Below are 288358 nucleotides of genomic sequence, written 5' to 3'. Positions count from 1 at the left end.
TTTCTTTTTGATACACATGGGTCTGTGAAAGACTTGCCATGTATAAAAAGTATGTTACCATTTTCACAAACATGTACATGATCTAATAGTGACATTCCAACATTATAATTTATATGTCTAGGCATTGATCATAACAAAAAGGCACTAGTATTGTAGTCTCTTTGTTATAAAACTTTATTAATGACAACTGTTGAATATTTCAGACTGACCACATTAAAATGCATGGCCACAAACAGCACTTTTCTCCAGACGTGACAGTGTTTGAAAATTGAAGATCAGCAAACTAGCCATGCCTCTTCGGCTACGAAGATCAGGTATTTTTTCACATCTGAAATGATTTCATACTTAAATACGAGTTGTCTTTCTGAAATTTATGAAACTTACTTAGTCAATATATTTCTTTTATGACATTAAGTTCCTGCTTGTAAATTTTAAATAATGTGGTTAACATTTACCTTGTTTGAAACACATGCATTTCTAATGTAAGAAATAAGGACTTTTTAGTTGGAATTGGAGAATGGTTTTATACTAACCATGTATAATTTTAAATGTCTACATGTTACATGTCCATAATTAATTAACTTGGTAAAAGACATACAAATGGTTTTCGGGATGAATAACATGACTTGGTAATTTGACGAACAAATAAACAAAATGTTTTTTCTTTTTTACTTGCGGTTAATTAAGACTAATATTCATATTTTATGCATGCCGGCAAACTACAGAAACATCTAGTAATACATACGTGTACATGCTATCATGATATTTACTTAGTCAACATCATATTCATTGTAGCATTTGTTTTTTATTTCTATTTTTTTAGGTTTTCTTTCTCTCTAAATGGATGGACTGATGCCTTCTGTTGGTATGAGGTTGCAGATATCTGGGGCCAGTCAGTGCGTGTAACCCCTGAATTGGAGGGAGGAGTCCATACTCTGTTTGTCTGAATTATTGGTTAGGTCAACAAGCGACGGCTACTCTCAAGTAACAGGCTTGACCAAGGCAACAAGGGATTTGATTGGCTACAAGGCAACACCTCTGGTCATATACAAAGCTCCATATACATTGTATATCACACTGACAAAACCAACGTCATCCTTTGTACAAAGCATGTACATATATGTAGAAAGTTAACGTCATCAGTGTTTTTACCGAATTGTGTAATTATAAGTACAATTGCTATGTGTCAGAGCAGGAACTTTTGTACATACCGGTATATATATCATGCATAATTTGCATATTTCTCTGTCCAAAGTGATGATCAAACGAAAGTCCTTTGACTTTCTATAACTGACTGCTCACTACTGACAACAAAACAACCTAAAGCACGACTGAAATCTGGCATCTGATATAGTCTTCTTTTATAGATACATAATCACGATGTTAAAAACGTATATGTGATTTCAGAAAAATTTTGAGAACCTGTACTAGGAGACGAGTTTCATAATATCTCAAAAAAATCACTGTTCGTCACATTACTACACGTACAACAACCTGAATTTTAAATAATGTCAACACCGAAATACAAAATTACAACAAAGGCAGCCATGTTGTCCCGCTGTCCTCGAAATCCTGACGTCATGTCATTTTTTTTTCTTCTAGAATTCACTTAATTGTTTTTTGTAATAACGTTACAATGCGATTTGGAATTTCTCCCCACCACGGCCAATGGAAATCGCTACGGGTTATATTACATTTATTGGTGACATATGCAAAAATATACACGGGTAAAATAACTGGTAAATAAAATAATCGGGGTTTTGTGATTTTATATATTTTATGTGGATAATAAGACAATAATGTTGAATAGCTAATTTTCGTGAGAGATTTATTTCCGGGGATTTGAGATAGACAATCGCGAAAAGAAATGGCCGCAAAAATGTAGTTAGGCACGAAAAAAAGCGAAATGAAGTCACTGCAAAATTGTAGGTAGACATGAAAATGCGAAATAAAGCCCCGCAAAAATGTAGTTAGACATGAAAATGCGAAATGAAGTCCCGCAAAAATGTAGTTAGACATAAAAATGCTAAATGAAGTCCCGGCAAAATGTAGTTAGACATGAAAATGCGAAATGAAGTCCCGCAAAAATGTAGTTAGACATGAAAATGCGAAATGAAGTCCCGCAAAAATGTAGTTAGACATGAAAATGCGAAATGAAGCCTCGCAAAAATAAGAATGGTTACATGTGTTTGATTCTTTCATGGTATTGTACATGTAGTAATAATCAACTTGTTTTGTTTTCATACCAAATCTTGCTTTCTGATTGGCCAATATTTTTTGCATACCACTATGAAAAAAAATCCGAGAGTGGCGCGAAACCCCGACGTTATCGTGACGTCCCAATAGAGACATTGACATTGCGTATTGAACCACTATAATGTTATATTTAACTTATATTACTTTTATTTGATCTAGACCCACTCTAGTTGGTCCATAATAAGGAAGCCATAGTAAATTCTCAGATCCCTGTGGTTAGGTAACACCGATAAATGAGACTATTATATTCTCGCATGTATTCCTATGAACAGAACATGATTCATTATATATACTATGCATTTAACATACTTCATTTTATCAAATAGAGTATAAAATCAATTATAAGTATTGATGTCACTATTTTTCAATTTTATCGGGTTATGAAAAAAAAATTGTTTGCAAACATTAAGTTAATATGGGGATTTCTTAAATTTAAGCAAATTCCAGAAACCGGGACCAAAACATGACAATGACGCGCACTGGTTTCCTTCGATTAAGTATCAGAACAAAGCAAGAGGATTTGTGGTGTTTATTTTCTGTATAGAACTTTATAGAACTATTTTAAACGTCATAGTTCCAGGTATAATTAGTGGAGAAAGGTCGGAGAATTTCTTGTATCGAAAACCACTTAGTAGAATCATAAATTGTAAACCGAATCTTTATATCGAATCCAGGCCTACATGTAATGAAACTTGTACGGCAAATTGAATTCGCAATCTATATGTTTTTAGTTCTAGGCTACTTGTATTTGAAACATATTCACGGAGATTCATTTTCGCGATTTCATGTCACCTGCGAAACGTGTGGAATCTAATGGCTTACGCAGGAATTTTGCATTTATTTGGTGTTGTAACCCCATTTTACGCCATCATTATTAATTATATTAGGTTATAGTTGTTTTTAAGAAACGTATGGTTTTGGCTTCGGAAAGGTGGTGGGCCTTTGAATTAAAAACAAAAAACGAGGTAAAGAGTGATGGAACACAGATTGGATAAGTGGGCATAAATTACTGATAATGTCTAAGTGTTCGATGTGAAAAATTAGATCTGTGATTGTATGATTTTCGTTAAATTTTACTTCGCTCGCTGATCCTTTCCCTCTGACCACACAAAACCAACCAAGAAACCATTCATTTTATTGACCTAGCTATTACCGTTACCCCTTAAATGACGGGAAACATATAGCACAAGGAAGTTTGGCTAGCTGATACCAGTACAATAGGGAAAATAACGTACCAATTATTATTTCGGATTGTTTAAGCCTTTTAAATGCGCAGATAAACGAAGTAAGAAAAAACCATAGAGACTCTGGTGAGGTCTATTCCAAATGAGCATGTCATCTGCTAACAAATTAAACACATTGTTTATCACAATGATAAACCGCTGTAGTAACTCCAATCGGTAGACATATCATGCATGTATGCATTTTTTTCTATTTCCAATTTGAATTTAAATGTATTTCCAAATATAATACAACACACATGTACGTAGGAATTTCATGAACTATATGTAAAGGAGATAACTGTACTATATGTGTGAGAGGGTACAGCAACGAGGCCCGTTAGTACAGTTTGAGGCTTATCTCTAACTTAAAACACAGTTCCTTTTGTGTTAATAAAACCCTACTATACAAAGCATTCATCTGCTGAAAATAACAACAATGTGCATTCATCCATATCATTCTATTCATCACATGTTATACCAGTAACAGGTAAAGTATGCACATTTTCACTCAGTTGTACACCCTTATATCCCTACGGCCTAATAGTCCGAAGGCCCGTTAGTCCGAAGGTCCAATACTCCGAAGGTCCAATAGTCCGAAGGCCCTTTAGTCCGAAATTTAGTAAATATTGCAAGTTATATTGTTGTTATAATTAACGTACAGTTGTATTTTCACGAAAACATTTTTCTGCAGTGCTGATCTGACAATTTATATGGACGATTGGACGGCAAGTTGTCATTTCTTCATGGAGCATTGCGAGTTCAAAATTTCATCAAAATAAAAAAAAATAATGCTAAAACAGGTTTATATGTTATATTTTATAAGATATCTCACAAGCATACAAGCTTTAAAGTTTTCCGATTGTAAGCCTTATGTACACTGTAATTTGATTGCATTAGGGTTAACGTTGCTCCATGAATAAATGATGTATATAATCAAAATTTACCGAAAAATGACCTTTATTATACCTTATATACGTTATATTTTACAATATGTACATGTATTTTGCATTTCCTTCCCCTTTCTTTGACTTGTTTATTCTACCCTTAATGACAGAAATGGTCCGCATAATGATATTTTGGGGGGTGATGTTAAACGTGATTGCATTGTAAATTAAAATGCATATACTCTTTAATATCAGATACGTTTACGTATTTCAAGATTATGCTCTTGTTTAAAATTCGCAACATTTCGTTTTTTTATTATCATTTTTCATCAAATCTATAGTCACATACATGTAAGTATACCTTAGCAAATTTACAACAAATCTTTTGCATCGAAAACCGTAATAAACATTTCGAGTACTGTTCACATATAAATTCCAGTTATATTATTTTTTTTCGGACTATCGGGCCTTCGGACTAACGGGCCTTAGGACTATTGGACCTTCGGACTAACGGGCCATAGGACTAATGGGCCTTCGGACTATTGGGCCGTAGGGATATAAGGCGGTCACCCAGTCAACATACCGATGCATTCGTCACATATAAACCAGGTGAACCTAAAATTCCCATAGTCACCCTTCTATAACGAATATCATTCATTTGTAAAATTTCTTCCGAGGATGGACATAACGTTGCTTTACCAAGACAACGTCTTTACTGGTGATTACATGATTAGTGATACATTGTATATTGAAACTGAAAACTCATTTTAGAGTTTTCTTGCATATCTGAGAAAACAAAATAAAAAAAAATGCCCGAGAAATGAATAGGATAAAACAAACATCAGCTTTGCTTGCAAAAAGATTTTTTTTAAAACAAACTGAATGTTACAACACGATATATCAGTGAAGTCGGCCATGAATAAGATCTTTGGATACCTAAAAATTGAAGAAAAAAAAGGTGCTAAAAATATTGGGATATCACAAAAAAAATCAATACATGATATTTATTTGTGTGTTAGTAAACTAAACGACATGTGAGAGTTCATTAATCCCAACAAAGAGTTTGTTAATTCGAACATTATCTCCATTGGATTTACAGAAATGTACTGCTAGGAGCTTACATAATGTAAAGGAATGTGGAAAAAATATTCAAATCCAAATGGCCAAAGATCACCCAATGTGCATGCTTTGCTGCAGAAGTGGCCAAGATCACCCAATGTGCATGCTTTGCTGCAGAAGTGGCAGTGTACATTCAGCCCTAAAAGATTATTACCACCAGTGTAGGATGCATTTAAAACAAAATTATTTTCAAAGGTAGATTTAGTGTAATGTGCATTCAGCTTGAAATTACGAATATTTTCAATATTGTCTATTAATGATATGTGTATGGGTATGTTGTTCAAGACACAAACATATATTTCTTATAATAAATGTTTTGAAAGTCTTCTGGAATTGCTTATGCCTTGACACTTCGAGCTGTACTCAGGATTTACCTAACTGGTTTAAAAAAGGCTGTCCAAAAATGATCAAATATAAACCGGGCGGCGGTCCAAAATTAACATATTCCATGAAATATAACACAAAAAACACAAGGATTTACGTTAAAGGCCCATTACCTTTCCGAAACGGCTTTTAATTTTTAGAATGGGAATGTAAAACAAGATCGATAATTTTGTAGAGTCCTAAAAATTATTAACTTACCGTAAACATCATTTATCATCACCTTCTGAACGATTTTATTAAAATAAATAAAATGCTTATTTTCATAACACGGGTCGTATTATGTTTCCTGCCGTCGTCCTAAATACCGCGCGGTAGTTGACTATCACTGCGCCAGACGGCAAAACAGCGAATTGACTCTCTACGGTTTTCATATATTACGCAGGCAATCTTGCATATGTTTGGTGTCGTGACCTTATTTTAGATCATCGGTATGCATTTTCTGGTGTTATTAATGTTTTTTAAGAAACCTTTATATTTTGCTCCGGAAAGGTAATGGGCCTTTAACTGTGTTTTAATTGTAACGTTAGGTGGTTCACGCTATATCACATACGTGTTATTCACATTACACGATATCTTTTGTATATAAAACTGTGCGAGAATAGAGAGTGTGTTACGTATACGTTGTTTCAGTAAGCTTGACGTGTAACAGACGAGTAATACGAGTACGAATTATGAGTCGATATATTGTAAATAATTGCTGTCAGTAGGAAATTGTGTAATACCTCAATTTAGTAGATCGTTTGTGAATCATCGCTGCATGTGTTGTTTTTGTGAGTCGCAATATATTGTCGTTGTTAGTCATTTTAATCAACTGGAATCAATACTGATTGTCGACAACATGCTTTTCGCCGGTAGTGGCCTCTGCGCATGTCACTACCGGATGTCGTCATTGCATCACTAGTAGCCAATCAGATGACGATCCCGGCACGTGGATATTTCGGGACATGTCCCATAGGTTTCGGGACATTTGTATTGAAACGCCAGTCACGACCCAGCAGCCGATGAGAGTAGCAGGAATTTTATAGGGCTCGGAACCGTTGACCAGGTTCGGGCGTGACTCACTCTCTACAAAATTGTATTTCTCCTAGGGAACAATACTTGTTGTGTAATATATTTATACCGGTACGGTAGGTTATTTTTAGTCGGGGTTTCCCCTGAATTACGTATTGTTTACATTCGCTACCAGGAAAATTCGTTGAGGCTAGAGAGATATAGCGCACGTCATTTAAGAGAGTTATTATCATTATCTAACTAATTAAGTATATTATTTGTGGTGTATCTAGTAGAAAATGCATTGTAGTGAGTGAACATTGTGGCCTGTCGTAGACAAAAGTGTATAACGAACTCATACTCTGTTTATCTATTTGTACTTATTAATAAATTATAATTAACTGTTTATCTGACATTTGTTATATTACTGAGTGGTACAAAAACAGTGACACTGACCAGTGGTCTGTTACCAAGACCAGATATCCCACTTGGTGAAGTCTAACGAAAGATAGACCCGATCACGTTACATAATTTTGATTACAATACAGGCGAAGACGGAGAACACTCCTGCGAGACGCTGATGAATAATTCATGATCATTATTTTTGAATATTATTCAATTATTTATGAATATTTTCATGCAATTCATGAACTTAACACTTCATGAATAACTAAGGAAAAAAATACTTCATGAACTTTCATGAATCATTCCATTCATTAATTCATGAACGTTCATGAATCCCTTTTATTCATGAAATCATGAACATTCATGAACAACCCATTTATGAAAACGCATAAAAAGTTCATGATAATTTTAAGAATATTCATGAACTTAAAACCATCATGAATGATCATGAATGTTTATTTGTGATAATTCATGATTTACTCATGAACTACAACTCGCAGCAGTATGTACAAATAATTCATGGATATTCATGAAAATTCACGAACTGGAACAATTCATGAATATTCATGAACTTATGCCATGTTCATGAAGTTGAGTGTATGCAAGTTGGAGTCAGCGGCATAACATTTTCATGAACTCTACGGGAGATCTAGAATTGAAATTATCTATCAAACCAATGGCAATTCTATTGGAATCAATTCGATATTTGATGAAACAAATTCTTATGATAGGTATAATCAATATATTTATATATGATATCAGAGTTTAACATGAAATCACCAACAGTTTAATGTGTTCATTATATTTTCATACTGCTACAGAAAAGTGCTAACAAAATCTGTTTTCAGTGATACGCAGCAACCAATTTCATAATACATTCCAAGAAAATAAGTATATGTCCAAAATAAACATATAGTTGTAAAGCATTATAGTTGATATTGGCAATGATATTCAATAACATTGACAAAATTTTACAAACCCATATCTATCCATAATTACTATAGAAATATCAATGTGCAACAATTTCATGTTGAAACAGAACTGCAGATATATCAAAACTTACTGAAAGTGTTCTTCTGTGCTTAACAAATCCAGGATTCCAGAAATCCGGGAAAGAATAATCCGTTCACTAATGTGTCAACACTTCCATTTTAAGATGAAAAATGTTTCCACTTCCACACGCCAGCAGATACAGCAGCCATTTTAGATTGTGACTTCTTTGATTGGCGGTAAATATATATAGAGGTTATGTGACTCATGTGGTCATGTGACAAGTCATGTGATTTCAGTGGATATTCATTAAAATTCATCAAAATGAATGAAACAGCATGTCAAGAATCATTCATGAAGTTTCATGCATAACTGATATTCATTTAAATTCTTAAAAATGAATGAAACATTTTCATTCATTTTGAAGAATTTTGATGAATATCAGTCATGCATAAAACTTCATGGATAATTCTTGACACATTGATCATGAACAATCATGAATGTCTCAATGATCCATAAAACTTCAAAAAGAGTTCATGAGAGTCATTTGATGAATATTCATGAACTTGTTTTCATGAATCATAATCTGCAATTATTCTTAAAAGTTCAAGAATCATTCATGAATATTCATGATGTCATGAATACCATCTCGCAGGGGCTGTGTCAATAATGCTTCACTACATAATGTACATGGAAGTTTGATCAGTGAAGGTACATGTAAGACATACTGTTTTAAAGGGCTAACAGCACGACTTGTCTCGGTCCAGTGGTTTTAAGAAGGGTCAGTAAACAGTTATATATAACATTAGTACATTACGTGACTGATTACTGGATTCTGATTGGCTACACAAATGGTTACTATTTGCAATATGCCCGGGCAAACGGGCACTATTGAAGTGGCGCGAAATTTAACATGAATGTTTTGTGACGTCACCATTACATGACGTCATTATAGCGTTGCGCTTCGACCAAGACATCAATATGGCGGACAGGATGTTATGTGCGGGGATGGAAGCAAGTGTTGCTTTCCTACAGAAGACGGTTCACTCGTGTTCTATATTGACCTACTTTTAATCTTTATGAAGGTGAATCCCGTTTTTATAGAATCTCATATTTCTGGAAATGAAGATAGCGTTGCTAGGTATCGCTTGACGTGCTTCTGTTTCGATGGCATGAAAAACAGTTTCATGCTAGGGTGATGTACTAAACCCATCATTGCCTGGTTGAGAGGGCACTATTGCCTCATTGTATTGTCTCATGATAGGATAATGCCCTCGAATTCGGCTCGGGCACTATTCCATCCCTCAACATTACTATGAGGCAATAGTGTCCTCTCAAACAGGCCATACTAGATAAACATAATAGCAACACGTTCCTACTTGTGTCGATATATACCCGACCGTTACAAACGTGTGTATTGTTTACAGTCGTATGTATATTGTAATAAGGTCAGAGTGGGAATATTTTGAAGTGGGATATATCGATAAAGCTGTAATGTTTAACCTGTGATTTGTCGTAGAAATGTGACATCTTAATTTCACCGGTAGTATGCCTAGACGGAATTGGTTATGAAGCATCAAGTCGGAAATATTGTATTGTATTGACAAAAGATCGATAAGTCTGTCATGTTTGTTATTGGCAATAGACAAGTTACATCTCAACTTCACCGGTAATACACCGAATGGGATACATACAGAAAGGCTAAAAGGTAAGTTATTATACGAAGAGGTGAATATTTGTGTCAGTTATATTTACATTTACCGGTGACCTTATTTACAATGTAGATGTACATTGTACGCAGTATTTTGCATTAGACTATTGTTTTTCGATGCTTATTTCAATGACAGACTGATATATATTTTTCGATTTCATATATAACATGGATACATATAACATAGACAACTTATGATATCATGATATTATTGGATATCGAGCCAATGATAACCAGGGGAGGTACCTTATAATTACGCGACTTCTCTGGAGCAGACGACATCTACCTAAATTAACTACTGGTTCAGCATACAGTTAAGACCCGGACCATCGTTTCTATAAAAATGGCAGGCAAGGAACTCAACGAGTACATCGCAAAGAAAACCAACTTTAAAAGGAGACTATCAAATATATTACAGTTGGAAAATAACCTCCGAGATTTGCTACGGACGATACGTTTTTCTGTACCGTGATACGAAAAACAGAAAAACACAAGACAGATTACTTGAGATAATTAAACAAGAAAACTTCGCTCTAGAAAAACGAGTATTTTGTTCTGTCACTAGAAATTTTCTGGATTATCTTGACAATTTAATATTTTTTGTTGCTTCAACAAGATAGGAGAAGTTCGATAGAGGTAAAGCTATTGGGGATGAACTTGATGGAAATGGAACTGTCCACTTTTTCTGTAAGACAATTTTGGAGTCTAGAACTCTCCTCCCTGCACTATCTGACGCGGCAAAAGTATGTGTGGATATTTTAAACGACATGGCTAACTATACTATTCCGCGACCGTCTGCTGATTGTGTATGGGATATAAAGGCATGTTAGTGGAGCGGCTATGGTTGGTTTTTGCGGCAAAATCGTTCAAATTTTGAAGAAAGCATGAAAATTTGGGTATGGCTTCTTTAGGACATCGAGTTTCGGGAAAAAAATGGACCCCAAAAATTCACGGTAACTGGCAGCCGCCATATTGGTTTTCAAAATGGCTGCCAAAAACACCTTCTGCGACCCATATCTCATGTTCTATACCAGCTAGACCCACACTTTAAACGTCGAAACCCATATTATTGATACTAAGAAACATTCTGTTAGTGTTAAATTTCATATAGAAGAATCGCCATTTTGTATTTAAAGATGGCTGCCAACTATGCGAGCTATATCTGAATAAATACATATAATTGGATAGGCTGACTTTAAGCAAATAAACACCGGCAAATATAGCGAGAGTATTGATACTTTTGTATTGCTTGATACATAAATGATTTGATTCTAATTTTAATTTCAAAATGACTGCCGTTTTGAATTCCAAGATGGTCGTTTATTTTTTTTTCCGTATTTCACTCTGTAAGTGATCGAGCAAAAATCAAGTAACCACTCTTAACATGTTGATACATATGATATGCCTTGAATAATATTGGAATAAACCCCCCGAATTGCAACTCTACAGGCGTCATCAGAGGATTATCTTTCATGGACTTTATCGACTCTTCAACTTGAACATCTTCAAAGTCGCAAGTCAACAGTGATTGTCCAAATCACTGCCCATATGCAGATACCACCAAGCTCAAACATTGTCACTTCTACTGCGGTCAATCGGGCGCCTTGTCTCCTGTTTTTGACAGTAGATCCACAGCTGATTTCTTGTCATTCTTCATTACTCCCAATGTTGGATATAGCCTTTACGTTGAACATGCAGGAAACGGGCACATCTACATTCTAGGATATTGATATCTCCTACCAACCCTTCGTCTCCCCTCTTTCAAATGCTTCCTTACAATGTAACTCCTTTGGAACTGTCAAGTCATCCATAACCACATCTAGACAAACGTATCTTACCTTATGATGTACGAGAACACAATCCACCTTATTTCTGCTCAGGTGTTTATATGAATTCCTTCTTCAGATCATACAGACATTTGTCATCGCTCTTTACCTTTAGCAAATGTGATTAAAGTACTTTTTTATAGTGGCTACGACTTATTTGTTGTTTTCTTTTTTCAAGATGTCTGCCAATTTACTAAGCATCTTCTCAGGGCGATAGCTATACTTAATTTGAGGAGCTGGGGTTGTAGAACGCGCAAGAGTTCCTGGTGGCACAATCATTAGCCTGCAGGTATCGCTCCCACTTTTTGTCATATATCGACGCCAACCAGAATTAAAAACCAAGGTTCCAGATGACCAATATCTGATTGAGTCAGTTTTCTGTCTATGTGGTTTCCAGTCTTGACAATCATATACAGAATTTGCACTTAGTTTTAATGACCATATATATTTTCTCTTTGAAGGCTTATTGTTCTCTATACCAACTTATCTCCTAAGTCATTAGTGAGATTGGGAGTTCTACCTCGGAGGCTGAGTTATATGTGTAAAGCTATGACATAGCGGTCATCATGACTATATTCGGGACTTGCTTTTGGTTTATTCTAGTGTCACTACTGGCAATTTGATAGACATACCACAAGGGGTCATGTCAGACGAGATAAATATCCATGCTTTGGCGGCAAAACCTTGCTATGAAGTCCTTCCTTAAGTCGAAAATATTCGAAACAATTTCTCTGACATGTTATCTGATATTATCAATAGAGGGAATGTTTTCCCCTGAATCCATACTTTCCAGGGACGCGGTTGACGGCCGGGCATGAACATGGTTATGCAATATAAGTGCGGCCATCTAATCCATGAAGCCACCTTTGGAAGACGAAACCCAAATGATATCCTTGCATTTAGCACTATCTTTTGCATGTCTGATATTAAAGTAAATCTCCATCACGCCAAGTATTACGGATGCCTGCCAGAGTGATTTCGTTTAGATATTTTCTGATACTCCCTTGCTGTGGTGAGAAATAGTGATGTGGTATCATCCATATGCATTAAATAGTTGCAGTCATAATAAACCATTTGAAGCCTTGACTGCCTTCTTGCTATATCTAAAATATATTCGTTAGCAATCATGATGATTCCCATTTATCTGGCAAATACGATCTTCTATTCCACATACAAAAAGGAAATGGTCCTCAATTGTTATTGTTTTGTTTTGTATCTTTCGGAAACACCTCCTCTGCTCTCTTCAGTTTATCCGATATCCTATCTCTCTTCCAAATGACATCAATGAGTTTCCACCATATCTTTTATAATGTTTGGGTTCATCTTGCATTTGTAGATAGTGTAAGGTATACCAATATGACATAGTGCTGATGTAGTGAAGATCTCCATCATGATAGGCTATTTCCAATTATATGATACAACTTTTGTACGAGTGTTCTTTCCAGAATGACAAATATTGCTATCGTGTAAAATTTGATTCTAGAACTATAATTATCTTTTTGGCATGAAAATGTGTGCGAGGCATGTTTTCCAAGCTTCTGTACTCTGAAAGAGTTAAAGGTCCGCTACCTGTCCGAAATGATGACATGGAAAACGTTTTCTAATGGCCATTTCGAAAGTTAATCACGGTGTGTTTATAAAGACGACGTCCTGGATCATAAGCGACCCGCTTTATAGAAATTAACGTTTGTATCTAATTTATCTATTCAGATTGGTTCAGAAAATAATGGTATGTCTAATATTTGTAGAAGTTTATATCAAGTGTTTACGTAATGTTTCCGAAATTATCAGCCAATTTGGTTAATGTATGTACCTTTAGTTTTATACTGACGGACATCTTGAATTTCAGATTGGAGGCCATTTTGAAGTTCAAATAAGAATCGATTTTTTTTGTATCAAACGCTAAAATATTAATACTCACTGTACTTGCAAGTTTTTTAATTGACTTTAAGTCAGCTAAGCCAATTGTGAAATTCTTATTATATACAGATATAGGTAAATGTAGTAAATTGGCCTCCATCATAGAATACAAAATGACATCTTTTTACATGAAGTTTAACACTACCAGCATGATCCTAAGTAATTACTTACATAATATATACTAATAATAATAAAAATACTGTTAGAGGTATCTTCATAATTCCAACTGTTCCGAAATCAGAATGATTTCTTTTAGTGTTCCAGCAAAATTAATGTATTTTATTTTTCTTACTTTTTGAGAAAATCAACTTTTTATGTCCCTGTTCCCCCGATGCAAAAATTCACTTGGAAGGTCTTTATCACTACGGTGTTGATTCCGGTTGAAAACAAGCGTTCTGACGCCCTTCGAATTTGCGAATTCAAACTCAACAAAAGTAGCGGAACAATATCAATAAACCAGATATTTTCAGCACTTATATCGAGATTAATCAGGCATAGAACTCGATACCAGGTAATAAGAATTTCCTGTAACAGTTGCGATATGAAAATATTGCGATGTGAGTAAATAAATGATTAATTTCTTTATTTTGATTACCATTTCTAAATTTGACGATTTGATCCCGAATATTCCAATGACGTCATGATCACTTTTTAGTCCTCTATATGAGCCCGGGTGATTCGACCTTGCCAGCTGACGTTTTGAAGGATTGAATAAGCATTCATTTGTGGTATTAATGTGGCAATTTGCACTCATATACAGCTTAACATAGTTTAAAATAATAGTGTTACTTTATCTTGAAACATTTCATCATTTAAACGTCACTTTGACAAAAAGAAACAGTAGGCATACGTACATGTAGGCTACAATGTAAATCTTACAGCGTTTGTGGATACAATGCTTCGTTTACAAAAAGAAATTCATGAAATATTGCACAAAAACATCATTAACATGCTTCTGAAACATATAATTAATGATCAGAATTGAATATGTTTGACATTGTGTGTAAAAAATCTATTTTGGTCTTTCGCCGTCGAAAACCGATGAAACCGCGGTACCTCTGGGTTGCGAGCAGCTATCGTGATCTTTCTTTTGTGTGTTTTTTTTTTTTTTTTTTCTTATTCATTAAAAAAGCGATCTTTGAAGATTGAGGACTATCTCTAATCCAAAAGGTTTCGGCAATAACATTCATTTTTTTATATTTGAATTGAATGCATCAAATCGGATCTGTTCCCGACATCGACTGTGCATTGTATAACGTTAGGCCTACCTGTACCTGCAGTTATCATGATTTTTCATGCAACTTAGTAGAATTTTACGATGCATACGCAGTAGCAAGATATAATCGAAAAAGGATTGTATTGTACAATTTCTCATTGCGTATAATTTTGATATTCCATGGTATAAAATAAAAACTGTCGTTATCTCCGTATCAACGTAACACGAGCCTGTGCTTCGTCTCGGCGAAATCTTATGCTAGGTTTACACTATGTTCCCGGCGACCACGGTAGCCCCGTTTGCCCGAAACGTGGTGCGCCGTGGAATTTTGGCTATTTTTGTCTCTGCATTCAAGTTGAACTAGGTCTTGTGAAGTTTTCCCACGGTATTTTACGGATTACGTGGTGGACCGTGGATATAGGGGAAAGTGCTGTTCCCGGAGGTTAAAGGTACACTACGGCTATACCACGGTCTATCAAGGATACCACTACGTTCTCTCTAGGCCTGATACGATATGATGAGATCTGCTACGTTTACACATTTTGATCAAGCTCCGATACTTTTTTTCACGGTCCGCCAAGGCTTACTAGGGATGAAAGTCTGATGCCGGGCTTTTTTGGAGCAAATGAAACAATATTTATTGCCGAAAATGTCATTTCAAACACGTTTTGATTACAAAATTATTATTATTATAGCCAAGTGTTTCTACGCAAATAGTTTTTTTTTCTGTAATGGTTCTCACATAATCTGCCTTTTGCAATAATAGTCTTGGTATAATTTTATGGTTTAAATGTGTTTGATAATAACTATTTCTATTTATTAATACAAATAACTCCATGAAGTAGCAAATATGTACCAGGTCAGGCAATGATACTCCATCATATATATCTTGCAACGTAAGACCGTAGTAAGACGCAACACGTCGTATCACGTCGGGCTTTCAACCGCTACAAGCCGTGATGTGCCTTTACAGAACGCATCGAAACGGCTATCTTTCACCTTGGCTTGCCGTCAAAACCTTGACAAACCTGGACAAAACGGCACAAAACGTGCAGCCAATCTGCATCAACCGTGATAAAACGTGGAAAAAACTCAACAGAACGTCACAAAACTTGAAATCACCGTGAGATTTCGGGGAACGTGCTTGCTGCCCGTTCCACCACGGACCGTCTGGAAGTTTTGTTACGGCCTCGTACGCACTGTTACGTTTTGTTACGTCAATCCCGTTTTATTACGTCCTGTGGCGTTCACCATCTTTACCGTGACTGCCGTGGCAAATTTTTTGACAGTTTAAAAATCTGGCACGGCATCCACGGTATTCACGACCGCTTACGTTTGTCTATCACGTCCTTCTGCGCTGTCTCACGTTGTCTCGCGGTCACCACGTTCAGTCCACGGTGGTCTGAAACGGGGCTGCCGTGGCCGCCGGGAACATAGTGTAAACCTAGCATGAAGTAGCAAATATGTACCAGGTCAGGCAATGATACTCCATCATATATATCTTGCAACGTAAGACCGTAGTAAGACGCAACACGTCGTATCACGTCGGGCTTTCAACCGCTACAAGCCGTGATGTGCCTTTACAGAACGCATCGAAACGGCTATCTTTCACCTTGTCTTGCCGTCAAAACCTTGACAAACCTGGATAAAACGGCACAAAACGTGCAGCCAATCTGCATCAATCGTGATAAAACGTGGAAAAAACTCAACAGAACGTCACAAAACTTGAAATCACCGTGAGATTTCGGGGAACGTGCTTGCTGCCCGTTCCACCACGGACCGTCTGGAAGTTTTGTTACGGCCTCGTACGCACTGTTACGTTTTGTTACGTCAATCCCGTTTTATTACGTCCTGTGGCGTTCACCATCTTTACCGTGACTGCCGTGGCAAATTTTTTGACAGTTTAAAAATCTGGCACGGCATCCACGGTATTCACGACCGCTTACGTTTGTCTATCACGTCCTTCTGCGCTGTCTCACGTTGTCTCGCGGTCACCACGTTCAGTCCACGGTGGTCTGAAACGGGGCTGCCGTGGCCGCCGGGAACATAGTGTAAACCTAGCATGAAGTAGCAAATATGTACCAGGTCAGGCAATGATACTCCATCATATATATCTTGCAACGTAAGACCGTAGTAAGACGCAACACGTCGTATCACGTCGGGCTTTCAACCGCTACAAGCCGTGATGTGCCTTTACAGAACGCATCGAAACGGCTATCTTTCACCTTGTCTTGCCGTCAAAACCTTGACAAACCTGGATAAAACGGCACAAAACGTGCAGCCAATCTGCATCAATCGTGATAAAACGTGGAAAAAACTCAACAGAACGTCACAAAACTTGAAATCACCGTGAGATTTCGGGGAACGTGCTTGCTGCCCGTTCCACCACGGACCGTCTGGAAGTTTTGTTACGGCCTCGTACGCACTGTTACGTTTTGTTACGTCAATCCCGTTTTATTACGTCCTGTGGCGTTCACCATCTTTACCGTGACTGCCGTTGCAAATTTTTTGACAGTTTAAAAATCTGGCACGGCATCCACGGTATTCACGACCGCTTACGTTTGTCTATCACGTCCTTCTGCGCTGTCTCACGTTGTCTCGCGGTCACCATGTTCAGTCCACGGTGGTCTGAAACGGGGCTGCCGTGGCCGCCGGGAACATAGTGTAAACCTAGCATAACGCGTTCCTCTCAGGGGGTGTCTTCACCGACGTTCGAGCATATCAGAAAAAAAATCAATAAAATAACAAACAAAGATTATGGTATACCAGGTATATTAAAGAACAACAAAAAACTTTGTGATTTGTGATCAATGTGTTAATATCATTTTTTTTTCACTTTTCTTCATGCTGAAACAACAGCCACATGCACATTACATTTAAAAATTTCATTTTTCTTATTATGAAATACTCAATCATACACCATCAAAAAAATAACAATGTTATCTGCTTCTTATAAAAAAAATCACTGTATGTAAAAAAGCAGAAATCTGGCTTAGTGTTAACGTCTATATTTTCTGATCTCTCGATTCTCACCACCGGCGGCAATTTTTTTTCGTTTTTTTTATATATATATCATGCAAACATGCCTATTCAAACTATTCACAATATCTGGCGAGGGCTACATGTACATGTAGCTCTATTACTACAAAATAAATAATTATATATCTGAGGATTTACATCGGATATATACACGGTCAGTATCTTACAGTAGCTAGGCCAAGGACGTATCCTTGAATAGGCCTGTTTGTTTTATTTTGGTGTTGACACGGAAAGACGAGATGACTCCTGTCTCCTGGATATTAAAACTAACATTTATTTCATCTAGGCAAATAATAATTTGAAAATTCCATATACCGCCTGCAAGGATACCTCCTAGGCCTATCGCTAACCACAATGCACTCGATCGTGGTCTTATACATATGTATTATGTAACTTTTTATCGATTATTTGATCCAGATCTTCGACAGTTATATTTAGAATTATGAATATGTGGAAGGAACGTATGTACAAGATAAAAACAACCCATCTCAACTGCTATATTCCGGGACCGTGAAATGTAATATTGGTCACCTCAGCCCAAGCACAGGGGCACGCAAATCATTCATCATGTAAAATAATTGCTATGTACGTCATGTCCACATGACTGAAAATTGCGAAAAATGAATTATATATTATGTAAGTATCGGTTAGCTTGTAATAGTAATAAGTATCAATATTATGGGTGTAGACGTTTACGAGTGTTAACTTGATTTTTACAGATAAATAGGGAAACAACTTGAATTAATACGGCAATGTTGGATTTCAAAATGGCGGTCATTTTGAAATCCAACATTGTCGTATAAATTAAAATAATAATCAAATTATTTATGTATTAAACACAACAGAAGTATGGATACTCTCACTTTATTTGCAAGTGTTTGTTTATTTGTTTAGGAAAACTTATCCAATTAGATGTATTTTATAAAGATATAGCTCGCAAAGTTGGCGGCCATCTTGAAATTCAAAATGGCGGTCCTTCTCCATGAAGTTAAACGCTATCAGAATGTTCAGTCCTAAGCATCAATAATATGGGTGTACTCGTTTAAAGTTTGGGTCTAGCTGGTATAGAACGTAAGCTATGGGTCGCAGAAGGTGTGTTTTGGTGGCCATTTTGAAAACAAATATGGCGGCCACCAGGGGCCTTGATTTTTTGGGTCCATTTTTTTCCTGAAAGCTTATGTCCTCAAGAGGTCATACGCAAAGTTTCATGCTTTCTTCAAAATTTGAACGATTTTCATGCTTAACAGCTCCACTATATTCCCAGTTTAAACTTCGCAATGCTTGGATTGACGATGCACGTTTTTTTTCAGTGTCGTTTATATTATATATATATATGATAAATTTAAATAGCCGATCTGCCAATTATGACGTTATGGCAATTATGACGTCATTTCATTTTTGCGTTATATCTTCAGGAGATTAATGCATATACGCTGACACAGACACTCGCCTTAATGATTATTAGAAGAAATAAAATATGGATAAATTTGTTTAAATTATATTGATATACTAATACTTTTTATATCATACTTCCACATTTCATATGTTTCTGGTTTTTTTTTTAAATATCACAAAGGCGAAAAATGATGAATCCATCAAAGTTGAGTTATATTGTATATATACACGCCACTGTGCTGTATTGACAAATTAACAACACAAAGAGAAGTTTTTTCTCAAGATCAACCGTAAGTCAATTTGACAAATATTTATTAACTTATAAAATAACTATAGGTTTTTGAGTGAAATCCGTGTATTTCCGAAACAAAGTTTACACAACACATGCCTATATACATAATTCTTGTATTTCAGTTGATGGTGTAGTTTTAAATCTACATTTCTATGCAGTGGTGTAATCGAATACATTCTCTATGCAATCCTCTCCTGCATAGTGTACATGCAGTTTGGCTTCGTCGCCTGATTCCTCCGCGAGCACGGCTAGAGCATACGCAACAGTCTTTTTCTTCCGTCGCGGGAGGACGTCTACATGACATCTCCTCGGTCTCGGTCTTGCTTCCTGTGCATCGGACTGAACTCCAGCTAAATTTTCTATGACCATCTGAATAAACTTAAGTCTTGATACCACTCTATCCGACGTGTTGTTCCTATATAAAATATACGCATTCATCGTGATTCGATGAAACAGATGCAATACCACTTTTTTTCTAAACATTTTTATTATGTCGAACGCAGCTCTATGCGCTCATCACAGCGTCAGACAAATCGACAGCTCCCATCTACCTATTATATTGGTGAATGATGTTTGGGCGTCCGGTCTGCAGCTCCTGAGCAGGAAGGAAAGTGCTCAATATACGCACTGGTTTTTTACCCACTTCGTCTTTGTACGCTACACAAAGAACATCTCTCTGGAACATGTAGATGGCAGTGCCAGCCTAGTGGTATGCCTGCTGAATGTTACGCGGCATTGGGCGATTTTTTCGCAATGTTCCCGTTACATAGGTATTGCGTGTTAAAAGACGTGATGCAAGATTAAGAGAAGAAATATATTAAGAAGAAATAGCTATCACAGAATACATGGTAGCCTTTGTGAAACAGGGAGGTTTATCTGAAGAGACTTTCCAAGACTTGAGTTCCTTGCAACTCTCCTCTTGGTGTTGGATCAAATTGTCGCCCTCTGTAAATCCAGTTGCCGCTTCACACAGCATCCGGAACTTGATACCGAATTTGGCTGCCTTGGTTGGGATATACTGACGCATTATACTATGACCTCTTGCAGACACTAGCGTCTCGTTGACACATAGCTCTTGATTGGGTATCAAAAACCTTTGAAATATTCTGTTAATAAAGGTCAACAGTGGTTTGAAGCGTGCAGCTGGATCATATGCTGGATGCTGCAAAATAATGAACCATTCTAATAAACATGTCACATAAAAAACTGTATACATCGTACATTTTTGATAAATTGCCAAGCCTTTTAAACCGTATCGTTTTACAACATTCAGGGACGGCAAATTAGCTTAACAATTTCATAGAGGGAAGTATGAGAGACCTTTAGTCTCTGTTATTTAATGAATGCTCACATTTCCTATTTTATATAAAAAACATAAAAACTATGCCTAAGCTTTATCACTCAATAACACATACATGTCTGTTTGCCAATCTCCGATAATCAGACACGTGCAGGAACTAACTTTAAGATGTTTTGGAATGTCTTCCTAGAAGAAACTGTCTTAAACCAGAATTGAAGTTGGCTCGGTAACATCTAATTCCAATACTCTTCTATGGATGTCTTTCTAACATTTCCCACGTTAAAAGATATGTCCAAAAAGGATTTAAACGTCTGTACTGTCAATAGTTTCCATCTATGCAGTCGTGCGAACCTGCCTAGATTTTCTGTCGTTCGAAGATAATTCCTCGCATAGCTGTCAAAGTAATAAATACAGATACATGTAAATGACAATAAAATTACAGTTAAGGAATGGATAACGTTTTTAAAATATATGTACTGCATGCTACTGTAGATCGGTATTATCAAATACTTGTATGCAGTTGATAGATATTGTCAAATATACGTATACAGTAGATCGGTATTATCAAATACACGTATACAGTAGATCGGTATAATCAAATACACGTATACAGTAGATCGGTATTATCAAATACACGTATACAGTAGATCGGTATTATCAAATACATGTATCCAGTAGATAGGTATTATCAAATACACGTATACAGTAGATCGTTATTATCAAATACACGTATACAGTAGATAGGTATTATCAAATACACGTATACAGTAGATCGGTGTTATCAAATACACGTATACAGTAGATCGGTATTATCAAATACATGTATCCAGTAGATAGGTATTATCAAATACACGTATACAGTAGATCGGTATTATCAAATACACGTATACAGTAGATCGGTATTATCAAATACACGTATACAGTAGATCGGTATTATCAAATACATGTATCCAGTAGATAGGTATTATCAAATACACGTATACAGTAGATCGTTATTATCAAATACACGTATACAGTAGATCGGTATTATCAAATACTTGTATGCAGTTGATAGATATTGTCAAATATACGTATACAGTAGATCGGTATTATCAAATACACGTATACAGTAGATCGGTATAATCAAATACACGTATACAGTAGATCGTTATTATCAAATACACGTATACAGTAGATCGGTATTATCAAATACACGTATACAGTAGATCAATATTATCAAATACATGTATACATGTACAGTAGATCTGTAATATCAAATACATGTATACAGTTGATCGGTATTATCAAATACATGTATAAAGTAGATCGTTATTATCAAATACACGTATACAGTAGATCGGTATTATCAAATACACGTATACAGTAGAACAATATTATCAAATACATGTATACATGTACAGTAGATCGATATTATCAAATACACGTATACAGTAGATCGGTATTATCAAATACATGAAAAGAGTTGATCGGCATTATCAAATACATGTATACAGTAGATCAGAAGTACATGTACAGGGTGGGACGATATTTATATTTATGAAAGGTACAATAGAAGAAAGATTTTATGGATTTACCGTAAAGTTGTGAATGTTATTTACAAGACTGTGTTCCTTCTTTTATATGATATTAAGTAAAAAAAAAAACACCATATAATACACAGACAATTAAATGATGGGCTGTATAGTGTATAATTTTGTCAATGTTATTGTGCTATATATTTTGCTGATTCCCGTTTTATCTACATATTTCACAACATTTGATGAATAATTTTCTTTCCAATGCACTTTCTTATTAAAACTTATAAAAAGATCCACTCACAAAGTGCATGGCAAATAAAAGTTCTAAGGTTGATCATCAAATATATTCTTTTCCAATTCAACTTTGTAAATCAATATTACTGGTACTATAGGTGTAATAACGTCGCACTTGTTAACGCAGACTGTTTATCATGTTGCCTGTTTACCTGTTCGTTTGACGAACGATCTCCTTCATCAGGCATTCGGGAAATAAAAACAAAAAGTCTTTAATGGGCCTGGCATCCCTTGAAGGCATGTTGAACAGTCTTGAATTTTCTTGAAATCTTGCATTTCTTCTATTTTCTTCTGGGGGAAATACGCGGAACCACGCCATCACGCCGTCAATGTCTGACGTCATGATACATGACGTCATAATGTCAATGGCGTCATCATTTCGATGGCGTCAGTACACCGTTATTTTGCAGGAAATGCAATTTTATCAATAACCATGTTCTTTTTCTGGTCTTCTATCTCTAGGTTAAAAAATGTGTTTATGGTAAAATAAAAATGTATCCCCATCGGCCCAAATCGGCCTCTGGCAGTCAGGGCATATGTACGATCGGCCCAAATCGGCCTTTGGCAGTCAGGGCCTGGTATGATCGGCCCAAATCGGCCCGTTGGCAGTTAAGGATGTACTCCTCTGAGAAGTCAAAATTTTCTCGTATTAAACTTTTTTTCTCATATAGATTTATGGAAAAAGGGGTTAATACCATAAAAGAAAACAGAAGAAAAAACATATGTCCGTGTGCTTGTTTTCGAGCTATTGTCACTCAAAGATACCTAGTTGACAAAATATTGGATTTTATGGGAATTTTGCCGTTTTGACCATATACACAAGAGATTAAAGTCATAATTTCTTAATGAGGTGTTTGATATGTATGGATGTTTGTAGAATTTATATTCCAGTAGTCTTCTTTAATAATATACCAGTTTTGATTAATAAGACTAATATTTGTTCTCAGAATAAGAACATATGCTACCCCTACCCCTTAATTTTGAGCTACAAAATGCACCATTTTCAGCCATTTTTGCCAAATTTAACCCTGTATAGAAAAAGTTCCGGTATTAAACTTTTGTTAATATTTTGCATATCAACAGGGAAAGGGTTGTTCTTTCTAAATCAGGCAGAAAAATGGGGGGTCCGTGTGCTTACTTTTTTGCTCCATTTGAATATTTGTTATTATTCAGTATTTTAGAGTAAAAAAATGAAAGTGCTCAAATTACAATTAAATGTCAAAATAAAGAGACAAAAGTGTATCATTTCACACATTAATGCTCAATATTTTGATAACCACGAACCCAGTAAAGATTTACAGCATAAATTAGCTCGATACAGCTAAAAAATACAGGCGCAGTGAGGATTTTAGCAAAAACAATTTCAGTAAAAAATGGTAAAACTGTGGCTCTACTCAAGGCGAAAAAAGACACATTTTCAAAATGGCCGCCAAATGGGCCATTTCTTAAATTCCCCGTATAAAAAAATCTACTAAAAATAGAAATGTGATTTTTTGACAAAATTTGCAATTGGCAACTTGCTACAGATATTGATATATTTTAATTGAAAATCTCATAACTTCTTTGATCTATGTCGAAACGAGACTTCAACGGGACTGAAACCTCAGAAGAATTCAACCTTAAATGGTTAACCCTTAGACTGCCAAGTTTTTGACGTCGCCAAATTCGAACTGTCAAATAGCTGATCTGCCAATTATGACGTTACGACAATTATGACGTCATTTCATTTTTGCGTTGTTTATACACTGATACAGACCCTCGCCTTCATGATTATTAGAAGAAAGAAAATATGAATAAATTTGTATACGTTGTATTGATATACTAATACTTTTTATATCATACTTACTCATTTCATATGTTTCTGTTTTTAAATATTACAAAGGCGAGTTTATGACGTATGAAAAATGATGAATCCATCAAAGTTGAGTTATATTGTATATATACACACCACTGTGCTATATTGACTAATTAACAACACAAAGAGAAGTTTTTTTTTTTCGAGATCAACCGTAAGTCAACTTGACTTACATAAAATGATATATTTATTAACTTCTAAAATAACTATAGGTTTTTGAGTGAAATCCGTGTATTTCCGAAACAAAGTTTACACAACACAGGCCTATATACATAATTCTTGTATTTCAGTTGATGTTGTAGTTTTAAATCTACATTTCTATGCAGTGGTGTAATCGAATACATTCTCTATGCAATCCTCTCCTGCATAGCGTACATGCAGTTCGGCTTCGGCGCCTGATTCCTCCGCGAGCACGGCTAGAGCATACGCAACAGTCTTTTTCCTTCCGTTGCGGGAGAAAGTCTACATGATATCTCCTCGGTCTCGGTCTTGCTACTTGTGCGTCGGGCTGAACTCCAGCTATATCTTCTATCACCATCTGAATAAACTTAAGTCTTGAAACCACTCTATCCGTCGTGTTGTTCTTGTATAAAATATAGGCATTCATCATGATTCGATGAAACAGATGCAATATTACTTTCTTCCAAACCTTTTTATTGCGTCGAACGCAGCTATAAGCGCTCATCACAGCGTCAGACGAATCGACAGCTCCCATGTACCTATTATATTGGTGAATGATGTTTGGGCGTCCGGTCTGGAGGTCCTGAGCAGGAAGTAAAGTGCTCAACATACGCACTGGTTTTTTACCCACCTCGTCTTTGTATGCTACACAAAGAACATCTCTCTGGCGCATGTAAATGGCAGTGCCAGCCTGGGGGTCTGCCTGCTGAATGGTACGCGGCATTGGGCGATTTTTTCTCAGTATTCCCGTTACATACAGAGACCGGACAGAAGTATTCGGACAAAATGGCCGCCGTAACGTCATGTGTACATCTCGCTAGGAAAATAAAACTCTTTATAAAAGATATATGTGTTGTGATACTGACCTAATATTTGGTGATCTGACCCTTGGACTTTCGTACTTCCTTCAGACGATCGGGAATCGATTGGTATAAACCTTGAATGTATTTTACATCAATGCCTTGCCAGATGATTTGTATTTGATTAGTGATGTTGTTGACCACTGTTTTTAGTCGTATTTTAAGTTTTAACCACACATTTTCGATGATATTTAAATCAGGACTTTGTGGGGGGCCATTCTAAAACGTGAATACCATGGTTTGTAAAATATTCGGACACAACACGAGCCTTGTGAACCGGAGCATTGTCCTGTAGAAAAAAGTAGTTTTGGTTTGCGAAGTGTCTCGCTAAAACTGGCCACAAATTCTCTTCCAAAATTTCAATATATTTTAGTGAATTGATGGTTCCATTTACACTGCAAACAGTACCAACTCCATGATGGGTAATACACCCCCAAATCATCACGGAAAGTTTCCGGTGTGACCGCGGACAGATGCAGGCTGGCCGGTATGCCTCGTCTTTTCGCCTCCATATAAAAATTCTGTTGTCATTACCGATCACGATTTGACTTTAATCAGAAAAAATAACATCTTTCCAATAGTTTTCTACAGTCAGATTTCTTTTAGCAAAGCACTATGTCACACGTTTCCTCAAATTGACTTCACGCACAACCATGGTTTTCTTCACTACCCTTCTACGGTATCCCTGATTTTTTAAATTCCGGTCAATCGTTTTACTACTAACCTGTACATCATTTACAGTGTTCCTGTAGTCATTTAATTCGGCTGTTAATTCATCCAACGTTTTTCTCCTATTTCCACGCACAACTTTTAAGAGCCTTCTCTGGTCCCGATCTGTCAAATATGGCGCCCTTCCACATCGATGTGTATTTTCTATGTTTCCTCGTCTCACATATCGTTTCCAAATATCAGAAATTGTAGATTTTGGTATGCCTAACCTATCGGCAACAATTGTTTGTTTTATCCCACCTTCTGTCATCGCTACGACCGCTTTTCTTAAGCCTGATGTCACTTCTTTACCACGACGACCCATGTTATTTCCGTGAATTCCTGCGATTCCGTCAGCAGACGACGTAATTTATTTTTACCGCCACAACATTACGCATGACGTCATCTTTCCGATGACGTATACGATGACGCGAACCAAGCCGCCAAACTGGATTTATTCCGATTTTTACGCGCCGCGCGAAATTTAGCGGTATATATCACGACGCGTTTGTCCGAATACTTCTGTCCGGTCTCTGTAGGTATTGCGTGTTAAAAGACGTGATGCAAGATTAAGAGAAGTGAAATAGCTATCACAGAAAACATGGTAGCCTTTGTTAAATAGGGAGATTTCTCTCAAGAGAGTTTCACTACATGAGTTCCCTGCAACTCTCCTCTTGGTGTTGGATCAAATTGTCGCCCTCTGTAAATCATCATCCGGATGACGTATCCAGTTGCCGCTTCACACAGCATCCAGAACTTGATACCGAATTTGGCTGCCTTGGTTGGAATATACTGACGCATTATACTATGACCTCTTGCAGACACTAGCGTCTCGTCGACACATAGCTCCTGATTGGGTATCAAAAACCTTTGAAACATTCTGTTAATAAAGGTCAACAGTGGTTTGAAGCGTGCAGCTGGATCATAAGCTGGATGCTGCAAAATAATGAAACATTCTAATAAACATGTCACATGAAAAACTGTATACATCGTACAATTTTGATAAGTCTTTTACTGTATCGTATTACAACATTCAGGGACGACAAATTAGCTTTACAATTTCATAGAAGGAAGTATGACAGGCTTTTAGTCTCTGTTATTTAATGAATGCTCACATTTCATATTTTATATAAAAACATAAGTCTGGGCCTAAGCTATATCACTCAATAACACACACCTGTCTGTCTGCCAATCTCTCCGATAATCAGCCACGTGCAGGAACTAACTTTAAGATGTTTTGGAATGTCTTCCTAGAAGAAACTGTCTTAAACCAGGATGAAAGTTGGCTCGGTAACATCTAATTCCAATACTCTTCTATGGAGGTCTTTCTAACAATTCCCATGTTAAAAAATATGGCCAAAAAGGATTTGAACGTCTGTACTGTCAATGGTTTCCATCTATGCGCTCGTGCGAACCTGCCTAAATTTTCTGTCGTTCGCAGATAATTCCTCGCATATCTGCCAAAGTAATAAATACAGATACATGTAAATAACAATAAAACTGCAATCAAGGAAAAGATTACGTTTTTAAAATATATGTACTGCATGCTACATGTATATAGAGTATACCGGTGTTATCAAATACACGTATAGATTAGATCGATATTATCAAATACACGTATAGAGTAGATCGATATTATCAAATACACGTATAGAGTAGATCGATATTATCAAATACACGTATAGAGTAGATCGATGTTATCAAATACATGTATACAGTAGATCGATATTATCAAATACACGTATAGATTAGATCGATATTATCAAATACACGTATAGAGTAGATCGATATTATCAAATACACGTATAGAGTAGATCGATATTATCAAATACACGTATAGAGTAGATCGATATTATCAAATACACGTATAGAGTAGATCGGTATTATCAAATACACGTATAGAGTAGATCGGTTTTGTAAAATACACCGGTATTATCAAATACACGTATAGAGTAGATCGATATTATCAAATACATGTATACAGTAGATCGGTATTATCAAATACATGCATACAGTAGATCGGTATGATCGTATACATGCATAGAGTAAATCGGTTTTGTAAAATACACCGGTATTATCAAATACACGTATAGAGTAGATCGATATTATCAAATACATGTATACAGTAGATCGGTATTATCAAATACATGTATACAGTATAGATCGGTATTATCAAATACATGTATACAGTAGATCGGTATGATCATATACATGCATAGAGTAGATCGGTATTATCAAATACATGTATACAGTTGACCGACATTATCAAATACATGTATACAGTAGATCGGTATTGTCAAATACATGTATACAGTAGATCGGTATTGTCAAATACACGTATACAGTAGATCGGTATTACCAAATACATGTATACAGTAGATCGGTACTATCAAATACATGTATACAGTAGATCGGTTCTATCAAATACATGTATACAGTAGATCGGTTCTATCAAATACATGTATACAGTAGATCGGTTCTATCAAATACATGTATACAGTAGATCGGTTCTATCAAATACATGTATACAGTAGATCGGATCTATCAAATACATGTATACAGTAGATCGGTTCTATCAAATACATGTAATATCAGAAGTATAGGTACAGGGTAGGGACGAGTGGGACGATATTTATATTTATGAAAGGTACAATGAAAGAAAGATTTTTTGGATTTACCGTAAAGCTTTGAATGTTATTTACAAGACTGTGCTTATTTTATGTGATATTAAGTAAAAAACATATAATACACAGACATTGAAGTGATGGGCTGTATAGTGTATAATTTTGTCAATGTTATTGTGCTACATATTTTGCTGATTCCCGTTATATCTAAATGCTTCACAACATTTGATAAAAAATTCCTTTCTAATGCACTTTCTTATTAAAACTTATAAAAAGATCCATTCACAAAGTGCATGACAAATAATAGTTCTAAGGTTGATCATCAAATATATTCTTTTCCAATTCAACTTTGTAAATCAATATTACTGGTACTAGGTGTAATCACGTCGCACTTGTTAACGCAGACTGTTTATCATGTTGCCTGTTTACCTGTTCGTTTGACGAACGATCTCCTTCATCAGGCATTCGGGAAATAAAAGCAAAAAGTATATAATGGGCCTGGCATCCCTTGGAGGCATGTTGATCAGTCTTGGATTTTCTTGAAATCTTGCATTTCTTCGATTTTCTTCTGGGGGAAATACGCGGAACCACGCCATCACGCCGTCAATGTCTGACGTCATGATACATGACGTCATAATGTCAATGGCGTCATCATTTCGATGGCGTCAGTACACCGTTATTTTGCAGGAAATGCAATTTTATCAATAACCATGTTCTTTTTCTGGTCTACTATCTCTAGGTTAAAAAATGTGTTTATGGTAAAATAAATGTATCCCCATCGGCCCAAATCGGCCTCTGGCAGTCAGGGCATATGTACGATCGGCCCAAATCGGCCTTTGGCAGTCAGGGACTGGTATGATCGGCCCAAATCGGCCCGTTGGCAGTTAAATGGTTAATCCGACATTGTATTCTTTGTATTCTTCCTCATTGATTGTTTATATCTTGTCTCTTAGCAAATGACGTCATGAACTATGACGTCATAATACGTCTTCAATAAACAGTCTGAAGAGCTCCCTTGAATGGGGGCGAAAGCTCTCACAATTCAGTCGTTATTGTTTTTATTTCTTATATATATATGTGTGTGTATGAGCATGAGCAATTTACAATATGTCCAACGTCTAAACTATTTTAAAGAAATTATGACAATCAAAACACTATTCAAAAATGCAAACATGATTTACTTAGAGGGGAGATATCTTTTATAATTATGTTTCAGACTTAATAACTAACACCAATAATTGATCGCAGTAAACATTTATGCAACTTGATGTCTCGTGATAAAGTTTAACTTTTTCTGTATCTTAAACGAAAATTTGAATGCCAATATTCGAATACATGTAGTTATATCTCTCAGATACGCCATATTTGACTATCTGCTTCTGCATAATTGCCAGGTAAAATTTATCAAGCGATTGGCAATATTAAACAAAGTGAGGTAAAGTAGAAAATATATAATATAATTACCTTGAATTATGCCCAGTTCGTCATTATCTTGTTTCGAGTGATAGCTATATCCGGTTTCGTTCTATGACTTTTTCATGTACACCACGTCGATGAAAAATATACATACAATGCAGTTGAAATGCATTGTGCTCTAAGGACGAAAGCATGCAACTAGTTGAAGAAGCCACTTGACTTTTTTTCTGTATTTTAATCACTCTGCGTAAATGTTTGAAGATATCGTTTTACTACATCTATACACATATATACCATATCGCAAATAGATTTTAATAATTTAACCATTTCGCTGCCACAGGAATTTCTCTGATTTTCTGAATTGCCACGATTTCTGCTGGCATTTCAAACCTCCCATTATGACGTCATTTATCTATGACGTCAATTGTTTTGCATACACCTATCATTCTCACCACGACCTCGACGTCAAGAGTCTTAAAAAGACGGTATCTGCGTCAATCAAAACGATTGAATAAAGACACGTCGCGCATTCCACATGACATGTCATACCTCTATGGAAAGCTGACATAATTACCTAGTAGCTCAGCTTATTGGTAAATAACGTGTTCGCAGTGAAAAAGTTTGCGCTGCCATCAAACTTACGGATGCACTAAAAATTGTTAATATTCATCGATTTTTTTTCCGCGAAGTGCAAATTTTATTTGATATTGAACGGTAATACAACATGCGTTTAGTATTTAAATAGTTATAAATTCACTTGACAAGAAATCGTTTGTTCTCTGTATCACTTTCACAATTTCTTGTCACTAACTACAAGGCGACAAAATCGCACGCCAATGTTACAGAAATAATATGTCCCATTTTGTTGCCACAGTGTGTCGCGTTGTCGCTCTGCATAGCCGACATGGCGAACCCTACCAATAACAACACTTGGTTGGAAGCAATTTAATGACCCGCTACCTTTCTGAAACGGCTTTTTTATTTTCAAAATCGGAATGCAAAACAATTTTGAATATTTTGTAGAGTCGCAAAAGTTATTAGCTTACAGTTAGTAATTTCACTTATAATCACATTTCAAGCAATTTAATTAAAGATAAATCAAATGTTAATTTTCATAACGCGGGTCGTCTTATGTTTCCCGCCGTCGTCCTAATTACTGCGCGTTTGTTGACTATAACTGCGCCAGACGACAAAACAGCGAAATTAATCTTCCCTGTTAACAATGATTACACAAACCTCATCTTAGGTCATCGATATAATCCTTATTATATTATAATTGTTTTTTAGAAAAAAATTCATTTTTGTTTCGAAAGGAAATGGGCCTTTAAGATTATATGTAAAATGTGGGATCTGGTGATAGATATGGGTTTAAATTGTTTTAAGGTTTCCGGACTGAACAACGTTCGACGGATGACGCACTTCTTTTAAAATCCCTATATGAGTACATGTTACGTTACGAAGATAGGCCTATATTTACTTGGTTAGGAAAAAAAATCCCAGTTCAATAAAGAGAAAAAATACAAAATTTATATTCAGAAATTAAACACGGAAAACCGAAAATGTTTCAAAATTCGAATTCGAAATGGGATCACCAATAAAGAAATAACTAACCCTCCTCCCCCAAAAAAAACCTCAACTATCAAGCACATTCCTTATTTCCTTAATATACATGTATGTATATATAGGTTTAATAATCAACATTTCATCACACTCTTGATGTGCTGTAACAACACATCTTCAATTAAAATCGAAATCTGGGTTACAGTATTTCTACCTAAAATAACTTCGCTACGGTACGTACATCTGTATATACACGGGACCACTAGAAGGTGACCTACATGTACGAATATCATATCTAGTGATTTGCTAAAAACTATGCTTCACCATTGTCTTTACTCTTTATTTCTTTACAACAAAATGGATGTTGCCAAATTAGTAATTCTATTACATATATGTCCATATACGATGTCATAGCTATAACATGGAGATCAGTCGAACAATTAAGGGAGATATATAACTAAAACTCAGAAAATGAAGTGATCGGTAATTTAGCGTTTTGAATAAGTTTCCGATGTAACATAAACATTATTCATATAAATGTTTAATAGCAATAATCAAAACTTAAGCACTAGCCTAATATAAATTATATACATGTATACATGTAGTTTCTAATACCCTACACGGAGGTTTTAATTTTGCTGAATTCGCGGACCCATCCAAATTCGCGAAATTAATTTTACTTCGAAAAAAAATTAACAAAATCTTGGTTTCACATATTATAGTATGTCTTTTGAAGACGCTTTCAAATGTGACATAGATGATTCGCAAAGATAAGTCCCCTCAAATATTTTCCAAACAGTAAATCGTGAAATTTTACATGTATCCGCGAAATTTAAAGTCTATATACACAGTATATAAACATATTCGTGCATCTACGTTGAACCGTTTTGGAGTTACAATAAACTGTAATTTGTTAATTTTGTTTTTATAGTAACAGATAAAATACCAAAAATAGAAGGTTCCGGATAGCAAAAGGTACAACTATGACACCAGCCTAACATATACACAAAGTTTCGTGAAAATAAGTTGAACGATTTCGGAGTAAGGTAACTTTAAATTTGTGTCATCACATATGAAATTTTCCAGCACTTCTCATGTCGGTGCAGGGACATTACACATATATTGATGACGTCGTTAACAATGCAAAACGTGACGTCAAAATTCGTTAAAAAGCACATCGGCCCAAATCGGCCCTGTGTCAGTCAACGTAAAAATCCGATCGGCCCAAATCGGCCCTGTGGCAGCCTAAGGGTTAAATTTTTTGCGAGATCGTTTGTCATTTTAACTACCATAATAACTCCAGTCTCAGCTGTAGGCAGACCACATCATCAAAAAGATTTATATATGAAGTTGTACAGTGAAACCTGTGTGATGCGACACCCCAAAGGACAGACAAAAATGTGTCTTATTAGACAGATGTTTTAATATACAGGTTACCGATGGATCTCGATACTACAAGATATCCTTTATTTATATGAATATTGAAACAAGCAAAAATACTGGGCTTGATTGAATAGTTACCTTATTACGGAAGCTGATGCACGTAGCGGTTATTTTTCGCGTAGTTAAGATTTTGTGATTTCACTAGCTAGAGGTTTGGTTGCGAAACATTCTTTATCTTAGGATATAGGTTTTACAATGTGTAGACATGTAGACATATGTCGTTCATTTTTTACTTCACTAATTCTGTTGGGTAATAAAGGGATTGAATTGAATTGTTGGACTATATAGTAACTGCATACCCAAGTCAGAATGTCACATTAGTTACAGGTAAAACAACTCATGGCCAGTGGACATGCAGAATTAGAATCAGTGTGGCGAAATAGTTCAGGAAATACACTTAGAAACTGTTATCTTGTCCCATTACTGTTTATTACCTTTATAAGGGTGCCATCTAATCAAACCTGACGATTTAATGCGCTACTACTAAGTTTACTTGCATCCCAAATATCCAAGGGGTCACTGTCACTGACGTTATATCCACCCCTTTCAATGGTAAAGAATCTTTGCATTAAATGTCATATGTTATCGTAATATTTATGTTCAAATTATTGTTACATAACAGCCTTCCAATTTTGTAATATTAAGTACTAAGTAGTTGTATTTTGTTTTTGTTTTTAAGTCGAACAAAATTGTTTTATGTCTTGGCACGAAGGAAAGCAAATAAAAAGACAAACAATTATTGATTCACAACTTTCACTCTTGCAAGCATTACATATGCGAAGACTATATTTGCATTATAAAGATGTGCAATAACCGCTGATAAAAAAAAATCACTTTGACAAAAATATAATCTTTTTTGTTAAATAACTGTGAGTTTTGCTGTTTTCTGATTGGTCTTGACTACTTGGACAGCTTTTGACAAATGAAATGTCAACCTGCGACCGATGAACACCTGTTTAGATGGTTGACATTGCAAATCCATTAACCTGGCTATAAATAGACACAGGGAATTTCCTGTCTTCCACATTTTAATCAAACAAAATAGAGCATTGCCGACTATCGGGCAAAAGCCAAATCAGACATGGCAGACAACAGTATGGTAGGATTAGGAAAGATAATCTATGCATGTTAAATGTAGCTGTATGCCCGAAGATTATATTGTGACGAAATCTAACAGACGTCCTACAAATACCTACAGAGGATACCATGGATGAAGATGTTCCTGCTTTTGTTTTCTTAAATTAATCATTCCGCTGTCTTGTATTCAAAATTGTTTCAAAATAGCAAAGGATGTATCGTTTCACATAACAAAACATATTGACTTCAGTACTTACAATACTTTGATTTTATCTTGTCTATAGACAGTCTAGAGTACCTCCGAACGTCGTTAGGTACATATGTGCCGTGTGCAAACATCCGGAGATACGTGTGGCGCAATCATCGCTTACTTCCGCTCTGAGAACTGGAGGGTCTGTCGTACGAAAGAGGTAAACATGTGTTCATGTTCTCGTGTGTGGTCCTTTAAATCTGTTAGTGTAAATCATGAAATATCCGGAATTACTTTTTAAATTACCTTCTTATTCCAGTATATGGATTTGGATATCTCACATATTTGATAATTTCCTTTGGCGATCGTTTCTGTGATAATGTTATTCCAACAACACATCAGTCATCACTGTCACTGGTCGCTGACAGTGTCAACCTTGTCTAGTTCGATCTGGTTTATACTTGAAAAATATTTGATTTTATTGTGTTTTTTTTATCTTGTATGACATTATATTGTCGTTTGATTTGTTTAGAGTTAGATATAATTTTCCTTGACAAATGCATATTAGTCAATTTCATTACAGTATGTTCAAAGGGAGATAATACTCATTAGAAAATTGAAAAACACAATGTAATTTATCTGGTTTTGTCAGACGGATTCGTTACATAGGTAAGATATACAAGATATAATTACAAACATATTCATTAATAGCTAATTATCCATTTGATTTATGGCCTGGTTCAGTAGTAGTCCGCTAAAACTGACCATAATCGCAGGCTCAAAATTCTGACTGATCGCCTGTTTATGGTCAGCTACCTACTGCTCTTGAAAAGGCGGGGATTGTAGTACAAATCTGGCGAAAGTGATTATGAGAATTCTGCATGTTGGTTTGGGGTCAAATATGCCTTTAAAGTTAAAGGAAGTGTTTCGGTAGCCATCTTTGAAGACCAAAAGTTAATTTTAACAGCCAATTAGAATCGTCGAATTTCACTGGAAATCGATCCCAGCTGTCTGATTGGGTGTTAACATTAACTTTCAGTCTTCAAAGATGGCTACCCAAACATTGATTCTAGGACGTCTCGACCATAACTAGGGACATCGCATCATTTATGTGATGATTTGGGATGTGACATGTATTAAAGTGAGTGCCAAATGTTTTCTTTTAACTGTCAATACCTTTCTGACTGCAATTAAACCTACAGAAGTCCCATCGCTGTCGCCAGATTTGTACTACAATCCCCGGCTTTTCAAGAGGAGTAGGTAGCTGACCATAAACAGGGGATCAGTCAGAATTTTGAGCCTGTGATTATGGTCAGTTTTAGCGGACTAGTTCAGTGGGCACTTGCCTCATAGTGAGTATTGTCGTTTATCTCAGCCACTATCCCGTCATTAGATAATACTATGTGGCAATAGTCACAATGAGGTCATTTAAATGGGCTTTAGTACATCACTCTCACATGGGACCTGTTTTTTTATGTCAGCTAGGCCAAATAAAAAAAAATATTCTTGTTTCCAGTAATTATATAAAGAACCTTTAAAAATGAAGGGTCGGTAGGTATAGCTATAGCGTTTATTTTTTTATAAATATATTTTTTCCTCTTCATCCTAGTTTCTTGCAGTGAAAAACTAAAACAAACTTTATTCAACCTTATATAAACCATGGATTTGAGTCCAAGGGTATTATTGATGTTTTAAATTTACAGAATCAGAGTATATAGGCACTGATTTTATAGGGTCGGTCGGGTTACATGAAATACAAATATTTTTACTGAAAAAGCTTGCTTTTGCAGTATTGCTACGGCCCGGATGACACAACTAATTTAAATGCGATTGACCTCTCATTTGCATTCGATTTTTTCTCTTTTCCTCTTTCTAGAATAAATATACTGCCATAGTGCAGTTTAATTGCAATAAACAACTTCTATGGTATTTCCTTAAGTAGAATAGTTTCAAACATGTCTACAAAAAATACAGTATGAGCGTCTATGATTGAAAAATAGTGAGGATAATTTGTAATTTGCATCAGTGGTAGCGATCGGTGGCCTAATTCTCGCCAGTCATTTGCATATATTTAATATAAACTTCCGGTTTGGGTAACACTAAATAAAGGAATTATTAGGATTTTGGTATGTAAGTACCTAATGGTACTTTGATATATGCATCATAATCTATTATATAAGGACAATTTTTGAATTCATCGTGACATAAGAAAGACACAAAAGTTGTTTGAGTTTACATATTTGATAGTAATTTTGGAGAACAGATATGTTCGTATTGTGATCATGTCATTACTATGGCCCACTGAATTTAACCAAGTCTCACTCAAACAGATGCTTGTTAACTACGTACGCATCAAGCGCAAACGTGATCAATTCTGAGTTACGCTGGCTCCTTATCATTTCGCACGGATTGTCAACTAACGCATCCTTTCATTAACGAGGGAATATATAATACATAGATACGTACAGATACAATGAAATATCGTGACACTCAGCAATAGTGTAAACGGCCCAATGTAAACAAAGATGTCATCACGCAAAGCGGACTTGGAGTCTCCTGTGTTAAAACTGTGATGTAAATTTGCAAGTCAAGAGATATATTTTCCGTTTAGTTATCCAGCGTAATTATCTGAAATACACCGAAGAATATTTAAACACTGCATGTTGCAAGCCACCTTGCTAGTAAACTACGGAATTCTTTTCGTATTTGGAGACAGAAGCAGTGAAAATTGTAAGTTTCATTTCGTTTTGCTTCTTTGATTATCATGCCTATGGCCTGGGTCAGTATATTATTATATGAACTATTTGACAGACATCGGCACATGAAGTGAACTTACAACATCAAGAGCATCGAGTGTGTATTCCTGCTCACATTCATATAATCGACGTTTTATTTTATTACAATGCAAAAACAAAATTGAATATCACTTAAAATTTGAAGTAGTTTGTTATTAGATTAGCAGTTGACAAGATTCATTTTTGTTATTATTTTCTAATGCGGTGATATCAAATTTAATATCAATGCACTGAGTCAATTTACCAGATTGTCAATATGTCATCACAAAACATGTGTTTATTTGTAGACAAAACAATGCATGATATAGATCCATACGTACAGAGTTTCTTTGAATAAAAACAAGAATTGTAGATCCATACGTACAGAGTTTCTTTGAATAAAAACAAGAATTGTAATGCTAGATTTAATTAAGACAATTTATATCTGGGATTTTGAAATTGGCAGTATGAACTTTAAATATCGATTAAACAGTCGCTACATATATATATATAACTTGATGGATTCAGAGATTATGTATAATAACACTTACCAAAATAAACAATAACATGTGCACTGTAATATATCATACATGGTAAATTTACACGTGCTCAATATTACAGTATTTGGATTAAAGTAAGTTTTGCTAACAGTATTAATCATTGTATTTTATCAATGTGTATCAGGTATAGGAGACAAATTAATTATGATGCTAATATTTAACTCAAAATACTTGTATACAGGAGTCCAATTTCTTCCTTTTGTCATTGTTAGATGATTTCTGTAACTTTTTTCATAACAAATTAGGAGTATTGATCTATGCTTATGATAAATTTTATAATTTCAGGACTCATTGGCTAGTCATCTGAAGCAGATTCATAATTGTTGAAGACTGGAGATTATCAGGATTACTTTGGAAGCAGTGAAATGATTCTAAGGATGACCACCAGGCATATATTAAACTAGCTGCGACAACATACATGTAGCTCTGGACAACAGGCGTATGGGTTGGCGCTACTCATTCACATTGTTTCATAATGCAAATTAAAACACCAAATTCCAAAAAATAAATCCAGTACATTATTTGCAACTTTTGCAAAGAGTTGTCACCATTTCACATACTGTCGATTGTTATCAATCTGTTGAGATATAGAAGGTGTTTAAACTTTTAACTTCACAGACTAACTTTCTGTTTTGTTGTAAAATTCAACTAAACAAAACAGTCTTTCTTGGCTTGAATGAAACACGCTATATGTGTTCTGACAGTCGACGCGTACGGTCATCATCAGAACTACAATTTTGTCCCATCGACTGTAATGTTGCAAAACATCAAATGATGACAATAAGCAAGTGTGGAGTAACTTTGCATTTAGATATATATAGAAATATCCTACATTTATAATATAAACTGATAATTTATTTACCCATCATCACGCCTGAATTATCATTACTACAATGTATATTTCAGTGATTCACATTTGTGACACGGCTCACTTACTTTAGTAATTGACTGTCATGATACTCTTTGTTAGAAAGTCTAGTACTTACAAATTGGCATTGTAACCATATAAGTATATGGAATGACACTCATTTATTTGCTACAACAGGAACATAAACAGTTTTACTTGTTGACTTTATGCAGTGTGTTCCACATTAATTGTATTCACCAAAATGACATAAATTTTAACACTTCTGGTGACATAGCCCATTGGTTGTTCCCATTAGTTGATGCTTCTATCAAATGTTTTACAACTGTTTCTTAAATATTCTCAGTGTCCATTTTATGCATTATATAGAGACAGTATCATACTGAATCTGACTTTGATATGACTTTTATTCAATATTATAGCAAAGTATCAGGAACTGCTCATTACTTACTAATATGCCTGGATGCATTGTGTGTATCACAGAAGAGAACTAGAAAAAAATAATGTATTGTGATGTTATTTCATGTTTGTATTAAAGTATTTTTGAATAAACATAATTCAGCATAACTCAGTTTTGATTTTGATGCAGTAATCAATTTTTTAAATGAACATTTGACCCTTAGTTTTTGTCATAAATGAGGTCTGTAAACAACAGATGCAGCATAAGCCATGAACTTTGTTAAAATGCCATCAAGGAATATCAATGTGTCAGATTATACTTTTCTTCATAATGGAGTCTTAATGTTTCCCTTGTTGTTATTTTTTCTGCACATTGTTAGTAGCTGTAGGTCTCCATGGCCTTGTCCTCAAGATCACTATCAAATAATCATAACTACAAAATTTTACTTTATTTTGTTATTCAGACAATTATATTCAAACATTATAGAAAAGGTCATGACACTGACTGTAAATATTTGTTGAATTCAAGATAAGTTCAAAGTTCAAATCTAAAAGAAATTTCTAGCATTTTCTTAAAATCTTCTCATAACTTTTAAGATTTATCTTTTGATATGAGGAGAAATGGTTGTCTGCAATCTTAACAATTTATTCAAAATAAATATTAAATGAACACTTGGAAGATAAATAACCCAACTAGATAATGATATATATGAGACTTGCAAGAAAATACACACCCTAAAATGTTACTAATGACATATTTGCCTTCTTTGAACTAAATTTTTGTTACATCAATGCTTTTTCAGTTCAGTACTTACAGTACTTTGATTTTGTATGGCCTTATCGTAACAAAAGCATGTGGATGGACATGTTGCAATACTCTCTTTATTTCCACATCATGTTGTTACATTTAAAGAACAACTTATAAAACAAGATTCAGTTTCATATAGATTTAAGTAGATCAATAAAGAACAAGAGTGGGCTGTTTGTTGTAGGAAAGCAAACGTCCTCGGACACATGCGCAACAGTCTGTCCGCCATCTTGACTGCAACGTTATAATGAGGTCCTGTAAAGGTGATGTCACAATAGATTTACATTCAATTTTGCACCACTTCAATAGTGCCCGCTATCATGGGCACTATTAAGTACCTATATTTATTAGTGTATAAGGCCAATCATAATTCAGTATTTTGCAACATGATGTACAGGCATGTACTAACATGAAAAAGGCTATATAACATATCAGATTTTGCGTTGGTATGTTCAATAAACGGGGTCCTTATATATATTTTTAGGTCATCTGACCCGAAGGGTCAGAATGACTTATAGTCATCATGTTTCGTCAGCCGTGCGTTAACTTTTCACATTTTGAAATTCTTCTCAAGTTCTACCAGTGCCATTTAGCTGAAACTCGCATGAAATGATCCTGACATGGTCCTGACAAAATTTTTGTTATTTTCCGGGTCGATCCGAAATCCAAGATGGCCGCCACAGCCGCCATCTTGAAAACACATTTTGAACTTCTTCTCAAGTTCTACCTGTGCGATTTGGCTGAAACTTGCTGGAAATGATCCTGACATGGTCTCAACAAAGTATTGTTACTTCTCTGGTTGATCCCAAATCGAAGATTGCTATCATGACACTTTAACTAATTAATTTCCTATATATTAAGGCCTTTGGGCCTCCTGTTTGCAATAAAATTTGTTGAAAGAAATTGAAAATGATCCTGACATAGTCCTGACAAAGTGACACCATATATAATTAATTTTACTATTGCCAAGGTAGTCCCTTTGGGCCTCTTGTTCAGTAGTGTTGGACTGATTCTCTATTTCAATCGATGATCGATCGATTATGATTTTCCTAAAGACTATCTATTATGAAAGTCAATAACTGATTATCAAAATAACTGAATTGCCCTCACATTACTAATCTGAACCTTTAGTACATGTATGGGTGTATTGTTACAAAACCACATTTCAAAATGTCTTAAGATATGTTAGATACACAATAATTTGAAGAAAAAAAAAACTTCTTTGTACTGTGGGTTCATAGGGTACGTATCTCTCTAAAATTCTTCAGAGAAAGGAAAAGATTAAATATAAAAGTAATTAGGAGAGTTTCCTACATAAATTCCATTAAAATGGTATCTGATTATGAAATTGATAATAAATAGGTTGTTGGAAACTGATCATCAATTTGTGTTTTTAAAATTGATTCCCAACACTGTAAAACTGGGTCCTTCTGTATAATTTGAGGTAATAATAAAAGGAGGGTCATTTTCATTTTCTGTGTTTAAAACTTATATGGGGACACCTAAAACGGAGTCCCTGACTGATTCATGATAATTATTATCCAATTATAATTACAGGAGCAGGTTATAGTGTGTAGCAGAGTAAAAAAAGCAAGATGGCACGTGGACAGCAGAAAATACAGTCACAACAGAAGAATGCTGAGAAACTAGCGAAAATGAAGAAAGGACAAAGTCAGGATTCAAAGAAAGCTGCTGCAGCAGCACTTGTGTACAAGTGTACGGTTTGCATGGTGAGTGTCAAATGCTGCTTGTATGTTCATTGAAATCATGTTTTCTAATATCAACCCTTGTTTATAATATAAAAAGCTCTCTGTATAGATCAAGATTATTAGTTCAAGAAAAACCTTAACTCATTCATCCCTGAAGACGCATATATACATTTTTTAAAGTCAAAAACAAGACAAGGGGTTACTATCTCTGATATTGACAGGATGAGACAACACCAGTTCATTATAAAATTTCATGGGTGAATGAGTTTCGGCATCATAGATACCCAAGGGGTTCCAATCACTTATGATCTCTCCACCCCTTATAGTAAAATTGGAGGCAATAGAACAGATATTTTAGTTCTTTGATCCACATCAAAAGAGCTGTATAACGTAGTACACAGTGGTTGACTGTGTGGTGTCTCTTTAAATGATTTTTTGCTGAGATAGTCTAGAGGTGTAGAGATATCGTAGGTAATTGAAACCCCTGGAGTATCGAGGCTGGAGTTATGGTAATAGAAAAATAGAAATTGGACAGTTGACTTTTTTGAGCTCAGTAAAGGCCCCTTTTCATAAAGAAGGTTGCTGTATTTCCCCCAGTCCAAGTGAATATTTCCCCAATTAAAGAAAAAATGTCTTCAAATATACATAATTCAAGGAATGAATTATTTAATTTATTTCTCTCAATTTAAAAGGCACAGCCTCTTGAAAATAGTGAATGTCATTGCTCACATTTTGTTGGGATGGCTATAGTCCTAGCTTAATCAGGATCAAAAATTGCATAATATTAATTTTATTACTGTATAATTCATTTTTGCTTGTTACGAGCATTTTCATTGGCTTAAAAATTTACTTTATCAGCCCATAAAGGAAAAAATGGCGACGCGTTTGTAACGTCGCTTCTGATTGGCTGAGATGACGGCGTAATAATTTCATAGACAAAAGAGTCCCAAAATGAATTTTAAATGTTGAAGAGATTATCTTAAAGGCCCACTACCTTTCCGGAGCAAAATTTAAAGGTTTCTTAAAAACATTAATAACAAAAGAAAATATATATCGATGGCTTAAGATGAGGTTACAACACGAAACATATGCAAGATTTCCTGTCTAATGTACGATAACAGTGGAGATTCATTTCGCTGTTTTGCCGTCTAGCGCAGTGATAATCAACTACCGCGCGGCATTTAGGACGACGGCGGGAAACATAAAACGACCTGCGTTATGAAAATTAACATTTTATTTATTCTAATTAAACAGTTCTGAAGGTGATGATAAGTGTGCTAGTAAACGTATAGTTAATAAAGCCTCCTACTCTACAAAATTATTGATCTCGTTTTACATTCCTATTTCAAAAATTAAAAGCCGTTTCGGAAAGGTAGTGGCCCTTTAAGTAAATTGAATTATAAGGATTAATTTGAATAGATTTTTTATGTTATGGAGATATAACACAAAAATCTGAGTGTACTCTCATCATAAACCACTTCGCGGTTTATTTCCAAACTATTTGGACTTGCAAATTGCCTTTCATAAAATTATTCTACAAAGAAAGTCACAAATCAATTTGCAAAAGAAATTGGTAAGAAAACCAACAAATTTTTTATGTTTTTTGTCTGCATTTAATTCAAAGTATAGTGAAATTGAAGCCTAAAAAAGACCGTTAGGGGTGCTTACTGTATAGGGATGTGGGTGCTTACTGGGTTGAATACGGTAATATAACTATTTAATCTTGCATCTTAAATTAGATTAAAGATTGGAGATGCAGTCACCATATTTGGGAATTGTATATAACATGATAACAACAGGGAGATGATATATGTCCTTTACTATAGTACAAAAACTTTTGAGAAATACATACCTATAATTTTATAAAATGCTGCTTAATTTCTTTCATTTTATGTCAGTTTTTGATGCTGTGAAACAGCAATCATAGGTACGTTAATTATATATAAGCGAGCCTGAGCACATCAAAACAATAATAAGAATCTGCAATGAAAATTTAATGCTGTTTTGTTACTTTCACACCCTAATTGAAGGTATAAAATAATAAAACACACAGGTACAATAATTGTCACAACGAAAAACCATGTGTACAGTTACGCATTAGTGATGTTTTCCGATGTTTATTAGAACTTTTTTGTTTTGATCTTTGTTCAGAACTTGTGTATTCCCGAAAATCACACACAACGCCTACTTAATTTATTCCTCCGCTGTGGTTTTTAGCTCCAGCGCGGCGTCCGTCGTCCGTCTGTCCGTCCGTCGTCCGTCCGTCCGTCCGTCCGTCCGTCCGTCCGTCCGTCCGTCCGTCAACATTTCCTTTAAATCCACTACTAGTCATAGAGTTCTGCATGGATTGTAACCAAATTTGGCCACAAACATCCTTGGGGGAGGGGAAACAGAACTTTTATAAATTTTGGCTCTGTCCCCCCCCGGGGCAGGAGGGGCGGGGCCCAATAGGGGAAATAGAGGTAAATCCTATAAATCACTACTTGTCCTAGAGTTCTGAATGGATTGTAACCAAATTTGACCACAAACATCCTTGGGGGAGGGGGAACAGAACTTGTATAAATTTTGGCTCTGGTCCCCCGGGGGCAGGAGGGGCGGGGCCCAATAAAGGAAATAGAGGTAAATCCTTTAAATCGCTACTTGTAATAGAGTTCTACATGGATTGTAACCAAATTCTGCTACAAACATCCTTAGGGGAAGGGGAACAGAACTTGTGTAAATTTTGGCTCTGGTCCCCAGGGGGCAGGAGGGGCGGGGCCCAATAGGGGAAATAGAGGTAAATCCTTTAAATCTCTACTTGTTCTAGAGCTCTACATGAATTGTAACCAAATTTGGCCACAAACATCCTTGGGGGAAGGGGAACAGAACTTGTATAAATTTTGGCTCTGGTCCCCCGGGGGCAGGAGGGGCGGGGCCCAATAAAGGAAATAGAGGTAAATCCTTTAAAGATGCTCCATCGCCGACAGAGCGTATATGATATTCATCATTTGAACAATAATTGGTGTTTAATCGTGTATATGTATGTCTAATTCACACAAAAAATAATATAAAATAATTTGTTTTGTCTTTGGTGCATGCGCAATCAGTACTTCATTCCATATAGGATATAATGCCACGGAAATTTTTCGGGATGCAATTAATTATTTTTCTTATTTTTAACTTGAAGTAAAATTAGAAGCTCAAACTTTTCAATGGTGGTAATGGTGTAAAGTGAGTAACTTTTGTAACTGAAGAAAAATACTAAATCGTCTGCTCCTGTTTTTGATAGTGAAAAAATACTATTTGTCAGCGGTGGAGCATCTTTAAATCGCTACTTGTAATAGAGTTCTACATGAATTGTAACCAAATTTGGCCACAAACATCCTTGGGGGAAGGGGAACAGAACTTGTATAAATTTTGACTCTGGTTCCCCAGGGGGCAGGAGGGGCGGGGCCAAATAGGGGAAATAGAGGTAAATCCTTTAAATCGCTACTTGTCATAGAGTTCTGAATGGAATGTAACCAAATTTGGCCACAAACATCCTTGGGAGAAGGGGAACAGAACTTGTTTGAATTTTGGCTCTGGTCCCCCGGGGGCAGGAGGGGCGGGGCCCAATAGGGGAAATAGAGGTAAATCCTTTAAATCGCTACTTGTAATAGAGTTCTACATGAATTGTAACCAAATTCTGCCACAAACATCCTTAGGGGAAGGGGAACAGAACTTGTGTAAATTTTGGCTCTGGTCCCCAGGGGGCAGGAGGGGCGGGGCCCAATAGGGGAAATAGAGGTAAATCCTTTAAATCGCTACTAGTCATAGAGTTCTGAATGGAATGTAACCAAATTTGGCCACAAACATCCTTGGGGGAAGGGGAACAGAACTTGTATATAAATTTTGGCTCTGGTCCCCCGGGGGCAGGAGGGGCGGGGCCCAATAAAGGAAATAGAGGTAAATCCTTTAAATCGCTACTTGTAATAGAGTTCTACATGAATTGTACCCAAATTTGGCCACAAACATCCTTGGGGAAAGGGGAACAGAACTTGTATAAATTTTGGCTCTGATCCCCCAGGGGCAGGAGGGGCGGGGCCCAATTGGGGAAATAGAGGTAAATCCTTTAAATCGCTACTTGTCGTAGAGTTCAGAATGAAATGTAACTAAATTTGGCCGCAAACATCCTTGGGGGAAGGGGAACAGAACTTGTATAAATTTTGGCTCTGGTCCCCCGGGGGCAGGAGGGGCGGGGCCCAATAAAGGAAATAGAGGTAAATCCTTTAAATCGCTACTTGTCCTAGAGTTCTGCATGGATTGTAACCAAAATTCGGCCACAAACATCCTTGGGGGAAGGGGAACAGAACTTGTGTAAATTTTGGCTCTGTTCCCCAGGGGGCAGGAGGGGCGGGGCCCAATAGGGGAAATAGAGGTAAATCCTTTAAATCGCTACTAGTCATAGAGTTCTGAATGGAATGTAACCAAATTTGGCCACAAACATCCTTGGGGGAGGGGGAACAGACCTTGTATAAATTTTGGCTCTGGTCCCCCGGGGGCAGGAGGGGCGGGGCCCAATAGGGGAAATAGAGGTAAATCCTTTAAATCTCTACTTGTTCTAGAGCTCTACATGAATTGTAACCAAATTTGGCCACAAACATCCTTGGGGGAAGGGGAACAGAACTTGTATAAATTTTGGCTCTGATCCCCCAGGGGCAGGAGGGGCGGGGCCCCAATTGGGGAAATAGAGGTAAATCCTTTAAATCGCTACTTGTCGTAGAGTTCAGAATGAAATGTAACTAAATTTGGCCACAAACATCCTTGGGGGAAGGGGAACAGAACTTGTGTAAATTTTGGCTCTGTTCCCCCAGGGGGCAGGAGGGGCGGGGCCCAATAGGGGAAATAGAGGTAAATCCTTTAAATCGCTACTAGTCATAGAGTTCTGAATGGAATGTAACCAAATTTGGCCACAAACATCCTTGGGGGAGGGGGAACAGAACTTGTATAAATTTTGGCTCTGGTCCCCCGGGGCAGGAGGGGCGGGGCCCAATAGGGGAAATAGAGGTAAATCCTTTAAATCGCTACTTGTCTAGAGTTCTACATGAATTGTAACCAAATTTGGCCACAAACATCCTTGGGGAAAGGGGAACAGAACTTGTATAAATTTTGGCTCTGATCCCCCAGGGGCAGGAGGGGCGGGGCCCAATAGGGGAAATAGAGGTAAATCCTTTAAATCGCTACTTGTCATAGAGTTCTGAATGAAATGTAACAAATTTGGCCACAAACATTTTGGGGGAGGGAACAAAATAAATTTTGGCTCTGGTCCCCCGGGGGCAGGAGGGGCGGGGCCCAATAGGGGAAATAGAGGTAAATCCTTTAAATCTTACTTGTTCTAGAGCTCTACATGAAATTTTTGGCTCAAACATCCTTGGGGGAAAGGGGAACAGATTTTGTATAAATTTTGGCTCTGATCCCCAGGGGCAGGAGGGCGGGGCCCATAGGGGAAATAGAGGTAAAATCCTTTAAATCACTACTTGTCATAGAGTTCTGAATGGAATGTAACCAAATTTGGCCACAAACATCCTTGGGGAAGGGCAACAGAACTTGTATAAATTTTGGCTCTGTCCCCCCCGGGGCAGGAGGGGCGGGGCCCAATAAGGGAAATAGAGGTAAATCCTTTAAATCGCTACTTGTCCTGTAGAGTTGAAATTACCAAATTTGGCCACAAACTACTTGTCCAAAGAGTTAAATTTTGGCTGGATTGTAACCAAATTTGTAAATCCAAATAAACATCCTTAGGGGAAGTGAACATCTTGATACAGAATTGTATAAATTTTGGCTCTGATCCCCCGATAAGGATTTTGGGGAAATAGAGGTAAATCGTATAATGGGTCGAGTGGGGTGGTTTGGCCATAAACATCCTTCAAGGGGAACTAGTACTTGGGCTCTATGGTTAGGGGAAATAGTAAAGTAAAAATTCCTTCAGAAAAGAAACATTGAACCTGTATTTAGAATACATTACTTGGCATTACAAACCAGGTGAGCGATACAGGCCTCTGAACTCTTGTTCTTAGTCGTATACTATGTTGAATTTCAAATTTGGCCACAATTTGTATAAATTTTGTTCTGATTGTATCGGGGGCATTAATAAAAAATTTCCTTCGCAAAAGTCTATTAATTTTATTGTCACAGGCATCCTTAATTAGAATTGTATAAAGTTGCCTCCTGGGGGCAGGAAAACTTTTTGAAATTCTTGGTTTTAATTCAAATTTATTTTATAAGAGTTTAATGAATGAAAATAAAACATTTTTGGGGAAGAGTTTGCAAAACTTATTTTTCGTTTCTGATGTTGCTAAACTATTTTTGTAAAATTACGAAGTAAACGAAATATATTTTGATGTTTACATCTATCCTAGAGATGTAAATCTGGAGTTGCCTCCTATTTTTTACAAACTTCATATAAAAATTTGCATCCCATCATTGCAGGAATTTATGTTATTTTATTACTGATACAGCTACCTTTTAATTATTTAGCACTATGAGACCAATATCTAAAACCCCCAAAAATGATAATCTGACAAATATTGGAATTATATTATAACAAGGAAGGAGTAATCTGACAAAATTGCAAAAGAATTTATTTATACACATTTTTAATCTAGAATATACTGTCTTACTATATTAAAAAGTCCCAAGAATTTTGAGAAGGGGAAAAATGCTAAAAATAGCCTCCAAAGATTGACAATAGCATCCACTATTTTCCATAAAAATGCAGCAAAACGGATAAGGACGTTGATAAGTGTTTCTTATCAATAATAATTGCAAATCGTTATTTTTCTCTTGAAAACAATCTTTTTTGTTCTTGCTTGGTTTTACTCGAAGCACAGTAGACTTCATATTAGATTAATTAAAGATTTACAGCAGATGTCGCGATATGCGCATGCGCGTGCTTCCGGAAATCAAATCTCGATCGTGCGTTTTCCATCGTCCTCCGTCGTCAGCAGTATGTAAACTTTTCACATTTTAAACCTCTTTTCTAAAGTTCTACTGGTGATATTGAGCTGAAAGTTGTCTGATATGATCCTTACATGGTCCAAACTAAACATTTTTTTCATGGGTCGATACTAAATCTAAGATGGCCGCCACGGCTGCCATTTTGAAAACACAATTTTGATATTTTTCAAGTTCTGGAAGTGCGATTTTGCTGAAAATTGCTTGAAATAATCCCGACATGCTTCTAACCAAGTGTTGTTATTTCATGGGTCAGTACGAAATCCATGGTGACTACAATAGACACCATATTGCATAACAAATTAAATAAAAAACATCTTCGTCAGTTCTACTGGAAGGGCAACCTAAGAAGTGTTGTTTTTTCATAGACACTCAAAATATCTCAAAATCCAAAATGGATGCCAAAGTTACTATTTAAGTACAATGTACCCAATGCCTCTAGTTTTCGATAAATCCCCGTTATAGTATACACAAATTATGTACTATGTCCGCAGTGGTCGAAGTGCACTGTATGAATTCCGGAAATAAGCGATCGCCGAAGTGAGATATATTGTTGAAGAAAGTGACCTAGTTGGTTCAATACGATGTTTACTACATATTATCATTATTATGAAAATGGATGTGAAATGATTAAGACTAAATTATCTATGAAATAAACTGAAAATATTCTAACAACAATACTAATTAACACATAAAAATGGACCGAATCAGCACGGTCATCTTGCCTTGAGTCGGTTATCCCGCTAATTTTCATACAAGAATTACCCGTAGACCTTAACTCTAAGAAAATGTATGTATTTTCTCGCATTTGGACTATTTCTCGTTTCAAAACTGGTATTCAAAGATAAAAAATAGACATTTAAAAGTAGTGTGAGATGTGATTTAAATATCACCCTTCGACAAGTTAACGTATGGTTTATATATCAAGGATTTATAAGCTATTTACGTCCTCGACTTTATAGCACCTTCACTGTATGTTGATAGCGATTTTGGCAACAAACCATACAGTAGCCTGCGATTGATTACGATTGTACTCAATCCAGGCATTTCTGCGAGTAACTTCACGCCCATTACGTTTGATTGTTTCCCCATACATCCATTATTAAAAAAAACCCAGTTCTGAATCCTTTTGTAATTCATCAGATATACTATTAGAATTGTATAAATAGTAAACTCGAATGAAAGTCTTGGTGTTTAGTGGTGGATTATGTGAGTTTAAGAATAGGATACCAATATTTATCATATATCATACCGGTTGCAAATACAATATTGTATCTAAGACAAACCTACTTAATCTGGGTTTTTTTTTTAATCGCTAGCTTCGGCGATCGCTATTTCCGGAACTCATACACACTCCGACCACGGTCTTTAAAGCAACATACGTGTTTGACCTGGCCTTTGAATAATTTTCAGACAGTTTTCAAAAGATTACTGAAGAAAAAAATAGTATGTCAATATCTTCATCCAGTCATGATCGACACATATAAATTTATAACCATTTATAGCCAAAGTCAATATTGATACAATGATGTTCGGTTTTGAATTAGCACTAAAACAATAAAAAAAATTAAAATTAAAATGCCTTTTCAATAATTTAATAAATATTATACGTGTATTCAAAAATCATAAATAATGATCTTCTATGTATCGCTTTGGAGGATGTAGACACTTGCACGCTCTATCACTAATTTCAAAGTGAGCGACCTATGACACACGAAACACAGAGGTTTGAGAATAATTTACAATTTATACATTACGTATGCATTTTCACGAATGTCTCTGATGTGTGTGTTACACCAGAGATAAACGGCAATGCATGTGTCCCGCAATGAGCATAATATCTTTCATTTTCAGTCAGCCAATGAGATTAAAGCGATTACCTTATACAAAATCCAATTGAGGACATTTTTGTGTCATTTTTGTTTGGAACGAGGCTGCTTTCCTCTTAGGGACGACACTTTGTTGTTTAGGATGATTTTGAACGACAAATGATCGATCTTTCCAACGGTAGTACTGCAACCGTTTTTTCTGAAGACTGAATATCCGCTGAGAACCGAAAGCCTTTAAATCAACATGGTGGGGGAGATTTTTTGTCTCGGCGAACTTTCCCCCTTCTTGTACTACGTATGATATATCCATGTAGAATATGAGTTTTACAGAGTTTTGATCTACATCCTTAGACCTAAGACCTCTAAAATGGTCTATGAACACTCTGATGGGTGGGTTTTTTGGTTACCGATGGCTTAATGATCACTTTTCTCTTCGTACTTATTCTTGACTATCAAGTAGTCCACAAAGTACCAGACGTACATGTACACTGAAAGTATTTCTAAAAAAATCAGAATTCAGCAATAAAACTTATTTTTCATTTTTGAACCTTTGTTGAGTAGAATTTCAAATAATGACCGAGGGGGTCCTTAATTTTTATTTTAGATATGTCGTTTCTTCAACAAATGTCGTAATTTCGAATGTGCATAGTAATCAAAAGAAAAGCGTTTGTCAAAGAACGGCACCCTGAAGAATGCAGCGTTTGTGCAATGAAGTTCACAAAGGAATATTGACCGTCACGTGACCATGTATTATCCAATGAGAATAGTGGAAAATAGGAAGGTATTTAATATATATATATATTCTGTTAAATAAACATACATTTTGCACATATCCTGTTTTCTTTATATCCCTGGTTGTGATATGCACGATCTTGATCATAAAAGCCGACTCTTCAATCATTTCCCATCCTATGGCTCAGGATAAAATTAACTATAAGTAATTGTCCCAAACTCGGCTCCATTGTCCTGAATACTGGAATGCGTCATGTATATTAATTTTCGAAATTAATATTTAAAAAACACAAACTCTACATACATATATATAATAAATGGTTATGAAAGCGCAATTCCGATTCGCTAAAATCTCGTAAACTCCTGTGAAGATGGAATCCAGCATATTTACGTTCAATGTTAAGCAAGCACTTTTATTTTTCTGTTCGTGTGCGTGTATGTGTTTTATTTTTCATTTTCCCGGTTTTTAGAAGTTTTGAGCTTTGTGTTAATGCCAATAATTTGTAAAGTATTAGCATTTAAGGGTTCATTTGCTATTTTGTTTACATTTTAGGTTTGAAATAATTATGAGAAAACGATAAATCTTTTAGTAACCGATATTTTGAATTACTTGATAAATTCGGTGTTAACTTAACACAAACCTTATAAGTTATACAGTCAGGAAAATACAAAACAGAAACATATAATACTTGCTAAGAATGAAAATTGAATAAAAATATGTCGAACCTATCGTTAAGTAAAAGAAATTCAATACAAAGAAATTCCATACATTTATATTAGACAATAACATAGACATATGTATACCTACATATATTAGTGTTTTAATGGATCAATTGAAGTAAATTTAAACTCACTTCCTGGGTGTATATAACTTATAAAACTACCTGATTATTGAAGAAGATATAACGTCAGAATGAGTTGTGAAGATACAACAGCCATGAGGCAACTCTTTGGTCACGTTAATGTATCTCCTATTCATGACGTCACGCAAATCTTTCATGACGTCAAGTAATTCTATAGTGACGTCATTTCTACTAAGCAGTAATATTTTGCGAGTCTTGTGACAAAACAAAGAGATATTAATAAAATCTCGTATACAATACAGCACAAATTTATGATGCATGTTATTACTGAACTACAACAACCTATATATGTGCCCTGAATATCCCTTACCTTACATGTATGTGTACATGACGGAAAAGTATGTGCTGTCAGAAAGATTAAGCCAAAATGTTGTTTTCTTTTTAAATTCGAGACATGTTATACACATTAAAATAATTAAAAACATAAAATTTATCAATTACATCTTATAAAAATAAAACAGAACATATTTAAACAACGATAAATGTCCTTTAAAAGTGTTATTTGATCTTGCAAATAAAGTACGCAAAAACTAAAAACGGCAAGGAACGGCAACCACAGGCTTCCATACAATATTTTATGGCTGTGACCAACAACTTTTTATTCAATGTTTACATTTCAAAACCGCTAGTAATAAACATATCGTGACACAATTTCATCAATGTATGATTTGATTTCGTTATTACCATTCACTGATTTAATTTAACAAACTTACTATATCTAAGTCAGTAGGCCCTAATCTATTTTGTTTTGATAGTGCTCAAGCGGCATCACTCGGTCGAAGCAGACGATTTTTTTAAAATTGTTTCCACTATAGAGTAATAATCACCTTTTAAAGTCATAGCTGTCGTAATTGCACATATAAACAGTTAATACTGACTTACTATGATAATCAAGATGTGATTTATAGTGTTTAGTTGCATTACAATCGTTTCAAGAGACAGTGGCATGTCGTGTCGTCGTAACCGGAAGTTCACCATTTCACATGTATGGAGGACCATACACAACACGTAAAATAAGCGAAAATAGGCAAACTTTGACAATCAATCTGACAACTTTCCCATTATAGATTCTTTTGGGACTTTTTACATATAATTCAAAATACATTTTTCTTTCGATTGTACTAAAAATAAATTCTTTTGCAATTTTGCCGGATTAAAACCAGTATCTGGACTAGCCTATTAGAGATTAAATTATTAAACTTTTAGGAGGTGAGGATTAGTTCAATTATTAATCTGTCAGGGGTGAGCGAAGGAATAGTTCATTATTAAACTTTAAGGGTGTAGGAAATAGTTCTTCAGGGGTGTGGAATAGTTTTCATTATTAAACTTTAGATGAATAAGTTAAACCTTCATGTTGATATTACTGATTCTGACAGCTGTATATAAGCATGGTGTAGTATTCCAATTCATGTGCGACTAGCCTAGCATGTCCTAAAACCCAATACAGGGTTTATAGGAACTCAAACAATACATTGGACTTTTCTGTGGTTTCTGACTTGTGTGTTTGTGTCAGTGCTCAGCAGTTGTTTAGATTTCTTGTAGATGTTCAGATGTGCTGGATATGTATGCTTCTTTGTTTGGTATGAAGAGGAATTTTATCCATGGGGTAAACTTAAAACAGCTCTAAAATATCTATAGTTATAGGCTTTCAACACCAGCAAATTAAATTATCACATATTAGAAACCCATTTCCTGTGGAATTATCTTTACCTGAAGTCAAAGCATCTAAAAAAGATGTAAAAGTAAGAAAGGCAGAGTCAAGGGAGATAACTCCAGCTGGCTATTTGGCAAAGGGGAATAATTCATGCAAGATTTATTTGCCACCTAGTCCTGTAAGTTGTTCCTAATGAAGTTTTTATACCTGTAACATAGGGAGAGTTTGGGTAGGAAAAATAGATTAAAAAGTGATGTTTATGAAAAAAAATTAAATTTGAACAGAAAAAGAGAGGCTGATACACTCTCAGGCTTATATGGGTAAGTTACCTCTCTTCAGACTTATAACCTATCCATATGGGTAAGTTACCTCTCTTCATACTTATAACCTATCCATATGGGTAAGTTACTTCCTTATTCGGTTTTGTTAGTTGGCTGTTATGCATGATCACAAGAACTCAGAAATGTCCGACCTCTTCATGATGATTTTGTTTGGAATATTGATAAAGTCTCTACAGAACCTTTTCCTATTATTGCAGATGTTACAACAAGGTAAAATTGATTGTGCCTGTAATGAAAGAGAAATAGAATAAACATACACCACCATCATCCCATAACATGATGACTTGGAAGCCATGTGTGTGTGTCGTTAGACTCTGGTATGGATGAGTTTATAGTCGACTAGCAGTCATTATGGGTGACATTAATATACATTGTAGGTTATAGGTACAATGTTTTTCTGTAGAACATAAATGTAGATATTCAGTGTTCATGGGTAATATAACCTGTACCAGAGTCCATTAGGTACTCATGACATCAGGTGGGCACCTCTACATACAAAACCCTACAGCTGGAGTAGGTTCTTGTATATACATCTACATACACTGGTTGTTCATCAGCCAAGCCTTTCCATTGGGAAGTACCAAAGGTCTTGGATAATGGTGGTAATGGTAAATTTTTGGAGTTACCAGAACATTTACTTTAAATTGGAGTAGGTTGGTGTTTTTACTCAATGAATTCTTTGAACATCCTCCACCTCTAAAGCTTTTGGTATATCCTTAAACATTAAATAAAACCACACCCAAAAAAATTACATTAAATGTGTTTTTGCCGAAAAGTTTGGTTTTTCTCCAAAGAAATGTTTCTCTAGACTGGGAACAAATCTAACGTGTAGATTTGAAGATATTTTTTCTCCGTTTTCTGTTGATTCTAGATTGTCTCCCTTTTGTTTTAATATCGGTCCTTTTTATTCTTCCTTCTGTGATTATAATGTGACATATGCAGTTCTTTTTACTTTTTACATTTTATAAATTCTGCAGAAGTCTAGCCCATCCTTACGTTCCTTTGATGTTACAAACATGGACACTATAACCTCTAAATCTATTGTGGGTGTCAGATGCTGTTAGTTAACAGTTTGTGCAGGTTTGCTCTGCTGAGCTTCAGATCTAAGCATCACACAAATTTAACTCCCATGTTCAGGGCAAGCCTCGCATTACAAGACCACCAAGTATTATATAAATGTATATCGAAAAGCTGAGGCTTTGGATAAACTCCAATATATTTCAGTAATTGGCTATACAAGGTGCTTGCACATTTTATAATACAGACAGATTTATGTAATAGTCTAAATAACTCTCTGTTCCCAACCCCTGTCCGCTAAATAACTCGGATCCCGGTTCCCAACCCCCTGTCGGCCTTCCTTCCTCAGTCCTCCTACAAATGTATTTTGGGAAAAAGGTATTTGGTATACTTTAGAAGGTTCACTGTCAGTTTAAATATTAGGTATGAGGGTTTTTTAAACTTGCACATTTGCCAGGCAAAAAAACCATTTACTGCAGTGTGTTCCAGACATCCTGCATTAATTTTAACAGACAATTTGAGTTTAAATATGGATACGTATACCTATAAATTCTTAATAGACTGTTCCAGTCTTAGAAATTGGACAAGTCTAAATTTATTTTTAGGGGAAAAATGAGCTTAAGATGTTCTTACAATGTGCCACCCAAAAGAAATGATTTTCTCGTCAGAGAATGATTTGCTATAGATACTTCTAGTTCGGCTTCTTGTAATTAATGTTAATGTTGAATACAGCTTCAAAACCAATTAACAAATACCACTCTTAGTTGACATATTGCTCTGAATTTAATCTGTTTAATGAATTTCATTATATTGAACCAAAATGGAAGTGAACAGAAAATGATATTGTATGAATATAATACTGTTTACGGGATTAAAGAAATGCCGCATGTGTGACACTGAAATAATAGTTCGCAAAGTTTTCTAATAAGCACAGCATTTTTAGGTCATCTGACCGAAGGTCAGGATGACCTATTGTCATCGTGTTTCGTCCGTCGTCGTGCGCCGTCCGCCGTGCGCCGTGCGCCGTCCGCCGTCCGCCGTCCGCCGTCCGCCGTCCGCCGTGCGTCGTGCGTAAGACTATTAATACAAAAGCCTACTCCTCCTTCATCCTTTGATGGATTTCATCCATATTTAGGTTTGAAGCATCATTAGGGAAGGACAATCATATTTTATATAAATGAGCCTGGTCCGACCCTAGGGGCTGAGGGGTGGGGCACCAAAAGGGCAAATTTTCTTATTTTAAGCTTTAAAATCCTACTCCTCCTTCATCCTTGGATGGATTTCATCCATATTTGGTGTGAAAACTACTTCATTGGGGAAGGACAATCATATTTTATATAAATGAGCTTGGTCCGACCCCTAGGGTCAGAGGGGCAGGGCCTCAAAAAGGGCAAATTTTCTTAATTTTAGCTTTAAAATCCTAACTCCTCCTTCATCCTTGGATGGATTTCATCCATATTTGGTGTGAAACTTCATTAGGGAAGGACAATCATATTTTATATAAATGAGCCTGGTCCGACCCCTAGGGGCTGAGGGGTGGGGCCCCAAAAGGGCAAATTTTCTTATTTTAGCTTTAAAAACTCCTACTCCTCCTTCATCCTTGGATGGATTTCATCCATATTTTAGTGTGAAACATCATTAGGTAAGGACAATCATATTTTATATATTTTTGAGATAGGTGTGACCCCCTAGGGGCTGAGGGGTGGGGGCCCCAAAAGGGCGAATTTTCTTATTTTAAGCTTTAAAATCCTACTCCTCCTTCATCCTTGGATGGATTTCATCCATATTTTGGTGTGAAACATTATTGATAAAGGACAATCATATTTTATATAAATGAGCTTGGTCCGACCCCTAGGGGCTGAATGGTGGGGCCTCAAAAGGGCAAATTTTCTTAATTTTAGCTTTAAAAACCTACTCCTACTTCATCCTTGGTACATTTCATCCATATTTGGTGTGAAACATCATTTGGGATGGACAATCATATTTTATATAAATGAGCCTGGTCCGACCCCTAGGGGCTGAGGGGTAGGTCCCCAAAAAGCCAAAATTTTCTTAATTTTTAAGCTTTAAAATCCTACTTCTCCTTCATCCTTGGATGGATTTCATCCATATTTGGTGTGAAACATTATTTGGGACGGACAATCATATTTTATATAAATGAGCGTGGTCCAACCCCTAGGGGCTGAGGGGTGGGGGCCCCCAAAGGGCAAATTTTCTTAATTTTAGCTTTAAAATCCTACTCCTCCTTCAACCTTGGAATGGATTTCATCTATATTTAGTGTAAAACATTATTGGGGAAGGATAATCATATCTGATGTAAATGAGCGTGGTCCAACCCCTAGGGGCTGAGGGGTATGGGGCCCCAAATGGGCAAATTTTCTTAATTTTAGCTTTTAAAATCCTACTCCTCCTTCATCCTTGGATGGATTTCATCCATTATTTGATGTGAAACATCATTGGGGACGGACAATCATATTTGATATAAATGAGCCTGGTCCAACCCCTAGGGGCTGAGAGGTGGGGCCCCAAATGGGGAAATTTTCTTAATTTTAGCTTTAAAATCCTTCTCCACTCCTTCATCCTTGGATGGATTTTATCCATATTTGGTGTGAAGCATCATTGGGGAAGGACAATCATATTACAAATGAGCCTGGTCCGACCCCTAGGGGCTGAGGGGTGGGGCCCCAAATGGGGAAATTTTCTTAATTTTAGCTTTAAAGTCCTACTCCTCCTCCATCCTTGGATGAATTTTATCCATATTTGGTGTGATGCATCATTGGGGAAACACAATTATATTTTATATAAATGAGTCTGGTCTGAACCCTAGGAACTGAGGGGTGGGGCCCCAAAAGGGCAAATTTTCTTAATTTTAGCTGGCTCACTTCCTGTTTTAAGGTTTCAGTCTCCGATCTCAATAAAAATTGGTCTATAGGGGTTTTAATTGATGCCGAACAACATGCAAACATTTTCGTAAAGATTTTGGTATTCCAAGATGGCCGCTGGCCCACTTCCTGTTTTAAGGTTTCAGTCTCCGATCTCAATGAAAATTGGTCTATAAGGGTTTTAATTAATGCCGAACAACATTGCAAACCTTTTTCGTAAAGATTTTGGTATTCCAAGATGGCCGCTCTGTCCCACTTCCTGTTTTAAGGTTTCAGTCTCCGATCTCAATGAAAATTGGTCTATAGGGGTTTTTTAATTGATGCTGAACAACATGCAAAACATTTTCGTAAAGATTTTGGTATTCCAAGATGGTCGCTAGCCCACTTCCTGTTTTAAGGTTTCAGTCTCCGATCTCAATGAAAATTGGTCTATAGGGGTTTTAATTTATGCCGAACAACATGCAAACATTTTCGTAAAGATTTTGGTATTCCAAGATGGCCACTGGCCCACTTCCTGCTTTAAGGTTTCAGTCTCCGATCTCAATGAAAATTGGTTCTATAGTGGTTTTAATTGATTCAGAAGGGGGAACTTTAGGTAAGGACAATCATATTTTATAAAGGACCGAGGTAAGACCCATGGGGATAGTATGACTGAGGTCCAAAATGGGAGCTTTGCTGAAATGGCTTTAAAATCTGACTCCTCCATATATTAATCCTTGAATGGGTTTCGACCATATTTGGATGAAGGGCTACCAAGTTTGTTCAACAAATGACATTTACCTTTTTCAGAAACTTGCATATTCAACTAAGGAGTTCCTTGTATTGTTTATATTAATCGTTAACCAATACTTTATACTGTGACATTGTTGTTTTGTGCCATGAGTCAGATGACCGTTAAGGCCCATGGGCCTCTTGTTTGGTTTTGAAGTTACCTTTGCTGAGGATAATTTTCCCTAATATTTTCGCCTGAAAGATGGGAGTTCAGAGTTGTGATTCAATGAATTGTTTTGCTACCTGTGGGTCAGTTTACAAGGATCATGACCTACCTGGGGGTCACTTCATGGCAGCTTTGTCTGTAAGAAGTACTGTTATAGCCCTGAATTGATGTCTTCAGTACTAAACCTATGTTATAGTGGTCATAATATATTTTCCAGGTGGGGGAGAATCACCTATCATATAATGTGTGTATAAACAGCTATAGGCATACAGTATGAGTGTGAATGCTGTTGATGATGGGGGCCCAGTGGTTACAATATCCTGACACATTACCACAAGCCCTCCACCTGTGGGTCACAAGTTCAAATCCCATGTGGGGTAGTTGCCAGGTAACTGACTGCTGTTCAGTGGTTTTTCTTCAAGTACTCTGGTTTTCCTCCACCAACAAACCTGGCACGTCCTTACATGACCCTGGCTGTTAAAAGGACATAAAACTACACAAACCAAAATGGCATTGATGACTGCTCAATCACAGCATGACAACATCTACAACCAATTTTTTTGGTCATTCACGAATTTCACATTTTAATATCATCAAATTAATCATTGTGAATGACTGTATCTTTACATTACTTAATATGCTAAAGTTTATCTCTGTATATAAATACTTAAGGAAACATGATGAAAATTCTATTAGATAGTTTTATATTAGGTACATCAATAATTATCACTTCAATATGACAAGTTTGAACAAACACCATTCACACATTTTAGCAAAAAAAAAGATTTTGCGTAGTAATTTTGAAATCACAAGCTGTTGGGTTTTAAAGTTAAAAAGTCGGCAGTAGTTGACGGGCTGCAGCTCGGGCAAAGGTCAGGTAAATGTTTGTTACAGCTCCAGTTTGTGTCAATTGACTTGGCGAATTGCCACAAATAAAAATATCGAGCCTGCCTCCATTTTAACTGTACAATGTGTGAGATCGACACATGTTTGAAATCAGCTCGAAAGTATTTAAGGTGAAGCATTCGTCATGTGCTGTATTGTTATGTGAAACTGGAGCAGAACAGGGGAGGATTTAGATCGTTATCGAGTGTAATATCTAGGGACATAGATATAGCGTACTCCCATCAAGTTCTCTGTCAGGTTCTACGACAGGACAAACACGACGATGATCTGATAAACAAAAGCTGAAAACAGATTGATCAGAACATTTAATGTTAACTGATGTGCTTCCCTTGTGTGTAAAACAACATATAACAATGAGTTTTAGCAACTAGTAATTCTACACGTGAGCATTTTGTACATGTACACTTGGGTGTTTCATGTTCTCATGGTCATTTCAGTTTTAACATTTTCCAATCTATTAGGTACTTTTTATATTGAATTTAAGTTCTGGATGTTTACCATGGTAGTAGGTTTTACAAAACCTGGATTTATCATTTAAGAACACTGAACTGTTGTCAACTCTTTCCTAAATAGCCCTACAACCTCCAATGTTGTCAAACATTTGCTGAAGGGTTTTATCTCATTCACCCCTAAAATGTCATAATGGACTGTTCAAGTCTTTGATTTAGAAGAGCCTAAACATGTCTTCAGGGGTAAATGAGTTAATATTCAAAGCAAAACCATGTTCACAACCACAGAATTCAGAACTGTTTGTAAATGGAACATTTGAATTTGTCAAAATCATGTTGGACTCATCTGCTGAAAAATAAAAATTGAAATCAAGAAAAGATCCTTATATACCATATTTTGTTTGATGACATAAACTGCTGGGTGTGCTTTTGAAGTTGGTAACCATGGTAACTATTACTTCACCAGGTGTGTTGTAAACTGTACATACCTTAGCTGTTAGGAGATCAAAAGGCCTGGATATTTACTACCTGGTCTGATTATACATTTCTGAAATATGTCATTGAAGAAGAAAAAATGAAGCAGTAAAAAAGAGAAAACACTACACATAGTGTATTAGATGGTTAGTGGATTGATGTAACATTGGTATGTGTGTGAAGACTGAACTTGACACATAGATTATTAGATGGGTAGTGGATTGTTATGGTAAAGGTGATGTAAGATTGGTACGTGTGTGAAAGACAGAACAAGTGTTGTTGTCCTAAATTCAACAAACTCTCAATAAGCTTAGAAAACAAATACAAAACCAGGTACCTATACCATTTACTAGTATGAACACATTAACTATACTATATGGTTTACTATAAATCATTGTTTGAATTCCTCTAATTTTGAAGAAAAAATCTTATTTAGTATCGCATGCCACAAACTGCAGTTTTCCACCAGGTTCTCTAGCATATTCTATCCCTATATACATGGTCTCACTTTGAGCTTGAAGTCTCGTGTTTGTGAATAATTCCTGTGAGGACGACTTTAGGAATAGCTGTATCCCTAATGACCAAGCCATAATAACATAGGATTGACAGCAGTTTGGGTGTGCTGCTCTGAGTCTTTGCCATTGTATAGAGCAGTTTGGGTTTGCTGCTCTGAGTCTTTGGCAATGTATAGAGCAGTCTGGGTGTGCTGCTCTGAGTCTTTGGCAGTGTATAGAGCAGTTTGGGTGTGCTGCTCTGAGTCTTTGGCAGTGTATATATATAGAGCAGTTTCGGTGTGCTGCTCTGAGTCTATGGCAGTGTATAGAGCAGTTTTGGCAGTTTTTCTGCTCTGAGTCTTTGGCAGTGTATAGAGCAGTTTGGGTGTGCTGCTCTGAGTCTTTGGCAGTGTATAGAGCAGTTTGGGTGTTTCTGCTCTGAGTCTTTGGCAGTGTATAGAGCAGTTTGGGTGTGCTGCTCTGAGTCTTTGGCAGTGTATAGAGCAGTTTGGGTGTTCTGCTCTGAGTCTTTGGCAGTGTATATATAGAGCAGTTTGGGTGTGCTGCTCTGAGTCTTTGGCAGTGTATAGAGCAGTTTGGGTGTTCTGCTCTGAGTCTTTGCCAGTGTATAGAGCAGTTTGGGTGTGCTGCTTTTGAGTCTTTGCCAGTGTATAGTTCACATGGAGACACAAATGTATTCCACAACATTCTCAATGGTACTGATTGATCACAAATGGTCCCAATAAGTTGTTGCCTTTTCATTATAAAGGGTAATAGATTTCAGTCAATTCATATTGATTTGAACCCGGCTATAAAACATCAATAGATTACCACTGATATATTAGGCTCATGTTCAATGTGCCAGAGCATTAATCTGTGTAGATATATCAGTACTGAAGTGTTTGATGCCTGTTAGACCTAGGATAGGTTCTGAAAATGTTATCTGTCAGAAGTGATACCCAGTACATTGCTGATTGATTTGTGTACATCAGGAAATGTGATTGATTTGTGTACATCAGGAAATGTGATTGATTTGTGTACATCAGGAAATGTGATTGATTTGTGTACATCAGGAAATGTGATTGATTTGTGTACATCAGGAAATGTGATTGATTTGTGTACATCAGGAAATGTGATTGATTTGTGTACATCAGGAAATGTGATTGATTTGTGTACATCAGGAAATGTGATTGATTTGTGTACATCAGGAAATGTGATTGATTTGTGTACATCAGGAAATGTGATTGATTTGTGTACATCAGGAAATGTGATTGATTTGTGTACATCAGGAAATGTGATTGATTTGTGTACATCAGGAAATGTGATTGATCTGTGTACATCAGGAAATGTGATTGATCTGTATACATCAGGAAATGTGATTGATCTGTGTACATCAGGAAATGTGATTGATCTGTGTACATCAGGAAATGCCTGCCGAGTTGTTATAGAGTTACTGTTGTTAAAGTATTACAGAGTTGATTTGATATGAACTGTACCAGCTTTTGAATAATGAAGGGTGAGTGAGTAAGATATGAAACAAGCATAAAGAAAAGATTGATCAACTACCAGGAATTGTTCCTTAAATTATTAGTTGATTTCATTGATGTACAGTCAAACCTGTCTATATAGACCACCTATAGGGTAGCAAGAACAACTGGTCTTTATAGCACAGTGCTTTTTATACACAGGTTAATTTGTGTTGAGATTGACCATTTCCCTAAGAATTGGTCTTATTGAGCAGGTAGTCTTTATACACAGGTAGTTGTTAAGACAAGCTTGGACTGTATGTGTAATTATTGAAATATGGTTGGTCAAGGATACCGTATTCGACCCAATAAGCGCCTATGTCCCTATTAGCGCCCCTCCCCCTTTTTGAGGCCTCTATTTCAATTGCCCAGGCATAAACTACATAAAACGGTATAAATTTGCAATAATTTTGACTTATTAGCAGCTTTTCATTTTTATCAATTTTTTAAGCGCCCTGGGTACTTATTGGGTTGAATACGGTATTGTCGTATGAAATCCAACTAAGCAGCATGACATTCTTGAAATATGATTGGCTACTGGTCAAATCTGTCAAGTCTAACACAGGGGTAAAGTTGTCTAGTGATATGTTGGCTGTGACTTGTAAAAATAATGTTCAGTCATTGGAAGCGATATGGTAGAGAACTGGAATTTGTTTGGTTTCTATTGTTTAACTACAGTATATATGTATGATGATATAACCAGATCGCCTGTCTGGGTGGAGCGGTGTTGTTATGATGTCCCCTCCCCAGGGAGGAGATAGTGGAGATGTATGCCAGCCTCTCAGCATTCCTATACAGTCAGCTGATAAAGATGGAGTATACCAATGAAAGGTTTTAAGCATGAAAGAAGCAGGAAAAATTCTGGAACTTCAATACCATTGTCAACTCAAAAATTAACTTAGCTAGCCTTTCAGCAGTCCCTGCAAATTAAAAACAAAAAAGAAAATCAGCAAATAATTAAGTTATTTAAATAAAGATAGTAACTGAAAAACCATAGCAAATAACATAGTACTACTACAATGATAATGACTAGAAAAACAAACGAAAATAACAAAGTTAATACTATAATGATAATGACTAGAAAAACCAAAGCAAATAAAATTGTTTTACAATAAAGATAATGAATGGATATGCCTATAAAGATAATGACTGGAAAAAAAAAAATCCAAAAGAGAAATAAGCAAATTACATAAAATGAAAAAAAAAAATTTCAAACAACAAATACTATGATTTTATGTCTGGGAAAAAACAAAAGAAGATAAGCAAAATGACTTAGTACAAAAAAAGTGGGTACTCGCATGTGTATGTATATGTAGATCTTTAGGATCGTGAAACAATTGTTGACCTTAATTTGACCTTGCTGATCAAAATGATATAACATTCATGTAGATGTGATAAAGATGGTTAGGTCAAAATGAAAGTTTCTTCAGGCTAAAGATAATTTCATGGGTCTGATAAATAATGTAGTGCTTACTTTTTACATGATGTGAAAAATATGAAAACAATATAAATATGCTTGATAATTTAGGGATTTGGGCTCAATAAACTTTAAGAATAGACCTCAGTTGGGAAGTACTAGTTTCAAAGTAAGCTTCTAACATATAATGGGGAAAAAACTGGATTCTATGAGTGAAGATTTACACCAAGATACATAATGGAAACTCTATCAAGATCTATTGATGCAAGTTTGGAACAGGAAGTAGGTTTTAAAAGTGGATGGGTAATTGACATGCGATCTGCTAGTTAACTGAAATCAAACTCCTCATCCTTATATTTGTCAGTATCTGTATAAAAGAGCATCGCTAATGGGAAATTAGCAGAAAAAAAACTGAATATATGTAAATTATGTAGTAATATTGATTTTGAAAGCTGAGTATTACTGGATTTATCGTTGGTAGCATTATGTGTTATGCATGCTGATATAGCAACCAAATTTGCAACTGAAATGAATTAGAAATAAAAGAGTTAATAAGGAGAGCTGCAATTAATTGTGGAAATGTAACATGCTTTGTATCTGGTTGGTGTCTTTCTTCAATACCAATGCAATGTAGATAGAAAATAGTATTTTTTAACAGTGATCTATAATATAGAGAGATGTTCATATTACACAAGCCATGAAAGACCTTTCACTACTAGCTATATAGCTTATGGTGGGTAGAAAGCAACATGGTGTTATACACTGGGTTAAGATGTCCTGGGAAAGAAAGCGGATGTTTGCCCTAATTGTTGTGTATCCAACTACGTGATCTATTACATGACCATGATGTAGTACTTTACAATTACACCCGACTTTTACAGTGGGGCAGAGAAGGGGGTGGTTACCTTAGAATATGGTGTGTTAGTGTTGGATATTGTTTTTACATTATTAGATACTATTATAAATAAATAGGATTTGCTATATACAGGAATTTGAGGGACAGTACAGCTTTTAGGATCGAAAAACAGAATCTGCTATTTCCGAGACGTTAGTCAACAGAAAACTTAAAGTTGAATAAAAGCACTATGCACTATGCAATGATGAAAAATCTTACGCATAATTTATAATGTTTGATGTTTGTTTGACACACATGAGGATGATTACTGCGTAGATGATGTGTATTGACTGGGCATATGTATGATAATGATAATGAATGAGATAATGAAGATGATGAATGACTGATATCTGTTACAACTTTTACATTTCAACTTTTGAAAGAGAGAAAAAAAAAAGAAAAAAAAGATATTTGATGTTTGATATTTGTTTCAGGATGGTGTCAGAACTAGAGCACAATGGCAGTGGACAAGGTTTAAATATTAACAGACGATGAAGACCTGATGGACGGGTCTGGTGACGATGACGTATGATGATGATGACGACGATGCTATTGAATGTATCTGGATCTGGGTAACGCGGTAACGAGGCTCTCGCGAATTGTATACAAATAACCGTATTTGACCCATGAGATTCCCTAAATAACAGGACCCCTCCCATTCTGACGAGGCTCCAATTTTCCATTGCCTGTGGCATAAGACACGGGACTATTTAAAACTGTATAGTTTGCAATTATTTGGTTCTCATTAAAGCCCCTTTTCACATTTTTTTCACATTTTACAAACCGCCCTGATCCTGAGCCCTTTTTGGGATCGAATAACTGTACATGTAGGTATTGTAAAACTTGTACCAAAGTTCAACAGTTTTACTACTAGACTGATGCTCTGTCCAGTTTAAAGGTCAAAGTCATCCGATGATATGGTTGATTTTTAAGGGTTTATTTTAAGAATTTGTTGATATATGATGTGTGTGTTGTATGTTGTGCAGAATTCACGAGATGTGGATGCAACACACTCCCCATCATACTCAGAGCACAAGTGATCATTTTTCAGGAATGTGAAACAAATGCGCGAAATTCTGAGTAAAAGATCCAGATTTTATGCTCGTATTATCGTAAAACAAAGTCCTTTGTACCGAGGTGTACACTAGACGGTGACTTTTGAACGGCTCCAGTGTCGAGGCGAGCCTTGTATAGATGATTGGTTGGTGTGTGTTCCCAATGGGTAATCGTGTGGAGGGCACCACCATGAAACGGACCAACGACACCCGATTGTCAGGTTCGGTAAGTAGACTGTCCTTGTTGGAATACACACCGAGTAGTTCTTTCGTGTCAGGTCATGGTGAAATATCTGTCAGTGTTTTTCAAACCTCCCCAGATTGATACATTATATTGTATGCATCAAACATAATTTGAATATTGTATATGATGACAAATGTTTAAAAACAAGAGCCAGATATATATATATAAAAAAAAATAGAAGAATGGAAGCTTAAGGACTTTCAAAGTATTGAGAAAAAAAAAGTTTTTGAGGGAAAAGGAGAAGAGTCCATTGATTAGTTTGTAAAAGTAAGTCTTCTTATATCTAGATTTGGTTTTCCGAAACTTGTAAAATTTGATCTAGGATTTAGTTATACTGCCAGTACCGATCCAAACGTGATATAAACTCAGTCAGTTACAGGACAGGTTACCTATATGGCTTCAATAAACTAAGCCAAGATACCATTTGACAACATCATGAACCAGGCACTAGTGGACATTCAACATGTGGACTACCAGCGAGCAAATAACGAGCAAATAACGTTATTAAAAAAACTATTTCCATTATACATGTTTAACTAGCAAAGCCTATATAGTAGACATTGGAAGTCTATGTACGCATAGTACTTGTAACCAGACAAAAAGCGCAGAGAAAAATAAGCTATCAAACGTTTTAATCCCTCTCCATTCTCTCTGAAATTACTTTCAGTATCCTATGTCTGAAAGGTGTCAATGGCGTTTCGATTTTCAGGTTTTCAAACGATAAATAAAATGTGTATTTATGTTACTTACTGAAGAATAGCACGGGGTAACACTGGGAACGTATTTCCCCGCGGTTGTACTATTGATGGACGAATTTGAGGACAGATTCAGTGTTTCGGAGGGCGACTTGTTGGCTGTGTCGACAATAAATTGGAAAATCGAAAGCGTTCACGCATCACATCGCAGCTGTCGTGTCATTCCAAAGATAGTTCCAGTCTGTCAAGGTGAAAGACCGCCCGCCCCACTTACCTGTCTACACAATTCTAAACAAGACTTCGTGAAGACTGAATCAGGGCGATATAAACATTTAATATCCTAGAAGTCATTCAACAAAACAGAAATAAAATAAGTCTAAAGACAATCAAAGTCCACTTTGAAAAAATATTTTTCACAGAAAATATTTAAAAAAAAAAAAAAAAGATAATAATATTAATATCTTCAGTTAGGAAAAAAACAGGTCCGAAAATATTCTTTTTTCCCCAATTAAAGAAAAAAATCAGGGAACCAACAATGAGTTAGTATTGGCCAGGTAAACATGAGTGTAATATGGCTAAATCATTAGAAAATCAATTTATTATAAAGAAAAACTGAAGCAATTATATCTAACCAAGCTAAAAACAATAATATTTTAAAATGATAAACGAAATCTTAGAAATTTAAAAGATTACTAGAGGATATGAAAAAATTCTTCACTATGAATTGAATAACAAGATGGATAAAAAAGAAAGACATAAATTAAGGAGACCGTGGATTACGAGTTCGCATGTGGAAGGAGTAGGCTTATTAGACTCTCATGTAGGGTGATCAAAACTATAATGTCACTAGGGACATGTTCTGTTCTTGTGTTTATACCAGAATGTTAAAACCTCGAAGTTCTCTCTTTACCTTTCATCAGAGCCTCGTAATTACCTCGTCATGTATTGTATATTGGATTTAGGTGACTTTTTTTTTGTCTCTCTCAGATATGAGAAAGACAGCGTAGGTGGTTTGTTTTCTAGACCTAACCATTCGCTATCTATTGGTGGTTTGTCTTCATTCTTTATTTTATATCTTATGGCGGTTGCGCTATCTTGTAGCACTGCACACCACACTTTTGTAAATTGCACAATACAGATGTAACAGGATCTATTCCAAAAATCATAAAGTCTTTTGATATGTTAATTATCTACATAAAAGAAATTTGTTACTGGCGTAAATTTCGTAAAACACTGCTTCGTGAAGAAGGAAAATATTAAGCTTTAGACATTTGGAGATATGAAGACTTGAAAAGATGAAAGATTAAATTATAATATAGTTGTGGATATCTCGGATTAAAGTATGTGAGGGTCAGAAGATTAGGAATTACAACTAAGTTCATTAGTACTTTTTCAAATAGAATTTTAATACAAAAATTTGTGTGTCGATTCGACTAATTTTATCTAGGCACAATAGTATGTTTTTTCTTCACTCAAAACAGGCGCCGGTCCACATAAGTGCAGGGTTTGGAGGATGACGTAGATTATCCTATTATTGCTGTACTCACCTCTACCAGTCACCTTGACTTAATGAAGTTGGATTGCGTTGCCAGACTGAACATTTAAATTTTGTCTCAAGGACTGGAGAAAAAAACCCATCCATATTCCTCAGGAATCGGATGTATAGGGGGTACAAATCATGCTGTCTATGGTCGTGCACTCTACGAATAAAGGGTTTTTTTAGTATTACGCCAAATCCTATTTAGTAAATTGCATTACCGGATCCAGTGATGACCTAGGGCCAAAACCTCACACACATATTTTCGTGTGTCACACGCTGTTCTCTTCTGTGGAAATGCTCAGTTTAGAGTCAATGTGATAACATGTTAAGTATATAAGTATCCAGTATATATCACAGGTTCTTAATATTGTGTGGGTGGGCCGCGGTGGCCGAGTGGTTAAGATGTCCCGACATATTACCACAAGCCCTCCACCTCTGGGATGCGGGTTCGAATCCCATGTGGAGCAGTTGCCAGGTACTGACCGCTGGCCGGTGGTTTTTCTCCGGGTACTCCGGCTTTCCTCCACCAACAAACCTGGCACGTCCTTACATGACCCTGGCTGTTAATAGGACGTAAAAGTAAACAAACAAACATCTTAATATTGTAAAATAAGAAAATAACATGTTAACAATGTATATGTACCTACAGATACCACAGGTCCCTATTATGGTATAAACAGTGGCCTGTTGCATTGCAAACCTTTGAAGAGATTTAGATAAAGTTTAGTTGTCTGAATCTCTTGTCTCTGAAATATCAAACATTACCATGAACAGTTGGTATATATCTAGAAAATAAACAAAAAAAGTCCCTGTGTGTCTCTGAAATATCAAACATTAAGATGAACAATTGTTATATCTAGAAATAAACAAAAAATGGTGTCCCTGTATGTATATAACTCTAGAAAATAAAACAAAAAATTAAGATATAAACATTGGTGTGTATATCTAGAAAATAAACAAAAAATGTCCCTGGTGTGTCTCTGAAATATCAAACATAAAGATGAACAGTTGTATATCTAGAAATAAACAAAAAATGGAATCCTGGTGTTCTCTGAAATATCAAACATTACAATGAACAGTTGGTATAATATCTAGAAAATAAACAAAAAAAATGACCTGGTGTGTCTCTGAATATCAAACATCAAGAATCTCTGGTAAATATCAAAAAAATCCATGGTGTAGGTAAATACTTCAAAAATAAACATGTTGATCTATCAGAAAATCTAGTATTTTAGTAGTCAATGTGATAAAACATGTTATATAAGTATGAGCAGTAATATATCTAATATTGTAAAATAAACAAAAAAACATGTTTAGTATATAAGTATCTGAAATATCAAACATAAAGATGAACAGTTGTATCCATGTATATATCACAGGGTTCTTAATATTGTAAAAATAAGAAAATAACAAGATTAAGTATAATAAGTAAAAACAGGTTCTTAATATTGTAAAATAAGACAAAAAATGTGTTCCTGGTGTGTCTCTGAAATCACAGTTCTTAACATAAAAAAGATAACAAACAGTTGGTATATATCTAGAAAATAAACAAAAAAATGTTCCCTGGTGTTGCAAACCTTTGAAGTAGAGTATCTGAAAGTATTGTCCTGAAAATATCAAAGATAAACATGTTGGTAACAGTTTTGGCACATTTGTTTGAACCAACACATTTGCGTATTAGTATAAGAGCTCTGAGCCCAGTTGTTTGAACCAACACATTTCCGTATTAGTATAAGAGGTCTGGGTCCGGTTGTTTGAACCAACATATTTCCGTATTAATATAAGAGATCTGGGCCCATTTGTTTGAACCAACACATTTGCGTATTAGTATAAGAGATCTGAGCCCAAGTTGTTTGAACCAACACATTTCCGTATTAGTATAAGAGATCTGGGCCCAGTTGTTTGAACCAACACATTTCCGTATTAGTATAAGAGGTCTGGGGTCCGTTGTTTGAACCAACATATTTCCGTATTAGTATAAGACTGGGCCCATTTGAACCAACAATTTCCGTATTAGTATAAGAGATCTGGGCCCAGTTGTTTGAACCAACACATTTCCGTATTAGTATAAGAGATCTGGGCCCAGTTGTTTGAACCAACACATTTCCGTATTAGTATAAGAGATCTGGGCCCAGTTGTTTGAACCAACACATTTCCGTATTAGTATAAGAGATCTGGGCCCAGTTGTTTGAACCAACACATTTCCGTATTAGTATAAGAGATCTGGGCCCAGTTGTTTGAACCAACACATTTCCGTATTAGTATAAGAGATCTGGGCCCAGTTGTTTGAACCAACACATTTCCGTATTAGTATAAGAGATCTGGGCCCAGTTGTTTGAACCAACACATTTCCGTATTAGTATAAGAGATCTGGGCCCAGTTGTTTAAACCAACACATTTCCGTATTAGTATAAGCAACACATTTCCGTATTAGTATAAGAGATCTGGGCCCAGTTGTTTGAACCAACACATTTCCGTATTAATATAAGAGATCTGGGCCCAGTTGTTTGAACCAACACATTTCCGTATTAGTATAAGAGGTCTGGGTCCAGTTGTTTAAACCAACACATTTCCGTATTAGTATAAGAGATCTGGGCCCAGTTGTTTGAACCAACATATTTCCGTATTAGTATAAGAGGTCTGGGTCCAGTTGTTTAAACCAACACATTTCCGTATTAGTATAAGAGGTCTGGGTCCAGTTGTTTGAACCAACATATTTCCATATTAATATAAGAGATCTGGGTCCTGTTGTTTAAACCAACACATTTCCGTATTAGTATAAGAGGTCTGGGTCCGGTTGTTTGAACCAACATATTTCCGTATTAATATAAGAGATCTGGGCCCATTTGTTTGAACCAACATATTTCCGTATTAATATAAGAGATCTGGGTCCTGTTGTTTAAACCAACACATTTCCGTATTAGTATAAGAGGTCTGGGTCCGGTTGTTTGAACCAACATATTTCCGTATTAATATTAGAGATCTGGGCCCATTTGTTTGAACCAACACATTTCCGTATTAGTATAAGAGATCTGGGCCCAGTTGTTTAAAGTATAGTGAGCGTAATCATATGATTAGTGAATTTTGTATTTCTCATTTGTTACAAAATTAATGATTGTATCTTCACCAAAATCAGTAAGCAGGTCAAGAATAAAGTTCTTAATAATTTTATAAAGTTTTGTAAAATTTGTATCGTATCACCAGAAATTATTTTATTTTGCTTTGAAAATTGGCATTAATTTGTGATTAGCATATATTCACCATATGAACAACTGGACCATGTTGTAAAAAGTTCCCTTTAGAGTAGAGGACCAAATAGAAAACTCCTGCATTTTAAGATAAAAAATTCGCCCGAAGGTAGATAATCATAGTGTAATCACTAAAACATTTCAGATAAGTACCTATCGTTAAAATGTTTAACTTCCGGTGAAAAAATGATGACCATGGAGGAGATTAAAGGGACAACTCAGTGAAGCCAATTCTGTTATAGAACCACGAAGTAAAATATGAACAAATAACATTCACAAATTGCTGAGTATTTTAATTGATACCGTAGAAATTCCATATCATATAGCAATACGATTAAACAGGTGCAATATGTACACAGCCGAGCCAACGTCACGTAAGTTAATCAAATGCAATACATAACCACTCATCACGAAGGGTTGATGAAATTGTTTTTAGACAGGAGCATGCTTCTATAATATGGTAAACACACTACTGTAAGAGCAAATTAAATAGTTCTAGACAAAGGTTCCTTTACTCCGCTAGCAAGGACCAGGGTCCATGACACAAGACGTCTGCGAACAATGTGTAAAACATTCAAAATGTAATAATTTATTTGGTTAATTTAGGAGTGGTTTTTATTCTTTGTTGTAACTGGTGTTTAAACCGCATATTTCGTACAAATATTTCAACATAACGCGCGCTACTGCATTATTGTACGCGTCATGTTGAAATATCTGTACCAAAATGAGGTTTGCACACCAGTAAACAGCACAAAATAAATATTGCATATATTTACATTTCGACTGACAATTTCATTTAAATTATCAAGTGTTCCGATAAAATAAAACATAAGTTTTTTTTCTCAACATAATGCGATTGTTTTAAAAGCCGTTCAATTGATGGTATTCCGGAACAGCTGACTTCAATTTGATGTACAATGTTGTCAAGCTCAGAGAGTACACAGAATATACATTTATAAATATATTTCTTAAAGGTTTTATTTTCTGATATTTAATGTAAAATTTCAATTACATTCATACACTCATTTAAGATTTGTCATTGCAGTTATAATAGGCCTCATCAGATGCACATTCACAGTTCAGTTGAGTTCACACTACATGTACCTGTGGAAGTTATTGTCAGTTATGATAGGCCTACATGTAATCGGATGTGCATTCACATTATTTGCGGAAGTCAGTGTTCCGGTGATTGTATTCTTGCGCGGCAACCTCTGCGTTTACGCAAGGGTAAACGACTTTCCATTTGGTAGGGATACATAGCAAAAAAACAGAAATGTTAATATGATGTTTTTGAATAAAAATATACTTTCACCCCTTTTGTGATTAACAAGAATATAACAATACAAGAAATATAATAACATTAGATAAATGATATGAATTTAAGGCAAAGCCTCAGAAGAGCGCAGCTACATATAAAAAAATGTAAATATAGTTAGGATTATAACCTCAGATTTAGATAACTTGTAGTCCGATCATTGATTTTTAGTAAATGCTATTCTTCAATACTTGTGTCTAGCAGTCGTCATATACAGGTTAGAAAGAAATATTCAACTAGATTATTTCATTTTTTTCGACCTTGTTTCTCTCCAATGTCATGCCATGTGTCAAAAATGCGTGGGAATATGTGGCGTCATCTTTAGCACCAAGCCTCCTGACGTCACGGCTGACGGTGCCGTGCGCTTGACAACACACAGACAGTATATTATTTTGACCAGAACATTTATTGTGTCGTTCTTATCCTTGTGTATTTATTTAAAACTACTTAAAGTAATTTCATAGTGTATCCTGGTGATACGTTTTGCCTACAGAAAAAATAAAATCTCGTCGTGCTGATAACGAGAATTAAAACATGGCTGCCTGCATGGAGGCGCGGGACTTTTCCCGCGGGACACGATTTCAAAGTCCAAGGATGTACTGGAATGTATTGGAATATATATGCTCACACACGTGTTATGGTTAGTAGAGCTTCGCGAAGCTACGCGGCCTTCGGCCGCGCAGAGAGCTGCGCTCTTAATAAAGAGCGCAGCGACGGGCCCGAAGACCCGTTCGCGAAGCGAACTCTTGTGATAGAGGTGTCTCCGTAACGTTATTCTATGTAAATCATCCAATATAACTTTCTCAAAAAGCGCTCTCAGATAGGCTTTGCCTAAAATTATATCATTTTATAGAGAGCGCAGTGATAGAGGTGTGATAGAGGTGTCTCCGTAACGTTATTCTATGTAAATCATCCAATATAACTTTCTCAAAAAGCGCTCTCAGATAGGCTTTGCCTAAAATTATATTATTTTATAGAGAGCGCAGCGAACGGGCCGAAGGCCCGTTCGCGAAGCGAAATCTTGTGATAGAGGTGTCTCCGTAACGTTATTCTATGTAAATCATCCAATATATGTAGGAAGTCAACACAAGATCCAGCATCGCGCAAGACAGTATCTAAAGTCACACTCTCGCGTGATTACAAAATCACACTCTCGCGTGATTACAAACAAGTAACGCTTGGAAAAATACAAAATGAAAACATTAGTGAAAGATATACCTACCTTCCAATTTATTCTTACCTGAATCTAACAATTGAGATATAATTTGTAGCCGCAGTCACGTATTTTTGCAGAAAGTGAAACTAGAAGTATTCTATGTTCAATATTGTTTTTTCTTGTTATAAACTCAATGGCAGTAAATCAGCAAAGCTGTGATTCTAATAATTGATAATTCTATAAATGGTTTCTAGCAGTACATTTATTCAGCGCACCCAATAAGCAAAAAAAAACAACAACACATGTCAATATCGGTGAGACTGATGGGTTAGGGGAGATTACTCTTTCGCCGTTGGAAATCCTTTATTTACCTGTCATATTCCTATATAATTACACATTAAAAAAAAGAATGGATTAACTGCTGCGCTCTCAGATAGGCTTTGCCTAAATTTATAAGAGCGCAGCTCTCTGCGCGGCCTAAGGCCGCGTAGAGCGAAGCTCTACTAACAATAACACGTGTGTGAGCATATAGAATCCAATACATTCCAGTACCCATTGGACTTTGAAATCGTGTCCCGCGGGAAAAGTCTCGCGCCCCCATGCAGGCAGCCATGTTTTAATTCTCGTTATCAGCACGACGAGATTTTATTTTTTTTCTGTAGGCAAAACGTATCACCAGGATACACTTTGAAATTACTTTAAGTAGTTTTAAATAACTACACAAGGATAAGAACGACACAATAAATGTACTGGTCAAAATAATATACTGTCTGTGTGTTGTCAAGCGCACGGCACCGTCAGCCGTGACGTCAGGAGGCTTGGTGCTAAAGATGACGCCACATATTCCCGCGCATTTTTGATACATGGCATGTTGCAAAGTTTTCCGCATTGGAGAGAAACAAGGTCGAAAAAAAATGAAATAATCTAGTTGAATATTTCTTTCTAACCTGTATATGACGACTGCTAGACACAAGTATCGAAGAATAGCATTTACTAAAAATCAATGATCGGACTACAAGTTTAAAGTGAACAGTCGGGCAAGGATGGCTAAAGTCGGTAAAAATGGTATGAATGTATAATGTAAAAAAATAAAATCTCTCGCCAAAATCTGTCTGCGTACGAAGAAATTAATTTAAAGTATAGTAATCCTAAAACGTCCTCCCGGCTGACTATGTCCGTGGTTACATTTACACGCAGCCTCGCTTTCAATGCTTTCAACTTTCCTTTACTTTATAATGGTCAGAACTGGGAAACGTAAGCAGAACTTGGCCGTCGTATTAATATGTGAGAACATTTGGAAGGCCAATGACGCATTTAGACTGGTTTTCTTTGCCAGACTATTCAGTTTAAACAGTTTTAATCTCAATCTGAGGTTATAAGAGCGCAGCTCTCTGCGCGGCCGAAGCCCGCGTAGAGCGAAGCTCTACTAACCATAACACGTGTGTGAGCATATAGATTCCAATACACTCCAGTACCCCTTGGACTTTGAAATTGTGTCCCGCGGGAAAAGTCTCGCGCCTCCATGTAGGCAGCCATGTTTTAATTCTCGTTATCAGCACGACGAGATTTGAAATTTCTGTACTAGACTAAATGTGTTATCAGTATACGCTTTAAAATTACTGTAAGTAGTTTTAATTTACACATGTACAAGAACAACGCAATAAATGTAGTTGTCCAATATGTACTGTGTATGTACTCAAGCGCACGGCACCGTCAGCAGTGACGTCACAAAACCTGACGCCAAAGATGACGGCACAGATTCGCGCAAATTTTTGATAGCATGGCATACATGTTGCCAAATTTTCTCTGCATCCGATAAAAACAAGATTGAAGTATATTGAACTATTCCATTTGGATTGTTTTGAATTCTTTCTAACTATCGATAGTATTTACATGTCGGTGAAATATTTTATTGTTAATCTCGTAGAAAAATATAGACAATATAGAGTTATGATGTTATAATCTTTTACATGTAGCTGCGCTCTTCTGAGGCTTTGCCTTAAATTCATATTAAGAGCGCAGCTCTCTGCGCGGCCGAAGGCCGCGTAGAGCGAAGCTCTACTAACCATAACACGTGTGTGAGCATATAGATTCCAATACACTCCAGTACCCCTTGGACTTTAAAATTGTGTCCCGCGGGAAAAGTCTCGCGCTTCAATGTAGGCAGCCATGTTTTAATTCTCGTTATCAGCACGACGAGATTTAAAATTTCTGTACTAGACTAAATGTGTTATCAGTATACGCTTTAAAATTACTGTAAGTAGTTTTAATTTACACATGTACAAGAACAACACAATAAATGTAGTTGTCCAATATGTACTGGTGTATGTTCTCAAGCGCACGGCACCGTCAGCAGTGACGTCACAAAACCTGTCGCCAAAGATGACGGCACAGATTCGCGCGTATTTTTTATAGCATGGCATGTTGCCAAGTTTTCTCTGCATCTGATAAAAACAAGATTGAAGTACGTGTATATTGAACTATTCCATTTGGATTGTTTTGAATTCTTTCTAACTATAGATAGTATTTGCATGTCAGTGAAATATTTTATTGTTAATCTCATAGAAAAATATAGACAATATAAAGTTATGATGTTATAATCTTTTACATGTAGGTGCGCTTTATCGAGTATCTAAAGTAAAAATGTACTCTCGTGAACTGACGTAAGACATAACTATCAAAATCAACAATGATAAATTAGAAAGTGGAAAATTCAATATTGTTTTTTCTTGTGAAAAGCAAAAACCGGAAAAGGTACTTTCTAATAATTTTTTTTAAATGTTCGGACTTTCACGCCAAGCATTCAGCGCACAGTTGATATATCTTTGTAGTCACACTGTCGCATACAATACGAAAGAGTATGTACATGTTCAAACTTTTAATGCTTGGAAAAAAAGGTCAAAATATTTATTCCGGACAAATTTCATTCACACATTTAGTGAAACAAAAAATTGTCAACGATTTTTGCTGAATAAATCAGAAAAGGCAGTTAATTTTGTCATTTCAATTTTAATTTTTCAAAGCTTAAAATAAATTTTTATATGAGTAATAGACATTGAATTTTCTGAGTGGTACAGATTTCCTTAGCACATCGGATTATATAGCTATTTTTATCATTTCGTAAGAATCGACGTATATTTCTGTACGAGAAATGTCCACAGTTATCATATCGTAAATGAAATGTCAAGAATTTAAGAGTAATAATTTACAAACAAATGTCATAAATAGGAATAACTGCGCACGGGCACGTTTCTGAGTCACCGAACCAAAGTTTTCACCCTGGAAAATAAGTCCAGTTAAGGCTTAATTTTAGCAAAGTTTATTGTTGTGATTTCTTTTTACATTAAAACTGTATATAAAAGTTAAAGGCTTGTAATTAGGTCAAGCAATCGTGTTATAAAACGGAAATTACGTAAACGATTAGATTATAAGATGAAAACTTACGTGCTCAGTAAATAATCAATTAGATCATTTCAATTATTTAAGTTAAAAAGGTTCGTACTAACTTGTAAAGTTAAATTGAACTCAAAAATATTTGTTATCATCGATGATAGAAATATATATATATATATCTATATTACTGTAAACCAACTTTATATTTCGCAGCTGCTAAATTTCGCGATTTCCATTTCAAAACAATTCTCGAAGATTAACATTTACGGATTAAAAAATTGTCCGGAAATTTCTATATCAAAATATGAAGAAGTAAATGTCAAAATAAAGATAAACATTCACGAATTTACCTGGATCGCGAAATTCACGAAAGTAAATCGCACGCGAACAAAAGTTGGTTTACAGTATAACTTATAACTTTAAAAACCTTCACAGTGTGAACAAATACTGGACAAACTACACTGTAGTCCGCTTAACCTTCCTACATTATTAGTTTTTTTTATATTTTTCCTAATATATCTTAGGCATTTTTTAATAGTATAGGCGGGTATAGCGAAATAACCACACTGTAACTTCGCTTAAACAATTACATATACATGGAACATAAATAAGCCGCTCATTCAATTGGATTTAATTAAAGCTATTAGAAATGTGTAGTAATTCTTATACTCATGAATTAAGCACAGCTTTTCATAAGTTATTCACCAGCAAAAGTTTTCAACATTTTGAAAATCACAATATCGGTACTTATAAATGCATAGGTTGTACTTTCACATGTACAGTTAAGAGCTGAAAAGGATTTTTGGCAGTACTACCAAAATACATTATATTTAAGGATTAACTTGAATAGATTTTTTATGTTATGGAGATATAACACAAAAATCTGAGTGTACTCTAAATAAACCGCGAAGCGGTTTATGATGAGAGTACACTCAGATTTTTGTGTTATATCTCCATAACATAAAAAATCTATTCAAATTAATCCTTATAATTCAATTTACTAAAGATAATCTCTTCAACATTTAAAATTCATTTTGGGACTCTTTTGTCTTTGAAATTATTACGCCGTCATCTCAGCCAATCAGAAGCGACGTTACAAACGGCGACGCCATTTTTTCCTTTATGGGCTGATAAAGTAAATTTTTAAACCAATGGAAATGCTCGTAACAAGCAAAATTGAATTATTATCATTTACACTGAGTGAAATAAGTACATTGTACATACATAGGTCAGACCCAAGTACATAGGGTCAGTCACGAGTACATACGTTCAGACCCGAGTACATACGGTCAGACCATGAAGCCAACATATATGCACGTGGACCACTATTTCATTCCACATTTCAACAGTGTTATAATATATAATTAGTTATTGTAAAGAGATCGATGCCGATATGTTTCCATTTAACCATACAATGGGTATAAATACCAAAAATTTTACAGTGCATAAATTCCGAGTTGTAGCACATATAACTTATAAGTCAAGTTACAGGCTCTTACTGATAAGTCAAGTTACAGGCTCGTACTGATAAGTCAAGTTACAGGCTCGTACTGATAAGTCAAGTTACAGGCTCGTACTGATAAGTCAAGTTACAGGCTCGTACTGAATAGTAAGTCAAGTTACAGGCTCGTACTGATAAGTCAAGTTACAGGCTCGTACTGATAAGTCAAGTTACAGGTCGTACTGATAAGTCAAGTTACAGGCTCGTACTGATAAGTCAAGTTACAGGCTCGTACTGATAAGTCAAGTTACAGGCTCGTACTGATAAGTCAAGTTACAGGCTCGTACTGATAAGTCAAGTTACAGGCTCGTACTGATAAGTCAAGTTACAGGCTCGTACTGATAAGTCAAGTTACAGGCTCGTACTGATAAGTCAAGTTACAGGCTCGTACTGATAAGTCAAGTTACAGGCTCGTACTGATAAGTCAAGTTACAGGCTCTTACTGATAAATAAGTCAAGTTACAGGCTCGTACTGATAAGTCAAGTTACAGGCTCGTACTGATAAGTCAAGTTACAGGCTCGTACTGATAAGTCAAGTTAAAGGCTCGTACTGATCAAGTTACAGGCTCGTACTGATCAGTCAAGTTACAGGCTCGTACTGATAAGTCAAGTTACAGGCTCGTACTGATAAGTCAAGTTACAGGCTCGTACTGATAAGTCAAGTTACAGGCTCGTACTGATAAGTCAAGTTACAGGCTCGTACTGATAAGTCAAGTTACAGGCTCGTAAGTCATGATAAGTCAAGTTACAGGCTCGTACTGATAAGTCAAGTTACAGGCTCGTACTGATAAGTCAAGTTACAGGCTCGTACTGATAAGTCAAGTTACAGGCTCGTACTGATAAGTCAAGTTACAGGCTCGTACTGATAAGTCAAGTTACAGGCTCGTACTGATAAGTCAAGTTACAGGCTCGTACTGATAAGTCAAGTTACAGGCTCGTACTGATAAGTCAAGTTACAGGCTCGTACTGATAAGTCAAGTTACAGGCTCGTACTTATAAGTCAAGTTACAGGCTCGTACTGATAAGTCAAGTTACAGGCTCGTACTGATAAGTCAAGTTACAGGCTCGTACTGATAAGTCAAGTTACAGGCTCGTACTGATAAGTCAAGTTACAGGCTCGTACTGATAAGTCAAGTTACAGGCTCGTACTGATAAGTCAAGTTACAGGCTCGTACTGATAAGTCAAGTTACAGGCTCGTACTGATAAGTCAAGTTACAGGCTCGTACTGATAAGTCAAGTTACAGGCTCGTACTGATAAGTCAAGTTACAGGCTCGTACTGATAAGTCAAGTTACAGGCTCGTACTGATAAGTCAAGTTACAGGCTCGTACTGATAAGTCAAGTTACAGGCTCGTACTGATAAGTCAAGTTACAGGCTCGTACTGATAAGATAAGTCAAGTTACAGGCTCGTACTGATAAGTCAAGTTACAGACTCATACTGATAAGTCAAGTTACAGGCTCGTACTGATAAGTCAAGTTACAGGCTCGTACTGATAAGTCAAGTTACAGGCTCGTACTGATAAGTCAAGTTACAGGCTCGTACTGATAAGTCAAGTTACAGGCTCGTACTGATAAGTCAAGTTACAGGCTCGTACTGATAAGTCAAGTTACAGGCTCGTACTGATAAGTCAAGTTACAGGCTCGTACTGATAAGTCAAGTTACAGGCTCGTACTGATAAGTCAAGTTACAGGCTCGTACTGATAAGTCAAGTTACAGGCTCGTACTGATAAGTCAAGTTACAGGCTCGTACTGATAAGTCAAGTTACAGGCTCGTACTGATCTGATAAGTCAAGTTACAGGCTCTTACTGATAAGTCAAGTTATAGGCTCGTTCTGATAAGTCAAGTTACAGGCTCGTACTGATAAGTCAAGTTACAGGCTCGTACTGATAAGTCAAGTTACAGGCTCGTACTGATAAGTCAAGTTACAGGCTCGTACTGATAAGTCAAGTTACAGGCTCGTACTGATAAGTCAAGTTACAGGCTCGTACTGATAAGTCAAGTTATAGGCTCGTACTGATAAGTCAAGTTACAGGCTCGTACTGATAAGTCAAGTTACAGGCTCGTACTGATAAGTCAAGTTACAGGCTCGTACTGATAAGTCAAGTTACAGGCTCGTACTGATAAGTCAAGTTACAGGCTCGTACTGATAAGTCAAGTTACAGGCTCGTACTGATAAGTCAAGTTACAGGCTCGTACTGATAAGTCAAGTTACAGGCTCGTACTGATAAGTCAAGTTACAGGCTCGTACTGATAAGTCAAGTTACAGGCTCGTACTGATAAGTCAAGTTACAGGCTCGTACTGATAAGTCAAGTTACAGGCTCGTACTGATAAGTCAAGTTACAGGCTCTTACTGATAAATAAGTCAAGTTACAGGCTCGTACTGATAAGTCAAGTTACAGGCTCGTACTGATAAGTCAAGTTACAGGCTCGTACTGATAAGTCAAGTTACAGGCTCGTACTGATGATAAGTCAAGTTACAGGCTCGTACTGATAAGTCAAGTTACAGGCTCGTACTGATAAGTCAAGTTACAGGCTCGTACTGATAAGTCAAGTTATAGGCTCGTACTGATAAGTCAAGTTACAGGCTCGTACTGATAAGTCAAGTTACAGGCTCGTACTGATAAGTCAAGTTACAGGCTCGTACTGATAAGTCAAGTTACAGGCTCGTTATGATAAGTCAAGTTACAGGCTCGTACTGATAAGTCAAGTTACAGGCTCGTACTGATAAGTCAAGTTACAGGCTCGTACTGATAAGTCAAGTTACAGGCTCGTACTGATAAGTCAAGTTACAGGCTCGTACTGATAAGTCAAGTTACAGGCTCGTACTGATAAGTCAAGTTACAGGCTCGTACTGATAAGTCAAGTTACAGGCTCGTACTGATAAGTCAAGTTACAGGCTCGTACTGATAAGTCAAGTTACAGGCTCGTACTGATAAGTCAAGTTAAAGGCTTGTTATGATAAGTCAAGTTACAGGCTCGTACTGATAAGTCAAGTTACAGGCTCGTACTGATAAGTCAAGTTACAGGCTCGTACTGATAAGTCAAGTTACAGGCTCGTACTGATAAGTCAAGTTACAGGCTCGTACTGATAAGTCAAGTTACAGGCTCGTACTGATAAGTCAAGTTACAGGCTCGTACTGATAAGTCAAGTTACAGGCTCTCGTACTGATAAGTCAAGTTACAGGCTCGTACTGATAAGTCAAGTTACAGGCTCGTACTGATAAGTCAAGTTACAGGCTCGTACTGATAAGTCAAGTTACAGGCTCGTACTGAACTGATAAGTCAAGTTACAGGCTCGTACTGATAAGTCAAGTTATAGGCTCGTACTGATAAATAAGTCAAGTTACAGGCTCGTACTGATAAGTCAAGTTACAGGCTCGTACTGATAAGTCAAGTTACAGGCTCGTACTGATAAGTCAAGTTACAGGCTCGTACTGATAAGTCAAGTTACAGGCTCGTACTGATAAGTCAAGTTACAGGCTCGTACTGATAAGTCAAGTTACAGGCTCGTACTGATAAGTCAAGTTACAGGCTCGTACTGATAAGTCAAGTTACAGGCTCGTACTGATAAGTCAAGTTACAGGCTCGTTCTGATAAGTCAAGTTACAGGCTCGTACTGATAAGTCAAGTTACAGGCTCGTACTGATAAGTCAAGTTACAGGCTCGTACTGATAAGTCAAGTTACAGGCTCGTACTGATAAGTCAAGTTACAGGCTCGTACTGATAAGTCAAGTTACAGGCTCGTACTGATAAGTCAAGTTACAGGCTCGTACTGATAAGTCAAGTTACAGGCTCGTACTGATAAGTCAAGTTACAGGCTCGTACTGATAAGTCAAGTTACAGGCTCGTACTGATAAGTCAAGTTACAGGCTCGTACTGATAAGTCAAGTTACAGGCTCGTACTGATAAGTCAAGTTACAGGCTCGTACTGATAAGTCAAGTTACAGGCTCGTACTGATAAGTCAAGTTACAGGCTCGTACTGATAAGTCAAGTTACAGGCTCGTACTGATAAGTCAAGTTACAGGCTCGTACTGATAAGTCAAGTTACAGGCTCGTACTGATAAGTCAAGTTACAGGCTCGTACTGATAAGTCAAGTTACAGGCTCGTACTGATAAGTCAAGTTACAGGCTCGTACTGATAAGTCAAGTTACAGGCTCGTACTGATAAGTCAAGTTACAGGCTCGTACTGATAAGTCAAGTTACAGGCTCGTACTGATAAGTCAAGTTACAGGCTCGTACTGATAAGTCAAGTTATAGGCTCGTACTGATAAGTCAAGTTACAGGCTCGTACTGATAAGTCAAGTTACAGGTTAGTACTGATAAGTCAAGGGCTCTTACTGATAAGTCAAGTTACAGGCTCGTACTGATAAGTCAAGTTACAGGCTCGTACTGATAAGTCAAGTTACAGGCTCTTACTGATAAATAAGTCAAGTTACAGGCTCGTACTGATAAGTCAAGTTACAGGCTCGTACTGATAAGTCAAGTTACAGGCTCGTACTGATAAGTCAAGTTACAGGCTCGTACTGATAAGTCAAGTTACAGGCTCGTACTGATAAGTCAAGTTACAGGCTCGTACTGATAAGTCAAGTTACAGGCTCGTACTGATAAGTCAAGTTACAGGCTCTTACTGATAAATAAGTCAAGTTACAGGCTCGTACTGATAAGTCAAGTTACAGGCTCGTACTGATAAGTCAAGTTACAGGCTCGTACTGATAAGTCAAGTTACAGGCTCGTACTGATAAGTCAAGTTACAGGCTCGTACTGATAAGTCAAGTTACAGGCTCGTACTGATAAGTCAAGTTACAGGCTCGTACTGATAAGTCAAGTTACAGGCTCGTACTGATAAGTCAAGTTACAGGCTCGTACTGATAAGTCAAGTTACAGGCTCGTACTGATAAATAAGTCAAGTTAAAGGCTCGTACTGATAAGTCAAGTTACAGACTCGTACTGATAAGTCAAGTTACAGGCTCGTACTGATAAGTCAAGTTACAGGCTCGTACTGATAAGTCAAGTTACAGGCTCGTACTGATAAGTCAAGTTACAGGCTCGTACTGATAAGTCAAGTTACAGGCTCGTACTGATAAGTCAAGTTACAGGCTCGTACTGATAAGTCAAGTTACAGGCTCGTACTGATAAGTCAAGTTAAAGGCTCGTACTGATCAAGTTACAGGCTCGTACTGATCAGTCAAGTTACAGACTCGTACTGATAAGTCAAGTTACAGGCTCGTACTGATAAGTCAAGTTACAGGCTCGTACTGATAAGTCAAGTTACAGGCTCGTACTGATAAGTCAAGTTACAGGCTCTTACTGATAAATAAGTCAAGTTACAGGCTCGTACTGATAAGTCAAGTTACAGGCTCGTACTGATAAGTCAAGTTACAGGCTCGTACTGATAAGTCAAGTTACAGGCTCGTACTGATAAGTCAAGTTACAGGCTCGTACTGATAAGTCAAGTTACAGGCTCGTACTGATAAGTCAAGTTACAGGCTCGTACTGATAAGTCAAGTTACAGGCTCGTACTGATAAGTCAAGTTACAGGCTCGTACTGATAAGTCAAGTTACAGGCTCGTACTGATAAGTCAAGTTACAGGCTCGTACTGATAAGTCAAGTTACAGGCTCGTACTGATAAGTCAAGTTACAGGCTCGTACTGATAAGTCAAGTTACAGGCTCGTACTGATAAGTCAAGTTACAGGCTCGTACTGATAAGTCAAGTTACAGGCTCGTACTGATAAGTCAAGTTACAGGTTCGTACTTCAGGCTCGTACTGATAAGTCAAGTTACAGGCTCGTACTGATAAGTCAAGTTACAGGCTCGTACTGATAAGTCAAGTTACAGGCTCGTACTGATAAGTCAAGTTACAGGCTCGTACTGATAAGTCAAGTTACAGGCTCGTACTGATAAGTCAAGTTACAGGCTCGTACTGATAAGTCAAGTTACAGGCTCGTACTGATAAGTCAAGTTACAGGCTCGTACTGATAAGTCAAGTTACAGGCTCGTACTGATAAGTCAAGTTACAGGCTCGTACTGATAAGTCAAGTTACAGGCTCGTACTGATAAGTCAAGTTACAGGCTCGTACTGATAAGTCAAGTTACAGGCTCGTACTGATAAGTCAAGTTACAGTCTCGTACTGATCTGATAAGTCAAGTTATAGGCTCGTACTGATAAGTCAAGTTACAGGCTCGTACTGATAAGTCAAGTTACAGGCTCGTACTGATAAGTCAAGTTACAGGCTCGTACTGATAAGTCAAGTTACAGGCTCGTACTGATAAGTCAAGTTACAGGCTCGTACTGATAAGTCAAGTTAAAGGCTCGTACTGATAAGTCAAGTTACAGGCTCGTACTGATAAGTCAAATTACAGAATAACCCAAGTTACAGGTTCGTACTGATAAGTCAAGTTACCGGTTCGTACTGATAAGTCAAGTTACAGGCTCGTACTGATAAGTCAAGTTACAGGCTCGTACTGATAAGTCAAGTTACAGGCTCGTACTGATAAGTCAAGTTACAGGCTCGTACTGATAAGTCAAGTTACAGGCTCGTACTGATAAGTCAAGTTACAGGCTCGTACTGATAAGTCAAGTTACAGGCTCGTACTGATAAGTCAAGTTACAGGCTCGTACTGATAAGTCAAGTTACAGGCTCGTACTGATAAGTCAAGTTACAGGCTCGTACTGATAAGTCAAGTTACAGGCTCGTACTGATAAGTCAAGTTACAGGCTCGTACTGATAAGTCAAGTTACAGGCTCGTACTGATAAGTCAAGTTACAGGCTCGTACTGATAAGTCAAGTTACAGGCTCGTACTGATAAGTCAAGTTACAGGCTCGTACTGATAAGTCAAGTTACAGGCTCGTACTGATAAGTCAAGTTACAGGCTCGTACTGATAAGTCAAGTTACAGGCTCGTACTGATAAGTCAAGTTACAGGCTCGTACTGATAAGTCAAGTTATAGGCTCGTACTGATAAGTCAAGTTACAGGCTCGTACTGATAAGTCAAGTTACAGGCTCGTACTGATAAGTCAAGTTACAGGCTCGTACTGATAAGTCAAGTTACAGGCTCGTACTGATCTGATAAGTCAAGTTACAGGCTCTTACTGATAAGTCAAGTTACAGGCTCGTACTGATAAGTCAAGTTACAGGCTCGTACTGATAAGTCAAGTTACAGGCTCGTACCGATAAATAAGTCAAGTTACAGGCTCGTACTGATCTGATAAGTCAAGTTATAGGCTCTTACTGATAAGTCAAGTTATAGGCTCGTTCTGATATATCAAGTTACAGACTTGTACTGATAAGTCGAGTTACAGGCTCGTACTGATAAGTCAAGTTACAGGCTCGTACTGATAAGTCAAGTTACAGGCTCGTACTGATAAGTCAAGTTACAGGCTCGTACTGATAAGTCAAGTTACAGGCTCGTACTGATAAGTCAAGTTACAGGCTCGTACTGATAAGTCAAGTTACAGGCTCGTACTGATAAGTCAAGTTACAGGCTCGTACTGATAAGTCAAGTTACAGGCTCGTACTGATAAGTCAAGTTACAGGCTCGTACTGATAAGTCAAGTTACAGGCTCGTACTGATAAGTCAAGTTACAGGCTCGTACTGATAAGTCAAGTTACAGGCTCGTACTGATAAGTCAAGTTACAGGCTCGTACTGATAAGTCAAGTTACAGGCTCGTACTGATAAGTCAAGTTACAGGCTCGTACTGATAAGTCAAGTTACAGGCTCGTACTGATAAGTCAAGTTACAGGCTCGTACTGATAAGTCAAGTTACAGGCTCGTACTGATAAGTCAAGTTACAGGCTCGTACTGATAAGTCAAGTTACAGGCTCGTACTGATAAGTCAAGTTACAGGCTCGTACTGATAAGTCAAGTTACAGGCTCGTACTGATAAGTCAAGTTACAGGCTCGTACTGATAAGTCAAGTTACAGGCTCGTACTGATAAGTCAAGTTACAGGCTCGTACTGATAAGTCAAGTTACAGGCTCGTACTGATAAGTCAAGTTACAGGCTCGTACTGATAAGTCAAGTTACAGGCTCGTACTGATAAGTCAAGTTACAGGCTCGTACTGATAAGTCAAGTTACAGGCTCGTACTGATAGTAAGTAGTCGTACTGATAAGTCAAGTTACAGGCTCGTACTGATAAGTCAAGTTACAGGCTCGTACTGATAAGTCAAGTTACAGGCTCGTACTGATAAGTCAAGTTACAGGCTCGTACTGATAAGTCAAGTTACAGGCTCGTACTGATAAGTCAAGTTACAGGCTCGTACTGATAAGTCAAGTTACAGGCTCGTACTGATAAGTCAAGTTACAGGCTCGTACTGATAAGTCAAGTTACAGGCTCGTACTGATAAGTCAAGTTACAGGCTCGTACTGATAAGTCAAGTTACAGGCTCGTACTGATAAGTCAAGTTACAGGCTCGTACTGATAAGTCAAGTTACAGGCTCGTACTGATAAGTCAAGTTACAGGCTCGTACTGATAAGTCAAGTTACAGGCTCGTACTGATAAGTCAAGTTACAGGCTCGTACTGATAAGTCAAGTTACAGGCTCGTACTGATAAGTCAAGTTACAGGCTCGTACTGATAAGTCAAGTTACAGGCTCGTACTGATAAGTCAAGTTACAGGCTCGTACTGATAAGTCAAGTTACAGGCTCGTACTGATAAGTCAAGTTACAGGCTCGTACTGATAAGTCAAGTTACAGGCTCGTACTGATAAGTCAAGTTACAGGCTCGTACTGATAAGTCAAGTTACAGGCTCGTACTGATAAGTCAAGTTACAGGCTCGTACTGATAAGTCAAGTTACAGGCTCGTACTGATAAGTCAAGTTACAGGCTCGTACTGATAAGTCAAGTTACAGGCTCGTACTGATAAGTCAAGTTACAGGCTCGTACTGATAAGTCAAGTTACAGGCTCGTACTGATAAGTCAAGTTACAGGCTCGTACTGATAAGTCAAGTTACAGGCTCGTACTGATAAGTCAAGTTACAGGCTCGTACTGATAAGTCAAGTTACAGGCTCGTACTGATAAGTCAAGTTACAGGCTCGTACTGATAAGTCAAGTTACAGGCTCGTACTGATAAGTCAAGTTACAGGCTCGTACTGATAAGTCAAGTTACAGGCTCGTACTGATAAGTCAAGTTACAGGCTCGTACTGATAAGTCAAGTTACAGGCTCTTACTGATAAATAAGTCAAGTTACAGGCTCGTACTGATAAGTCAAGTTACAGACTCGTACTGATAAGTCAAGTTACAGGCTCGTACTGATAAGTCAAGTTACAGGCTCGTACTGATAAGTCAAGTTACAGGCTCGTACTGATAAGTCAAGTTACAGGCTCGTACTGATAAGTCAAGTTACAGGCTCGTACTGATCAAGTAACAGTTAGTTCAAGTTACAGGCTCGTACTGATAAGTCAAGTTACAGGCTCGTACTGAAAGTCAAGTTACAGGCTCGTACTGATAAGTCAAGTTACAGGCTCGTACTGATAAGTCAAGTTACAGGCTCGTACTGATAAGTCAAGTTACAGGCTCGTACTGATAAGTCAAGTTACAGGCTCGTACTGATAAGTCAAGTTACAGGCTCGTACTGATAAGTCAAGTTACAGGCTCGTACTGATAAGTCAAGTTACAGGCTCGTACTGATAAGTCAAGTTACAGGCTCGTACTGATAAGTCAAGTTACAGGCTCGTACTGATAAGTCAAGTTACAGGCTCGTACTGATAAGTCAAGTTACAGGCTCGTACTGATAAGTCAAGTTACAGGCTCGTACTGATAAGTCAAGTTACAGGCTCGTACTGATAAGTCAAGTTACAGGCTCGTACTGATAAGTCAAGTTACAGGCTCGTACTGATAAGTCAAGTTACAGGCTCGTACTGATAAGTCAAGTTACAGGCTCGTACTGATAAGTCAAGTTACAGGCTCGTACTGATAAGTCAAGTTACAGGCTCGTACTGATAAGTCAAGTTACAGGCTCGTACTGATAAGTCAAGTTACAGGCTCGTACTGATAAGTCAAGTTACAGGCTCGTACTGATAAGTCAAGTTACAGGCTCGTACTGATAAGTCAAGTTACAGGCTCGTACTGATAAGTCAAGTTACAGGCTCGTACTGATAAGTCAAGTTACAGGCTCGTACTGATAAGTCAAGTTACAGGCTCTTACTGATAAATAAGTCAAGTTAAAGGCTCGTACTGATAAGTCAAGTTACAGGCTCGTACTGATAAGTCAAGTTACAGGCTCGTACTGATAAGTCAAGTTACAGGCTCGTACTGATAAGTCAAGTTACAGGCTCGTACTGATAAGTCAAGTTACAGGTTCGTACTTCAGGCTCGTACTGATAAGTCAAGTTACAGGCTCGTACTGATAAGTCAAGTTACAGGCTCGTACTGATAAGTCAAGTTACAGGCTCGTACTGATAAGTCAAGTTACAGGCTCGTACTGATAAGTCAAGTTACAGGCTCGTACTGATAAGTCAAGTTACAGGCTCGTACTGATAAGTCAAGTTACAGGCTCGTACTGATAAGTCAAGTTACAGGCTCGTACTGATAAGTCAAGTTACAGGCTCGTACTGATAAGTCAAGTTACAGGCTCGTACTGATAAGTCAAGTTACAGGCTCGTACTGATAAGTCAAGTTACAGGCTCGTACTGATAAGTCAAGTTACAGGCTCGTACTGATAAGTCAAGTTACAGGCTCGTACTGATAAGTCAAGTTACAGGCTCGTACTGATAAGTCAAGTTACAGGCTCGTACTGATAAGTCAAGTTACAGGCTCGTACTGATAAGTCAAGTTACAGGCTCGTACTGATAAGTCAAGTTACAGGCTCGTACTGATAAGTCAAGTTACAGGCTCGTACTGATAAGTCAAGTTACAGGCTCGTACTGATAAGTCAAGTTACAGGCTCGTACTGATAAGTCAAGTTACAGGCTCGTACTGATAAGTCAAGTTACAGGCTCGTACTGATAAGTCAAGTTACAGGCTCGTACTGATAAGTCAAGTTACAGGCTCGTACTGATAAGTCAAGTTACAGGCTCGTACTGATAAGTCAAGTTACAGGCTCGTACTGATAAGTCAAGTTACAGGCTCGTACTGATAAGTCAAGTGACAGGCTCGTACTGATAAGTCAAGTTACAGGCTCGTACTGATAAGTCAAGTTAAAGGCTCGTACTGATCAAGTTACAGGCTCGTACTGATAAGTCAAGTTACAGGCTCGTACTGATAAGTCAAGTTACAGGCTCGTACTGATAAGTCAAGTTACAGGCTCGTACTGATAAGTCAAGTTACAGGCTCGTACTGATAAGTCAAGTTACAGGCTCGTACTGATAAGTCAAGTTACAGGCTCGTACTGATAAGTCAAGTTACAGGCTCGTACTGATAAGTCAAGTTACAGGCTCGTACTGATAAGTCAAGTTACAGGCTCGTACTGATAAGTCAAGTTACAGGCTCGTACTGATAAGTCAAGTTACAGGCTCGTACTGATAAGTCAAGTTACAGGCTCGTACTGAAAGTAGTAAGTTACAGGCTCGTACTGATAAGTCAAGTTACAGGCTCGTACTGATAAGTCAAGTTACAGGCTCGTACTGATAAGTCAAGTTACAGGCTCGTACTGATAAGTCAAGTTACAGGCTCGTACTGATAAGTCAAGTTACAGGCTCGTACTGATAAGTCAAGTTACAGGCTCGTACTGATAAGTCAAGTTACAGGCTCGTACTGATAAGTCAAGTTACAGGCTCGTACTGATAAGTCAAGTTACAGGCTCGTACTGATAAGTCAAGTTACAGGCTCGTACTGATAAGTCAAGTTACAGGCTCGTACTGATAAGTCAAGTTACAGGTTCGTACTGATAAGTCAAGTTACAGGCTCGTACTGATAAGTCAAGTTACAGGCTCGTACTGATAAGTCAAGTTACAGGCTCGTACTGATAAGTCAAGTTACAGGCTCGTACTGATAAGTCAAGTTACAGGCTCGTACTGATAAGTCAAGTTACAGGCTCGTTACTGATAAGTCAAGTTACAGGCTCGTACTGATAAGTCAAGTTACAGGCTCGTACTGATAAGTCAAGTTACAGGCTCGTACTGATAAGTCAAGTTACAGGCTCGTACTGATAAGTCAAGTTACAGGCTCGTACTGATCCACATTGGCATATATGATAAAAACAAACAATTGGGGGTTCCCACGCATTTGACTCCAATTTCTTTATCTGCAATCAAGTGATTCGAAGTGCAGATTACTAAACGATCGATCTATATTGATTCACATGATTTTTTCAAAGCTTTTTTAATTTGAAAAATAATTACCTTTTTCATAACAATCATTTACTTATACTTAAGAATTTATAAGTGACACTTGTACCTATATATATGCCCTTGCTTGTAACTTTACAAAATTTGGTACATTTTGTATTAATGCAGCCCTTATTAATTTAACTGGTTCAACCTAGGAACAATGTAAAAAACTAAATTTGTTTGCGGAAAATGAAAACTGAGCGCTAATTAAGCGGGGACATGTCTTAAACAACAAAGTTTAACAACGTAATGCTTGCACCGACTTCATCCATTGGAAATATTATACGAAGGTGAGTTTATGCAACTCTACATAACAGTTAAGCTTGAAATGAGTCAAACGCATTCTTCACAATCAAGAATATTTACTACAAAATACAAGTTTAATCCACCATAACACATGTCTACAGCATGTATTTAAGTTGACACATTTAACATATCCTCCATACTCCATGGGTTACTATCACTGACTTTATATCCACCCCTGAACTATCTAATAGTAAAACATGCATTAAAGGTGATACTATCACCTATGTATGAGAGAAACAACTAGATTTATTTACTCTATCTTGTGGGGAAATGATGTCACTTCATACAAACAATTTGGCGACCACAACTTCCCACAGCAGTCTAATATTATATTGTGGGTTGGTTGCTTACTTTATAAGGCCGATATGTAATTAACGCCCTATTAACAGAAAAGGTCATTTAAGGATATTTAATTGAATATCTACGTTTTTGTTTGTTTCTTGATGTCTTCTTAACTCCCTTAAGACATATGAGTGGTACATTTGGTCACACATTTAAGTTATAGGCATTTTTCTGGTGGTATGCATGGGGAATTATTTTGTTTTGACAGTGGAGAATCAGAGAATTACAATGTGGGGGTGAGGCAGTTTCCATGAATATGCACAATATGAAAAATGGTGAAGATAATATGATAAAATAAAATTCTGATGAAATTAACATTTGAACAATGTGAGTTCATAAGAGCAATATTGACTTGATGTTTCTAAAAATAGAAACATCAAATCAATATGCTAATATCAGAAACTATATACATACTGTACTAATATATGTTTCTCTTAATATAGACCTCCATGTACAGAAATATAAGCCAGTGAAAATAAAGGAAATTTAATTAGACCATATATAATACAGACACTAAAATACTTTAAAACCTCAAAATAAAGTACATAAGCAATGTATACATAATGTACATGCATACATTATTGCATTTTATCAACCCACCACCAAATCGTCTACAAGTATATTAACTGTACATATATACATGTACATACAAATAACAAGTGAACGTAAAAATTTAATATCACAAAGATTTAAAAAAAAAATATATTGAATATTCAAACTTTAAACATTCACCCTATCACATCAATAACATATCTACACAATACTTTGAGACTTTTCAACATAGATTCAGCCACAATTGTACCTGTATAGTATCATATCACACTAATTCAAGTATCATCACAGCACATTTAAGATAGCTAATTCAGTTTCTTGATATAAATGTAGGTCTAAAAAATGTTTTATATTCTTTTGTAAGACATGTCTTAGACTATGTCAAAACCTTGTGTGGATTTATTTAATTACAAGATCACATCTGGAGTTAAAGAAAAATAAAATTATCTATACTTAGTTGTTGCCTTCTGTAAATAAAAACTGCACCAAGGTACATGTAACAACAGATAAAACAAATAAACTGACTGAATTGACAAAAAAAAAACACATATATATACTCTACTCCTTATATTAATATAATAAAAATCAAATGACAAATATATGAAACCATAATTATTGTTTCCAACTCAGACATCTTTGACACTCCATGAGTTCCAAACATATATGCTTCATTCAATACTCAGGGGTTATTATCACTGTTGTCATATCCACCTCTAGACTACTGTCATATTACAAGTGAAGAAAGTTAAGCAGAAAAGAACACCTGACCAAACACAGGCCTATATAGCTTTACTTATTACAGAGAGGGACTTCCAATTACAAACCATACAATGTATAATTGATTCTTTCATGTTTTTTTGATGACTTACCTATGCTTCATCCGTTGTCTGTTTATACAGTCCAGGGGTGGATATACTGTAATGTTATTGTGTCCACCCCTTGAAAAAAAGCTGAAGGCCCTATACTGTATGTGACATTAGATGAGCCAGATAATATAGTATCCCCTGAAATACTGAGGATACCATCTGAAAGTCTACAAATATAATAATTCTATATTCCAATCACAATGAATACATCTGAATTAAGTCAGTAACAAACCCAGGGTTTGTTTTTAATCCTACAGGTAACCAGACTTTAAAAGGTTGAAAAATGTATGTGCATTTAATTTTTAATTTAAAAATTAGGAAATAGCTCTAAAATATTTGTTGGGGATATTAAGGAGACTTGAATCAAAACCTTTTTGTTTAGAGAATAAAGAGGAAATGAACCTAACATCTTCGTTGGGAAGAATTGAGGGGAGATAAATCAAAACTTTCTGCTCAGAGAATGAGGAGGAAATGAAGCTAACATCTTTGTTGTGAGAATTAAGGAGGAGATAACTCAGATGTTTTTGTTTGGAGAATAAATATTATATTGATTTATCAAATGAATATCTGCCAAAATGTCTAAGTCTATTAGTATGACCCAAGCAAATCTAAATGGCTCAAATGACATGTAAAATCCTACTCTTTAGTATATCAGTGAGGAGACAAGTAGATGGTCATTGATTTACCTCTAGCGCTTCAGACTAAAGTTTCAAATTTATTGAATAATAGTCAGTATCAATCCTTATATACCTGTATATCACAATCTTGATTGTTATAAAACCATTGGTGAATATAATGGTTCATATGAATGACAACTTCTAACAAATTATTTTTCCTAAGATATTTCTTTGTCTAAAATATGAATTAATACTTTCCTTGTCTAAGATGTAAAAATACTTGAAACAGGAAAAATTCCTACATTAAGTTTCATTTGATTAAGCCTGTATTTAAAATCATAAGTTGCATTCTTTTAATTATCAAACATTTATTAAATAATCAGGCATATGATTTATTGTAGAAAAAAATAGGTATGATACCGTATCAGTATGGGTAGCAGTATCCTATAGCTAACACAGTTAGGCAATTAGCTAACACAGTTAGGCAAACACCGAGATCCTTAAATGTAAATTTACCATTAAAAGCACTTATCACCTTTCTTAAGTTAATATATGAACCCTAACACAGCTATGGTAATTACCTGATGGTTTCCATAGCTACAGTCTCCATATCCACAGATTCTACAGCTAATCAGTTACAGTTTCCATAGCTACAGTTTCCATAGCTACAGTTTCCATAGTTACTGTTTCCAATAGCTATGGCTTCCACACAGTCTTTGTGCTGGCTCCTCCCACACTTTCCACTGTACAAGGCCTCATTCTGGTACTCGCAGGTCGTCGACCTTGTCGAGACGGAGGTCTCCCATCAACGGAATATGGCTCATTCTCCGATCCTTCACCTCCATATGTTATTTTTGTGTAATCTGTTGATGAAAACAAAAATGGTTGCTTCTTCTTTTTTTCATCCCAAGGTGCATCAAATGAGGGTTCCTCTAAACGAGGCCCAAATAGTGTCTCATCTACATACGTAGGTGTGTGTTTTAACTGACGGTATTTTGTCTTCGTGGACTCCAGCGTAGTGTGAGCTGGTTTCAATGTGAAATTTGACTCTCGACTAGATTTAGACCCGGCTGATGTTGGGTTTGATGGCGCCCACAATAGAGGACGCTGTTTCTTTTCTTTGATGAGGGGGACTGGGGTGGCCCAGGAGGAACTAGCAGAGCCTTGTGTAGAATGTTGGAAAGAACATTGAGTTGGATGCTGATAGTGATCTGCAGGATGAACATGACTTTGTGATGAATAATTTTCTGAGCCAAACAAGAGTTCATCTGCATCAGAAGATTCGGCCACTTTACGGTATCCACTCTTTGGTCTACTAGTGCTATAGCTCACGTGGCTTTGCCTTGATCTTGTCCTAGCTGAAGGGGGTCGTGATCCTGTGATCACAAATGTGTCTGCCATTTTTGGTCTAGAAAAACAAAAACAGTTTTGAAATAAAGTATCGTTGTGGAAAATGGTGATAACTGATTAAGACTATTAAAAGATAGTTGATAATAGATAATAAATTTGGCTCTTGAATGTAATGTCACAAAATCTTACTTAGTGCAAATAGGCAGTAGTGTCTCAAAAATGTGGGAGCCAAAAAACTCACATAAAACAATAAAGTGTGCTGTACGTGATTCAAGTATGTGTCTTTTAATTATCCTTCCCAAACAAAATATTTTCCTTGGGGGATCTCTGATACTACAGGTATTTTTTCTGTATGTTTTCCCTCAAAGGTCACTGTCTGGATACAATGTGTAAGACATTCTTTTATCATTTTTTTTTTTTATTTAGTATCGTGTGTGAAAGACTTCAAATACTCCAATAATTGTCATCATTGACAGATGGCGTAACCACTAAGAAGAAGGAGAAGAGATTAAAGGATACCCCAACAACTTTAGACGTACATATGCATGTAACATGACAAAATTATATTGTATCACAGTTAGTGAAATGACATCCAAACCTTAAAATATAGTTATCAAGACTTGGGATAGAATATTAAAAACATCACAAAAACTGGCACGATTACAAACTAGAGATAATCTATTAATAGAACTCTGCAGAGAATAGAACGAATATACGTACCCGGCATACTATACCTTTATACTGTATTTTATACGTGTACAACATGTACGTAGAGTGTACTGTAGTACAGGCTGTACATGTACAAATGATGTGTAGCTCATTTTTAAGCAAGTGGAAAAACGAAAAATGCGTGCTTACGTAGATATCGATGGAAGCAATGTTATCTCTGATTTTAGGTTATTTTAAATGATTCACAGTCATTGCAGGAACTGCAAGCACCTGTCTTATAAAATGCACGTCATATTTTCCATATAGGCCTAATGCAATAATCTAAACACTTAATTAAACATGGACGTTGGTGTATTTCAAATCACAAAATACTCACGCTTTATCCTAATTTAGAATATTGAAATGGAATGCAGTAATTGACATCTCAACAGCAACCTAAATTTGGCTTGCTTTGGACGTGCTATAACACAAATTGCTTAGCTTCCAGTAAACATTTGCGTCGGGGTCGATAAAGTGCTTTGAAATAGGTCGTGTATAATTTTAAGGGCGGAATGAATTTTAATAAAAAAAAATAAAATTAATTAACGAATAAAAAAAAATATAAAACAAAAAGAAAAATGACAGTAATTGAACAATGAATGTAAACATGTATTTCAAAGCACAGTAAGTGTCGGGTTAAAAAAATGAATACGTATTTTATGCTAGTGCATCAACGCATATGACAATATAAGGGAAATAACTCTTATTCAATTTATTGAACCTTATAATGTACGTGTACACAACAGAAGAAAATTTTAGGGAGGAGGGGCAGAAAAAAGAAAAAAAAAAGAGAAATGAGAACAGGGAAGGGATGAAAGGGGGATATGACGATTAATTTTAATTTCAAAATATTTTATTGATAAAACAATAAGTATAAACAAAATTATAATATAGATCATAAATATGATAAAGTACAATGTACATGTATTAAAAATTGGATTAGATAACAGGCAAAGCCTACACAAATCCTTTCCGGAAATGACAAAAATAAATATATTTTTTATAAATAAATATAATAAAGGTGATGATGAAAACAGGAGAGAGAAAAAAGTTTATAACTTGATATAATAGAACTGAGGGGAAAATAAATATGTAATAGAATACCCAAGCGGGTCAAAGAAGAGTAATATATATATATATATATAAAAAAAAACAGGATAAATAGTACAAAGTAAATAACAATAATCCAAATAACAAATATGTAATAAAATACCCAAGCGGGTCAAAGAAGAGTAATATATACGAAATAAAATACAAGCAGAATAAATAGTAGTCCGCTAAACCTGCCTATATTATTAGGCTTTTTTAATTATTTTTTTTGCCTAATATATATATATTAGGCAAAAAAAAAAAATTAAAAAGCCTAATAATATAGGCAGGTTTATCGGACTAGATAAATAGTATACAGTAAATAACCATAATTCAAGTAATATATAAAAGTTAACATATAAAAAAGAGAACAAGAAGCTAGCTTAGAGCTGGTATACGAAATATAAATCTTCATGCACACACACTTTCACACTCTTATATACTGGCCTTATATATATAGTTACTTGTATGCATTAGAATAATTTCATTAATGTCATTTGGAAAATCAACAGATTCAGATAAAAGAATTTCAACATTAATTAAACCTATCAGATTAGAAATAGTTCATGTGGTGTCTGATATCAGAGAATAAAGAACAGTCCAGAAAAAAAATGTTTCGAATTTTCAATTGGAGCACAACACAAACATGAACCATCATCAGTCAAATGATCAGAAAAGTTATCATAGTTTAGATCACTGGCATTATTGCGTAATTGACATAAAAGTATATTTAAATTCCTTGGATTACAATTCTTGAATATGGTAGGGGTTAAAGAAGTGAAGGTTGGCTTTAACTTTCCTTATAAAGAAGAAATAGAGGTAGAATTTATGGTAAACAGATCAAGTGAGTTCCAGAGTCTCTTAGTTGAAGAGAAAAAAATGTTATCATAATTGTTCGTTCTCGAAGGTGGTACATTAAGAAATCTTTCATTTCTAAATGTAAAGTTATTATTAGTGTTTATGTAAGGATGTATAATGTCATATAAGTAGGCTGGTGTATAGTTGTTTAGAATGTTATATAGTAGTGTTAATTTGTGTTGATGACGTTTATTCTGTTATGGAGATAAGCCGAAAACTGTACAATATGTGGGATAGAGAACTGTATCGAGGCTCGTCAGTGCCGAGACTTGTTCTCTATCCCACATATTGTACAGTTTGAGGCTTATCTCTAACTTAAAACACAGCAAGTTTTGTGTTAATAAAGTACACTTTTATTTCTAATATAAGCCAGGTTTTGTTTTTGCCTTTGTCTATGAGCTAAGGTTACTCTACCAATATGCAATCAACCATGACAAATCCGATATAGACAATTACTGCATACTTCTAACCTCTCACAAAAGAAAAGTGTGGCCAATAAATGGCTTGCTACCACAGTTGATGGTCTGATGGTTGATGGACCACAAGGCCTGTTTACTATATGTAACATTACTGTTCTGACAAATATATGTAAGTTTTTGAAGAAAATTGAAAAACTATTGATTGAGCATGTACATCACTAATACATATTGTAATGCACTGTTGCGCTATGGGCACAATATACTTGTATGTTTATATTATGTATAGTGACCTCCTGTTACATACTTGTATGTCTGAGAGTGAAATAAAATCTGAAATCTGAATATAACCCCCTTTCATGGCCAATCAGGATTACGTAACCATGAAAGGGGCTGAATCCCCCAATCATGGCCAATCAGGATTATTACATGACCATGAAAGGGGTTAGACATGTGTGCAGTCAACAAATGTTGTAGGAGAAGGGCGATAATCATTACTCACTTTCTTCTCATGATTAGATTAATCAATAGACCAACTAACCAATGCTGACAATTTTTTTCTTATATAGAATGCAATAAGAAATTCACATTTATTTAAATGTACATCAATTAAGCTTCATTAATTATTGTTTCAATTAATAATTATATAATAGCAATTTCGTATTGTAAGGAAACATTTTAACTCCTCATAACTCCTTATATGAACAAATGATGCCTTGGTATTAATATATATATGCATTTTATCAATTGAAAGCACATATGGAATTAGTTTTAAATAAAATATACTTACATTTAAAGTTTCCGACAATTTCTTTTTTCATTTTACTTATTTTTCTTGCAATCACTGAACAGAGCTTGATAATAATCCAATTGTTTCATACTGTACATATCTCCTAATATCTTTTTGATGCAGCATTTTGCAGAATCAAAGTTTTTATCTCTACACATGGCAAAATCCATAATGCTCCTTACAATGGACAATGAAAAACTGATATATTAACATTGAGCAAAGAACCTCTTATACTAACAAGTGCTCACAAGCATAATAGGTACAGGTAAATCAAAACAGAGAACTATGGGAGAGTGGGGGTGTGGGGATGGAAAGGTGTGAATTTTTCAATCAATCTGTCTTTTTGTTCGAGGTTAAGTAGCATGCAGAAGTCAGTTATTGCATGATTTCTTGTCACTCGGGACTTATTACCCCTCACTTCCCTTATTACTCGACAGCCATGCAATAACCTTTACGTCTTAGAGTCACATATATAAGACAGTAAAATGTAACATATAGGACAGCTACAGGTAATGGTCCGATAATCCGGGAGTTAAAGTACAGAAACAACAATAGATCACAACTATGTTTTAAGTGATGTTTCTAATTGTGTTTCAGAGTCAAGGACATGATGAGAAGTACCTCTCCTTAGACCAGTTATAATTCTCATTGCTTCTAATTGAATAGATTCTAACAGATCACACTCATTTTTGTACAATTGTCCCAAACCGTATCTGCAGATTCTAAAATTGGCCTAATGTGTGATATATATAAAAAAATTTAAAGATTTTCTATTAAGTTTATGTTTCACGGAATTCTTAATATTTTGAGTCTGGATGATGCCTTTTCAAAGATATTTTATATAGGTATGTTCTGACCATGTCCCTTTTCTGTTACATAATATACATGTTAGTCCTAAATGTTTATGAAAGTCATGCTGAGATACAGGGTGAATATTAAATAAAAGAGAGGGATGAAGATCTGTATGTTTTCGAGTGAATGGTACAGTAACAGTTTTGTTTGGATTAAAAATTATCTGCCATTGATCGTCCCATGAAGAAATAGAAGCTAAATCGTCGTAAGGGTGTGCGCTGGAGTTTCAAGATCACCATCATTATCAACAATAACATATAAAGATGTATCGTCTGCAAATAATTTTATATTAGATGTAATATTATCAGCTATATCATTTATATATAATAAAAATAGAAAGGGGCCAAGAACCGATCCTTGGGGACCTCCCGCATTTATTGATTTAAAGTTGGATTTATATTCATCAACGATTACTCTTTGTTTCTGTCAGATAAGTAGGCTTTGAAGCAATCTAGTAATTTATCCTTTATACCATATTTCTGTAATTTATATAAAAGACCTTAATGCCAAACTCTAACAAATGCCTTACTTATATCACAGAAAACAAAGCGTGCATCATTACCCTTATCTAAATTCGAACTAATAATGTTAAAAATCTCCACAAGTTGATTTGTAGTAGAATCTTTTGGTTGAAACCCAGACTGATTTTTGCTTAAATGTGTTATATCTTGTGATATAATTATAAGTATAATTTTGAAATATATTATTTTCTAACATTTTACCAAATATAGATGTAATTGCAATTGGTCTATAATTATTTTAGTCATTTTTGTCACATTTACCTTTGTAAAGTGCATTAACATTTGCCGTTTTGAAAATATTTGGAATTTCACCCAATGATAGTGTCATATTAAAAATTAACATTAGGGGATATATCAACAATGAGGATAAGTTTTTAATTAGTCGGGGGAAATACCATCAGGTCCAGCAGGTTTATTGGTTTTTAAAATGTTAAATTGATCTTTAATATCTTGTTCCGTAACAGTTATTTCAGCTTGTTCATATGGACACAAGGGAGGTAATTCTGGAAGATTAGTGTCAATAATGTTTGCGGACATACATGTAGTCGGTAAATAATTGTTAAACGCTTCAGCTTTATCAAGAGGATGAGTAAGTATTTTACCCCTAACTTTCAGAGGGTTAGAGATCGTGCAAGAGTTATTCATTGTAATTATTGAATTAGCTATATTCCACCACTTCTTAGGAGAGGTTGAGTTATCAGACAGTTCATTTTGTAATTTCAATATTTTCAGTTTCTAAGTCACTTCTACGTAGCCAGTATATTTTTACAATGGACAATGAAAAACTGATATATTAACATTGAGCAAAGAACCTCTAATACTAAAAAGTGCTCACAAGCATAATAGGTTCAGGTAAATCAAAACAGAGAACTATGGGAGAGTGGGGGTATAGGGATGGAAAGGTGTGAATTTTTCAATCAATCTGTCTTTTTGTTCGAGGTTAAGTAGCATGCAGAAGTCAGTTATTGCATGATTTCTTGTCACTCGGGACTATTTATTGAAATAGTTTTCTTTAGCTTCTCTGATCAGACTGATGGTTTCATTGCGAAATGATCTAAAATTTGCCCAATCTTATTCTCTATTGGTAGTTTTAGCGTTTTTATGTATTCTATTTTTTTGTCTAAGCTTACTTCTTATTTCCGAAGTGATCCATGGTAAACTTGTCATGTGGTCGAATAATAATAGACTTATGAAGGAATGTACATGTTTGATATTCCATCAATTATATTAATAAGTTTAGAGTAGGCATCATTAAATTATTATAATGTGTAAATATGGTGTTCCAATCTATTAATATTAATTCATTGTTAATTTTATTATATTCTGCTTTATTAAAATCAAATATAGTTCTCTTGTAGGATTTTTGTTTGAAAGTTTTGAAAGAAACATGTATTATAATTGGACAGTGATCACTACATAAGGGAGATAATACTTCACTATGGGTTATAAGATCGGAATTATTTGTAAGAAATGTCACAGGGCGAATGACAATGAGGAGACGACACCGAAATTCTGTTACTGAATTTTTATTTACGATAATTTAGCACTGTCTTTCCTGGTCTATTATCAAGGAATTATCCACGATACATAAGTCCAAGAATATACATTACACAAAAAAGTCCTAAAGTACAGTAAAGGTAAAATTAATCATCCAGTATGGTAATGATACGTTGTCCAAATTGACTACAGTATTTTACATGAGACGGTCACTACTGTGATCCGAAATCTGACATAATTTTCTAAAACATTTATACAAGATTAACGCAATTGACAACATACATCATAAAACTATATCCATTGGTCAAACAACCAATTACACAGTGAAAAGTGAATACACGTTTTACGTAAGTTATAAAACGCATGTAAAACGCATGTTGAGGACCATGCATGTAAAACGTACGTACGAAACGTATGTAATACGTGTGTTAAACATGCGTAATACGTATGGTAAACAGACGTAAAACGTAAACGTATGCAAAACGGACGTTTCAAAACATGTGTTATACATACGTTTCATCCTATTACAAAATCCATCTTTTTCATTTTTTATGTACATTTACATGGTCTTTGAAGTTGCCCCATATATTTTTCATTTTTAAAATTACAGTTCCATTTTATTTGTATTTTCCGTTCCTGTCCAATGACTGATATTTTTTTCATAGATAGTATGATGTATCTACAAACGAGTGACTACATATTTATAACTTTCATACTCTTGGGATGATTTTATTTTTCCTACATCGATTTGTCCTTAACGTCACTTCATCACTAACATTTATAATATAGGCTAAAATCTTTACAAAAGTCGTGCTCAATGTTAAATTGTTTTCAAATTCTGGCTCAGTGATAATAATGTTATATTTTTTTCAAACATATGAACGAAAATGACCTTGTTGAATATCCATCGATTGGGAAAAAGGAAATATCTATCAAGCGGAGCGGTCAGCAAAACCACAGGGATCTGATAATTAGTTAACTGTTAATGTTAGAATATGACATGTAATAGCACAGGCATCTGGTTCTGGTTTTGAAAAAAAAATACAATAACCTACCCCTACTATATAGTAGGAAAGGCTATTTTTAAACCAGAAGCAGACGCCTGTGTAGCAGTACTCCCATAACATGAGAGTCGACTGGCCATGGTCAGCCGTGTTTTTTTTTTTTATCGGACGTTATTTCGCTACACGACGTAATGTTCAAAAAGTGTCTCGTGCTATACCTCTAACATTGTTGGAGTAACGCCTATGGTAATAGCTATGTCATCAATGTAGCCTTGCATAAGTCCCCAAATGCCTCATAATTTTTGACTTGAACATTTCAAGTGCAATTCAAATGAAGATCCGAAGTAAAAGTCAGTAACCTATTTTCTAGTTTACAAACTAAATACATCTAAATGCATTTTTTTCCTTTACATATGCATAATGTATAGCAACACGTATAATCCTTAGCTACATGAAAAATGACAATTTTAAGATATATACTCATGATCTCGTAGATCAAACAGCATCCCGATACTCCAGGGGTTCCAATCACTTACTATCTCTACACGTGTAGAGATCGTAAGATATCGGAACCCCTGGAGTATCGAAAATGATCAAACAGCATGCGCAGTTGTACACCTACTACATTGTACACCATGAAGCGCTGGTCAGCTGATATTGATCATATGTATTCAGAGCATTAGTCTTCAAAACTGTTAAAGATAAAATCTAAAAAGACGGAATCCACATATGATATTAGCGATTTTGCTTCTGTTCACAATCAGTAGATGTACATACAATTGTAGACCTACATGTATCATCATACGATATTGAAGCTGCTTTATTCTATCATGAGGCTAGTAAAAGGTTCACTATAAGTTGGTAGAAGACATATATAGATAACATGAAACCAAAACTTAGAGGCTATTAAACATGTATTTGCGTATGGGAATAACATTTTTGAAAAAAAAAAAAAAATACTGCAGGTCTTCAATAACAATAAAACTAATGTATTACATGTAATAAGTATGGTTATTTTAACATATGTCCGTTTTACATGTGATGGAAAACAAACGTACGCAAAACATATGTTAAACATACGTTTAACGCATGTTTTGTTCAAACATGCGTTTTACGCATGGTGGCCCAAACGTACGTAAAACGCATGTTTTAAACATACGTTTAACGCATGTTTTTTCAAACATATGTAAAACATGCGTTGCACTTTTTGCTGTGTAAGTGGGAGTGGTTAAAGTGAACAGTCGGGCAAGGATGGCTAAAGTCGGTAAAAATGGTGTGAATGTATCCAGTATCATTTCTTATGAAATGGAAAAATAAAATCTCTCGTCAAAATCTGTCTGCGTACGAAGAAATTAATTTAAAGTATGGGAATTCTAAAACGTCCTCCCGGCTCACTATGTCCGTGGTTACATTTCCACACAGCCTCGCTTTCAACGCTTTCAACTTTTCTTTACTTTAATGGTCAGAACTGGGAAACCAAGCAGAACTTGACCGTCGTATTAATATGTGAGAACTTTTGGAAGGCCAATGAACGCATTTAGACTGGTTTTATTTGCCCGACTATTCACTTTAACCGTGTACAGTGTACCCCTAGAGCTGGACAAGTGATTGACATTTCTAAACAATTAATACGTCTGGCAGGTTTAACTCCTATTCTTAATTACCCCTAAGCAACTCTAACACTACGAGTATACACCGGGGGGGGGGGGGGGGGGGGGTTTCTCTGAACGCCAACATATTTATCAACAATAGGTAGGTGTTGTTTTAGGAAACAATAGGAAGGCAATTATATACTGTTTCATATAAGCTGTCTTTGTTTTCACCTGTAAAGTCACCTGAGATTTACCTGTATTTCAATCAGTATTATAGGTAACATTTGTGGATTTTGGAAAATAATTCCTTCAATATATTCTGTACAATATACAATGTAAACTATTAATTAAAGATATTCGGTGCTTTAATATACATAAAATCATAAACATTGCAAATGCTAAGAATTAATAAGGAGCTACATGCGGATTATTAAGAACAATGCATTTTAAGTTCCAGGTGAAATATTTTTTTACAAAAACCATATCTCAATTTTATCAGAAAAACAGGTTTCTTGATCAATGTATATTCTAATGTAATAGTATTCTGTATTGACATAGGAGTTCTCCAGGGCTACATTCTTAGCCAACTTTCATTTCTTGTGACCGTGCATAGTTGATTTCTTTTATCGCAGAGACATACACCTTTAAGTATTTGGTTTGAAAATGAGTGGAGAAAAACAATATCATAAAAGTTTAAATTAATTTTGTTGGAAATTTTGACCTGTTTATTATAGTTTCAGTTGGTAATCTATTAAAGCCGACACAAACACACATATATGATGTTTTATAAACATTGGTAATAATATATCATTGCTATATGTATTTTAGATACAAAATATTTTTAGAAGTAACTTAATAAAAATACCAAATGAAATGAAATTGAAGACTGTTACTTAGGGTCTCAACCATATTCATTTTAATACACATTATTGATGTTAATATAATGTTGCAATACTGGCAAAATTATTTCAAGTCGAAATGTTGTAGGTCTTGTAATTCTCAAAATGTTGCAAACTTTTAGTGCTCAGAATACCAAATTAACAGTTTTCTTATTTTTTTTCTATTTAAAGATTACAGTACATATACCAATTTGTATCTAGCAACAATGTTTGACCGAAAATCAACCATAGGAAAGAAATTTATAAATTATTTCTAACATGCACAAAAATATATAATATTACTTCACTGTTAACCGACAACAGTTTAATTATTGGGTGCTCTTATGCTATAATGACATACATTTACATTATAATGTAACATCACGCTGATCTAGACATACCATCTTAGGATAAGAAAGCAGGAAAATTATATAATTATGATAAATTATTCATCCTAATGCAACTTTCAAAATATATTGTATGTTCTGTTAACTTAAAAAGGTCAGTCAAGTACAAGTAATACATTTTTAAAGTTTTGAAATCATATTTGACATAAATTCCCTTACTCTTTGGTAGGTAATTAACGCAGATGTTACATGTACTTTATATTATATAAGGTCACTTAACAGACATATATGGAAGACCTTGTTGAAAAATATCACGTTTCAACTAGCAAAAGGCTTATATTATTTCAAACTTTTAATCAAATTGGTGTAAAACTAAGTTGAAATAGGATAATTCCTTTTTGGATTTTTTTCTTTGATATTACTGAATGGGAAAGTTACTTCCATGTGAAATAAGTTTCAATGAATTTTGCTTGATTTTAGTATCAATCTATTGAAAATCTAATGAGATTGATACCAGAGATTTTAGATATATCAAGGAAATCTTTAAAATTCTTGAAATAAAATCATTGCGAATTTAATTCAATTTCATTCATAGATTCTATTGTTATATTTTCATAGATATTACCAGAAACATATATTATGTATATATGTATCTGATATTAAATCTGAACACTTATTGAAGTAAAAATTAATCAATATACATTTAAATAAGTATCAACACAGGAAACTTTTACAGGTAAATTTACCTGTTGGCATTGGGACTGCTTTTAGGAAAAAGACTATAACCACTGTCACAACAAACTACCCCACAGGTAAATCCAAAATGTTGGCGTTCAGAGATACACCCTATACACCAAATCAACCCTAATTACTGCGAATGTGTGAACATTTCTCATTTGCCAGCGTTTAATATCTTCAACTCTACTTCCCATAAAATACCGGATAGATCTACCTTCATTAAAATGTTTTAATTGTATATCATTAACTCCAATTTCTGTGGCAGAGGTATTTGTAATTTGAATTGGTGCTTGGATAGTATCATGTAGTTGGTATTTTGTTAGAATTCACTGATATATGTGAAGTTCTGATGAGTTTTAGCAGGTCAGTATTGATATCCCCAGTTATTAGTATATTTAGGTTAGTATTATATAAATTGTCAATTATATTATCTAGTTTATTCCAGTAGTCTGCAGGGGTGTTAGGAGGCCTATATACATGTAGACAGCATAATTTTTTTTTTTACCGTATTTACTTCAAGAATCAATATTTTCAGTTTCTAAGTCACTTCTACGTAGCCAGTATATTCTTTTTATATATATGTCGGTCTTTTCTGTAAATGTTATGATATGTACAAATTTCAATATCATTAATAGTAATCTCATGAGATAAACGAGTTTCTGTAAAACAAAGAATATCATGTTCAGATAGTTCAGAAGACATAATATCAGTTTTGTGTCCGAGAGATCTTACATTCAAATTTAAAAGAGATAGGTCTTCATGATCAGATGCTGATGATGGTCCAGGGTTAGTATGGATATCACCTGCTGTTAACAATAATTTCAGTAGTACGATCGATATACTAAAAGCATTGTAACTTAAAGAACATATTAATGCATAGGGCCACACATTCATACCAAATATTAATATATTTCATTGATAAATCATACACACAACTTTCATACTTTCGCACACTCACAGAAAACATAGCCATAATTATATATATATATACAGTATATATTAAAGATGCTCCACCGCTGACAAATGGTATTTTTTCACTATCAAAAACGGGAGCAGACGATTTAGTATTTTTCTTCAGCTACAAAAGTTACTTACTTTAAACCATTACCACCATTGAAAAGTGTTTGAGCTTCTAATTTTACTTTAAGTTAAAAATATGAAAAATGATTAATTGTATCCCGAAAAAAATCCGTATCACTATGTCCTATATGGAATGAAGTACTGATTGCGCATGCACCAATGGCGAAATAAATTATTTTATATTATTTTTGTGTTAATTAGACATATATGTATATACACGATTAAACACCAATTATTGTTCTAATGGTGAATATTATTTATGCTCTGTCGGCGGTGGAGCATCTTTAACATTACAAATACATGTAGCTAGAGAAAACATAGATACGAACGGTATAAAGAACTTTGGCTTTTATAAGTTTAGTCATTTTCAACAAATTGACAGCTGATGTGGGAGAAAAATATGATGATTACTGATTGAATATGAAGTCAGAAGAAGAGATGTAATAAATAAAGATACGAAAACTCAGAAAATAAACCAATACATGTACTATGTAAATGCAATGTGGAGACAGGTTCTTGAAAATTAAATCTTGTCATTTAATTCATGAATTAATAAAAAGTTCAGACAAATTTTGTGTACTTTTATTAGGTGCATCTATCTAATTTGGAACCTGTTAAAGATGCTCCATCGCTGACAAATGATACTTTTCACTATTTAAAACAGGAGCAGGCGATTTAGGATTTTTCTTCAGTTACAAAAGTTACTTACTTTACACCATTACCACTATTGCAAAGTTTGAGCTTCTTATTTTACTTCAAGTTAGAAATATGAAAAAAAAAATTAATTGCATCCCGAAAAAATTCGGTGGCACTTTATCCTATATGGAATGAAGTACTGATTGCACATGCACCAAAGGCAAAATAAATTGTTATATATTATTATTGTGTTAATTAGGCATATATATACACGATTAAACACCAATCATTGTTCAAATGATGAATATCATTTATGCTCTGTCAGCGGTGGAGCATCTTGAATATATTTATTTCGATTTCGAAAAAAAAAAGTTATCCAATAAAAAAATCTCGCGTCGTTTTTGGAAAGCCTACAGTGTACATGTACTGTATTTTGGCTAAGTGATTCCAGAAACATCTGTAAAATAGTATAATACCAATATCAAGGAGTACTAGAGGTGATATGTAATGAGTGTACATTTGTAATTCGTAGAACTTGAAAATGATAGAAGATGAAAGAAATACTAATTGTCTATCAAATTTAATTTCAATTAAGATACAGTGTGAATACTGATCTCCAATAGACAAGTCATGATGTAAAAAAAAGTCCATTATCTCAAAAAATATATCATGATAAACATTTATAAAAGGAATATCATATTTATCATATCCGATTGCCCGAAATATGGTTTATAAATGGGTGACCATTACACTAAAACTATGATGTCTTCCAAACGCCCTCGCTGTCGTACCATTGAATTACAGATTTTATAAAAAAAAAATAGTATAGCACGAACCTTAATTAAAGGGGTATTCCTTATTCGTTGTAAGCTAAAACTTCTTGAATACTTTATGAATTGAAAAGAATATTTCATTTATATGTTGATGATTTGAAAACATGTAGCTTCTTTCATTGTATGATATGGTTTAAAATGAGTATTTCATAACCCATACTGTAGGCGAGTTAGGGTAATTTTTGGCAATGAAATAATGACGACATAACGATATTCCGGATTATTTTATCAGATCGGCTTCAAAAGTAGACACGCCTAGGATTATGTTTTCAAATTGTATGAATGTAATGTAAAGTTTGCATAGTGCACAAAAGATCAATATTTTTCGCAAAAAATTGTCTGATTGCATTGTTTGTAGCTTCAAAACTATGGAACAAAATTCAAACATTTTTGCCACACAAACCCATGATACCCACAATGCATTTCCAGGAGGCAGAAAAGAAAATGGCGACCCACATGTGCGTCTACAATGCCGGGAAATGATTATTCACCGAACACTGTTAACAGCGATGAAAAACAGGATCGGAAAATGACGCATTAGTGTAAAAATTGTCCAAAGGTAATGCTACTGTACTGTCAATGTGTATATTTGTATCAGAATCGATGATGTCACGTTTTCCTAGACTAATGTGGTCGACCGAAAAACGTTTGTGTACGTTGTCGTTGATCAGACGTTGTTCGTACGAATGCATTGTTTGTAGGTACTTTTGAGCTGGTGACGAGTCTCAATTTCTATCAACAGTGCAATTTTTGATCCAGCATATACCCTACTCGGTAACATGAACTATTCAGACTGAACAAATTGGTTGAATTTCAAAATGTTATTGTAATTTGAAATATCTGTCTACCGTCATCGATCAATAATTGTATTCATTCTGTGACGTTTGATTTGTACCAGAAGGACGAAAGATGGAAGGAGGGGCGGAGATGTGTTGCGTGTGCGCAAAAAATGGCAAAACCAGCAAGTTAAAGATTTACCAAATCAACTTTGAGGAAGCCATTCGATTCTGTGAAGATGACAAGGTAAGATCTGCGTCAACAAGTAATTCATTATTTTTGTGTTACATTTTTCAAAGTACAGTTATCTTTTTAAGCTTTGCAATGAATATATTTAATTCAATTAGCAGGATTTGACTTGGGTTATCCTGTTACAAAATTAACACCCAACTAAATACCCATGGTGGTAGCGTAACTTGGTATGTCTTCAAGGGTGAAGACTTTGAGAAAGGGGAGAAGAGTGTAGCGGAATTGGACTGGGTGAATCATTGGTGGTCAAATAGCACAGCGGTAGAGCATTTTGCTAGTGTCCAGAGGTCCAGGTTCTCCTCTCCTGTTACATTATTAATTACAAAAGTTGATTTGTAGTTATTTCTACAAACATTACTTACATGCTAGCTGTATTTGTCTGGGTCAATCACAGGTATATTGTACATATCTTAATCAATAAATCATCAAGCTAGTGTTTGAAGGTCTTGGGTTCAAACTCTGGTCTTGCTGCTACTAGCGGCCAGACCAGGATTTGAATCCAGGATCTCCAAATTTAAACAACATATCCAGATAATCTGTCAATCAAGCTACCAGCTGGTCTCTAATATTCGCCCCAGACCAATTCTGCTACACATTTTATTTCTGGCTCAGGATGTATTAAATATATGGCCACAAGTTAGCCAATTATTGAAGCAATCATTGACAAAAGGTAAAAATAATCCTCTGTTATTACTGTTACTGCATTGTCAGTTCGTGAATGTTTCTTAATAGAAAAAACATTTTTATAATTGAAATATTTTAAAATAATTTGTTGCATTTTTTTTTTATTTTTTCACTTTAAATAATCTTGATTTTTTTTCTCTCTGTTTCAGTGTACATATCCGGCTGGTATGGACAATTTGTCATGGGTGCTAAACAGAAAGTTTTCAGAATTACAAGTCAGCAAGCCGTCAACGGTAAAAGCAAAAAGCCTACTGCAACATGCACACCTTACTCTAATAAAAACCCCAAATCAAAATAGAGTGCCACAGACAACACCTTTCGCCTCAAAGAATACTGAACCAACTAAACCTGCATTAAATACAAAACAACAACTAAAAACTGGACAGAATAGCTCTATGCACATTTCTTCTGCTGCATTATCAAAGACAGGGCAGAACGTCGTAGCATTCAATAAGTCCCAGGGTCAATTTCCAGCAATGCAATTGTCTACAGGAAAAGCTAAACCCAGCACTGACACTACAAAACATCAAATAGGACAGTTTTTGAAGTCTTTAACATCACAAAACACTGATGAAAGAATTCCAAAAAGTCTTTCTGTTTCTGCCGTGCAAACTGTTGTTAAAAGTGAAACTTTCTGTCCAGACAGGAGAGATCAGCTTTCTGTATTTTATCCCCAGTGGCAGAATAAAGATGCACTCTGCTGGATGGACGTCATACTTTGCTTGCTAGTCCACTGTCGGCAGATAAACATATTAAAACACAATGTCCAAGACACTGATACATCTATTGTGTGTACACTGATAAAGGCTTACAGTCAAGCTGTATCTTTGCTAAATAAAAGATTCGTTTCCAGTGATTCATCTAGTCCATCAGTTGTTGACATTCCAGTGACAATGTCCAGTAACACAAAATCTCACGTCAATTCAACACCTGCATTGTTGGAGGACAAATTTGAAAGCGGATATCATGAGGAGGAAATGAATGGCGTGAACTTTAATCCAGTTAAGAACAATGAAGAAGTGAAAACCGGTGCAGGGCTTCAGTTATTGAAATCTGATTTCTTGAAATTAATGGCATCTCATAGCGACTCGGAATGTTCCAAAGCATTTGATATTTTAGGAGACATCCGGGAGAAAATCTGGAACTTGCTTCACCCTCGCCTACGTTGTAAGAAAGGAAAGAACGACAGTCCAGTGTTCGCGATTCCTTTGCTGACCAAGAACAGCAAAGATCTGGAACAGTTGCTGAACATGAAATACAGCTTCCATTTCAACTGTTCAAGGTGTGGCTTCCAAGATGTTTTTCCCTACCAGAGAGTGCTACCAACATTCCCAAACACTGCTAAGAACTTTTCGATGAACAATCCAAAGTTCTTGCGTCCCTGCTTCAAGTGCCTGGCTAAAGGACAGACCATGTCCATGGTGTTTGAAAGGTATGTTATTGAAAGTAACAAATACATACAGTCAAACTTGTATATAAAGACCACTGAATAAAAGAAGGAAAAAGGCCTTTATAGCTTGGTGGTCTTGATACTATCAGGGTTATTTGAATTTTGTATTAAAATTGTTCATTTGGAACCCATGAAAAGTGGTCTTATTTATAAGCAGGCTGTCATTAATTAAGGCATGCAGGTTTAACTGTCTGTATGTCTATATTTAAATTTATTTATTCAGTTTTATTATGTCTTTGTTTAAATTTATTTATTCAGTTTTATTATGTGATGTATTCAAAGTGAATAGTCGGGCAATGAAAACGAGTATAAATGCGTTCATTGGCCTTCCAAAAGTTCCAACATATCAAAATGACGATCAAATTGTGCTTACTTTGTCAAGTTTAGACCATTGAAATTATGGAAAGCCCCATATAAATTTAACAGTGTTCTAAAAATAAATTCTGAAAGCGAGGCTGCATGGGAATGTCAACACGGATATAGGCAGCCGGGAGGATGTTTTAGGATTCCTTTACTATAAATTAATTTCTTTGCGTGCAGAGCGATTTTGACAGGATATTTTATTTTTCTATTTCATAAGAAATTATATATACTAAATATATTAACACCATTTTAACCGACTTAAACCTTCTTTTGCCTAACTATTCACTTTAAACTTTTGAAGAAAAGAAAATGAACAAAGTTAAATGATGTATTTTATAAACCCAATTCAATATGAAATCTTGAATACTGTATCAAGAATTTAAAAGAAAGAAATCTTGTTGATCTCAAAAATATAATCCTTCGTAAAGTTTTTAAGTATGGAAAAAATAGTGTAATTTATGAATTTATCCATAAACTCTTAAAGCAAAATTAATTTGTTTGTAATGTCTGTATGTTGCAGAATAATATCTAACTCTACTTAAATAATTAGAAGTATATATATATATATACTTTGTCCTACTGTACCGAGTTTTGTTAAAGACGATTTTGACTTTTTAACAAGGTTACCAAAAAAGGTTGTACCAGGTAGCAAATTGATTTCGTTTGATGTGGTTAGTTTATATACAAACATTCCTACCGAACTTGGTTTAAAAGCAGTCAATTTTTGGCTAGAAAAACACCCTGCTTTAATTCACAATCGAGTAAGTAAAAACTTTATTTTGGAAGCTTTGAAAATAGTTTTGAATAGAAATGCGTTTTATTTTGATAATTCATATTATCGGCAATGTAAAGGTACAGCGATGGGGACAAAGGTTGCCCCTACGTATGCTACTTTGGTTCTTGGTTACCTAGGAAATGCTTTACAGAAACATCGGGGAAATAGACAATGAACAAGCTGATTATTTAAGAAGGAATTTCATCAGATTTTTAGACGATTGTTTTATAATCTGGCAATCAGATAAAGATGTAAATACATTATTTCAAGAACTTAATAAGCTACATCCTGATATACAGTACACAATGGATTCTAGTACAGTAAAACTACCGTTTTTGGACATATCTGTACATATTAAAAATGGTGAAATCACTACTGACTTGTATTGTAAGCCGATGGATTCACATAATTATCTTGATTTATATTCAAATCATGCAAGGCATGTAAAGCTAAATATCCCCTTTAATTTAGCGTCCCGTCTAATCACAATCGTAAGTGATAAAACTATTTTAGCTAAACGCTTAGATAATTTAGTCTTTTATCTGCGCAAACAGCATTATCCACAAGAAGTTATAGATTATGGAGTTGAAAGAGCAAAAAAAGAAGGACCTATTCATTTAAGGAAACCGAATAAAGTGGAGTCCAAAAGCAATATAATACCTTTTGTCAGTACTTTTAATCCAAACAACTACAATATTTTTCCAATTGTAAAAGGTTGTGAAGATTACATGAAAAATAGCGACAGAATGAAATTGATTTTATCTAACAAGAAAATAATAAATTGCAAGCGTCAACCTAAGAACCTTAAACGTATTTTATGTGTGTCAAAATTTGATTCGAAAATTCAAGATACTTCTGTCACTAAATGTATGCAAAAGCGTTGCAAAACCTGTGATATTATTTAGGGCTGAATACGATTAGTCGAATTATCGGAGGCGATTAGATTAATGAAGCTAATTATGCCAGAAACGTTGACAGATCATGGATTTCTGAGTAAGTCATTCCGACTGGAGTTTCATCTCTTTATGCTACATGTTTTGAACTCAACAAAGCATATATGATGTGAGAAATATACTGTTAAATTACGTCTCTGTGGAAGTTTTTAAGTCATTAACTCAATGAAAAAGTGGATGTCATGAGAAAGCTGCAAACACGCTGATCGCCAATTTTCACTAGCGATCGACTCATGTGATAATCGCCGCCGGAACGCTTGGGAGTGGAAGGGGCAGTAATTAATCTTGAACTAACAAAACATGGCGGACGAGTCAGTAGTGAAAAAATATAGTTGCCTTCAATTCAAACGATTAATCGATTAGTAATCGATTAATGTGACCGAATCGAATACAAAAATTACTAATCGTTTCAGCCCTAATATTATTATAGAGTGTAAAAATTGTACATTCAAAAATGGTTTTAATTTCAAATTGAAACTAATATGAATTGTAGCATCCAAAAATGTCTCGCACTTATTTGTAGCAAATGCTCATATTTTTAGCCCACCATCATCAGATGGTGGGCTATTCAAATCGACTTTCGTCCGTGGTCCGTCGTCCGTCGTCCTTCCGTCCGTCCTTCCGTCCGTCCGTCCGTCCGTTAACAATTCTTGTTACCGCGCTATTTCTCTAAAAGTACTGAAGGGATCTTTCTCAAATTTCATATGTAGGTTCCCCTAGGACCCTAGTTGTGCATATTGTATTTTGGGACTGATCAGTCAACAAGATGGCCGCCAGGAAGCCATCTTGGATTTTGATAGTTAAAGTTTGTTACCGCTATTTCTCAGAAAGTACTGAAGGGATCTTTCTCAAATTTCATATGTAGGTTCCCCTAGGACCCTAGTTGTGCATATTGCATTTTGGGACTGATCGGTCAACAAGATGGCCGACCAGCCGCCATCTTGGATTTTGATAGTTAAAGTTTGTTACGGCTAATTCTCAGAAAGTACTGAAGGGATCTTTCTCAAATTTCATATGTAGGTTCCCCTAGGACCCTAGTAGTGCATATTGCATTTTGGGACTGATCGGTCAACAAGATGGCCGCCAGGTAGCCATCTTGGATTTTGATAGTTAAAGTTTGTTACCGCTATTTCTCAGAAAGCACTGAAGGGATCTTTCTCAAATTTCATATGTAGGTTCCCCTAGGACCCTAGTTGTGCATATTGCATTTTGGGACTGATCGGTCAACAAGATGGCCGACCAGCCGCCATCTTGGATTTTGATAGTTAAAGTTTGTTACGGCTAATTCTCAGAAAGTACTGAAGGGATCTTTCTCAAATTTCATATGTAGGTTCCCCTAGGACCCTAGTAGTGCATATTGCATTTTGGGACTGATCGGTCAACAAGATGGCCGCCAGATAGCCATCTTGGATTTTGATAGTTAAAGTTTGTTACCGCTATTTCTCAGAAAGCACTGAAGGGATCTTTCTCAAATTTCATATGTAGGTTCCCCTAGGACCCTAGTTGTGCATATTGATTTTGGGACTGATCGGTCAACAAGATGGCCGCCAGGCAGCCATCTTGGATTTTGATAGTTAAAGTTTGTTACCGCTATTTCTCATAAAGTATTGAAGGGATCTTTCTCAAATTTCATATGTAGGTTCCTGTAGGACACTAGTTGTGCATATTGCAGTTTGGGACTGATCGGTCAACAAGATGGCCGACCAGCCGCCATCTTGGATTTTGATAGTTAAAGTTTGTTACCGCTAATTCTCAGAAAGTACTGAAGGGATCTTTCTCAAATTTCATATGTAGGTTCCCCTAGGACCCCAGTTGTGCATATTGCATTTTGGGACTGATCGGTCAACAAGATGGCCGACCGGTGGCCATCTTGGATTTTGATAGTTAAAAGTTTGTTACCGCTATTTCTCCAGAAAGTATTGAAGGGATTGTTCTCAAATTTCATATGTAGGTTCCCCTAGGACCCTAGTTCTGCATAATTACATTTTGGGACTGTTCGGTCAACAAGATGGCCGACAAGCAGCCATCTTGGATTTTGATAGTTAAAGTTTGTTACGGCTATTTCTTAGAAAGTATTGAAGGGATTGTTCTCAAATTTCATATGTAGGTTCCCCTAGGACCCTTGTAGTGCATATTGCATTTTGGGACTGATCAGTCAACAAGATGGCCGCCAGGTAGCCATCTTGGATTTTGATAGTTAAAGTTTGTTACCGCTATTTCTCAAAAAGCACTAAAGGGATCTTTCTCAAATTTCATATGTAGGTTCCCCTAGGACCCCAGTTGTGCATATTGCATTTTGGGACTGATCGGTCAACAAGATGTCCGCCAGGTAGCCATCTTGGATTTTGATAGTTAAAGTTTGTTACCGCTATTTCTCAGAAAGCACTGAAGGGATCTTTCTCAAATTTCATATGTAGGTTCCCTAGGACCCCAGTTGTGCATATTGCATTTTGGGACTGATCGGTCAACAAGATGGCCGACCGGTGGCCATCTTGGATTTTGATAGTTAAAGTTTGTTACCGCTATTTCTCAGAAAGTACTGAAGGGATTTTTCTCAAATTTCATATGTAGGTTCCCCTAGGACCCCAGTTGTGCATATTGCATTTTGGGACTGATCGGTCAACAAGATGGCCGACCGGTGGCCATCTTGGATTTTGATAGTTAAAGTTTGTTACCGCTATTTCTCAGAAAGCACTGAAGGGATCTTTCTCAAATTTCATATGTAGGTTCCCCTAGGACCCCAGTTGTGCATATTGCATTTTGGGACTGATCGGTCAACAAGATGGCCGACCGGTGGCCATCTTGGATTTTGATAGTTAAAGTTTGTTACCGCTATTTCTCAGAAAGTATTGAAGGGATTGTTCTCAAATATCATATGTAGGTTCCTCTAGGACCCTAGTTCTGCTTATTGCATTTTGCGACCACCAACTTGGATTTTGATAGTTTAAAGTTTGAAAAGCAGAAAAAAAGAATTGTAAGTTTGAAAAGCAGAGAAAAGATCCCTCTTTCATTTGTCAGACATAGATCAATCTTTGGTGGGCGCCAAGATCCCTCTGGTTTTCTGTTACCATGTCAAAAATACCAAATTACTGTTTCTTTTTGTTTCCGGGCTATAACTCCAAAACTGTTCAACGCAGCTCCATGAAATTTTCTGTATACATCAGACAAAAGTTCTAGTTGTGCCTTTTGCTATTGCGGACCTTCCATTTTTGGAATATTTTCTGTTACCATTAGGAGTGTCATGGTTAACCGAAAATATGGTTAACCGAAATATCCAATTGTACGATTCAGTTTGGTACGATGATTCTTAGTTTCTGTTCGGTTCATTAAAAAAATAAATGTCCTATATTGCCTGTAATTTACATGTATTAACTGTATTGCTGATTATTTCATTGAAATACGGCGAAATTGTGTGCCAGAATCCCGAGAAATACACCTGTATACAGACATACTTGTGTAACATGTGTGCTAGTTCAGTCATTCAGAAGATTGTTTTTTGCTATCTGCAGATAATTTTTGCACATGTATAATATCTAAATGATATATTTCACTTATTGTTTGATATATCATAATTGTTGATGATTTTATTATAATTTTTTTCAACAATCCCCCAGAATATCGGCAGCTCAATCAGATCGCCATTGTGTTGCGATTGTAAACAATCCTGTTTCCGTCAGCCAAAATTCTGTTAATTTAACCGTTTTACGATTGAACATGCACCTGGTACGTAATAATGTTCATCTTTATTATAATTCCAATGCATATTACTTCTTTTAAACACTTTTTTCCAAGATTATAATATTGATGTATTGAATTGTGGTAAAACTTAGGATTTTCACATGTCAATCATATCAAACCTAAGTAAATGTTCAAATATGTTTGTTTAAAGGTATCCCACTGCCGACAGATCATAATGATAATGATATTCAACATTTGAATAAAAATTGGTATTTATCGTGTTATATGTCTAATAAACACAAAAATATTATAAAATATTTTTTTGTTGTTGCATGCACAATCAGTTCTTCATTCCATACAGGATATGGTGCCATGGATTTTTTTCAGGATGCAATTACTTGTTTTTGATGTTTTTAATTCTAAGTAAAATTTTGATAGAGAAAAAAAACATTTGTTTTGAGTGATGTACCATATTTTTAAAATCTAAAGCAAAACTTGTTTTTGATACTAAATAGACTTAAATAGTGTTTATTAATAAGTAAGATTTGCCTGAACCGAACCGAATAAACCGAAAATGGATTTCCGGACTATAACTCCAAAACCGTTCAACGCAGCTCCATGAAATTTTCTGAATATATCAGGCAAGTGCCCTAGTTGTGCCTTTTGCTATTGCGGACCTTCCATTTTAGGTGTTTGTTTCTGTTACCATGTCAAAAATACCAAATTACTGTTTCTTTTTGTTTCCGGGCTATAACTCCAAAACCGGTCAATGCAACTCCATGAAACTTTCTGTATACGTATGTCAGATGTCACAAGTCCCCTAGTTGTGCCTTTTGCTGTTTCGGACCTTCAATTTACGGATTTTTTTCTATTACCATGGAAAAATACCAAATTACAGTTTCTTTCTGTTACCTGCTGATATTTTTTTTTAGCCCACCATCATCAGATGGTGGGCTATTTAAATCACATTTTTTCTGTGGTCCGTCGTCCGTCCGTCCGTCCGACCGACCGACCGTCCGTCCGACCGTCCGTTAACAATTCTTGTTATCGCTATTTCTCAGAAAGCACCGAAGGGATCTGTCTCACATTTCATATGTAGGTTCCCCTAGGGCCCTAGTTGTGCATATTGCATTTTGGGACCAATCGGTTAACAAGATGGCCGCCAGGCAGCCATCTTGGATTTTGATACTTAAAGTTTGTTATCGCTATTTCTCAGAAAGTACAGAAGGGATCTGTCTCAAATTTCATATGTAGGTTCCCCTAGGGCTTTAGTTGTGCATAATGCGTTTTTGGATCGATCCGTCAACAAAATGGCCACCAGGCTGCCATCTTGGAATTTGATAGTTAAAGTTTGTTATCGCTATTTCTCAGAAAGTATTGAATGAATCTGTCTCAAATTTCATATATAGGTTCCCCTAGGGCCCTAGTTGTGCATATTTCGATTTGGGACCGATCGATCAACAAGATTGCCGCCAAGGAGCCATCTTGGATTTTGATAGTTGAAGTTTGTTACTGCTATTTCTCAGAAAGTACTGAAGCGATCTGTCTCTAATTTTATATGTAGTATGTTTGCAAAAGTTTGAAAAGCAGAGAAAAGATCCCTCTTTCCATTGTCAGACATAGATCATTCTTTGGTGGGCGCCAAGATCCCTTTGGGATCTCTTGTTATATTGGTCAGACAGGAATGGAATTGAGAAAGAGAGTTACATTACACCGACAACAAACCAAAACAGACCATCTCAGATATTTAACAGTAAACGAACATTGTCATATGTGTGCTAATGATAACTTTTTTATTTTACCAATATATCAATTGTCTAATTCAGATCGTTTAAACAGTTGTGTTTTCTTTTTATGTATATGGAAACCATCACATGGACACAGTTCTTTTTTAATTATATATATGATTCAAGATCTAGACTTATATTAAATTCTACTTTCTATGTTTCAGACTGCCACCCGTGCTCATGCTACACTTCCAAGAAGGTTTACACAGCAACAAGTTCTCCGGATACGATTTCCATCACCAGAATCAACTGTACCAGGTCACCGGGGTTATTCAGTACAGAAACGATCCAGATCACTTTATAGCTTGGATACGCAATCCTAAACGTAAGTTAGTTTACTATTATATAAAAAAAACTTATTTATGCCTGTCATTAAATTTTACGAGTTTCGCTGGTGATAAGAAACTGCAAAATTAGATCTTTGGGGGAAAAGTTCTTATGTATAAAAGTGCCAAAATCAAGGCTTCGCAAAAATAATGGGGTTTACATTACTGTATATATATAATCACAGAACTTGGTATTTCAAGTAAGTTAAGGAAAATCTGAAGTTAAAAAATTTGACATCTTATTTGTCAGTGTTGCTGCAGATAATGGAATTATTTTGATACATAAATGAGAAATTGATAAAGGACATTTAAGCAATTAAAATAAAAGTCCAGTCCTTTTTAGCCGACCATCATCAGATGGTGGGCTATTCAAATCGTCTTTCGTCCGTGGTCCGTCCGTCCGTCCGTCCGTCCTTCCGTCCGTCCGTTAACAATTCTTGTTACCGCTATTTCTCAGAAAGTGCTAAAGGGATCTTTTTCAAATTTCATATTTAGGTTCCCCTAAGACCCTTGTTGTGCATATTGCATTTTGGGACCGATCGGGCAACAAGATGGCCAACAGGCGGCCATCTTGGATTTTGATGGTTAAAATTTGTTACCGCTATTTCTCAAAAAGTACTGAAGGGATCTTTCTCAAATTTCATATACAGGTTCCCCTAGGGCCCTAGTTGTGCATATTGCATTTTGGGACCGATCGGTGAACAAGATGGCCGACAGGCGGCCATCTTGGATTTTGATAGTTAAAGTTTGTTACCGCTATTACTCAAAAAGTGCTGGAGGGATCTTTCTCAAATTTCATATACATGATCCCCTAGGACCCTTGTTGTGCATATTGCATTTTGGGACCGATTGGTGAACAAGATGGATGACAGGCGGCCATCTTGGATTTTGATAATTAAAGTTTGTTACCGCTATTTCTCAAAAAGTACCGAAGGGATCTTTCTCAAATTTCATATAAAGGTTCCCCTAGGACGCTAGTTGTGCATATTGCATTTTGGGATCGATCGGTACACAAGATGGCCGACAGGTGGCCATCTTGGATTTTGATAGTTAAAGTTTGTTACCGCTATTTCTCAAAAAGTACCGAAGGGATCTTTCTCAAATTTCATATACAGGTTCCCCTAGGGCCCTAGTTGTGCATATTTCATTTTGGGACTGATCGGTGAACAAGATGGCCGACAGGCGGCCATCTTGGATTTTGATAGTTAAAGTTTGTTACCGCTATTTCTCAAAAAGTACCAAAGGGATCTTTCTCAAATTTCTTATATAGGTTTTCCTAGGGCCCTAGTTGTGCATATTGCATTTTGGGACCGATTGATGAACAAGATGGCCGACAGGTGGCCATCTTGGATTTTGATAGTTAAAGTTTGTTACCGCTATTTCTCAAAAAGTGCTGAAGGGATCTTTCTCAATTTTCATATACAGGTTCCCCTAGGATCCTAGTTGTGCATATTGGATTTTGGGACCGATCGGTAAACAAGATGGCCGACTGACGGCCATCTTGGATTTTGATAGTTAAAGTTTGTTATCGCTATTTCTCAGAAAGTACTGAAGGGATCTTTCTCAAATTCCATGCATAGGTTCCCCTTGTACCCTAGTTGTGCATAGGACTGATGCGTAATGCCTTTCGGGACTGATCGGTAAACAAGATAGGCAACCGGCCGCCATCTTAGATTTCATTGTTGAAGTTTGTTACCACTATTTCTTAGAAAGTACTATAGCGATCTGTAGCGATATGTAGTGTGTTTGAAAAAGTTTGAAAAGCAGGGAAAAGATCCCTTTTCCATTGTCAGACATTGATCATTCTTTGGTGGGCGCCAAGATCCCTCTGGGATCTCTTGTTTAACAAAGCAGCTGTTGTAAATGAGAGGGTTTTTGCCAGGCCTTTATGGGGTCTGGTAAACGGACCCATTCCCCATTGAAAAATAACACTGTATTTTCCCAAATTCAGTCACTATTTTCCCAATCATGGCATTAAGTTAATACCGCAAATGATATCTCAATATACCTCCGGTATCGGTTATTAATATCTAATGTCCTGTACCAGTCCATTCCATGTGGGAAACATCATTTTTCAATAGTTTACGTTCGCGGAAGCGTTCCGATTTCAGTGGCGAAGTTCCACAACTTTTTGGACTTTGCAATCAAACCCACCTGAAAAATGGTGGCCATGACAGGTGAGTCGGCCGGCCGAGAGCGCAGGTAAACTAACAGGGGTACAGACGCAAAACATCAACCAGACATAAAAGTAGGATTATAAATGGCGATCACCATATAATTAACACCTCAGGCACAGTATCTGGGGTCCTGTCAGTTGGTATTTTTGGCATGTAGCCCACTTTCAGTGTGGTAAGTGACGGTCGACAGTAGGTTTGAGCCAGAGGTTTTGTCTGCTATTTAATTTGTTAAGTATTGGTTGTAAATTAAAAATAGTGTTTGAATCCATACATAGATGTTTGTGTATACATGTAGTATGTTTCATTTTCAAACGTCTTTGACAATTTACATAGGCCTCATGTATTTGCATTTTGCCATAATTTCTGCATTGATCAGTTACATTTGTACGTTCCAAGTGTTTTATTTTGGACGCTCCATCGCCAACAGAGCATAAACGGTACTCATTATTTGAACTATAATTTGTGTTTTAGTCTTGTATAGACAGTGTTCCAGCTAGGATTTGAAAAGGGCAGGGCGCTGGGCGAAAAAAGGGCATTTTTTTCCGCGACATAAAACTTTTAGGGCATTTTATATATATGACATACAGCTAATATCAGAAACAACTGTATAATATGTATATCATTGCATCATAATCGTCAATGATTGTAATATCAATACCTATATTATGGCATCAAGTATACTCTGGGAGTGTTTTGTGGATTCTCCAAAATGTCTGAGACATAGAAAGAAAATGTTGACTGTTTTGATAATAATTTGTTTATTTTTTATTTGGATTAACAGGATGCCACAAAATCTGCTTTGTTTCAGTTCTGTAGTTGTCTCTGTACTCTCTGTTGATTCCTTAAGTCTTACTTTAAGAACATCTTCCACATATTTGTTTTTGCAATGTGTGTTGTCATTTACAAAATCCATTCAGTCTTGCATCAAGTAACATTTACCAAATAAGTACATGCATTATAAATTGCCACAATTTGTCTTTAAGTGATCATGTGTTTACCATTTTGTTTCATAATTTAGTTCTATCCATGAGCTTGAATGGATTTACAGAATGAAAAGAGAAGAAACAAAATTCTTTCAATTAAATTCAATTTATTTAACAACTATATAGCTAGTAAATGTTGAAAACAATGTATCCACAGCTCCCTTTAATCTCACCATGCACTCAGTAGACATACCTACACATCTCTCAGACATTACAAGTTATCAATATTAAAACAAACACACTTTCATCCATGATATCAAGAAGTTAATAAATTGAAATTAAAAAATATATACAAATTGTAACAAAGTTGCATGTCCAAATTAAGTAGTTAACAACAATTGTAATTGACTTCAAAAAGAGTTCTTTGATAAAAGTATGTGTATATATAACCTAGGAAATTTGTCACACATCACTAAATCACTGACACACAATAAAATAAGGCTGGTTGTGAGGTGTTCAAATGTGTCAGCTAGCGCTGGACATCAGGAGTACTAGTACTAGTCCTCAGCATCAGATTTGTCATCTATGGAGTAGAAGGAAGCTCTACAAAATTAAAAAGAAACCCAAAATATTAAACAATTGGACCATTCTTCAAATTTTATTCTCAATGTTAATTATTTGAAATTGCATGTCTCTGAATTAACGTTTGTGAACGAAAAATACGGCTTATAGTAATACTTTTTGTTCAAATTAAGTTTAAATAAATGTATAGAATTAAATGAGAAATTCGATGACTGAAATAACTCCGTGTATTTTGATGATTTGTGCCTGGACTTAACGAAGCCATGCCTCACGGCTCAGACTACCATAAAATCTATAATTAAACGACAAATTACGCACTATATCTATTCCAAAGTGTTATCGGTGGCCTAGAATAATAATTGCCAATTCAAAATCTCGCTTCTTGACCGATAAAGCTTCGTATTTTGTGAATTTATTTACTTTTTGCACATCAAAGAAAAGCCGACACGCGAAAATGCCACGCCGATTTTGAAGCAATCGAGGCAAAAATGTATCGAAATATATGACGAAAATTGCATATAACTACATACCTGAACATCCACAAAAGATCGTGACATTTCTTTGCCGATTTGTTGAGTTCTTGGCGAGATAAAAATATTGTAAATTTGTTTATTGTAAGTCGGAAGTTGAAGACATCAATGATATGCGCGAGCAAACAGGAAGCAGGAAGTTGTGTTAGCTAGACTTGCTAAGTCCGGAATTTGGGCCGACGATATCGGGACAGTATGGGGAAATCGAAAAAAGGGCAGGGCGATGGGGGAAAAGGGCAGGGCGCTGGAAATTAAGGGCAGGGCGCCGCGCCCTGCTAAACCGACCTAGCTGGAACACTGATAGATGTATATGTCTAATTATCACAAAAAATAATATGAAATAATTTATTTTGCCTTTGGTGCATGCACAATTTTTTTTACTTCATTCGATATGACATAGTGCCACAGATATTTTTTGGGATCATGCAATAGATTATTTTCATATTTTTATCTTGAAGTAAAAGTAGAAGCTCAAAATTTTTAATGGTGGTAATGGTGTAAAGAAAACAACTTTTGTAACTGAACAAAAAATACTAATTCATCTGCTCTTTTTGTTTTTTTTGATAGAGAAAAAATACTGTTTGTCAGCGGTGGAGTATCTTTATATTATTAACATGCAATATAAATAACATACAGCATCAAAGATAATTAATATGATAAATTTATCATTTTTTTATTACTGAACACTGACTTAATAGTTAATAAATATTTTGAGTCAGACTTAATTAAAATGATGATGATAATATCCCAATTTTTTAATAACAGCGATAATGTTTTCCCAATTTTTGCTCTGGGTCCTTTTCCCCAAATAGCTGGCAAAAACCCGGAAATGTCTTTTGCTAACATGGTAATAATCAATTTCTTATTTATGTGTTACAGTTGAATTGTGGATGGAATGTAATGACCTGAAGTCACCCGTCTGTCAGTTTGATGAGACAAGCCCAGGCTTCCCAGCTAGTCAGGTTCACATTATGATGTGGGAGGCCATCGGACCTGAGAAATCCAACACCACCCAGGCTGGTACAAAGAATCAAAGTAATAAGCTATTCATCAACTCTGCTGTTGGGAAATTCAATGCCGACCCGGCTGATACAAAGATACAGAGTAATGAGTCATTCAACAACTCAAATGTAGGGAAATACAACACCATGGTGGTATTAGGTAACTCAGTTCTAGACGTACCAATGGAAACCAATGTCTTAGACCAGGACAATTTAATGTCATTTGTTGCAGGAAATGAAGATGCTGTAGAGCCTGCCTCGGGCAATGGTGGCACTGCAGATGTTCCTGCTCCAAGCTCTTTCAGTTTGGTTCCTGCACCGTCGACTATAAATCCAGCTCCTGTGAGAGCTTTTCAGTTGCCCATTGGTGCTTCAAATATGACTGCTTTGTCAGACGTTAACAGGACTATACCGGTAAATCCCATTTCTAAGATTGTGAATGTTGAAAATGATCGCAAACAGAATACTCAGACACCCTTTGTGATTAAACAACAACAGGTAGGGAATGTGACCAAGAGTTCTCTTCCTGGTGATGGAAAAAGTTGTAATGGTGCTTCAAAATCAACAGCATCTGCATACAATATTCTCAACAAAACCAAGAACAATGTGAACATGCTGAGAAATATGAAAAATCCCAGATCAATGTCAGTTTCTACATCGGAAGCTAGAGGATATCCAGCAAACGTCCAGTGTTTGAAAGATCAAGAAACCATTAGTTTTCTAAATCGTATTCTAGGGAAAGGGAAAGAGAAACCCGTAGTTTCTCCAATTGTCAAAGGGAAAGTTTTCGAAGGGTACAAGTCAAAGTCAGCGACACATTTTACTGTAAAGAGCAGGACAAGAAGTGAAACTGCTGAAACCGAATCTGTGACAAGCAGACCAAACAGTCCAGCTCTCAGTTGTCATAGCGACTCTTTTGTTATCCAGAAAAGGAAATCGGAACTAGTGTCTGAAAATAATAGACTTCCTGTGCTAAAACGGCGAAGGTCGCAAGATACTAACTTCTCCTCGACACGTCAACCAGTACACGTGAAGTCTCTCAGTCTTGATACGGCTACGTCACTTACAGGTCACCAGTTAATGTCTAGTAATGCAAGTACAAACAGAAACATGGTAGAAACAGCAGAGCTTAATGGTCAGTGTAGTTATAATAACCGTGAACTTCTGTCCTCAGATGTCAGAAACAATTGTATCTTCCAGGAATCGGACATTCTACAGAATCTTTACAGTGCTTTAAACATTGAAATGCCTGTTGATATGGATGATGGTAAACCTCAGATGAAAACTGTTGCTGGGCAGATGGGCGTAGAAAACATCCCAGATATTTCTGATCTAGACAATTTCATCAACAGTAGCGCTAGCTGTGATACCAACATGGAAGACAACTTTGATGACTTTCTATCTGAACTTTGATCATGCAGTCATTTGGGGAAACATGTAAAGGAGCAGATACATGTGAGATTTTAATCAAACTCTCTTTGTGTCTTGGAAACATAAAATTGATCAGGTTTAATTGTAACAAAAAAAGATGTAAAATGTTTTAAATACCAAGTAAACCTAAAGACATTATCTAATTTTTAGCTCACCTGGCCCGAAGGGCCGGTGAGCTTATGTCATGGCGCGGCGTCCGTCGTCCGTCCGTCCGTCCGTCAACATTTCCTTTAAATCGCTACTAGTCATAGAGTTCTGCATGGATTGTAACCAAATTTGGCCACAAGCATCCTTGGGGGAGGGGGAACAGAACTTGTATGCCGGGGGGGGGAACAGAACTTGTATAAATTTTGGCTCTGATCCCCCAGGGGCAGGAGGGGCGGGGCCCAATAGGGGAAATAGAGGTAAATCCTTTAAATCGCTACTAGTCATAGAGTTCTGCATGGATTGTAACCAAATTTGGCCATAAACAACCTTGGGGGAAGGGGAACAGAACTTGTATAAATTTTGGCTCTGGCTCCCCGGGGGCAGGAGGGGCGGGGCCCAATAGGGGAAATAGAGGTAAATCCTTTAAATTGCTACTAGTCATAGAGTTCTGCATGGAATGTAACAAAATTTGGCCAGAAATATCCTTGGGAGAATAAGAACTGAGTTTGTATAAATTTTGGCACTGGTCCCGGGGGGCAGGAGGGGCGGGGCCCAATAGGGGAATTATAGGTAAATCTTATAATTCGGTACTTGTCCTAGAGTTCTGCATGGATTGTAACCAAATTTGGCCATAAACATCCTTTGGGGTAGGAGAACAGAACTTGTATAAATTTTGGCTCTGACCCTCCAGGAGCAGGAGGGGGGGGCCCGATAGGGGAAATAGAGATAAATTCTATTAATTGCTACTTGTCCTAGAGATTTGCTTGGATTGTGACCAAATTTGACGATAAACATCGTTGGGGGAAGGAGAACAGAACTTTGGCTCTGACCCCCTGAGGGCAGGAGGGGTGGGGCCCAATAGGGGACTTAGAGGTTAATATTAAAATTCCTTCAGAAAAGAAACAATGAACCTGTATTCAGAACATTACTTGGCATTACAAACCAGGTGAGCAATACAGGCCCTCTGGGCCTCTTGTATAAATAACTAATTTAGCTAAGCTTTCAAAATAAATTAATCTAGTACATAAGGTATTGGACCCCATGGAGATTACTAAAATCATAACTATAAAACAGTTTGGGAAAATCTTTATAGACAATAAGACATGATAGATTTTAGATGAAATGGGAAATGATAACTTAAATTAATAGATTATTTAGATGAAATGGGAAATTATGATAACTTAAATTAATAGATTTATCTTTAGATCAATCTTATTATAATTAGACTGTACTATAAGATCTAACAACGCCCTGTTTGGGATCACCTTGTCTCTAGCTACATAGTAGTATTCATGTATCTTAAATGATTTTGAAACTATCACATGACTGACATATGGGCATAGTAATGTTTACTTTTATTTTAGCATTTCGCAGTAGGATTTCCATTTAGAAGCAAAGATTGCTCAAGATTTACTCAATTCTTGATTAAGATTTCTTTTTGTACCTGTATTCTTTGACATTTTGCATTGGTAGGTATACTGTCATGTGCATGCATGCATATTAAGATATTCTTGTCAATTTGTAAAATCCAGTTTTCCGATTGATGCATATCTTCAACATTGCTGAAAAGTGGTAAGTCAGAAAGATTCTTATTGAAAATTATTATAAGTAATAGAAACCCAATTTACCCATTGAAAATAGACCTAGAGTTCACCTGAAGTGATTCAATGTACACATGACAAAACCAGGGTGTTGGATGTTTGCCTGAATAATTAGTTACATATTTATCAATCAGTCTGTAGTGGTCCAAATCAGGCTTCACTATTGTTTGTTAATTGATAATGTGTTTTTGTGAGTTAATGAAACATAGACATGTGTGTACCTTGTTTTGTAACTACACAAAATAACGGTGAAAATATCTGTAGAATTTACCCCTGTGAGTGTGTTCAAATCATGTACATCCATTATCACAATTCGCATTTTTATTACATTTTCTATATTTTTGTTATTGTTGAACATTTTTATAGATTGTTGAATTTTGAAATACAAATTAAAAAGTTAAATGGTCAAGTGACATTTTGAATTACTTTGATGTCTTCAAAACTAGAAATGAAATTTGATGACTTGGAAACAGTACGGGGAAAGGAGGTAACTCTCTTATTGTAATGTGAAAGTGAAAATAGCTCTTGCCTCTCCATTGTGCATGTATGAAGTAAGGTATTAAAGCTATGAAAGCCATGATGGTGTAAATGATAACTAATTATAAATGTTTTTGGATAATAATTTCCATGAGCATTTATAAATTTACATCAAAATCTAGGACCAAAGAGCAGATGTGTATTGCTACAAAAAGCAGATGTAATTTTTTGTGTATTTGGAAACTGATGTTTAAGATATCATGTGTCTTTTTATATTTTGAGTATGGTGATGCACAGATTTATATAGATTTATGTATTTGATTTTGTTTTCTCCATACCATGTATGGAATGGGTATTGTAACCAAGGCCCAAGGGTTCAGATAATTTAAAGGCTAGCTTCTAACCATTGAAAGTCATGGCATGGACACTCATTGGTGTACATAACTTCATGTCTCTTGAAGGAGTTCAAGTTTCAGGAGTTTATGATCATGCATATGTGATCAAGAGATAGGTATGCAGAATCATGTTTTCTTATTCAAAACTTTTACTGAGATGTTGAACTTTGAACTATAGCATTTAGTTATAATCGGTATGTGTTCTAGTTTCTAAAACTATTTTTTCATAAGTATGCTTAAGTTTCCTATTCTAAATTATTGTTTCCTAGAATCATCGGCTTTAATTTCTCATTGCAAGTTTCGATTACCAATAATCTGTAAAGACTATGCAATATCATATTTGTCTTACTTTCCTTAATTCTTACATTTTTAGGTCACCTGAGACGAAGTCTCAAGTGACCTTTTCTAATCGCCTTTTGTCCGTCGTCGTGCGTCCTCGGTCGTGTGTTCGTAAACAATTTACATTTTCGACTTCTTCTCAAAAACTGCTGAAGCAATTTCAATGAAATTTTGCACAAACCTTCTAAGGCATAAGGCCAATCAAAATTGTGAATTATATAACCCCCACCCCCCAGGGGGCTGTGGGAGGGGCCAAAAGGGGTAAAATTGACTAAAATTTCAAAAATCCTTCCTCCACTCACAGATGTGGTAGAATCAAATACTCTTCATAGATAGAAAGGTCTCAAGGCCCTCTACAAAAATTGTGAATTATATGACCCTGGGGTCTCAGGTTTCCCCCTGGGGAGGGGGTTAAGTTTACTATAGTTTATATAGTGAAAACACATTTTAGAGCATTACTTGGTCATTTATAATAGAAAATTAGTCAAATGTTGTCAGAATTATCCCTATGAAATGGCTATTGAATTCTATTAACAAATTTTCTATGACTGACTCCCAGGGGCCTTAGGGGTGGGGCCAAAAGGGGTAAAATAGGCTAAAACTTCAAAAATCTAATTCTAAAATTCTGGAACTGGTAGAATCAAATACTCTTCACAGATAGAAAGGTCTTAAGGTCATTTACAAAAATTGTGAATTATATGACCCTGGGGTCTCATGTTTCCCCTTGGGGAGGGGGTCAAGTAACTATAGTTTATATAGGAAAAAACACATATATGAATGTTTTTTGCTTATTTTTCATAGGAAATTAGTAAAACTGGGTTAGAATGTTTAGCCTGAGATAGCATTTTATCGTCATAACCATATTGGTCCTGGCTGACCTCCAGGGGCCTTAGGGGCGGGGCCAAAAAAGGCCTCAGGCTGACCCCAAGGGGCCAGAGGGGCGGGGCCAAAAGGGGTAATAGGCTAAAACTTCAAAATCTTATTCTGAATTCACAGATTTGATGGAACCAAATAATCTTCATAGATTAAAAAGTGAAATTTATGAAATGACTGACATTGACTGACTTCTTATTTGGTTTTGTTGTTTAACATTGGCAAAGCAAATTGGAATTTTAAGCATAAGGTTTGGTAACATAATACACTATCAAAATGAAAAACAAAATAATAAAAAATTCTAAAAGTTTCAACTTTAAAGTTTATTCTAATTCGTAAATACTTTTTACAGATTTGAACCAACTTTGCAATGCTTCTGTAGCAGCACACAGGTGATCGTCAAGGCCTCTTGGGCCTCTTGTAAATTTGATCAATTAATTAACCATTCTTTTCATGTTTTAAAGCAATATTTCAAAATCCTGGATAGTTGTTGATTTTAGTTCACAAAGAATGAGAAGTTTGATTTCAAGAGGTCAAACAAACAATTTCTCCTGCATATCCATTATCAGTTGAGACAGAATATTTGATTTACTTATTAAACAAAGTTCAAATACCAATATACACAAATATGCTTGAAGTTTAATTTGGACTTCAATTTTATGAAATAAGATACTAATTCAATTGAGGTTTCATAAATACATTTATGATAAACAAATTTTTCCCAATATAAATAGTAACTTATTAGCTAGCTTGAAGATTAAGAGTGATAAATACTTGAGAGTAGCTAGAGGTTACCTCTTATAGTTGCATCTTGCTGCAATTATTTTTTTGAAAGACTTGATATTCATTGACAACATATGGATTTTTGTTCAAAGTTTAAAAAAGGCGCATTAGATGTTGCTAACTGCTGGAATATCTCTTTTGTTTTCAAGATTTGAAATGAAAAGCTGGATGGGATTATATCAAGCTTTTCTTTTTATATTGTAAAGCTAGTGTTTGATTTTGTTGCATATAACAATAATTATTGACAACATCTAGATTTCTGTTCAAAGTTAAAAAGGTGCATTAGATGTTACTACCTGCAGCAATATCTTTTTGCTTTCAAGATTTGAAATGAAAAGCTGAAAGAGAATACATTACATTCTTCTTTCCATATTGTAATGTTATTGTCTGATTTCTGTTGTATATAACAATATAAAAAGAAATGTGAAGAAACATTTCCATCAAATTATGTACATGTTCAAAATTCAGATGTTTATGTTTTAAATCATTTGAATAATGATTTCATTTTGTCAAAAGTCAAGAGGCACTTTGTAAATAATTTGAATAATGCAATTGTAGTGATATCAGTTGATGATGTTTGAATTTATTTGTATGCATATGCTTACAAATGGATACTTGTGCTTGCAGAAATATCCAATTGAATAACGATGTAACAAATGCTATGCCATTATGTTATTGTTTACCAAAAGTCAAGATCAAGTCAAAAATGACTAATTACTCCACAACACTAGGAAATGGAAAATGGAGTTACTCCAAGACATTTGTTTGATTGCATTCAAATTAATCATAGAAACTTCTTCAAATAAAAATGTCTTATCAACAAAATGTGGGGAAAAAATGCTGAATTCTAAACTTTATACAACATTAGCTGATTCCAGAAACTTCTTCAAATGAAAAAGTCTAATCAACAAAATGCAAAAAAAAAAAAAAAATGGAAATTCATGAAGCTTCATACAACACTAGCCAATTCCATCCAAATTTGTACGTCGCACAGGTCATCGAAGGTCTTTAAGGAATTTGAGATATTTGGAAGGAGAAGATAACTCCTGCTGCTGTTCTGGTTCATCCAGTTGTCAATCAGTTGTCAAAAACATCTACCTGTGTGTAGGATTAGATCTGCTTTGTCCAGTTGTCATGAAGTGGTCAAATATCTGCTTATTTAGTGTAAGAGTTCGTCTCTTTGGTCTTTTGTCACCAAATCACCAAGTCGTCTGAATGCCTGCTTATATAGAGGGAGATTACTCCGTTTCGTCCAAATACTAGCAAGTCGTCTAAACATCTGTCTATATAGGGTAAGAGCTTGTCTGTTTCGTCCTGTTGTAAACAAATCGTCTAAACATCTGCTTATTTAGGGTAAGAGTTCGTCTGTTTTGTCCTGTTGGCACCAAGTCGTCTAAACGTCTGCTTATTTAGGGTAAGAGTTCGTCTGTTTCGTCCTGTTGTAACCAAGTCGTCTAAACATCTGCTTATTTAGGGTAAGAGTTCGTCTGTTTCGTCCTGTTGTAACCAAGTCGTCTAAACATCTGCTGATTTAGGGTAAGAGTTCGTCTGTTTCGTCCTGTTGTAACCAAGTCGTCTAAACATCTGCTTATTTAGGGTAAGAGTTCGTCTGTTTCGTCCTGTTGTAACCAAGTCGTCTAAACATCTGCTTATTTAGGGTAAGAGTTCGTCTGTTTCGTCCTGTTGTAACCAAGTCGTCTAAACATCTGCTGATTTAGGGTAAGAGTTCGTCTGTTTCGTCCTGTTGTAACCAAGTCGTCTAAACATCTGCTGATTTAGGGTAAGAGTTCGTCTGTTTCGTCCTGTTGAAACCAAGTCGTCTAAACATCTGCTGATTTAGGGTAAGAGTTCGTCTGTTTCGTCCTGTTGTAACCAAGTCGTCTAAACATCTGCTGATTTAGGGTAAGAGTTCGTCTGTTTCGTCCTGTTGTAACCAAGTCGTCTAAACATCTGCTTATTTAGGGTAAGAGTTCGTCTGTTTCGTCCTGTTGTAACCAAGTCGTCTAAACATCTGCTGATTTAGGGTAAGAGTTCGTCTGTTTCGTCCTGTTGTAACCAAGTCGTCTAAACATCTGCTGATTTAGGGTAAGAGTTCGTCTGTTTCGTCCTGTTGTAACCAAGTCGTCTAAACATCTGCTGATTTAGGGTAAGAGTTCGTCTGTTTCGTCCTGTTGTAACCAAGTCGTCTAAACATCTGCTTATTTAGGGTAAGAGTTCGTCTGTTTCGTCCTGTTGTAACCAAGTCGTCTAAACATCTGCTTATTTAGCTGTTGTCACCAAGTTCTCTACACATCTGCTTCTATAGGTGAAAGGTTTGTCTGCTTCACCCTGTTGTCAAACCTGCTTATTTAGGGGAAGATTACGTCTGTTTCGTCCAGTTGTCACATAAAATCTCCTTAATTAAGAGAAGATTATGTATCGTCTAAACAAATTGTTTAGGGTAAGAGTTTCGTCCCGTTGTCAACAAGTCGTCTAAACATCTGCAAGAATGCATCTGCTTCGTCCTGTTGTCATTAAGTCGTCAAAACATCTGCTTATATATGGGGATATTTCGTCTGTTTCGTGTCGTTGTCAGCAAGTCGTCTAAACATCTACTTATATACGGGGATAGAACGTCTGCTTCGTCTCGTTGTCTGCAAGTCGTCTAAACATCTGATAATATATGGGAATAATTCGTGTGCTTCGTTTCGTTGTCTGCAAGTCGTCCAAAAAACTGCTTATGAATGAGGATATTTCGTCTGTTTCGTGTCGTCCGCAAGTCGTCTAAACGTCTGCTTATTTAAGAGAAGATTACACATGTTTCGTTCAGTTGACGGTAGATAGTCTTAATATCTGCTTATGTAAGTCGTCTAAACATCTCCGTAAATATACTATTTACGGTGAGAGTTTGTCTCTTTCGTCTGATGACAAAGTATTCTGCTTATTAAGGGAATGACTACATCTTATCGTCCTGTTGTCAGCAAGTCGTCTAAACATCTGCTTATTTAGGGGAAGACTACACATTTCCGTCCTGTTGTCAGCAAGTCGTCTAAACATCTGTTTATTTAGGGGAAGACTACACATTTCCGTCCTGTTGTCAGCAAGTCGTCTACACATCTGTTCATTTCGGGGAAGACTACGTCTTATCGTCCTGTTATCAAGGTGTCGTCTAAACATCTACCAATACCGAGAAAAGTGTGTCCTATTCCAGTGTGCACCAGGTACTTTCAAAGTCGTCTAAACGTCTCCTTTATTAGGGACGTGTTTGTCTTACCGTACTTTTGTCACCAAGTCGTCGGCTATTACATCAAAGTAGTCTAAACATTTGTAGGAACAGATTCTTCTTTTACGTCAAGTTGTTTTCAAGTCGTCTCAACATCAGTAGCAGCAAACTCGTCATTAACGTCATATCGTCGGAACATCTAACAACTCATCTCATCGAAATAAGTAATATTGAATGACACATTGTCTGAGGGCAATAGCTGAAAGAGGGTTCTGTTCGTCTTTCAGTGTCTCAATGTATTATAAGAACAAACAACATAAGAGTATATATGAGAAAAATGTGATGCAAGCAGTTAGAAACTGCCAAAATGTTATCAAATTATCCTAAGCTAGTTAAATGAAAATCTACTTCAAAAAATTAACAAACATATGACTACCACGATCAACGTTTATAACAGTTCGAAATAAATCAGTTTAAAATTGTGAAATACAGGTTAATAAAGCGTGTGGACTGAACAATCCACTTTTATGTATCTCGGACAAAACGTAAATGGCACCTTTAGCAACTGACTGTTTGAGGACTGTTCAGCAGAAAACATCAGACAAAGTACAGGCCCACAGAGAGCTGATAGATACAGTGATGCCGATAACTTCTACATACAAAGTCAGCCACAACGTACTGTGAACAGTTATTCAATTCCTTTGGTGTACATCAAAATACTAAATTCCTTTGTCGCAGACAGAGCCTTCAGCATTGCTATGGCATAATCCAAGGGTAGATATAACGACGGTGTTAGTAACCCCTGGGACATCAAGGGTGCATTAGGGCATAATCCAAGGGTAGATATAACGACGGTGTTAGTAACCCCTGGGACACAGGGACCTGGCACGAAAATTTTTAACTAATAGTATACATATATATATTATAGTATCAAGGGTATGAACTCGACGGTCGAGAAAAACGGACCTAATTTTTAAAAACCATAATTATTTTAATAAATGGGTTCTATACAGTATTGACGGATATCTTATCTTAAAGAAAAATAATTTATCTTTCCATTGAGTGTTTGATGAACAAAATTGGCCAAGTATTGACGAAGTTATGGCTTGATGAATCGGGAAATTTACGAAAAATATTTCGTAAATTTCCCGATTCATCAAGCCATAACTTCGTCAATACTTGGCCAATTTTGTTCATCAAGCACTCAGTGGAAAGATAAATTATTTCTCTTTAAGGTAAGATATCCGTCAATACTGTATAGAACCCATTTATTAAAATAATCACGGTTTTAAAAAAAATAGGTCCGTTTTTCTCGACCGCCGAGTTCATACCCTTGATACTATAATATATATATATGTATACTGTTAGTTTAAAAAAATCGTGCCAGGTCCCTGTGCCCTGGGATATCAACGGTGCATTAGGGCATAATCCAAGGGTAGATATAACGACGGTGTTAGTAACCCCTGGGATATCAAGGGTGCATTAGGGATGAAGTGACTTCTTGAATCCAAACCAGCAGTAACGGAGATCTAAAATCCAATGCCATGTTGAAATCAAGATGATGCCCCGTGTCAGGTAACATTGCTCATTTTTGACATGATCTTCACATATCGACTTTGTAAATATTGTTATTAATATATCAAAGTACATTATTATGGTTACTGTAAACTAACTTTCTTTCGTGTGCGATTTATTTTAGCAAAAGATTATATCCAAAAATTACAATCTTCATTACATGTAGTTTTATTGATAGAACATAACAATGGATATTTGTTTTGAAATGTAAATTACGAAGTTTAGTATCCGCGAAAGACCGTTGGTTTACATTTATAGATCCCATTTAAGGCACTGGCGCGTGCAGTACAATCATATATCGTTGTAATTATAAGTGACCTGATAATATTAGCAATACTTTTATTGCGCATCTTTTCTAAAACAAAATGCGTGCGCCTGTGGTTCACTATTGCACATGCAATTTAATCATTAATGATAGTTAATATTCCTCTTCAGTGATTGTGATCTTCATAAAGTCGCTTTGATTAAAACCTCATTTTCAACAAGATGTATTACTCATATTTTTAGGTCATCTGGAAAAAGGTATACAAACAACCGTATATTTTTATACCGTTTTTCCTCATTACGTATCTTTTTCAAATAAACGTTTTATCCTTTTAAAATAATACTTTTCGAATGTACACAAGTATAAAGATACAACTCAATTCGTTTATCTTATAATATTTGGATAAACCCATTATCATTAACTTTGTTTTAACCATAGCGCCTGCTTCATTTAAGCATTAAACTTTCTTCGTATGGCATCTATGGTCAATATAGTTGCCAGAGCTTTGCAGACAATCTTCATAATGCGCGCTAGCGCATTATGAGATGATTGTCTGCAAAGCTCTGGCATCTACATATACAATAAATGCCATAGGAAGATAGTTTAATGCTTTTTTTTAGCTCACCTGGCCCGAAGGGCCGGTGAGCTTATGTCATGGCGCGGCGTCTGTCGTCCGTCCGTCCGTCCGTCCGTCCGTCCGTCCGTCCGTCCGTCAACATTTCCTTTAAATCGCTACTAGTCATAGAGTTCTGCATGGATTGTAACCAAATTTGGCCAGAAACATCCTTGGGGGAAGGGGAACAGAACTTGTATAAATTTTGGCTCTGACCCCCTGGGGGCAGGAGGGGCGGGGCCCTATAGGGGTAATAGAGGTAAATCCTATAAATCGCTACTTGTCCTAGAGTTCTGCATGGATTGTAACCAAATTTGGCCACAAACATCCTTGGGGGAAGGGGAACAGAACTTGTATAAATTTTGGCTCTGACCCCCCGGGGGCAGGAGGGGCGGGGCCCAATAGGGGTAATAGAGGTAAATCCTATAAATCGCTATTTGTCCTAGAGTTCTGCATGGATTGTAACCAAATTTGGCCAGAAACATCCTTGGGGGAAGGGGAACAGAACTTGTATAAATTTTGGCTCTGACCCCTCGGGGGCAGGAGGGGCGGGGCCCAATAGGGGAAATAGAGGTAAATCCTATAAATCGCTACTTGTCCTAGAGTTCTGCATGGATTATAACCAAATTTGGCCAGAAACATCCTTGGGGGAAGGGGAACAGAACTTGTATAAATTTTGGCTCTGACCCCCAGGGGGCAGGAGGGGCGGGGCCCAATAGGGGAAATAGAGGTAAATCCTATAAATCGCTACTTGTCCTAGAGTTCTGCATGGATTGTAACCAAATTTGGCCAGAAACATCCTTGGGGGAAGGGGAACAGAACTTGTATAAATTTTGGCTCTGACCCCTCGGGGGCAGGAGGGGCAGGGCCCAATTGGGGTAATAGAGGTAAATCCTATAAATCGCTACTTGTCCTAGAGTTCTGCATGGATTGTAACCAAATTTGGCCAGAAACATCCTTGGGGGAAGGGGAACAGAACTTGTATAAATTTTGGCTCTGACCCCCTGGGGGCAGGAGGGGCGGGGCCCAATAGGGGTAATAGAGGTAAATCCTATAAATCGCTACTTGTCCTAGAGTTCTGCATGGATTGTAACCAAATTTGGCCAGAAACATCCTTGGGGGAAGGGGAACAGAACTTGTATAAATTTTGGCTCTGACCCCCTGGGGCAGGAGGGATGGGGCCCAATAGGGGAAATAGAGGTAAATCCTAAAAAATTCTACTTGTCTTAGAGTTCTGCATGGATTGTAACCAAATTTGGCCAGATACATCCTTGGGGTTAACAGAATTCGTCTAAATTTTGGCTTTGACCCCCCTGGAGGAGAAAGAGTGGGGCCCAATAGGGGAATTAGAGGTAAATATCCAAATTTCTTCAGAAAAGAAACAATGAACTTATATTCAGAACATTACTTGGCATTACAAACCAGGTGAGCGATACAGGATAGTTTAATGCTTTTATTTACATTATCAACTCTTTTAAAGGTCTCTGCATTAACATTGTTTTATGCTATACCAGGAAAACCGTTTTTCAACGACGATTTAATCCACAAGATGGGCCAGCCATTTTGACGGTGATCAGCGCGCATTAAGATTGTCTGCAAAGCTCTGGCATCTATATAGACCATTGATGACATAGGCAGATTGTTTAAAGGATTTGTGCAGTCAAAAATGATAATTTCAGTTTATGCTGGAAATGGCTTTAATAGACCATGTAGAAACCTCTCCGTGCCGCGCGCGACCGGAATAACCTGTAAACCGCCGATATCGAGGTCAAATTTTCTGACTACCCGATTATGCATATTTTCTAGCTCTAAACCGTGTGACGTCACAATAGTCCGTGGCTTATAGCTGTACTACAACTGATGTGCTATCACTTACATCGACGGTCACAGGAAAAGCCGATCAAAGATTTTTTAATGATTACTTTTGAGTGAAGTTAATCGTACAATAACTTTGGCTCGAATTTTTATAACTAAATAAGTGAAATTCGATGTTTCAAATACTCTAATTTATGCTCTATTAGCAAGTATCTTCGTGTAATTATGAAAGAAAATCCACACAGAAATAAAAGTTTCAGATTTTTTTGTCGAGGAGTTCAGCAACGAATAGGCTTTATTTAGATAATATTTTCCTGTAGTCTGTATCTTCGATACATTGTAAGATACATTGTGAATTGCAAAGTTTGTGACAGTAAAATGAAATTTTACGTAACAATTTAAGAAATCCTTGATTAAAGCATCAAGGATATGATGCTTGACATACGTACACACCGATGATTGATCATTACAAACATTGTATTGTGTGTTGCTAACAGAATAAATCGAGATACATTTATTTCAATACCGTAAAACGTTTCAACATGTGGTAGAAAGAATTTACTTTTGATATTGTAAAAGATCAAATAATCGAGATATTAAGCAAAACAAACTATTTATTCAGACCGTGCGGTCGCTTTCAATTTTTAATCGATATACGAGTAGAATCACCGATATTATAGATATATAATTAGCCATGCCTTTGGTTTGATTGTTATGTAATACCTTGACCAGGATGTTGTTTACCTGTACACAACGCCATTCATCGAACTCACCTGTAATTATCTGGCCGCGGGCAATTTGCTATTCGGTGGACTATATCGGGTATTTGCTATTGTCTTACTGTCAATCAGGTTAGGACATCCGTTAATTGGATTGTGATTTGAATTATGGAAACCCCGTACATCTATGCTCTAGGTTTTTTATTGTCACCTCCATTTTTAAAATGAAGATGTAAAAGCAAATGGAAGTAAAATATACCTGATCATACCTAGGAGTATATATTACATACACACATATATATGTCTTACACAGGTAAAACAAAAATAGAAGGTGACTTATTCAGAAACAAAAATGGTTCTAAGAACTATTTCAACTAAAGGTTTAACCTTAAAAATCATTCCAGTCTAGAACTGTAATTACGGAATCGTGGCATATAGCAATCTTCCGTAATTTCTAAGGTATTAGTAAAAATTCTAAGCATGTATTTTCACCGTGTCGAATCTAAATGTACATGTATAGTCATACAAGAAAGGTCACAACATTATCACACTAAATATGCTTATTTAAATATCACTTAGTATATTTTTAAAAAGGTACAAGATATTATATCTATTTATAATGCCTGTATACAAGTAATTTCAATTTTCATTTGAACACCTTATGTGGTTACTTTTTGGATTATACGATAAATGTTCATATATCATACTATTAAATCTCGGTATGATATACAAAACGGTCGACAATGAATATACTATTTTAAGGATTTAGTTTAATTTTGAAATAATGAATTTAAATCTAGACTTAAACTGTGATTTAGGAACATATATCAGAAATACCATTGATATATTTCTGCTTTTTAGTAAGCGTTATGGATAAAGTTTCAAAGGCAACAATATAGATATACATATTATTTTCGGTATAAGTTCGGTACTGTTACTCCAATATCACATAACTGATAACCGTCCACATTTTATTTTTACTCAAAAACTGTGCCGTGCTTGCATCGTTATAGAAGAAGTTTGAAATAAAAACACGGATTCTAGATATATTCATGTTAAATTTTGTCACAGTCCAGACTGATCCGAACATCATTTTGATATCGCTATCAAACTGGACTGATTATCTATTCTAAAGTTAGATATATGCTTGTCTGAATTTTTAAGTGGTGTAAATGGAATGTTTTGAAACTGTAAATATCTACATCATAAAGCTAGAATAATCATTTGCTCGAAAAACTCAAATTGTAGATCTAACGTATACGTATATATGCTGTATACATGTATAGTACTAGGCTTACCTTGTGTAGCCGCGGACTACTCTGACATCACAAGACCACGTGACCACCTAGCTCATTATCTCTGAACCGTAGTCGACACTACCCGTAAATCACGACCAAAACCAACCGATAGCGCTAAAAGATAGGCGATTCGTTGGGTGGGACTTAATTTTTCATTCATCCAAAGCAATATCCTGACCTATTACAAAAAAAAAAAACAAAAAAACAAAAAAAAAAAAAAATTGGCTGCACAAATCCTTTAATGCTTAGATAAAAACTTGATATAAGCAATTTGCTTGTTGTCCCGTCCTAGCTTTCAATGTATTGTATGTGTATGTAACCATAGTTTAATGAATTAAATAATGTTTAAACTAGACAAAAAATACGCTATATAACTATAACATCAGAAAATGATAATTCAACGGCTTTATCACGAACAGATCCCAAGTCTCTTCTGAATCAGTTCCCACTTCCAAACCTTCTGGTATATTTTGATATACCCGTCGATGATGTGTCGACTCGCAAATTACGTGACATCACTATAGTATGAGAAAACGAGATTGCAGCTATTGACTTAATCAAATTTGGTGTCTTTAATTTTGGTGCTTCCATGACAAACTCTGTAAAAGACCAAATATGACCACGTCCAAGCTATTCCAATTTAATAAGTTATGGTACGGTATTATTTATGAAGATAACGTAACATGTGGACGATATCATGCATGTAAAATTACCATTGACACCCACTCAAGGTCGATCAAATCAGAGGTTCATGCCCAGACATGGCAGAACTAAATCCACGCTATCCATATTTTACAGATAGTGTTATTTGTTAATATTTACAATTGCCACTGTTTCTGTATCGATAAACTATGTTGGGGCAGATCTGTTTATTTCCCAATAACTTGAGTGCAGAACGTGACCCGATTCGGTGCGTATGAATACTTGTAAACATTGGCGGACTTCCTTTGACAATCCACAAAATCACTTGCCAATCGTAACAAATAACACATGTACGAGACAATCGGAGACATATATATAATAAAATGTATTTATGTTTTTTTAATGTATTATTACTATTTGACATGAATGAAATAATTGAAATATGATAACTATTTTTTGTGACGTCATAAAAATAAGGGCGGAATTAAGTGGTCAGTCAACGGCGCGCTTTTTTTGAATGGCTGGCTGTTGTGCATGGATTAAAATGACGTATAAATCTGACGGCGAATAGCACAAGTAAATGATTGTATCTGACTTTTTTGTTGATTTTATTGTTTAAAGGAAATATTGTATATACAATTCACGTCGTGCTCTATTGGGTTTATCATCTCATAAACTAAGCAAAGTAAGAGGTTAATCCTCAATTGATATCTGTTTTGATAAGCTTTTCAATACAACAGATGTTGGTTGATAATAAAGACTACTACGTTATATGTATTTTCTATAGTGCACTGTAAATAAATACTAGATAGAGCTTTAAATGACCGGGGTCCGAATTTTAAATTTCGTTGGTCACCGATCCATTTAATTCTTTGAACTATTGTGCTGGGGTAGATATATTTCTGAATATTACGCTGGTGTTAATAATTCGTGGATTTCAGTAAAGCACGGGTACAGCGAAAATATACCACCAGTGCAATTTAATTGAAATGCGGTAAGAGTGAAAATTAACATCAGAATGGTCCAAGAGATAATCTACTCTCAAAGTGAAATGCTAAATCGTAGTGTCGGAAGAAAAAAAACACCTGCCGTCTGCATAATTTCTGATGAGAATGATGCATGAATTCATCATCAAAAGTAACACTTTGGACACTATAAATTTTAAATATTTTTTAGTTATTTACATCAATGCTCTACCTAACTGTAAGAAAATGTGAGTAATAAAATGAATCAATGAAATAAAATAAATAAGTATATTAACCAATATGTCTAGATACTGTAAACCTGTTATCTTTCGTGTGCGATTAAGCTTAAGTTAACCCGTGAAAGTTCACCTCAGCGAACAAACATCTCATGCATGATACTTATCACCCTCGGAAACCCAGTGTCCAAACTCCACTTCGCTCCGTTTTAACGTGGGTAACCGAGGATGGATACTGATACAAATTTCAAATCATTAAAAAAAAAATCCGTCAATGTTAATCTTCGCAAACTTGTTTTGAAATGGAAATCGCAAAATTAAGTAGCTGCGCAAAAAATTGGTCAGCAGTATTAAATGGAAAAATATGAAACCGATAGAGGATATGTATGGTGTAAAACTCAAATTACTTATCTCTGGATTCCTAGTCATGTGGATATAAAGGGGAATGAACAGGCTGATAAAGCAGCGAAGACTGCTCTTCGCCTAGCACAAACAGATTTGAAACTACCATACACCGACATCAAACCTTCAATTCACTAAGCCATCAAACACCATTGGCAACAAAGGTGGTCTACCGAAACAAACAACAAACTGTTTAAAATTCAACCTACACTTAATCCTAAACTGTCCAGTCGGAGAGACCGCAGAGAGGAAGTTGTTCTCTCTCGGCTCCGAACTGGACACACATATTTTACACATTCCTATCTATTGAGAGGGGAGGATCCTCCCACATGCCTTGCATGTGATTCTCCTCTCACAGTGGAGCATATCTTAGTGCACTGTATTGATTTTAAGCACATACGAGATAAGTACTACGATGTCTCCGACATGTACACTTTGTTTGATGCCGTGAGACATAATCGTTTTTTAATTATCTCAGAGAAATCGGAAATCGGTATTTTAGATAAAATATGAACGTTTTTCTCATCATATCATCGTATCAACTCAACATTTCATCGTTTCATCAACATTTTGCATGAGTTTTCTCGTGTGTTTTAGCCAAAACTATTTTATCCCATGCAAACCTTTTTTTTTATCATCTGACCCGAAGGGTCAGGATGACCTATAGTCATCATGTTTCGTCCGTCGTCGTCCGCCGTCCGCCGTGTCCGCCGTGCGCCGTGCGTTAACTTTTCACATTTTGAACTTCTTCTCAAGTTCTACCGGTGCGATTAGGCTGAAACTTGCATGAAATGATCCTGACATGGTCCCGACAAAGTGTTGTTATTTTTCGGGTTGATCCGAAATCCAAGATGGCCGCCACAGCCGCCATCTTGAAAATACATTTTGAACTTCTTCTCAAGTTCTACCGGTGCAATTAGGCTGAAACTTGCATGAAATGATCCTGACATGGTCCCGACAAAGTGTTGTTACTTTTCGGGTCGATCCGAAATCCAAGATGGCTGCCACAGCCGCCATCTTGAAAACACATTTTGAACTTCTTCTCAAGTTCTACCAGTGCGATTTGGCTGAAACTTGCATGAAATGATCCTGACATGGTCCCGACAAAGTGTTGTTATTTTTTGGGTCAATCCGAAAACCAAGATGGCCGCCAAAGCCGCCATCTTGAAAGCACATTTTGAACTTCTTCTCAAGTTCTATCGGTGCAATTAGGCTGAAACTTGCATGAAATGATCCTGACATGGTCCGGACAAAGTGTTGTTATTTTTCGGGTCGATCCGAAATCCAAGATGGCCGCCACAGCCGCCATCTTGAAAACACATTTTGAACTTCTTCTCAAGTTCTACCAGTGCGATTTGGCTGAAACTTGCATGAAATGATCCTGACATGGTCCCGACAAAGTGTTGTTATTTTTCGGGTCAATCCGAAATCCAAGATGGCCGCCAAAGCCGCCATCTTGAAAGCACATTTTGAACTTCTTCTCAAGTTCTACTGGTGCGATTTGGCTGAAACTTGCATGAAATGATCCTGACATGGTCCCGACAAAGTGTTGTTATTTTTCGGGTCGATCTGAAATCCAAGATGGCCGCCACAGCTGCCATCTTGAAAATACATTTTGAACTTCTTCTCAAGTTCTACCGGTGCAATTGGGCTGAAACTTGCATGAAATGATCCTGACATAGTCCCGACAAAGTGTTGTTATTTTTCGGGTCGATCCGAAATCCAAGATGGCCGCCACAGCCGCCATCTTGAAAACACATTTTGAACTTCTTCTCAAGTTCTACCAGTGCGATTTGGCTGAAACTTGCATGAAATGATCCTGACATGGTCCCGACAAAGTGTTGTTATTTTTCGGGTCAATCCGAAATCCAAGATGGCCGCCAAAGCCGCCATCTTGAAAGCACATTTTGAACTTCTTCTCAAGTTCTACTGGTGCGATTTGGCTGAAACTTGCATGAAATGATCCTGACATGGTCCCGACAAAGTGTTGTTATTTTTCGGGTCGATCTGAAATCCAAGATGGCCGCCACAGCTGCCATCTTGAAAATACATTTTGAACTTCTTCTCAAGTTCTACCGGTGCAATTGGGCTGAAACTTGCATGAAATGATCCTGACATAGTCCCGACAAAGTGTTGTTATTTTTCGGGTCGATCCGAAATCCAAGATGGCCGCCACAGCCGCCATCTTGAAAACACATTTTGAACTTCTTCTCAAGTTCTACCAGTGCGATTTGGCTGAAACTTGCATGAAATGATCCTGACATGGTCCCGACAAAGTGTTGTTATTTTTCGGGTCAATCCAAATACCAAGATGGCCGCCACAGCCGCCATCTTTAAAACACATTTTGAACTTCTTCTCAAGTTCTACCAGTGCGATTTGGCTGAAACTTGCATGAAATGATCCTGACATGGTCTCGACAAAGTGTTATTTTTCGGGTCGATCCGAAATCCAAGATGGCCGCCACAGCCGCCATCTTGAAAATACATTTTGAACTTCTTCTCAAGTTCTACCGGTGCAATTGGGCTGAAACTTGCATGAAATGATCCTGACATGGTCCCGACAAAGTGTTGTTATTTTTCGGGTCGATCCGAAATCCAAGATGGCCGCCACAGCCGCCATCTTGAAAACACATTTTGAACTTCTTCTCAAGTTCTACTGGTGCGATTTGGCTTAAACTTGCATGAAATGATCCTGACATGGTCCCGACAAAGTGTTGTTATTTTTCGGGTCGATCCGAAATTCAAGATGGCCGCCACAGCCGCCATCTTGAAAACACATTTTGAACTTCTTCTAAAGTTCTACCGGTGCGGTTTGGCTGAAACTTGCATGAAATGATCCTGATATGGTCCCGACAAAGTGTTGTTATTTTTCGGGTCGATCCGTAATCAAAGATGGCCGCCAAAGCCGTCATCTTGAAAACACATTTTGAACTTCTCAAGTTCTACCAGTGCGATTTGGCTGAAACTTGCATGAAATGATCCTGACATGGTCCCGACAAAGTGTTGTTATTTTTCGGGTCAATCCGAAAACCAAGATGGCCGCCACAGCCGCCATCTTTAAAACACATTTTGAACTTCTTCTCAAGTTCTACCAGTGCGATTTGGCTGAAACTTGCATGAAATGATCCTGACATGGTCCCGACAAAGTGTTGTTACATCTCTGGTTGATCCCAAATCGAAGATGGCTACCATGACACTATATCTAATTAACTTCCTACATGTTAAGGCCCTTTGGCCTCTTGTTTGAAAGAAAATTTGTTGAAAGAAATTGAAAATGATCCTGACATGGTCCTGACAAAGTGACACCATATGAAATTAAATTTACTATTGCCAAGGTAGTCAGATGACCGTTAAGGCCCTTTGGGCCTCTTGTTTTTTTTATCAAATAAACGTTTACAATCTGTGTTTTAATCCTTACCTGCCTTTTCTTACCCTGATCCTTTATCCTGATAATAATGCATGACTTGTAGTTTGACCCTAAATGACCTTAGTTGTCGATGGGCCGTAAAACTCAAACAAACAAACAAGTATGGTGTGCTGAAAGACTAGAATTTAAGAAATTAACTGAACAAAATACAGTATCAATTTACATGTATATGAAATAATAATGTTGTAGTGTTGTACTGGCACAGTATGTCCGGTAAATTATTGTAATATATACACATATATTTACATTTTGCCACTGCGACTCCCATTACTCTAATGATAATCGTTATCTGCATTATGAGCCAATAAATGCAGTCTAGACTTGGTGTAGTAATATCTACATAAATGGATGTGAGTCTTGTTTACTGACACCATGTTAGTCCGCGCGGGAAAATTGACATTGAAGTTAAATAAACCAGTATGGTTATTATACTTATAAAAAAATCTTTTAAATGTCTGTATAATTGAAAGTAAACTGAAAAAAACTATTGAAAAACATTGAAATTTTGTTATCTTTTCAATTTTTATAGGGACTATTTTTATCATATTGAACTTAGCTGTTGAGATTAAATGGCTGAGGCGGGAAATTCAAATGTTCACTCGCATCTAAAATATGTTTCATTTTGAACTAGAAAGTAAGATGTTAATATAAGAATTAAAGGATTGTTAGATTGCATTTATTGGAGATATAAATGTAAATGAAAGGGGTATTGAATGGCACAGTAGTAAGTGGATTTGTTAATCCTAGATTAAAGTATTATGCGATTAAACCGTTATGAACTTGGATGAACCCGGTATACGCGCGTCATATGTATACATTGTAGTTCAAGTTATATACTACAGCACAGATAGGCCAAGCGATAATTGAAGAATTGTGAAATCTGAAATACATACACATTGATAGTATAAATCCAAGGTATAAAACTTTACGCGACGGAACCATTTTAAAGCAGGTAACAATTATAATAAATGGATATTGATGAAATGAGTGTTTATATTAATTCTGAATTAATGCTGTCATGTTTATAATGATGCTAACCGAGCCAGATAGATATAATCAGTGACGCGTGTAATTATTTTACAACTTTGTAATAATATGTTCCGCTAGGGATTAAAGTTATACATTTTATTGAAGAAGACGATTTGGATTTTTTGGTAAACTTTCAATTGAGGAAAACGATCTGGACAATTTAGGTATGCGTTTACAATAATATCGATGATATTACGACAGTGCTACTGTTGTCTTGTTCCAAGGGGGGGGCGGACCCGGCGTACGCCCCCCCCTAAAATAGGAGAGAGAAAAAAAAAGAAAAAAGGAAAAAGAAGGGAAAAAGAAAGAGGGGAAGGAAGGAAAAGAAGGAAGAAAGAAAAAAAGAGAGAGAGAGAAAGGGAAAAAAAATAAGGAATTAGATAAAGAGTGAGAATTAGACAGAAAGCTCCATTTCCTACCTTTACCGTTTGATGTTATCATTTTAAAATCTAAATGTATTCGACTTTGTGGTACATACATGCATGAACATACTTGTATCAAGGCATAATGGAATAATTATATATTTTTTTTTCGTGTAAGTTAAGGTTTTATCTCCATCGCTTAAAAGGTACAATGTAAATCCCTTCAAGTATTTACTTTTTCCAAAAAAAAAACCCGATAAAATCCCAATATATTAGATAATTTATTGTCATTAATATTCAATATTGATAGGTTATATCTCGATATCCTTAGCAATAAAAGAAAAGGGGGAGGGGTGGGTGGAAGGAATTGTAGCTGGCCATGAGTCTTCGCTGGTTGACTATATGTCATGCCCTTCGTTTTCCAGGTTGTAAATGATATATTACACATTTTTGAATCAGCATTAAAGTCCTGTATTAAATCCGACTATCAATTCACAAATGTGTGCGTACTTTCAAAACGCCAGTTACAAGATCAATACTGACGCCGAATGCTTCTATAAGCCTTTTATTTGTCCTAAGAAAATGTGTGTAAAGAAAAAAGTGGAATGCGACAGAAAATGAGAGCTTTTAGGGTCTGGGTGCACCCCATGGCCAGATGCCTTCCTTTTTTGTTTCAATAAAAACATATCTTAACGATAATGTTATAAGATAGGCAAACGATGTTGAAAAAATTAATGCACATGACAAAAGGCTCCCTATTAGAAAACAGGATGATAGCAATGGTTCCTGGCACCGTATGGCCATAGACAAGACCAATAGCATTCTTTTCTTTCGTTGTCCAATACACGAATTATGAAGATTGTGTAAGTTAGGGAAAATGAATTATCTAATCTGACAGATAATGTATAAAAGTAAAAGCTTATATCGTTAAAAAAGTTCACATACACTTTCATTAGTCCTATAAAAACCTTCAATAGGCGATTAGACTGAAAATGGTGTCTTCTTTAGATCTACAATTGTTCTCTATTACTTCAAAACCTCCAAAAAAGTATGAAAAACTGTACCCGAGTGATTTTCGGAGGCAGTGCTCCACTACGATACATAGGGACCAATTCGTACCCGGCCTAAAGGCATAGTAGGCCGGGTACGTATATTCGTTCTAGGCGGCCCCCAGACCCCCATCCTTTTCTTTGCTTCGTGCCTTTATGAATAGATATTCAGATTTTAGGCAGTGCAATTCTGTAATTTTATATTCAAAATATGACATTAGACGTCAAAAATAATAAACGAACATTTTTACACGGCTTCAATTATTTTTTGGAAAAAGTGTACATTTATTCGAGGGCTTCTGGGGGCCTAGGCGGCCCCCACCCAGACCCCCGCTCTTCTTTGCTTTATGTCCATATATAAATATTAAGATTTTGATATTGCAATTCTGTAAGTAAAAAAAAATAAATCAAAACTTCAAATAAAAAAATATGACACTTGACACGAAAACCATAAAAAACATCCTTAAATGGCTTCAATTATTTTCTGGAAAATGTGTTCATGAAATCCTCAGAATGCAGGATTTTGCATCATTTCGAGAGCTTCTGGGGGCCTAGGCGGCCCCCAGACCCCTCGCCTGATTTGCTTTGTCCCACGCCCCCTCTAACCTCAAAACCTAAATCCGCCCCTGATTACGACAGTGCTACTGTTGTCTTGTTACAGCATATTTCACGACGTTAAATAAATATTCTTTTATTTTGGTCAAGCCAACATAAAACGTCACACTCTTTGATATTACATAGATGCTTAAATGCATGATTTTCATTCTGTAACTAAAATAAACAATGATCAAGTCACACGACCTTTTCAAGTGATGATGACCGTAGAATTACCTTGGTGTATCCTTGTAATTGAGTGGTATGTTTTGATCTCCCCAAGTTGGAATATAAATCCGATCATCTCCTCTGCGTGGGTGGTGGAACTCCATTTGCGGATACCGTAGACTCGGTAAGCCTCTATTCCTCCGACGGAAAAATGCATCAGCATCCATATTTAAATCCTTTTGGTGTTTGCAAACTATTCCTTAATTATCAATCATTAAAAAAGAACCGTTAGACATGTGTTTTAGGAATGTCTTGCCGTTTTCACAATATCCTGATACATCCGGATAATAATGATCATTACATGTCTCTCGAGTTCACATGCCTCACATAACGGTCTTTGACGTTGCTTCAAGATGAGAGGAACAACTTTCGTTATGAAATCCTGTTTGTTTCAGTTCATTCCATTCATTTACATTTTATCTTACCTAAATACATTTCATATATGCGTGTTATTTTTTCATATAGTCAAGATAAAAATCTTTTGGTTATAAATATTTTGTTAAACCCTTATATGTAACATTGATCATGGCAGACGAAGTAGGTTTAATCTGTTGGCAATATATTACAGCATTGTTGTTTTCACTGTCACTGCCAAAGTTAGGCTTAGTTGTGCAAATACCAGAGTATTGTTCATATTGTGTTATGAACGAATATTTCTACATGGGCATGTAAATTACACGTGTTTAATTAATAATATAGAGCTCGAAAATCGTCATACAACCAGTCAAGTGTAGCGGAACAAGAAGGACAGCACTGAAGAAACAAACTTAGCATGATATATTGAAGTTGTTGTAGATTAAAGTTTTGGCCAGCTGGTCAAATATATTGTATAAAGAACAAACAACTAAATTATTTTACATACATGTAGACCACAGTGTTAAGTTTGTTTGTGGTGTATTATTACAATAAAGGAATATCAATTAGCTATTGTGCTATAATCAAAGGTTCTCATATAATTCTAGATAAAAAAAAGTTTGGGTCCTTAAGCTCAAATTCCGGGCTCAATCTTGTGTATACACAGGGGCCATTTAGTTAGTTGTCCCCTATAACCCTTAACCAGATATGGTTTTAAAGAACTTTTTCAGCGGGCTGCATTTGATGGTATCAGGCTATGGTAAAAACTTTTTCTTTAGCGCTCATAATATGTCGCGTCATCATTATTTTCAGCTACCACGATAAAACTATAATTTTGTACTGTCCAAAGATAATTAGCTTCCCGTTCATATTATACTTATAATCGCACCATGGACAATGTGAAATAGATTACCTTAATCATTTTTCATAATGACGTTTGTCTGATATTTCCCGCCGTCGTTCACAGCAGTTGACAATCCCTATACTACGCAAAAACAGCGAAATGGACCATGTTATGTAATGGATAATTTCCGAAAACCTGTCCATTATTACGGAGAATGGATAGTACCGAGCCCGCAGGGCGAGGTACAATATCCATTCTCTCTAATAATGGACGTTTGAGGAATTTATCCTACTTAAAACCCATCATACCACTACCCACTAACTTGTGTACTCTATCAGATAAATGGGAAATTCCACTTCAGGTATTGCACAGGTGTTCACTCACCTGTGACCAATAATGGACTAACAATGTTGAGATGAATGCACAATCCTTTGGAGGTACAACAGTGTTTTTGAACATAGTGATATATTCCTTACCCGGTCATCATTTAGGGATGCACGCAGCTGTGATTCAGATGATATAACGTTCTAACTGGAGTAATTAATATTATATTGTTTGCCTGTTTGAAGTGACCTATTTATTCGCACAAGGACAGATGCATTGTCTAATTTTGCATCAAATACATCCAAGCAAGGTGAGTTTTCCTTATAATTTAAACATTACTGTTGGGTTTTTTTTATCGACCATGCGCATGTTATATATATGATAAAATAACCATATCTGATTGATATATTAGCATTGCACTGCCAGTGCAATGCTACATTTTCCTACACCTTAGATAATCTACCCAAACAAGTTGCTCCCACGTGGTGTCGGATTAGACAGGTTTCACAGTATACCAGACTTAGTCGTGTCGGATTAGACAGGTTTCACAGCATACCAGACTTAGTCTGGTATACTGTGAAACCTGTATAATCCGACACCACGTGGGAGCAACTTTTTTGGTCAGATTATTCAGGGTGTAGGAAAGTCAGGCATTGTTGTATACTATTGCTGAACATGCGGGAATACGGAACAGTTACAGATAGGATGTAGGGAGACCAGATGTCAGATTAGACAGGTTTCGCTCCATTATGATTATTATATTATGTTTAACCATAATCATCAGATTATATGTTATAAGAGTTTTTAAATATCAGAGTTAAATATTATCCCACCTCAGTCAAGAATCTAGAAGTTTTTTTAGACTTGATATGTTTCCGTATCAATATTAAACTATGTACATTATAAGTGATAAAGCAGGACTCTAATTATGTTTTTTTTAACTTTCAGAACAGTAACAGTTAGGAAGGGAAGTAATAATTTCGATGGACTAGTGAACATAAATGTAAAATTTTGGTAGCTCCAATAAACCTGTTTGGTTTTCCTTACAGCAGCGTCTTTTTCCTTTGTTCAAAATAGACTGTCCATTATTCCCTCCGACTGTCTATTATTTTGGGGAATAATGGACAGTGGCCTTATAATAATGGACAGCGAGTTACATACTGGACTCCTATGTGTCCATTATTTAATATAATGGTCATATACAACAAAGGAAACTTTACTAGCTGGGTTTTAATGATAAAGATTTATACAATGAATCTGTTTTAACTTCATCTTAGACCATTATATTGATGCTTTGCTACTATAAGTTCTATCGATTATTTTTGTTATTTTTGTGTCGTTAATGTTGTGGGTCTATAATTTCGCGTTTGAGGATCTTGCGAAATTTTGCATATCTCGAAAATGAATTTATTCACAGTACCTTGATGTATACCTAATACAGTATGCGTGATATAAATTTGATAAGAAGTTGCATAACATTTCAGATGTTTGATGTATATTACTTATATTATAACCATTTAAGAATGCATGTACATGTATCCTCCACTGCATGCGATCTGATTGCGTTTTTTGAGGCCGCGGTATGGTTATAATATGTTTTGTGGTAACCGTGTGTCCGTTGTCAGTATAATGTAGGTTGTGCTTGTTCAGTGTCTTCGGCAGGATCTTTTGAACAGTGACATAGGACTATTAAAGGAGCAATAGTTCCTTTATTGAAAGGAGATGCAAGACGAATATACCGTATACGTAGCTACCCAAACATCCATAGAGGTTTCACATCGTACACATAGGAGGTTGTACTTCATGTATCAATAATAGTGCATTTGTATTTTTGAAGTAAAGGGGTTATAAATCTAATTCAAAATAGGCTTTCGAAAATTCGCCTGTTTTCTGCAACAAATTATTAAAGTGAATAGTCGGGCGAAGAAAACCAGTCTAAATGCGTTCATTGGCCTTCCAAAAGTTCTCACATATTAATACGACGGTCAAGTTCTGCTTAGTTTCCCAGTTCTGACCATTAAAGTAAAGAAAAATTGAAAGCATTGAAAGCGAGGCTGCGTGGAAATGTAACCACGGACATAGTGAGCCGGGAGAACGTTTTAGAATTTCCATACTTTAAATTAATTTCTTCGTACGCAGACAGATTTTGACGAGAGATTTTATTTTTCCATTTCATAAGAAATTATACTGGATACATCATTTTTACCGACTTTAGCCATCCTTGCCCGACTGTTCACTTTACCATATTGGCGCTGTCTTGAATTCATTCGTGAAACACTACATTTCACTATGTGTATACAAAATGACCTACATTTTGGACAGCTTTTAGCGCAAAGGGCGCTCAATTATAACCTCGCAACGAAGTTACAGGGGTATACTGGAATGGGATTGTCCTTCTGCAATGTCCTCTATGACTGAAGTAATCACTAAACTCGTGCAGATAGAATAGTAGTCTTCCACACTGGCGACAGTTCTAGTTAGAATACCGCAACCATTGGTACACATACAGAGTAGTAAAATATAACAGTATCCGAATATAACTACATAGATTTTTGAGTATCGTTCTCTGTAAACAATCAAATAGATATATCGTATACACGTTTGAAAGAATGTAATAGTGACGCGGTTGTTTCCCTTTCTCCGATGTCAACAAAATACACATACTTATACTTCTTGCCTAATAGTACCTACACAGGTTGAGAGTACATTGTTGTATTTCATGTAATAGTAATGGAAGATTAATGTCGTTTTCCAAAATCATTATAAGAATATTTTAATGTGATCATCTGATTGTTAAATAATCCCACAATAGTGTAAGGTTTTAAGGCATCTATACAGATCATACTTTGCAATATACGGAATTGAACAATAAGATGACACTCCTTCCATGCACGTATTGTTTGCTGATTCAGAACAGTTTGAGTAATTTTTTTCTTTTTGCGTTGTTTTTTCACTTTTTATTATTTTGTATTCCTGTCTTTGTTTTGTTTAGTTTTCTTTCCATTTTGTTATACATATGAGAACTATGAAATAAAAACGCACATACTTAATTACTAAAACGGAAACAAATTTTATTCATCAGTTTGATCAATGTATGTATTTGTAACAACACCAGAGTCAGAGGCATAACATGAATGTGAAGGGGAATCTTTAGGTGAACATTCGGAATTTTCGTCGTCAATAATAACACGTGTGAATGATTGGTTCTCCCGGACAACGCGATCTGGATCATGTGATTTGTTGCCTGAATCACGTGACACTCGTCCACGCAAAAATTGTTCTCTCCTTTGGCTTTGCGTGAGAGGGTTTTTTACCGTTGAAGGTTGTTCGGAACTGACTGTTTCAACGAACTCTTTTTCCGGTGAATCACTGTTTGCTTCTGTTGAAACCTCTCGGAATATCTCCTCAATGTCCCCTTCGCCGCGCATGCCGAATCTCTGTCTGTGTCCGTGAATTATTAATTCATCACCCGTATCAAACGACGCACTTTTTCTTCGGCCCTTATATGGAATGCTGGAAGGTTCCTGTTTCTCCTTTGCTTCAACGTTTAAGGAAAGTAAACGATATGTAACACGTTTTTTGATTCGCTGACTGAGATCGGAGAGGTTTCTTTGTATCGATGGATTATCGACGTTTTCAAGGTTTGTCGGAGTAGAAGGCTCGCTAGATTGCTTGTCCGAGAGAATTGAGCGAGGTTGCTTCAAAGAACTTGTAGAGGATTTTAGGCATGATGCGACAGGCGTTGCCTCCCCTGACGCAGGAACATTGTTTGTGATTTGCGCCATGGATTGACAGTATTGTAATAATATCTTTCGGTCTTCTTTGTACATGTCGAACAGTAAGTCCAACTTTGATTCGATGTCCTCCGTCTTAAAAAAAAAGAAAAAAAAATCCATTTGTTTTACCATTACCATATGAAATGAGCATCGACCAATTTAAATAGATTGTAAGTTAAAAATAGATATTTTATTATAACACTGTTCCAATAATCAAAACAACGATGATAAAATCTTAATCTAATCACACAAGTATGTTATACTTTGATAAACTTCAGATTTATCAAAATGAAAATATTTCCATAGGCTAAAATAGTTCACATTTAAGAAGAAATTGATAAAAACAACCATATTGACATCAGTGCTAAACATATTTTCCAGATGGTGTTAAAGGTAGGTTTCGCCCAACCAAATAAATATTTTTTTGTAAAATCCGATAAACGGAAGAATAGATCAAAAACGTATTAAAATACCTCAATTTAATTTCTTTATATGTCTGAGATTGAATAAATGTGTCTTGAATACAAAATTGAAGGAAATCCTTGATTTATTACGATTGTCAGCCAGACAGAATAGAATGCAAATGAAGCTGTGATAGATTGGGTTGTCGAAAATTCGCACATGCGCATTGTTACGCAATAATAGTAAACAAAATGACTGAACGAAAGCGTGCGAGATTTTTTTTTATCTGAATCGGCAACAAAGACGAGGAAATTAGAAAGGAATCGGTAGCACCCTATGATATCTCTAGAGAATGAAATACAGAGATGGCATGTAGCAATAGAAGAAATAGAAGCCACGTCTCGAGCGAAACTTGCCCGGATTCTGTTGCACGTGGTGAGTTAAATTTCAACACATATGCCAGCGCACAAACAGCGACAGACTTACTAGATATATGTTTGATGTACTAAGCTAGCGAGCGTATGTAAGTAACATGAAGTGTTTTAGATGATTTAATATGTATAAACAGTCCATCGCACTTCGATTTGTTGTTGTTTTTTTACTGAACATGCCGTGGCAAGTCTGTCATTGCTATCTGACTTTTTGTTGCACGCTTCCGTTTGTTGATGCGTCCTCGTTTTGGAAAAAAATACTTCATGTTCTATGTAAAGCTTGACTTCGCTCTGTTTTTAGAGGAGTATTTTCCTGGTCACGCTAGGCAACTGACCACCCATATTGTTCGCTGTATGCATTTAAAATGATCTGAAGATTATATCTATGTACAGGATAAATTTCAATTTCGTAGTCTTTATATTTCATTGGGCGAAACCTGCCTTTAAGAGTTTGTGAGCGTGGAGGCCAAGCTGGCAAGATAACACCTTTTATAGGAGGGACTATTTATGGAGGAGAATTATATTCCAGTTTTATTTTTGAACAGTGTATTATTAGAATAAGGCATATACAGAAATTAGTAATAGTATATCAAATCACATTATTTAAAACATTACCGCAGCCATTAGATACAAATACAATACACGGACAAAGTAACTTGAAAGTGGACTTCTTTTGATTTCAAATCACAATTCAGGACGACATCTAACAAAAATAGATTATCTTATATTTATAGATAATTATTATCATGCAAATAGTTTTGTCTGCCGAATCCGATTCTACTATTTGTTGGTTTCAATCATCTTTTTACATGGCCAAAAACGATATGACAGCTGGAAGCTAATTGTATTGTCTTTTTGATTTTTTGTGTCTATATCTAGTCTCCAACAGGAAGTGTCTTTCCCGTATTTCTATTTTCAGTCTAACATCCGATATTCGATTCGCTATGACCTTTTACAAATAAAGCACTGCCACCAACAAATTTTTTATATTCGTCTGGCTTTTTGACACACTCATTTCACTAGATCATATAACATTAAACGATAAACATTACCATCTTTTTAAATAAGGTCCATTCGAAGCAAAAATAAAGCCCTTACTGATATGAAACCGTATTACAGAATGTGCAATATTGCTAGTTTTTGTTTCCATATTAATATAGTTATTTTGGGTTCGGTAATTTGGTCCCCCAAGGTCATGTTATATTCCTTAGCCATATAAAGCAAAAACAATCCATCTTTAAACATTCATGTTGAAATCAATAAGTAATAAACATTTCAAATGATTAGCAAATCCCCTCTGACTCTCGGTCATAATTTCTCAGGAAGATAACGGTTATTTTCTTAAGCTATTTTCTTCGCTATTTGAACTAAAAACGAGGAAATAAATTGAAGTGGTTTTAAATTTCTCCGGTCTGGTTTTAATGATGATTACTTTTATCAAATGTTCGCTATCATAATTATATCCAGAAAAATATCATTCCTCGAATATACACAAATAAACTTGGTTATATCCTACACTGTTGATTGATTACAGATATGTTTTATTAGTTTATATAGTATCAATTAAACTCTATCAATTAGACGCTTATTTGTCACTTTGTGCAAGTTACTGCCTCCTTGCACAAGGTTGCAAGATCGCGATCGAGGTTGCAAAGCGAGACCCGCAACCTCGCGGCATCGCCCCGCAACCTTGCTGTATAGCATCGTGATCTCGCAATCTCGCAACCTGGACTTGGAAATCGAGGTTGCGAGATTGCGAGGTGGCCTTAACTTATGTCAATTAAGCCTTTTTTATTTGATGTTTGTCACTAAAGCACAACATCTTGCAATTACCATCGCACCCGCGTATGGTCTTCTAAGAACCATTTATTCTTGCATCATTAATCAATTTATTTAGCATTTTTATTTCTTTCATTTCTAAATACACATTGCAGATAATGTAGCTTTTCATTTGAATATTTCAAATGATGTATATCTATAAACATGTTGTCGGTGGCGGTGCTGTAGTTACAAGTGAAACTGAAGATCATCTATAACAATTCTTTCGCTATTCACGATTAACAGTTAAAAAGTTGTGTACTTGTAGTTGGAAAGTTTTCGCGGAAATTGACTTTCGCAAACTCCATTTGCTCGCGAAATATGCGAAATGTAATCACACGCGAACACAAGTTGATTTACAGTATAATGTATGGTACACAAACTGCCTTTTGCCTGCGATTTACCTCCGCACCATTCGCGATTCAAGTAAATTCGCGAAAGTCCTTCTTCGAGAATTCATATATACATCATTTATATTGATAGGAATTCAATTGCTAAATATCTTATAGCGAACTTGTTTTGAAACCGAAATCGCGAAATTTAATATCCGTCAAAGAAAACTTGCTTACAGTATAGTTTTGCGGAACAGCGAATATAACAAACAATGTTGTAGATAAGGTAGACTACATTCGCGGGCGTGAGGAGGAAAATATGTCAGGCCTGGACCTTTAAAAGGTCACCAAAACTGCAGAAAGATAATCCTTACCGTACTATTGTGAGTGGTATCGGAACAGAGACAAGGAAGATGGCTGAGGTTGTAGAGTTTGAATTGGATCAGTATGTGACGGAATCTCCTAGCTATCTTAGAGATACTACAGACTTTATCAGAAAGTTGAACAGTGTTAAGGAGAACATCCCGGAAGGTGCTATACTTTTCTGTTGTAATGTGTGTAAGCTGTACCCATCGATACCAAGACAGGAAGGTATGGAAGCTTGTAAAGAAGCATTGGAGAAGAGGTCGAATCCTGTTATCCCCACATCATATGCCTTTCAAATGATAGAGACAGTTTTAGACCATAACAACTTTGGTTTTAGAAATTGCCATTATATTCAGAATAAGGGTGTGGCGATTGGGTCACGTCTTGGTAGGAATTTTGCGTGTACGTACATGCGGAAGTGGGACGAGAAATTACTCTCTTACCCAAAGAAACCATATTTTTATAAGCGTTTCATTGATGATGGTTTTGGTATATGGACTGGTAGTTTGCTTTCTTTGCAAGAGTTCACAGACCACGCAAACTCCATTCATCAGGACATAAAAGTTGAACTTCGCTGGAGAATGGAGCGTAGAGTTCCTAGACACAATGGTCAAAATAGAAGATGGTGAAATTTTTAATGACCTCTATGTGAAACATACAGATAAGCAGCTTTATCTACAGCATGATCCATGTCATCCATCACACACAAAAAAAGGCACTAGCATATGGACTTGGGTTAAGGATTAAAATGATATGTACCAAAGACACAGATTGTGCATAGCACAAAACTACGCTGAAAAAACAACTTAGGAAGAGAGGGTATAGTGGTCGCGAAGTGGAAAATCAATTACGAAAAGTAGATGTTATGAGGAGGGAGGATCTTCTAGCAGATCGCAAGAAATCTACAAAGTACACACGCGTACCACTTGTCCTGACTTACTCTAAACTTTTGCTTGATGTACGCAAGGTTATGAGGAAACACCAAAGTACATTTCACAAATCCCCAAAACTGCAAGCAATCTTTCAGCAGCCACCAATCCTGGCTTTCAGGAGGGATCGTAACATCTGCGATGTGTTAGTCAATCATAAAACAAACCGTGTGATTGGGTCATACTCGGTGAAGGACTGTACCTGTCGGACATGTACCAGCATACATCGGGGAGTTGTAATGGACACGGACATGTGAAAGGAATACAATGTACAGCAGGATGTTGGCTGTAAAACAAGGAATCTTGTGTACTCTCTTTTGTGCAGCAGATGTCATTTATGTAGGGGAAACGGAACGGACGGTAAAAGAACGATTTAGTGAACATGTAAGGGACGTGCGGAATGGGTCTGACAAACCAATAAACAGACATGTTGAGGGTAATTCAGAGTTTGACATCAAAATAGCAGTATTGTTTGTACTAAAAGATACAAGCCGGGCATACAGGTAGTTTCATGAGAAGTGGATGCATATGCTAAATACCAGATAGCCATATGGATGCAATGAGAAGTTCATTTCTACATGAAATGGAGAGTGCAGAGGACGATCTTATGTTTATTTTTATGACGTCATAAAACGTGTGATGTCATGATATCTATGACGTCATTATATCTATGACGTTATTGTTGCTACGGCATCATATCAAACGTTCAAGATGGATTTCACCTAGCTTTTCTTGTGTTTCTATGTACCTGAAGATGGCCAAGAGACCGAAAATTTGTGGAAGGGATATTTATACTATTTAATATTCAAACAATAATTGTTTACTGGGGAAAAAAGACATTTCTGTCATTCTTATACTCCACTCTATCTTCTCCAGACAGTAGAACCGGCAATATAATCTCGAGTTTCGCAAAGATGATCCAGGCACTAATTGACTACGACGTTAGAAACTATGATTGATGAAGTTTGCCTGTGTGTCTGCAAAGGCTCACATGTCAGAACAAGTAGAATCTTGTGTTTGTTACTGTTAGGCGGTCTATATATATGTGATGCTATTGGGATATTGACGGTTGGCTACAGCTATAGATACGTAATCGAGTTTTCTCATTGTATTATGTTTTGAAAAAAAAAACATATAAACAGGAAATGTCAATAGTCGCATAACTTGTCTTCTTTGTTTTGAAAAACGTCCTCTCGCATTTTTGATCCGTTAATGAAATGTCGTTAAAGCTGTCGTTTATTTAGATCAAACACACTTAACTTTCGTAATAACATAATCAACCGTGGGTCTCCGACGTAGCACTTACAATTAAGAAATTAACAATTATATAGTTGATTTATTAAGCCCATGAATGGAATTTCCATGGCCATCTAAATGTTCTGCGAGATAAATCACTACATAAGTGTAAACTAACATATTGTTGCAAATATTTAATAAAATGTTTCCATACTTGTTAATCGTTACGGCAATAGAATTTCGTATTTTAGAGTAACGTGATTCTAGTGTACTTATATTTTTAGTATTTTCGCGGGGATTACAATTTGCGAAATAAAAATGTACGCAAAATTCTACGGAGCCACGGCTAAGACGCGAATTCGAGAAACAAACCGTTCACCAATTCTCTTTCGCGGTGATCCAATTTTACAATTTATAATCAAACCTATTTATATGACTCTAGTTTACTTCAAGTTGCATATTTTGGGGGATTTATTTTTTAATTGTTTGCGTTAATACGTTGGGGTACATTGTCTACTGAAAGTTGAAATAAGGTCTATAGAGAAAATAACGTTTGTACTTACAGAACGTTCTACTTTAACGATTCGAGAAGCTAAACTCTGCTTCGAGTCATAAGTGTCTTTCTTCTTGCTTCCAACTTTTCCTAAAATTTGATCCAACCTGTTTAGAAAGACAATAAATTAATAAATTGATAAATTAAAACCTGCCTTAGCGCTCACAAATGTATAAAAACCACTTGCTAAATAACACCACTTCTTAGGGTCCCAAATAATGCATTTCAGGAATTCAACATCTGTATACTTTTCCTTTGTACCTTCGGTGGTCTTTATATTCAGGTATTACTGTACATTCTACCACAATAGCCAGTGTTATTCAACTCTCAGGGTATCAAATAAACGATGCAGCTGTTGATTAACAATTTGTTCATACCACACGTGGTATAAACTCTGTACGCATTCTGATTGGCTGACACGGTGAAATTTGACCGAACTACGTCTGAGTGTCGTGTCATCATTTGTCAACGTCATCAGTAATCGTGTGACGTCATGATATGCTGTGATCGCCGCTTGACGCCAAAACTGCTGTTGGATAGCGTACTTATCCTCGTCGTATTTCTATCGGCTAAAAGCGGATATAATTGTGGTAGAAACAGGTCACACGACTCGTGGTTGTTGGATATGGAATTTATTCCACACTCGTAAGTTATTTTTTAAAAGTTACAAAAGACACTCGCTAAAGCTTGTGTCTTTTGTAACTTTTAAAATATAACTCACTCGTGTGGAATAAATTCCATATTCAACAGTCACTCGTTGTGTAACCTCTATTTATACTACGCAGGGGATATTACCATTACAAAACAATTAAAATAAACACTAAAATCAGAATTAAATGTATGTATCGATGACTTCTGTGCTTTTTGCATACCAGATCCCTATGTTATTATTGCTAATCAATGTCATATCACTAAATATATATTTTAAGTTATTTTGACTAAAAGTTGTATACCCTTTATACATAGTCTTTGCGGCATTTTAATTTTAATATTTCTCATGGATATTTTGTATTTGCATGTTGTAGACATTTTATGTCTTTTGGGTAGGCATTTGATTTATTTATTTGTAGTCTCACTCACAAAAAGATATTACATTGGATAACTACCAGTAAAGGCTTGGTAATATGAAGTTTGAAAATATGATTTTATAAATTCTCAATCATTAACTCAATGAAATGTAACTTAATTACGATTTTATCGTAAACGTCACAACATAGACCATGCTTGAATGATATTGGAATTTATATGAGAAATTTTCAGGAAAATTGCCTTCAATTATCAAAATGACAAATACACAGAATCCTTATCAAATTACGATAAACATTCGCACCTTGATTGGAGACTTTTAATTCGTCCCAGCATGTCCACGTGACCTGCAGAATACTGTTCAATAACATCTTTGACGTCATAAGGTCGGAGCGCCTCCCGGAATTTCTTTTTGGATACAAAATATCTTATCTTTCTGATAGCGCGTATAGCCTTTTTATGTTGTTCAGTTAGCTGTGTCATTTTTGGAGAGTGATCCTCATCTGAAAAAAAATATTTCAATAGAGGAATAAATAAATAAAACATAATGTAGGAATTGAATAGCATTTTGATTGCATTAAGGATGAAATGAACGCAATTGGATACAGACATTTTCAATGTAACGCATTAAAAATAATTGCAATAAATGAAATGTTAATTTTAATAATACGGGTGATCTTATGTTCAAGCTCTTATGGACTTATGCTGTTTCGGAGGTAAAGACGTTGTGGTCTAATGTTTAACTGTCAGCTAGATACGGTGGTCGGATGGCTAAGATGTATTACATGTAACACAGGCCTTCCACCTCACTAATTCGAATCCCATATTGAGTAGTTCTAGATACTGATCGAATGTCAGCGGCGTTCACCAGGTACTTCGGCGTTTACCAACCCTACTAGACCTGGTACGACCTTAAATGACCTTGTCTGTTAATAAGACATTAATCTAATCAATCGAACTTGTCGGGACATCTTAACCACTCAGCCAATGCGGCTTTTCGCCTGATAAATGGTACATAAATAATGTCGATTACATTAAAACGCGGTCTAAGTAAATTCTAGAGGGTCATCGAAATCACTTTGCTATAAGTATAGTTCATTATACACATATCACAAGCATTGTACAGGAACCTTGATGGGGATTGAATATCATTGCGTTATGGAGTCGTTGTAAGTATATTCGTTATACACGTGTTTGATTGTAGTAAGGGTATATCTTTTAGAAATATTAGATTATTCATATTTTCTATTTTCAAAATTGCGTTCATTGCTTTATAAACCCATGCGTACCATCATTGCCTTCCCTGTACGAAAATGAAGGCGATCGACTGTCTTTCTTGAGAGGCAGTTGGTCTACTCTCTGGTCTGCGAGGCCAGTAGCAAGACTTAAATGGCTCCTGTCAAACCAAAATCATAATTTTAAAAATAGTTTTAATATATTCAAAACGTTTAAATATAATAAACGATTCAATGTACAATGCAAAACAACTCTGCCTCTAAGATGTTGGTTTTCCCTAAATAAAGTTGTCTAATTGTTGTTGTGGCCGGTCTAGGCTGAATTAATAATATTAATACTTATAATGACTGATTGTATCAAGGCAGTTTTCTTATAATACAAACATGAGTTGTAAGAAAGTATTTACGCAAAAATAAGTTTTGAATTTATTTCATGACAATTTGAAACAGATAAATTTAAAATGACGCATGCAACACTGTATTCAGATTTATTTCGATTTCAAAATTTAAACGTACTTCATTTAACAGAAACTAAATGCAAATACATGTTACAAGTACGTAAAATTTACCCGTTTTCATTGCCGTTTCAATGATAATAGATTAATAACATAATATACATTCAAAGGCACATGTATATAAATCAGATTCCAATTAAATATTTGAATTTTTTTTTTTTTTTTTTTTTTTTTACAGTGTGCCTTTTACCACAGTCCATACAAGCAGGTTAATAATGTATACAAAATTCTTGCAAACACGACAAAAAGAACATTGGAAAACAACCACACAAATTTGTTTTCACATATATAAAAAGTCTTAATCTAGTGCATTACAAGAAAAATAAACAAAACAGAAAGAGGAAATAATCAAATAAATGCATACATGCCAATCCAATTTGAACGAAATCAAAACTGAAGGACACAATGATGGTATGCATACAACTGAACACAAACTTACAGTAAACTTACAGTATACTTACTATACACTATATTATACATGCTCACTTTATATCGTAGTTATACAAACTGAACATATGTTTGTCCCTCTTCTATTCTACCTTCTGTTAATTTACGAAAATAAATATTCTGGATGAAAATAGACAAAAGAGTTGGATGGCATGTATCGCTCACCTGGTCTCCCTCATTCATACTTCTGGCCAAATTTTGTTACAATAGATTAACAATTTATGACAAGTTGTGATAAAAAGTAAATGTTCACGGATCTAAATATTGACCGAACAAACTTACAGGGTTACATTTACGATGCGATTATTTGACCCCTGTGACATCTTACATCATAAATTGATAACTAATTCACTTCCCATGATATTCATATTTACGTTTCCTCGTATTGCATATATCTTCATCGAATAAGATATATGTTACCAAATCATTAATAAAAAAAAATCGTGAATGTAATAAGTTTCACATGCATGCTGTGATATTCTACGATTGAATAAACATTCAGTTGATATGACAACCAAGTGAAATACACAAATGTAAGAGAAACAAATCCACGCAAATGTCACATGCGATGTACATGCATTGCAAATGCGATATAGTCTGTTTTAGTAGTTATCAAGAGTATAGTCTTACCATGTACGGTTCACCAAGCTGTTAAATTGACAACATTGCTGTGTATATGATAATGAAACACAACTAATGCAAAGCGGCATGTGGAATATTTCCTTACAGGTGATATATAACTTACATAACATATAAATTATAATAAGAATGACTTTGTTCATTTCTATTCGTTGGTATTTGACAAACGAAAAATAAATAAGAATTTGAATACCGTATAGCTGGTTATTTTGGCTGGATTATATTTTCGCGATTTCGCGAGAAATTGCTATGGACGCGACCAATTGATTCGTTAAATATGATGAATTGTACCCTCTTCGAACTCGAAACATTGATAAATGGTTGTATCATGTATATCCTTTATGCCACATCGTGAGAATTTACACAATTGAAATGAATTTGTCCCAATTGTAGTTCATATAGCGCAAATGTGGACCAGCTGTACAATATTCGAAATTATCAGGTACATATGGTTGTAATAGAGTATTATGCTAAATAATTGTCTTTAAAATAAAGAAAATCTCGAAATCACTTGGGCTAATCTGTCTATGGATTTTAATTTTGATAATTACAGACAAATAATTTCGAAGTTTTGCTGTAACAAGTTGTCGTACAGTTACTGTACAGCGTCTAAAATTCGCGGGATCAATATTTCGCGGTTTTCTATACGGAACATATTCATGAATGTTAAATTTTGCGGTTCACTGATTCCTGGAATTCTTTGAACTATTGTCGTTAGGTACGTTCAAAATTTGTGAATATTCCTTTTTTGGTTTGTTAGAATTCGTGGATTTAAGCGATAACCTGAATATTGCGGAAATAAACTACTCGCGAAATATAACCGATATACATTAGGCGCATCAATAATGCTCCAATTTTTTAAATATAGGCACAAAAAGTAGGCTAACGACTGTCTCCTAGAACTCCGGTTTTCGATAAACCATTGACATCTGCTTTTACGAAGACCTCATCATTCAACAGGTAACTACACCAAATGTATCAGTTACAGCTAGGTATCATTGCAGGAACAAAACGCCTACATGCTTAAGCTCTACAATGTTAAAAACGTTCTATTCTAGAACCGAACTATAAGGCTAATAAAGTCCTACATCTACGTACCTGTTGATAGCGAAATCCTCCATGTCCGCTGTACCATTTGGCTTCTTCGATTCACGGCGTGAAATTAGTGGCGAGTGTGGAGAACTGGAAGTTATACTACTTCCGGCACTGGAACGGTCGCGCCGTCTGGTGGAGAACCTGCTCACGAAGGAAGAGCCAGTGTTGTTTTTCCATTGTCTGTCACTGCATGAGAAACGTATATTAAAATGATTTCGTTAAATCAGTGTTTCCAGCAACTTTGGGATGTAGAACAGGTTGTTTTTAATTCACACTCGGAATCGGATTAGAATAAAGCATATATTAACGTATCCCAGGGGCAATGGATACAAAACTTGATAAAAAAATCGTGAACGATATATACCTTCATAACACATACATGTATTTGCTGTCATGTACGACGACAAACCGGGAATTTCTGTTGTTATGTTACCCTGATTATTCATTCTTAATTAATCTAATCATTCGGTAATTCATCCGTTTGATGATTATCATGTTATCATACTACACATTACTTTATTAAGAAGAAGTAAGAATATTAGAAAACACTTTGCAGAATGTATTCCGAATGACATTATAAAACATGAAAGGGGAAAATGATAGAAAACACGAGGAAGAAAATAAAAAAGGAAAAAAAACCATAAAATGAATAAGGACACCTAATCTACATAGGCCCTTAGTTGCCATGGGACAGACGGATTGCCCGTCTGGAGAATATATCAATATCATTAACAATGTCCGTCTTGAGTGAGAAATGATTTATAGAACGGATTTGGGATAATGTTGAGAAAATGATGTACAGTATATTAACCATAATGCTGGTATATATTTGGTGTAGACATTAGGCACAGATGATGCATCTGTCCATTACTTAGCTACATGTATGTAACTGTGAAGTTCACTTCCATATTTCTTGCCCTGATATACGCTACTCTCTGTAAAAAAAACACGTTTTATTGTAGAAGTAATTTTCAATCATTTTATTAATTATAGGTATTAATTTGGACACCTGATTCTATGTTATGGAGCAAGAAAAAAAAAAAAAAAAAAAAAAACAACTTCAGTGTATCCTCAGAATAAATCGCTTTGTCGTTTGTTCAGAATATATCATCATTAGTGTGCTTTTCATATATACCATATTCCGCCTTTGCATATCACAGACTTATATTTATCTCCCTTGCGGGTAGGTATCAATTGTGACGTCATTATTTTGTGACCATAAATAACGTTTTTTTGTCTAAAAAATGGCGTTACGCCCACAATGCATGACGTAACAATAAATACCTGCAAATACAGAACAATCTTAAATACTTCTGTAAAACTACATATTTTGATAATTTTTGTCATGTTTTTCTTTTCCCAATGGAAGTAAAAGATAGCTGAAGGCATTGCATTGATGAGACGGAGACGTAATTCATGTACTTACGAAGTAGGGCTGGGACATGGAATCATGTGAGGTTTCCACGTAGCTATAGACATAGAGTTCTCGTCTGCCGCGTAACATCTCCACAGACACTGGATCAGCCGAGCCGCGGGCACACGTCTCCTAATAAGGTGTTTCTGGCGCTGCTGCTGTTGGACTTTTAAAGCGAAACCGGAACCAAGTATTCCCTGATAGATTAGTAAGTAATAAAATCAGTTTTGTTAATGTGAATGTATACTGTAGATCATGAAATATTCGCGTGAAGTTTATTTCGTTGTTTGGAACATTGACAATATTTCGTGGATAGAAATATTCGCGGTTAGGCAAAAAAAATCATTGGCAAAAAAAGTTACATTGGCAAAAATAATAAGGTCGGTAGGTAGGGATTTTTTGTCAAGTTCAGATGCAAGCTGTTTACTAAGCAGATATATGGCTCCTATTTATCAATAAAATGATTAACATTTTTTTTTATCTTTTGGAGATTTGAAGAAAGTATTAACAGTTCAGGTTGGCCTAGAGTAAATTATTTATGATAGGAGTATCCTTTAAGGTACAGAAAAAAATGGGGTCGGGGGTAAAAAATTTGGGTCGGTTGGGTAAGCCTAACCAGACATATTATGTTTTTGCCTTATTTATTCGGTGGCGCAATAGTGGTCACATCATATAAAACAATTCGTTGGTTTTATATTTGTTGTGTCACTGCAGCCTCGAAAACAACGAAAGTGTCTATACATCAAATGTTTCATGTGATTCAGTATAATCTAACTATGTACGCAGCAAAGTTATAAGACGCTTTAAAAACTTTTTAAAATAATAGATCTTTACCTATACCAGACAAAGATCATAATATTTTTCGCCTGTTTTGTCTCTCTTTCATTTTTGTTTTGTTCAAATAATTCATGGTAAAACTGACGTATTGAGTTCTCCAGCAGTATCGGTGAATAATATGTCATCACTTGGGGTTCAGATATTCTGATAATTAACATTTTCATAACAACAAGTGTGACGTGTTTTCAAGGTTGAATTTATTTAAAGTTTGGGGTTCTCTAGGGCAATACTTCAGGGCCGTGGTTATTTGCACTTTTGTATTATTTTTTATTTTTTATTTATCTATTTTTTTTATTATTTTTTTTGGCAAAAACTGCTAAAAACTAACCCTTTTATAATAAGTCTTTATGTGATACAGTGTACACAGTGAATTCATGAAGGCTACTCTTCCTATATATGTGACTGACATACATGTACATGTACCTGATCAGGCCTTTTCTATAATTCTTTGTTATATCTCTGTCCTACTTTTATTTCTTAGTACATCAGCAAGGGTGACCTACTTATAAAACCTACGCGAAATAAACAATCAAATTACTTAATAATACACAAAGAATCCTGCAACGAACCAATCACAAAGACGATAAAATTACTGCGTTTGAGTGTCACAGAAGATGTAAAAGCACTGGGGATGGACCCGCCTAATGTTCGGGATACAACTTTAATGTGAGATGAATTACACGGAAACAGTCTCACAAAAGAACGGTTATCTCCATATAAGCTGGAACACTGCGGGGAGGAAATGATTCAGACAAATAAAACTTTGCGGTTATGACGGCTGGGCTTTCATGTAGATAATCAACGAATTGTCACCACGAACTATGAAAAACATTTCACATTTATTTGTCTTAAAGGCCCATTACCTTTCCGAAACGGCTTTTAATGTTTAAAATGGGAATGGTAAAACGAGATCGATAATTTTGTAGAGTTGCAAAAGTTATTAACTTACCGTTAATAATACACGTATCATCACCTTCTGAACAATGTGATTAAAGGTGATAAAAACAGATTTTAAATATGCTATTTTTGTGTTGATATTTGTTTATTGTGGTGCACTTTATGAATAAATAAAATGTTAATTTTCATAACGCGGGTCGTCTTATGTTTCCCGCCGTTGTCCTTAATACCGTGCGGTAGTTGATTATCATTGCGTTAGACGGCAAAACAGTGAAGACTCTCCACTGTTATCATATATTACGCAGCATATCTTGCCTATGTTTGGTTTTGTAACCTCATCTTAGGCCATCGGTATATATTTTCTGATGTTATCAATGTTTTAAGAAACCTTTGTGTTTTGCCCCGGAAAGGTAGTGGGCCTTTAACTGGTCTTAAATAAAAGACGACATTGCAATTATCCATTTTTGGAAGGAAATTGGTTCTATAAAAACGGTCTTATTTTCTCCTTAAACGGCTTGGATCTTGGAAAAATTAGGTTGCAGATGTCTTAGGATAAAACATTAGTATCATATACCTCAAGTTCAAAAATTTTGCAATAATTCTTTCAGGAAATATATAAATCGATATTACATCATAAATTCTACTTCCTGTTAAAACACAATATTTCTATTCAAAATCGGCAAAGGTTCATTCATGTATCATAAGCAAATGATTTAGTCATCCTTGTAACAAACATTTTAATTGGTTCAGAAAATTATGTTTCCATTTCTTTAGCCCCGTGAATGGTTTAATGATGTAACAAACATTTCAACTGACTCAGAAATATTTTCTCTGAGTCGCATACTATCCAAATTCAAGGGTTCTTGTTTCGACTTTTTAAAGGATTTGTGCAGTCAAAAATGATAATTTCAGTTTATGCTGGAAATGGCTTTATTAGCACGTGTAGAAACCTCTCCGTACCGCGCGCGACCGGAATAACCCGTAAGAAGTCGATATCGAGGTCCAAAATTCTGGCCGCCCGATTATGCATATTTTCTAGCTCTAAACCGTGTGACGTCACAATAGTCCGTGGTTTATAGCTGTACTATAACTGGTGTGCTATCACTTACATCGACGGTCACAGGAAAAGCCGATCAACGATTTTTATGATTACTTTTGAGTGAAGTTAATCGTACAATAACTTTGGCTTGAATGTAAATAACTAAAAGAGTGAAATTCGATGTTTCAAATACTCTAATTTATGCTCTAATAGCAGGTATCTTCATGTAATAATGAAAGAAAATCCACACAGAAATAAAAGTTTCGGATTTTTTGTCGAGGAGTTCAGCAACGAATAAGCTTTAATTAGGTAATATTTTCCTATAGTCTGTATCTTTGATACATTGTGAATTACAAAGTTTGTGACTCTAAAATGAAATTTTACGTACATGTAGCAATTTAAGAAATCCTTGATTAAAGTATTGACGTACGTACACACCGATGATTGATTATTACAAACATTGTGTTGTGTGTTGTTAACCGAAGAAATTGAGATTCATTTATTACAATACCGTAAAAAGTTTCAACATATGGTAGAAAGAATTTATTTTTGATATTATAAAAGATCTAAATATTGAGATATTAAACAAAACAAACTATTTTTTCAGACCGTGCGGTCGCTTTTAATTTTTAATCGATATACGAGTAGATACTCCGATATAGATATATAATAAGCCATGCCTTTATGTTATGTAATACCTTGACCAGGATGTTGTTTACCTGTACACAACGCCATTCATCGAACTCACCTGTAATTACCTGGCCGCGGGCAATTTGCTATTCGGTGGACTATATCGGGTATTTACTATTGTCTTACTGTCAATCAGGTTAGAACATCCGTTAATTGGATTGTGATTTGAATTATGGAAACCCCGTACATCTATGCTCTTGGTTTTTTATTGTCACCTCCTTTTTTAAAATGAAGATGTAAAAGCAAATGGAAATAAAATATCCCTGATCATACCTAGGATATATATATGTCTTACACAGGTAAAACAATAATGGAAGTTGACTTATTCAGAAACAAAAATGGTTCTAAGAACTATTTCAACTAAAGATTAAATTTTAAACATTATTCCAGTCTAATACTGTAATTACGGAATCGTGGCATATGCATATAGCAATCTACCTTAATATCTAAGGTATTAGTAAAACTTCTAAGCATGTATTTTCACCGTTTCGAATCCACATGTATAGTCATACAAGAAGGGTTACAGCATTACCACACTAATTATATATAAATATACTTATTTTAATATCACTTAGTATATTTTTGAAAAGGTACAAGATATTATATCTATTTATAATGCCTGTATACAAGTAATTTCATTTTTCATTTGAACACTATATGTGGTTACTTTTTGGATTAATTTTCACGATAAATCGGTATGATATACAAAAGGATCGACAATGAATATACTATTTTAAGGATTTAGTATGATTTTGAAATAATGAATTTAAATCTACACTTATGTTGTTATTAAGAAACATATATCAGAAATATCATTGATGTATTTCTGCTTTTTAGTAAACGTTAAAGTTTCAAAGGCAACAATATAGATATACATATTATTTTCGGTATAAGTTCGGTACTGTTACTCCAATATCACATAACTGATATTATTTTTACTCAAAAACTGTGCCGTGTTTGCATCGTTGTGGCAGAAGTTTGAAATAAAAACATGGATTCGAGATATATAACTCGTAAATGGATTCGAGATATATAACTCGTAAAAAGATAGCGCTACATTATACTGTTTTTTATTACACAGAAATTTACATAATATGCTATCTAAATCTCAGTCCAGACTGATCCGAACATCATATTGATATCGCTATCGAATTGGACTGATTATCTAATCTAAAGTTAGATATATTCTTGTTTGAATGTTTGAAATGGTGTAAATGGAATGTTTTGAAACTGAAAATATCTTCATCATAAAGCTAGAATAACCATTTACTCGAAAAACTCAAATTGTAGATCTAACGTATACGTGTATGTGCTGTATAGATGTATAGTGCTAGGCTTACCTTGTGTAGCCGCGGACTACTGTGACATCACAAGACCACGTGACCGCCTAGCTCATTATCTCTGAACCGTAGTCGACACTACCCGTAAATCACGACCAAAACCAACCGATAGCGCTAAAAGCTATGCGATTCGTTGGGTGGGACTTAATTTTTCATTCATCCAAAGCAATATCCTGACGTATTATAAAAAAAAAAAATTTGGCTGCACAAATCCTTTAACGTTTATCTCCAATACTTTGTAGCATACTCGAGTTAAAACCCTGAGCATTCGACTACCCGGTATTGCAATTACCTATGTCGACTCGAGAGTTACCTTCGACATCAACATATAATACTAAGTAGAATGGTCGAGAAAAACGTTGTGCCTTCGACACAACGGGTATTATCTATGCCGACTCGAGAGTTACCTTCGACTTCAACATACAATACTATGTAGAATAGTCGAGAAAAAAGTTATGAGTTTGTCTCGCCGGTATAACTTATGTCGACAGGGGATTAACCTAAGAGTTTCACTTTTTTTGTAGAATATTCGAGAAGAAAACGTTGTGCGTTCGACACAACGGATATTACCTATGTCGACTCGAGATTTACAAGTCGAATTCCAGCTATGAAACTTACCGCCGGTAAAGCAAAGAAGGAGATGCCCAATACTGCCGAGAATGCGGCGATCAGTTTCCCTGCCCATGTGGTCGGCACTACATCACCATACCCCACTGTACATAGTGTTATCTGAAAATATATCAAATGATTTTAAAAACTGACGAAATAAAATTTCAATAAGTATTTAACATAATATAAAAAAAACATTTTTCAACTTTTTTCCATACATTCTTTATATCAACCCAACCACCTCACCGAAAATAAATAGTACGCATTATCAACAACATGGTTGTCTTCGAAGATGCTATCCCCCGAAAAGGGTCCGTTCATCTCTGTGTTGTGCGCCTCGAAGGAGATAAGATCTTATTTAGAGATTCCTTATTTAAAGCTAATATTCTTTATTTGCATATTATAGAGTTATCTGTCCGTGCGGGTAAGTATTGATTGTGACGTCATGTGTTTGCGAGCATAACGTCATACTTTTCCGGAGAAAACGACATTGATTACGCTCAAAAAATAATGACGTCACAATGGAAACCTACCCGCAATGGAGCTAACTTTGTAATGTGTAAAGACGGAATAGTCGTTCAACAAGAACTGTTATTTTTTACGTGGGCGTAACTAGGTTTACCGATTAAAGAAAAATGTTTGATTTTCTTACAAGTTTTTGCACCTATACATCCGATTAGTCTACATAATACATACCACGCCCCACCACAGAGCATCAGCGAAGCTACGGAACTTCCTTCTGTCTGCATCTTTTTCTACCAAGTACACGAGGAAAGAAGAGAACAAAAGGCCAAGGAATCCGATATATAGCGTTGTAACAAGTTCCTGTTGGATAATAAAAGGTATATCAATGCGGTAATTTTCGGTATCTAGATATTTTACAATGTATTGCTCAATAACATTTTTCACTAAATGTTTAAGGTTTGCATTTGAATAGAACAGACACACGGTGACAAAATCTTGAATTCAAAGGTATATCGATACGGTACTATTTACTATCAAGGTATTTCTTTTTATTTCATTCGTTGGTTACGTTTTACAGTTTTGCTTTCTGAAGCCACAGGTTGGTATTTGCAATTTTCAAATCAATAATGATATTTTCGAAGACAAACAAGCGTCTATGAAAAAGAATGTCCGTCCGTTTTTTGTCTTTGACTTCATAACCCTAAAACATATTGAGAAAAATGTTTATAATCTAATTCAGATAACTCACTCAGGTACTAATTAGGCATTAATTTCCGTGATTTTACTTTCTTTTACAATAAAACAAATTGAGTTGTGGCGCAGTGACATCTTATCCAATAATTCAATTTGGCCAATGACTGTGCCGCTTTTAAAATTCCCCGCGAAACTATTTTGTATAAATGACGTCATAATACTTCACGCACAATTGTTTCGGTCGATGGAAAAAAAACTCAAAGATCTAACCAATAGAAATGAGTGTAAAATATGAAATTAAATTACAAATGAATGAACGAATGAATACGATAACAGGCGGCCAATTTGGAAAAGTATGAACAAAGAGAAATAAAAAAAGTAAATGTTTATTCAATCACCAATGCATTCATCGGTTATAAGGTTAGCTAAGAAAGTATGGTATATTCTGCTAAATTATTTGCGGAATGAATATTACTAGACGATATTTGCTCATTTGAATTGACATCTTGTATCTCAAATCCAAAATCGTGGACAGCAGCAATGGCATTTGATATTCTGTTTAAATTACTTTCAAATAAACATACCGTTATTTCCTGTGAGAGGGTTACATGTATATTTGAAATAACATACACGGTATTGATAGCATATTTTTCAAAGTTTTAACAGTTTTCATATATAACCCGAATCGGCAAATAGCCTGCATTAGAAATCTTCTGATAAAAAACCGTATAGCCCGCGGGAAATACGCAGGAAATTACGGTACTCGACTTATATTCTTCTGCTCTTCCATGTTCCATGACAGATTCGGTACCACACGTAACCAGTGAAGGCTATACCAGGGTGTTTAACCGTCAACATAAGACCGTGTTGAACTAGGTGTCAACAGCAATACAGACAGATAGAAGGCATTAACAGCGTATATAGGTTTCCAACGCATTATTAATGTGTAGACTGGATTACTGTAGGTTTTTTTTTAAATCCCCGCTTTACTCCAAAAACACGATATGTCTTTTTGCCAATTTGATTGGCTAATATTTGCAACGGTCTTCTCAAAAAGGCGTATGCATATTTTCAGGGAGAAAAAAAAGAAACACTTTTTTGAATCGCTGACCTATGTCTGCTATACAATTGTAAATTGAGAACGATATCAGTTATCTATTGGTGGAAAAAAACTTAACATTCTGTACAGTTAGTTACGAAATTTGGACAATCATACTTTAAGGTTTTTTTTCTTCTTTTTCTTACCAGAAGTTTGGGTGTGTTCCTGTTCATCCACCACTGTTTCAGTTATGAAACTTTAATTTACAAAAGTGGCTAGATATCTTTAAATCTTATTTGTCCAAATAGCGCTGCAATATTGTAAGCTTCTAAATAATTCCGAAACTCCATGTCCACCTCGTTCCTATTGTAAACACGAGGAAATCACGTGTCCAAAATGAAGCCAACGATTTGTTAATTAAACTGACCAATCAGAAATCATCAGGTACATATATTGACAAAAATATTGGCCCTGACATATATTAGTCAAAATAAATAAATATTATTATAAAAGCGCAGCCTAGCGGAGATAATTGTTACTAAGGCAATCAAGTCTATGGTAGTATAGGTTCAAAGGAAGTAACTCTTACATAGCAAACATAGAAAGGGAGGTAACTCTAATTAAGATATACGGATGAGGTAAGCTGGACAACAATGTACCTGCCTATGAGCCCAGACAACGGACCCTAACAACTTCCAGGAGCCGCCCCGTCTGTCCATCCGGGCCATGCGCAGAATCTGGAAAAACCGGAGTCCCCTGAGAGGTGAAGCAGCAAACATTGGACTGGCGATACCCAGAGAGAGTACAATAATTGAGGCACCGATGATTACCATATCTGAAACATGATCAATTCAATATTGCATTAAATGAGCATTTTCATTGGCCTAAGCTCTTATATTTTTTATCTCATAATGTAATAATGAACAAAATAACATTGTCGTTTGTAACATCGCTTCTGATTGGCTGATACGATGGAGTAATGATTTAACGGAATTAAATATTTAAAGTCTTTGACAACAGTCTCAATTGAAATGGTATGTATAGTAATCATGTTTTTAATGTTATGAAGCTATAAAATAAAAATCAGAGTGTGTTCTGCATTAATTTCGAGTACACCCTGAGTATTGTGTGATAGCTTTATAATATAAAAATCAATTCAAGTCAGTAACCGAAGAATAACATGGAGCTTACCTATAATACAGAGGGGTCTCCGCATGAATCTAAGGCGTCCGGACCATCCCTGATACCTGGAGCGGCAGCCAGCTGCCCATACGCGTATGCCGTACTCCACCATTAGCCAGACAAGAAGGAATGGTTCCTGTAGAGACAATACATACAAAATGTGTGTCATTTCTGGGGTACGTGGACGATTTCGCGTGATAATACTGAGAAGGTAAAATTAAATCCATGGAATATGATTCTTTTAGATAGATCAGGAAATGTTAATAGTTGAACATATCATTCTCTCGACTTCAGTCGAATTAGCGATATCTCAACTATATATGGGTTCTGGTCGGTTTATACTTGCTGTACGTTAGTTTAAAGCTTTTTTACAACTGAGCTATATGTACTAAAACGACACTTCGTCACAGAAAGAATATGCATTAGAGCTATGCTATGTTTTTTTGTACGAAATGACTGAGTACAGGACAGTTCTGCAAACTTAAATTGCGTCTCCATCAAGAAATTCGAAATAAACCATGTGTCATTTCTTAAGGTCATTGCATTGTGACCCCCTATGGGATGGTGTCAGATAATATATGAAACTGGTTGAAAATAAGGATCTGTATTTAAATCAGATTGAGAAGAGGTGAGATGTGTATTTCAACAATGTTTATTCCACTAAGTGTTGATTTCAGTTATTATGAAATGTTATGTATCGATTTATTTTGTTAAAGGATTTGTGCAGCCATTTTTTTTTTTTTTTTTTTTTTGTAATACGTCAGGATATTGCTGTAGATGAATGAAAAATCATGTCCCACTCAACGAATCGTCTAGCTTTTAGCGTTATCGGTTGGTTTTGGTCGTGATTTACGGGTAGTGTCGACTACAGTTCAGAGATAATGAACTAGGCGGTCACGTGGTCTTGTGATGTCAGAGTAGTCCGCGGCTACACAAGGTAAGCCTAGTACTATACATCTATACAGCACATATATACATATACGTTAGAACTACAATTTGAGTTTTTCGAGTAAATGGTTAATCAGTCCAATTTGATAGATGTATCAAAATGATGTTCAGATCAGTCTGGATTGTGATTTAGATAGCATATTATGTAAATTTCTGTGTAATAAAAACAGTATAATGTAACACTATATTTTTACGAGTAAAATTACAAAAATAAGCATGAATATATCTAGAATGCGTGTTTTTATTTCAAACTTCTGCCATAACGATGCAAAGACGGCACAGTTTTTTAATTAAAATAAAATGTGGACGGTTTTCAGTTATGTTATATTGGAGTAACGATACGAACTTAAACCGAAAAACAATATATGTATCTATATTTTTGCCTTAGAAACTTCATCCATAACGTTAACTAAAAAGCAGAAATAAATCATTGATATTTCTGATATATGTTTTTAAATTACAGTATAAGTGCAGATTATTTCAAAATTATACTAAATTCTTAAAACAGCCTATTCATTGTCGATCCTTTTGTATATCATACCGAGATTTAAATAGCGTGATACAAAATGTATATGAACATGCTTAGTGATATTTAAATAGGTATATTTAGTGTGGTAATGCTGTAACCCTTCTTGTATGACTATACATGCAGATTCGAAACGGTGAAATTACATACTTAGAATTCTTACTAATACCTAAGAAATTGCGGAAGATTGCTATATGCCACGATTCCGTTATTACAGTACTTGACTGGAATAATTTTTAAGATTAAACCTTAATTGAAATAGTTCTTAGAACCATTTTTGTTTCTGAATAAGTCAACTTCCATTATTGTTTTACCTATGTACGACCAAGGACGTATATCTCACTTATAAATCCTTGGTACGACATATATATATATATATATATATATATATATGTGTGTGTGTGTGTGTGTGTGTGTGTAATACATTTTCCTAGGTATGATCAGGAATATTGTATTTCCATTTGCTTTTACATCTTCATTTTAATAATGGGGGTGACAATAAAAAACCTAAAGCATTCCCTAATTCAAATCACAATCCAATTAACGGATGTTCTAACCTGATTGACAGTAAGACAATACCAAATACCCGATATACTCCACCAAATAGCAAATTGCCCGCGGCCAGGTAATTACAGGTGAGTTCGATGAATGGCGTTGTGTACAGGTAAACAACATCCTGTTCCAGGTATTACATATCGGTGTATCTATTCGTATATCGTATATAGATTAAAAGAATTGAAAGCGACCGCACTGTCTAAAAAAATGATTTGTTTTGCTTAATATTTCAATATTTTGATCTTTTAAAATATCAAAAATAAATTCTTTCTACCACATGTTGAAACGTATTACGGTATTGTAATAAAAATGTATCTCAATTTATTCGGTTAGCAACACACAACAAAATGTTTGTAATGATCAATCATCGGTGTGTACGTACGTCAAACATCATATCTTCGATGCTTTAATCAAGGATTTCTTAACTTTTTACGTAAAATTTCATTTTACAGTCACAAACTTTGCAATTCACAATGTATCAAAGATACAGACTACAGGAAAATATCTAATTAAAGCTTATTCGTTGTTGAACTCCTCGACAAAAAAAAATCCGAAACTTTTATTTCTGTGCGGATTTTCTTTCATAATTACACGAAGATACCTGCTATTAGAGCATAAATTAGAGTATGTGAAACATCGAACTTCACTCTTTTAGTTATTTACATTCGAGCCAAAGTTATTATACGATTAACTTCACTCAAAAGTAATCATAAAAAAATCGTTGATCGGCTTTTCCTGTGACTACGTCACTATAAGTGATAGCACATCAGTTATAGTACAGCTATAAGCCACGGACTATTATGACGTCACACGGTTTAGAGCTAGAAAATATGCATAATCGGGTGGTCAGAACATTTGACCTCGATATCGACGGCTTACAGGTTATTCATGTCGCGCGCGGCAAGGAGAGGTTTCTACACGTGCTAATAAAGCCATTTCAAGCATAAATCCTTTAAGAAATTTAAAATTAAAAAAATCACAAAAGCATTATCATCAAAAAGCTACAAGTCAGCATTACATCCTCAAACTCACTTCATAAACAAGAAGCAATGATGTCTTTTTATCAGATAATATTCACACTGAATGTGATTCATAAACCTAAAATTTAGTTAAGAAGATCCTACTAGGCAAATCTGTTTGCCACAATTGCTGTTTTTAAAGTGATAAAAAGCTGGAAGCCACGTAGCCGTATAACGAACATCGCATGCTATTTACAAGTGAAATGATTCAATTTAATTAAATCATGGCGAATATGTTTATACACGAAAACAAGTAACAATTCTATTTGAGACTATGACATAGGCAGGTGTCACTTCAACTGTAAGCTGATTACATTGTTTCATTAATTAGTCTCGAAATAGTGTCAACGATAGGTGCATCATGCATATTTAATCTGACATTACCCCTTTCGAATAATTCTATATCTCATTAGTTTGTAATTAGGACAGTGATTACAATGGTAATGACAATATTTCATTCTTATCAACAGCGAAGTATAATTGCTCTTATTGTTCAGTATGCTTTATATATACAGCCAATAGAGGAAGGTGGACATTTGTTCGAAATTAGTATTACATATATATTCATCAGTCATTGACATAATGTCAACGGTTGTATTCCAGGGCCCAATCGGTCATCACAGTTTAACAACAATTTAAAAAAAGGATAAAAATCTGGTCAAAGTAACGTGGCAAAATATCATTCTGAAATATTTCGTTCTTTACTTATTAGATGAGAGACAATTACAGGGGTTTTGAAGCAAATGGCCAAAATGAGCAAAATTAACCAAACCAAAATAATAATGAATCCATATAAATATATCTTGTGCAAACTGACCGAATAACGTCTTATACTCATATTGACATCCATAAATTGGCTATCGATATAAAGTCATCTCGACTTGTATTATACAATTATAATTATCGAATACAATATCAAATAATTCATGACATGACATATCGATCTATCGTTGGTGATAGAAAGTGCCAATCGGATAGTAATTACAACTGTATAAATAATTAGAGTCATTACCAATTTTCCTTTTATGCAAATTATAATAAAATATCTACTTAAGTATATTCAGACAATCAGCAAATCAGATAAGAGGGTAACTTCAGGATTTATGGACATGGATACTTACAAGAAAAAGTGCTATCTTCGTGAAAAATTTCGGATCAAAATCTTCTACTGTTGCCAAGACACTTAGGACGAGACAGCCGACAATGGCAAGAAACCTGTAACAGAATTTAGATATGAAATGTTTGATTAATAATGTGATGATAGTTTACATAATATATAGCTAACTATTGTAACGCTAACGTTATTAAAGACCCACTGCCTTTCCGGTACTACTTTTTTCAAAATTGGAATGTAATAGGAGATTGATAATAAGCTATTAGCTTAGCGTTAATACTACATTGATCATCACCTTTTAAACAGTTATATTGCCGGTCTTCTTATGTCTAGCACCATCGTTCTAATTACTGCGTGTTTTATGTAGCTGACTATCACTGGAAACAGCTAAATCAATCTCCACGGTTAACATTGATTAAGCTACTCTAATATCGGGTTTTAGGATTATTATCTTTTTTCTTTCAGGAATAAAGTACATGTAGGTCTTAACTTCAAAAATACATCATGCAATTATGTCTTTCTAAACTGTTATACATTTCCGCTACCATACCAATAGTGAAGGCTAGACAAACAAGTAAAACCATTGAAAACGTTCATTTTAGTCTTGGTATCTAAATCTGTATCTACGTTTCATGTTTTGACCGAATTCGTGAGTACATTATGTGCAACCATATGCATGAACTGGAAGGCATCAAATAGCTAAAAAATGTGTATCATAAATCCTACTACTACACTATAGCACATTTGAAGTCACCAGCGGAAATAACAATCCAAACTGTCTGCAGTACAAGCGGCTATAGTCATGTTCATATTATATGATCAATGTTGTGAATGTTAAAAAAATGTCATTTTTTCCGCCAGTATTCCCACAACTGGAGAAAAATCATAAAATTGAAGAAGATAGCAAACAGCTTCGAAATTTGTTAATTGCTTTTAATGTTGTTTTTTTTTTATAGATGTTCTGTGATTTTTCTGTGATGATACGAGGCATACGCGTGAAATGGAAAGACAAGTTTTAATTCAAATACTTCATGACTTGATGACACAAAGTCATTGTTTCTGTGATTCATTGAATCTATAGTCAGTCAGTTTTGGTGCAAGTACCAAAGGGGTTGAATGTCACGTAAAAGAACGTGCGTATTCCATGAGATAATATCAGATGTACTATTGATGGGCATGCGCAACAATGTTCATTTCATTATCAGACTTTACAACTCACTGATACAATGTTTGTGGTGGGATCAAACGTTCGCATTTTTGTATGTCCTTGCACTTTTATATACATAATGTTTTATCTTTTTACGTTTCGTGTTATTTCTGATATGGATTGACAAAGAGTTAAAAATTTAAAAGTTTAGAGCGAATCGCATTGTTTTTTACAAAAGCGACGGACAATATTTGTACCCCGAATAATTCACTTTTATCAAAATTTGATCTTTAATACACATACACAATATAAACAAACAAACAAACTAACTAAAACATAATAGCAGAAAACCTAACCGAACTACAAAGTGTTATTTAAGTTATAGATTGAGCATCGTTCATTTAGGAAACCCAGATTTTTTTATTTACTTCGCCAAGGACATGATATTAGAATCCTTATATAAAAATACACAAAGCATTTAGTTATAACTCATACGGATATCGTACTAGATAAAATATTTTCATTTATGCTCTAGGCCTAATGATACAATAAAATAAAAAGCAAAAAGATTATTACATACTGATTCAGATTTTATCCAATAAATCCACGCCCTACATTCACTTCGCGTAACAATTTCCTGTTGAAAAATCACAACTTCCTGTTATGAAAAGCATGTTGCTAACTGGACAATATTTCTAGGTAATTGAAAAATTTAATCAATAAATGGTTCATGTCGAATCTGTGAAATCCACGTTTTGTCGTGATTGATGAAAACCTCCCCCTGTCAGACTGACATAGGATCAATACAACCGTCACAGCGGATGAATTTGCTACAGTTCGTCTGCAGTGGTGGTAGTGTGACACACATATTGGTCACGCAAACATCTAACACATGTAATATCCCGGGGGTTACACGGTAATATTGACGTACTTTTATAAGTGTCGATGTTTTTTTTTTCTTTTTCTTTTGGCGTGTTGGCATATATTCAGAAACGTGATATTGCAACGCCGATATTGACTCATGTTTTATTTAACTTATAATTTTACATTTATAGGATTTGTAGGATATTTGTATTACAATGTATTATACCTTACATAACAAAATTTTCTAATTGTTTGAAGAAGCTATTTCAATTATTTATTATTTTTTTATTTTATATTTGATAGATTTTCAAAACATACACGATATGTAGACATAAAATCAATAATCACACACGCATTCATACAAATCTAACTTTTTTTTTCCAAATTCTTACATTTTTCAAAGATATTCAAATTTATGTAACCCCCTTTTCTATATCTATCATCGTATAAGAAAGTTGATGGCCGTTATACAATCGGTATATGCAAAGAACAAATATGTTTTGATCTCAACCCGAATATCTTAAACTTAAAGTCAGCGTTGACTTAGTGTTAATGGGTTTTCTTATGTAAAGGGATATTTGTGGAATCGGGTCCAGGTACTGACCGTTCACTGCTGTTTTTTCTTCTATTTAAAACAAACACGATATTTAAAAAAAATATGATAGTAGGATGAAGAGTAAATGTGACCCACAGCTATGGTCATCAATATACTTTAAAGATGCTCCATTGCCGACAGAGTATAAACGATACCCATCATTTCAACAATAGCTGATTATTAATCGTGTATATATGTGTCTAACTAGCACAAAATACATGCATTTGATTCATGCGTAATCTGTACATATAGGGAATAGTGACATGGATTTTTTTTGGGACGCAGTTAATTACAAATTGTAGCATTATTACTTAGATTTTGTGATATAAATTCAAATATTACACAAAGCAAGGAAGTTTATTCTAAATACCTTGTAAGTTCTATTTTTGGTCGATGACGTCATTTGATCATATTTAGTCTGCTTCGAAGTTTCTGTGACGTCAGGAAGTCACCTATATGACCATGTATATGGTTGTTAGTGGACTTTCCTTATACGGAATAAACAGACTAAAGCGTATTCATGTCTTTTGATAGACCTCACGGGTCTGCGATATCCTCGCTCCCAGGTGCAAATCAAGATATCTGTTTTAACACATGGGAGCGAGGAAGACGTTTCTTTAATCGAAGCTAATTTGGCAAGAGTTAAAATAAGATATTCTTTATATAAATCAAAATAAAGGATAAATGTGTCACCATACCAGCCTTTAATTAAATAGTGCGTGTTCTTCTCTAGGGAAATCATGTTAAAACGAAATTGTTCCAATATTATTTAATGGCAAAAGTGCAAGTGGATGTCCTAGAAAACAAATGGGAATTTTAAAGTGTTTAAAATGTATTCTATCTTGTCAACGATATTTGCTGTAAGTATGTTAGTTCTAGTGCCGGTTCAGGAATACGAATCCATTTATAACAATTAAAACAATTAAGATTCCAAATCAGCTATTCGAACTATTAATCACAATTAAGTTTCATGAAGAGAGAAATTTATTTTTGGAGTCACACGTACTAACACTATATTTGTTTATAAGCGTTTTGGCCTCAGAAAAAGTTATGTATTTTACTTAGACGAACACAAATGTGCGATTTAACACCATCCAACACGCAGCATACAGATATTTTTACGTTATCGCAGACTTGTTTCAGAAAGCTCTGAGAATGCTTATAAACAACTGAAATGTCACTATTGGATGAAATCGTATGGATGGAAGAAAGTACTTAAACATGCGACCGGCATATGGAAAAGGTTATTGATATCTCTACCTCGTGAAATATTTTGGCTGTCAACACTCGTCAAGCCTCGTGCTGACCAGCTGCAATCTTTTCCAGATTTCCTTGGAAACCCGATTACCCATCGTTATTAAGACAACGATCTGTTTCACTGATTGCACAATGACTAAAACAGCAGTTAACGATAAATTATCACCAATTCCAGTTCTTTAATGAAAGAATCCTCTCCAGGCAGAAGCCCAGTAAATATCACCAAATAGCCGAGACAGAAATAAATCCAGACACGTGTGTTTAAAAACTGAACAACTGGGAAATCAACTGACAAACTGGACAAGATTGGCACACAACAAACTGGCCGATACATCAAACATGACATTATTGCTGTCTGTTCACTTTGCTAGCTAATCTGACTAGACATTAATGTGGCGGATATAATTGAGCGCGACAATCTAACAACTAAGTCTGAATGGATATTCATTATTTAAAGATGCTCCACCGCTGAAGAATGTTTTTTTTTTCTATTAAAAACAGGAGCAGACTAATAAGTATTTTCTCCAATTAAGAAAGTTACTTACTTTAAACCATTTCCATCATTGAAAAGTTTGCAATTCATATCTATATTTGAGTTAAAAAAATGAAAAATTATTATCAGTAATCACAACATACATTTTTTTCTTAAAGATGCTCCACTACCGACAAAGCATAAATGACACTCATCATTTGAGCAGTAACTGGTGTTTAATCATGTGTATATACAATAAATAATATGATTTTTTTTTTGCTTTTGGCGCATGCGCAATGAAATGAGTTCATTTCATATAGGACGAAGTACCATGGGATTTTTTTCGGGATATAATTAATTATTCTTAATATTTTTTCTTGATGTAAAATTAGAAGCTCAAACTTGTCAATAGTGGTAATGGTGTAAAGTAAGTAACTTTTGTAACTGAAGAAAACTACTCAATTGTCTGTTGTTTTTGATAGAGGAAAAGTAAAATTTGTCAGCGGTTGAGCATTTTTAACTTATATCACAGATGCCTGTATATAGCTGATCTTCTTGAATTAGAATTTATTAATATTAACCTATAAGATAGACGTGCATGCAATGTCTTGTGTGTCTGAGGTTCGTGCGTTGTGAGGCTGCGGTTTTGTTTTCGTTTCCACAAATTATATGGACAAGATGCTAACCCAAACTGATTGAATAGCAGGCAAAGCCTGTGTAAAATTTTCCTTAATGATAATATTTATGCATATTTTGAAGTAAATAAGGTAACTAATTAGGTCATATGCGTGTGTCTGTGATGTATGTGTGTTTTGGGAGGCTGTTGTATATTCGTGTTGTTCACATAGACGCATGGAAACCGGAAAAAAGACAAAGATCATCCATTTGAAATATCCAAATACGTTTTATAAAATGTGTATATGATATCAGGTCGCTGTGCATCACATCTTTAAAATCAGAAGTCTTTCAAGTCGTCAGGACGGGCAAAAGACGACATGATATGGCATATAATTATAACAGACCAAATGGACCAGGAGAGCGATAACAAATTGCTGTAAAACTGGAATGGGATAACCTTTCCGAACCTTAAATTGTTTTTGTTTTTCTCTCACCTTCACCTATTGTGTATGCTAACATTTGTTCTAAATCAAAATGAATTTGTAGACAGCATTGTTGGCAAGAAATGATGATTGTGATCGGACCATTATAACGCATATAGTAGGACATCAGGATACTGGCCATATTTAGTACTTGTACCGGCCGCGGACCCGTCTAGTTCTGCTACACTGCCTACGCAATTACACTATTTCATATCACGAACGTCACGTGAACAGGTGATCGAGGGACACCTGCCTGCATCATAATCACCCAATATCATTAATATTCTAAAGGAAGTAATTTAATAGACATCTAATGTATTGGACGAGATCCAATTATATTAGTCGGCCGTCTATTGTTTTCTTTGTAATCATTCTTTATCTGCATCAAATGAATCTGAATTAATGTTGTTATTTGTTTGACGTCGGGATCGATGGCGAGGTTCAATTTCTATACCTAGGTCCATAATGTATATACGATTTCATTTTATGTTGGTTATCAATACCCTTCCTAGAGACTCGTTAGTATTACCTCCACCATAAGGTATTGTAATTATACAGAATGGATTTATACAAAGGCCATGATTTACCATAAAACTTTAAATTAATTGTACATGCATGTGTAAAAAAGAATTATTAAAAGAATTCCTATCTGACTGGCATATCTTATTTCTAGAGTTCGTCATTTGAGATTGATGTAACTGTCATGTTCGAATTGCAGAAAACAATTAAAGCACAAACTAAATGCAGATTGTATTCCGGTTGAAATTGAATCCGGAAAAAGCAATCTTACCACCATGCAATTTTGCCGATTTTTAACACTGTTTTTGACAAATTAAGGGCTAACTCCCATCATTGTGCCGCAATAAGAATTTGAGCCAATCACTAATAGGAACAATGGTATACACACGTTCAAATTGAATAGTCTCGAGCTAGAAATAAATTACTGTTGGAATCTGTCAAACGTAAGATTAATTATGGGGTAGTGTGTAAGTTTTGTTGTTGTGAAGAACCTCTCGTTGATTTTGTGGTTATTTTTGTGTTCTATATTGTTATCACTGTTCCATCAACTAACCACGGCTATTTCAACAAATTAAATTATCTTAAAATTACAAGCCACAAAAGACAGCACCCACGACTATATCGTGTTAAAATGCAAACCAAAATATGTTTGCGTGAGAATTCGTTTTGGGATGTTGGTAGAGATGTAGCATGGACTGAACGATAGTACTACATGTAGTTTCTACCTTAGTTCTATAACCAAAGCAATGATTATAAAGTTACAAGCTAGATCAGAAAGCACAAATGAATATTTATGAGCATTTCATGTTATATTGTTAACCAAGATATTTTTGTGTGGAATTCGTTTTAGGATATATCGTAGATAGTAGAGACATAGCATGGACTGAATTATACCAACTAGTTTCTGCCTTAGTTTTATAGAAGTAAAGCCTTTCAAATTTTAAACTGGTCCATTATGTAAGAATGTGCATGTTTAAATGATAAGGTCCCAACGGGAAAAAAATACTTATGAACCAGTTTACCAACTGCAACAACGTTTAAAAGGTACAAAATAGAAAAAGTAAAGAAAGTATTTGAAATGGGACCAGACACATGAACAAGTTGTTGGTTTTAAAGATGATATTTCCATACCACTGATTCAGTTACTTGTTTATCGTCTACGTGATTTCGCCTTCTAGACTTTGTCTCACCTCCTAAATGAGACATTGAAGTTGTCTCGTGATCAAGTATCCCAACAACAAAGATTGATAGGGTACGGGTTTTTTTGGAATTGCGAATATATTGAAACAAGCTACTATCAGAATTAGACCATCTTTCAGCCAATCAGCGCATAGACTGTATCCCAGTCAATCGTCTTACTTTTTATATAATAGTAAGTATATATATTAAACAGATCTGTTTGTTTAAATGTTGGGTTGATAACATGATGTAGCACATGCCTGTGTTGGGATTACGGTTGATTGATCCATTACCATTCAGTGAATAAACTTTGGGGAAAAGGTAAAGAGAAATTATCAGGACAAATATAAATTGTTTGTCCTCTCTTCTGAAACTGTGATGAAATTAGCTTAGTTTATCGTTATCAACATTGTGTCAGGAATGTACGTAAAATAAACATATTAATAAAGAAACATCAACAGTTGAATAAGAACCAAGGCAATCCCTAAATATGTTAAACATGATATTGTCTGGGCTAGAAGTCTGGACTAGACGAATCTCAAGAGGTTTAATTTCAAATGAAATCGGGTTGCAATACATGTGCTTTGCAGTTTTGTGATTGTTTCTTGTTCGAAAGCATATTATCATATAGACAATACGGAATTGCAACCTTCCATACTTAAGCCCTGTTGAGAATTGCAGCAACGAAGGCTGCATTTATGTATAACAGAGGTATGAATATTGGACTGCAATAACATTGATTGATTGTTGAACATTGTAGTTCAGTATTTTCAAAGCCTGCTGTTATTCTGCAAACTACTTTATTTTCGCGAGAAACAAATTCTTGCGTAATTTTGCGAGAGCTCGAACGCGAAGTGAAATGTTTTGCAAATACATAATAATAAAACGTATATACAGACATGAATGCAGGTATGTCATGTACATCCCTTGGTTGCAAGAATGTTGACAATAACGATCACGCGAAACATTATATACGGGAAAATAAAGTGATTTGCAGTCGGTGACATCCCATAATATTTAGCTCTATCTCGACAATCTAATCTGTTACCGTACAGCCGGTTTATTTCGCGTACCAAAATTTTCGCGATTTGATCTAAAACTGAGGAAATTAAATTGAAACGATTTTAAATGTTCGCGATATGGATTTAGGGGTAGATATCATTCAACCATTTTTCAATATTTCGCTGGACAAGTTTTCGCGATCCTAGCAACGTGCCGCGAAATTGCAAAAATACCCTACCTGCGAAAATATCCGACAGTACGGTATATCAAAAACAATTTAAAATTCAACAAGTCAAAGTTGTTAACAAAAAGGCGATTTATTGTAATTTTTATCTTATTTGAAAAACATTATGTATCCAACTTCAGTTGCTAAATGTTGGTACAATAAACAAAAAGTTGCAATTCTGCAATCTCCAGTTGAACACGGTATCAAATGCTATCCTAGTGTGATTTATTGTTGTATTTCGTGTGAGAAACAATTCAATTCTTAACAAATACTGAAGAAAATTAAATTTCATATTTATTCTTAAAACGTTTTGCATTTCATTTATCCATAGTACATATGAACTGATACATTTTGTAGGTTAATGCATACTGAATATACTGATGTCAAAAAACGTTGATATTAATTACTACGTCTGTTTCCTCAACGGAACTGAACAAACGAGTCCATCCTGTGTGATATATCATATCAAGCTGTGTGCACTTTAAACGAATAGTGACAAAGTGATTTCAACCAATAACCGCTGGGAATGCCATTCAGGAGCTAGAATGGAAACGCCCATCTCGGATAATCCAGGGGTTTAGATCATTTACGATCTCCACACCATTGGACTATATCATAGTAAAACTAGTGCCAACATAACAGAACAGGTAATTTAGTCTTTTGATGCCAATCAAAATATAATTTTTTGCTGGCCTGTGATTGGTTCAGATTTTTTCCTCTGTGCTACATTCAGTTTTACTACGAGATAGTCCAGGGTTGCAGAGATCGTAAGTGATCGGAACCTCTGGAGTATCAAGGATGGGAAACACCGTAAGGTTGTTATGACAACGATATCCGGTTTAGGAAATTAAAAAAAAAGTTTAAATGTTGCATAATTTAAGTGTACAAAATTTTAATGACAGATTATCTACATTAGTTATAGTTTCACTTTTATAGGATAGTATACTTTCACCGTCATTTAACTACCCCTAGAAAATGTTTTTTGTGACTTTGAAGGCATAATTAAAAAATACTTGACCAATCTTAGGTCTACAGATCGAGTAATGCTTTGAAGATTGGAGGAAACGACACCCAAATCCATATCCACACAATGCACCGTTATTATTTTTTTTTGTTATTCTCCGCATCAAACTAAATGTCACATCGGTTATCGTACACACAGGCTTTCAGCTGTGTGATGACATAGTTCAGGGGTGGATAACAGGCATTGATATTAACCTTTGGAGTACCGAGGATGATCTGAAAGGGGACACGTTCATAACCATCATCATCAGTAATATCATCATCATTATCATTGTCCTATCCACATGATGGCCAATCAGTGATTCCACACGCCCAGTTAACAGTGAAACACAAAAGTATACACTTAGTTGCCATCGTGAAGCTTAGCTTGATGGTCATCATCGGAGCTTTATATCCCAAATGTTATAACAAAACTCTTTTCATTAGTTACACAGAGTGACTTTAATGTGATGTCTCTGTATATTTTCCCTATGGTATTGTCAACATTCACGTTTTATATCTGTCACATAAACTCAGTTTTTATCTTGAAACTGCAACACCCGTATAGTTTGTTATATTTGAGGGGCTGAAATATTGCGATTTACCTAGGAAGACAATTTTCAAATTTTGATAAATCAACAATTCGTATTCAGGCTTCGGGAGAGTATTTCATATTATTTTTCACATAATTTCAATGATAAAGAAATCGAAACAATATCAATGTCTTGCAAAATCGCGAAAGTATCATCCCATCGAATATAACCCATTGTACAGTTATTTAACTACTGACTGTAAATATTTGAAATTGGGTTCTGTTAACATTGTTAAACAGTAACCAATGTAAAAGATTTCTATTTTTAAATACTTACATCGTACATATTTTTGAAATCCCGTTGTGTTTACGTTATGTAGTTCAACGTGCGTTTGTTTTGTTATCGTCGGCTCCATTTTGTAATCCGGGAAGCTTTCACGTAGCTGGCTGACTCGTCTCTCTCTACTCTAGCAGGTTAGTACTATATGTACTATGTAGGACATTAGATAAATTTCGGCCCTATGCCTCCAAATTGTCAGTATGTTATAGATTAGTACTATTGGGGACTGGGTGGTCTTCTCCCGCTGTAGGCATGTGTTAACTTTCGTAGTCAGGGTATTTTTATGTTGTAAGTTACAGGGTTGGGCCGGATGGTTGTAATGCACAGTGCAGGTATAATGTAGGTCTGTTAAGTCTACATTAGGGATTTTGTCAGCCCTTCCGTTGTAAATATTCCATGATTCATTCATTCATCTACTTCATATTAATGAATTGTTGAACATTACCTACTGTGTTGTTGTGTCATTGATCTGTAGCCAGCATTCGAACTCGATACAGAATCACAGAGTCAAGCTCACCTAAATATCACTATACGAGGTCTATACGTTTGGGCTGAACACCCAAAACTTTTACACGTATATATTTCGTAAGAAAAGGTTGCAAGTAGTACAATCAAAACATGTACTGGAAATGTGCTTTGGTAAAATCCCAAGTATCCTCTATTGAATCACTAAATATACATTACGTCAAAAATATTTTTAATCAGGCCTTTGAGATCCGGGTTGAGCAATGATTTGGAGTTTTTTTCTAGTAGGTATACATATGAAAATGAAATGCACTTTAAAATCCCTTACGAAACAATTATTAGATATAACTGTTGTCACATATTATACTCTCCATATGCGGACTCTTCATATCATATTTCTCGATCGAGGATGAACAGCAGTTTAGTTTATTTTCAGATAAGAATGCAGAGAAATATGAAACGTACTTTAATGTCCTTTACGAAAATGTATTGTAATCTCAAAACAGTATGCCACGATCCGTAAAATCAATATTTTGGTTTGTTTTCTACAAATAATAGATGCAAAAATGAAATGTACTTTTGATATATTTCTACTTATTTTTTACTTAACAATTATACCTTTTAAACTTTTTATCATAGTTCTTGATCTAGGAAGATCAATAGCTTAGTTCAAATTTTATTACGAATACAGACAAAAAATGAAATGCACTTCGGGATAACACTAAGCATCCTCTGCTGAACAACTTCAATAGAAATACTATCTCGTCAACAACAATAAACATTAAGCTTGTAGATTTGATCATTAGCCATGGGAATAACACAGCTGAACAAATAGCTGTACTTATCACCGTACATGGTCCCTTTCATATAGAAGCAAAACTGTCGATAACGGCTTCTCGTCCTCAGTATTGCATTTCTGAAAACGGCCATGACGATGTAATTAAGAAACCGGAGTCTGGTAAAATATCCGGCTTTGGGTCGTAATCGAGTAGTGCGACTTTAGATTGATGTGTTTCTATATATTTCTTACATTGTGACGCTGTTCCCTAGCTTCCCTTAGACAATTTATGGAATTAACACTAATTACTAGAGGCCGTTTGAAATTAAATGTCTCGAGAAATCTCCATGAACCGATTTGTTGGGTCTCAGAGAGTCAGACCGGTAATTGTCTTGGCATTGGAATAGGGTAGTTTAACAGATCAATTCCTGGCGTCAAGCAAATATCGCGACACATCACGAGACATCACAGACTTTAAACCGGATATAGGTATGCTAAGCCAGCTATCGAAAGTAAAATACCTTTTACAAATTGCATATACACGATTATTGATGCATAAACATGGAAAGACTTGAAATCCAGTTAAGTAAATGCATATCAGTATTATCTTGCCTTTTTCCGGTGTTTGGAAGTAATGGTTTTTCCTTTGATTTAAAACATACAATCCATTTAACAGTAAGGATCAATTAATACACATTTACCTACATACATAAATTTGTTCATTGTTACATTGAATCAGTCAACAACATGAGTCATAGACGGAATTTTTCACGTTGCAATTCAGTCTTTGAAATGTGGAAAATTTATTAGATATTATGAATTACTAAAAAAACATTTTCAAACTGCTACGTATATGTATGGTCCCCGCCACATACATGACAATGAGGTTCTTTACTAACCTTTTTTGTGGACAAGATTTTCGATGAGAAACTATTCATACAGGTGTCGATTTCAGGGGCAATTAACTTCGTAGCACACATTTACAATGAATACAACTTTCTTTCATGACCACCTACATGTACAGGATCTATAATACTATGATAGTCAGCTCTTAGTTTACAGATTTTTTTTTTCAGTGTAAGAATACTTCCGTGACTGATTTCCCAATATAAATCAAGTTCATATTCTGATTGTTTAACTGTCCTAGAGTGAACATCATTTGATGAGAGACTATTTCAAGTATTAACGACTCGCTGTGTAAAAGAGTGTTTTCTCCAACACAGCCTTCAATACATTTTATAATCATGCCCACAGGTACATGGTTGATCGAAAACAATTTATTTCGCTACTTCCATGTCTTATTACCCAGAAAGTAATTTATAGACTTCAATCATATCCCCACGTGACCGCCTGTATGCTAACGTTGAGCTTACGCAAACTTTATATGTAGTACAAAATGGAGAGACCTGGCATTTGCTGTATTGCTCGACGTTGAACGTTTTCCATTGTTGTTACATGCCTTTACAAATAAGTCAACAGGCTAGAACAGAGTAGAACCGCATATTCAATATGAGACCTTACTATTGCCAATCAGCACACACCCATAGACAGTCGAAAGAGCATAAACACTGGCAGCTCCATTGTATTAGCGTATCTCTCATGAGTTATAACGACATTGTAGCTTATTAGAACTTATTTTTATTAATGTCTAGATTGGATGTCATGGCGACCCTATAACGGACGTGGTCATACAGACGAGCCCTACAAGTCTGGCGGTAATTGGCTTATGTCCCAAACCACGAATACGTTTAGTAGAGACAGTATCAGGAAAAAACTGGTAATCAGAATTTAACCTTTTTTTTCTCTGTGCAACTGATGGTTAAATATCCATTTTAGTTTCTGTGAACCATCTTATTTTCGAGGCGACTTAATTTAACATTTTCATACAAGACAATTAAAATTCGCGATCGAGACTCTTAAGTTCGACTTGTTCCCTTTATCTGAAACGTCTTCGCGGCAATTTAATTCTCGCGATTTCTTATCGACCAACAATTACGTGGTAACACTAATTACACGCGAAGATAAGTTGGTTAACAGTATCGATTTGATTTATCAGATTACTATGTCGATCTATTATGAAATGAAAAATGAAAACAGCAGTACTTTCTCTATGAGATGTGAAAACAACTTTGGTTTTATTTCGGACATGATAGCAATTTAATGTTTTGTGAAGGACACGGTAATAACAGTATCTTTATAGTAGAATATGGAAATAACAATACCTTTGTGTAGGATATGCATATAACAGACGTCCGATATACAAAATAACATCTACCAAAACAATGATGTTTGGTTACGGTATAGTGCTATAGAGATTTTATATCCAGATTACCGATTTCTCATTATATAATGATACTCAATAACTGAACTGGTCACTCATTATATAATAATACTCAATAACCGTACAGATTACTCATTATATAATAATACTCAATAACCGTACTGATCACACATTATATAATAATACTCAATAACCGTACAGATCACTCATTATATAATAATACTCAATAACCGTACAGATTACTCATTATATAATAATACTCAATAACCGTACTGATCACTCATTATATAATAATACTCAATAACCGTACTGATTACTCATTATATAATAATACTCAATAACCGTACTGATTACTCATTATATAATAATACTCAATAACCGTACTGATCACTCATTATATAATAATACTCAATAACCGTAAGATTACTCATTATATAATAATACTCAATAACCGTAAAGATTACTCATTATATAATAATACTCAATAACCGTAATGATCACCCATTATATAATAATACTCAATAACCGTACTGATTACTCATTATAGAATAATACTCAATAACCGTAATGATCACCCATTATATAATAATACTCAATAACCGTAAGATTACTCATTATATAATAATACTCAATAACCGTAATGATCACCCATTATATAATAATACTCAATAACCGTATGATCACTCATTATAAAATAATACTCAATAACCGTACATATTACTCATTATATAATAATACTCAATAACCGTACTGATCACTCATTATAAAATAATACTCAATAACCGTAAAGATTACTCATTATATAATAATACTCAATAACCGTACTGATCACTCATTATATAATAATACTCAATAACCGTACTGATTACTCATTATATAATAATACTCAATAACCGTATGATTACTCATTATATAATAATACTCAATAACCGTACTGATTACTCATTATAAAATAATACTCAATAACCGTAAAGATTATTCATTATGTAATAATACTCAATAACCGTATGATCACCCATTATATATAATTACTCAATAACCGTACTGATTACTCATTATAAAATAATACTCAATAACCGTACAGATTACTCATTATAAAATAATACTCAATAACCGTATGATCACCATTATATAATGATACTCAATAACCGTACTGATCACTCATTATATAATAATACTCAATAACCGTAATGATCACCCATTATATAATAATACTCAATAACCGTACTGATTACTCATTATAGAATAATACTCAATAACCGTACTGATTACTCATTATATAATAATAGTCAATAACCGTATGATTACTCATTATATAATAATACTCAATAACCGTACTGATCACTCATTATATAATAATACTCAATAACCGTAATGATCACCCATTATATAATGATACTCAATAACCGCACTGATCACTCATTATTTAATTATACTCAATAACCGTAATGATCACCCATTATATAATGATACTCAATAACCGCACTGATCACTCATTATTTAATTATACTCAATAACCGTACTGATTACTCATTATATAATAATACTCAATAACCGTAGTGATTACTCATTATATCATAATACTCAATAACCGTACTGATCACTCATTATATAATAATACTCATTATTATACCTCACTTTTATTTAGAATGTTCTGATTGGATTAAACTTAATCACATGACATTGAATAAGTTAGATGTTTCCCCGGAATTGGAAGGCGAGGGAAATAACCCCAGGGAAATAACCCCCGAGGGAAATAACCCCAGGGAAATAACCCCCGAGGGAAATAACCCCAGGGAAATAACCCCTTGGAAGCTCCGCACGTGACCGGAAGTTGACGTCATCTGCAACGTCAACCAACAATGGCAACGCTGTTGTTTATTTTTTTGTAGCCCAACGAATTAACAACGTTGTTGTTGGGAAATATCTTCATGGATTCTTTTAACAGAGATTTTTTTTCTTTTGATTTTGTTCGGTATGATAAAATAATTATGTCCCTATGTGTCGGGATACATCTAGAATTGTCTCCCTGAAAAGAGTTATTTTCTCTCGGGCTTCGCCCTCGAGAAAATAACTCTTTCCAGGGAGACAATTCTAGATGTATCCCTCCACAGAGGGCCATAATTGTATATAACAGTATGATTTCTCATTATATAATGATACTCAATAACTGTACTGATCACTCATTATATAATAATACTCAATAACCGTACTGATCACTCATTATATAATAATACTCAATAACCGTACTGATTACTCATTATATAATAATACTCAATAACCGTACTGATCACTCATTATATAATAATACTCAATAACCGTAAAGATTACTCATTATATAATAATACTCAATAACCGTAATGATCACCCATTATATAATAATACTCAATAACCGTACAGATTACTCATTATAGAATAATACTCAATAACCGTAATGATCACCCATTATATAATAATACTCAATAACCGTAAGATTACTCATTATAAAATAATACTCAATAACCGTAAAGATTACTCATTATATAATAATACTCAATAACCGTAATGATCACCCATTATATAATAATACTCAATAACCGTACTGATTACTCATTATATAATAATACTCAATAACCGTATGATTACTCATTATATAATAATACTCAATAACCGTACTGATTACTCATTATATAATAATACTCAATAACCGTATGATCACTCATTATATAATAATACTCAATAACCGTACTGATCACTCATTATATAATAATACTCAATAACCGTATGATCACTCATTATATAATAATACTCAATAACCGTATGATCACATATTATATAATGATACTCAATAACCGTAATGATCACCCATTATATAATGATACTCAATAACCGCACTGATCACATATTATATAATAATACTCAATAACCGTACTGATCACCCATTATATAATTATACTCAATAACCGTACTGATCACTCATTATATAATAATAGTATTTGTTTTAATGGTGATTACAAATACTAGCACTAGTAATGCAAAAAAATATACATAATGTAACTTGAATTGGTGACAACCTTTTGCTTGTTTCCTGTTTTTAGAAAAAACTGTTTTTTGTTAAAAAATAAAAAAAACCAAAATAACAAATCCTTGAAAAGTATAATGTTCTACGAATACACTCTCTTTTCAGGCAAATAGAAACGGTAGCCAGACTTCAAATATGGCGAAAATTCATCTAAATTCACATCATTTATTACGTAAATTGGCACTTCACACCGTATAGTCAATGTTTCTATTCAGTGTGACCAGTGGTCAGCGAGTAGCATTGGTCACTCTCTAAATCTCCTCATACTGACCAATATAACACGTCTTTCTATTATTTTAATATTGAATGGCAGCCGCGGGCGCACAATCTATATAGCATCAAAGCCTTCCTCTTTACAGGAACGTCTGTTCGCCTACTGGTATAGTCATTTTCCAGTGTGGTGCTGATGCTTCCCATGTCTATAAATAAATATACAGTGAAACCTGACTTAACCGACCACTGACTTTTCCGACATCCTCTTATTCATTCCGGCCACAAATGTCAAGTATATTGCAAGTTATTTTGTTACAGAAATAAGCCTAATCTTATACACTGCTCCTAAAATAATAGCCTGAATTGCTTAACATATTCAAGGCATCGATGTATTTTCGGAAATAACAATTTATATGTTTGTTCCGTGTCAACTTGATAGATCTGCTTGATATAAAATAAACAAAAAATAGATTCAGTATGGAAATAAATCATTTATATAATTATCAAATGCCATCAAAATATCGTGTGCCGCAATGTAGTTAGGATAGCCTGTACACGTATAAATATTAAATAGCATTAGTGAAATTAGCAAGTAATATCAGATAAAATTGAAGTATTACCTGATCGACATTTTACGTTAACTGTATCATCAGAACTACAATTCGTTGATCCTATCATTAACATCATGTGCCCCTATCACAGCAGAAAATATGGCGATTTACTTTTTGGCATTTATTTGTGTGGATTATTTGTGTGGTTAATTAGTGGGGATTATTTGTGGGGATTGTTTGTGTGGTTTATTTATGTGGTTTGTTTGTGGGGATTATTTGTGGGGTTTATTTGTGGGGTTTATTAGTGGAGTTTATTTGTGGGGATTATTTGTGGGGTTTATTTGTGGGGATTATTTGTTGGGTTTATTTGTGGGGATTATTTGTGGGGTTTATTTGTGGGGATTAATTGTGTGGTTTATTTGTGTGATTTATTTGTGGGGATTATTTGTGGGGTTTATTTGTGGGGATTATTTGTGGGGTTTATTTGTGGGGTTTATTTGTGGGGATTATTTGTGTAATTTATTAGTGTGATTTATTTGTGGGATCATTTGTGGGGTTTATTTGTGGGGATTATTTGTGGGGTTTATTTGTGTGGTTTATTAGTGGGAATTATTACTGTGGTTTATTTGTGTGGTATATTTGTGCGGTTTATTTGTGGGGATTATTTGTACAGTTTATTTGTGGGGATTATTTGTGGGGTTTATTTGTGAAGATTATTTGTGTAGTTTATTTTGTGGGGATTGTTTGTTGAATTTATTTGTGGGGATTATTTTTGGGGATTATTTGTGTGGTTTATATGTGTGGTTTATTTGTGAGGATGATTTGTGGGGTTTATTTGTGTGGTTTATTTGTGGGGATTATTTGTGGGCTTTTTTTGTGGGGTTTATTTGTGGGGATTATTTGTGGGGTTTATTTGTGGGGATTATTTGTGGGGTTTATTTGTGGGCTTTTTTTCGAGAATCCTTCGGAAAGTGTCTGCGAGAGTGTGTGCTCTGTAAATTCGTGATTTTGAAAATTTCCTTGAGGTATTAAAATTCGCGAATTCGGTACGTGAAATATGCGAATTTAACGAAATGAAAACTCCGCGATTATAAACAATTACATAGTAATTTTTGAAAGATGATATCGTTGTTGACAAGGTACCCTTCTTTCACTTGTCTCAGATTAAAGATTGTAAACTGCTCTGGTATACATCTACATGTCCGGTAAGTATATGTCATGGCGTGGAGTCCGTCGTTCGTCAACTTTTCACAAAAATCCTCGCTTGTTATGAACGACTGAATGGATGTTGATCTGAAGCTTTGGTAAAGGGAAACCAATCTTAAATAAATGATGGGTCAGTCCCAGGAGGCATGAGGGGAGGAGCCTATCAGTGAAAATATAGCAAATGCATTCTTTAAAAAGCATTCTTCTGTAATGTCGAAGGAATATAATTTTGTCGGAAGCTTCCTTGGGTGAAGGGGAACCAATTTGGAATAAACGGTTGGTCTGGTCCCACAGGGGCCCGAGTGGCTGGGCCATATATGGGAAATGTAACAATTTTTTAAAACCCTTTTGTAGAAAAAAACCCGATTCATTTCAATTTTAAAGCCTTCAGGTTGGTACCGTAGATACGCGTCCATTTTTGCTTGTAAAAATATTTTAAATATTTTATACTAAATATTCTCCATAATTTTAATTCTTGTTCTAAATCACAAATATTCTAAAACACTGTACATCAGTATTGATGTGTCAATCATTTATCCTTTGTTTGGTTGTGTAATCGCCCTTGAAAATATTATGTAGGTTATGCAGCAAATATGCATGTGGTGATAATCTAATTTAATTGCACAGCCGATGGATACGATTTCTTTATGGTACTATTTGAAATGGCAATGATACTGAAACATTATCAAAATGACACTAATCTTTTCCTTCATAACTTCCTGGATTAAGCATTAATTAATATATAGAAATTAATAAATAGTATGGAAACGTTAATGAATGAGTCTTAGGCAGACAGGAAAAATGATTTCACGATGATGAGAACGGAAATGATAAAAGGATTAATCAAATACTGAAAAAATAATAATATGGTTTCAAATAAATCATATTGATGCTTGAGCAAAATAAAATGTCAATTAAAATTTGATAAAATGAAACAAGACACATCAATAGATAAGGAATAATTTTTTATCATGATGTTTTCGTGGAATGAAAAATTCTCATCGCTCCTTCTTTGATGCTAATTCCCGTTAAGAAATGTTCGCGATGTGCGCATGTCTAAATGGCATGTTAATTAGCTGAATCGACCTATATAATCCACACACTAGGTACAACACCTTAAAGTTATATGTGCCGTAACTGGGCGGAAATTTTGACATGCTCTTTTTTCATCGTAAATCTATTAAAAACCATAAGGTTTGATGAATATAGTTCTGTCCCCTGGCCGAGACACACCAAAGTCTACAAAAGTGGTAGTTTCTGCTCCTGCGTAGCGCTCAGCATTCAGGGAGTGGGACAACTGGTTCGCCCGTTGTCAGTATAATGTGACCGGGTGGGGTGTGTTGCTTGGTGTCTTCGGCGGCATGCTTCAGTGATATAGCACTATAAAAAGGGCAACAGTTCCACTATACAAGAAGACACAACATGAACATACCGCAGTCTCCCAAAACACGCACCTCGCACAACATACACGCAACACACCACATACATGGGAGGCCGTCCTTACATGACCATAGCTGTTAATAGGACGTTAATTAATCAAACAAACAAACAAACAAAAATTGATGAATATAGCTGTAAAAACCATTCAAATGGCTTCAGATGACTTAAAAACGTTAGTTATAATACAGAAATATTGTACTGAAAAATTGTTGTTTTTATGCCTTATGTATGTTTAAATGAAAACATACCTGCAGAAAGCACTTTACAGTTATTAATAAAATTGTAAAAATGTGTAATGAAATTGTAGACCACAATTTGGCTTCATGGTCTGACCGTATGTACTCATTTCACTTCACTATTGACGTAAATAAATGATTTTTGGCAGTACTGCCAAAATTCATTTTCAGCTCTTATTTGTACATGTAAAATTAAAACCTATGCATTGAAAGTACTGTAATTTTCAAAACGTTTGTAATTTTTGGTGATGAATAACATATTAAAAACTCATCTTGATTCGTGAGTATGAAAAGTAAGGCACATATAACTTTAAAGGAACCGTTACCCCTTCCTGCTGTGATTAAGAATTGCATGAATGCGAATGGCATTAATGCTCACAGAATTGTATAAGTGGAATAAGCTTTAGGCACCGAAGTAGGCTGCTATGAATTCCAAATATATCGAGTCTATTGCATGTTTCGCCCTCACATTTGATATCAACTGTACTTCACGTGTATTATTGAGAGAAAAAAAAATGATTAAATATCCTTTGCCGAATTCAAAGTCTTAGTTATTAAATGCTGTTTTGTTATATTGTTATTTGGCTTTCCTTCATGCGCTTGCATGTTCGATCCTTTTTTTCGCAATGCTAGCTGATGATTGTTGTTTTTCTCCATGTTAAAAACCTTTGACTTCTTAAGTAAGTCCTTGATTGGCCATAAATACATTCTATTAGTACCTGAATTTTAACATGACACATCCGCACCGTCTGCATCAGACAGTTAATTATGCTCTGTCTGTTGTGCTTAATAAAATCGCGTTATAAGAAAGCTTTTGCATGGCACATTTGTATGTGTATACATATATTTGCACGTAGAGAGCAATAGCAAAGTTGACGAATATCTAAAACGCAATGTCTATCAAATGTCACCCATGCAACAATTGTACAATGAATGTAAACCTGCACTTTTTTACGTTGCGACCTTTAACATAACGTTGTCCAAATAAGAACTCTTTTTGAGGATTACTGTAGAAAATAATAAAAAAATAAATTGCTTAATGATTGAACCAGATTTCCCCCTAAACATTTCACAAAGATATACCTCCAGTTCTCATTACAGGTTTTGTAGTTATGTCAGCAGAATTACATATTTGTAACTATGACAGCAGAATTACAGGTTTTGTAACTATGTCAGCAGAATTACAGGTTTTGTAACTATGTCAGCAGAATTACATATTTGTAACTATGACAGCAGAATTACAGGTTTTGTAACTATGTCAGCAGAATTACAGGTTTTGTAACTATGTCAGCAGAATTACAGGTTTTGTAATTATGTCAGCAGAATTACAGGTTTTGCAACTATGGCAGCAGAATTACAGGTTCGCGGTGGCCGAGTGGTTAAGATGTCCCGACATATTACCACAAGCCCTCCACCTCTGTAATGCGGGTTCGAATCCCATGTGGGGCAGTTGCCAGGTACTGACCGCTGGTCGGTGGTTTTTCTCCGGGTACTCCGGCTCTCCTCCACCAACAAACCTGGCACGTCCTTACATGACCCTGGCTGTTAATAGGACGTAAAAATAAATAAACCAAACCAAATTGTAACTATGTCAGCAGTATTACAGGTTTTGTAACTATGGCAGCAGAATTACAGGTTTTGTAACTATGACATCAGAATTACAGGTTTTGTAACTATGTCAGCAGAATTACAGATTTTGTAACTATGTCAGCAGAATTACAGGTTTTGTAACTATGGCAGCAGAATTACAGGTTTTGTAACTATGTCAGCAGAATTACAGGTTTTGTAACTATGGCAGCAGAATTACAGGTTTTGTAACTATGTCAGCAGAATTACAGGTTTTGTAACTATGGCAGCAGAATAACAGGTTTGTAACTATGTCAGCAGAATTACAGGTTTTATAACCATTTCATCAGAATTACATGGTTTTTTGTCACTATGGCGGTAGAATTACAGGTTTCGTAACTATGGCAGCAGAATTACAGGTTTTGTAACTGTGTCAGCAGAATTACAGGTTTTGTAACAATGGCAGCAGAATTACAGGTTTTGTAACTATGTCAGTATAATTACAGGTTTAATAACCATTTCATCAGAATTACATGGGTTTTTTGTCACTATGGCGGTAGAATTACAGGTTATGTAACTTTGTCAGCAGAATTACAGGTTTTGTAACTATGTCAGCAGATTTACAGGTTTTATAACTATGTCAGCAGTATTACAGGTTTTGTAACTATGTCAGCAGAATTACAGGTTTTGTAACTATGGCAGCAGAAATACAGGTTTTGTAATTATGTCAGCAGTATTACAGGTTTTGTATTTAATGCAGCAGAGTTACAGGTTTGGTAACTATGTCAACAGAATTACAGGTTTTGTAACTATGTCAGCAGAATTACAGGTTTTGTAACTATGGCAGCAGAATAACAGGTTTGTAACTATGGCAGCAGAATTACAGGTTTTGTATTTAATGCAGCAGAGTTACAGGTTTTGTAACTATGGCAGCAGAATTACAGGTTTTGTAACTATGTTAGTATAATTACAGGTTTTGTAACTATGTCAGCAGGATTACAGGTTTTGTAACTATGTCAGCAGAATTACAGGTTTTGTAACTATGTCAGCAGAATTACAGGTTTTGTAACTATGTCAGCAGAAATACAGGTTTTGTAACTATGGCAGCAGAATTACAGGTTTTATAACCATTTCATCAGAATTACAGGTTTTGTAACTATGTCAGCAGAATTACAGGTTTTGTAACTATGTCAGCAGAATTACAGGTTTTGTAACTATGGCAGCAGAAATACAGGTTTTGTAACTATGTCAGCAGTATTACAGGTTTTGTAACTAATGCAGCAGAGTTACAGGTTTGGTAACTATGTCAGCAGAATTACAGGTTTTGTAACTATGTCAGCAGAATTACAGGTTTTGTAACTATGGCAGCAGAATTACAGGTTTTGTAACTATGACATCAGAATTACAGGTTTTGTAACTATGTCAGCAGAATTACAGGTTTTGTAACTATGGCAGCAGAATTACAGGTTTTGTAACTATGACATCAGAATTACAGATTTTGTAACTATGTCAGCAGAATTACAGGTTTTGTAACTATGTCAGCAGAATTGCAGGTTTTTTTTTAACTATGGCAGCAGAATTGCAGGTTTTTTTAACTATGGCAGCAGAAATACAGGTTTTGTAACTTTGTCAGCAGAATTACAGGTTTTGTAACTATGTCAGCAGAATTACAGGTTTTGAAACTATGGCAGCAGAATTACAGGTTTTGTAATTATGGCAGCAGAATAACAGGTTTGTAACTATGGCAGCAGAATTACAGGTTTTGCAACTATGGCAGCAGAATTACAGGTTTTGTAACTATGGAAGTAGAATTACAGGTTTTTTTAACTATGGCAGCAGAATTACAGGTTTTGTAACTTTGTCAGGAGAATTACAGGTTTTTTTAAATATGGCATCATAATTACAGGTTTTGAAACTATGGCATCAGAATTACAGGTTTTGTAACTATGGCAGCAGCGCATGCCGGGTTTATGAATAGAGAGCTTTGAAGTATGCATGATGTATGCTCCAGCCTTAGCAGGTCCGAGTACCGAAAATGGAATACCTCCTAAATATAGGTTTTTTTAAATATGGCATCATAATTACAGGTTTTGAAACTATGGCATCAGAATTACAGGTTTTGTAACTATGGCAGCAGCGCATGCCGGGTTTATGAATAGAGAGCTTTGAAGTATGCATGATGTATGCTCCAGCCTTAGCAGGTCCGAGTACCGAAAATGGAATACCTCCTAAATATACTTTGTCTGGACGACGTACGATATTTGTCATTTTGTGCATGTGACCAAAAAATGTTAGTGTTTTTAAAGTTGTTGCACGACGTCATTTCACCATTTCTTTGTCACAATTGCATTATTTTCACCACTAAATAAAGTATTAAAAACAGGATTAACAGGTTTATATAAAAAGTGGTTTCTTAAAACGTTTGTTTTGTACAGTTATGTATTTTGGTTGCAAAATAGATTTGCAGTATTAGACCAAAGTGTTTTATTTTGGGGAGCCACACGGTACAGCTAATATCAGAGACCTGAAAGCATGACTAATACTATGCATTTAAAAAGACCTGTATCAGCAAACTGTTATACCTAACATAACGTTCACCATGGTGTTTGAGTCTTGTGAGTAAGTATTCAAATGTTTGTGTGTCTATTTATGTATTCTATGTAAACTGTTTGAAAATAAAAAAAATTGAAATCAAAGATAATATATTATCTTCCTTATTCACTATGAGATTGTGTTTTAGTTTTTGCAAATGGCAAACACCGGATATTCGTATTTTGACATGCCGAAAGATTGCTTTAACTAAAATTGATAATTTTCATGCCGTTGAACATGCGCATTTTCATTTAAGAAAGTAAACTCACTTGACATTCCAAACGGGCTTTTAAGTATTTAATTATCAAACATTCATACTTTGTATACTACCAGTGCCGAGATCCTACTTAGCATCCCTACGCCCATATCTAGGAATTCTTAGGAAATGCAAAAAAGAAGGAATTAATTTTTGTTATTTTGTGTTTTACATATTGTAACAATTGTGGGCGTTTAAGGATATGCTAGGATTTAACTCATTCACCCCTGAAGACGCATTTAGAACCATCAAAGTCAAAGACCAGACCGGTCCATTATGAAATCTCAGGGGTCGATGAATGAAGAGTTAAGAACGCTGCGGTTAGAGGAGAAGAGATATCGACATACGATGGGTTATTACATACTGCCCCAAATAGCCCCTGTCATGAAGGATCGCACTTGACAACTATTGAATTGGCCTTTTTATTTTTCCTGTTAGGTATGAATGTTTGAATGGTGCACATTATTCCATGGATCCCCATCACTGTCGTTATATTCACCTCTCTACCATGCCATAGTAAAATTGAGGGCTCTGTGTATGACAACGGATCTTGGATAAAACAGGTAGTTTAGTTCTATGATGTATATGAAAAAAAAATCAATACCTGTGTATAGTTTGGCATTTAGTCGAGAGTCGTTCTCTGTAATATTTTCTTGCAAACTGTATAAATCGGATTTTTGACCAAAGATCAAACGATGATCAAAGTCTGATTCAGTATAAATGAAATTTAAGTATGGATTTTTGAATCTTGTTTCCTAATTCCATTTCTGAAATTAATTCTTGTTATATGATGTTTTCTATCGTTGTAAGAGAAGAAAATGGAAATACTGAACAATTGATACTATTATCAGTGTCGCCAGTGATCGAATACCTTTGTGTTTAATCTATGGTTTATAATAACCCGTGATAATCAACTGTAGTAGGCATTTCGTGCCTTTCATACCCGGAAACTGCCATCTACATAAACGCCCCTGTGATTCAATAATTGTGCTTTAGACAGGCAAAAGTAAGCGATAAATCACACTTTGACAAGTGACCTTTGCATGGCCATCTTCTATTGATTCAAGCACGTTCTCGACAGGATGCTATGCACTCCTGTCTACAAGAGGGCGTAAATGCATAATCCTGTCCAACGTAAGAGGGTGCTGTATGCCACTGTTGCAAGATATGAAAGACATTCTTAAGCTATAGAAAACAACTTCCGCTGATGGACACGAGTTACGTAATAAAGTGCATACTAACATGAAAAATCTCATATATTTCGGAAATGGCATTAGTAATGCTGGACGAAATTAGCTTTCAGTTCTTTTATTGTTAACATGGCATTAACGGCAATGGCCTTTTAATGTAAGTTGTCTCTATATGTTGTAAATGCATATTGTTATACACCCAAGTACATCCCTCCTCTATATTCCAGATATTAATTTTACTGTCGTTGTATCCACCACTGGAATAGGCAAACTGATGGCTCTGTGCGCGACAACCGATGTAGTGTGGTCCTTTGTTCAAAAATGTGAACAACGGTACACTCTGTTTTGCCTTGAAGTTCGGCGTCTCTCTATATTTTTTTAAATGGACGTTTCTACAGACCTCTTATTGGTCTGGTAAGGTTTTTACAGGTAATACCTGCAATTTACTATGAGATAGTTCAGGGCTAGATAAAACGTGATAGTGACCTCTTGAATATCGATGATGACTATCGGATTAGAGATATCACACATGTACAGATGGCGGGTCTTACAAGTTGTTGGTGGAGCTGTTGGTTTCCGGACAAAATTCAAGGTTTTACTTCTTTTCAGGGCAATCGCGTGTATTTCCCGTGTTCTTCCAGCCAAATAATGGGAGTTTGAGTCTTGGATTGAGATTTCAGAAGAGGCCATGATATTACATCCAACGAACGTTATGTTCAGTAGACCTAGCATACCTACAAAATGATGAACATTACGTCGTCAAGCTTACAACCTCGCAATGTGTCTAAATTCAAAGCATAATACCACATCTTTATGTATTTGTTTTCAATTTTAAATTGAATCATATCACATTTGTTTCCATTTTGGGATTACATTACCGCTTCGCTAAGCTCAGATATCAAGTGTATATAACGTTTGAAAATAACGACAGTTAAGATAACTTAACAGTAGGGAAATGACAAAGATATTAACAAATGAAATAAAGTGCGAAATCATATAAGTAGTACTGGAGACAAATTCACGCAATATAGATTATCGACGAAAAAATATGATTATTAACAAAGTCATTATCAATCCAATCTAATAATATTTGATAAACATTCCAATAATGGCTCTCGATATATATTCTTGTTATAAAGTATCCCTTCTGGAAAAGCTTATCATGCTTTCAGCCAACATCTCGTTGAACCCTTACCCTCGCGGGATTTCATTGCGCCAAATGTCAACAAATCGGCCGATTTCACAACTTGTATCGAGGTGTTGAAAGCGCTTGATTGGCAATAAAACAAACACCCCGTCTGCATCACGGCTTTAAGCGTCTATATAAACAAGATTCATTAATTTCGAATATTGATGGGCAGGCAATGAAAAGTGGCATAGTGGTAGTTTGTTCAGGCCAGTCAAACTGTTGTTTATACATGTATAAACAGTATCAAACCTACCGGAATAACACATACTGTTTAGGCTTATATGATATGATTATGCATGATGTTGTATAAATAGTATAGCAAGCAATACTAGAATTCGTCAGATTTGTATTAACCATGGATTTATCAGTCTCTGTACAGGTATAAGAGTATGAAGTTTTATGATTTTCGATTTGTTTTAATTTGATGGTATGAATTCTGTACTAAAATAACAACATCTAATGACAAACTATGAAAAGAAATCCTTACTTTATGCGAAAAACATACATACAATGATTTTTTGGGGATGCTGCGGTAAATACGTATTTTGATTAGTTCTCCTTTCTGACTGACTTTTCCTAACAGAGATACGTCGTTATTCAGTATTACGGTATCTGCTGTTCTTACGGACCCTACAGTAGTATAATTTGTGTATTTGAATGGGCAAGGAAATATCTACTGTCTCGGCAGGATGTTAGTCACAGTACGCCGAGTACAAAATATTACATACCTGCGAATATGTAGGCTTTACCAGCCATGTATCGCAGATCGTAACGTTCTCTGAAGAGTTCTATCTTAACATATTTACATTCATTTGTCAGAATTATCATGATATAAACTAATCTAATAAAAGAAGCCATTTACATACAAAGCATGACTATTACGATGCCATCACTAATGTTGACATTGAACTAATCACCATCAAAATAGCTCTATAATCAACATCGTTGAAACAGCTGTAAAGCAGAGTCTTAAAATGAGTAAATGCTGTAAATATGAATATTAAACTAGCCAATGATTAATATACATTATATGAACCACATATTGCATAAGAAATATAGTTTAATATTTAAATGGAAGATTTTGAAAAAAAAATGAATATATCGCAGTTCTCAAATCAAACAATCGCCAAATGTCACTTAGATGGGCAGTAGCACATGGATTAACCTAGCTTCCATTTCAAAAAATATAACCTAGCTTTTTAAAAGAAACTGCCTGTTCTGAAAGTATTACTATATACTATAACACGAACTTGGACGTTAAGTCATGTCTTTTACCCATAAATGTCATACAAAATGAATGAAGGATGAAAGAATACATAAAATAGATACATAAATGAATGAATGAATGAATGAATGGTGGCACTATTGTGACATCACTGTTGATTATGATGTCATGATAATAGTATGACGTCCCATGATACTTAATTTATTCTATCTTTTACACTACGCCCTGTGCCCACATTCCGTTGAGGCTTTAAACAACACACTGTTTATCTGGCCTTGTCACCACCTGAAGATTTTATTTTCTTCTTAGGAAACGTTAATCACCCCGAGGCGTTGCCTGCCGCGGGAAATGATCAATGATTGATACAAAATGGAGATGTAAGGAAAAAAGGGGGCACCTGTGGATTCTCAGGTAGAGTAGATTTTTGGGGGCCAGCATTCATTATTCTAGCCAGCGAGAAAGTCTGGATTGTGTAAATGTTTCATTTTTGCACAATCAAATTTTAAATTACGCTTGATTTTGAACAGATTGTTGGCTCGATGATAAATTCACGTATTTTCGATATCTGCAGTGGTATGATTGCGGCAGACAAGCACAGTTAATACACTAATACTTGGCGCAAAATTTAGAGAGAAAAAAAGTAAACTCTATATTTACTTTTAGGATATGGTCGTTCATACTATTTTTGCTCAAACCTGATTAAATGGTCAGACTATCAACAGTTGTAACTTAATGGGCAGACTATCAACAGTTGTAACTTAATGCATGGTTTCAAAATACTCACACATCCGCCATTCTGACGCGCACAATGCATTCTCAAATTAAAGCGTTATCATTCTACAGTCCGTATAAATCTTTTGCTTACCTTGCAAATTTGGCGTACCAAAATCTTTCTGTGGCAACCATTGCATAACTATAAAATCTTTATCTCTGTGTTTGTCCCTTACTGAAAAATTTATTTTCGGATGGATTATTTGCTCGAATTTATTTTGTTTTAGTTGTGTTCTCTGTTTGCTTTTGCTTAGTATTCCACATTTAATGATTGTAAAATATTTGTAGTAAAAGGATGATACAGTTTCTCGCGTATTTTGTGCCCACGTCCGCTTCATCAATTTCATTCTTTCTCATTCTTTTCTTTTTTGTTTTAGTTTTCCTTTTGTTTCTTTTATTTTTTTTTTATTTTTTTTATTTTGTATTTATTCATTTATTTCACTTTTTATTGTTTTATTTTCGTTTATTCGTTTATTCGTTTCCTTTTTTTTTTCCTTTGCTTGTTTTCATGTTCCTATATTTTATGCTATTTTGAATATGTTCCATCTGTAGATCATCCCATTCTTCTTCTCTATTCTACAAGTCTAGCTATCATAGGCATCATCCTATATTATGAATAATGATTTGGGGAAAACGACCTTCATCTGTGCTTTCAAATGTTGCATTCAATCGTCCATTCGAATTTTAACTACATAGTTTAGTTAACCTACAAATGTATTTATCTAATTAAGATGTCTAATTACCCCAATTGACCTTGGGAATTTACGTCTAAAGAGTACATAAAGGTCACTGTAGGTAGATAGTCGATACAGTCATTACACTAATTAACACTGTTGGTGCTAATTAAAGCATAGTCGACATTTAAACCTAGTGTTTCATTTTCTTATGTTTCTTTCTATCAGAAATAACAGAGTGAAACAGGGGGAGTAACTCTGAGATAAGCAGCCCCGCAACCTCGCGACCTCGCCCTCGCAGTCTCGTGATCTTACAACTTCGTTTTGAGGTCGAGCTTGCAAGATTTTCAGGTCAGCCTAACCGGCCACATACAAAACACAAGTTTTCAATGAACATTACTATTTGTGAAATCCCGGGTGAGGTTTATCAGGAAATAAATTTCGCTGACGAATGCGCCCTGTAAAAGACTTTGACATTTGATCCCAAATAATCATTTATTTTATTTACGTCCATGTACTACATCATAAACAATCTTAATTTTATATATATTAAATCTGAAACAAAATAATTGACCAGATGAAATGTCATATTTTTGAAACGTTTCCAAGAAGCATTATTTATTTATCAATAAAAATGCATATTCAACAATATAATTCCGATTTTAGTTCTGTTTACATTCCTGATATCACGTGTCGACCGAAAAATTCTAATCCATTATTCAAACGAACAGAGCAATGCAGTGAAACCTGTTAAATAAACGTCAATTAAGCAACGGTTATCTCGATCGAAACAAAACATTTTAAAAACGCTACGCACGCACGTGAAGCAGCGACAAACGTGACACAGAATCATTAAATAAGTATTGATTTTTTAATAAACTAAATAATTCAACGATTTACGATAGTCAGCGGTTTTATTCCAATGTTATGGCGTTATTTAGAATGTTTTGAATAAACCAGTTATTCATTGGTCAATTTCGTCTCTTACATACACAAAGCATTGATAACGTGTTGAGTCAATACCATTGGCTATTCGTCTCTTACATACACAAAGATAAAGTGTTGAGTCAATACCATTGGCTATTCGTCTCTTACATACACAAAGATAAAGTGTTGAGTCAATACCATTGGCTATTCGTCTCTTACATACACAAAGATAACGTGTTGAGTCAATACCATTGGCTATTCGTCTCTTACATACACAAAGATAAAGTGTTGAGTCAATACCATTGGCTATTCGTCTCTTACATACACAAAGATAAAGTGTTGAGTCAATACCATTGGCTATTCGTCTCTTACATACACAAAGATAAAGTGTTGAGTCAATACCATTGGCTATTCGTCTCTTACATACACAAAGATAAAGTGTTGAGTCAATACCATTGGCTATTCGTCTCTTACATACACAAAGATAAAGTGTTGAGTCAATACCATTGGCTATTCGTCTCTTACATACACAAAGAATTGATAAAGTGTTGAGTCAATACCATTGGCTATTCGTCTCTTACATACACAAAGATAAAGTGTTGAGTCAATACCATTGGCTATTTTCATAGAAGATAGTTTTATTCAGTATGCTTTGTATAAAAATATATATGTGTGAAATTCTACGCCCAGCCAAAGATTTAAATCCCTATTATCTGGACTTAAGTTTCATTATCACTGAAGCATCTACCATGAATTAACGAAGAATACTATCAATAACTGAAAGTGAAGATAGGAAAACTCGGAATGTTTGTGTTTTATCTCTTGGTAATAACGGGAACCATTTTTATACAGCCATCTCCCTGAAGCATGTCACTAAATACATCGAACAACACACGTCATTCAGTCACATTATTCTGAGACAAACCATACCTACAAATATGGTAGGTAAACATCCAAACCATACCTACAAATATGGTAGGTAAACATCCAAACCATACCTACAAATATGGTAGGTAAACATCCAAACCATACCTACAAATATGGTAGGTAAACATCCAAACCATACCTACAAATATGGTAGGTAAACATCCAAACCATACCTACAAATATGGTAGGTAAACATCCAAACCATACCTACAAATACGGTAGGTAAACATCCAAACCATACCTACAAATATAGCAGGTAAACATCCAAACCATACCTACAAATATGGTAGGTAAACATCCAAACCATACTTACAAATATGGTAGGTAAACATCCAAACCATACCTACAAATATGGTAGGTAAACATCCAAACCATACTTACAAATATGGTAGGTAAACATCCAAACCATACCTACAAATATGGTAGGTAAACATCCAAACCATACAGTAGGTAAACATCCAAACCATACCTACAAATATGGTAGGTAAACATCCAAACCATACCTACAAATATGGTAGGTAAACATCCAAACCATACCTACAAATATGGTAGGTAAACATCCAAACCATACCTACAAATATGGTAGGTAAACATCCAAACCATACCTACAAATATAGCAGGTAAACATCCAAACCATATCTACAAATATAGTAGGTAAACATCCAAACCATACCTACAAATATGGTAGGTAAACATCCAAACCATACCTACAAATGTGGTAGGTAAACATCCAAACCATACCTACAAATATGGTAGGTAAACATCCAAACCATACCTACAAATATGGTAGGTAAACATCCAAACCATACCTACAAATATGGTAGGTAAACATCCTAACCATTCCTACAAATATGGTAGGTAAACATCCAAACCATACCTACAAATATGGTATGTAAACATCCAAACCATACCTACAAATATAGTAGGTAAACATCCCAGTTGTTTTTTCTCTTTATTTCCGTTGTATTGGACTCTCCCTACATTTGACTCCTGTACCATGACTGACGTGAAAGAAAAAAAAATACGTGACAAATTAATGTGGCTGCGATGTTATAATATTGTGAAATCAATTCCTAACTCGCAGTACAAGCGACAAATTAAACTCCATAAGGAATTCTGACACCAGTCGCCTGTAGGATTTCTTCAATAACATCCCATCCCCCGCACATCCTGTTAAACATTATAGACAAAAATAGTTTCCGATCCAAACCCATTGACTTTCTATATATCAGTTTAAAGGTGTGTCCAATCGGCTCATCGCAGTTTTCTTAAAGAAAAAACTCTAAACAGTCAAAACTTTACAACTTTTTAATATTCACTTCAAACTTATGCATATTTTGAATGATTACCATGACAACCAGAGTTGCAGCAATAGAAAACGTTCATTACACAGTAATTGAACCAGGAATGTAATTTAGAACATCAGATTGCACCAACGTCTTTTCTGAACACCTATATAATTATAATGTTTGAAAAATAAGATGTATTTGGAGTTCAACAATGGCCAGTATCATATATATAGTCCAATATGTATATCAATGTAGGTATCATATTCCCCAAGTTTGTAATTCCTAGTGCAAATTCCTCCAATATCCTCCAAACTTATAAAAATTAAAATTAAAAATTAAAATATTTTCGTTTTTTTATTGTATGGATAAAATTTTGTTGAAACATGACCTTTGATGCTGGCTTATTTATCGAGAGAATAATACGCGTCATGATTAATAGCCCTTAAGATTTTGTTCTTAAAACAAGAAATGGAAAGTGTTTTACTCGATAAGTGACCACTGAGTTCATTCAGAAAATCATAATCTGTTTGAATCGAATGCAAATGAGATCTAATTTCCAAATGGACGTGTTCGGCTAGAATGTCAATATATATTTTACAAATGGGTGCATTCGACTATAACATCGCATTGGGCACGTTCGATTTGAAGATACAATACATAATAAAATAGTTTTCAAAGGATGATAAACAAAAGGGGAAAAGGAGGACATAGAACTATCTGATCATTTCGATTGATCTTAACATATGTGTGAATGGCTTTTGACAACACAAAGTTTGTTCAGCCGATAAAGTGAAAATGATGCAAAGCAGACATCATACCACCTCGCCTTCCTTCCGTATTGAAGGCACAGCCACAAGGCGATTGCTGCAGCAGAGCATCACGCGTCACGTCCTATTCGCTATCAAAAGCAATCAATTATTGAAGTAAATAATCTCTTAGTAATGCCTCATTGGTTTTCGTTACGTTATGAAGTTCATGAAAAACTGGAACTTTTTTCTTGAGAAGCCAATCGATAGTAAATTATCCGTTAGCCTCTGCACATGCTGGTAAGTCCAGCTAGTCCGTGTAAAGACTTCAAATTATGGATCTCAAAACAGCTGGACATACACGTGGAAAAGATCAATCGTGATTCCCTGATAATGCATTTTAGAAAGAACATATCGTATTTCAATTTATGAGCGGATATTCAACGGTTGTACGACAGTACCGGGATTTGGATTTTTCTAGTAATTTTGATTGACCGGTAAATGCATTTAAGTAAACTATAGTCCCCTTTGATTGCATAGTACGTCTTATTTGAACAAGTTTAAATTTTGTCTTTTATAGTGCTGTTCTCCATAAAGCAAGCTGCCAAAGACAGTAATGCTTTCCGGGTCGCATTATATTATGTAATAGAGTAAAAAATTATTACAAATAAATCACTCTCATTCTCTTTCTCTCCATCCCTCCTTTCACAACTCCTTAATCTCTCCCTCATTTACCCTCTCATTCACATACTTTCCTAAAAAATATTGTATTGCATTTTATTTCGTTTTGTTGTCATCAGGTGCTGTTTTTATGCCATTTTGTATCATGAAGGAACTCGAGTCCAATACTTTTTTATTTACAAATAAGATAAATTTCAATTCAATAAAGGTTATGGCAGTTATTGAGGAAGTCAGTTGGGATAAGAACAGAAATTGTTATAAAAGAGTTTACTTGCCAATTTTGACATTCATTACTTTGTATTCGATGTTGATAACCTCGGTTGTGTACAAGTTATTTCCATACGTCATTGAAGATCGCCATGACGTGTTTAAATCTGTTTACCTTCAGAAAAGTCTAACACCATTGTGGTATATTAAGATGTCAAAGTGTATACTTAGCCGTCTAATGGTTACAGAGTGATACGTATTGAAATTGTTAAAAATGTCAAAAATGTAAACTTCTTCTGAAATCTTGGCCATTCTCCAGTCATTCCATGATGGATATACGGTCATGATACTGTGCGTTGAAATGATGGTTATCGACTGAAAAACAGTCACTGTCTTTAAAACTAACTTTAACAGGAAATTTATCCGTATAATCGTTCCTCCTGGGCTCAGTTTACCAATTTATATATATAATATCTGTATTTCAAGGTCACGTCATAGTCTCGAGATAATTCTTTGTTTAGTGAACGATGCATGTGGAATTATTAAAGCAAAATATGATTTTTTTTAGCATTCACATTGAGAGATGATGTCTTGTTACGGTCTCGCGCTCCTCTTTTCCATTTGAAATATTACTGTAGCGTTTTTGATTCGCGAATTTGCTTGTATCGTGAAATTCGCGAAAAGTTTATCTCCGCGAATTAAAATTTACATAATATCATACACAACAGGGATTTCCGGAAAATTTCCGCGAATGTTTTACCTTTACGAACTTGTTTCAAAATAAAAATCTTGAAATTTACTATCCGCAAAGGACACTGGTTTACAGTATAGGGATATTTTTGGGGAAATTAAATTTCGCGGTTTACTGATTTCCATATTTCTGACATGTCGCTAGCGTTTCAAATTCGCGGATTTTGATATATTAACCATCTGCGAAATCATATACTATAACATGTAAAACATTAAATTATATAATAGGTAAAGCATTTCTATAAATAGATTTGTTATATCGTGAGACTACACGTTGTCAGTGATATTTAGTCTATGCACATCACAGAGTTACCTCCCTTGCAGGTATCCATTTGACATCATTATTTCAAACAAAACTCACGATGTTTTTTTTTAACTTTCCCAGGGTTCATTGCGGTCCCCACTTTCACTGCCATAATAAGAACCCTGGGTGAGATTGGATGGGTTTTTTTTTTTTTTTTTTGTAAATAATATTACGTTACATATGACGTTATAATTGATACCTACACAACAGGGCCGATCAATCTGGTATTGTTAAAACACAGAATAATGAAAAGTACAATAGTTAAAACGATCCTATCAAATAGATTTGTTGTAACTGGCGTCCATTCACCTTTCACACGTTTATCACTGATTTGATAAAACTACAAAGTCAACTCCCTGCTGGGAATCGTTGATCAGATTTTATAACTGAATCTAAAAAGTCACACGGCAACTCTCAGTTCGGCATAGACCCGATCGCTTATATTATTGTACCTTAGAGCTTCCGTAATCAAATCACAGGCTATAATATCGGGATCCCAACCTGAATGCTTGTTGTAAAAAGTATATTACTTATTCCATACACATCCGGTATCGAATCTCATGTGGGATCCAGCTGGTCGGTGCTTTTTTTCTTTGAATATTCCAGTTTTCTTCCACCATGAAGCCTGGCACGTCGTTAATTAACTTTGGTTGTTCAAAGAATAGGTAGTTAAACTAGCAATTAATCAAAACCAAACTTTTAAGACCGTTTATATCTACATCAGTTTTTTTTCTTCTCATGAAAATATAAGTAACATTGTGCTAACTTTTTTTTGTCTTTTTTAGGTTCAAATCAAATTTTATTTAAAGGGACAATTCACTCAGACTAATTCTTTTCCTTAACCAAGAAGCAAAATATGGCATAAATGTATTGATCTACATTTCTTATGAAACATATAACACAAATATTGACAAATTCCACGTCACTGTTTAGTATTTTAATTGATACCGTTGTAATAACAAATCGTTGATAAATACGATTCAGCAGGTACAATATATACGCTGTACCCATACCCGAGCCTAAGTCACGCAACTTAAACAAATGTGCTATATAAATACCGAGGAGGTGAAAAAATGATTTTTAGGCAAAACAATTCACCTAAAAAGGTTAACACACAACTGTCAGAGCGATTTGAGCAGTTCTAGACAAAAGTTGCATTACTCTACGAGCAAGGGACAGGATTCGGCATACAAGTGTTCGACCACAATGAGTAATGGCGGACAGCGAGTTCACACGCAATTCACCACAATAGGCCTTTCTGGCATATCACAGTAAAACCGAATGATCTAATTTCCATTAAAACCGGGTTTGTCCGATATATGTACAGATTTTAATGGTCTCTTAGACTGAATTGTCCCTTAAAAAATCATATTACATATCATTAAATGTCCTCACACAGTAGGATATTTATTCAACACCAAGCCATATATACTTTTCACTACAACTTGTATACTCTATATACTGCTTTAACCTTACTGGATTTTTTAATATATCATTTTTATATAGCCCCTGTACACATCTAGATACAAAGTACCTCTCAACTATTGCCTGCGTCCTCCCATAGTAAGATGTAACTAGATTTTAAGAGAAGCTGTATGCAATTAATTTCCGACTGTAGACAACGTATTGGTTTATAACGTACATGTTTAAAACCTATGTCTCAATGGATATGTTTTAAGTGAGTGAACTTAGTAGTATGTGTGGTGAAATTATAACGAAACGAATCAACAAACGCCTTGTAAAACAATATCATGTTTTTAAATACGTTATCTGGAACGGATCGATATCCATGCAGTAAACAATCTAAAATTAATCTAAATCATGCTCACCTGCAGGTACGATACATAGAAATAATGAAGTATATATATATACCGTACAGTACCGTGTATCCGCACACAAGCGTTAATATTCTCAGCACAAACATTCCGGATAGTAAATTTTCCGGACTGCTGGATTCTGTTTATAGTTAATACTCAAATTCGTTCCCAAACGCAGGCTTCCCAAACATTTCCGTCCGGATAACAAGTTTCCTGGACCATTGGCTTTTCTACCTTACAAAAGCGATTTACACAGTTTTCGGACCTGAGGTCTTCCGGAAATCTCCATATATGGTCGTTTTATACTTGCATAAACGATCCCAACCAGAGTTAGTTCGCTAAATATGCCTATATTATTAGGTTTTTTACGTATTAGGCAAAAAAATTAAATTAATTAATTAATTTATAAAAAGCCTTATAATAAAGGCAGATCTAGCGGACGGAACCAGAGTTAAAACCCTCACATATACAGATCACTTTCTTTAGTCGCTGAGACGAAACGGGCGGAGTCTTGTGGCTATAGACGATGCATCATGAACTAAATAAACAGTAGTCTGGATCATTGCGGATCCACTCTCAGTATTTAAAGATGTAACTAAACAATAAAGTACAATACACCTGCATGGAGGAAATAAAATAGAAACGGTAATGTGTATGCCGGTGACTTTCTAAAGAGTATCTAAATTCTTCTTACACCTAGAGAAAAATTGTTAAAGTACAATATATGTTCCGCCATTACAATGTACTGTTAGAAGGAAACACCTGCTACTATCATGCTTTATATGGCGACTTTTGCCCGCTAGGAGACATATACAGAATAGCAAAACAGATATTGACCCGTAAACATACACGACCAGACGATATTACAGAATACAGAAACTCACTAGCATCTTTCCTAGCATCATCGGTACTCCAGGGGTTTATATCACTGACGTTATGCCAACCCTTGCATTATTTCATGGTCGAACTGCAGGTTCCAGAACAAAACAGATAATTTAGTCCTTTGATCTACACCAACAGATTCATATAACGGTACATTATGGTTGACTGTGTGGCTTTGAGGTTAAGCATCGCTCTCTCTCTGTTGTTTTCAAAGGAAATATTTGCAGGCCTATGATTGGTCAGATTTTTTTCTTTTGAAATGCCTTCGGTTTTATTATAGCCGATAAGCCAGGGGTGGATATAGCGAAAGTGTTAGTAACCCGTGGAGTATCGAGGAGGATAAGGAAGTACACAATGAACTCGACCTCATCAAATGGATCATGTTCTGATGGCCGTCATGCTTCTTTTATATCATTCTAAATTCATTTAGTACATTCATTGAAAGTGATCTTACGTCACAAAATATGTCTACATGGAATTATGTTGTTTTTTGAAATTACAGGTGATATGGCTGGAAAAAGAAAGACGATTCAGCATTGAGCACTGAAAGCATTTTCGATCATCTTCAGATATTTGAAGACAAGGATTTGATTGGACAATCCAAAAGGTCACATGACCCCTAATGGGATGGTGTCATATCCTCTATCAACACCACGAGAATAAGGATCTCTATTTTTATCAGATTTCCAAAGTTCATGTTAGAAATGGTACTGGTTATGAAAATTGGACAGATTTTGTTAAAAATTATCTATCGCACGTTATAACCATGATAGCATCCATATTGTCAAACTATGTTCATGCTTCAAAACTAAACAAATAAATAAACAAGAAATATCCCTTGTGTTTTTAGATATTCGTTAACATCCATGAGGTTGTTTTTGTGCCCATATACAAAAATGTTCATACATGCATGCCCATATATATTCATCTTGATGTCTTTAGCATTACATCGTGTTCGCTAGTGTAAATCTCAACTGTATATTTTGTTATATATTGAAAGTTTTTTTTTATGAAGCGATTGATGTTGACGGCTGTAGTTCATTATGTAAAATGAGGTTACACTAATGTCTAACTCAGACGCCGCTCGATAGCCAAACAGTATTATCCGGATGGAGGCAATAAGTATATTCCGCAAATCAAACACAGGGAAATTATCCGCCTTTACACTGAGTAGACAGACAACAACAAAAAATGTTGACACCGGCGTAATTCTGAATGTCATCAATTTAGTAGACAATGAAGTCTGCGACAAACGCCGGATTTATCAATATAACCTATCAGAGGTATTGTCACCTGGAACAAGAGGTCTGGGCACAATTTTCAATTATTGTCATGAAAAAATACCATTGTTGTTTTTATCACTATTCTAATAGAGATTAAATGTAACAATTCAGAACATGGAGCGTTTTTAGATGAATGAGTATTTTTATGAAGACTGCATATTTGATACTGTAAGGATTAGTATCACTCACGTCGTGTAATAACCACTGGACTATATCATAGATAGATGTAAACAAACATGTAGACGAACATGTTGTGTTAGTGTTATTTTGAACTAAAGAATGCCCTATAGTGGCTTAATATATATTCCATAGAAATGATTTTTGATTTTACTTTTAATTTATTTTGTCCTTTTATTTCGGATTATTAATATACTAGCTTTATACCGTTTTTACCTCATTATATATCATAGAGAGGATATTTCAGAAGAAAAATAACTGACACCTACCGAGACTTCCGTTGCCTGACATTTAATATTCTATTCAATTGTAACATGTTCTAAGGAGTCAGTGGTCTCATATAACTATCCATATTTTCAGTTCTATTAAAATTTGCATTACAACCACAGTATCCAGTTTACAGTTTGTATTCCTGATTATTCTGCTAGTATCCGGGTTCACCGCCAGAGGTCGATCTCGTTGTAATAACTTGTAAAAAAAAAAACCTCGAATGTTATTTTATCTTTCACTGCAGAACACATTAAGATACACACCAGATGTGATATTGATACATATCAACGATAACTGGATTCTGTATCTACACTTGTCGAATGCAGTGACCTGTCTATCAACAGACAGATTGGCTTAAGGTTTCTCGGCGTCGAGCGTGTGCCCCGACGCACGTGTTTCCTACATGTATGACGTAGTTTATCGGGTTACATCAAAAGTGATACTTCCTGTAACCTTATGACTGTGCAATTACGCCAATTTGTACCAGGATGCTATATATAGAATTATAGATATACATCAAATATGATCACATGCTTCAATATAGATATAACAAGTTGTGGGAATGCTTCATCGCTGACGAATGGTAAGCTTTCTCTATCAAAAACAGGTGCGGACGAATTAGCAATTTATTCAGTTACAAAAGTTAATTACTTTACACCATCACTGAGAAATTTGAGCTTCTTAATTGACTTCAAGATAAAATGTTACAAGAGGCCCAGAGGGCCTATATCGCTCACCTGGTTTATAATGCCAAGTAATGTTCTAGATACAGAATCATTGTTTCTTTTCTGAAGGAATTTGAATATTTACCTCTAATTCCCCTATTGGGCCCCGCCCCTCCTGCCCCCAGGGGGTCAGAGCTAAAATTTAAACAAGTTCTGTTCCCCTTCCCCAAAGGATGTTTGTGGCTAAATGTAGTCACAATCCATGTAGAACTCTAGGACAAGTAGCGTTTTATAGGATTTACCTCTATTTCCCCTATTGGGCCACACCCCTCCTGCCCCCAGAGGTTCAGAACCAAAATTTATACAAGTCCTGTTCCCCTTCCCCTATGGATGTTTGTGGCTAAATTTAGTTACAGTCCATGCAGAACTCTAGGACAAGTAGCAATTTATAGGATTTACTTCTATTTTCCCTATTGGGCCCCGTCCTGCTGCCCCCGGGGGGTCAGATCCAAAATTTATACATATTCTTTTCCCTTCCCCAATGTATGTTTGCGGCCAAATTTGGTCACAATCCATGCAGAACTCTAGGACAAGTAGTAATTTATAGGATTTACCTCTAATTCCCCTATTGGGCCCCACCCCTCCTGCCCCGGGGGGTCAGAGCCAAAATTTATACAAATTCTGTTCCCTTTCCCACATAGATGCTTGTGGCCAAATTCAGTCATAATATATGCAGAACTCTAGGACAAGTAGCGATGTATAGGATTAACCTCTATTTCCTCTATTGGGCCCCGCCCCTCCTGCCCCCGGGTGTCAGAGACAAAATTTAAACAAGTTCTGTTCCCCTTCCCCAAAGGATGTTTTTGGCTAAATGTAGTCACAATCCATGTAGAACTCTAGGACAAGTAGCGTTTTATAGGATTTACCTCTAATTCCCCTATTGGGCCCCACCCCTCCTGCCCCCGGGGGGTCAGAGCCAAAATTTATACAAATTCTGTTCCCTTTCCCACATAGATGCTTGTGGCCAAATTCAGTCATAATATATGCAGAACTCTAGGACAAGTAGCGATGTATAGGATTAACCTCTATTTCCTCTATTGGGCCACACCCCTCCTGCCCCCAGAGGTTCAGAACCAAAATTTATACAAGTCCTGTTCCCCTTCCCCTATGGATGTTTGTGGCTAAATTTAGTTACAGTCCATGCAGAACTCTAGGACAAGTAGCAATTTATAGGATTTACTTCTATTTTCCCTATTGGGCCCCGTCCTGCTGCCCCCGGGGGGGGGGGGGGTTCTGATCCAAAATTTATACATATTCTTTTCCCTTCCCCAATGTATGTTTGCGGCCAAATTTGGTCACAATCCATGCAGAACTCTAGGACAAGTAGTAATTTATAGGATTTACCTCTAATTCCCCTATTGGGCCCCACCCCTCCTGCCCCCGGGGGGTCAGAGCCAAAATTTATACAAATTCTGTTCCCTTTCCCACATAGATGCTTGTGGCCAAATTCAGTCATAATATATGCAGAACTCTAGGACAAGTAGCGATGTATAGGATTAACCTCTATTTCCTCTATTGGGCCCCGCCCCTCCTGCCCCCGGGTGTCAGAGACAAAATTTAAACAAGTTCTGTTCCCCTTCCCCAAAGGATGTTTTTGGCTAAATGTAGTCACAATCCATGTAGAACTCTAGGACAAGTAGCGTTTTATAGGATTTACCTCTAATTCCCCTATTGGGCCCCACCCCTCCTGCCCCCGGGGGGTCAGAGCCAAAATTTATACAAATTCTGTTCCCTTTCCCACATAGATGCTTGTGGCCAAATTCAGTCATAATATATGCAGAACTCTAGGACAAGTAGCGATGTATAGGATTAACCTCTATTTCCTCTATTGGGCCCCGCCCCTCCTGCCCCCAGGGGGTCAGAGCTAAAATTTAAACAAGTTCTGTTCCCCTTCCCCAAAGGATGTTTGTGGCTAAATGTAGTCACAATCCATGTAGAACTCTAGGACAAGTAGCGTTTTATAGGATTTACCTCTATTTCCCCTATTGGGCCACACCCCTCCTGCCCCCAGAGGTTCAGAACCAAAATTTATACAAGTCCTGTTCCCCTTCCCCTATGGATGTTTGTGGCTAAATTTAGTTACAGTCCATGCAGAACTCTAGGACAAGTAGCAATTTATAGGATTTACTTCTATTTTCCCTATTGGGCCCCCTGTGCCCCCGGGGGGGGGGGGGGGTCTGATCCAAAATTTATACATATTCTTTTCCCTTCCCCAATGTATGTTTGCGGCCAAATTTGGTCACAATCCATGCAGAACTCTAGGACAAGTAGTAATTTATAGGATTTACCTCTAATTCCCCTATTGGGCCCCACCCCTCCTGCCCCCGGGGGGTCAGAGCCAAAATTTATACAAATTCTGTTCCCTTTCCCACATAGATGCTTGTGGCCAAATTCAGTCATAATATATGCAGAACTCTAGGACAAGTAGCGATGTATAGGATTAACCTCTATTTCCTCTATTGGGCCCCGCCCCTTCTGCCCCCGGGTGTCAGAGACAAAATTTATACAAGTTCTGTTCCTCTTCCCCCAAGGATGTTTGTGGCTAAATTTGGTTACAATCCATGCAGAACTCTAGGACAAGTAGCCATTTATAGGATTTACCTATATTTCCTCTATTGGGCACCGCCCCTCCTGCCCCCAAGGGGTCAGAGTAAAACTTTATACAAGTTCTGTTCCCCTTCCCTCAAGGACGTTTGTGGCCAAATTTGGTTACAATCCATGCATAACTCTAGGACATGTAGCCATTTATAGGATTTACCTCTATTTCCTCTATTGGGCCCCGCCCCTCTGGCCACAGGGGGGTCAGGGTCACCATTTATGCAAAATCTTATTCCCTTCCCCCAAGGATGTTTCTGACCAAATTTGGTTAAAATCCATCGAGTACTTTATGACAAGTAGCGATTTAAAGGAATCATCTCTATTTTCCCCATTGGGCCCAGGCCCTCTGGCCCAAGGGGGGCCAGGGTCACCATTTATGCAAAATCTGATCCCCTTCCCCCAAGGATGTTTCTGATCGCATTTGGTTAAAATCCATCGAGTACTTTATGACAAGTAGCGATTTAAAGGAATCATCTCTATTTTCCCCATTGGGCCCAGGCCCTCTGGCCCCAGGGGGGTGAGGGTCACCATTATGCAAAATCTGATCCCCTTCCCCTAAGAGAGTTTCTGACTAAATTTTGTTAAAATCCATGGATTACTTTATGACAAGTAGCGATTTAAAGGAAATGTTGACGGACGGACGACGGACGACGGATGACGGACGCCGCACCATGGCAAAAGCTCACCGTCCCTTCGGGCCAGGTAAGCTAAAAAATGATTAATTGCGTCCCGGAAAAAAAAATATACCCTCTAATGAAATAAAGTACTGATTGTTCAAGTACCAAAAGCAAAACAAGATATTTATGTTATTTTTGTGCTAATTAGACACATCTTTACCTGAATAAATATCAGTTATTGCTCAATTGATGAGTATCCTTTATACTCTGTAGGCAGTGGAGCATGTTTAAGGCAAATTCGGTTTACATTTAAAGAAATACAAATAAATCTTACTTTCATACATCAGATTTTATCTAATCAACATAATATCTTAATGCATAAAATAATCTTTTATTATTTTTTTAATTAAATAGAAGATTAATTCATTACAAAACATTTCTAAATCCCAGCCATTCATTCATAAGCTGTATAGTTGTTGACCTGTTATCATTAAGCATTCACCTCTGAATCTCATGTTTAAATTTCATAGGTTCATAATTCAATATTGCTGACAACGAGCATTTTCATTGGTTAAAATATATCTGATCATCCCATAACGTAAAAATGATGTCACCATGTGTAACGTTACATCTGATTGGCCGACACAACGGTGTAGTGATATCTTAGAGAAAAAATCCCTCATTCTTTAGAAGTTCACTTGATTAAATTGAGTTAATAGATTATAACTTTAACACATGTTAACTTGTCGAGCTATATATTACAGGTGTCGGGTAACTTGAAAACTCTCTTACATGTATTTGTGTGTTATAGTGCCATCATATATAGGTCTATGCAAGTTGATCGTTAAATACATTATCCTTTGTCCTATTTAAAAACCATGGTCATAATAAGACGTTCCATGCATAATAACGTTGGAGCAAAGTTGGAGTGCCTGGAAACAAATCCATCAAATCCTTGATATCAATCAATAAATAATACTAATATGTTTCAACATTTTCAAAATTTGACCTAGATTCGATTGTTTCCAGTATCCTCCACCACATATGATTTGTAAGCCACAAATAAAGCAGCATGACAGTTTAAAAGATTGCTCAAAATTATTCCATTACATTTTTCCTGAATTAACCCATTCTTCATTCTTGACACTGTAAATATTTCCATATTGATTATTCGAAAACTCTCTTCAATTTGGGCTACACTGTTATTATTTTGCTGTTATATTGATTATATGATGCATTATATCAATGTATGTATGTAAAAGTTACCCAAATTGAATGATGGTGACACAAGCTGTATTTCCTATGTCAAACAACATGACACAATATCAATCTTAAAGCCAATTCTAATTACAGGTTAAGTTTAACTATTGCCACAGAGCTTTGTACGAATTTCTATGTTTTGACACTAATAGTATTAATTTTTTGTGACTCGGAATAAAACTTTGAAAGAAGAAAATGCATCCAGCCAAATCGACCATACTGTGGTACACACTAAGACAACAACATTCTCCCTACCACCGCCTACTTCATCCTCTTATACCAAACTAGAACTAGGCAAAGAGAACAGACAAAATGCTCACGTTGTAACACGGAAAACGTAATGGAAATGCATAATCGGTCAAAGTCGGTCAAATTATGGTATGTACATATAGACACCATCCATTTGTAAACATTATCTGCTTCCTCGCAGTTTTTTTTTTACATAAACATTACTTTCTCCTTAGTTTAAACTTTCTTTTCGATATACAAATATCATACAACAAATATAAAATCACTTTCTCCTTGAAAAATAATAAACCATCTTACAAGTATGCTGAAATGTGTTTCATTAATAATAGAAGCAATCGACCAGATAGATTCACACCGATTGTAATACATTTATGTATTATAGAATTTGAAATGTATGCTGGTCGCAGTACGACTGATCCTTTAATTATCACCAACGCCATATATCATGCAGATACTCATCATGTGAACAAATAATTGGTGTTCAATCTTGTATATATGTGTTTAATTAACACAAGTGCAGATAAAATAATTCATTTTGCTTTTGTTGCGTGTACAATCAGTACTTCATTCCATATAGGTCATATTGCGATGCTTTTTTCCCCAATTATTTAAAATATTTTCATCTCAAAGTAATAGCAAAAGCTCAAATTTTCCAATGGTAATTATGGTGTAAAGTGCATATGTAAGTATCTTTTGTGACCGAAGAAAAATATTAATTCGTCTGTTCATGTTTCAATAGGAAAAACACTATTCGTCAGTGGTGCAGCATCTTTAGATATCGCAAAGTGATATGGTACACCTTCACACATTGATCACTTGGCTTAGCTGATAAGTACAGGCACAGTATACTAGTATCTTTATCGGTAAAACACTCCCTGGATATTGGTTAGCATTTTGATCGTGATTATAATCTGATACAATCCTTGTACGATATGATAGTCCAGATACTTCGGATTATGTAGAAAACCAATTTTCCATTAATAATTGATAACTAGGTGTCGTGCTGGGAACAGAATGCCATTTTAGCGGAAGTGTCAAAACAAACAGTATCTTCTATATGTTGTTCATCGATTGTTTTCTCATGCTTAGGGGATGATGGTGTACTTAGGAAATACAGCGTAACCCGCTTTATCTACATCACAAGGCATGTTATTTTTATACAAGAAGGCTGCGGCAATCTCAGGCTTGTTTTTATAGGTACTTAAATAATCCCAAGGAAAATTCACGTTGATCAATAAAAATGTTTACCACCTTCTACGGTTAATCTAAAGATGCTTCACCGTCGACAGAGCATACATGATATTATTCATTATTTGTACAAAAATAGGTGATTAATCGTGCATATATACATTGTATGTGTACTTAATATAAAATCATTTATTTTGCCTTTGGTGCATGCGTAATCAGTACTTCATTCCATATCGGATACAGTACAACGGAATTTTTTCAGGACGCAATTAATTATTTTTAAAATTTCATTTTGAAGTAAAATTAGAAGCTCAAACTTTTCAATGGCGGTAATGATGTAAAGTAAGTAATTTTGTAACTGGAGTAAAATACTAAATAGTCTGCTCCTTTTTTGATAATTAAAAAATACAATTTGTCAGCAATGGAGCATTTTTAAACATTGACAATGCCTGTTTTAGTAACCAGACTAAGTTATAAGCTTTTGCACATAATTTTAACATGTTGCACTTAATAAATTCTGAATAACAGCTATAACCATTTAATGATAAGACTTCTTTCCGTTTATATGGCTCAGTTAATTTCATGTCGATGTTTCTCTTTAAGGTATCAGGTATCTTTACAGTGCAATTTCAATATAGATAACATCATGATTGCCTGCACTTTTCCCTTTTATCTGACCTTTTCTAATAACTCTCCCTCATTGATGGCCTATGCATGTTGATTAAATACAAATAAAAAGACACAACAAGCCAACCTCAGTCGATGATGGACAAAGGAATTGCCAGCTTAACGCTTTCGTATCAGACAACACTAAATCATTACAAACGTGTCAAACTACAATCTGACACATCATGATAAAATTTTACTCCTTTTTGTTTCTTTATTTGACCTTGGCCTAAATAGTGGTTCAGCATCATATAACTGCAACTTTAGGATTTACCTTTTCCTTAACATTAAGTTCAATAACCGATAACCTTTACAGAACATACATTTACTCAACATTCCTCGATGGAGTTTAAAAAATAGCGACATCAATGCTTATTTTTTTCATGGTTACTTGACAAAATAAAAACGTTTTAAGGCACGGTTCCATTGCTTAAAGATGCTCCACCGCTGACAAATGGTATTTTTTCACTATTAAAACAGGACCAGGCGATTTAGTATTTTTCTTCAGTTACAAAAGTTACTTAATTTACACAATTACCACCATTGAAAAGTTTTAGCTTCTTATTTTACTTTAAGTTAAAAATATGAAGAATATTGCATCCCGAAAAAATTCCGTATATATATCCTATATGGAATGAAGTACTGATTGCGCATGAACCAAAGGCGAAATACATTATTTCATGTTATATTTTGTGCTAATTAGACATATATATACTCGATTAAACACCAATTATTATTCAAATGATGAATATCATTTATGCTCTGTCGGCGGTGGAGCATCTTTAACGATTTTTGTTTTCAATTTAACAGACAACGTTGCTGTCTCTCTTGTGACGTCATAATGACGTGGATTTTTTTCGCGCCATTCAGGGTTTTTATTTCATATAGGTAGAAAATCGACCTATCAGATTTTGTATACTTTGTAAAACTCAATTTTTAATTAGAAAATATTCAACCTGAAACATGCACTTCCATTTCAAAATCCCCACTCATCAAGTACCAAACTCCGTAAAAGCCATGTAAGGTTGACTATATTATCTTTTTTTAGTATGCATATTAATCTTTTTAAAACTCTAACACGCAGTTCTCATTTTCTGCTTATCAATCACATTTTATTGAGAAAAACAATTAAGTAGTTGTCTATGTTGTAATGTCACTAATTACTGAGCACATATTATAATACGTAGCATTTTGTAATGACTACGCACTTGCCTATTTGTAGCAAGACAAGATAACCCAATGGATATAAATATAGACAAAATTACCCCACACTTTAATCCTGTCCGACCGCTCTGATTGCATTCACACACGAGTCGACGACGGATCAAGATTTGGTCGATTCTGATAGTAAAATATCTGGCCTCATATCAAAATGGAATGGAGATTGGGGGATATTATCAGATATAAGCCTGTCTGATACCAAACGTGCCTAACAAACCTGTCGGTGAATGCATATGCATGGTGATCTGATCTAAAATTAGTTCAGACGGCTGACATTGGACCCCAATCAATAGGAGGTGATTTATGGTCTTGTTATTCTGCGTAAAATACAAGCTTTGTAAAGTGTTTGATATATATGTCTCTTCAGTTATACTTGTGTGCGTAATTATCTTCTACTAATTTGGTAGGTTTTTTTCCATGGGATTTTGTTTTTTTAATTGATGATGTAACACTCCAAACCTTGTTATCAACTTTATTTTATCTCGTTTCATTTTCTACACAATAATTCAGAAAAGTAGAAAAAAAATAGCGTCAGGTATGAAAAAGAAAGAAATGGGATTTAGAAAAAAAATGAAAACTTACATTGTTAATCCATATTCAAACCTTAAATTATAAATATGCGTGGTTACTTGTAAAACGTATGGAACCAATTAACCATTTGAATATCTTTGATTTCTTTTATCAAATATCTATATTATGTAGCAATAAAGAAGTTATCTTTCAAGACGAATGATAAAATAAAGTTTAAAATAAATTTTTACGCCAACATATTTCCGAGTTTGAATGACCAACATTGTTTTATTACTGCGCCAAGTTATACTGATATTGATCCAGATATCTATTAGATGTTCAAAATTTTACTCTACCTGTAACGTTGTTTTCGCGGGAATTTTAACCATACACAATTTTCAGCTGATGGACGATACACGCCTTTTACATGTCTCTATATTTATCCCTATATACCTCCGGTCCACAAAAAAGGAGTTTTTTTTAGCAAATTTGATTAAGTGTACAAAATAGAAAATCACTTAAGCTGGTGACGGTTTGTATAGCGCTTTAGTAAGATAATTGCATTATCGTATCCTACTAAAAAATAGAGGGATCTCTATGAGATACCAGGCCTTGCTGAGTCTTTTACACAAACGGCGCATGGTGAAGCTAGGGACAAAAATACATTTCGATGTGTGGGAAATGTCATCCATTTTCGGAAGCAACATTGTATATTTACAAGAGCGATACAGATATTTATGCTGCTTAAGTTTATTAGATTTGCGAGAAAAGAAAATTATTATTGATTAACTGCCTATTTCATTTCGTCCATTAACAGCGCATTCGATAAATAACACTGTCGTCTGAGTTTTTACCACTTCCAAATATTGGTTGAAATAAGCAACCATGGCTAAACAATAGTGAGCGGAAATAAATATTGGGACGCATTTTTGCTGTCGTTAAAAGATTAAAGACTTGAGAAGTAGGTCATCATCATGGCCTTGTTTTATCATGGAAATAAAAACAGTGACGTCTGAATATCAAAATTTTCCGAATAATGCCTGAGGGTGATTATATAGGTCACAATAAGTAGTATAGGTCATAATGAAACATAGGTTACTATGAATAATATAGATCACCATGATTCATATATGCCATTTTGAATATAGGACACCGTGAATAATATAGGTTACCATGAATAATAACGGTCTTCATACTTTATATAGGTCACCGTGAATAATATACAGTTTATGTCACTAGGAATAATATAGGTTACCATGAATAATATCGGTCATCATACTTTATATAGGTCACCGTGAATAATTTATGTCACTAGGAATAATATAGGTTACCATGAATGATATACATTCCATGTAAGTCCATCACCATGATGGATATATGTCACCATGAATAAAAAAATGTCACCATTAATGATAAATGTCACCATGAATAACATTCATAGTATACGTAACTGTCGTGAATTTTTCAATGTGTTCATTTTCTACGTATTCTCGGACAACAATTAACAATAATTCACGCTTTACCATTCATATTCATGAGTAAATGCACAGGCAACAAATGCTCTTTCAATACGTTTCCCCCTAGGGTATAAATAAATAGCATTATTGTTTCTCTGTGTATAGAACTATCGAACGAAAACTTGTTCAACCAGATTTAAAGACTGGCATATTTCGATAAGCTGACATGAGACTTTCCTTTTGCGGAATACAAATTTTCGCAACGCGAATTTTACTCTTTCGGGAATATGAATCAAAATTAATGCGCGGCTGTCGTGATTGGGAAATAACAATGAACTATTATGACGTCACATGTAGTTTTGAAGTCATGATCTATATATGACGTCGCGCATAATTGTCTAAGTAGACGGAAACGTCACATTTGAGCCAGATTTCTACTGTTTATATTGAGACGAAACTAAAAGCTTTACTCATATTTCTATCAATAAAAGTTATGTGATCAATAGAATCTTACACTCATGATTATGAAATATGAAATTTATCAAACTTGTTTAATAATTTGATATGCCACTCGCCTAAAGGCTCGTGGCATAATAAATTATTGAACTCGTTTGATAAATTCCATATCACATAGCCACTCATGTAAGATCCTCTATGTATTAAACAGATATCGCATTTGATAAAAGTCCATCGCCTCGTTCATTTAAGTACACATTACACGTGTCATTGATGACGTCACACTGCAATAATTTCACTATAACAACATTTAATACCGATACACACAACTAGCTTACCATTAGTCGTCCATTCGCCTGTCTGAACGACTAGCAATTAAACCGAATTTATCTATCATCATGTCTTTCTGTGTTGGCACCGTCAGGATAATTATGTTTTGTCTGCACCAGTTCATGATGCTTTGCATGCTTCCGCTATGAATGTGGGGTTACCCAGGGTGTGGTGCTATTTACCACTTTTGATTTGACCGGTAAAAATTTCGTGCTATCTTGAAGGGGACGGTTTCGGAGCTGACCTTTTTTCATTTGTCTTTCTACTAAAAATGTGTTTGCAATGTCTAGATTACTTATTATATATGAACATCTACAGAGCTTTCCCTTCTAAATTACAAATGTCTACATTTCCTGAATATTAGAAACAATCAATCAAAGGAAAAGTGATGCAAATGGAAAATAAATTGCATTGAAAATTATTGCATGAAAATAAGCTCCATTCGAATGTATAACGCTTCACAGACAGCGTGAACCTGACAGATAATGTAACGCAGACCCGCACGTGTTGTGGGAATGTGGTCAAAGTGGAACAATCATCAACGCTATCGTTGGCCGATCAGAGAATGATCCTTGCTGGTCGAATCAATAGGAAAGAATTTATGACCAGACACCGGTCAGTGATTAGACGAACAATGGGGGATACAAACGCGAGTGACAGAGCGATGGAATATGACATAAATGAAAGTACAGAGCGAGTATGAACATTGATACTAAATCAGTGAAGCGTGAAACTCCAACTTTGCGAGATGAAATGTTTTAGCTACAGTGGATTATATAGAATTTCTATCAGAAATCCTTATTATAATGAAAGGAATAATAGTAAATGTGGTCTAACACACATACAAGCTTAGTGTAACTTTCGGAGATATTTCGTTTCAATATACATTACGAACACTTTTACTCCTTTTTTAAAATCTTTTCATTAGCGACTAGTAAGGTGTTACCAAATGATCGCACCGTTGGTCTTATGTTAACAATGATTCTGGTATTACTTAGCTCTTAAATTCGAAGCGTATCATATGCGTGTTGTCATAATTGGAATCACCTAAAAAGCGTTCCACTAAGCGATATTTGTAATTCAAATCGTTCCATATTAGAAATATACGGAAACGTTCCACAAGGTGAGGTCATAAATCAATTAAGAACAACAGACATTGATACAAAAAGAGAACGCACGAATAGAGATGGTGTGTCCATCGCAAATAGTTTAACAGATACCCTCACATTTCACTGTCACGCTAAATCAATGTTCTGAGATTGAAATAAGAAGTCAGCAGCACAAACAATGGATAAACACTGGCTGACCTTTGTTTGGTGATTAACCAAGATTAATTGTGCTTAATTCTCATAACTCTATGACAAATTCAATAAAATTAACACGTGTTTTCTATATGATGTAATTGTTATCCAATGTTGTTTGTTTTAATCTAATCATTTATATTGATAAATATATACATCATTGTCTTGCATGGATGCTTTTGCATTCAATGGTATAGAAAAAATAATAACATATTGTGTTTCTTGCCGTTTGTCTATATTCAATAGTTGCATACTTTTAGATAGAACGCTTTGTTTCTATTTCCATGGGCAAATAAAGTTAAATATTCAGTTTCCATGTAGGCGAGTCATTGAATAAGACCCACATATTATTGCCACTGAACCGATGATGTGGCCAATCAGCGATCTGTAACCCCTATCCAATCAAATTCGTTATTACATAAATTACGGTGCTATCTTTGATACCCAAAGGGTTAACGTCCATATCAAAACGTGTCAATGTCCTCAGCAATGAATTACAGAATATCACGATGCCTCTAATGACGTAACATACATTACGTCACGCGTCTTGCGAATGTGGATATCATTAGGTTGGTCAAATAACTGACCACCCACTTAGAGTCATAATACCAAATTATAAGTGATATAATTCATTTCCTCCCGGCTTTTGCTGGTTTACATACTACTGACCCATTGGATGATATCCTGGATAAGGAAGTCAGCTCTAAATCCATCTGTCGTTATATACTGTATACGTGGACATATTCGCGATTGTTTAATTTCGCGATTTTCATGCATTAATCTTTCGCTTTGTTCTTATTTTCGTACTGACATTATTAGACATTTAACAACTAAATCCAGTTATGTACAAAATATTGCGCACAGGGGAAATGTTTGCGATCAAGCGGCCTTCGCGTAATAAGTTCCCTCTCGCAGAAAAATCACGTTTGCGGTATATAAAAAAACCATAGTACACACAGGAAGAATATTTGCTCATTAATTAACACGAACAATTTACTTTCCTTTTTCTTTGTCTCTCTATATGACATGTTTACTGTGAAAAAAGTGTATTTCGCGGATGGTTTATTTTCCATGTATTTGCGTTTTTACGTAAATCCGTGAATTCTAAACACAAATGAAATGTTTATCAATTCATTGACATAGAATACCCACAGATATGAAAAATAGTTTCAAAAATATAGGACCGGTGAACCGCGAAATTGAAACTCCATGAATATATTCCGTAAATTAAATCGCGAAATTTTGACCTCCGAATATATAGAGGATATTCATTGTAATGTAATGAATACCACTTATATCTCGTCGAGTAGGGTGGAAATTTTTATACTTTTCACTAATGCGAACTAATGACGTCACACTAAAAATGATATTTTCACTGTCAAAATGCTGCAATCCGATTGGTCAAAAGCGAGTGAAAATATAAAAAGTGATAAACTCTTTTGAAAATTTCACTAACATGTTCACTATAAAGCATATTTCACTGCGAAAGTGGAACAAAAAGGGTTATACAGTAGGTAAGGACATATCTTTCATCTCATTTCCCTCAGTATAGTATGACTGACACCTAAACTATTCTAAAAAAATATTATATCTGGTTATACTATATCTATTTTTTTCAAATTTAGATAAGAATATCTTCCAACTATACCATGCACATTAAAGGATGTTTTATAAACATTTTACATGTAGTGCCTGAAATGAAAACAAAATAAATAACCTGAATGTGGAGAAACATATCCTCGTTAACAGTAGAAATGCCATACCATACGTCATATAGTAAACACTTATCTTTACATAGACTCACGTAATGGTTTATTTTTGTTCCCGTAGGAAATGTGTTGGTTTGTGGTTTATTTTGCTAAATGTGCTATGTTTCGGGACATTATACGGGAACAACGATATCAGGAAATAGATCAAGTACGCATCATATGCATAGATAGTTTAAGAAAGTGTAACCATTGGCTGGATTACAAAAACACTCATTGTCAATGTATCATACGGCTGGATTACAAAAACACTCATTGTCAATGTATCATACGGCTGGATTACAAAAACACTCATTGTCAATGTATCATACGGCTGGATTACAAAAACACTCATTGTCAATGTATCATACGGCTGGAGTACAAAAACACTCATTGTCAATGTATCATACGGCTGAATATAAAACTAAGCACTAGATTTGCAGATATATATATATATTTACCCCGCAATAAATTGTTGGTGAAAAATTGATTTTGAGCAGGTTAACGCAGTGATAAGTTTGCAAATTTTTATCAATAGCCATACTAACGTTATGTAAAAATGCAATTAGCTAAATGAAATTTAAGCGCAAAACATTTATCTCAAAAAGCACTGATATAAGCATAAAGCTGACGTAATAACTATTTTGTGATTTTAAAGATGCTTCACGTCTGACAAACGGTAGTTTTTTTCTCTATCAAAAATAGGAGCAGACGAATAGTAGTTTTCTTCAAAAGTTACTTATTTTACACCATTACCACCATCGAAACGTTTGAGCTTCCCGTTTTACTTCAAGATAAAAAAATATTTACAAAAAATAATCACTTCACGAAAAAATTCCGTTGCACTATGGCCTATATGGAATGAAGTACTTATTACGCTTGCACTAAAAGTAAAATAAATTAACTTATATTATTTTTATGTTAATTTGACATTTATACATATACACGATTAAGCACCAATTATTGTTCAAATGATGAGGATCTTGTTTGCTCTCTCGCGGTGGAGCATCTTTAACTAGAAATGGAGATGAATAAACAAATAAAACAATAACATTAACATCAAATCCACAATGAAGTAAGCATTATAGTTAATAAAAAAATAAGATAACAAATAGTTTATAGACATTGTTTTCTTGGTGTTGTCCATATTCACGACTGAAACCATCCACTCAGTTACAATGTACACGAATAAGTTCGTTATATACTTTAGACTAAAACGGCTTGGCCAATCATGTCTAATTGGTCCCTCGGAGAAAATATCCCAAATTGTTTTCTCTTCATATTCATCTTATTAGACCCAAGTTGTAATTATATAGTTGTTGGGGAACGGGAAGCATCATTCACTGGCTAACCTCTGTTTCACCCCGACCGAAACTTACCAAATAAGGAATGGTAATCTTACAAACAACGATTTATCAGATGAACTTCTCCGTTTGTGATATGGTTTGTACACGTCTTGTAGTGATATAATCACGGCATATTTACAGTAGGACAACATGGATATTATTTTATTCCATAAATATGCATGTTTCACAATCGAAAAAACTATGTCTTAGATTTCAAAGCAGTGTAAACACCTACGGCGCCTCTGATTGGTCAACTCCAACATCTCTTGATTTCGATTGACTTTCATATTCTGACTTCTTTTCATAGTTCATTTTCTTTCAAATAACATTGTTTTTACTGTATAACTGTATAAGGTAGTTGCTCATTCAAAATATTAAACAACAGAAAATGGTACTATATTTTATGACGGAAAGATATAATGACGCATTGTACGGTGGTAAGTTTCCCTGCATTAAGACTATACATGGTCACCATAAAGAGAACTAAAGTTATAGGATAAACAAGTTCCCGAATACGTGACTGGTGTCTACCAATTGTTTAGCTAAACTGTCTTTAGTTCATTTTCCGATTTTCAAAATACATGGCTAGAGCTAAAGTATTTTCAAAATTTGAAGATTAACTAACCTGAGTTTGATAGGCATGTGGTAAACAACAGTCACTTGTTACGGAACCTCTATATCATGCATATCAGTGTAACAAAGCTAGTTAAAATGATGCTGTTAAATGACGTCAATGAATAGAGAAAGAGGAACATTTTGTTATGTTCTTACTATAAATCTTCAACAATATGTTATGTTTGATTTTTTAAACGAACTCGTGAAGAGGATTTTGAGGGCAATGACATTTTATTTTTTGTAGATCATAATATAGATTTTGAAATAAATTTGACACCAAGAATGCATACCATTTAATGGAGATCTATTATGTCTCTTTGTTTAACTACTAGTCCTCCTATAATTATCCGGGTGTCATGTAACTAGTTTCTCATCAAACAAAAATGACAGGTCACACTCGCCGAGCATTTCCCAAAGGGAACAGATTTCAAATCACCCTTGGAAAGGTTGTTTTGTCAATCTGGAAGCTCCTCTTTCAAACCAATTGTGCAATAGTCGTTCTATTGCAGGAAACCTGATCAAAACTGTAGATAACTAAGACGTACGTAATAGGTTATGCTCTCAAAGGTCTGTGCATCAAAGAATTAAGAATGTACGAACCATTTGTTCGATCAAGTAGGAAAATTTGTAATTGTATAGATTGATGTTAAGGAATGTTATATCGGCATCATAACGAGAATGTACGCTCTTCAGCAAAACTATTATAAAAAATAATGAATTTTGGCTTAATACGAAATTTGTCATCCAAGAGAATGGAATCGACAATTTCGGTCCCTAGAGATCTAAAAAGATCGGGAAAAGACACGATGACTTCAAAGCAATGGAAAAAGTTTCGTTAACAATCCCAACAACGTAATTCTGGGACAAGTTGATGCTGTATCAAAACAAACTAGGTCAAATACGATTTAAGTATGAACGTGAAGTAAACACCGCACTTAACAATCGAAATGTTGTCAGATTTCATCTTACTAAAATATATATCGAAATGTTGTCAGACTTCATCTTACTAAAATACATATCGAAATGTTGTCAGACTTCATCTTACTAAAATATATATCGAAATGTTGTCAGACTTCATCTTACTAAAATATATATCGAAATGTTGTCAGACTTCATCTTACTAAAATGCATATCGAAATATTGTCAGACTTCATCTTACTAAAATACATATCGAAATGTTGTCAGACTTCATCTTACTAAAATATATATCGAAATGTTGTCAGACTTCATCTTACTAAAATATATATCGAAATGTTGTCAGACTTCATCTTACTAAAATATATATCGAAATGTTGTCAGACTTCATCTTACTAAAATACATATCGAAATGTTGTCAGACTATCATCAAATTGTCAGACTTATCTTACAAAATACATATCGAAATGTTGTCAGACTTCATCTTACTAAAATACATATCGAAATGTTGTCAGACTTCATTTACTAAAATACATATCGAAATGTTGTCAGACTTCATCTTACTAAAATACATATCGAAATGTTGTCAGACTTCATCTTACTAAAATACATATCGAAATGTTGTCAGACTTCATCTTACTAAAATACATATCGAAATGTTGTCAGACTTCATCTTACTAAAATACATATCGAAATGTTGTCAGACTTCATCTTACTAAAATATATATCGAAATGTTGTCAGACTTCATCTTACTAAAATACATATCGAAATGTTGTCAGACTTCATCTTACTAAAATACATATCGAAATGTTGTCAGACTTCATCTTACTAAAATACATATCGAAATGTTGTCAGACTTCATCTTACTAAAATACATATCGAAATGTTGTCAGACTTCATCTTACTAAAATACATATCGAAATGTTGTCAGACTTCATCTTACTAAAATACATATCGAAATGTTGTCAGACTTCATCTTACTAAAATACATATCGAAATGTTGTCAGACTTCATCTTACTAAAATACATATCGAAATGTTGTCAGACTTCATCTCTACTAAAATACATATCGAAATGTTGTCAGACATCATCTTACTAAAAATACATATCGAAATGTTGTCAGACTTCATCTTACTAAAATATATATCGAAATGTTGTCAGACTTCATCTTACTAAAATACATATCGAAATGTTGTCAGACTTCATCTTACTAAAATACATATCGAAATGTTGTCAGACTTCATCTTACTAAAAATAATATCGAAATGTTGTCAGACTTCATCTTACTAAAATACATATCGAAATGTTGTCAGACTTCATCTTACTAAAATACATATCGAAATGTTGTCAGACTTCATCTTACTAAAATACATATCGAAATGTTGTCAGACTTCATCTTACTAAAATACATATCGAAATGTTGTCAGACTTCATCTTACTAAAATATATATCGAAATGTTGTCAGACTTCATCATACTAAAATTTATATCGAAATGTTTTCAGACTTCATCTTACTAAAATACATAAGTTTGATAGTAATATATTTCTTCTTGATAATTACAGTACTCTTGATGATTGAAAGTTGCAATAGATTCGTGATTTTTGTCATAGTTTTGCTACTTGAAACAATAATTTGTTGATTTTTAGTACATACAATACATGCTGTCCAACAGTAACAAGGTGAGATTTGGGTGTTTATCGTCATATTAACAGTTCATATAAGGACGTGGCAGGTTTGTTGGTGGAGAAAAGCTGGAGTACCCGGAGAAAAGCAACCGAACAGCGATCACTACCTAGCCACTGCCCCATATGGTATTCCATCTCGCGACCCAGAAGTGGAGGTCTTTTGGAAATATGTCGTGACATATACTTGGCCACGTCGGCACCAAACTAGGTATATATGGTGATCTTAAAAAATACTGTATTTATCTAAAGCTTACTAAACTTTATCGATATTTTAAATTATTAATTGATTATTGAAATGTAGATTGAAACAGCTTTACTGCAAAAACAAAAAACAAAAAAAGGTTGACAATGCATGATTTACACTAAAAACATAATTTTTACCAGTTCAACAGCTCCAAAAATCGATGGAAGAATCTGACATTTAAACATAGTTAATGTTTCATGGTACGTTTTGGTAACCAGTACAAAGTAAACAAAAATGTTCTTGTTAAGTGGGCGATGAATAAGCATACACAAATTGGTGCAACTATGCTATACAATTGGCAGGAAACACGACATAAAATTATTTAACATGAACGCATGATTCTGAGTAGAGCTTTATCTTCTCTTAGGGGGCAATCTGATTACGTTAACCCTTCTGAACACAATACTACTACAAATATTTAACCATGATATATGCTGTGGGTTATTTCAATGCAGGCCCTAGTTTTATCAATCCTTCCCAACGTATAAGGAATATTTGTTTATTGTTCATAGGATTGCAGGGATCACACATAAGCAACATTTGGTGCTTTCTTGTGTGGATTTTTTTAAAATTTCGATTAAGGAGGTTCTTTAAGTTGAGGAATATTCATGAAACACAAAAGCAATTATGTCGCGTTTGCATATTACAGAGTGAGTCGTTTCTCTTAAGGGTAGTATCGATTGTGACGTCATTTGGATGTGACTACAACTTACGTCATATGTTTCTTAAACCATAACATAACAATCAGTACCTTCCTATAAGGCAGATGACCATAATTCAATTGAATAACATTGATCCTTTTAAATGTTTATGTTACCATTTGACAAATGTATTTTTACTCCGGCCGACATTTGACATTCGTGCGTATTTTTACTTACGTGATATGCTTCATGCATTATATACGCAAACATCAAACCTGATAACAGTGAAATGACACGACATGGGTACAGGAACAATTCAAAAAGAGAATGTCAATCAGTTAGGCTTCCTTATTGGCGAATGGGATTACAATTGAGATCACTGGTGTACATATTAAATATGATATATCGATTGAATCTCAAGGTAAAGTATAATCTGAATAAAGCTCAACCGATTATATAACATATTACTATAGTGTAATCATAACTATATCAACCGATTATATAACATATTACTATAGTGTAATCATAACTATATCAACCGATTATATAACATATTGCTATAGTGTTAATCATAACTATATTAACCGATTATGTAACATACTACTATTGTGTAATCATAACTATATCAACCGATTATATAACATATTACTATTGTGTAATCATAACTATATCAACCGATTATATAACATATTACTATAGTGTAATCATAACTATATCAACCGATTATCTAACATATTACTATAGTGTAATCATAACTATATCAACCGATTATATAACATATTACTATAGTGTAATCATAACTATATCAACCGATTATCTAACATATCACTATTGTGTAATTCTAACTATATTAACCGATTATATAACATATTACTATAGTGTAATCATAACTATATCAACCGATTATATAACATATTACTATAGTGTAATCATAACTATATCAACCAATTATATAACATATTACTATAGTGTAACTATATCAACCGATTTTATAACATATTACTATAGTGTAATCATAACTATATCAACCGATTTTATAACATATTACTATAGTGTAATCATAATTATATCAACCGATTATATAACATATTACTATAGTGTAATCATAACTATATTAATCGATTTTATAACATATTACTATAGTGTAATCATAACTATATCAACCGATTATATTATATTTAAATACTACCTGCATTAGAGGGTGACAGTGCCTAGTGTCACCACGAGGATATCACTGTTACCCGAGGCATAGCCGAGGGTGACAGTGATAATCCGAGGGGTGACACTAAAGCACTGTCACCCTCTAATGCAGGTAGTTTTTATTTTATTTTATTATACCAAAAGTCTAGAAACAAAACTAGTTTTCAAGTATTTTCAATCTATTGAAACATTTTAACTGATTTCAGCAAAAGTCGAACAGTCACCGTCGGCAGTAGAATAGCATATCATGATCAGCTTCTACTCAGTAACGCTAACTATCATTGCATTATAAAAAAGAATACTCACAATAAACATTCAGTGAAAATTCTTCTTGTCTTGTGTGTGTGTTGTCTCCTGCGTTTGTTTAAATCTTAGTGTTTTTGTAAATTTCAATGAATTTTTATTTCGTCCCGTCGTCTGTTTACAACATTAGCAACGTCACGAAGACGCTTGAAATCGCATGTCTTCCGTTCACCTAATCACCGACGGGTTCTTAAAAACCAACATATAGCACTGGACGGTAAGCGAAAAGGTGTAAACGGAAAGCTCCGTCCTTAATTTGAAAAAAATACATTGATAAAAAGACTAATTTGGCAAAACCATTACTAAATAGCTCTAGATAAATTTTGAAGCGTCGCTTCAAAAAACAAAGATGGCGTCGAAAAAAGAAACGAGTGCGCATCTTTTTCGGGCGGTTAATATTTTGCACTGTCAAAAATACACTATCATCCGTTGCTAGGGGGTTGCTACGAACGTGTCTATTGTTTCCTATTGTTCTAATGTTGCCTGCCGTGTGATAGTGTAAAATACCAAATATCTCTCGACCAATCAGAATGCAGGATTCTCACTTGAGGTGTAATAAAACAAATTACTATAGTGTAATTATAACTATATCAACCGATTATGTAACATATTACTATAGTGTAATCATAACTATATCAACCGATTATATAACATATAGTGAAATCATAACTATATCAACCGATTATATAACATATAGTGAAATCATAACTATATCAACCGATTATATAACATATAGTGAAATCATAACTATATCAACCGATTATGTAACATATTACTATAGTGTTATCATAACTATATCAACCGATTATATAACATATAGTGTAATCATAACTATATCAACCGATTATGTAACATTACTATAGTGTAATCATAACTATATCAACCGATTATTTAACATATAGTGAAATCATAACTATATCAACCGATTATGTAACATATTACTATAGTGTAATCATAACTATATCAACCGATTATTTAACATATAGTGAAATCATAACTATATCAACCGATTATGTAACATATTACTATAGTGTAATCATAAATATATCAACCGGATACACCGAAGCTATTTTTGACGAGTTTTTTTTCATATAGATTGCATTACTATCCTAACTTAAGACAATTATGAAATGAAAATATCTAGTGTGAATTTACTAGTGTATTAGATATGATATATAATAATGTAATGTATTCAAGATTTGTTTTCACCATATCAAGGAAAAACATTCTTATGAAAAAGATCTCTTTCCTGCTGCGTACATTAATTTTAAATCTGTTTGATGTTTCATAGTCTTATAAAAACGTGTGGCAGAGTGAATAGAATATACATTCTGTACTTATGTTGATAGAACGGAATTATTCTACCGGCTGGCCATGTTTGTGTAAGGCAGTGAGCCGAGCCGATGAACGACTCAATGCATATGGAAAGAAGATGGTTGAACGACAGAATAACAATTAATTTACATATAAATAATTAATCATTAAAATATCGCCTAATCTGCCACAGCGGCAGAAACTGCATAGAAGGCTTTATCAGTAATATGTTATCTTAATTTGAAGTCGCAAATCACCACATGACATAGTTTCCAAATAGTGGGCAGAAAATGAGCTGAAGAATGCTATATATTTACTCTCCATGAAATGAGAAATATTGCGTGTCGCTTCCTTACGTGCAGGGACATGACATGTAGGAAAATATCACAACCTCACGATCTCACGTTCTTTGATGGAATCTTCGAACGTGTGTACTGAAATTAAAAGTGCTAATTAATGTCAAAACAAACACGCATGATTTTTGAGGTTCTTTTGTAAATGAATCCCATTTGTTTTTCCTTGTGAAAAGAATAAGATAAAAGCGATGTATTTTCCAGAATCGGCCGGTAAAACAAAATAAAGCCATGTGCAAAAAACTGCAAATGATAAATGCGTATCGCTTGCGCTTTTTCTACTATCGACAAGGGTTTTACGGATTGACCAGCGTTCTTCAAAGAAAACGGACTATACTACTGCTGTAAATAAATAAATGTATTCATTAATTAAATGAGTGAGTTTTATTTGAATTGTTACAGTGGACACGCGATAATCCGGACAACGATAGTCCAGAAAACCTACTATTCGAGCATGAATCCATCCGAAAGGTCTGGGAATTATTTTTAAGTATTGCCTTAATTTAAGGAACTCGACAAACCTGACAATTCCCAATACGAATGCTTTTGGTTCGAGACGCTAGTGTGATGATAATTGAGGGCCTACTGCGAGCAAAACAAAACCCTAACTCGTCTATATATTTTCAAGGTGACCGTTAACCGTGCCGTACAAATACATTTGTCCTGAGAGGAATTAATACAAAAATGGCATTCATTTTTTTTCAAATTCGAAGACAGATATATGTAAGCTTACTGCGGTATGTTAGTTTGGTTTCTGATGTGCATTTATGGAAACATGGGAAAGAACAACAATATCAGATCAATTAAGAAATGTAATTTAATTTGTCACCGTTCAGAGATATGTTAGGTGAGATAGGCTGGTGTCATTGATGGAAATCCCCACAGAGTAATAAACTTAAAAAGCATATTAATCATAGATTGTGAAGCTGGGATGGATGAGGTGAGTGGGGCGACGACCGTGATTGGTGATGACGTGAAAATTGCCGCGGAGGAGGACACGACGATGAGTAAGAGAGAGGAGAAGCATTATGAGGGAGGAAAAGAATCGGGGAAAGGCAGAGCATGAGGCGATCAAAAGAAGGAAGATTAGGGCGCTAACTATGTGGATGAATGAGGTATGTGAAATAAGATGACATCACGAAGAAGGAAGAGGAGGGGGAGGTGACAGCGAAAGAAAACGATGAGGGTAAAGAGGTAGAGGGAAAGGACGATATGGAGATGAAGAAGGAAAATGATTAATAGAAGAAAATAGAAAATACTCTTATCATTGCATAATCTACCACATCACTCCAAATCAATTATTGTTATATCTACATTACGTGCTTCCTATTGCACTGTAATTACCCACTGATCCGATACTTTTATAAAAAACAGACGAACATGTTAATGAGAATGACCTACTTTTACCAGTAATAAATCCAGCTGTTGTCGTTTTTTATTGAAACCGTTTGTTTTCGGCAATAGTAAATATTAATATTGTTTTTAGTTCAATGGCTATGGATGTCCATCACTTTTAATTACTTCCTATTAATGTTATATGATCTACTGATATTTGTGATGTATGATGATGGATTCTGACAAAATATGGTTCGAATTTCCACCCATTTGTTACAAACCTTGAAAGTATGATGTATCTGTTTATTAGGTAGACAAATATTCTGCATTTTTTATCGTCTTTTGATAAAGGCCTTAAGCCGATGAACACCGAAATGCCTATAGAATGTCAACAAAACCGCATAACACCTCAAGGCCTACACAAAAAGACGATAGTACATACTCTTTTACTTGCATTGTTAGTTTTAATCAATCAACTTCATAACTACGTAGCTAACGTCGATTTTCTTGAATTAGAAAAACAACTTCAGAGATGCTAAAATAATCATTTTCGATGTTGACCAAGACGTTTAGACTGTTTTGTTGTTGTTTGGTCTTTAAATCTGTTTTCTATATTTTCGCATCTATTCGGAATGTTGACTTTCATTGTGTATACAAAGGGAAATAGCAAAGATATTCCGAAATTGAATTCAGCAAGATCAATACAGCAAAGGCTGTTTTATAGCATCACATTGCACAACGCTAAAGTTATTATAAAGATGCATGACCTGTATACACTAACTCAGTATATGCCGGTAATATGCACAAATACAAACGCAATTACTTTTCTCTAGCTTTGGCAGTCTAGAATGGATTTTAATAAATATATTGCAAGATTAAAATCATCTTACATGTGTCGAGAGTTTTAATGTGGAGCAGCCTGGAGGTACTGACCGCAGGTCGTTGGTTATCATCCGGGTACTCCGTCTTTCTTCCACCAACAGACCTGGCCCGTCCTTACATAACCCTGGCTATTAATACGACGTTAAACTAACAATACCGAAATAGGCAGACCTAAAAACTACATAAATTGCAGGCACTAATATTTATATTGATTTTACAAAATGTAAAGGCCTATCCCAAATTCTGCATGGCTGTTGGACAAATTAATGGCACCAATTTGAGCTTAGCTCTTAGCATAAAGATGGTGGAACGACGGTTCTGCACGTTGTAGTACAATGTGACCGGGTGGGGTGTGTTGCTTAGTGTCGTCGCTGGCATGCTTCAGTGATATGTCACTATAAAAGTGGAAAGCATTTCACTATACAAGAAGACACAACACGGACATACTGCAGTCTTCCAAAACATGCACCGCGCATTTGATATACCCAACACACCGGATACACGGGAGCCATTCTTTTATGACTCTGGTGGTTAATAGGAAGTAAGTTTAATCAAACAAACAAACAAACAAACATTTTTTCGAAGTACCCACGAAAATTAATCATACGTGAAAATTGGCTTATTTACAGTAGAAGCTGCTGTTTTCATTTCTGTTATCCATCCATCAATTTATTGAGCTGATCATCCTGTGCTGTTTATAGATAAAAACAATCACCAGGTCACTTAGGTTGTTTGTTTAGAGACTAACCTCATTTCAAAGGCCTTGAGTACGATCTTAAGATTGTGTTTTACTTTACATTAGGATAACTGGTGCTTCAGTTAGTCATTTTGCTGTTGATTCAGTCAATTTTAACCTTAAATCAATATGACAAGATGGAACCTTTCTGCCCTATCACAGGTATCACTTTACTCCAGACACGCACTATGATTTACATCCGGTAATTATGTCAGCAACTGAGACACAAATGCATCGACCACAGACCTTCATGGTCTTAAGAAACCGTACAACGTTATGGATAGGATATCCAGGTCGGTCTGCAGCAGTTTGTCGTAAAAAAACACATTTGGTGCGATGCTGTTGTCTAACTCCATTTAATGGTTCTGTTTCGATCTAACCCGAGTTAATGTCAAGGTCGACAGAAAGTGTATGCACTGTATATATTAGGCAATCGAAGGCTTTTGGTCCAATGTATTACCATCGGAAACCGAAATCCAATAAATGACTTTGAGCGGTGATATATTTGGGAAAAACATATTGGCTGACATCCAATTTATTATCTTAGAAACCTGAATTCAATGAAACAAACTGAACATGTGATGTCGTTGGGTAATATGTATTGGGCTGTATAGGAGCTTTTGGCCTGTTTTTATTCCAGAGTAATCGATGGAACTATGGTATATATTCTGGACATCTCTCAAAATGAATTGACTCTATCACCACGGACATGTTCTGACCGTTTATTGATGCATACGATGGTGCATTCGACGTCTAGCCCCCGAATCAAGCAAGGCAGCCTAGTAATCGATTTTACATATGCATGCCAATTTGACGTTGTTTTTTTTTCTTCCAATTCAAGGCTGACAGACATGAAACTATATTCCATTATAAAAGACAGCCTATATTCAATTTTAAAAGGAATGTGTGGGAAATATATTTTCAATATTCAATGCTAATGCTTTAATTACACAGATGTAAGTAATGTATTCATGAATACATTTTTTCATATATCTATCTATCTAGATTTGTTTCTAATGACAACCAGGATTCAGTATTGCAAATTTCATATCCAGTATTTCAACTTTCAAATAGGAAAACAACATAGAAAAGGACAACTGAACACGTGTTTGTTTTGTCATTTTAAAATTGTATCGCAAAACCAATCCTGAGCATGCTATCCCAATGATAAAATTCGCACAACCACCACAAACGAAAAGCAGACAACACAATTAGCGTGAACGTATATTATTTTTAGCGCAGCACTTTCTATGCGAAATACTAAAAAAAAGATTACCGCTGAAAATGTACGTTTGCATTACAAAATTGTACTTGTAATTTGAATAAGTCTTAAATACGTTTCTATTGTTAGATATGTAAAACGAATCAATATGTCGATATGACATTTGATACAAAGGACCAAGGATCGAGTTGATAACACTAATGTGAGGAAGCCAATGAACATGTAATATTCCGAACTCTCTGTTGATAAGTAACTAAATATACCGCACGTCAGATACAATTCCCAAACACGCGTTTATTAACTGAGACCTTATGCAAAAGTGTATATTTCGCACAGTAAATGTAATTCAACAAGACATATAAGGGTATTTTTGACCACACATTTGGGCTTTCTATAAGACATATTGTCATATGTGAAATGTTGAATATGTCAGCATCGTTCGTCATTAAAACACTTTATATGATTCTAATGGGTTTTAGCTGATCATATAAGTTTTTTTGTATATTTGTGTCATTATCTTTGAATTGACAAACAAAGGAATCTGTTACTCAGCGAAAAAATACAACCTTCAAACAATGCAATAAATGCAATGTTTTCAGTTTTTGAAAGGGAAGGAGGAACTCGGAATTCAGATTAGCACTATTGCCAACAATAGGTTTATTTAAATCGTAGTTTGATATTCAAGGCGACAAAGTTATGTTATATTGAATTTGAAGTAATTGGAAAATTACATTTAATACATAAATGTCATCCAAGCACAAACAAAGTGAAACAGCAATTTAATTAAGACCAGGTCTTCAATACTCTTCATAGCGTAAGCGTATTGAAGATCTAGTTTTAATCGGATTGCAAAAACAAGGACTTCGTCATTGCAATAGAGAAATGGTTTTATGTAGTTTTTAGCCTGTTCACTGAATCGTTGTATTGTAATTGCATTCACTAACTTTCAATGAATAAAATATGATTTAAACTAATATCTTAAATATGTTTTATTTGACTAACTTTATTTGTTCGTTGTATTGACCGCTATATAGATGTTCAGTATACGTTGTCAATAAGTATAAACCTACATGATATTGCTGTTTTTGCTGTGCTAATATCCTTCGACTGACCTCCTTTGTTTCCTAACAATAGAAAAACAAAACTATCGTACGTCATTACACAGTGTGCAAGCCGCGATAATGCTGTTTTGTTAAGAATATTAGATCTTCATACATCAAAATACAATATGTTGGTACACAGTTAAATATACAAAGCCGCAGCCACAGTGACCTGAATTACAGTAGTAATGTGTAGTGTGTGGCGATATCGTATTGTGCTATTTATAGTAGATACAATGTAAACTTGTCTCCTCAGTTTTCATAGAAAAATAACATATGTATATAAACATCCAACACGGAGGTTATTGTTGTTTATACTGATGGGAAATGTACAACTTTTGTTTGCAGTATTGAATTTCTGATCTACGAGTGACATTAACACATTTATTTAGGAAGTTAAAATATAATAAAGGCACATGTACGAAACATACATGTACATGTATTGTATAAAAAGACAAACAGAGTTAGTTATCGAAAAACATCATCCTACCATCGGTCAAAATAACAATGACCTATGTTTGCTTTGATTTTGCTTCTCAGATGTCAATTGCTAGCAGAGTGGCAAATTATCTACCTCTTTGCTCGATTAGGACTAGAATATGTTTTATTTCTGAACTGGTTTTGGGTGCAATCGAGTGGGTGGTAAGTAAATCCTAACTAAGTCGCTGTCTCCTCATTGTGAAGGAGTGGGGACCGCGATCACCAATTGGTTACGATGTGTCAATATATAACCACAAGCCCCCTACCTGATAACTCCAACATAGCCGGTCCCAAGCCTGGTTACGATGTGTCAATATATAACCACAAGTCCCCTACCTGATAACTCCACCATTGCCGGTCCCAAGCCTGGTTACGATGTGTCAATATATAACCACAAGCCCCCTACCTGATAACTCCATCATAGCGGGTCCCAAGCCTGGTTACGATGTGTCAATATATAACCACAAGCCCCCTACCTGATAACTCCACCATAGCCGGTCCCAAGCCTGGTTACGATGCGTCAATATATAACCACAAGCCCCCTACCTGATAACTCCATCATAGCCGGTCCCAAGCCTGGTTACGATGTGTCAATATATAACTACAAGCCCCCTTCCTGATTACTCCACCATAGCCGGTCCCAAGCCTGGTTACGATGTGTCAATATATAACCACAAGCCCCCTACCTGATAACTCCATCATAGCCGGTCCCAAGCCTGGTTACGATGTGTCAATATATAACCACAAGCACCTGATAACTCCACCACAGCCGGTCCCAAGCCTGGTTACGATGTGTCAATATATAACCACAAGCCCCCTACCTGATAACTCCACCATAGCCGGTCCCAAGCCCGTGTTTAGAACGGAGGAGTCTCGAGTAGAGGTCATTAGCTAAATCTTGAATATAAACAGCCAACAATCAACAATCAAAACTCAAGTCGATGATTTTCACCGAGTACTACGACTTTTCTCCATCTCCTAAATCAGGCCAATTCTTAAATATCTCTGATAGTAGAATGTTTAACTAAATATACCAGAGTAAAATCAGAGAGAGAGGGGGAGGGGCTTCATATAAGCTAAACAAATTGTACACGATCTCAATATACAAATAAAAACCAAACTAGATCAGAAAAAACCCAAAAGTGGGACACTTTTAGACCTTGATCTAGGTGTAGGCAGTGCCTAAACTATATCTAGTTTAACATCGTGTATCCGTTTTAATGACAGTATCGTTTTATTCAATCCATTCGAAGATTTCTATAGTTGTATTCGTCTAAATTGGATTAGTTGATAATTTATTTTGATCGACCTAACAGCGATGATCTATAATTAAGGTTCTGTAATTCCTGAAGTAATGACTTTAGTCTATCTGTGATACCAATAGTGTATTTGATTTCTTCAAACCGATTCCTGCGTGGCCTTCCTTTGATCGACCTACAAGTAGTTTGACATCCGGGACATTACTTCGCCCTTAACAACCTTCGCGACTGACATGTGTAATGATGCGGTGTGATATATGAGAAAATAGTTCCTTTTCTTCTTTTGCATTGTCGGATAGTGGAGCTGGCTGTGTCATAGATTGGGGATATTCCCCGGGTGCTCAATGCATCTGATACTTCGTCAGTGATACACCACACGATATAGATCGCTGAAGTCTCATTCGGATCCCCTTGTCAGCTTTAATTCATTCGGATTCCCTTGTCAGTTTTAATATTGCCTCTCGTTAATGCGAGTCACGTGGTATTCTAGTGGGAGAGATGTAACGTCTGCAGGATGTTTTGTTCACATGGTGTTTTCCGTAACGAGAGAGGAATAAACGATTTTGATTTATAGCAGCTTGTCGATTTATATAATGCAGACCTCTATTTGGTGTCATGTATTAAGCAGTTATGTGTCGTATGACAGATTTCGATTTCGTGGCAAATTAATGATCTCGATTTAGTATCATATGACGATCTCGATATAGAATGAATGGGGCGATCTCGACTTAGTGTCATCAGGCGATTACGATTTAGTATCGTCAGGCGATCTCGATTCACTATCATCAGGCGATCACGATTTAGTATCGTCAGGCGATCTCAATTTAGTATCGTCAGGCGATCTCGATTTAGTATCGTCAGGCGATCTCGATTTAGTATCGTCAGGCGATCTCGATTTAGTATCGTCAGGCGATCTCGATTTAGTATCGTCAGGCGATCTCGATTCACTATCATCAGGCGATCACGATTTAGTATCGTCAGGCGATCTCGATTCACTATCATCAGGCGATCACGATTTAGTATCGTCAGGCGATCTCGGTTTAATATAGTAGGGTGATCTTGGTTTAATATAATAATGCCATCTGGGTCTAATATGATAAGGCTATCTCGATCTAATATGATAATGCGATCTCGATTTAATATGATAAGGCGATATTGGTTTAATGTGATAAGGTGATCTCGATTTAACATGTTCAGGCGATCTCGTTCTAATATGATAAGGCGATCTCGGTGGTATATGATAGAGCGATCTCGATTTATTATGATATGGCGAACTCAGTTTACTTCATAATGTGACCTCGCGTTGAAGTATCATAGGACGACATTGGTTTACGGTCACATCGTGACCGCGGCCGTTTAGTGTAAAAGGGCGATCTCGATTTATTGTCACATACCAACCAAGGTTTTATGCTATTACCTAACCTACAATTAGGCGTAAAAGGATGATCTCGATTTTGTATCATAGAGTGACCTTGGTCAAGTGTTCCAGGGCGATATTTTGTCTTAGCATTTCAACGTTACAAGAAATTTCGATACAAAATACTGATTTCACAAAAGATTTATTCATTCTCGCAATATCGCACAAGGGACATAACTCAGATGCAGAGAAATACATGGCTCAATTCATAATCCCGAGGAAAGAATGAAGCCGTATTTGGTCTGACTGTAAATACATGCGACTCACGACTCAGGACGGAAGGCATTTGTTCAGACATACAATTAAATCGCCATCTCTCAAAACACCACAAAATGCTGATTCCGCACAAAGTGATCATCCTTGACATGTTATCGGCTATACACTACCTTAGAGCTGGACGTAGACACGTACAATCTGGCGATGTGAGTGGAAACAAAGGTCAACATTACTATTTTGTTAGTGATGGTTTTGATTTACTCATAGACGCTTCATTTTGAGCTTTGAAGTTACTTTAAACAAAACTGTAACATTCATGATAAAAGGTCTTAAAATTTTTATTATTAATTATGTAAACATCAATATTAATATATTTCCCAGTAATTTTTGTGATAATGTTTCGAATGAAATAATGCAAATGGACTTAGACAATTGCTAACTCTTTTCATTGCTAATAACCATGACTACCAATAGAAATATGTCGATTACTCCAAAGTCTTACATTTCAGTATAAGGGAACAGCTTTGGCTGTATGTGGCAGTACCGTTCAGTAAGATGACGTTATACAAATACAATTGTCTGACAACATTAAGTGTGAACATGTTTAAATAATCTGCAAAATAAAAATAAATAAAAAAAAACAAGAAAAAATACAAAATTATATGGCTCAAATAAGTAAGAGCAAAAGCAATTAATCAAACTAAAATTAGGACTCGTTCTACTCCACTACTATTCTCTATGAAACGCTCAAATCTTTTGTATTGAATCGTATCGCGAGGAATCGTAACTGAGCGGAAATACAAGTCGTATTATAATTAGACTGGCATGAAACATATTTCAGATTTTTCCGGATTTATCATTCCTCTCCGACTTGTGTACAGCGATGTGTTTTGTACACGTACTTCCGATATCATTATTACATTATCACTAGACCCATACCAAGATTAGATATCATTCGTTCTAGATTTAAAATGGCTGTTCATTTTGTAAACTTTTATGATCTGTTGTATGTACACGGAGCCATAATGCTTCTTCACTGTCTTCAACTGAATCAAATAACATGCTTTCCGTAACTATGCGTTAGAATAATGTGTTTCCGATCTTTCATTTCTGATCAATTATCAAAAATATAGAGTTAGTCTTTATTATAATTTCTAATATCACATAAGGATCTAATCTTGCTTTGGTCAATTTCATGGGCTGATGAATTGAGTTCCTCTTGAATCAAACTGAATGAACTTTGAAGCAGGGAAAGTTGAAATATATAACTAATATCAATGCATTTTGAATTCATTCTAATTGATATTTTAGATCCAAATCTTTCCAGTGACTGTGGATCCCTGAAAATGCAAAATAGCCTCAATGTGTTGCAATTAATCTTCTCAATCTCTTTTCTAAAGTGTTAATGCATTTTGGACTCCACCAAACTTAATCAGTGACATAAAACACTTTCCAATACGTTCCAAAAATGTAACCACAAATTTCCTTCAGAGACACTCGAATTCAATTCGCTATTGACGTTGTACTTTCGGCGACACCAAGCGAGTCAACAAATTGTTCAGGAAAAAAATACATAGAAAAAACGCGTAGTTAGCATTAAATTTAGCTGCTACACTGACAAAGAAATTATACGAACATTTTCCCAGCCTAATTCAAACCACCGCTAAATGTTTTAAACAGCTCCATCCGTGGATGCTTTAGACTTGTCAACAAGTAACGCATTTTTATCATGTGAAGCAAGCGTTTAAAACTCAGTTATTCCAAATTGCTGCTGAAAAATTAAAAAGTTATTAATGAAGAGTCCATGCAGGTGACAGATTTTTTTCTAATTTATCTATGTCTTTTAATCCTTTTTAGTTTTCTTTGGTTTTTAGTTGTTGTTGATTAATGGTTGTTTGTTTATTATTTTTGTATGTTTGTTTAAAGTTAAATAGCTCAGATTGCACAAGGTTTGAATAATGTGTAATAGTACAAATTGTGAATTGTACTCAGGCCAAAATGGACTACGATGTGTCCTTGCAAACAACAAAATGAAGAGAATAAAAATAGAACGTTTTACAGTGCTGTCTTACTGTAGACAACTATCGTAGGCGAACACTAAGAATTTTGGCTTCCCCAACAAACATTGGCATTGCAGTCTCCAAATGTTTAGCGAAAACAAGGTACCGAAACGACCTTGACATCGACATTTTAAGACTATCTATTTTATGTGTATGTTTATATTGATATTGGCCCTATATTGCTGTATATAATAGGTCATAATGTCCCGCATTAAGACAAGAAAGGGCAAGTTTGCAACCTTCATTAGAGCGCACGTGCACTTGAGAGTGCACTTAATTGTGTCATGACGAGTTTTCAAGAAATGGAACTTTTGGCAAGAATCGAGGGTTATCCGAGCCAAATTGGATATTTTGACCATGGCTTTCGGAAATACATTGCGTGGACCAAAGTCTTTTCCTCTCGATACTAGCCTAGAGTTTGAATATATATAGATGTTTGGCTTGCTTTGGGCCACTTTTCCAGGAATATAGTCGTTGATTGTAAGACGAATCCCAAGGGTACAGATCTGAATGATTATGTTCAACGAAAATCGTGATTTCGATAATAAAGGAATTGTATAATGACAACATTGATTTACATTAAAGTTATTATGTCTGTCTTTACATAAGGAATAATACATATTTGTTACGTATGAAAAGATTGTATTACTAGAGTGCTCATAAGTCGACGATTACGGACTTTCCTGGCGCTGCCATCTAAATGCTAACATGTACAAATCAACGTGAGACCATAAAGAAAATAGCATTTAAGATATGGCAGTAAATAATCTTAAAAAGCGCATAAGTTCTTTTGGTTAAATTCATCCAACAGCATGGAAATATTTTAGTTTAAATGTCGAATTATTATTCCTGAGCTGTGATTTTCTATTTGGCACGATCGTCGTAAATGCGTTGTTACACTTTACGACTCTGATTTCTATGATAAACAAAACTCTCTTTAAAGTATACTATGGCTGTATAACATGAGTTTGTCTCGTAAAATAGGCTCCCAACCAGCCGAGCGGATGCATCAATGAACTTTCTACCGGGCCGGACTTGTCCAGGAGATCGAATTAATGAGATTTGATTAGACACTCGACTGGATCGTGTGTTATAGATCTCCGAGTCAGCAAGTTCGCTGGTCAATATTGGGTCTACCAGGACTCTATCAATCACTGTTCTAGTTGTACATGTCATGAGAAGACAATAGTTTAGGGGGTTAAACATGTACTATATTGAATATCTTTTCTGCATGCAATTGCATAAGGTGGAGTCTGTTTGGAACGCAAATAAGTCTAACCTTTTGACATTTGACCTAAATTCACTGAATTTTGTGAGTTAATTGAAAAAGTGTTCAACGTTCTACAACTCTGTCGAGAAATAGACGGCTAAGACATCCCGATGTTCTACCAATGCCGAGAGATGTCGAACCAGTCTGAATAATACACAAGGATCAACATTCCACTATCTACACTAAAATCGTGTAGGATCGCTCAGTATCTCTGGTGATTTAATTAATGGACCTGATACATGTATTAAATATAAAGATTCCCCAGGTTAATTAAATCCCAAATCAATCACACACCATTCGGGAGTTGTCGGATCAGATTTATATGGCCGAAGATTAAATGTATCCATGGTTGAGCTTAGAATATTGAGGGGTGCCGATAGTCGGGGAAACTAATTTACTGACAATTACTGAAATAGATGATTCTATCTCTGTCTCTTTGCCTCTCTCTTGCTCTCCTTGATAATGTGAAGTGCTTTAATTTCGCGGTGTCAAACTTTCGTGTTTTCGTATTTGGACCTTATTCGTGAGGTCAATAATTCGCGTTACACCGATTTCTGTGGGGCATAAAATTCGCGCTACACCAACCGAGGGAACTGGAGCGTGTTGGTACTGCGTGATTATTTACTTTCGCGGATAGGCAATGCGCGATTTTCCCTTTTGCTTATTCACGAGAAAACTCGCCTTTCTCAATTCCTTTCATGAATAAGCTTCACAGGTTATCATACTTATCATTTTTTCCGTTGAATTTGTTGATATTTAATTTCACAGAAATTTACTCCTTGACCGTGAAGATAGCGAAATAATTAACATGTAGTGACCACACAAAAGAAATTCACTCAGCGCTAAGTAATATTTGTTTGTTTGATTAGATAAACGTCCTATTAAAAGCTAGGGACATGCTACACCGCCTGCAATGTATGTGGCGTCTGTTACTGCTTAGCGCTCAGCATTAATAGACGATTGGTTTGCCTGTTGTCAGTATAATGTGACCAGGTGATTGTGCGTTGTCTGGTGTCTTCGGCGGTATGCTTCAGTGATATATGTGATATAGCATCATAAAATGGAAATAGTTTCACTATGTAATGTAATTCTAATTTGAACAATTCCATATATCTTGTTATGTTTCAGATAGCCGGCTTGTTGAAATTAGACGATAATATTAATAATATTTCGTACACTCAAATAAGATTCACTCTATCACATACGATATATATACAGGAACAATACCAATTTATGAACATTTTGTAATATTAAAAACTTCGATTTTAATATGATCAAAAGAATATTTTAATACGTTTTTATAGTATTTACGGAGCTTCAAAGGCAATTGTAAATTAAAAAGAATAATTTAGCATATGTTTTGATATAAAAAAAATAAAAAAAGTTTTTTATTTTAAGTGCATAACGAATAACTGGACCTAATGCGTATAAACCAGAATATGTTACACTGAGATACCTATGGTCACTTTCACAACGATGTCGACATTTTCCTATATGTGCATCATCATGTCAGTGGTTGTCGATTATAGATCTAAGGGTTAGAAGTCAAATATTGTCAAATGATAGACCATGTTGACTTCCCAGAGTACTCGAATTTCATCATACAACTAAATACCTTACCAGTTTTTACCGATGATAAGTTATTTAGCTAGTTATATAATCGCTCATCTAGCAAACATTTACGTTTACCAAGATTAAACCCAACATGTGACCTCACCGTAAGAAATCATAGGTAACTTAACGCAAATCAATAATCCACCATTTTCATATGCACTTGAAGCAAAAACAAGATGGAACAAGCCTCAATTCCTTCCGGTTAATTATATTGCAAGTAAAATTGAAGGAGAAAAAAATGAAGTTTTGAACATAACAATCAATGTCCATTGTTAAAACGCCTGAAAATGACTTTGTTCATCAAAACATAAAAAGCACGACTTTGGAACATGACAATATATCTGTCAACTGGTTCCGGCTATACAGCAGTTGATCAGTCATGTTGGTGGGTAAACAATGCTGTTGGAACTAGTAGTGTGCAAAATGGATTTGTAATCTGTGTTTACGACATGACAGCTTGATTGAGTGTATTATTGTATTATTAATCATATGTGACGTCAAACAAGTTGTCGACCTATTGATTGTTTTGTGTAAGTGACATGATAGATAACATTTGTTCTTTATAACACAATGTCTTGATAGCTGGCATCTTGAACTTTAATGGGCGATGGAGGTCATTCTGTATGAGAAAGCACTGTACGTTTTCTTGCTACTGACTGCCTTCACACACAAAAAAAGTTTATAAAATATCTTAATATTGCTGTTTGTTTCTTCAATTACATTGTCTTCTTATTTTAGCTGGAATTTTAATGTTCATTAGTTTGTTTGTTTGTTTGATTGATTATTTTAACGTCCTATTAACAGCCAGGGTCATGTAAGGACGGCTTCCATGTATGCAGTGTGTAGCGTGTGTGAAATGCGAGGTGCGTGTTTAGGGAGACTGCGGTATGTTCATGTAGTGTCTTCTTGTATAGTGGAACTGTTGCCCTTTTATAGTGCTATATCACTGAGACATGCCGCCGAAGACCCCCACCCGGTCACATTATACTGACAACGGGCTAACCAGTCGTCCCACTCCCTGTATGCTGAGCGCTAAGCAGGAACAGAAGCTAATGGTGGCTGTTAATGCGCATCTTTGCTTCTCTGGCAATGCTTTCACATGAACAGGTCTTGTTATTGTGTTCCTCTGAATGCATCGTACATTATATTTCCTTGCTACTGACTCTTCATTCACACGAAAAAGTCGTATTTGCATAGAAAATAGGTCACAAATACATTGTTCTTTCTATTTGTTTCTTCAATGACATTGTGTTCCTATATAGGAACAAGAATCTTTATAAGAAAGGGGATACTTGTGTAACCCCCTCCCCCTCTCCCCAACACCTCCCCGGAAATTTCATCCACATTCTTATTTCCGATTTATTTTGGATATAGAACGTAAAGACACCGTTAACTTATAAATTTTGTTTCTTTGAACGCAAAATAATGTTACAATATTTGCATGTTATTTCATATAACGATTTCGACTACGAAAAACGTACTTTATAACCAATGCCATATGTAAATATTTTGAGTGTGGTAGAGTTATGTTGATGTATGTGAAACAATGTCTATAAACACATGTGTTCTCTACTTGATACTTTGTGCAATTGGCCATTTAAATTAACATTTATTGGGAACATCTCAACAGAGTAAATCTAATTGTGCAAGCACATCATCAATTAAGGTTTCGATATAATGGACTCTTAGTGTATTTGCGCTTATTGTTTGTTTCCTGTAAATACATATCATTTCTTTTTGTAGGTTACATTGGTAGTATGAGCTATCACCAAATGTATCGAGTAAGTCGAAATTATCAAAATACTTATTACTTTTTTCATAATTGTTTCAGGCCTCTATATAAAATCATTCGTTTAAGATTAATAAAAGTATTTATATTGCAACTTTCTTTACAAATTCGATATGACAGTAGGAGTTGTTTAATTTGCCGAGGAAAAAACCTCGATTTTCTCTTTGCTACTTGTTTACAGGAGAAATGTTTCCGCATTTATCAATATCTAACCGTGATAATCAATATATGTTAACAGGCTATCTTACTTGAAATTCATTCCATTGCATTAATTAAACGGTATTTAACTTCGCAGAAGTGACCTTGGTCGCCAATATAAAGGAATTGAATGTCCGCGAAGAAAAACAGCAATACAGTATTATACTAATTTAAAAGCAGGCGAAAAGAGGAGAGAAAATAATCAACATGTTTGTACATATATACTAATACACGGGAACTTATATGTACATCGTATCTTTAACTTTTAACAATTTCAACAACGTAAACCTATTTGTACAGACACAAAGCGTATTAGGTAACCTTATGACTTACGACGTCCATAAAAACAGCACGTGATGGTCTATTGCACGTAAACAAACAGTCTCTAGTGTAATGTTTACATCGAATTACAGGTGGTCCGTTGTGTAATGGGGAAATAATTCTGGCCTTTACTGCCGCGGAACTATGGCCAAGATGGCGGATAGGTTTAATGGTGACTAAAGTCCAAAGTCCATAGCAGGCTTCTATCAATTATACCGTAGTAAATGAAAACATACTAAATCTGACTCATGCACGACATAAGCATTATGTATGTATATTGGATTGTTGAAAATATCACTATTAAATTTGAATGAAAAATATAAGTTATTGAGTGAGTGAAAGACTTTGCCATGCGTTAGCCAGACTATATCTCTACATTGATTGACCTATTAAAAATTAATACAAAGGTAACGCATAAAGAATAAAAGAAAACTACTGTTTTGTTCAATGTCTGCGAACATTCAATTTCAGTCTGTAACTTCAACAGACCGGAAAGATTCTGTTAAAACTACCGTCACAATTCAAACCATTGGGGAATTGGTGTCGAGATGATATCCGTCTATGCGCATGCGCGTATAAGATTGAAACCCCGATATTACAGTTCGTTCGATGACAGAGTCGTCACCATTTCCTATGGTACGAGAATTTCCTAAATTAAATTCGCCACTTCTGGACCTCAGATTTACCGCCGCCCATCGCAAATCAACACAAACGATACGAATTGTTCTACCGTCCTTTTAAAGCCATTGAAGCAGATTTAAAAAGGTCATCGCGTATTTTGTAGCCAAGGTGACGACAATTGTACCTTTATCTATTGAAAATGACGTCATCGGTACGTGTGCGTTTGCCCTATATATATAAATGAAGCTCTAAAATTAGATTTGGGTTTCTGCATTTGTAATGCAATGATACGTCCGTTCGATATACATATACACAAATCTATAACCTGAAAACTGTTTTATACGATAACGTACCAAATGATTTCCAATTAAAGGGTCATACAGATAGTCAAACCTAAAGCACTGTAATCATAAAATAAAATTAATAAATGAATTCATTAAAATGAATGAAGAACGAAAGTGCAGTAAAAATAATAAAATATTTTTTCTTAATTTATTGATTTACATTGACAAACCAGATAAGGACATTTTCTGAAAAACGAGTGAATACGAAGTGAGGACAACTTGGACGCAAAACGTGTTTACAGTAAGTGGCGAAATTTCCTAATCGGGTTTATTTTGACGATTCATTTCTAGTTGGAGTGAGCTGCCACTCAACCAGTGCCAAAGAGAGACGGTCATCAGCGACCATCACACCAACCTATCTGAAACCTATACTCTTCATACATTGACACTGACAGAAACATATCGGGATAATGAAAGTTATTAGGAATAATTTTGACACCACTTATTAAATAGATTATTTGTAGGTTTCGAAGTTATCATACCAAGACCTGAAGCCATCGAATTACTATAGGTGGTTTTGTACATCTAATGTTTACTTACTCCTGAACAAAATGTTTCGCTTGCAATACTATGTATCCATTGAGATCATATTGCATTGAAATGTATTGCCAAAATGACCGTCAATTGACCGCAATAGCTATCAATGCAGATAAAAAATACAAGAAACACAAGAGAAAGATTTGAGTGAAGCTGTCAACTGGTAAATGCGTTTATTTTTGTCTATTTCCAGTAGTTAATCCAATAGATAGGCTAGTGTGCAAAATTGTTCGTGTCCTAATTTTGTTGCCACTTTTCAAAAATGAAGTTTCAATGCTGTGTGTACAAAAGAGGAGACATATTAACTTTAGACCATTTCTGTCAATTAAACCGTAATTAATTAAAACTATAAACCACGAAAGAAAATACACACGATTAGTTTATATCATACTGTACCAGCGTGCCAGATACATTGTGACCTATTCACTAACACAACCGGCCAGCACGTGGTGATAAATAAATGGAAACCCATTTTTATAGCTTACATCAGATGTCAGATGAGTGTCATGGCCGCAATATTTTTATCACAGCAGGAGATCAGTCTTTAGTGCGCGAACCGCCTGAAACGGTTCAGTCTGATAATTACTTCTGTACACATACAGCGAATTCCATTACTGGATAAACAGATTCCTATACCGATAAGACCGCTACATATCCGATAATGGCCAGCAAGCGGAGTCTCATAACAACCAATTATATTAGCATGGTGTGAAAAGCATGTAGGAGAGAAAGAGAGGATATATTGAGACGATATTATAGGAGAGAATATGTACAGATGTATGGAGAGACGATAATAAAGAAGAGAATATGTACAGATGTATGGAGAGACGATAATAAAAAAGAGAATATGTACAGAAGTATGGAGAGAGGATAGTATAGGAGAGAATATGTACAGATGTGTGGAGATAGGATAGTATAGGAGAGAATATGTACAGATGTATGTGGAGAGGATAATATAGAAGATAATATGTACAGATGTATGGAGAGACGATAATATAGGAGAGAATATGTACAGATGTATGTGGAGAGGATAGTATAGGAGAGAATATGTACAGATGTATGTGGAGAGGATAGTATAGGAGAGAATATGTACAGATGTATGGAGAGACGATAATATAGAAGATAATATGTACAGATGTATGGAGAGACGATAATATGTACAGATGTATGGAGAGACGATAATATAGAAGATAATATGTACAGATGTATGGAGAGACGATAATATAGGAGAGAATATGTACAGATGTATGGAGAGACGATAATATAGGAGAGAATATGTACAGATGTATGGAGAGACGATAATATAGAAGAGAATATATACAGATGTATGGGGAGAGGATAGTATAGGAGAGAATATGTACAGATGTATGGAGAGACGATAATATAGAAGAGAATATATACAGATGTATGTGGAGAGGATAGTATAGGAGAGAATATGTACAGATGTATGGAGAGACGATAATATAGGAGAGAATATGTACAGATGTATGGAGAGAGGATAATATAGGAGAGAATATGTACAGATGTATGGAGAGACGATAATATAGGAGAGAATATGTACAGATGTATGGAGAGACGATAATATAGGAGAGAATATGTACAGATGTATGGAGAGACGATAATATAGGAGAGAATATGTACAGATGTATGGAGAGAGGATAATATAGGAGAGAATATTACAGATGTATGTGGCGTTGATATATATAGGAGAGAATATGTACAGATGTATGGAGAGAGGATAATATAGGAGAGAATATGTACAGATGTATGGAGAGAGAGAGAGAATATGTATGATGGAGGATATATATAAGAGAGAATATGTACAGATGTATGGAGATATATAGAGGATATTACAGATGTATGGAGAGAGATATATAGGAGAAATATGTACAGATGTATGGAGAGATGATAATATAGAAGAATATGTACAGATGTATGGAGAGGATAATATAGAGAGAATATTACAGATGTATGGGAGATATTATAGGATAGAGAATATGTACAGATGTATGGAGAGAACGATAATATAGGAGAGAATATGTACAGATGTATGGAGGAGAGATATATAGGAGAGAATATGTACAGATGTATGGAGAGACGATAATATAGAGAGAATATGTACAGATGTATGGAGAGAATAATATAGAAGAGAATATGTACAGATGTATGGAGAGACGATATATAGGAGAAATATGTACAGATGTATGGAGAGACAGATAATAATATAGGAGAGAATATGTACAGATGTATGGAGAGAGATAATATAGGAAGAGATATATGTACAGATGTATGGAAGAGATAGTATAGGAGAGAATATGTACAGATGTAGGGGAGATAAATATAGGAGAGAATATGTACAGATGTAGGAGAGAGGATAATATAGAGAGAATATGTACAGATGTATGGAAAGATAATATAGGAGAGAATATGTACAGATGTATGAGAGAGATAATAAGGAGAGAATATGTACAGATGTATGGAGAGACGATAATATAGGAGAGAATATGTACAGATGTATGAGAGACGATAATATAGAGAAGAATATGTACAGATGTATGGAGAGACGATAATATAGAGAGAATATGTACAGATGTATGGAGAGACGATAATATAGGAGAGAATATGTACAGATGTATGGAGAGACGATAATATAGGAGAGAATATGTACAGATGTATGGAGAGACGATAATATAGAAGAGAATATGTACAGATGTATGGAGAGACGATAATATAGAAGATAATATGTACAGATGTATGGAGAGACGATAATATAGGAGAGAATATGTACAGATGTATGGAGAGAGGATAATATAGAGAGAATATAGGAGAGAGATAATATGAAGAATATGTACAGATGTATGGAGAGATAATATGAGATAATATTACGATGTATGTGGAGAATAATATAGATGTATGTATGGAGAGACGATAATATAGGAGAGAATATGTACAGATGTATAGGAGAGATAATATAGGAGAGAATATGTACAGATGTATGGAGAGACGATAATATAGGAGAGAATATGTACAGATGTATGGAGAGACGATAATATAGGAGAGAATATGTACAGATGTATGGAGAGACGATAATAATATAGGAGAGAATATGTACAGATGTATGGAGAGAGACGAATAGAGAAATATAGTAAGAGTATGAGATATTAGGAATATTACAGATGTATGGAGAGAGATAATATAGGAGAGAATATGTACAGATGTATGGAGAGAGGATAATATAGGAGAGAATATGTACAGATGTATGGAGAGACGATAATATAGGAGAGATATATGTACAGATGTATGGAGAGACGATAATATAGGAGAGAATATGTACAGATGTATGGAGAGAGGATATATAGGAGAGAATATGTACAGATGTATGGAGAGACGATAATATAGAGAGAATATCAGATGTATGTACATAGATGTACAGATGTATGGAGAGACGATAATAAGGAGAGATATGTACAGATGTATGGAGAGAGTTGAATAATATAGGAGAGAATATGTACAGATGTATGAGAGAGAGATAGATAATATGTACAGATGTATGGAGAGAGATAATATAGAGAAATATGTACAGATGTATGGAGAGACGATAATATAGGAGAGAATATGTACAGATGTATGGAGAGACGATAATATAGGAGAGAATATGTACAGATGTATGGGGAGATAATAATATAGGAGAGAATATGTACAGATGTATGGAGAGATGATAATATAGGAGAGAATATGTACAGATGTATGGAGAGAGGATAATATAGAAGAGAATATGTACAGAATGTATGTATGAGAAGAGGATAATATAGGAGAGAATATGTACAGATGTATGGAGAGACGATAATATAGGAGAGAATATGTACAGATGTATGGAGAGACGATAATATAGAAGAGAATATGTACAGATGTATGGAGAGACGATAATATAGAAGAGAATATGTACAGATGTATGGAGAGATAATAATATAGGAGAGAATATGTACAGATGTATGGAGAGATGATATAATATAGGAGAGAATATGTTACAGATGTATGCAGAGGAGAGACGAATAATATAGGAGAGAGAATATAACAGATGTATGGAGAGAGATATGTAATATAAGATGTATGGAGATATATATCGGAGAATATGTGTACAGATGTATGGAGAGACGATAATATAGAAGAGAATATGTACAGATGTATGTGGAGATGATAATATAGGAGAGAATATGTACAGATGTATGGAGAGAGGATAATATAGAGAGAATATGTACAGATGTATGGAGAGACGATAATATAGGAGAGAATATGTACAGATGTATGGAGAGAGGATAATATAGAAGGAATATGTACAGATGTATGGAGAGACGATAATATAGGAGAGAAGAATATGTACAGATGTATGGGGAGATAATGATATAGGAGAGAATATGTACAGATGTATGGAGAGACGATAATATAGAAGAGAATATGTACAGATGTATGGAGGAGAGATAATATATAGGAGAGAATATGTACAGATGTATGGAGAGATATAATATAGAGAGAATATGTACAGATGTATGAGGAGAGACGATAATATAGGAGAGAATATGTACAGATGTATGGAGAGAGGATAATATAGGAGAGAATATGTACAGATGTATGGAGAGACGATAATATAGAAGATAATATGTACAGATGTATGGGAGAGATAATATAGGAGAGAATATGTACAGATGTATGGAGAGAGATAATATAGAGAGAATATGTACAGATGTATGGAGAGACGATAATATAGGAGAGAATATGTACAGATGTATGGAGAGATGATAATATAGAAGAGAATATGTACAGATGTATGGAGAGACGATAATATAGGAGAGAATATGTACAGATGTATGGAGAGACGATAATATAGGAGAGAATATGTACAGATGTATGGAGAGACGATAATAAGGAGAGAATATGTACAGATGTATGGAGAGAGATAATATAGGAGAGAATATGTACAGATGTATGGAGAGATAATAATATAGGAGAGAATATGTACAGATGTATGGAGAGAGATATAATATAGAAGAAATATGTACAGATGTATGGAGAGAGATAATATAGAAGAGAATATGTACAGATGTATGGAGAGAGATATATAGTATATGTACAGATGTATGGAGAGAGATAATATAGGAGAGAATATGTACAGATGTATGTGGAGATATATAAGAGAATATGTACAGATGTATGGGATAATATAGGAGAGAATATGTACAGATGTATGGGAGAGATGATAATATAGGAGAGAATATGTACAGATGTATGGAGAGGTGATAATATAGGAGAAAATATGTACAGATGTATGGGAGAGATAATATAGGAGAGAATATGTACAGATGTATGTGGAGTTGATAGATATAGGAGAGAATATGTACAGATGTATGTGGAGAGATAATATATAGGAGAGAATATGTACAGATGATGTGGAGATAATAATATAGGAGAGAATATGTACAGATGTATGGAGAGGAATATATAGGAGAGAATATGTACAGATGTATGTGAGAGATGATAATATAGGAGAAATATGTACAGATGTATGGGAGATATAATATAGGAGAGAATATGTACAGATGTATGGAGAGATGATAATATAGGAGAGAATATGTACAGATGTATTGGAGAGAGATAATATAGGAGAGAATATGTACAGATGTATGGAGAGATGATATATATAGAGAGAGAATATGTACAGATGTATGAGAGAGGATAATATAGGAGAGAATATGTACAGATGTATGGGAGAGATATATGGAATAGTAAAGTATGATAATATAGGAGAGAATATGTACAGATGTATATGGAGAGAGGATAATATAGGAGAGAATATGTACAGATGTATGGAGAATGAGATAATATAGAAGAGAATATGTACAGATGTATGGAGAGAGGATAATATAGGAGAGAATATGTACAGATGTATGGAGAGAGGATAATATAGGAGAGAATATGTACAGATGTATGGAAGAGGATAATATAGGAAGAATATGTACAGATGTATGGAGAGAATAATATAAAAAGAAAATATGTACAGATGTATGGAGAGAGATAATAATATAGGAGAGAATATGTATGTACAGATGTATGGGGAGATAATAATATAGGAGAGAATATGTACAGATGTATGGAGAGATAATAATATAGGAGAGAATATGTACAGATGTATGGAGAGAGGATAATATAGGAGAGAATATGTACAGATGTATGGAGAGAGGATAGTATAGGAGAGAATATGTACAGATGTATGTGGAGTTGATATTATAGGAGAGAATATGTACAGATGTATGAAAAGAGGATAATATAGGAGAGAATATGTACAGATGTATTGGAAGATAATAATAATATAGGAGAGAATATGTACAGATATATGGAGGGACGATATATGCAATAATAATATGTCTTAAAAGTTAAAGCCACTGACAATGAGTTTCGTTAATTAACAACAGAGACTACAATTGGAACTAGCTCGTGCGTATCTTTTTCAATGCTAATGAAGGGTTTGAAAAGCGAACTTATATAGTTGTGATTTGCTTCCGTTGTCTTACGACCACTGCTTCAGCCAAAGTAATTATAAACCAATCTTCTTCATGAAAAAACAAAATGAAAGAAAATGACCAAAAGAAAGGTATAATAAGGAAATTTCATTTGAAAAAGAATATTTAGTGTGGTCTTTTAAATGCCCCTTGTGTACGATAATGAGGGATGTTTTCGATAATTTATAAAACGCCAAAAGGAGTCCCTCTAACGACGGGTAGATATAATATATACTTTTATTTGAGTTGCCTTATAGCCACCAGTTTAGCCAAAGTCATTTCACAGCAATCGTCTACGAGAAAATCAAGAAAGCAAAGCAAGGACGACCGTGACAACTGGTAAGAAGAATGTCTGCATATAGTATTAGGACATTTTAATTTGATTTTTAAAAGTGAATTTCTAGACTGGCCACTACCCGCAGTTATTGATAAGACTTTTTCACCAGATTTCTTTTCTCCTAATTGTATTACTAAGACAAATTTTACTGATTTTGTCAATATTCTAGTGACTGATGTAGTAAATGCCTTTTGAGTAGATATTGTAAAACTTTTAGAGCTTGAAGACACATGGAAAGGTCTATAGTGATATGCAGTTAGATTAAGATAGGTTTTTCTGTCTACTTTGAGATCATGTGGTCACGTCACTTGTCGAAGTTGAAATATAGAAATGATAGTTTAGAAAGAAATAGGCGTCAGGAACTGGAAAGAAGACTGCCTGAGGTATGATAAGGATTTCAATGATAAAGAGGATTTAGCGCGGTCTTATTCATGTCTTAATTCTGAGTAAAATATCTTTGATATCTTTACACTAGGAAAAAGACGCCGTAGTCCTTGATTTGAAATAAGGTAAACATATTTTCTGTTTAGGTGCCATCACTTCAGCCAAAGTCATTTTATGACCATTGTCGGGCTGTGACAATATAAAAATATAAAAAGCCCAGTAAACAGCATATAGTTCAATATGACGTATACACATGTTTCCTCTTTCCTTATACGACTTTGTGTGTTACATTAACCTAGATACATGACGATATTGACATCAAAGCGGAGTGCGTGAGCTAAGTCGTCCAGCGTCACGCGATGGCAGCGTCTCAATAATGAAAAGTTTCAAATTTAATCATCATCAAAAAACATGTTCTAATCATTACATGGGAATACTTTCAAAGTATTTAAGGAAGACGGTTATAAGCTAGATTTCATCATACTCTACCCATGTACGTATCAAGGAGTCTATGGCTGACGTCATTAGCGCAGTCGTAAAGCTTAGATCCGGTCTCGTGATTGTAAGAAACTAATCTTTGACTCGGATAATTAAAGTCCGGAAAACGACGACAGAAAATTGCTTCAATGGTGTCAAACACAGCTTACTGTACTAATTAGAAAACTTTAATTTCAAAACTAGTTTATATTGAATGTATACGAGAGAGCAAAAACAAAAATAACGGAGTTTGAAAATATTTCTTGAAACTCATTTGGAACTATTCAATTAGTGCATGTTGCTTCAATCTGCTAAATGAATTTTACTGATTAAAAAGATTCACATTAAAAAGGGAAACGTGCAGAAAATTGCATTGTATTCTCTATATCGCTTTGTTCTGCTCTAGAAATGGTATTGGAATTACAAATGTAGGTAATAATTGATAGCATGCATAACTATTTAATTAATCTGATCTCTCCGTATTTTAAGGTAGTTGATACCGATGTCCACTAAGGTCAGACGAATATGTCCAGATTTTTATGTTGATACTATCCAAGCCTACAAAAGACATTCTCGATATTTCAGGGGTTCCGATCACGACTATCTCTACACCCCTTGACTATCTCATAGTAGAAATGGAGGCAAGAGAACAGAACAGGTTATTTAGTCCTTTGTTTTACATCAAAAGAGCCGTATAACGGTACACTGTGGCTGATCTCTGTGTGGCTTTGATATCGGGTGTCGCTCTCTCTGTAGTTTTCAAAGGAAGTCTCTACAGGCCTGTGATTGCTACAGATTGATATCCACTGAGCTACCTTCAGTTTTACTATGAAATAGCCCAGGGTTGTATAGATCGTAAGTGATCGGAACCCCTGAAGTATCGAGAATGACAACAGATTGTACAACAGCTTCAAATGAATTAGTACCAAAAACAAATAGCAGTCTTTGTATGATGTCCCTATTGTCAATGTCAGTTGTTAAGCTTTGAAAGGAAGATTATAGTCATTGTTTTCTATCCCCTCTAACCCTAACATGATTTAAACATTTTTGTTGTTGAATTTACTGACAATTAAGCACAAGCTATTTTAATTTTTCAGAACAATCTACTATAATATATTAATAGCAAATTTTTCAGATGTATAACATTACAAATGCAAATTACAAATTTGCATAGCATGTATAGTGACTATTCAGCACGTAAATGACTAAGGGAAGCCGGGATTCATGTTTGTTGCATTGGGGCGCTTCATACCAACAACAAGAGGCCCATGGGCCTTAACGGTCATCTGACTATTAGTACAATACAACATAGTCGTTTAAAGATTTTAGCCTATTTGACCTCTGTGACCTTGATTGAAGGTCAAGGTAATTCATTTGAACAAACTTGGTAGCCCTTCATCCCAGCATGCTACCAGCATGCCACATGCTCAATATCAGTACCCTGGGCCTTCTGGTTCTTGAGAAGACGTCATTTAAAGATTTTAGTCTATTTGCCGCCCGTGACCTTAAATGAAGATCAAGGTCATTCATTTGAATAAACTTGATAGCCCTTCATCCCAGCATCCTACATGCCCAATATCAGTACCCTGGGCCTTCTGGTTCTTAAGAAGAAGTCATTTAAAGATTTTAGCCTATTTGACCCCTGTGACCTTGAATGAAGATCAAGGTCATTCATTTGAACAAACTTGGTAGCCCTTTATCCCAGCATGCCACAGGCCTAATATCAGGTCTCTAGGCCTCTTCGTTATTCACAAGAATTTGTTTAAATGATTTTAGCCTATTTGACCCCTGTGACCTTGAATGAAGGTCAAGGTCATTTATTTGAACAAACTTGGTAGCCCTTCATCCCAGCATCCTGCAGGGCAAATATCAGTACCCTGGGCCTTCTGGTTCTTGAGAAGAAGTCATTTAAATATTTTAGCCTTTTTGACCCCCGTTGACCTTGAATGAACGTTAAGGTCATTCATTTGAACAAACTTGGTAGCCCTTCATCCAAGCATGTCACAGGCCCAATATCAGTACCCTGGGCCTTCTGGTTCTTGAGAAGAAGTCGTTTAAAGATTTTAGCCTATTTGACCCTCGTGACCTTGAATGAAGGTCAAGGTCATTTATTTGAACAAACTTGGTAGACCCTTCATCCCAGCATGCCACAGGCCTAATATCAGGTCTCTAGGCCTCTTAGTTATTCACAAGAAGTTGTTTAAAGGATTTTAGCCTATTTGACCCCTGTGACCTTGAATGAAGGTCAAGGTCATTTATTTGAACAAACTTGGTAGACCTTCATCCCAGCATCCTACAGGCCAAATATCAGTACCCTGGGCCTTCTGGTTCTTGAGAAGAAATTGTTTAAATATTTTAGCCTTTTTGACCCTCGTGACCTTGAATGAAGGTCAAGGTCATTTATTTGAACAAACTTGGTAGCCCTTCATCCCAGCATGCCACGGGCCTAATATCAGGTCTCTAGGCCTCTTAATTATTCACAAGAAGTTGTTTAAAGGATTTTAGCCTATTTGACTCCTGTGACCTTGAATGAAGGTCAAGGTCATGTATTTGAACAAACTTGGTAGCCCTTCATCCCAGCATCCTACAGGCCAAATATCAGTACCCTGGGCCTTCTGGTTCTTGAGAAGAAGTTGTTTAAAGATTTTAGCTTTTTTGACCCTCGTGACCTTGAATGGAAGTCAAGGTCATTTATTTGAACAAACTTGGTAGCCCTTCATCCCAGCATGCCACAGGCCTAATATCAGGTCTCTAGGCCTCTTAATTATTCACAAGAAGTTGTTTAAAGGATTTTAGCCTATTTGACCCCTGTGACCTTGAATGAAGGTCAAGGTCATTTATTTGAACAAACTTGGTAGCCCTTCATCCCAGCATCCTACAGGCCAAATATCAGTACCCTGGGCCTTCTGGTTCTTGAGAAGAAGTTGTTTAAAGATTTTAGCCTTTTTGACCCCTGTGACCTTGAATGAAGGTCAAGGTCATTTATTTGAACAAACTTGGTAGCCCTTCATCCCAGCATGCCATAGGCCTAATATCAGGTCTCTAGGCCTCTGAGTTATTCACAAGAAATTGTTTAAAGGATTTTAGCCTATTTGACCCCTGTGACCTTGAATGAAGGTCAAGGTCATTTATTTGAACAAACTTGGTAGCCCTTCATCCCAGCATCATACAGGCCAAATATCAGTACCCTGGGCCTTCTGGTTCTTGAGAAGAAGTTGTTTAAAGATTTTAGCCTTTTTGACCCTCGTGACCTTGAATGAAGGTCAAGGTCATTTATTTGAACAAACTTGGTAGCCCTTCATCCCAGCATGCCACAGGCCTAATATCAGGTCTCTAGGCCTCTTAGTTATTCACAAGAAGTTGTTTAAAGGATTTTAGCCTATTTGACCCCTGTGACCTTGAATGAAGGTCAAGGTCATTTATTTGAACAAACTTGGTAGCCCTTCATCCCAGCATCCTACAGGGCAAATATCAGTACCCTGGGCCTTCTGGTTCTTGAGAAGAAGTTGTTTAAAGATTTTAGCCTTTTTGACCCCTGTGACCTTGAATGAAGGTCAAGGTCATTCATTTGAACAAACTTGGTAGCCCTCCATCCCAGCAACCTACAGGCCAAATATGAGTACCCTGGGCCTTCCGGTTATTGAGAAGAAGTCGTTTGAATAAAAAGTTTACGCACGGCGCACGGCGGACGGCGGACGGCGCACGGCGCACGACGACGGACGGTGCATGATGACAATAGGTCATCCTGACCCTTCGCTTCATACCAACAAAAACGCATGATTCGAAACGGTAGTTAAGTATAATAATTAATTAAGTGGACTAAACAACCATCGACAAAAGTAAATCGGAAGCGTATACTTGTTACAAGGATAACATTCCTCCGTGTGTGTTTTAGGTTATGTTAACATCTTATTAACCTGTCTTACCGTCATTACATGATATATGGCTGTGAACATGTGTGAAGGATAATAAAAGTAGATACAATCCATGTATATATCAAACAAGTAATTTCCTTTTCTTATCGACAGTTTGGATATGTTTGATAAGTTCAACTTCCTATTCATAGCCAGGGTCATTCTATCAACGGTCCAGAGTAAGGAGTCATTGCAAGAGTGCACCAACAACTTTAAATACATTTCAAATACATTTTAGGGTAACATTATGAAGTAAAATCATGTGTCATTTACGCCTAACAATAAATGTAGATTATTCTATTGTAAAGAGTGGAATAGTCCATTTTGGAATTTCGGGAATGAATGATTTAAGCAATCCCTGCTAACGAATAATTAAAAGCACGGCGATTATACATGTATATCGTTCAAATTCACTTGAAGTAATCACTTCAGTGACACTATATCGCATATCCTTTCGACGGCCGGCAGTATTCGAACTTGACTCACTTTTGATAGTAGGTTATTACAAATGCCATCTATGAAAGCAGTTTGCATCTAGATTTCGGTTTGATGCCATTTTCAAGATGATAACAAACAGTACACACTACAAACAAGCAAAAACAGTCACCGGAAGTCCCCTAAAGGTCACCACGCACGGGTCATGGGAGGCAGAAACCTGCGCGTGGGACTTGTTTTTTTTTTTTTTTTTTTTTTTTTTTTAAATCGGTGCTATTTTCCCCTTCCTTTTCCCTTTCTCTCTATTTTCTATTACTTTGATATCTCTTCTATCGTTTAAGATCATCTGCCTGTCTGTATTTTGATAATTAAGCTCACAACGACAGGTTTCCGGGCACACACTAAAATCCGGATTTCAGACCTCAATTTTTGACTTATTTGGGCATGTTCAAAGGTGATTTGTGACGTCACTAATGCAATGACCACATCAATATTGTCATGCTATATAGGGATGAACATCTCCTTATCAAAAAAACTAGTATTTAGATTTCAACGGTCTCAGTGGGGCTCCAGAAGGGTGCATGAAATGGGGCAAATGAATAATTACGCATAAATACGTTACGGCCGTCCAAAGGATATCAGCGCGTTATTATACAGTATTGTTATATAAAACAGGAATTATTCTGATTACGATTATACCATGTATCTGTATCATAAACATCATATCATCTTTCAATCTATTTTTAAATTATGAATATATTATTTTACCATAATTATGTTACTTTTTTGTATCGTTTTGATGGCACGATAGCTCTTTAGGAACAAATTGCTTCTATCGAAAACCTTGCCCTTTTGGAGGACCTCTTACATTTATTTGTCGACTTCGTTACAGTCAAACCAACTTAATTTGAAATATCGTTAAATTTGAAATGAAAAATAATCCCTGTCCACACGTCTTCTATATCTATGTATTGTTTCATAATTTTATTTGAAGTTCATTGTTCATTGTTCAACGCCAATATTGAACCATTGTTTTAATTACGTTTGATTTACCACGAGGATTCCAATGTAACCAGGATCTGTTGTATGTTTGAAATAATGCAGTTCATTTTAAAAACCGGAAATAGTAACATCGAGATATCCAAAGATCTGAATTATGCCAGTCAAAATTTTCAATTCGGTTTAAAGGTGATAAAAACAGTTTTAAAATAGCTATTTTTGTGTTGATATTTGTTTATTGTGATGCACTTTATGATTTCCAACAAAAAATACAGGTTGTATTTGACGTAATTTCAATAAAATGTGCTTGAAACGAAGTCCATAGACACCCTTGTCTAGAACGATCGCATCGCTTATCGCCCCTGATATCACCAGGTGGCCGTAGATTCGTGACGTCATCTGAGACCAACAGCTGTGACAAGAGCTGGGAAATTCAATTGGACAGTGTTGCGGTATTGGCGATAATAAATATATAAAACAGTCGCGCTACGTGTAGTTGCTATATTGATAAGTGGAAATGTATCCGTATATATAATATACAATCTAACATACCCTGATATAATAAAAACGATCGTTTACTCATTCTAATCGTTATATTCTGGGCTATAAAATTGTTATGTTCTTTTGGTCAAAAGTCATTTGACATGGTGTCCGTGTGTGTCAACTCAGGTTCGAGGAGGTTGCGGTTGACTTTTGTCTGTAAATTAAAACTCTAAACATACACTTTAAAGTTAATATTAACAAGAAGAAATAAAAGTTTACAAGAAAATGGACCAAAACAAAAATGACACTACATATGCTACATGTACATACATATAATGCATATTTATAAAAGTAGACCCCGACATCCTTCATACCCTTTCTAAAACCCTATCATACCGCGACAAACGTGCCCCTTTCCCGCCTCATGTATGTATGTACTACATACCTCTATTTCCTATTTGGAAATCCTTCAGAACACCGCACAGAAAGGATTAGGCTTATTTATTTTTTAAAGTTCTGTAATAAGTTTTACGGATTTATTCGACAAAATTTCGGGGCTTTCCGTGTACGAAAATAGAATAACATGTACAGTAGTAATAATGCACGCACGACCGATAAAAAAGACGGGACAAAACATAGATACTAGATACAATGGCCAAATATGCATGACATGTACTCGTGGACAAGATATGCACGTTTAATAGTTCAACTAACACAGGGCCATGAAACAACCTATTTCTTATAAAAGACAAATCATTTACAAGACCGCTTCATTGTATTATCTAACCGTGCGCAGTTTTGGAAAATTTCAAAAGTATACGAACAGTCCACAGGGATTTGAGAATTAGTTTGTATCAATATGGACACGCTAGATAGCCTATTGACCATTATGAGACGGTTTAGGGGTCTAGATAAAAAAAATTGCGGGCGAAATTGGCGAGCATACTATTTACAATGGCTGTGACGAGTTTTACGATGTATTATGATGATTTTAAAGCGTTCTTAACATTGTAATTTTTCGATTTTAAATTACCTGCATTTATATAATGATAATATTGTGAATGTCGTCATATCATTATGCAACCCTGCTCGATCTGAACATACCGGCTTCACACCATCGGCACATTGTTGTGTAACTCAAAGTACATGTACAAAGAAATGTAATAATGAATTAATTGTCTTGCTAAGACTTATACACATTTTTTAAAATACATGTAGTAGAATCTCTAAAAGGAAGTATGAAAACTGTGCAGGAGGACCCTTTGTTTTTTCTTTTAATCATGCGCGTATGTTTGTAACAGATGATTTTTTTCATCAAAACGTAGGTCTAAGGAGGTGGGCCGCAATAATTGTCCATTTTCACTACAATCTTATTTTGCACATAAAATTACCAGTATGTATATCAAAACTCCCCGGTTAATTTTATGTGTAAACTATAAATTACATACATGCACAGTCGTATTACTCCAGGGTGGACTGAATAGGAAAGTAATACTTATTCATTCGTGAAAAATGACCTTATGTTTAACCCCCACATGATACTCTACATGATATATGTACTCGACATTAATGACATCATTATTTACATATAGTGACGTCATTTTATAGGTTATGACGTCAATAATGTGTCATTATGTAGGGGATAAACATGCTACCAAATAAGTCGGAATATAACATATTTTTCTCCGTGTGTAAGACCTACTAAGACCTGTGGCTAAAATCCACATGCATGTTGACAGTTCCGCGATCGGCACACCGGCTTCCGGTAGTTGATTGTCTCAGATGACGTCACAACTCATCGGAACTCAAGGGAGGTAAGTCATAGAAAAAAATCTGTCGTCAAAAAGATGTGAAGATTGATTTCATTAATTTTACTATTTAGAGACAAAATATAAGCAAATATCAAACTGATATATGTTTTAATAGGACATACAAATGTTTCTAGCGTATTATCTCATTTTCCATGTCCCTTCTGTTTTATCACCTTTATATAGGACATACAAATGTTTCTAGCGTATTATCTCATTTTCCATGTCTGTTTTATCACCTTTAACATATCCACCTCCACTTGACATGTCTATGCAAGATTCTATTAATCTTTGTTTCTATCCGCCGATGGTGAGTTACGTCTAGGGACATGTATACTATCAGAGCAAGCAGAGATCAGAGTAAGGAGCGTATACTATCTATGCACTGTAATGAATAAATATGACCCAGGAACAAACATCAGCGACCTCTATCGAACACGAATTAATGTATTGGTGCTAGTTAACGATAAACACTGGTGAGGGTCGGACGAGCTGGTATCCTAAACAACAGGGTTGTCGACAATAGGAAATCGAGATCAGAATATATTGGGAAGTTAGCTGGGAATCTCGGTCAAAGGTACAGTTGCAGGAAGCCAGCAGTCCAAATATTATTTTGTGGGTATTTGAACTTCCTGATTTCCATTTCGAAAACTTGCTCGAGAAGATTCATATTCGCGGACTAAGATGTTAATTGAAGTAACTTTCAATGTATGTGCGATAGCAATCTTTAATAGTGAAGTTTTTTTTCAGGTTCGAAAATATTTTTATCCCAAAAACCAAAACAGAACATACACAACTGTGCCCTGTCAGAGAAGGGGATCCATTCGACAATCCTCATTCATACGAGGAATTTACTGTTTTCATCACAATTTTGATTTTTTTTTAAGATACACTGTATATTATGATACAATGACACTATCAAAAAGAATGGACACACTCTATGCCTCAGCCACAGTGTAGCGTTCTGACATTGTAGTATGCAAATTATTCACAAGCATGTGCTATACAGTTTTAAACATATGATATCCTCAGAGCGTCACATGTATCAAAACCACAGACCCTGCTTACAAATCTAAAACATAATATATCCCGACTCATTCAACAAGCTTCCCTCTCCTTAGGAGAAAACCATACAGCTCTACTGGAAAGGCGACAAGGAATGTAATATGACGTCAATTTTGTTATTTGTGACGTCGTTGTTGTTGGTGTGTGAGGTCATGAGGCGTCGTTCACACGTAAGGTCATTACAGGAATACGTACCTGCGACTCTATTCAAGAATTTATTTATCACAGTATGAAAAAATATATTTTTGATTAATCAAAAGACGATATAATAGTTGTAACCATACCATACGAAATGAATTTACGAAATTTTGTCGTAAATACACGAAGGAAAACCACATGTGCTTACACGGAGTTTTCTCTCATCACATTTCTGGAACTAATTAAATTAATAAAAATATGTTTCACAAGTACTCCTCTTCAAGAAAGAATTCGGAAATGATCAATTATGTATGCATAATAATTAGCGATACCCCGGCGCCAGATATGCCTTTGTTTAGGACTGGCATCCAGCATCGAACGAAGGCACCTTGTAAAATATTAAAACAATGTGCAAACCCCTTGATAACTTTATGGGAACGCTCACATGCATGCACGTGCTGACCTTGGCTGTTGTATCTAAGCACGCGCAAGTAGCACAACATGTTGTTCCGATCCGTTATCGACTGTTTTGTTATTGTTGATTTTTGCTTTTAACGAGAAGTGCTTTGTAATGTCTATTTAACATGATTGGCAGGTGGTTCTATTTTGAATTTAACACAAGGTTAAGTGGTGGTGGTGGTGGTTTTGCCAATTCAGTCATTTTGGAAGAATTCAGCAAACTTCGGTATGTTCTATTCATTACTTTTGACAACTAGAACAATTAATGATTTACACTCTTATACCTCATATAAAACGAGAAATTGTAAATAGTAAAATCAAAAGAGTTCCAGTCATCGACATTTACAGATATTAAACACTATATAACTATTAAGTTCCTTTTTCATATACTAACACACCTATACATTCTATAAAGCCCACCTAAGCGACAAGAGCAAAATGATCGCTATAACAAAGTCATCTTTATATAAAAGCCAAGCTATGTTCTAAATGGTCTTTTGGGACCCTAATAAGCAGGTGTTCTTTATATTGAGGTGGTCGCTGAGGCAGGTTTTACTGTATATAGTGCTTTGCGTTATCTGAACTTAATTTTCATATTTGTATGTAAACACAATGAAAATGAAATTTATGTCATACCAGTTGCACTATTTATCTAACTGCTGTGTTTATATCCGTCTACAAGCAGATACAACGATGTATGAAATAGGTGTCATTCGCGATAGGTAAATATTCCTATTTATTATATGACTGTTGTGTTTCCTGTTCTATGATTAGGTGATATGATTTATATGGCTATTGTTCAGTACAGTACATATATTACATGTGTTCATCTGTTAAATGATACTTGTGACCGTGGATTATTACTGTGTTCATTATCCGGGTAGATTACTCACAATATCAACCTGATAATAGGTAAATAAATGTATATTATTGGTATTCGAACCAAAGGTAGTGTAGTTATATTTACCTTATAATCACCTAACCGATCCGTCTGTCGATATAACAACATAATGAGCCGACATTCAGCGATGTCAAACAACCCAATGTTATTAGCATCTTTATTCCAGTATCATATAATTAAAGATCAAGTGAAAACAAATTGAATTGGTTATATGGAATGAAGTATTGATTAAAATTGAATGATTTTTTAATCGAAAACGTTGTCATTAAACGAAATCGTTAACGAAAACCTTATGATACCAAAATAATAATGCTCAATGTTATTGTAAGGACATCGTTGTTAAAGTGTTATATATAGAGAGATTATACCCAAACAAGTGAATAAGTGATAATAAAACATGGTTGAATTAGTGATATATAGTTTCAGATTGGTCTAGAAGGAAGGACTATATCTCGTTTTCATTTACCTTTGACAAATCTATGATTTAACGATTTGTCTGTTTGTATCTTATTAAGATTGATGTGAAAGAATTTTTATCATCAGTACTATTCCCCGTGATATTTAGGATTATCGGTCGTATTCATTTTATTTCCATTCGGCTATGACAACCATCAAAATACTTTGTCGGTTTTATGTAAAAAGTAGATCAGAAGTACAAATAACATGCAAGTTACTTACATGAGTATATGATAAATAACTGAAGGCCATATCTTCGGACGTTCCAGGAAATTATAAATCCGAGCTTGAATTTTTCGCACTCGTGCATCTTTTCTGTGCATTCGATAATTCAACGGTTTTCCTAATAAAGACATCCGGGGTTCAGCATAACGCACACTCCCCGTCCCACGTCGTGAAAACTTTTTCAAATCTTTATCAATGTCTTTCTTCTTCTGAGATTTTTCCATGTCAGAATTCCCGTATTCTATATCTGCGAAATCCACTTTTAAAGGCCTTCGCTCCTCCGCTGGTGACAAGGGTGGCGAATCGGAAACGCTCCCGCACGGGGTTGTGGAACCGCCGCACGTGGAGGCCTTTAACAAGGTCGCTCGCGATTCGCCTTCTCCATCGCGAAATGCCAGTGTGAGTGACTCGGTTTCGTCCTCGCTGCTGCTGGTGCCGTTGATTCGCACGGTTAGAATGGCATTGGACTTACGCAGCATAGTGTTATAGTCGTTCAGTGATCACCATGAAGTGTTTTCGCTGTTGTATTAACACGCTTGTGATAATTACGCAGCTTTCATTAAGGCATGGAGAGTTCATGCGTCAACCTATTTCAGAATTCCGTCAGTAAAAGTAAGAATCCATCTCCGTATGTAAACTGGTCCGTACAGTAATTGTTGCTTCAGACAGCCGTGTGAAAAAGCTTTTCAATTATTTACACAAATTACATTGACGAAAAATGTCAAAGAGCTTTTCATGCTCTTTCAGGTCCAAAGTTTCAGCCGAGAACCAAAACAGATAAAATGCAATTTCTTAGGACTATAATAGTCCTTTACAAATCCATCGCCGAATTTTAACATTATTATTAGCAACACATTGTGTAATGGTGGTTAGAGCTCCCTGCTTTGTAGTTAATATTCCAGAACATGTTGGTTTAGTGGAAGCAATATAATCCTGACATTATTTTATGACTTCAATATGGCCGTCTTTGCACGCTCCATAAACTGGTCCGAAATCGAGGCAACAAAATTTACATTTCAAGGGTGTGATTGCCATATAACGTTACTTTTACATGTAAATGACTTTAAGATATTTATTTATATATATTTCCGCGAGACATAATAGCCATTAATAGACATACGTTGTAAAAAAACGTTTTCAATTAACCTATGTATAATTTAGTACCGACAATTATCATTATCGATAAGGATCTAATATGGAAGTAAGATTCGAGCCAAATGTTACAAACCACTTAATGAGAGACATATCACATAGCCCACATATGAAACACAATAAGCCAAACCTGTTTTGAGCTTCTATACATACAGTCGTAAAATCCGTCATTAATATCCCGAGTCGGAAACGGTCTATATAATCCGGCAATGATCTGGATTACACTGATAATATTCATAATTATACGAGTATACATGATTGGCATATCTCGACTGCCTGTCGCCTGTAGGCATGTTCTCTCCTCCCTGTAAGCCAATCATGATCAACGAATTCCTTCACACTAACTTCTATATGTATATATATATGATCAAGATACCAGGGATCAATGAGAAAAACTATATATATATCTATACGTGTGTGTTACGAGTATACTGATTAAAAAGGATTGCGATGGGTCAATGAAAATCATGCTAGCCGGAAAATCAATTCGAACCGACTCGTGATTGTAACGATTGTAGTAAGTGTTCGAAACATATGATGAAATCAATTATAAATTAAAATTACAAGTACAGTTATGATGTATTTTTTCTATGTTTTGACTTATAATAAGTTTTTAGCCTAGTTTAATTAATAGTTTTTTATTCAAGTAAACTCCTTAAATAGAAATGATTAACACTAATGTATATTTCAGTAAACATTTTAAGGAATTTCCTTCAGAGTGAGTTCAGGGAATTCCCCGAAGAGTTAAGTAAAAATGGTAAAACTGGGGCCAGGTATTGGATTACAAATATATCAAGTGTGACAATCCCAATGCTATACGATTAGCAATCTTTAACATGGTTCCAATAACTAGAAGAAAAGAAAAAACGCCGGCTCAAGTCGAAACATACAATACTTCATTTCGTGGGATATTCTCGAAATAGTCATATTTTGACTTATTTGGCAATTGATACTAAAGCGCAAAAATTTGGCACAAGAAAAAGTTAAATTTTCTGACCTTTCGCTTTTTGAAGTAGTGTAATTATATCATCTGTTTTATTCCACAATTACATCCTCAAACAACCACTCAGGAGATGTACACAATTACATCCTCAAATAACAACTCAGGAGATGTACACAATTACATCCTCAAATAACAACTCAGGAGATGTACACAATTACATCCTCAAATAAAAACTCAGGAGATGTACACAATTACATCCTCAAATAACAACTCAGGAGATGTACACAATTACATCCTCAAACAACCACTCAGGAGATGTACACAATTACATCATCAAATAACAACTCAGGAGATGTACACAATTACATCCTCAAATAACAACTCAGGAGATGTACACAATTACATCCTCAAACAACCACTCAGGAGATGTACACAATTACATCCTCAAACAACCACTCAGGAGATGTACACAATTACATCCTCAAACAACCACTCAGGAGATGTACACATATTCTTGTCCTTCTCTAAAGGACCACTACCTTTACGAAATGGTTATCAATTTTTAAAACGAGGTCGATAATTTTGTAGAGTCGCAAAAGTTATTATTTTACCGTTAATACTACATTAATCATTACGTTCTGAGCAATTAAATTAAAATGAAACAATTTTAATAACGCGGGTCGTTTTATGTTTCCCGCCGTTGTCCTATAATTTTCTCATGTAAGTTGACTATCACTGCGCCAGACGGCAAAACTGCGAACTGAATCTTCACTGTTATCATATATCACGCAAGGAAATCTTGTATTTGCTTAGTAGTTGTAACCTAATTAATAGAGAGCGCAGCGAACGGGCCCGAACTCTTGTGATATAGAGCGCAGCGAACGGGCCCGAACTCTTGTGATATAGAGCGCAGCGAACGGGCCCGAACTCTTGTGATATAGAGCGCAGCGAACGGGCCCGAACTCTTGTGATATAGAGCGCAGCGAACGGGCCCGAACTCTTGTGATATAGAGCGCAGCGAACGGGCCCGAACTCTTGTGATATAGAGCGCAGCGAACGGGCCCGAACTCTTGTGATATAGAGCGCAGCGAACGGGCCCGAACTCTTGTGATATAGAGAGCGCAGCGAACGGGCCCGAACTCCTGTGATATAGAGCGCAGCGAACGGGCCCGAACTCCTGTGATATAGAGCGCAGCGAACGGGCCCGAACTCCTGTGATATAGAGCGCAGCGAACGGGCCCGAACTCTTGTGATAGAGAGCGCAGCGAACGGGCCCGAACTCTTGTGATATAGAGCGCAGCGAACGGGCCCGAACTCTTGTGATATAGAGCGCAGCGAACGGGCCCGAACTCTTGTGATATAGAGCGCAGCGAACGGGCCCGAACTCTTGTGATATAGAGCGCAGCGAACGGGCCCGAACTCTTGTGATATAGAGCGCAGCGAACGGGCCCGAACTCTTGTGATATAGAGCGCAGCGAACGGGCCCGAACTCTTGTGATATAGAGCGCAGCGAACGGGCCCGAACTCTTGTGATAGAGAGCGCAGCGAACGGGCCCGAACTCTTGTGATAGAGAGCGCAGCGAACGGGCCCGAACTCTTGTGATATAGAGCGCAGCGAACGGGCCCGAACTCTTGTGATATAGAGCGCAGCGAACGGGCCCGAACTCTTGTGATATAGAGCGCAGCGAACGGGCCCGAACTCTTGTGATATAGAGCGCAGCGAACGGGCCCGAACTCTTGTGATATAGAGCGCAGCGAACGGGCCCGAACTCTTGTGATATAGAGCGCAGCGAACGGGCCCGAACTCTTGTGAATAGAGCGCAGCGAACGGGCCCGAACTTGTGATATAGAGCGCAGCGAACGGGCGCGAACTCTTGTGATATAGAGCGCAGCGCGAACGGGCCCGAACTCTTGTGATATAGAGCGCAGCGAACGGGCCCGAACTCTTGTGATATAGAGCGCAGCGAACGGGCCCGAACTCTTGTGATATAGAGCGCAGCGAACGGGCCCGAATCTTGTGATATAGAGCGCAGCGAACGGGCCCGAACTCTTGTGATATAGAGCGCAGCGAACGGGCCCGAACTCTTGTGATAGAGAGCGCAGCGAACGGGCCCGAACTCTTGTGATAGAGAGCGCAGCGAACGGGCCCGAACTCTTGTGATAGAGAGCGCAGCGAACGGGCCCGAACCCTTGTGATAGAGGTGTCTCGGTATCGTTATTCTATGTAAATCATACAATATAGGAGATTTCAGAAAAGATGGCGATGACGTCACACAAAGGTACATCCGGGCGCTCAAAGGTACAACTCCGTATATCTACACATAAACATAGAGGGAACACAGCCGCTTGGGATGTTTGTTTACATTTTATTGTAATAAATAGTACGACACTCCGAGAACTATTGCGTTATTTTAATTATAAAAAGGGTAAATAAAGATATTTAACAAAAATATTTAGATATAAACATGTTGTATTCATATACTTTACTCTGTTTATATTCCATTTTCGACCGCCACGAGAAAAAAACACGGTCGCCATTAGACCTACGTATAAATATTGACAGAAGTTACAAAATTGACAAAAACTACAAATTAAATTCCAAGTTTCCCCAAATATTATACTGACATTTTAATATGCGATTAATGTTTTCAAAGTCTAACTTGGTAAAACACCTTACGATGTGTGATAATGACCAAATTAAAATTTGCCTCGTAGATCACCCCAAGCGCACGGCAGCCATTACGTACGGTACTGCCGAGATCCCGAATTTCGTCATTTTTCAGAGTCACAAAATTATGTATTCTGGTTAACTTTTTCGTCAGAAATTTTGGAATTTAGTTTATGACATTCAAATGAGTCATTTTATAGTTACTTTTTATCATATTTTAAAACAAAACTTCGAGTATTTTAGGATTCTCGAAGCCGTGCGCAATATGTGTCCTGGTCGGCATTTATAGTAATTACTATCTACCTATATTAATATATCTAAATGTAGTCTATCTAACATGTATTCAAATTATTTAAAAGTAATATCACCTCAATATGAACTTCACATAACGGCACATGGAATAAAAATGGCTAAAAATTAAAAAGTAAACTCATGAAATTGAACGATTTCACTATTTTATTTTTCGAGATATCGGCAGCCATACTGTACGTGTACGTGCGTACATGTACACATACATCTTTATTTATGTGTAACAGTGGTTTATACCATTCATTAAAAATAATATATACATGGGAAATAACGAAATATATATATTTTACAAGTACTTATTGAGATATGTGTTGGTAATTACGCATAAATAGTATTAATTTCCCAATTATTGGCTGTTACCCGAGGTGATCTACCAGCGAAGCCATGCACGAGCGGCCGTGGTCTAGAGCTGGCCAGGTGGTTTACATTTCGTTATATTTATATTAATTAGTGTTATGAACAGATTTTTCGTGTATAAAAGAAATATGATACATTGAAATCAATTATCTATTCATAACTTTTTCACAACATGGATTTCTACGTGTGAACAAAAAGCGGGTACGTGTGACGGCCCGGCACCGCTTCGCAAGCTGGCTTCAACACTAAATCTACACAAATATAAATGTCTGTAACCTCTGAAACAATAAGAAGCTATTTAAAAAATCAGAATTTGCAAGTATGAAAGTGTATACTTTTGCCAGCGTATCGATTGTGTAGCAGGGATGTACATATCTGTTATTGTTTTTATTAGTCGCCATACTGTGTTTGTACCTTTGAGGACCCGGATGTAAACTTTCTGTGACGTCACGCCATCTTTTCTGAAATCTCCTATATGTAGAGTTTGTAAAACTTTCTAAAAAATCGGAAACAGGAAGTCAACACAAGATCCAGCATCGCGCAAGACAGTATCCATATTCACACTCTCGCGTGATTACAAAATCACACTTTCGCGTGAATACAAACTAGTAACACGTGGAACAATTCTAAATGAAAACATTAGTGAAAGATAAACCTTTCAATTTATTATTACCTGAATCTAACAATTACATTTTGTCCTGAATCTTAACTTAAAAGCTGTTTTACGTGAGCAGATGCTTCGGAATTTTCCGCATGCATGGCAATGGAGAATGACGCTGAGATATAATTTGTAGCCACAGTCACGTAATTTTTGCAGTGAAAGTAGAAGTATCTTGTGTTAAATATTGTTTTTCTTGTTATAAACACAATTCCAGTAATTCACCGAAGCTATGATTTTAATAATCAACAAAACACATGTCAATATCGATATGACCGATGGGTCAAGGGAGATAACTCTTTCGCCGTTAGAAATCCTTTATTTACCTGTGATATTTCGAATAAGTAATAGTTAAAAAAAAAACGAATGGATTAACTGCAGTGCTCTCAGAAAGGCTTTGCCTTAAAGATGCTTCACCGCCGACAGAGCATAAATGATGTTAATCACTTGAACAATAATTGGTGTTTAATCGTGTATATATGCCTAATTAACACAAAAAATAATATATAATCATTTATTTCGCCTTTGGTGCATGTGCAATCAGTACTTCATTCCGTACATGATATAGTGTCAAGGATTTTTTTCGGGATGCAATTAATTGTTTTTCATATTTTTAACTTGAAGGAAAATTAGAAGCTCAACTTTGGACATGTTATTAACGTACATGAGTGCTTGAGACGTACGATCGATTTTGTACGATAAAGTTTAAGGTCAAGGTCACAAACATAAAAAACTACTTTTTTGGAACGAAGTTTAAACGTTCATAACTTCATGACCGTACGCTTTACGTCGCCCATGCTTAATTATTCAGGTAGATCCTGACATCGCGCGTGTTTTTCTCATTTTATGTTATCAGAGATTATGTCAAGGTCAGGAGTTCGATACCGGGTCAAACAAAGGTCAAAAACGAAATTTCTTACAGAAAAGTTTTTAATTTTTGATATGAAAGTGTATTTCCTCAGGATTATGTAAGATAAGTTTCAAGGTCATGTGATTCAAAAGGGCGGAGATATAGAACTTTGAAAAATGGCGATTTTGGCGTTATCCGGCCAAAAATGCAGACGGTTTCAGGGCCTTTAACACTTATCACACGTGCTTGAATTTTTGCATATACATAGCATAGACAGATGTCTACACAACGTATGCCTTTTCATTGACCTTGACCTTCATTCAAGGTCACAGGGGTAAAAATCCTATTAATCTTTAAACGACTTCATAGTAATAACAAAGAGGACTAGAGACCTAATATTGGGCCTGTGGCATACTTGGATGAAGAGCTAATAAGTATGTTCAAATATATTACCTTAATCTTCATTTAAGGTCACAGGAGTGAAATAGGCTGGGATACATTGAAAGGACTTGAGACCATATATTAGAGCTGTGGCATTCTGGGATGCAGGTCCAGTATATTTAAATGAATGACATTGACCTTTCAAGGTCACAAGGGTCAAATAGGCTGAAACATATTTAAACGACTTCTTAATAATACAGCAACGTCTTTGATTTCCATTTAAAACAAAATACTTTATTCTAGCTGTTTTCTTTCTTGATTATGCTGCATTCAAACTCTTTCTTATCTTAAACACGCATGGTTAAACTTGTGTAAGCCCATTTCTATTTTATGTGAGGGGATGTTGTGTATGTATGAATGTGATAAATCTACATTTGGTGGTCAAAGGGAGATAAATTTATCTCTTAGTGTACGAGTTATGCCTCTTGGTCTAAGATTTGTCATATACGAAAAGGAGAATGAACTGGACTTGGAACCAAACAAATGTGTTCTTGTGTTATGAAGAATCAAGACATGTAGAGCGAGTTCCCCAACCCAACCTCACTTATATGACACAACTGTAACCTACTAAACCGTGTTCAAGTGGAGCACTGCCTCCGGAAATCACTCGGGCACAATTTTATATACTTTTTGTAGATTTCCAAATATTTTATGCGCATATGTGCAAACATAAAGACCATTCTAAATATCTACCGTACCATTCACAAGACGTCGAGCCCACAATTTTTAGACTTGCCGTATAAATTCCCTCCATAAAGACCTTTATTTTCTACGTGTAAAAATACTATTGCCTCGATATGAATTTGATATTTTATACGGTTTAGTTTTATTGCCATGCAGGTTAACAATATAAAACAACTGCTATAAAATGCATACAAACGTTTTAATAATGATTTGTATGATCATTTCTTTGCTCTATTAGCAGT

At 35.5% G+C, this 288358-nt stretch overlaps 4 protein-coding genes, 2 long non-coding RNA genes and 1 pseudogene across 9 annotated transcripts; 3 read left to right on the top strand and 4 right to left on the bottom strand.

Moving 5' to 3' along the window:
* Positions 1-19636: 19636 nt before the first annotated feature.
* Positions 19637-20975, bottom strand: LOC138309329 (piggyBac transposable element-derived protein 4-like; annotated as a pseudogene).
* Positions 20976-24879: 3904 nt separating this feature from the next.
* On the bottom strand, positions 24880-26888 carry LOC138309232 (piggyBac transposable element-derived protein 4-like). Its single transcript, XM_069250384.1, has one exon. The coding sequence runs from the start codon at positions 25599-25601 to the stop codon at positions 24927-24929; it is 675 nt and encodes a 224-aa protein (XP_069106485.1). The 5' UTR covers positions 25602-26888; the 3' UTR covers positions 24880-24926.
* A 56631-nt stretch (positions 26889-83519) lies between these two features.
* LOC138308966 (uncharacterized) lies at positions 83520-83788 on the top strand. Its single transcript, XR_011206172.1, has 2 exons — positions 83520-83639; positions 83687-83788. It is a non-coding gene; the product is annotated as an uncharacterized lncRNA (long non-coding RNA).
* A 7668-nt stretch (positions 83789-91456) lies between these two features.
* On the bottom strand, positions 91457-97451 carry LOC138309126 (RBPJ-interacting and tubulin-associated protein 1-like). The gene is made up of 2 exons (XM_069250275.1): positions 96684-97451; positions 91457-95696 (listed from the first exon to the last, which is right to left on the bottom strand). Exon 2 carries the CDS (start codon positions 95687-95689, stop codon positions 94985-94987), a length of 705 nt encoding a protein of 234 aa, XP_069106376.1. The 5' UTR covers positions 95690-95696; positions 96684-97451; the 3' UTR covers positions 91457-94984.
* A 12452-nt stretch (positions 97452-109903) lies between these two features.
* On the top strand, positions 109904-127476 carry LOC138309788 (SUMO-specific isopeptidase USPL1-like). 2 transcript variants are annotated; one of them, XM_069251000.1, is made up of 5 exons: positions 109904-110036; positions 110376-110500; positions 111337-112619; positions 120358-120518; positions 125611-127476. In XM_069251000.1, the coding sequence occupies exons 2-5, from the start codon at positions 110387-110389 to the stop codon at positions 127143-127145; spliced, it is 3093 nt and encodes a 1030-aa protein (XP_069107101.1). In that variant the 5' UTR covers positions 109904-110036; positions 110376-110386; the 3' UTR covers positions 127146-127476. The 2 variants fall into 2 exon arrangements, with proteins under 2 accessions (XP_069107101.1, XP_069107102.1); XM_069251001.1 differs by having other exon boundaries at positions 109916-110036; positions 110379-110500.
* A 27295-nt stretch (positions 127477-154771) lies between these two features.
* On the bottom strand, positions 154772-281370 carry LOC138309166 (potassium voltage-gated channel subfamily KQT member 1-like). Of its 2 annotated transcripts, XM_069250325.1 has the most exons (13): positions 280052-281370; positions 180896-180989; positions 176736-176862; positions 176204-176379; positions 174044-174172; positions 173357-173467; positions 167948-168132; positions 166525-166707; positions 165418-165435; positions 163880-163986; positions 162895-163093; positions 161575-161671; positions 154772-155590 (listed from the first exon to the last, which is right to left on the bottom strand). In XM_069250325.1, the coding sequence occupies exons 1-13, from the start codon at positions 280531-280533 to the stop codon at positions 154793-154795; spliced, it is 2706 nt and encodes a 901-aa protein (XP_069106426.1). In that variant the 5' UTR covers positions 280534-281370; the 3' UTR covers positions 154772-154792. The 2 variants fall into 2 exon arrangements, with proteins under 2 accessions (XP_069106426.1, XP_069106427.1); XM_069250326.1 differs by lacking the exon at positions 165418-165435.
* LOC138309169 (uncharacterized) lies at positions 191216-220171 on the top strand. 2 transcript variants are annotated; one of them, XR_011206206.1, is made up of 4 exons: positions 191216-191257; positions 194019-194143; positions 206207-206331; positions 219850-220171. It is a non-coding gene; the product is annotated as an uncharacterized lncRNA (long non-coding RNA). The 2 variants fall into 2 exon arrangements; XR_011206207.1 differs by lacking the exon at positions 206207-206331.
* Positions 281371-288358: the final 6988 nt, after the last annotated feature.

The sequence above is a fragment of the Argopecten irradians genome, chromosome 15, assembly GCF_041381155.1.
Source record: "Argopecten irradians isolate NY chromosome 15, Ai_NY, whole genome shotgun sequence".
In the NCBI taxonomy this organism is placed as follows: Eukaryota; Metazoa; Mollusca; class Bivalvia; order Pectinida; family Pectinidae; genus Argopecten; species Argopecten irradians.
The sequence above is the reverse complement of the archived record's forward strand: the minus strand, read 5'-3'. Positions and strand labels throughout refer to the sequence as shown.

What these genes read in the sequence shown, in the direction of transcription:
- LOC138309232 (XM_069250384.1), bottom strand. Translation starts at nt 25,601, where the DNA reads ATGACGTTACGGCGGCCATTTTGTCCGAATACTTCTGTCCGGTCTCTG.
- LOC138309126 (XM_069250275.1), bottom strand. Translation starts at nt 95,689, where the DNA reads ATGGCAGACACATTTGTGATCACAGGATCACGACCCCCTTCAGCTAGG.
- LOC138309788 (XM_069251000.1), top strand. Translation starts at nt 110,387, where the DNA reads ATGGAAGGAGGGGCGGAGATGTGTTGCGTGTGCGCAAAAAATGGCAAA. An exon ending in GATTCTGTGAAGATGACAAG is followed by an intron (nt 110,501 to 111,336) that starts GTAAGATCTGCG and finishes TCTCTGTTTCAG; the next exon opens with TGTACATATCCGGCTGGTAT. An exon ending in TTGGATACGCAATCCTAAAC is followed by an intron (nt 120,519 to 125,610) that starts GTAAGTTAGTTT and finishes TATGTGTTACAG; the next exon opens with TTGAATTGTGGATGGAATGT.
- LOC138309166 (XM_069250325.1), bottom strand. Translation starts at nt 280,533, where the DNA reads ATGCTGCGTAAGTCCAATGCCATTCTAACCGTGCGAATCAACGGCACC. An exon ending in TTGTCTGGGCTCATAGGCAG is followed by an intron (nt 174,173 to 176,203) that starts GTACATTGTTGT and finishes ATTATCCAACAG; the next exon opens with GAACTTGTTACAACGCTATA. An exon ending in CCATGTCCCAGCCCTACTTC is followed by an intron (nt 166,708 to 167,947) that starts GTAAGTACATGA and finishes TTTCTCATGCAG; the next exon opens with TGACAGACAATGGAAAAACA.